The following is a 288,358-nucleotide window of genomic DNA, read 5'->3' on the forward strand; positions in this document are numbered from 1 at the left end:
TCATTTTACCAAGAGTCTCTGACAAATCTGCCTGCTGTTCTTCTGTCAGTGACTTTGCAGAAAGTCATTAATAACCAGAATAATGGGCTCCTCTCCAGCCTGGGGCTGAGCAAGGGCCTGGTTTCAGGCAGTCTTGATTGTCAGCTATCTAGAACATTCCATCTTCTGCCATACGTGGAGCTGTAGTAGTGATGTACATCATCACTACGTATATATACATCAGCATGTGTTCCAACTGACCTAATGTAACCACCAAGGTGAAAGTACCTAAACTGCTAGAGGGTGCAGGAGACAAGAACAGAAATTGGAGATATAGCAGTTAACATTGCTGGTCCAGTGACACTCCTTCAGAATGGTTTTGTTTTATTTTGGTGCAAGAGGCAACCTTGTCAGTGCATCGTCTGAAGGATCTGTGGCTTCTTCCTCAAACAAGAAAGAGGACTGATGTCCTGAGGGGATGCCTGCAGAAGGTGGGAGAGAAGGAGTTGCAGAATGGGGTATACATTTAGTGTGAGTTAAGAAGATGTACACTGTGGTGGGAAATGAAAAGCAGTGCAGTAGAGCAATTTGGTTGCAAGGACATGGAGGTCTCAGCATCACCACATAAGCTGGCATGAGCTCAAGGCTTCTCTCCTCATTCGGGGAGAGGATATGAATTATGATGGCTCTGTTCCCCCTTTTGACCCTTTTAGCCAGGTTATGAGACAGTTTCTTCTGCATTGAGACAAAAGGGAAAGATTGAATAAGAGGGAAGTGGCTGGCCCAGCTGTTCGTGTTGGTGCAGGAAAGGTGTCCTGAGTGAGAGTAGGAAACTCAAGAGTGCATGAAGTCGTAATATTGTTGGGGGGAAGGCTTAGCTGAGAACCACTGAGATAGAATGCTGCATGTAGTAGTAGACGTTGAGCTTTGACATGAGTTGCAGAGAGTGTGAAGTAGCACAGAGAAGATGGCGACACTTACCCTTCCAGAGCACATAGTATCATTAACCTTCTTGTAGCACTGCAGGTTATTCCTCCACAATGTGAGCACTACACTCATCAGAGTTGCTATCTCCAACCAGACTGACTGGGTTTGGTGCCATAGTCTCCTCTGGCAGTCCTAAGGACAAATGGATGCCTCTCACCTTATCATAGAATCCACCAGGACCTCCAAGTCTTTGCTGGTGAAGCAGGGTGCCATTTTGCATCTCTCAGCTATGTCCTTTCCAATTGTACGCAACACAGTAAAGGTATTTCCTGACTTGCAGCATTTGGAATGATATGCCCAGCTGCGGCTTGAATAAGACACCCGCAGCTTGAATACTAGAAGGCTCTTGAAACTACTTCACCGCTGCTGACCACAAGATTGCACAATAGAAGTGTTGTGGAGGCCGGATGCATGTTTTTGAGGGATCTTGACAAGATAAATATGGAAAGATTATTTCCCATTGTGGGAGAGTCTAGGATGAGAGGACATAATCACAGAATAGAGGGTCACACATTTAAGACAGCGAAGAAAATGATTTGTTTTTTTCCCTCAGAGGGTCATGGCTCTATGGAGTGCTTTACCACAGAGAACTATAAATATTGGGCTGTTAAGTATATTCAAGGTTGAGATAGACATTATTAATCAGTAAGGGAATCATGGGGCTATGGGGAAAGGGCAAGAAAGTGGAGTTAAGTATTATCAGAACAAGTGTGATTTCATTGAAGAGCAGAGCAGACTCAGTGGCTGTATGGCCTAATTCTACTGCCCTGTCTTATGGAATGTAGATATAATGAAACGAGCAGTGCAGAATACTATGAGAAAAGTTGTCAGGGCTCACAGAGGGAAGGCTTCCATGAAACTCTCCAAGATTGTCACTCAGCAGAAACACAGGAAATGTCGGCCTAAGCTTGTTTATACATTTCCAGAGGAGATCAAGAAGAAATCTTTCTATGAAGGGTATAGTAAAGAAGCAATTGCTCAACCAAACAATTAAACCCTTGTCCTTACATAAACATTAACTGAAGCTTTGCAATAAAAAAAATTAAATGGGTGCTATTACAATATATATTAATAACAAATGTAACTACTTCACGTCTGCAAATTAAGTGGATATAAACAGCGATAATTGGAATTCTTAGCTTGATGCCAACGCCTTCATTGTATAGGCACTACACAATTATAAGGTAAAAATTATTTAAATAAACAGGTTATGATCTAGCTCTGGAATATACAAACAAATTAATTCAAATATAATGTATTGCAATGTGTCTTTTCTTAATCAATAAGTCACAAATTTATATAAATGATGCAGAATGGATGATCAAATCTTCTATATTCCTTAAAATCCTCTATTAGTTTCTTTGTTCAGGGAATTTACTAACATCTGTCAGAGTGAGCCAATTGGAAAGTATTACAAGTATTTTGTATCAGATAACACCAGTTTTTGATTTCTTGAAAACTGTCCTACATAAATAACGAATTAATAATTAGGAGGCTCAAATATATGACTCTAATGAAGGATTTTAAGGAATATTTTAAGCAAAGAAGCTGTCAGTGGGCTGCTGGGAAGGTAACTCGCTGTTGTAAGAACTTTCCTTAAGCGTCTGGGCCCTCCATTTTTGTTTAGCAGCAGGAAGAGCAGGAGGCTGCTGGGAAGGTAAATCAATCATTTAAGAACTACCTCATGAATAGGTGGAGTGCACGCTGAGCAGGAGCTGAAACAGAACTGCTGAGTAAGTGAAGTAATATATTTGGGTGATTGTGTTACCCGAAACACTACTCAGGTAGTGTCTCCCACCCATCCTCCTCCTCAAACCAAAAAAAAGGTTCTGTGCGCCAGATTGGTAAGGTAACTAATTTTGTTTTTATTCTTTATTTTTCAATAACCTCTTTGGGAATTTAGAACAGTGGGAATGGAGGTTAGAACAGTTGAATATTCCTCCTGCAGAATGTGGGAGGAAAGGGTCACCACGAGTGTCCCTGCTGACTTCATCTGCAGGAAGTGTACCCAATACCAGCTCCTCGAAAACTGCATTACGGAACTAGAGTTGTGGCTGGATGAACTTCAGATCATTCGGGAGGTGGAGGGGTTATTGAGAGGAGTTACAGGGAGGTATTCACACCTCAGGTACAAGAAGAAGGTAGATGGGTTACCGTCAGGGGCCAGAAAGGGGACCGACAAGCAGTGCAGGGATCCCCTATGGCCTTTCCCCTCAATAACAAATATAACATTTTGAATACTGTTGGGGGTGACGACTTACCCGGGGTAAGCCATGAGGTTCAGGTCTCTGGCACAGCGTCTGTCCCTCTTGCTCAGAAGGGAATTGGGGGTGGGGTGAGGAACAGAGCATTAGTCACTGGGGACTCCTTAGTTAGGGGGAGAGATAAGAGGTTGTGTGGGAACGAGAGACTCGTGGTTGGTGTGTTGCCTCCCAGGTTCCAGGGTTTGCAATGTCTCAGATCGTGTTTTTGGGATCCTTAAGGGGGAGCAGCCCCAATGACATGTGGTCCACATAGGCACCAATGACAGAGGTAGGAAGAGAGAGATGGGGATTTAAGGCAGGAATTCATGGAGCTAAGGTGGAAGCTTAGCATTAGAACAAACAGAGTCATTATCTCTGGTTTGTTACCTGTGCCACGTGCTAGCGAGGGCAAGGAATAGGGAGAGAGAGGAGTTGAACACATGGCTACAGGGATGGTGCAGGAGGGAGGGTTTCGGATATGTGGATAATTGGGGTTCATGCTGGGGTAGGTGGGACCTCTATAAACAGGGTGATCTAAACCTGAACCAGAGGAGTACCAGTATCCTGGGGGGCAGGGGGAAGGGAGGTGGGAGGGGGGGGCGGGTTTGGGTGAAGAAGGGTTTAAACTAATTCAGCAGAGGGATGGAAACCTCAATTGTAGTTCGAGGATACAGGAGTTGAGAGTAGTGAGGTCAGAAGTATGGTTTCAGAGTTGAAAGAGTGTACCGGCAAGTAGGAAAGTAGTTTGAAGTGTGTCTACTTCAACACCAAGAGCATCCGGAATAAGATGGGTGCACTTGTAGCAAGGGTTGGTACCTGGGACTTTGATGTCGTGGCCATTTTGTAGACATGGATAGAGCAGGGACAATAATGGTTGTTGCAGGTTTCAGGATTTAGATATTGGAGTAAGAACAGAGATGTTAAAGAAGGGGGAGGTGTGGAGGTGTTAGTCAAGGACAGTAATACAGTGGCAGACATGTGAGGACACATCCACTGAGGTAGTATGGGCTGAGGTTAGAAACAGGAAAGGCGAGGTCACTCTGTTGGGAGTTTTCTATCGGCCTCTGAATAGATCCAGGGATGTAGAAGAAACGATTGCAAAAACGATTCTGGATAGGAACAAGAGTAACAGGGTAGTTGTTATGGGGGACTTTAACTTTTCAAATATTGACTGAAATTAATATAGATCAAGTACTTTAGATGCATCAGTTTTTGTACAACGTGTACAGTATATAGACAGGTCAACAAGGGGCGAGGCCACATTGGATTTGGTACTGGGTAATGAAGTGTTCGATTTGGAGGTAGGTGAGCACTTTAGTGATAGTGACCACAATTCATTTATGTTTACTTTAGAGATGGAAAGGGATAGGTATATACCGCAGGACAAGAGTTATAGCTGGGGGAAAGGCAATTATGATGCAATTAGGCAAGATTTAGGATGCATAGGATGGGGAAGGAAACTGCAGGGGATGGGCACAATTAAAATGTGGAGCTTATTCAAGGAACAGCTACTGCATGTCCTTGATAAGTATGTAGCCATCAGACATGGAGGAAGTGGCCGAGTGCGGGAGCCGTAGTTGACTAAAGTAGTTGAATTTCTTGTCATGAGGAAGAAGAAGGCTAGGATGAGACGTGAAGGCTCACTTTGGACACTTGAGAGTTACAGATTAGCTAGGAAAGACCTAAAGAGACAGCTAAGAAGAGCCAGGAGGGGACATGAGAAGTAATTGGCAGCCAGGATCAAGGAAAACCCTAAAGCTTTCTATAGGTATCTCAGGAATAAAAGAATGACTAGAGTAAGATTAGGACCAATTAAACATAGTAGTGGGAAGCTGTGCATGAAGTCCGAGGAGATAGGGGAAGTGCCAAATGAATATTTTTCATCCGTATTCACTCACGAAAAAGACAACGTTGTCAAGGAGAATATTAAGATACAGGCTACTAGACTAAATGGGATTGAGGTTCACAAGGAGGAGGTGCTAGCAATTCTGAAAAATGTGAAAATAGATAAGTCCCTGCGCTGGATGGGATTTATCCTAGGATACTCTGCAAAGACAGGGGGAAGATTGCAGAGCCATTGGCTTTGATCTTTATGTTGTCATTGTCTACAGGAATAGTGTCGGGGACCAGAAAGGGGGTGGAGACAATCCTGGTAATTATAGACCAGTGAACCTTACTTCAGTTGTGGGTAAAGTGCTGGAAAAGGTTATTAGAGATATGATTTATAATCATCTAGAAAGAAATAAGTTGATTAGGGAGAGTCAACATGGTTTTGTGAAGGGTAGGTCATACCTCACAAAACCTATTGAGTTCTTTGAGAAAGTGACAACACAGGTGGTTAATGGTAAAACAGTTGATGTGGTGTATATGGATTTCAGTAAGGCGTTTGTTAATGTTCTCCATGGTAGGCTATTGCATACAATGCGGAGGCATGGGACTGAGGGTGATTTAGCGGTTTGGATCTGAATTGGCTCACTGAAAGAACACAGAGGGTGATGGTTGATGGGAAATATTCATCCTGGAGTTCTGTTACTAGTGATATACTGCAGGCATCTGCTTTGGGGCCACTGCTGTTTTTCATTTCTATAAATGGCCTAGATGAAGGTGTAGAAGGATGGGTTAGTAAATTTGCAGATTACACAAAGGTCAGTGAAATTGTGGATAGTGCCAAAGGGTGTTGCAGGTTACAGAGGGACATAGATGAGCTGCAGATCTGGGCTGAAAGATGGCAAATGGAGTTTAATGTAAAAAAGTGTGAGGTGGGGATTCACTTTGGAAATAGCAATAGGAATAAAGAGTACTGGGCTAATGGTAAGATTTTTGGTAGTGTAGATGAGCAGAGAGATCTCTGTGTCCATGTACATAGATCCCTGAAAGTTGCCACCCAGGTTGATCAGGTTGTTTAGAAGGCATACAGTATGTTACCTTTCATTGGTAGAGGAATTGAGTTTCAAACACACGAGGTCATGTTGCAGTTGTACAAAACTCTGATGCGGCCGCACTTGGTGTATTGTGTACAGGTCTGGTCACCACATTATAGGAAGGATGTGGAAGCTTTGGAAAGGGTTCAGAGGAGATTTGCTAGGATGTTGCTTGGTGTATATAAGGAAAGACTGAGGGACTTGAGGCTGTTTTCCTTCGAGAGAAGAAGAATGAGAGGTGACGTATTTGAGACATACAAGATAATCAGACCATTAGATAGGATGGGCAGTGAGAGCCTTTTTCCTCAGATTGCAATGGCTAGCATGAGGGGACATAGCTTTAAATTGAAGGGTGATAGATATCAGACAGATGTCAGAGGTAGTTTCTTTACTCAAAGAGTAGCAGGGACATGAAACATCCTACCTGCAACAGTAGTAGAATCACCAACTTTAAAGGCATTGAAATGGTCATTGGATAAACAGATGGAAGAAAGTGGAATAGTGTAGGATTGATAAACTTCATTTTGGTTCCAAAGGTTGGTGCAACATTGAGGGCCAAAGACCCTGTACTGCACTATAATGTTCTATTACCATATTTGCAAATAATATCACAATGGAAGTGGCACAAAAGACAGATTTTTATTGGGGTCTTTACATGATGGTTTGGCAATGAAAAACTAAGTCATTGATGGAGATCCTTTGGCTACAACTGAATAGATAAGAGTGAGCTCATACCGGTCACACCAGGAATACAGGAAGATGACTTCGTTTTTTGGATGTCAGTGTCTCAGCTCCAGGACATCTCTGCAGGAGTTCCTCAGGGTACTGTCCTCAGCTTAACCATCTTCAGCTACTTCATCAATGATCTTCCCTCCATCACAAGGTCAGAAGGGGGAATGTTCACTGGTAATTGCACAATATTCAGTACCATTCACAACTCCTCACATACTGAAGCAATCCATGCCTAAAGCAACAAATCCCAGCCAATATGCAGAAACAAAAACAGAAGATGAGAGATAAACTCAGCAGGTCATGCAGCATCTGCAAAGAGAAAAATAAAGTTAACATTTTGAGTCCAATGACCCTTCATCAGAACTAAAAATAACTGGGAAAGGGTGGTATTTATGCTGATGACAGATTGGGGGAGGTGAATCACGTATGTGGAGATGAAGTTGAGAGAGAGTTTGAAAGAAAATGATGAGGCAAACAAAGAGATTGCTGATGATAAGCCAAAAGAGATAAGTGCTGGGTGCTGTGCTAGCACGAACTGTAAATGGTTGAAAATGTTCAGAGTATTCGAGAAGATTTGTAACTCAGAGTGTGGATAAGATTGTTGACTTGCTCACTGAGCAGGTACACCTCTGATGAAGCTCTGGTATTCTGTCCCGCTTATTATTTATAGATTTATAAGTGGCGAGTGGGACAGAACACCAATACTCCATCTGAGGTGCACCAATGATGTTATCTAGAATGGTGATGAAATGTTAAATGTCGACTCTCCCCGGATGTTGCCTGATCAGCTATGCTTTTCCAGCGCCACACTCTTTGAATAAACTTACCAGCTCAGTGAAAATGTATTGGCTGAGCTGGGTGCAACTCATCCAAAACAGGACCTAGAGCTGGAGGGGTAGGTGACTAACATGGAGGAGGGTGCTCATGTTCTGAAATTGTCAAGTTCAAGGTTGAGTCCTGAAGACTGTAAGGTACTTAGATGGACAATGAGGTGTTGTTCCTCCTGGACAATATCCAGGGTTAAGTGAACAAATGGCAAGTAACATTTGCACCATATAAATGCCAGGAAATGACAAGCATCAAAAAGAGATAATCAAACCATTATCCCTTAATATACGATGACATTACCATCACTAAAACTCCACTATCAACATCCTGGGGATTACCATGAATCAGAAACTCAACTGGACCAGCCATATAAATACTATGGGTGCAAGTGCAGGTCGGAGACTAGGAATCAAATACAAAAGCAAATAACCCCCGACTCCCCAAACCTATCCAAAATTTACAAGGAACAAGTCAACAGTGTGATGGCATGCTTCCCACTTACCTGACAGAGTGCAGCTCCAACAGCACTTAAGAAGTTTGGCACCATCCAGGACAAAGATTTGTTGACACCGCATCCACAAACATCCACTCTATCCACACTGATGCTCAGAAGTATGCACTATCTACAGAATGCACTGCAAAACCCACCAAGCCTCCTTAGACAGCACTTTCCATACCCATTACCACCACCAGATGGAAGGACAAGAGCAGCAGACACATTACAACACCACTATCTGCAAGTTTCCCTTCAAGCCACTCACCATCCTGACTTGGAAATATATCGCTATTCCTTCACTGTCACTGGGTCAAACACCTGGAACTTCCTCCCAAAGGCTTTGTGGGTTTACTTACAACACATGGACTGTAGCAGTTCAAGGGGCAGCTCACCAGCAGCTTCTCAAGGACACATAGGGACAGGCAATAAATGCTAGCTCAGCCAGAGAAGCCCACATTCTGTAATTTTTTTTCGAAAACAGTAGACAAGTACATCAGGTTCCACGGAAGAAACAACAACAAAGGTCGCTGACAAAGTTCAGTGAGTCTAACAGCATCTGTGAAGAGAAATCAAAGTTAACGTTTTGCGTTCGGTGATCCTTCCTCAGAACAGAAGAAAGGTCTTAGATATAGTGACTATCTTCACACATATCTGACACAACCGCTTTAACTGGAAGCACTAGCTTTTGGAGCACTGCTCCTTCATCAGGTGGTTGTGAGCATCGCTCCGAAAGCTAGTGCTTCCAATTAAAGCGGTTGGACTATAACCTGGTGTTGTTTATGATTTTTAACTTTGTATACCCCAGTCCAACACCAGCATCTCCAAATCATGACAACTGCTCTCAGTCGTGTTTAGTGAGAAAAAACTTCTGAAGGCTATTGTTGTTGTGAAAAACATCAACTTCGTTGCAACTGGACAAAAAGCTAATGGCATGGGTGCTTCAAGATACGTAAATATACAACTCTAAGTTCCATGTGGTTTGGAGGCAGGCATGCCAGAAATATACAAATTCTCATCCATGTGTTAACAAAGTTCATGGGTGGCTTATTGAGAGAATCTAGGTCAGACACAAAATAACAGGTAAAACGGAAGTTTAAAAAAAAATAGGTAGGAGAAAAGTTGCCTTCAGGTTTATATGGAACTTTTAGTTTTCATATATGTCAGCTGATAACAGCTGCCATCTTAAAGTGCTAGCTAAGAATGATTCAAAAAGGCACATGGCCTAAAAAAGAGATATCCAATCTTAAAATCATCTGGAAGAAATTACTTTTCCATGCAGAGAAAGAGTGAGGGAGGGAAAGAGAGCAACATCTCAAAACAGCCATTGACCTGCTATAACATAACTGTGCAGCTAAAAGTGTCATACCTGCAGAACCGGGAGCTAGGAATCTTCTCTGTCTTTCCAAAGATGTTCTGCAATGCAGAATCTACCTGTATCAGAAAACATCAACTAATCAATTTCAGAAGCCATCACATCTGATGGATCAGATTTCAAATATTTACCATTTCAATTCAGTAAAAATAAACTAAAGTAATAGGTCCAACAGTTTATTATAGAAACTTAATGCAACTTTCTCTATAAAAGTGTTATTGGAAGTGTGTTAAACTTTATATCTATAATTTCTTATTAATAAATTTATCTCTATCTCAAAGGCACCTTATAAGTAACAATTTATAATAAACTAAACATTAACCTGGTTTAAACCAAGTACGTGAATGTTCATCTACTTTAACTTGAATTATTACAAATGATAAACAAGCACTTTTAATTCAGTTCATTGACCATGCTGGGAAGGTCTCTCACTACCCAAAATTCTGTGCCCATGGGAGGATGTGGCAGTGGCTAGGGGCTGGCCACTGAAAACTGACCACTGTTCTCACTTGCTTTGATGAGTCAGCAATTCTTGACAAGTGGAACCTGCTTTCCTAGGGACCTCATTTACAGGTTTCCATATAAACCTGAAGGGACCTCACTTACAGATAAGGCCCAACAGTGCCCATTTAAGTGCCTGAAAGACATTTGATTCTGTTGGGCCTCCCTCAGGGAACTGATGGTTCCTTGCTAATTCTCTGATTGATGGGAAGGCATTAATTGACCCATTAACTGGCAATCTGACTGTTAATTGCTGTTTTTCTCTTCATAGATGCTGCGAGGTCTGCTGGCCAATTGCAGCATTTTCTGCTTTTATTTTAGCTTTTGGATGAAGTAATTTTATTCAGTTTTCTATGGGTTAAATTGTTTCAGAACTCCGCGAGTGAAAAATGACTGCTGTCCAAAGCACTTGATGAGGTATAGCCATTAAACTATGAAATGGGCTTGTACTTTCAGCAGTTTATCTGAAGGAGAAAGTGGCAATTTTGCTTTCGAACAAATTCTTCTTTATATTGCACCACTTCTTCATAAATTATTTGTGCAAATCAATTTCAAGGTTTCTGTATTATCAAATGATGATTGCTGAGGAACTTAAACATCCATGGTGGTTTATGCATATCCAGAAGGAATGAGAAAGTGGTAACCTCATCACAAATTAAAGATAGAATAATTAACAATAGAAATAAAGCTGAGGGAAAACCTTTCAGGGGTCTGAGTCATGTCAGCGATGGCCAGATGTGTGGCAGAATTGGGCCATGAGTCCAGTGAGGCCCATCTTGTCATCGGAAGCGACTTGTTCCATCTCTTGTGCTTCTCACAAGAGTGTGTTGAGTTATCATTTGATGGGGATTAATTCTTGCTGACTATCTGACTCGGCTTTTTTAATATTCAGCCTCCCATCTTCCCAAAGTTGCCAAAAAAGTTTAAAACAGGAATCAGAGCAGATTCAGCTCATCGCTTCCTCTCACAACCTTCATTTGGGAAACCAGACACTGACATCTCAGGGCATACTCCATGGGCACCAGCCACCTACACCCGACATTGTGACAGACATTGACTTCTGATATGTATTAGCCCTTAAGAATCCTCATGGCATATCTCTGATCCAATTATTTCTGTACTTCAATGCTGCACCTTGGGCTGCACCAACAACTGTCATTGTACTGCTGCTCTACTGAGGGATACACACCCAGCTCATGGATTGGATCAGGCTCTTTGCACTCACTCTGAGCCTACCTGGATGTTCATTGTATTCCTGTCTTGCCTTTTTGCACTTTAGTCCCTCAGTCAGAGTTACCAGGCTCATATTACTGCTGCTTAGTTGTGCTGTATAGTGCAAACTGAAAGGCAGAGGTTTGTCATAATTTACCACAGGCCTCAGTCAAGTCAAGGGGAGAACTTTCGTTCAGTGGGTCTCAGCACAGCAAGTAAAGTGTAGATTCCAATGCCAGACTAAGCCCAGGTTGGTATGGTTAGAGTCCAGATTCTCTCCCCATAAGGGATGAGGAGCCGAATGACTTGTAGCCCACAACAAGTCTTGATTCCTTTCGTGGTACTGTGAGGTCCTTTCCTCATGGATTGAGGAAATTACATACAATGGAGGTGGATGGTGCAGCTATTACTGTGGGTGCAAGTGGGGAAGGGGCTAGTGCTGGGGGTTGAAGCAGGTGAAGGTGTGTGGCTAAGATGCAGCAGAAAATAGCGAGAGTGGCAAAGAAAGAGGTAGGTATAGCTGCAGAAACAGAAAGACTGTGAGGTATTGGAGAGAAGATGGTGGCACTTACCCTGGTGGAGTGGGGAAGGTATTGAATTTCTCCCTACAGTGCTGAGTATTCGTTCTGGTACTGCTTTAACCTGGACCAAGACCAGGCTGTGACCTCTGCCGCTGATCATGGGGAAGGAGGAAGTCCCACTTTGATACCACCTCATTCAACAGAACCTCCACTGCCCTGCTAGGAAAGCGGGTCAGCAATTTCCCCCAGTCTGTCATGTTCAGGGTGAATGTCAGTGGTTAAGCAGGGCAGCTCTGGATGAACAGGGTTAGTCTGAGTGCACAATGGACTTTTACAGATAGTGCAAATGGAAGGCATACAGCAGCTGTGCAGTGACTGGTGAGTTGTTCTCGTAATAGCACATAATAAGGTGGAGCGGAAATCAAATGTGAGGTGTGCCATTGAGGAATGGAAAGTAATTACTGAGGTGAGTTCAGTAAAATATTGCGAGATAAATCGTTAGCCCTTGCAGTGACAAACCCTCCAGAAAGCCCGGCACAACACAATCCAAGCCAAAAGAATATGAGATTCACCCCTTAGATGTTTTATGCATAGTACGTTTTTATTAAGATTGGATTAGTGTCTCCATTTCAAATAATAATTTAGTAATGTTTGCTTCTGCTGTTTTTTAGGAATGTAAACATAAACTTGAAGTTGTTTGAAAGAAAAGAGTAGTGGCCATTTCTTTGATATGGGAGGGTCAGAACTGATAGTGAAGATTAAAGTAACCTGCTTGACAAAGGGCATGAGATATTTCAGAAGACAGTGACACATAACAAAGGGTACTGCTGCTGGCAGTGATGTAAGGCCTGTCAATTTGCAAGGTTATATCTGCAGGCCAATACACTTGTTGATGTGTAAGCTGGGAAAAAAAGAGAGAAAAAAAGAGCGAGGATTGTTAAGACTCGCTTAAGGTTAAGGTTAAAGTGATACCATCAAGTAGAGTGCTCCAGGCCAAAACAAATGACTCTGATTTTACAAAAGCAAAATTCTGCAAATGTAGAAAATCTGATATAAAGAAAAGGAACTCAGTAGTTCTGCTAGCATCTATGCAGAGAGAAACCAAGTTAAATCAAAGATTCCAAAGACTAAGATTTTATGCTGGGCTGGGAAACTGACCGCTGACATAAATGGTGAGGTCACCTCCACTTGGTTGCCCTATCCAATAGTCATTTATGAGGTTTTAGGCTATTAATTGACTCACTGTGAGATACCCGCTGAGATCTTGGGAACAGAGACCCTGAAAGTCTCACCCATGTAAGGAGTCAGCTGGGATCAAATGATCCCAGCAGCAGCACCAAAAGCCTAGAAAGGAGCTATGGCCACCCTCACTCAATGTGAAATGGTAGTAAAATGGGTCAGCAACTACAGCTTAGGAATGGCACCCTGTGTTCAAAATTACATGCGCACCCCCACCAAAAATGTGGTTATTCAGCATCCAGCTGCATAGATTGACATAGCATTATGACTGGGTCTTTAAATTCTGCCAATGGAAAGATCCAGAAAAAAAAGATGAGAAATTGGTTCATATAATGATGAACTGATGAAAGGCTTATGCCCAAAACGTCAACTTTCCTGCTCCTCAGACGCTGCCTGACCTGCTGTGCTTTTCCAGTGCCACATTTTTCAATTCTGATCTCCAGCATCCACAGTCCTCACAACAGCAGCTGTAGTTATATCATGGGTAACATCTTTGAAACACAGCACGCAGATAAGTGATGGTACTGGTGATCAAATGCAGCACAGACACTGGAGGCTTAGACAGGCAAGTTTAATCAAATTACATAACAAGAACTGCCATTTGAGGCAATGCGCTGGAAAGACACCATTACAGGAGGGAAGGTAAAATCCCAACTTCTAAAGTAAAAAGCAGGGACACTTTTCTTTGCTGCGTACAGTGGGATATAGCATACTGACTGTGTACAGTATAGCTGGAATTTTCCCTGCCCCTGGAAAGATTTCCCAATTATTTTTATGGCTGTCTGACACTAAGCCACTTACAGGTGTGTTTCCCAGGGCAAGTTGCACATTAATTGACAACTCAGTCCAAAGTTCAGGCAGACCGTTAGGCAATTTATCCATTTTCCAAAGTTAATGGTATTTTTCTGAACACCCCTCCCCTTCCTCAGTGCAGAGGCTGGGAGAAAATGGGAGACAACATGCCAGACAGTGAATGATGCTTCATCTCACTGGGCCAGTGAATGAGCTATAAATATGAACTGCCTCAGCCAAAAAAAAGACCCCTATGAGGAAGCTCCTTCTTTCTCCAAACAGGTGTTGGATTTAATATGTTTTAAATTTTCAGCAGGCTTTTGACAGTGTCCTGAAGTAGGGATAGTCTTGAGCTTTACCATCTGCCTCAGCAATGTCTAATCACTGTGAGGCCAGTACAAGAGGTCATTTCACTGGGTCTCCCACACTGGGAACCTTCCCTAATGGGTGATTGCTGAGTCAGCTGATTAGGAGGCCATATACAAGCCAGCATTAATGGGTGTCTTGACAATAAATGCAGGCTTGGGAGCAACATTTTATTTCAACATTACTTTCATAATATCTGAAAGAAAGGTCAGCATGATGTGTGCCAAAAGCCTGAACACCATCCACAAGGCACAGTAATCACACTCGTGCAGTAAGGATTTATTCACTATTGGAGTATACATTTGCAATGGATGCTTTGCTTTAAGACAAAAATGGAGTTGAGAGATCAAGTGACATTTTCTTTCCACGCAATAGCCATGGAATTACACAATGCCCAAACTAACCATCAGGCTTGGACAAGTCATTAAAATGTAAATGAACTTTCAAGGCATATGATTGAGATGTAATTAAAATGCAACAAACCTGTCCTGTGGTTAATAGATGTCCTTCTTCAAATAACTAAATTAGCTGCATTTCACAATACTGCTTGTAGACCTTTCAAATTCACAATTTAAATTCGGAGAACGAGTGTGAAACATCTATCACAATGGTATGTGAATGAGTGAAATTCAGATCCCATTGTTTTACTCTGGCTTAGTTGTCAGAAATCATTTGTGAAGGCAATGAACAAAAATCACCCTGGTCACATGACAGGGGCTCGGTTTCAGACATTTAATGAGATACATTTTCAGAACAATAACTGAGCTAGATCCAGCCCAGCATAGGGACAGGAGTCTCTTGAAGCAGGCAGAAATTCCCAGCTGGTCTTCACCTCTATCTCTGAGGAACTGAACCAAGGTTTCGCCACAGGGATTCCACCGCACCTCATAAGGAGTGGAATAATGGAAAACCACTCCTGCAAGTAATACATCACAGTGTAGACACAGACTATTTGGCCCAACAAGTCCATACTGACCCTCTGAAGAGTATCTCACCCAGACCCTTCCCCTAACCTATACATAGGCAGTCCTCCTAATCTGCATATCTTTGGAGGAAACCCACGCAGACACCGGGAGAATATGCAAACTCCACACAGATAGTTGCCCAAGGCTGGAATTGAACCCAGTCCCTGGCACCGTGAGTTAGCAATGCTAACCACTGAGCTACTGTGGCAGTGTAATCATCTTCCTAAACCATAAGGTTCTATTCTTTAGTAAAAGGAATTACAGGCCTTCAACATCTCAAGTCTTCACCTCAAGGAAAGTAACAGAGAACTTTCAAATTGTTAAGAGCCAAGTGTGTATGTCCTTGTGCAATCACACTCTTTGTTTGAGTATGTACATAATGCTTTAAATGAAGACACATATGCACTTGGGTGTAAATAATCAAAATTTGACTTCTTATTTTGTCATTAAGCTTTCATGTTTACAAAGTTATTGTTATGTTCAAGTTTGAAGGATTGTACATAATTGGATTTCTTTTTCTTTTTCAGAAACCAGAGAGAGAACATTGGAACATTTCTTCCAACAAGGCATTTCTAAGGAGTCAGTCACATGTCTTGTGATAGCTGCTTGTTCACTGGAGTCAGGTTTCAGTTTCTGTTTTGGGTGTTGTTTGATATATTTGGAGAGATGTTTCCTGAAAGAATGAAGCTTCAAGCTGAGCTCTCCTCTTTCAGAAAAGAACCATTATTGTCTGTCCAGTGTGCTACCTGGAGCCCAAGTCCATGTGCTTTTGCATGAGTTGTTTGATATTTCCTAAATGACTGTGTCTGCAGAGGCCCCCAGAGACAACTAATATGCTCAGTGGACATCCTTCTTTATTTGCCAAAACATCAAACCGGCAGCCATCCGAGCATCTCAAACTTTATCATTTCTGTTTGCAAGAAGTAAGATTTATCAGCCCAGTATATTTTTCCCCCATAGCGAACCTCTGCAAAGAAATCCTTTTTTTTCCCCCATTACTTCTTCAAGAGTGAGTGTACATGGATGTTTGTGATGTATTTTGGGTTACTTAAAGGCGTAAATGTCTGTTTTCACATTACATACTGAGCATATTAACTAGTTTTACATCTTCATTGAATAAAAGTCAATAATAAATCAATAATTTTGATTTATTATTGGTTGATGGACCATTTTTATTCTAAGGCTAATATCGAAAAAGTATGCAATTGATCACAACAGGAACCAACAAAAACAATTACATTTATGTTGTGACACATGGAGGACAGTGCACTCCTCCCTTTTTGGTCGTAACATGTATTTTAAAGATTAGATTCCCTACAGTGTGAAAACAGGCCCTTCAGCCCAAACCAACCCTACAAAGAGTAACCCACCCAGACTCATTTGCCCCCTGACTAATGCACCTAACACTATGGGCAATTTAGCATGGCCAATTCACCTGACCTGCACATCTTTTGGACTGTGGGAGGAAACCGGAGCACCCAAAGGAAACCCATGCAGATACGGAGAGAACATGCAAACTCTACACAGACAGTCGCCCAAGGCTGGAATCAAACCGTGAGGCAGCACTGCTAACCACTGAGCCACCATGCCACCCCAAAGCTTATGAGAAAAGTTGTTACTGATTTGTCCTTGACTGCTTCAGAGGTTAAAACATATCTTTTTCATAATATATCTGTCTTTCCGCCAATCAACAAGTGGATAAAGGGGGAGCCATCATTATCATTTCTTCCCTGTCAGTGCACAAGTTAAGAGTGCAATGGAATATTCTTCACTTGTCTGGAATGGTGCAGCTCCAACAAGATTCAAGGAGCTTAACACCATCAGGACAAAGTAGCTCAACTGATCATCAATCCAAACACCATATTAAACATTTAGTCCCACCATCGTTGTCACACAGTGACAGCAGTGTGTACAACCTTCAGCAATTGACCAAGACTCCTTCACCTGCAGCATTCATCCACAAATTCCACCATTGAAAACAAAGGCAGCAAGCACAAGGCATCACCATCAGTCCTGAGCTGGGATAATTCCTGGGATCATTCTCATGAACCTCCTCTGGACCCGCTCCAGGGCCAATACATCCTTCCTGATGTATGGGATCCAAAATTTCTCACAATACTCTAAACGTAGTCTGACCAGAGCCTTATTAAGCCTCAGAAGTACATCTTGCTTTTATATTGGGGTCCTCTTGAGATGAATGACAACATTGTATTTGCCTTCCTAATTACTGACTCAAACTGCAAGGTTACCTTAAGAGAAACCTGGACTTGGACTCCCAAGTCCCTTTACACATCAGATTTCTGAAGTCTTTCCTCATTTAGAAAATAGTCCATGCCAAAGTGTATGACCTCACACTTTCCCATGTTGTATCTGATCTGTCACTGCTTTGCCCACTCTCTTAACCTGTCTAAATCTTTCTGTAGCCACCCCTGCCCCTCCACCTATTTTTGTAACATCTGCAAACTTAGTCAAAAATGCTCTCAGTTCCTTCATCCAGATCATTATTGTATAAAGTAAAAGATTGTGGTCTCAACACTAATCTTTGTGGTCAGTCACCAGCTTCTATCCTGAGAAGGACCCCTTTACCCCTACTCTCTGCCTTCAGCCAGACAGTCAGGCTTCTATCCATGCCAGCACCTTGCTGAAAAGTGTGGCACTGGAAAAGCACAGCAGGTTAGGCAGCACATGAGGAGCAGGAGAGTTGGTAGGTTTGAAGTAGATGTCCATGTTGAATTGCTCGCTGGAGATGGAGATGGAGAGATCCAGGAAGGGGAGGGAGGTATCTGAGATGGTCCAGTTGAACCTGAGGTCAGGGTGGAAGGTGTTAGTGAAGTTGATGAACTGTTCAACCTCCACATGGGGACATGAGGTGGTGCCGCTACAGTCATCAATGTAATGGAGGAAGAAGTGGTTGATGGTGCCAGTGTAACTGCGGAAGATGGACTGTTCCACATATCTGATGAAGAGACAGGCATAGCTGGGGCCCATGCAGGTGCCCATGGCTACGCCTTTGGTATGAAGGAAGTGGGAGGATTCAAAGGAGACATTGTTGAGGGTGAGAACCAGTTCTGCCAAGCAAATGAAGTCAGCGGAAGAGTACTGGTTGGGTCGACAGGAGAGGAAGAAACAGAGGGCTTGGAGACCTTCATTATGGCGGATGATGTACAGGGACTGGATGTCCATGGTGAAGATGAGGCATTGGGGGTTGGGGGATGGGAGTCATGGAGGAGATGGAGGGCGTGGGTGATGTCCTGAATGTATGTGGGGAGTTCCTGGATCAAGGGAACAAGACCGTGTCAAGATATGAAGACATACATTCGGTGGGGCAGGAGCAGGCAGAACCTGTGCCCACACCTACGCCCACACCTCCTCTCACCTCCGTCCAAGGCCCAAAAGGAGTCTTCCACATCTGGCAGAGATTGTCCTGCACCTCCACACACTTCATCTACTGTGTCCATTGCTCTCAATGTGGTCTTCTCTACATTGGGGAGACAGGACACAAACGTGCAGAATGTTTCAGAGAACATCTCTGGAACGCACGCACCAAACAATCCCACTGACCTGTGGCCGACCACTTCAACTCCCCCTCCCACTCTGCAAAGGACATGCAAGTCCTGGGCCTTCTCCACCACCAAATCCAAGCCACCCAACACCTAGAGGAAGAATGCCCCCATCTTCCGCCTTAGGACCCTCCAACCACACAGCATCAATGTCAACCTCACCATTTCCCTCATCTCTCCTTCTTCCACCTTATCCCAGATCCAACTCTCCAACTCGGCATCGTCCTCTTAAACTTCCTACCTGTCCATACTCTTTCCCATCTATCTGCTCCACCCTCCCCTCCAATCTATCACCCATACCCCCCACCTTCAACTATCTATTGCCTTCCCAGCCAACTCACCTCCACTCCCACCATCCCCACCCGCCTATTTATCTCTCAACTCCCTTCAATGCCCTCCCCACCCCCACATTTCTGATGAAGGGCTTATGCCCGAAATGTCAATTCTCCTACTCCTCAGATGCTGCCTGACCTGCTGTGTTTTTCCAGCGCCACACTTTTCAACTCTGATCTCCAGCATCTGCAGTACCTTGCCTCTAACGCAATTGGCCCTTACCTTACTCAGCAGACTGCTGTGTGGCACCTTATCAAAGGCCTTCTGGAAGTCCAGATCAATAATTGGTTCTCCTTGGTTTAAGCTGCTCGTTACCTCTTTAAAGAATAGCGAGCAGGTTAGACCGAGGAGAGCCAATAGATGCTATCTATCTGAAACTCCAGAAGGCCTTTGATAAGGTGCCGCATAAGAGACTGCTGAGTAAAGTAAGGGCCCATTGTGTTTTAGACAAGCTACCAGTGTCACAAAGCTGGTCCCTTTTTTTCTAAAATTTGTTCCTTTTCTCAAGGATACCGTATCCTTGGCTTTTTCAGAGGGGTCATAAACAGCTCCCGGCTCTGAGGTGACTAGTTTGGTACAGAGATGAAAAGGATTTTGAGAGGCCTTTTGTTTATTTGTAAACAGATGAGACTTCAGACCAAAGTGGTCATGTTTTAGAAGTGATCTGTATAATGAAAGGGGAGTAGTCAGCTCTCTAGCTGAGCAGTTCAGTCCAGAACTAGTTAGGAGTTCAACAGTGAGCTGTGTGGAAACAGGCTGTGAAACTCTCTTTCTCATTCTGCCTTTTCATCTTCAAACTGTAAGCATTTGTTCCATTTGGACTGTTTAAGGGGGTTTACTTATTGGGACTGTTGTGTATATTCGGAACAGCATAATTAAGTCTAGTTTGGATAGACTGAGCTCTGTGGGGTTCTTTATTCTGTTCTTTGTGTTTCGTTGTGTAATTTTGTGAATCAATTTTTGTCTGTTTTAAAACCTGGTAGTCAACCTAGCTAACTTACTGTAGGTGATTTTCACTGTACACTTACTGAAACAAATTGCAATGTTATGATCTGGGTTACCTGCTTAAGAATGTTTTGAGTGGTCTGGCCTAGTCCATAACACTAGCATGGATAGAAGTTTGGCTGTCTGCCTGAAGACAGAGGGTGGGGATAAAAGGGGCCTTCACAGGATGGAACCCAGTGACTAGTGGTGTTCCCCAGGGTCAGTGCTGGGGCTACAACTTTTCACGTTGGATCAGTGGTTAGATCTGCTGCCTCACAGCACCAGGGACTTGGGTTCAATTCTGCTCATGGGTGACTGCATGTGTGGGTTTTCTCCCACAGTCCAAAGGTGTTCAGTTATGTGGATTAGTCACGGTAAATGCAGGGGTATGGGGAAAGGGTGGGGTGGCTGGAATGCTCTTCAAAGGACTGGTGTGGACTCAACGGGCTGAATGGCTTCTTTCCACACTGTAAGGATTCTATGATTCTATTAAAATGTTCTGGTAAAGAGAAACAGATTTCAAACATTAAATCTACTCCTCTCTCCACAAAAGTTGTCTGTCAAAGAAAATGTTTGGGCTTGTCCATGTTAATCCCACTACCTAATTAATGATCATTTGTGTTGTGACACACTGGAAGTTAATTTTTCCAAATGCAGAGTTTTATTCCTACAGATTTTAATTTGTATTTGAGATTTAATAAAAATAAATAAATTTTCAAATTTTTCTAAACATTGTCATTCTAACCCTTTTCTCGTCTTAGTCCAACTTTCCTGTTCCTCTTTATACGTTGTCTGCTACTTCTGATTTTTCTTGAATTAAGCACTTTAGATTACACTTGCCTGCACAGACTATGTGCTGTCCATGAACCACTGGAAGATGTACAATCTCTTGCTCTTTTGGATGATCCAGATCACTGAGGGAATGGGGCTGATCCAGGATTTATGGGGGCACCTCAGGCGCTAGCTACAGAGCAAACAAAAGACCTTGATTTAAGTCTCAGGGAAAGCCTGTCAAAACATGATCCAAGCAAGCAATTGACAGGTCATCAGCAGGCCTTCCATGTGATCAAGCACTTAGCAGGAAGAAGTCTCACCTGAAAAAATAATTGCTGGCCATTCCAAGGTTTCAAGCCATTTCTGACTTAGAGTCATAGTCATAGAGATGTACAGCATGGAAACAGACCCTTCGGTCCAACCCATCCATGCCGACCAGGTATCTCAACCCAATCTAGTCCCACCTGCCAGTACCCGGCCCATATCCCACCAAACCCTTCCTATTCATATACACATCCAAATGCCTCTTAAATGTTGCAGTTGTACCAGCCTCCACCATATCCTATGGCAGCTCATTCCATACACATACCACCCTCTGCATGAAAAAGATGCCCCTTAGGTCTCTTTTATATCTTTCCCCTCTCACCCGAAACCTATGCCCTCTAGTTCTGGACTCCCCAACCCCAGGGAAAAGACTTTGCCTATTTATCCTATCCATGCCCCTCATAATTTTGTAAACCTCTATAAGGTCACCCCTCAGCCTCCAACGCTCCAGGGAAAACAGCCCCAGCCTGTTCAGCCTCTCCCTGTAGCTCAGATTCTCCAACCCTGGCAACATCCTTGCAAATCTTTTCTGAACCCTTTCAAGTTTCACAACATCTTTCCGATAGGAAGGAGATCAGAATTGCGCGCAATATTCCAACAGTGGCCTAACCAATATCCTGTCACAGCCGCAACATGACCTCCCAACTCCTCAATACTCTGACCAATAAAGGAAAGCATACCAAACGCCGCCTTCACTATCCTATCTATCTGCGACTCCACTTTCAAGGAGCTATGAACCTGCGCTCCAAGGTCTCTTTGTTCAGCAACACTCTCTAGGACCTTACCATTAAGTGTATAAGTCCTGCTAAGATTTGCTTTCCCAAAATGCAGCACCTCGCATTTATCTGAATTAAACTCCATCTGCCACTTCTCAGTCGATTGGCCCATCTGGTCAAGATCCTGTTGTAATCGGAAGTAACCCATTTCGCTGTCCACTACACCTCCAATTTTGGTGTCATCTGCAAACTTACTAACTGTACCTCTTATGCTCGCATCCAAATCATTTTTGTAAATGACAAAAAGTAGAGGGCCCAGCACCGATCCTTGTGGTACTCCACTGGTCACAGGCCTCCAATCTGAAAAACAACCCTCCACCACCACCCTCTGTCTTCTACCTTTGAGCCAGTTCTGTATCCAAATGGCTAGTTCTCCCTGTATTCCATGAGATCTAACCTTGCTAATCAGTCTCCCATGGGGAACCTGGTCGAACGCCTTACTGAAGTCCATATAGATAACATCTACCGCTCTGCCCTCATCAATCTTCTTTGTTACTTCATCAAAAAACTCAATCAAGTTTGTGAGACATGATTTCCCACCCACAAAGCCATTTTGACTATCCCGAATCAGTCCTTGCCTTTCCAAATACATGCTGGAATTGTGTTGCTGGAAAGGCGCAGCACGTCAGGCAGCATCCAGGGAACAGGAGAATCGACGTTTCGGGCATAAGCCCTTCTGAAACGTCGATTCTCCTGTTCCCTGGATGCTGCCTGACCTGCTGCGCCTTTCCAGCAACACATTTCCAGCTCTGATCTCCAGCATCTGCAGACCTCACTTTTTCCTTTCCAAATACATGTACATCCTGTCCCTCAGGATTCCCTCCAACAACTTGCCCACCACCAAGGTCAGGCTCACTGGTCTATAGTTGCCTGGCTTGTCCTTACCACCCTTCTTAAACAGTGGCACCACGTTTGCCAACCTCCAGTCTTCCGGCACCTCACCTGTGACTATCAATGATACAAGTATCTCAGCAAGAGGCCCAGCAATCACTTCTCTAGCTTCCCACAGAGTTCTAGGGTGCACCTGATCAGGTCCTGGAGATTTATCCACCTTTAACCGTTTCAAGACATCCAGCAATTCCTCCTCTGTAATCTGGACATTTTGCAAGATGTCACCATCTATTTCCCTACGGTCTATATCTTCTATATCCTTTTCCACAGTAAATACTGATGCAAAGTATTCATTTTGTATCTCCCCCATTTTCTGCGGATCCACATAAAGGCCACCTTGCTGATCTTTGAGGAGCCCTATTCTCTCCCTAGTTACCCTTTTATCCTTAATATATTTGTAAAACCCCTTTGGATTCTCTTTAATTCTATTTGCCAAAGCTATCTCATGTCCCCGTTTTGCCCTCCTGATTTCCCTCTTAAGTATACTCCTACTTTCTTTATACTCTTCTAAGGGTTCACTCGATCTATCCTGTCTGTACCTGACATATGCTTCCTTCTTTTTCTTAACCAAACCCTCAATTTCTTTAGTCATCCAGCATTCCCTATAGTTACCAGCCTTCCCTTTCACCCTGTCAGGAATATACTTTCTCTGAATTCTTGTTGTCTCATTTCTGAAGGCTTCCCATTTTCTCGCTGTCCCTTTACCTGTGAACATCTGCCTCCAATCAGCTTTCGAAAGTTCTTACCTCATTCCGTCAAAATTGGCCTTTCTCCAATTTAGAACTTCAACTTTTAGATCTGGTGTATCCTTTTCCATCACTATTTTAAAACGAATAGAATTATGGTCACTGGCCCCAAAGTGCTCCCCCACTGACACCTCAGTCACCTGCCCTGCCTTATTTCCTGAGAGTAGGTCAAGTTTTGTACCTTCTCTAGTAGGTACATCCACATACTGAATCAGAAAATTGTCTTGTACACACTTAACAAATTCCTCTCCATCTAAACCTTTAACACTATGGCAGTCCCAGTCTATGTTTGGAAAGTTGAAATCCCCTACCATAACCACTCCATTATTCTTACAGATAGCTGAGATCTCCTTGCAAGTTTGTTTCTCAATTTCCCTCTGACTATTGGGGGGTCTATAATACAATCCCAGTAAGGTGATCATCCCTTTCTTATTTCTCAGTTCTACCCAAATATCTTCCCTGGATGCATTTCCGGAAATATCCTCCCTTAGCACAGCTGTAATGCTATCCCTTATCAAAAATGCCACTCCCCCTCCTCTTTTGCCTCCCTTTCTATCCTGCCTGTAGCATTTGTATCCTGGAACATTCAGCTGCCTGTCCTGCCCATCCCTGTGCCATGTTTCCGTAATTGCTACGATATCCCAGTCCCATGTTCCTAACCATGCCCTGAGTTCATCTGCCTTCCCTGTTAGGCCCCTTGCATTGAAATAAATGCAGTTTAATTTATCAGTCCTACCTTGTCTCTGCCTGCCCTGACTGTTTGACTCACTTCTATTCTCAGCTGTACCCATCTCAGATCGATCTCTTTCCTCTCCCTGGGTCCCACCCCCCCACCTTACTAGTTTAAATCCTCCCAAGCAGTTCTAGCAAATTTCCCTGCCAGTATATTAGTCCCCTTCCAATTTAGGTGTAATGCGTCCTTCTTGTACAGGTCACTTCTACCCCAAAAGAGATTCCAATGATCCAAAAATGCGAATCCTTCTCCCATACACCAGCTCCTCAGCCATGCATTCATCTGCTCTATCCTCCTATTCCTGCCCTCTGTGCATCGCTGACAAATACCAACTCATCTGCTCAATCTGACCCTCCATGAAGGTTGCCAGCCTCTCAATGTAAGAAACCATGTGCCTATGCACCAAGAAAATGGCAGCATTCATGGTCAAGATGGACTCATCCATTCTCTTGCATAGGTGTGCACAGATCTACCAGATCTTCCCCTTCTACTCATGACTAGATCCAGCAGCTGCTATATTGTTGACAACTCCAAAGGTCCTTTGTCAACCAGCATGGTCCTTGTATCCCACTGTCCTTCAATTTCTCTGGCCTCATCTCTCTTATTAACTCAAAGCTGATAGTTTTTCAACACCTTGTTTATCAAGAATCTATATAGAAACTGAAAGAGCTACAGGTGCTGTAAATCAGAAACAAAAACAAAAGTTGCTGAAAAAGCTCAGCAGGTCTGGAGCATCTGTGAAGAGAAATCAAATTTATCATTTTGGGTGGAAACATTAACTTTGTTTTCGCTTGACAGATGTTCCAGACCTGCTGGGCTTTCCAGCAACTTGTGTTTTTATTTAAGACTATATAGCTTTGCCTTAACAATATTCAAACCATGGAATCTTCAGGCACGACAACGTGGGCATTGGTGAGACAGTTAGAAGATTGGCAGTGAGGAGTTTCTCAATGTCAAGAACAAAAAATAACAAGAACCAAATGTTGACTGGCCAATGAAATTCTCACCAGTGAGTCGTCGGAGGGCACCAACATCCTTATTATTACATCATCTCACCTCATTGATATGCACTTTCCCATTAGATAGAAATTAAACAAACAATTACTGAAATGAAAGTCCTAATGGTAACTTGGTAAGTCTCCTGACTTGATGGTAATGGTACAGTGGGCAATATGCCAAGCCATGAAGTTGTATAATGTGTTGAAATTTAGCAGCTGCTTATAGATGCACAGCAGCTGATCAATGACAATCTTGTTAAGGCTGTTCGAAGTCTGTCCCATTTAGCACAGTGATAGTGCCACACAACACGATGGAGAGTGTTCTCAATGTGAAGACAACACTTCATCCCCTCATGGACAATGTGGTTGTCACTCTTCCCAGTCTTGTCATGGACAGATGTCTCTGTGGCAGTCAGCTTGATGAGGATGAGGTCAAGTATGTTTTGAATCCCTGACCACCTGGCCGAGACCCAGTTGAGTAGTTATGTCCTTTAGGACTCAGCCAGTTCAGTCTGTAGGTGTGCTGCCAAGCACTCTTTGTGGTGGACGTTGAAGTTCCCCCACCCAGTGGACATTCTGCACCCTTGCCAACTTGAGTGCTTCCTCCAAATGGTGTTTCACATGGAGAACCACTGATTCATCAGCTAAGGGGTGAGCAGAACATGGTAATCAGCAGGGTGTTTCCTTCTCCATGTTTGATAGGTTACCTTGAAACTTCATGTTGTCGGAGTCAATGTTGAACACTCCCAGGGAAACTCTGTCCTGACTGTATGTCACTGTGCCACCACCTCTTCTGGGTCTACATGCCTGTGAGACAGGACGTACTCAAGGCTAGTGATGGCATTGCACTGTTAGTACAACTTTTATAATAATTCTGAGCACCTTTGTTATGTTAGATTTTAAGCCTGTGAGCTAACTCTAAGCTAATAGTGTGTAAATAAGAGTTTGCTGGATATCCCAGAGAGTCAGACAACAGCCATTCTTAGGTGGTCAGAAACCAAGATGCAGTGCAGACAAAAGGGAATACAGTCCAAGCGAGTCTCTCAAAGCTGCAGGATAGAACCTTGAATTCCTATCATGGTAACCACAAGGCCTGGTCATCTAAGAGTTGTTTCAATAAAGACAGATCAAATAACTGCCACTGTCTGCCTGACCCACTTGCCATTGACTGAGTGGTCAATCACTTGTCACCTTGTATATCATTTCACATTTCCGTTTGCAAATCCCAAAGAAATTAAATATGAAGGACTCATACTGGTAAAGGTTATTGGTTTGTTTACAGCACTGTAGCCATGTTCACCACAAATGCTGACCTCCTGTGCAAACTCCATCCAGTTTCTTCAATCTGGTCTCTTCATCTGTAACTAAGGTAGAGTGCTTCCTGCCTTCCCGAGAAAGCCTGGAGGAGAGTTTGTAGGAAGGCGTGTTAGACTGTGGAGTCAACCACGGTCCATACCTCTGCTGTGGTGGCAACAGGCTTCCTGTCAGCACTTTGGGTGTTGAGTATTTGTGGTCAGGTTGTGAGACCTTCTATGAGGTGACAGTAATGCTTAGCCAAGTGATTCAAACATAGGCAGAACCTCACATGAAGTTGGAAACGATGTAAAAATGACACTGGTACCTGATTTTAAGTCAGGTTGCACCGCCATCAGCACCTCTTTGCTCATGTTTACTTTAGACTGAGGTCCATTCCTCAGGATGGCTTATTATTGACTTCACTACATTTGGCTGGCTTCACAATTATCGAACAGAAGCAGTACGAGCACCAGGACCCGCAGTCTATCAATCAATTTTAGCTCACTAAGATTGAGCATTTCTACATTAGAAACTCTGAAGCACCAGTTAGAATGCCCATGTCTGATGGGAATGAATTGGAGATGATTAACAGTTCTGCAGCCACATATACAGCCAGCTTTACACTATTTAATAAGCATGTTCAGACCAGCCATCAACAGTGTCGCACCAAGCAGGCAAGGACTTCATTGAAATTCAAAAGGTGCCTTAACTCTAGGCAAAAGAATAATGTGTTGAAGATCATTCTTTTAAATAGGCATTTAGTTTCCCTGCATAATGGATTTAGGGGACATTTTATTGAAATGGCATATCCTGTAGAATTATTATAAAAGCAGTCTGTAGGAACTTAGCAGGAAGCAACAATTAACTTGCATGGGACTTCAAATTGCTCCTGCCAGCTCAAAAATGGTTTTAATGCTATAAGTTTGAATTGACTGCTTTCTCAATGACAGGTAATCACTCTGCATTAGGTTGCATTAGTCCGTCAACATCAAACCTACTCTGTGCAGGCATATATGGCAGTGGAATAGGATGGAGCTGAAGCTTGTGGCAATTCTGACTGTACAATTCATTCACTCAGTTCTGTTTTGTGAATAGATGGTCACCCCAAATTCTAACAACATTTGAAAGCATCATAGAGGTGGAGTGTTGTACAAGATGCTAGGTTCTGAAAGGGTTAATGGTGGACAGCACATTCAACTCCTCCCAACTTGATGACGTCATGCTGACTTAGGTGGGAATACAACGATGAATCTCAAAACAGATGGACCTTTTCCCGTTCAGTTTCCTTTCAAAATCATTGATTGTTTCTTTTTCCACCATTCTTGTCAGCAGTGAGTTCCGCTTGCAATGCAAAAAATGTCCTTCCTCATATTTCCTATTCATCTCTTGCCCAAAACCACAACATGTCCTACAGTCCTTAACAATCTCAATGGCTTTGTCTTTTTCTACCCTATCTAAACCTATCATAGTCTTGTATCTGAATCTAGTTCTCCCTTCCTTTCTGTAAAGGAGAGTATTCCAGTTTCTCCAACTCAAACTTCATAGCTAAGATGCCTCATCATTAAAACCTTTCCAGTCAACCTTCCCCTGATCCTCAAAGACTTTAAATATTTGTGTTTGAAACATAGATCAAGATTGAAATGATGGAATGTAGGAATGTGAGAATTCCCACAGACTGGGTCTGCACAAGTAGCAGGTTCACTTTTGGTTTTTTTTTGGGAATGAAGTAGAGTTCCACTGATTCATGTGACCTGCTTCTCCAGATGATAGTGGCATTATCAATTGTCATATCATGAGAGCACTATGCCTGTTAATGGGGCATCTAGCTATAATATCTGAGCCCATCTGCTTGTCAACCATAGAGTCATAGAACTGAACAGCACGGAAACAGGCCCTTCAGTCCAACTCATCCATGCCAACCAGATACCCTAAATTAATCTAGTCCCATTTGCCAATATATAGGCCCATATCCCTCTAAACCTTTCCTATTTATTTACTCATCCAGATGTCTTTTAAATGTTGTAATTGTACCAGCCTCCACCACTCCTGTTGGCAGTTCGTTCCATACATATACCACCCTCAGAATGACAAAATTGTCCCTTAGGTCGATTTTAAATCTACCCCCTTTCATCCTAAATCTATGCCCTCTAGTTTTGAACTCTCCCACCCAAGGGAAAAGACCTTGTCTATTTACCCAATCCATGTCCCTCATGATTTTATAAACTTCTATAAGATCACTTCTTGGCCTCCAACACTCCAGGAAAAACAGTCTATTCAGCCTCCCCCTGTCGCTCAAACCCTCCAACCCTGGCAACATACTTGTAAATCTTTTCTGAACCCTTTCAAGTTTCACAGCTTTCTTGCTATAGGAAGGAGACCAGAATTGCACACAACATTCCAAAAGTGGACTAACCAATGTCCTGTACAGCCACAACATGACCTCCAAACTCCTAAAAACAATGCACTGACCAATAAAGGAGAGCATACCAAACTCCTTCACTATCCTATCTACCTGCAACTCCACTTTCAAGGTACGATGAACCTGCACTCCAAGGTCTCCTCGTTCAGCAACACTCCCTAGGATCTTACCATTAACTGTATAAGTCCTGCCCTCATTTGACTTTCCAAAATGCAGTACCTCAAAACAAAATCATTTTCAATTCAAGTATGCTGAGGTGCATTTGTTTGTTCTCCTGATGATAATATGGTGACACGTTTTGGAACCAAATGATTATAAGTTACTCTTGGCAAGTACCACATGGACTGCAGCAATTCGCAAAGTACCACTTTCTCAAGGACAATTAAAAAGAGGCAATAAATTTGAAGAAAGTCAATAATGGCCACATTCCATAAACCATAGAGAAATGAAAGCACCAAAGGAGGCCACTCAGCCATTATGTCTGCAATTACTAAATAAACTAGCCACCCATTCTAATTCCATTTCCCTGGCCCATCAGCTTGCAGATTATAGCTCTTCAAATGCAGATCCATCTTCAGAGGAAATGAATTGAAGATTTATGCCTCAACCAACAAACTAGGCTAGTTGACCTCTCCACAAGGGGTAATTGGTATTCCCATTCTGCTCTATCCCAGCTCCTTATTATTCTGCACACCTCAATTAAGTCACCCTTCAGCCTCTTCTGCTCAAAGTCACTCACCTATCCAATCTTTCTGCAGAGCTACAACTCTCAAGTCCTGGAAACATACTTGTAAATTTCCTTTGTACTTTCTGTTAGCAATTATGCTCTTCATGTAATATGATTACGAGAACTGTGCACAAAACTCCAGATGTGGCTGAACTAATATCTTATAAAGTTACAGAATTTCAGCTGCTTTTGTATTCAATACCCCATACAGTAAGAAAAGCATCCAGTAATGTGCCTTGTTTACCACTTCATATACCATCAAAGTCAAGCTGACCTGGGTACAATTATCTGGCAAGGCCTTGCACCCTTTTTGAACAAATTGTTTTAGATTAGATTAGATTAGGTTCCCTACAATATTGAAACTGGCCCTTTAGCCCAACAAATCCACACCGCCCTCCGAAGAGTAACCCACCCAGACCTATTCCCCTACCCTATATTTACACCTGACTAATTCACCTAACACTTGCACAAACTCAACTGTGAGGCAGTTTCCAGTTGTCAGTATCTGAGTTTCCATTGCAGCACAAACAGAAGTCAGGGTGTCACTGCGGATGTGCAGACTGAAATCAAGAGATCTCAGTATGTTGCCTAATCTCCTGACTGGGGACACCAGCATTCTTCTCAGAAGATTCAAAAAGGTACCTGGAGCCAAAACAAATAGAGAAGCAAACAATACATGATTCAGTGACATTTTAATCAGAGAATGTAATGATACAGAACGCAGCATTAGTGCACTAAAAAGAAAACAGCAAGTGCTGGAGAAACTCAACAGCTCCGGCAGTATCTATGGATAGAAAAACAGTTAATTTTTTGAGCGCAATGTGACTCTTCTTCTTCTACAAATGGTTAAGACTGAAGGGAAATTCTGGGACACCAGCTCAGTGGCTCCTGTTCACAAGCATTGCTGAGATGATTCTTATGATTCTTGTGATGCTTAGAACACTGTTTCTCAGTCATCCTTCTCCTGATGTTTCCACTGGATTTCAAGAGATGTGAAGTAGCTGGTTCACTTATAATAGATCTCTGACTTAGCAATTCAAAATCATAGATTTCAGCAACCGCTGAAAGTAAGTTAAACTGGTTTTCTTCAAATTTAAAGTGGCTTAATGCAGAGAACAGGGAGGGAAAGAGCTCCTAAGCTAGTGCGATGCAAAGGCTTTCTGTATCTTGTTCACAGCCTTGGGGCAAAATGCCATTGAGAGCAAAGTAATCTGCTTGATCGGTACTACATCCATAAACATTTATTGTTCTACTACTGGCACTTAGTAGGAGAAGAATACACAATTTCTTTCTACATTCTTGAAGTATACATTTTAATGACATGGAAATACATCACTGTTTCTTCAGTGTTGGCTGGTCAATATCCTGGAGCTCCCTCCCTAACATCATTGTGGATCTATTTACATAAAGTGCACTACAGGAGTTCAAGGAAACAGCTCACCACCACATTATCCATGTCAGTCAGGAACTAAATGTTGGCCCAGCCATTGAAGCTCACATCCCCTGAATGAATAATTTTTTAAAAAATCATATTGAGACATGTCTTATTTTCCTAATTATGGAAAAGTCCTTGGAATAACCCAATAAAAATGCTCTGACCTTAACTGAGCCAATGGACCTCTTGGAAGAAACCGAATGATTCACTCTGTGATTAGTTAAAAGTTCATAAGTCTTTGAACTTTGTCAGACTCCAGGAGATCAGAGATGAACTTGAAGCTCATAAAAGTCTCCTAAATCAGAGCCTGCCTAAATTTTCCCTTTTGACCTTGGGGCATGGATGGAAGAAGCATCCATTTTCCCTTCGATTGGCAAATACCTCTTTGGAGAAAGCGTGTAGTCGCAGATGAACAACTGGCATGCTCTGTGCGTTAGTCCTTCAGAATTTCAGAGCCAAGGTCAGCACTCATTTCCATTAGCTATTCCTATGCAGTCCAACAATGTACACTTCATGCTGGCAGATCAAGTCAATTAATATGTATTTGTGTTTTGCCTTCTGTCAAACAAAGTGGTGTTTAATTGGGTAATGATGACAAAATGTAGACTCGTTGATGTTGTTCTGTGGATTAGAGGCTCGAATAGCTGACGAGGCAATCTATTAATTGCTCTCCGTTGCAAGTATTCACAGTGCTTGGCACAGATCAATGCATCAAGTTCTTCCTGTGAATTTCAAAGACTCTCGGATTAATTTCACAATGATGAACTTGGGCAGTGATTCCGGATCAAAAATATAGATACAGCCAATACAGATACAGTTCTATTCCTGGGTCTCTCCTCTGAGCCCGTGAGAACATTTAAAAAATCGAAAGAGCAGAGGATGCTGTAAATCAGAAACAAAAACAGAAGTTGCTGGAAAAGCCCAGCAGGTCTGGCAGCATCTGGGAAGAGAAATCAAAATTAATGTTTCGTGCTCTGAGGAAGGGTCTTTGGAGCTGAAACATTAATTTTGATTTCTCTTCACAGATGCTGCCAGAATGTTTAAAAACACTCTGTATCTGTTCTGTGCATGTGTTCTGGTACATCAACCTCTTAAAAGTGAAATTTATTGCTTAAATCCCAATTTGATGATCATTGTAGCTTTCAACCCATATACTGATACCAGAGACCGATCAGCTCTTTTTTGAAGAGCTCCACTACTTAAAGGTGGTTCACCTTCGAACCAATTGGCTTGCTCTATTGCTGTGTATTGGTGAACAAATTTTGCTCCTTTTTCCTCTCCCACCACGTTACTGCTTTTGTCTGATTTGCTTTATTTCAGTCTTGAGTTTGTTCCAGAATTCTTGCAGCAGCACTCCAGCTGTTACCAGTTTCACCTTTGCATTGTCAACCACGGCTGTTTCATTGAGCTAAATTGGAGGAGGGATTCCCACAGAGGAAGAAGAAACAGATGCACTGGTGCAACATCTGCTTGAACATCCATATATCAGTGGTCCAATCATGTCACAAAAGCCAGGCATAACTATAATAGCAAGCAACCATGTAGTTAAACTGGAAAGCTGGAAGTGAACAGCAATAAAATGGTGCCTGATTTTCAGGCAATATTCCATATTTCTCCTCCCTGTTGTCATTAATAGCACACATGTATAATGAACCTTGGGCTCTTTTCAGGAGTGTCATTTGGACATCAATATGCTAAATAGGACATTTTAGAAAAAACCTTAGAGATGATCTGGGAATAAGTGGACTGGTGACAGCTACTTTAACGAAACTGGGTAGGAGGAACTCAAAGTGAGTTTTTATGGGCACAGTGCAGACATATCTACAAAGCAAAATGGGTGGCGCTGCCAAACCAAAGGTGTCTGGTTTTCTAGACCTTACAGGGTAAGAGAAAGCAGAATAATAGACCTTCTGACAATCTCAAAAAAGCAATAGATTTAGATTTTTTTAAAAATTCCCTACAGCGTGGAAACAGGCCCTTCAGCCCAACACCTACCTTCTGAAGAGTAACCCACTTCCCTCTGACTAATGCACCGAACATTATGGACAATTCACCTGACCTACACATGTTTGGATTGTGGGAAGGAACCGAGCACCTGGAGGATACCTATGTAGATACAGGGAGAACATGCAAACTCCACACAGACAGTTACCCGAGGCTGTAATCGAACCCAGGTCCCTGGTGCTGTGAGACAGCAGTACTAACCACTGAGCCACCATGCTGGCCGTGTTATGCAATAACACTCAATTCCAATTCTCTGGTATCTTGTGAGAGTTGAAAAATAATTCTACATATTTCCTCCTTGTCTTCCCATAAAGTATTCCCTCCTAAGGCTTTCCATAGGATACGGTTACGCTCGCCTTGGTGATTTACCCACTTTCATGAAAGTCAGCTCTGCAAGTGTTTCCCTTCTCATTATAATTATTTTATCTTACATTTCACACTCCTCCTCCTTAACTGGAATATCTGCATCATTCCCTTCCTTTGTGAAAACAGAGACAAAATACTCATTAATAACTCTGAGCACACCTCCTGCACCCATGCGCAACCTACCATGTGTATCTTTGAGAAGCCCAGCTCCTTCCTTAGTCCTCTCCTTGCTCATATTGTACTGATATATTCTTTATGTTTCCCTTAATTTTGGCAGACAAAACCCTTTCTATATTCTCTCTTTACTTTCCTAATGTTCTTTTTCACTTCACCACCATACTTTCTATATTCCTGTAAAATTCCTGAAGGGGTGGCATGGTGGCTCAGTGGTTAGCACTGCTGCCTCACAGCACAAGGGTCCCAGATTCGATTCCAGCTTTGGGTGACTGTCTGTTTCATGATGGAAACAATGAGCTCCATCTCTGCACAGAGCCTTATGGCACATTGGAACTGGACTCCTTCATGCTGTTGTAAGCAACCTTTGTGACAGGTCTACCAATGCCTCAATCATCTCTTTGTACATGCTCGTTATCCTTTTGCTGTACGACTCTGAATGAAATCCTTCTCAAAACCTGTTGGAAAACGTACCTGCAAGCATGTCCTTGAGGATTTGATACACATGTAATTCCTTCCCCTGGCTTTGATGTAATCTAATTTTACCTGGTTTATTCTGTAATAATCCCTGGTTTATATTACCCTCTGAAGCCCAAACAGTGTCAATATCTGAACTGTTGGCAGTGAAGGTCAAATCGAAAGATTTGCTCTTGTTCTTGATTTTGCGAGACTTCACTGGCTGATCAGTCAGTACATGGATATCTGCAAGTAGAAAAGCAAAGGTAAATGTTCAGGTCCATGATGTTGGAAATAGGGGTAAACAAAAGTTACATGATCATACCATTTGAAACAAGGATTTTGTATCAGGTTGCCGGATGAAGGTGATGTTATTCTGCAACGTTGTGTGGGAATGTACCATCATCCTGAATGGTTTAGATGATACTGGCCACAAGTACCTCATTCACTGCCATGATAATTACTCTGTGCATTGGTTAAGAAGACAGAGGTCTTTGCTGCTCCTTCCTGCTGAATGTGAACCTATCATGCAAGAGAGAGGAGTGGAAACTGCAAACTGTGAATCTAAGGCAGGCTACATTGATCAGTGTATGAGGTTGTGTTGGAGCAAATGAATGTTAGACATGAGTCCTGATAGTTGGAAGTTGCTGATGGACGAATAATAAGGCATTGCTCGTTGAAATGTGTGTGAGGCTTATTGTGTGGTGGGTCAAAGATGGTATTTGGAATGCATTCACTGACCTTCACTATTCATGTAAGATCATTAAACTTCTTATGGCACTGAACATAGTCCTCAGGACCAGATTCTTTGTAAGGACCTGCATAGTTGCCAGTTCCCATTCCCTTTGCAGTACATCTACTGCAGACATATGCTTTTTCCCTTCTACATCCTGGCCTAATATCCCCAGCATGGCATCAGAGAACCTAGAAAGACTGTCTCTGCTCTGTTACACGATTGGTATTCTTCATTCCTTGTGAGAAATCATTCTTTATTTTTGGCTTTTTATTCATTCGTGGCTTGTGGTGTGTCACTGGCTGGACCAGCACTTATGGCCCATCCTTAATTGCCCAGAGGGCAGTTAAGATTCAACCACATTGCTATGGGTCTGGAGTCACATGTAGATCAGATCAGGTGAAGATGGTAGTTTCCTTCCCTAAAGACATTACTGAACCCGATGGGTTTTTTTCAACAGTTGACAATAATTTCTTGGTCAACATTAAACTCTTGATACCAGATTTTTGTTGAATTCAAATTCTACTATGTGCTATGGCAGGAATCGAACCTGGGTCCCTAGAACAAGACTGAGGTCTTTGGGTTAACAGTCCAGCAATAATAGCACTAGGCCATTGCTTCCAATAAAACAGTTCCCAATGTGTGCTGCTGCCAGAATATATACTCAATTTAAGAAATGTGTTTGTGAATCAGAAACATCAGACTTACATCCCATTTTTGCTTGAAATGAATCAAAATTTAAACAAGATTTCTAATCATTCTTACTGCACATTGCTGGACTAACTTTTGAAAGGGTAAAGCGCTAACAATCCATGAATTTGAAATTTCATCCATTCCATTGAATAAGTATAAGTCTGACAGAGTATTCACCTGCCCGAGCTACAGGCTGGAGACTTCATTCTAAACTCCAGGGATAAGATCGGTTGCACAACAGTGGTGACCCGTCTATGTCTACAAAACGAGCCAGTGTAGGATTCCTCAATCCAACCTGATTTACTCTTGTACACCACGTGGCCTTTGGCAATACTTCTGAACTCTCTTCAAGGCTCACTGAACTAAAGGAAATTAGATTAGATTACTTACAGTGCAGAAACAGGCCCTTCGGCCCAACAAGTCCACACCAACCTGCCAAAGCGCAACCCACCCAGACCCCTACATTTATCCCTTCACCTAACACTATGGGCAATTTAGCATGGCCAATTCACCTAACCTGCACATTTTTGGTCTGAGAGAGGAAACCAGAGCACCCGGAGGAAACCTACGCAGACAATGTGCAAACTCCACACAGTCAGTCACCTGAGGTGGGAATTGATCCCAGGTCTCTGGTGCTGTGAGGCAGCAGTGCTAACCACTGTGCCACCGTGCCACCAAATTGCATTTTTCAATTGAACCTTTGGCTTCCACTGGCACCATTTTGACAAGAGAAGATAATCAATCAACTCCAGGATTAATTATCTTATTCTAAGGTATCAGGGGACTGGAGAAAGTTCAAAAGGATACCTTGGCATGAATTCACCTGAAACCTTACAGGAATACAAAAGGAGGGAATTCCCTGCAAATCCCAGAAACTTGTTCTAAAATATCCCCAAGATAAACATTTATGGACTGAACACTTTGCCAATCTCCGAAATGAAATTGAAGTCTCTTATCTATGTTAATGCATTCTCTTGTATTCCTTGTTCCTCGTGAAGAGAATGCAAAGTCACACTCTCTCCCAACAAAGTAATTTTGGGGAATTCATTTCTTTTTCAGAAAGCAAATTAGGCACAAACCTGTCATATTGCAGAAATTGCATTTTAATTATGAGTTGCCGATCTATTTTAAAGTGTACATTTTCTAGATTAAGATAATGCTAGCTTGAACTCTGCCATTAACACATTTTAGGATATTAATTTTAGGATTCTTAAAGATAGCCTCAGGTTGGTAATTATATACCAAATTAATTTGGTTCAGTAAGTACACTTTATTGAAAACTAATACATTTTAAATAGACTTTATAAATCAGTAAATCATTTTCGCTCTTTTGCAAGTGACCTTTACCAGCACAAGAATGTATGATGTAGGCCTTTACAAATGTTGGAAGCTTACAGTCTCAAATCACAGTACACTATTAATTCTAAATGTTACCAACAGTCCACAATGAGCTATGGGAAACTCTATTCACCACAGTAAAGACCCTAGTTACACTCAAACTTAGGATGACATAAAAATTGCGAATAATTCTGCTCAGCAAAATTAAGAGGTAAGAATATACTTATGCATTGGGTTACACTATAGATCTTTTCCATCTAATAATGAAATACTCATATATTGTATACTCAGCAGCCAGAAAGAGATTGATTATAGCAGCGGGCACTCAATTAGAATGCATAATTGTATATTTCAGAACAGACGAAAATGAAAAAATAGAACAGGGTGGGCCTTTCAAACCTATCCTCTGGTTCAATACTATCATGGCTGAATTTTTACATTGACATTGTTGATCCCCATATCCTTTTACTCTCTTAACGCCCAAAGATTTACTGAGCTCAGACAAGAATATCCTCAACAATAAATACCCACAGCCTTCTAGGACAGAACATGTTAAAAATTTGAAAAATTCAAGCTATAGATATTTTACTTTGTCTCAGTCCTAAATAATTGAAACTTATTATGAGATATCGCCCCAAGTTCTAGACTTCGGACCCAGGAGAAACAATATAAAACACTTATCCTGTCAAAACTTCAGGGAGTTTTATGCATTTCAATATTTCTCATTCTTCTAAACGTCAGAGAGTATACGTCCATCCTTTATCGAGTCAAGGTCTCATTCATGGAATCAATCAAATTAACTTTTGTTGCACTCTATCTAATGCAATGATCTCCTTCTTAGGAAACAACACTACATTCCAGTTCTAGTCTCGTCATGGTCCTATATAATATGTTTTCTTAATATCATACTTCAATCTCATGCAATAATGTTAATGTACCATTTGCCTGTGTCTGCAAGATAAATATCAATGACCACGATGACCATCCAAGTGGAGTTATTTATTTTTATAATGCAATCCCAGTCAATAGTCATGCTGGACAAATCAGACACCAGAAGGAAAGCTGACTTAATGTTAAGGTCCAAGGTAGTGTTGCTGAACAAAGAGACCATGGAGTGCAGGTTCATAGCTCCTTGAAAGTGGAGTCGCAGGTAGATAGGATAGTGAAGATGACATTTGGTATGATTTCCTTTATTGGTCAGAATATTGACTACAGGAGTTGGGAGGTCATGTTGCGGCTGTACAGGACATTGGTTAGGCCACTGTTGGAATATTGCACGCAATTCTGGTCTCCTTCCTATCGGAAAGATGTTGTGAAACTTGAAAAGGTTCAGAAAAGATTCACAAGGATGTTGCCAGGGTTGGATGATTTGAGCTATAGGGAGAGGCTGAACAGGCTGGGGCTGTTTTCCCTGGAACGTCGGAGGCTGAAGGATGACCTTTACAAAAGTTTTTAAAATCATGAGGGGCTTGGATAGGGTAAATAGACAAAGTCTTTTCCCTGGAGTCGGGGAGTCCAGAACTAGAGAGCATAGGTTTAATGTAAGAGGGAAAAGATATAAAAGAGACCTAAGAGGCAATTTTTTCACACAGAGGGTGGTACGTGTATGGAATGAGCTTCCAGAGGAAGTGGTGGAGGCTGGAACAATTGCAACATTTAAGAGGCTTTTGGAAGGGTATATGAATAGGAAGGGTTTGGAAGGATACGGGCCGGGTGCTGGCAGGTTCGACTAGATTGGGTTGGGATATCTGGTCGGCCTGGATGGGTTGGACTGAAGAGTCTGTTTCCATGCTGTACATCTCTATGACTCTATGACTCTATAATTTTAAATTTTGAAATTGTTTACCATGGAGGTTAGTCACTGGAACATATTCACATGAAGTGACTGGCATTTTTAACAATAGAATATTTGTTTGTTATATGACTAGCTAGCAGTGTCAGAGTGTACTGGAAAATTGAAAATATGTGATATTTGGCTGTGAAATGGAGTTGGTTGCTCTTTTGACAACAATTCAAATTTAACCAATCAATTTAAATTATGCCCCAGGATATTAAAACCTATCGCACTTGAATTTATTATTTTACCAATATCAAACTAATAAGACAATCCAATGTTGGGGGTATAAAAAAGGCAGGCAGTTTGAAAGTCAGGCAAAGCAACTGCCACTTGAAACACTCTCTATCAAAGGTACCTTTTCATATGAAACATCTGCACAGTAAAAAGAAAGAAGACAACCCAGGGAGTTCTTCAGCCAGAAGAAGAAAGACACTGGAGACAACAGACACTGTATGGTTTTGAAATAACCAATGTAAATTTGAAATAGATTATGAGTCAAGGTAAGCTTTTCTGAGTGTTTGGTTTAATTAGCAGAAGGATTCACCGCCATGGCGTAACAGTTAGACAAAAGAAAAACAAGGTGATATGAACAGTTAGGAAGATCTTCACACAGACACCAAATAAAATTTCTTCCTGTTGCCCAACACTATTCCTTTTCCAAGTATTCAATTCCAGGGAAATTTCATTCCAATCTTAACTCATTAAGTGTTGACTTTATTTATTTATCCAGTTTCATTTCTTTGAACTGCAATGTCAATTCTGTGATTCCTGTCCAACTCCTCTGGAATGAACGTTTTGGGAGCCCAAGTTATGACACTGAGTTTCCAATCACCTGTCATTTAATTCCCCTGCTTGTTGCTGTTCTTGGTTTCAGCAGCATTCCACTGAAGATCAATGTAACTTTGAGAAACAGCTCTTTGTTTTTTGATTAGGCAACATAGAGCCTTTCACACACAACAATTAATTCAATAATTCATACAATTCTGATGTTAACTACTACCTCATGTATTACCTTTTCTTTGCTCATTTTATTTTTTACTATCTTTATTCTTTCATTTTATTTTCAATATTTGTGCATTATTCAATCATTCACACCTGATCTAGGCATATCTGTTGTTTATTTGCATGGCTCATTACCATTCTGTTTGATCATCAGCTCTTTTGACTTGAAACATTAACTCTAATTCTCTCTGATAGTTGCTGATAGACCTGCTGGTTATCTCTGGCATTTTCTGTTTTTAATTTCAGATTTTCTGTATCCTTCAAAGAAAAACAATTACATACAGATGCTGAAAATTCAAAATAAAAACAGAAAGTGCTGGAGAAACCTAGCACTACTATGGTAGCATCTGTGGAGAAAAAGAAAAAAAAGTCAATGTGTTGAGTCTGATCTGATTCTTCTCCATTTTGAATTAGTTCTCCAGTGTGCTGGAGGATACAACACTGACAGCAGAAATGGAAGTTCTTCAGCAACTTTTTTCTTGACAGGTGGAAGTTGTCCAGGCTTCACAGCGATGCATCTATGTGCTGAGGAAACAAGACTTTTAGCTAAGTGTCTTGTTTATTCATTTTCCACGCTCATTCTGAGTCAGCCAGAGTGGGTGATTAACTTTCCAAAAGGTATGCTGAGGTCTTCATCAGCAGAAATGTTGCTTGGCATTATAGAACCAATGTTTGCTGACTATTTCCAATTGTACGTTGTTATATCTGGTCATAGACACGATACCCTTTCCCATCACTAGAGATTATATGACACTGACAGTGAGGGGTGAACACTGTAAAGGCACAATGAATCGAAAAGAGTTACTCTTCTGTCTGGGCCACAAGGGCAGCATCATCAACTTAGAGATGTTGTCTAACTAGCACAGGTTGCCTTGGCTTCTGGTCTTCATGACTGAGAAGTTTTTTTTGACATTCTATATGCTGTAGACAGAGCTTTTAAAAAGAATTCACCCTGCAGCTGTTACGTTCAAAAGAAAAGATAAATCATCTATACACATCCATAAACTGACTGGTCACCAAACTCAGCAGGATTGCTGAGTTCAGCCACGTTGTCACATTCAGGCACTATAAACTCTTTTATTTCATCAAATTTTGAATGGTTTAATCTATTCTCATACTTTGTAATCTATTAGCATATGTGAACTTCGAATGTGTATGTGTGTGTAAGTTCGAACACGAACATTAATTATGAAAAATATTTTACTTTGTTTTATTATTTCATGAGATGCATGGGCATTGCGAGCTAAGTTTCCATTTATTGCCCTTTGTAAATTGTTCTTGAGAAAGTTTTGGTAGGCTGCCTTCTTGTACCAGTGCTGTCCATAGCGTGTAGGATCACCAGCAGTGCTAAACGGAAGGGAAATCCAGGATTTCGACTCAGAGACAATGAAGAAAAGGTCCAATCACAATGGTGTAAGAGTTGGAGAGGAAATAGCAAGTGGTATATCTGACGCTCTTGCCCTTCTAGGTGGTAGACATCATCGTTTGAATGGTGCTGTCAGAGGACCCTTGATAAGCTTCTGTAATACACTTTGTAGATGATACACAATGCTCCCATGTTCATTGGTGGTGAAAGGAATGAATGTTGAGGGTGGTGGATGGGGTGCCAATCATTTGAGCTGCTTTGACTTCAATTATGTCAAATATTTGAGCATTGGTGAAGTTGCACTCATCCAGGCAAGTGAAGAATATTCCATAGCACACCTGACATATGCCTGTTAGATGTGGGATGGAATTGAGGGAACCAGGAGGTGAGTTACTTGCTGCTGATTTCTGAGACTCTGGCCTGCTCTTATAGCTATACCATTTAAATGGCTGATCCAGTTCAGTATATGGTCAATGCAAGTCCTAGTGTGTTGATACTAGATGAATCAGGAATAGTAATGCCATTGAATATCTGGGAACAATGGTTACATTGTCTCCATTACCTAGCATTATTGTGGAATGAATGTAATCTGCCACATATCTGCCCAAACATGGATATGGACACGGACTGCTCCATCATCTCAGGAGTCACAACTGAAACTGAACATTGTGCAATCATTGGTGAATATCACCACTTCTGATCTTATGATGGAGGAAAGGTCATCAATAAAGTAACTGAAGATGGTTGGATTTTTGGATACTACCCTGAGGAACTCTTATAGAGTTGGTCCTGAGCTTAAACGATTCGTCTTCAATAACCGCAACCATCTTCCATTGTGCCAGTTATGACTACAACCAGCAGAGAGTTTTCCCCCCAGTTTTATTGACTCAAGTTTTTCTATGGTTCCTTGATATCACACTTTGTCAAATGTTGCTTTGACGTCACTCTCACCACACCTCGGCAAAGCTGCTTTTTTCAACTTGCTTGGAACAACACTGTAATGAGATTGAGAGCAGGGTGGCCATAGCAGAACCAAAAGTGAGTGTCAGTGAGCACGCTATTCCTGAGCAAGGGCTACCTGATCATACTGACATTATCCCTTTCCATCACATTAGTGATGATCCAGAGAACGCTAATGGTATGATAATTGGTTGTATTCTGCTTTTTTTGGACAGGACATATTTGAGCAGTTTTCCACATTAAAGGTATAAAAAAAAATGTGCTGTACTGGAACAGCTTGGATTGGTGCATGGCTAGTTCTGGAACCTAAATTTTCAAGATTATTGCTGAAATATTGTCAGGGCTCATAGAGTCTGCAGCATCCAGTGTCTTTGGCTGTTTCTGGATATCACATTAAATGCCCTAATTGGCTGAAAACAGGCATCTGTGATGCTGGGAACCTCAGGAGGAGATAAAGGCAGATCATCCATTCATAATTTCTGACTGTGGATGGATGCAAAGATTTCATAAGTGTCTTTTGCACAAATGATAGACACATCATTTTAAGAACAGAGATATTTGTGAAGTCTTCTCTGTGTGATTTATTGTTGAATTCACCACCACCATTCATGGCTGGATATAGCTCAAGAAAGCCTATTTCAAAACCCATGAAAATCTGCTTCAGTGTGTCCTTTGCTCTTATAGCACTTAATCAGTCAAAACGCTTACTGAATTGGCAAGTATATCTTGAAAAATTAAGTCTCTTGTAGGCAAGCAACTAATGGATAAAGAGGGGAGCAAGCCAACCCCTTCATCAGGTTATAAGAATACAACATAATTTATATTCATTAACCCATTCTGGAGATAATTTGCTCTTATATTTTAAGTCTTAAATATTTTGATGTGAATTGCTTTCAAAAGAACTAGATTAAAATATTTCACCAGCTACTTGCATATTTATATAGCTTAAGCTTACAATTGCCATTAGCTTGAATATATTTCCAGTCAGTGCTACTGGAGTGAAAGGTGCAGAAATAAACTAAATGTAGGATTTCTCTGCAACTTCTGAAAAGGGAAGAAAATGCTTTCAGGGGAGCAACCTGCTGAGCGCAGAACTGGTCTGGTGGCAAAAGATGCCTGGAAAATATTGTTCGTTGTGTAATGAACATAGTGTCAATGATTCCATTTCACGTGCAATAATGTTCAGAGGTTAGGTATACAATGAATAATTAACAAGCAGGAGTGTTTAAACTAAATTGCATTTAATTCAAAACAATAATGGAGAGTCATTCTTGTTTCCTTTCTATACATAAGTCTACTTTTGAAATTATGCCTTTCCCTTAATAGTTATTTCATGTGCTATGAAAAAAAGGCTCTAATATAATTGTAGAAGCAAAACAGTAGCAAAGCTATAGTATTGTGATTTGTGTGATCCTAGCAGATTTTAGTGTTCATTTATGATATAAATAAAATCTATGTGATCCTAAATGGCCTGTGCATGTGCTGGCTTGCTGCATGATCCAATGTTCTGTATAATAATTCAAGTGTCAGTTTATCGTTCCAAAGAAACTGAGAGAAAGTACTGTACAAATTTTGCAGAAACTTTATTAAGGCATTTTCTAACAGAAGGAAGCTGCCTTTGGGCTCAGCAATCCATATCTGGAGGTTCTGTGTGTATGTGGAAGGTAAGAAGAGATGATTATCACCCATAAGTAGAAGAGCTCCACATTTTAACCAACATTCTGTAAAAATTGTTTCCTGCATTAAATAACGTAGCTTACTTTTTAAGATTATAACTTCTATTCTGAATTCTATCACCAAAGTATGTGCTCCATCGAAAACTATAATCATTTTACACTTCAGTTAAATCATTTATGAACCTTGTAAACTCAAGAACATGCAGACCAATTTTATGCAACCTGTTCTCATAAATGAGTCATTTCAATCCTGCTATAATTAAATATATGTACTCCAATTCCAGAACATCTTTTCTAAGATGAATTACCCCTATCCGAGGATATTACTCCATACAGAGACTGACCAATGCTCTGAACCATTTTTTCATTTGACATTCTAACTCCCTTGAGCCAAAAACCAACTCTTTAATAGCCTACATGATCTATGGTATATTTTGTCCTAGCTTGTAATGGTTTCTATGCATAAATCTCTTTGCTCTTCCAGAGCTTGTGTTTTCTTACCATTAAAGAGTATTCCAAACAATTCCTGTTAGTCCTTCTCTACTGGGACATGCAAGATTTCATGTATCATTTACTTCCTTTTCGTAGCTAACTTCTTATTCCTATCATTACAATTTACCATACATTCGCAATTAATTTCATTTTCAATTGTTTTTTATCCATATCATTAATACATAAAATGGAAAGTTACTGCCCCTGTACTGAATACTGGACAGCCAATTATCACGCAGTGTGAAGTTAAAAATGTTCCCTTGATGTATACTTTTTTATCTCCCAATTACCAATCCGAACCATAAACGTTTTCCAATCACCAGAACTAACAACACTAAGTGCAGAGCAAGTACTGATCAAGACATTGTTACCATTATTAAAAAGATGCAGACCAGCCCAACTTAGTGGGCCCAAAACACAATCTAACGTCCTTCACCAGGTCTATATGCGTGTAACTACAAATCAGATTTACTCATTGTGAACCTTCTATTACTGGTTGAATTAGAGGAGCAATGGGGATGATAAAACCAGAATAGGGTTGGGTTAAGTGATGAGCCGCAGAAGATTCAAAGGTCATACTTGGAAAACAATGATATTGATCAAAGTGATTTCCTAACTTGCAATTAATCTTCCTGTGAAGAAATTATTTTGTGAGCATTTAGTGTGGTGTATTAAAGGGTAGGAAGACTTGCATGCTGTTTAACAGCAGCATTTAAAACAAAATGGTTGGGGCTGTTCTCCCTTCACCCCTATTATTTCATTAAAAATGTGACAGAAATTCTGTTTTCAAACATTCATGGTGATTCTGTTGCACATCAGCTAAATTACGCTGACAGAACAGGAGCAGCTTCTAGGAATTTCCCAGGCGCTGTGCTGATACACTCCATAAACAGTAACTGGCATAGTTGATCTCAGTTGTTTGTAATTGCTTAAACATTCCACAAAATGAAAAATTTAACATGGTGTGAAATGTTCTAGTCAATATCACATGACTGAATGATGACATTAATTTAGTCAATGGAATTGTTCAAAAACAAATTGAATGGCAGGTGGCAGACTGATCATATTAACAGGAGGCAAAATATTCTCTTTATTCTAGTAGAGCTCAATCACTGAGGTGTTTTGTGATGCAATGGTAGTACCACTACCTTCGAGCTAGGAGGCCTGGTCTCAAGGCGCACCTGCTCCATAGGTATGTAATAACTTTTAAACAGTTTGACTTGCAAATATCTACAACTAAGTCATTATTGTAGCACTAAACTAATTGCTGAATGGATTAATTAAAATTAATTATACTAGATCCTGCTCAGAATAGGAGAATTAAATGAGACATGAAATAATGGGCCAGTCTTGATTGCATTCAAAACCCCATTATTCTGTGCCTTAGTTAGTCCTCTTTAGAAAAACATATCCATATTGAGTGAAGCTTGAGGCAGGTCTTGCAATTCTTAAATAGTTGCCGCGTGACCATCATCAAAAACTTTAGTTCTTTCAAAATACAATATTGTTGCTGTGGTGCTGGGAAGATCAGATCTTCATAACGTTTCAATTGTACCCACCATCTATTGCTACTCTACCCATTGAGTGCCATATACACCCTGGGACTTCTGTGGTCTGTGAGACAAGCATTTCTTTCAAGGAGAGGAAAGGTTTAAGCCATCGTTGCTAAGATTGTTGATTATCTGGAGATTTCTCCCCATGCACTCCCACTTCATAGTCCCTTAACCTCACACAACCCATGTCAACTTCTTTTCATGATGAACAACTTTAAAGACTCATTTCATGTTTCTATCCATTTAAATTGATTTCTTCTTATTTCTAACCAATTTATTCTCTTTTAGTCTAATCTATTTTCATATGCATCCATGTTTCTTCCAACCCTCTGTCAACATCGCAATCTCCATTTCTTGGCTCTAAACAACTCCTTATCAGTAGGGGTGTCTAATTTATTCAAATCTTCATTTTTCGGCTTGCTGTCATACTAAATAATTGAATAGTCATGTCGACTCTGTGAAGTTCTCCTTAGAAACATCTGGGGACTCATGCCAAAATCTGGAGAGTTGTGTGACAGACTAGTCAAGCGACAATCTGACATAGTCATAATCATGGAGGAGAAAGTGAGGACTGCAGATGCTGGAGATTAGAGTGGAGATTGTGGTATTGGAAAAGCACAGCAGTTCAAGCAGCATCCGAGGAGCAGGAGAATTGATGTTTCAGGCATAAGCCATTCATCAGCCCTTCATAGTTATCAGCCCTTATCAAAGTTTGTGCGAAGATTTGTAGCTCGGGTGGTCGTTGTTGTGGTTCTGTTCGCCGAGCTGGAAGTTTTTGTTGCAAACGTTTCGTCCCCTGGCTAGGCGACATCATCAGTGCTTGGGAGCCTCCTGTGAAGCGCTTCTTTGATGTTTCCTCCGGTGTTTATAGTGGTCTGTCCCTGCCGCTTCCGGTTGTCAGTTTCAGCTGTCCGCTGTAGTGGTTGGTATATTGGGTCCAGGTCGATGTGTTTGTTGATGGAGTTTGTGGATGAATGCCATGCCTCTAGGAATTCCCTGGCTGTTCTCTGTCTGGCTTGCCCTATGACAGTAGTGTTGTCCCAGTCGAATTCATGTTGCTTGTTGTCTGCGTGTGTGGCTACTAAGGATAGCTGGTCGTGTCGTTTCGTGGCTAGTTGATGTTCATGTATGCGGATTGTTAGCTGTCTTCCTGTTTGTCCTATATAGTGTTTTGTGCAGTCCTTTCATGGTATTTTGTACACTACATTAGTTTTGCTCATGTTGGGTATCGGGTCCTTCGTTCTGGTGAGTTGTTGTCTGAGCGTGGCTGTTGGTTTGTGTGCCGTTATGAGTCCTAGGGGTCGCAGTAGTCTGGCTGTCAGTTCTGAGATGCTCCTGATGTATGGTAGTGTGGCTAGTCCTTTTGGTTGTGGTATGTCCTCGTTCCGTGGTCTTTCTCTTAGGCATCTGTTGACAGCTAACAATCCGCATACATGAACATCAACTAGCCACGAAACGACACGACCAGCTATCCTTAGTAGCCACACACGCAGACAACAAGCAACATGAATTCGACTGGGACAACACTACTGTCATAGGGCAAGCCAGACAGAGAACAGCCAGGGAATTCCTAGAGGCATGGCATTCATCCACAAACTCCATCAACAAACACATCGACCTGGACCCAATATACCAACCACTACAGCGGACAGCTGAAACTGACAACCGGAAGCGGCAGGGACAGACCACTATAAACACCGGAGGAAACATCAAAGAAGCGCTTCACAGGAGGCTCCCAAGCACTGATGATGTCGCCTAGCCAGGGGATGAAACGTTTGCAACAAAAACTTCCAGCTCGGCGAACAGAACCTTCAAAGTTATAATTATGAAATCATACTTTACAGACAATGTCTCAGACACAACCATCTCCACCCCTGGATATGTCCTATTCTAATGGTAGAACATATCCAACAGAGGTCGCAGCACAATGATAGACAGTCGGGAGGAACTTGCCCTGGGAGTCCTCAGCATTGACTCCAAGTGCCATGATGTTTCATGGCTTCAGATTAAACATGAGCAAGGAAGACTCCTGCTAATTACCACATACTGTCCTCCATCTACTGATGAAACTCCTTAATGTTGAACTACATTTGGAGGAAACACTGAGAGTGGCAAGGGCTCAAAATGCACTCTGGATGGGGGCTTTCAATGCCTATCACTGAGAGTTGCAGTACTACTGATCGAGCTGATCAGGCCCTAAAGGACATAGCTGCTCGACTGGGTCTGCAGGTGGTTAGAGAACCAACAAGGGGTGTTAACTGGATCGGACTTCGAACAGAACATCCAGGACCGGGCAACCTTGAGACGCTGTGGGCCATCAACAGCAGTGAATGGTATTTCAGTACAATCTGCAATCTCATGGCCTAGCATATTTCTCACTCAACCATTACCATCAAGCCAGAGATCAACGCTGGTTCAGTGAACAGTGCAGGAGAGTATGTCAGGAACAGCACTAGGCATACCTAAAGATGAGGTGTCAATCTGATTAAGCTAACATGCATGCCAGACAGCATATACAGTAAGTGATAGACTAAGCTAAGCGATCCCACAAGCAATGGATCAGATCTAAGCTCTGCAGTCCTGCCACATCCAGTCATGAATGTGCTGTGGTGAACAATGAAACAATTAACTGGAGGAAGAAACTTCACAAGTATCCCCACCCTTAGTGAGGGAAGAGCCCAATACAACAGTGCAAAAGAAAAGAAAGTAGAGTGTTGAGGGAAGGGAGCCAGTGGGAACCCAAATAGGGATTGGTCACCCCTGTCTTCCTTTGCTTAGCTACTGTTAATTCTGAAGAAGGATCACTGGACTTGAAACATTGACTCTGCTTTCTCTCCACAGATGCTGCCGGACCTGCAGAGTTTCTCCAGCAATTTCTGCTTCTGTTTTCACCAATCCATCTTTTGGCGCTCCTTCTGATCATTTGATTTAGCACCTACATTTTGATTACTCCTCTGTGGAACACATTGAGACAATTTCCTCTGTCAAGTGCATTATGTAAATGTAATAGATCCGTCCTGATCCAAAGTATTTTTTCAGCAGCAGGCAAAACTAAATTGTTTATATCTTGACATGAAGTTGCCTGGATCTGGCCTCTGGCTAATGAATCCTGACTTCCCTACAAACAAACCCCGTTGTAAATCTGGTACTGTTTTTATTCATTCTTGGGCTGTGAGTGATACTGGCAAGGTCAAATTTATTCCTCATCCCTGGTTATCTTGAGAAGGTTATTTGTTTAGCCATTTTACTTGTACTTCTTCTAATGTAGAAAAATGCCCCAGGAAGACATTCACAAAAACAGAGGCAAACTGGTCTTTAAGCTGACGTTAAATTACAAATGAGTGATGAAAATTCCATTACACACTGAGTAAAAATATGGATGCGTACTTGATCTATTTCATCTCAAGACTCGGATTGCATTGAAATGTAAGTCATATATTTCACAAGCAACAGGCTGAAACAGAACAGTTACAGGAGACTGAATTTCACTAGAAAATACAACAATAGAGTCAATTTTGTTCTTTCAATTATGTCACAGCTAAGTATCAGTTACTGCAAAAGGATTTGTACAAATAATAGTTAGTTACATACTGTAGTGTTAACCCATCCCTCCCCTGTTGACTTAACCTTGAGTATTTTACTGTAGGTGTGGTGGATAGGGTAGATCAGTTCTCTTTAGTTTTACATTCAACTGTTTTGAAATCCAGTTATCCTTCTTTGCAATTTATTGCTCACTTTACAAAGAAGAAGAATGTGTGGAAAATTTGTTTCTTTGTACCCAGGTCTCTGCACCCACTTTGTGGTGATCGTGCTCTCAAATTCTGTTTGTCTTTAAACACAGCTTCTTCATATTAACCCTTTATGGAAGACAACCACAGTGAATTCAAGCAAATATAAAGTTAAAAATGCAGTACTAATGCTAGCATTCTCTTCAAATAGTACAAGTTTCCTTTCATTTAGTTAATGACATGTAGAGGAGATGAGAGATAGGAGGAATGTTACAGACAGTTCATGGGAAATACTGCCTAACCTTGGAAAACCTTATGAGATCTCTTTCATGCACTCTGTAGCATTTCCTAAGCTGGCTGCTATTACACTGTCTATATCAACAATTCCACTTCATAGTTTTTTCATTCATATATGAGTCATGGGGATCACTGCTAAGGCCAGTATTTATTGTCCATTCCAAATGGATATGATGAGTATGATTGTCCGCTGGGAAATAATTGGTGGGAAACTAGATAAAATAATCTTCATAATTGTAGTATTATTTTACTTTGGTTGTTTAGGGAAATCATGACATATCTCCAGGGGTCTTTGAAACTCTTCACAATGTTTCTTTGGATAGTCATGTCCAATAGTGCTTTTGGCTTCTTCAGTTTCTGGCTGGTCGGAACTTTGAGAGGCCAAGAACACAATTGGATATCATTAATCCGAAGAAACATTTTGAAGAGTTTCAAAATGTGTTGAAATGCCTTCACATTGACTCAAATTCCATGTAGTCTTTAAGAGTATGTAATTGTGATGGTAGCACTCGTGAGGTATAATGGTAGTGTCCCTGCTACCAGCCAGCAATTCCATGCTCAAGGCCTACTAGCCCTGCAAGTGAGCCATATTATGTCTGAAGAGGTTGATTCATATACTTGGTGGGCTCTTATGGCATAGTGCTGATGTCCCTATCTCTAGGTCAGAAGAGCACGTGCTCTAGTGGTCTGTCATAACAGCTTGATTAAAAATGTCTATAATTATGATGGCAGGACTCTTGGGACACAATGGTAGTGTCCTTATCTCTAAATCAGAAGGTTTGGGTTCAGGTCTCACCTGTTCAGGAGATGTGTCATAATAACCATAAACAGCTATATTAAAATTAGACTACAATTATGAAGGTCATTTTATCTAGTTTCCTATTAACTATTTCCTAAGTGGACAATCATACTTGTGAGCAAGTGATTGTCATTGCCTCTGGTAATGAACCTGTTCAACAAAGTGGCCAATGTGAGCTGGTCTGTGGGATTTAACCCATTGTAAACTTAAACTAATGTTGTACATAATCTCACAATGGTTAATAGATACCTATCTCTAAGTATAATAATAATGATATTTTAACTTCTTCACAGACAATGTCACCCCAAAAGGTGCCACAAGAACAGAAGAGGAGATAAGGAAACTGGTGGAATCAACATTGATCCTGTGTGGTTGGAGGCGGAAGATGAGGCGTTCTTCCTCCAGGCATCGGGTGGCTAGAATTTAGCGATGGAGGATGCCCAGGACTTGCATGTCCTTGGCAGAATGGGAGGTGGAGTTGAAGTGTTCAGCCATGGGGCAGTGGGGTTGTTTAGTGTGTGCATCCCAGAGATTGTTCTGTGAAACATTCCACAAGTTGGCGTCCTGTCTCCCTAATGTAGAGGAGACCACATCAAGAGCAATGGACATAATAGATGATGTGTGTGGAAGTGCAAGAAAATTGCTGTCAGATGTGGAAGGATCCTTTGGGGCCTTGGATGGAGATGAGGGAGAAGGCATGGGCACAGGTTTTGCACCTCTTGCGGTGACAAGGTAAGGTGCCAGGAGTAGGGGGTGGGTTGCTGGGAACCATTCTCTCTGCAACTCCCTTGTTAGGTCCATGTCTCCCAGCAACCCACCTTCCACTGCCGGTACCTTCCCTTGCCAGCGCAAGAGGTGTAAAACCTGCACCCACACTTCCCCACTTACCTCAGGCCAAGGCCCCAAAGGATCCTTCCACATACAGCAGAGATTTTCTTGCTCATCCAAACACCTCGTCTGCTGTGTCCATTACTCTCAATGTGGTTTCCTCTACACTTGGGAAACAAGACATCAAATTGTGGAACGTTTCAGAGAACACTTTTGGGACACATGCACTAAACAACTGCAATGCCCTGTGGTCGAACACTTCAACACCCCCTCCCACTCCGCAAGTCCTATGCTTCCTAAACTGCAAATTTCTTGCCACCCGACGCCTAGAGGAAGAATACCTCAGGACCCTCCAACCACACGGAATCAATTTCACCAGTTTCCTCATCTCTCTTCCCCCCGCATTATCCCAGATCGCATCTTCCAACTCGGCACCGCCCTGTTGAACTGTCCTACATGTCTATCTTCCTTCCAACCTATCCGCTCCACCCTCCTCTCCAACCTACCACCGTCAACGCCCACCTGAATCTACTTATCGCATTCCCAGCAACCATCTCCCCAGCCCCACCCTCCTCCCATTTATCTCTCAGTCCCTTGGGCACCCACCCCCCTCACATTCCTAATGCAGAGTTTATGCTTGAAACATCGACTCTCCTGTTCCTCAGATGCTTCCGGACTGGTTGTGCTTTTCCAGCACCACACTTTTTGACAAGTGTTTAGTGGTGCTCAGTTTCTCTGAAATGGTGAGCCTAGAGAGTCATCATAAAAGGAGCAGTGCTATGAAATGTGTGGACATTTTTCAGACTTTCTCAAGGCTGTTGACTCTCAAAGACACATGATGGAAAAGTCCACCTAAGACACAATGGCACCATATCTCTAGTGAATACATAGCCTCTTCCATTAAGAAAATGGCAACCCTCCTAAAGAGTTAGATGCAGCATACCCTATAGATGAAGGAGGTGCATGCCAATATCCACAGTCTAGTCTCATTGTGATGAGTCATCAATGGGCAAGTTGATCCTGAGAATTTTGGACCCATTATCAGATGTTGAACCACTCCTAGTACACAGAGGTGTGCAGATTAAACTGGTTAAGAGATAACTGCTTGCACCTTATTAGCCTCTAATATCTTCTTGTCCCCTTTGATGATGACACAAGCACTTCATGAAGTCTTATAAAGACCCATTAGAACATCAGAAATAGGAGCAGGAGAAAAACCTGCTTCACTATTCAATGTGATCATAATGGATCTTGAACGTCATTCTGATTTCTTCGACTACACTTCATTTTTCATGATTCCCTAAAAGATTACAATCTCTGCATCTCATTCATAGAACATGGAAAAGTACAGCTCAGAACAGGCCCATCGGCCCGCAATGGTATACCGAGGAGTAATCCTAATCTGAAATAAAATAACCTAAGCTACGCACCCCTCAATTCACTGCTGTCAATGTGCCTGTCCAGCAGTCGCTTAAATGTCCCTAATAACTCTGCTTACACCACCACAGCTGGCAACGCATTCCATGCATTCACAACTCACTGCATAAAGAACCTACCTCTGACATCTCCTCTATACCTTCCTCCTAAGATCTTAAAATTATGACCCCTCGTGCTAGTCAATCTTGCCCTGGGGAAAAGTCTCTGGCTATTGACTGTATCCATGCCTCTCATTACCTTGTATACTTCGATCAGGTCACCTCTCTTCCTCCTTCTCTCCAAAGAGAAAAGTCCAAACTTAGTCAATCTCTCAGACAAGCTTAGACAAGCCAAACTTAGACAAGCCCTCCAGTCCAGGCAGCACCCTGGTAAACCTACTTCGCACCCTCTCCAAAGCCTCCGTATCTTTCCTGTAATACGGCAACCAGAACTGGACACAATATTCCAAGTGTGGTCTCACCAGGGCCTTGTAGAGCTGCAGCAAAACCTCGTGGCTCTTAAACTTGATCCCCCTGTTAATGAAAGCCAAAACACCAAATGCTTTCTTAACAAGCCTATCCACTTGGGTAGCAACTTTGAGGGATCTATGCACTTGAACACCAAGATCCTGCTCTTCCTCCACACTGCCAAGAATCCTGTCTTTACTCCTATATTCATCATTCAAGTTTGACCTTCCAAAATGCATCACTTCATATTTATCCAGGTTGAACTCCATCTGCCATTTCCCAGCCCAGCTCTGCATCCTGTCTATGTCACACAGCAGACTGTAACAGCCCTCAATATTATCAACGGACCTCCAACCTTTGTGTCATCGGCAAATTTACTAACCCACCCCTCACCCTCCTCGTCCAAGTCATTTATAAAAACTACAATAAGCAGAGGCCCAAGAACAGAGCTGTGTGGAACACTACTCACTACTGACCTCCAGGCAGAATACTTTCCATCTACAACCACTCTCTGCCTTCTGTCAGCCAACCAATTCTGAATCCAGACAGGCAGATCTCCCTGTATCCCATGCCTCCTGCCTTTATGAATGAGCCTACCATGGGGGAACCTTATCAAATGCCTTACTGAAGTCCATATACACCACATCCATTGCTTAAACTTTGTGGACATGTCTCATCACCTCCTAAGAGTAATCAATGCTAACACCTCCATAAACCTCTGGGGTAGAGGATCGCAAAACGTTCACAAGCTTTGGAATGAATTTTTTTTTGTTTCATCAGCTCAGTGATCACCATCATATCCTGAAATTGTGCCTTTTCTTCTCGATTCCCCATCAGGGGAAATAACAGGAATAATTTACTGGGAGTGCAAGGAGTCTTTAAAAGGATAGCTGGAGGAACTAAATTTGGTATGAGGAAAACATTCAATTGTTTTCAATAGCAATTTAAAGATTTTCTATCAAGTCATCAGATCGTTTAGGCAGTTCAGTTTTCTGTATCAAGAAATTATTTTACATTTATCTTCCTGCACTTGCAGTGAGTGCAAACACCTTCAGTTACTTGGATCTGGATTAGCGGTGCTGGAAGAGCACAGCAGTTCAGGCAGCATCCAAGGAGCAGTGAAATCGACGTTTCGGGCAAAAGCCCTTCATCAGGAAAAAAGGCAGTGAGCCTGAAGCGTGGAGAGATAAGCTAGAGGAGGGTGGGGGTGGGGAGAAAGTAGCATAGAGTACAATGGGTGAGTGGAGGAGGGGATGAAGGTGATAGGTCAGGGAGGAGAGGGTGGAGTGGATAGGTGGAAAAGGAGATAGGCAGGTAGGTCAAGTCCGGACAAGTCATGGGGACAGTGCTGAGTTGGAAGTTTGGAACTAGAGTGAGGTGGGGGAAGGGGAAATGAGGAAACTGTTGAAGTCCACATTAATGCCCTGGGGTTGAAGTGTTCCGAGGCGGAAGATGAGGCGTTTTTCCTCCAGGTGTCTGGTGGTGAGAGAGCGGCGGTGAAGGAGGCCCAGGACCTCCATGTCCTCGGCAGAGTGGGAGGGGGAGTTGAAATGTTGGGCCACGGGGCGGTGTGGTTGTTTGGAGCGGGTGTCCTGGAGATGTTCCCTCAAGTGCTCTGCTAGGAGGCACCCAGTCTCCCCAATGTAGAGGAGACAGCATCGGGAGCAACGGATACAATAAATGATATTAGTGGATGTGCAGGTAAAACTTTGATGGATGTGGAAGGCTCCTTTAGGGCCTTGGATAGAGGTGTGGGTGCAGGTTTTACAGTTCCTGTGGTGCCAGGGGAAAGTGCCAGGATGGGAGGGTGGGTTGTAGGGGGGCGTGGACCTGACCAGGTAGTCACAGGGGGAACGGTCTTTGCGGAAGGCGGAAAGGGGTGGGGAGGGAAATATATCCCTGGTGGTGGGGTCTTTTTGGAGGTGGCGGAAATGTCGGTGGATGATTTGGTTTATGTGAAGGTTGGTAGGGTGGAAGGTGAGCACCAGGGGCGTTCTGTCCTTGTTACGGTTGGAGGAGTGAGGTCTGAGGGCCGAGGTGCAGGATGTGGATGAGATGCGTTGGAGGGCATCTTTAACCAGGTGAGAAGGGAAATTGCGGTCTCCAAAGAAGGAGGCCATGTGGTGTGTTCTATGGTGGAACTGGTCCTCCTGGGAGCAGATCCGGCAGAGGCGGAGGAATTGGGAATACAGGATGGCATTTCTGCAAGAGGTAGGGTGGGAAGAGGTGTAATCCAGGTAGCTGTGGGAGTCAATGGGTTTGTAAAAAATGTCAGTGTCAAGTCGGTCGTCATTAATGGAGATGGAGAGGTCCAGGAAGGGGAGGGAGGTGTCAGAGATGGTCCAGGTAAATTTAAGGTCAGGGTGGAATGTGTTGGTGAAGTTGATGAATTGCTCAACCTCCTTGCGGGAGCACAAGGTGGCGCCAATGCAGTCATCAATGTAGCGGAGGAAGAGGTGGGGAGTGGTGCCGGTGTAATTACAGAAGATCAACTGCTCTACGTAGCCAACAAAGAGACAGGCATAGCTGGGGCCCATACGTGTGTGCCCATGGCTACCCCTTTGGTCTGGAGGAAGTGGGAAGATTCAAAGGAAAAATTGTTAAGGGTGAGGACCAGTTTGGCCAAACGAATGAGAGTGTCGGTGGAAGGGTACTGTTGGGGATGTCTGGAGAGGAAAAAACGGAGGGCTTGGAGGCCCTGGTCATGGCAGATGGAGGTGTAGAGGGATTGGATATCCATGGTGAAGATGAGGCGTTGAGGGCCCAGGAAACGGAAGTCTTGGAGGAGGTGGAGGGCGTGGGTGGTGTCTCGAACGTATGTGGGGAGTTCCTGGACTAGGGGGGATAGGACAGTGTTGAGGTAGGTAGAGATGTGTTCAGTGGGGCAGGAGTATGCTGAGACAATGGGTCGGCCAGGGTGGTCAGGCTTGTGGATCTTGGGAAGGAGGTAGAACCGGGCAGTGCGGGGTTCCCGGACTATGAGGTTGGAAGCTGTGGGTGGGAGATCTCCTGAGGTGATGAGGTTCTGTATGGTCTGGGAGATGATGGTTTGGTGATGGGGGGTGGGGTCATGGTCGAGGGGGCAGTAGGAAGAGGTGTCCGCGAGTTGGCGTTTGGCTTCAGCGGTGTAGAGGTCAGTGCGCCAGAATTTACCTTCAGTTACTTGGCTCCTTCATAAACAAGGCATGTTTTTTTGTACAAATAAAGCCTCTTCTGCAAGGCTGAAGAGACTGTAACTGATAAGAGGCTTGACAATGGGCTTGCTTCAGCCATTGTGTTTGCCTTGTTTGCGTTGATTTTTGACTTTGTGAGGTGTTGCCGGTCTCTGTGAGCCAAGTTTATGTGTGTTGACAAAGGTACAGCAGAGACACTTACAGCCCTATAAAACTCAATTAGTTTATTAATTATTTAAATGAATAACACATGCTTTAAACTCCTAGTGATATTTCAATCACTGTGTTTCATTGTCTTGGGTTCTGTAACAAATGCCAAACATTATTACCCAAGAGAGTTGGCAGCTGGCTAGGCTTCACCACACCTCCTGACGTGGAATTCTGCTGAGTCATTCACGTCAGCTGAGAGCTCGGAATGGAGGAAATCAGCAGCTGCCTCAGCCAAATAAGGACAAAAGTCAGGATTGGTCGCGTTCATGGAGAATTCAAAATAATGTGTACACTTAGCAGGTAAAGCAGCCTAGAAAGCCCCCTACCCCTAGAACTCCAGACAACAACACAGCAAGAGGTACCCTATGTCAGGAGGTGTGGTGAAAACTTCAAGACGTGTTCCAGCCTGGGCAGCTGCCAACTCTCTTGGGTATAATGTTTGGGGTTTGTTACAATTCCCCACCTCCACCTTATCTGCTCCCAGGAGGAGCAATTCCATTCCAGGACATCCAAGATCGCACCCTATTTCTAGGACCGCAATTTCCCTTTCCACATGATCAACAGTACCCTCTGGCCCTGCCTCTTAGTAGGATATGTTGAATAATCCATCCCCCACTGTTACACTGGCACCATCACCCACCTTTTCTTCTGTTACATTGATGACTGAATTGGCATCACCTCGTACTCCCACAAGGAGGTTGAATAGTTCATCAACTTCACTAACACCTTCCACCCTGACCTTAAGTTCACCTGGACTATTTTGGACACCTCCCTCCCCTTCCTGGACCTCTCCATCTCCATCTCTGGTGACAGATTCAACACACACATCTATTTCAAAACTAAAGACTCTCACAGTTACATTCAGTCATCAATGTAACAGAAGAAAAAGTGGGTGATGGTGCCAGTGTAACAGTGGAGGATGGACTATTCAACATATCCTACTAAGAGGCAGGGCCAGAGGGTACTGTTGATCATGTGGAAGGGGAAATTGCGGTCCTAGAAATAGGATGCGATCTTGGATGTCCTGGAATGGAATTGCTCTTTCCACCATTCCCCTTGTAAAAATGCTATCCCTTATTCGAATTCCTCCACCTCCACCGCATCTACTCCCAGGCGGAGCAATTCCACTCCAGGATATCCCAGATTGTCTCCTATTTCCAGGACAACAATTTCCACTCCCACGTGATCAACGATGCCCTCCAGCACATCTCCTCCACTTCCCGCATCTCTACACTTGAACCCCACCCCTCCAACCATAACAAAGATAGAATCCCTCCCCCCAGTCCTCACCTTCCATCCCACTAATTTCAGGATACAGAGCTTATCCTTCGCCACCTACAGTTGGAACCCACCACCACAGACATATTTCCCTCCCCATCCCTATCTGCATTCAGCAGAGATCATTCCCTCTGTGACTTCCTCATTAGTTCCGTGCCACCCACCAACTCACCCTCCACTCCTCGCATTTTCCCTTGCCACTGCAAGAGGTGTAAAAACTACACCCACACCTACCCCCCTCACATCTTTCCAAGGCCCCAAAAGATCTTTTCACATTCGGCACAATAATACCATGCATTTCTGGATCTACCTGCAGGAACTGCATTGTAATGATTAATTCCAGCTCTTGAACTTTAGAGGCTAGTACAATTACAACATTTAAAAGGAATCTGGATGTGTATATGAATAGGAAGGGTTTAGAAGGAAATGGGCCAAATGCTACAAATGGGACGAGATTAATTTAGAATATCTGGTTGGCATGGATGAGTTGGACTAAAGAGTGTGTTTCCACTCCGTACATCTCTTTAACATTATCTGTCAATCTAACCCTGCTACTAAACTTCCCTCCCCCATCAATGTGAATGTGATAAATAATGTTTGCTGGTTTCAAACAAAATTATATTGAGCTGCCTTCCGTAATTGTCATTTCAGATTTGAAAAATTGATTGTTATAATTCAGAAAAATGTAGTTTATCATATTTGAGATTGCGACTTGATGTTAAATTACTCGACCTTACTGGATTCAGTTAGACTGCTCACTCAGTGGGTGTTCCTGTAATTGAATACTTCTAGTTTTCTTCTAGTTATTGCAATTTTGCTCTGGTACTAAGCTAAAGATGCACTTTAATCAAAAACATCAATCATGGAAACTGGAAATTATGACCTACGCTTCTTATTGAAGCTGGATTAACACAGATGGCCTTAGTCATTAATGAATTCTCCTCACCATTCACACACATACCTTGGTTTGTGTCACCAGCAAACTTGGCAATATTATATCTGATTCCATATATTGTAAACAACTGGTTCCCGAGCACTGATCCTGTAGCACCCAACTTGCCACAATCTTCCACTTCGAAAACCAACCAATCTAATTCGACTCTGTTTCCTGTCTGCTACCTAATTCACAAACCATGCCACCACCAATCCTAAATATTTTTATTTTGAACATTAAACTCTTATCAAAATCTTTCTGAAAATCCAAATCCAAAAATCCATAGCCATGGTTTCCTCTCATCTACGCTACTAGTGATGTCCTCAAAACCTCCAGTAGATATGACAAACATGATTTCCCTTCTATAAATCCATTTTGGCTTTGTACTATGCTGTTGGTATTTTCTAGGTATCCTGATATCATGTCCTTCAATATTAGGCTCCAAAGTTTTCTACTACTGTATCATAATTCCTGGTTTTGTCACTCATTCCTTTTTTAAACAGTGAGGTTAAATTTGCCACTCTCCAATACAACACAATAAATACAGCACAGGAACAGGCCCTTCAGACCACCAAACCTGCGCTGATTTCTAATCCTTATTTAGACCCATATTGCCCACATGTGCTTTCTATCCCTCTCTTCACCTCCCATTCATCTATCTATCTAGATGCGTCTTACATGCCTGCTCCAACCACCTCCCCGGCAGTGCGTTCCAGGCACCCACCACCCTCTGTGTGAAAACCTTTCCTCACACTTTTCCCCTAAACCTTCCCCTCTTACCTTGAGCCTGCGCCCTCTTGTGATTGACCTTTCCACCCTTGGCAAAAACCTTTGACACTCCACGCTGTCTATGCCTCTCATACTTTTGTAGACCTCTATCAGCCTCCATCTTTCCAGTGAAAACAATCTGAGTTTGTTTAAATTTTCCTCATAACTAAAACCTCCAGAGTAGGCAACATCCTGGTAAACCTTCCCTGCACCCCCTGCATCCAATTGACTGGAAATGTGGCAAAATCTCTAGAATTTTAAAATATTAGAACCAATGCAACCAATATTTCCATGACCACCTCCTTTCATACCCTGGGATGTAAATTATCAGGACCTAGGGATTTATCCACTTTCAATCTCATTTAATTCTCCATCATATTTGTTATTTACTTAATACTATTCCCATTCAATGTCTTTTTCCCAATAGATCCCCGTCTCCCTAGTATTTATGGGAAAAGATTTGTGTCTTCTTCTGTGAAGAAAGAACTAAGGAAATTGTTTAATTACTGTTCCAGTTCCTTGTTCTCCCTTATCAATTCTCCTGTTTCAAACTGTAATAGCCCTAATTTGTCTTCACCAATACTATTCTTTTACATCCTCTCACTTCACTATTACATCCCTATGAGTTTATTCTCATACACTATTTTTCTTTATCAATCCTTTGCCCTCCTTTATTGAATCTGAAATTGTTCATTATTCCCAGGTCTTCCGTTTTTTCCACCAAATTTATATGCCCTCTCTTTGGATCTAATGCAACCTTAATTTTCATTGTAAATCATGGTTGGGCCACTTTTCCTGTTATGTTCTTTCATCTAAAAGGATTATATAAACACCATAATGCATGTATTCATTTCTTAAATTTTAATTATCATCTATCCTCTGTCATGTCTTTTAATGATCTATCAGTCTAACAATCAATCCTAGCCAAGTCACACCTCATGCTTTCATAGTTTCCTCTGTTTACATTTAGTTTCATTCATTTAAAGTTATTTCTGTAGTTAACAGTGTAAATTAATATGCAGCTTAATAGGGCAAGGAAGAATCATCCTGCTCCTCCCACTTCTAGAATTAGGTTCTGGGCATAAGTCCCCAAGATGAACCTTCTTGCCCCATTGCCAATTTAGGCCTTAATATGGTCAATTAATGATCTGCTCTTGTTTTGTAATTCAAGCAGTAAGCATGCTTGATGTGCTCTCTGACTAAGGTAGTCAGTGGATTTCTCTGACTTAGTCTGAAAATACCATCCTGCATCTCTTTAAATAATTTCATAAATTTAGCATCTTCATCATCATCGGTGGTCCCTTGCAGATGAAGATGACTCTCTTCCACTCTCAGGGTGAGTCTGTAGGTGGCAGCCACAGGCTTTTTACACTTGATGTAAAGGGTGGTCACTGGAAGAGGTGGGTGGAGGGTTGGGGAGACAGTGTGCTCCTTATGCTGTTTTCGCTTGGCTTCCACCTTTTTTCCCTGACAGCAATTCTTGAGATGCTCAATATCTTCCCAAATGCTTCTCCTGCACTTTGGTCAGTCGTGGACCAGTGATTCCTAGGTGTCTGTTGGAATGCTGCACTTCACCAGTGAGGCCTTGTGGGTATCACTGAAGCACTTCCTCTGTCCAACAGGGGCTTGTCTGCCATTTCAGAGCTGAGAGTAGAGTACCTGCTTGGGGAGTCTCATGTCAGTTATGTGGATGATGTGTCCAGCCCATTGTAGCCAATCAAGGATGCTCAGTGCCTCGATGCTGGGGATGTTGGCCTGTTCAAGGACACTGGTGTTTCTTCCCAGCAGATTCGCAGGCTCTTGCACAAACAGCATTGGTAGTACTGCTCTATCACCTTGAGGTCACTGCTGTAGACAGTCCATGTCGCACAGCAAAATAGGAGGGCAGGAACCACCTCAGCTCTGTAAATCATGAGTTTGATATCAGCTCTGATGTTGTTGTTCTCAAGCACCCTTTTGTTCGGGTGGCTGAAAGCTGTGCTAGCACACTGGAAGTGCTACTGTATCTCTTCATTAATAGCTGCTTTGGCTGACAGGACATTCCCGAGGTATGGACAGTTGGCAACATTCTCTAAGGCCTCCCTGGATGTTCGCTCCATAATGCGATGCCAGCAATCATTGAAAGATTCACTGATGTGATATAGTTTGTCAAGGAATTTGCTGCCACATTTTCTGAGATCTGTCTAATTTCACCCATTTGGGTTCATTGGATTGCAGGTACTGGATTGTCAATGCACTTGGCCATTGTACTACTTTTCCATAGACTATAATCGTCTGGCAGGAAATCAGCATTAAAATCACCTCATTTCAAATGATTTTTCATTTATCTCCAAGAAGCTGTAGGTGCTTTGTCTATTACAAAGACAGCAATGTTTGTTGACGTGTAAGGAAGAACATCTTAGTGTTTTTACAAAAAAACATAGTAAGTGATGTACTTAAATGACGGAGGCTATGAAGTGAGCTACTCTGAGAGTCCGAAAAAGAGATTGAAATGCACTGGACTGTCAAATAAGAAAATAGCAAGTAGTCAATTTAAAAGCAAGAGCTAAAATGTTTAAGATTTGCTTTATTTATTCATTTCTTGACTTGGAAGAACTGGATTATAACATGAAGTCAATGATTTGATTCTAAATATTACTAAATGTTCAATGATGCAAGATTTCAATTAAAAATTACAAGCATGTCATGTAATTGAAAGTCAAATTTTATATGCTTTTCATGTTTCTAAGGCTCCTGGGTAAAGCTTTGCTAATTAAACCATTTCTGACATCACATGGTCAATTATGTTTTGTCTGAATGATCCGTTTAAGATGACTTTCCGATATCTATTCATGATGCAGGTTATTTTACTCAATACATGGAAAACTTGAAGCAAGTAAGCAAGTTACTAGGTCATTCCAAATTTATTGCCTATGGAGATGATGTTAGTTTGAAGGACATTGATGACAAAGTGACCTTAAAGGAATTCTTTGGATGTACATTATTTTTAAAGTCTGATATTTATCTTTATTGGATTTGATTCCCGAGGTCACAAAGATGCAAGTTATATTAAAAAATGAATAAATGATATTATTCCCGTGGAATCAGCAGACTGTGGATGTTACCATTTCAATTGATTTGGAGTCAGAACTGCAAACCAGTCTGATCACAAAAGGACTGCCTGATGTAGGCTTGCCATCTGTCTGCTCCCACGGCAAATGGCATGCTGAGAACAGCTGCACAAACAGCCCTAAGTGTTTGGAATGTGTGATGCAGATGTAAAGCATTTCACTGATGGACTTACCCCAGGCAGGGCAGATGTTCCTCATCACAATATTTGTTACCTTTTTATTAATGGATGTGATTAATTGCTCTTACATCATCAAGTATTTGAGAAACGGAATGCAAAGCAGCTATGATCACAGTTTGTATATTGCTACTGGAATCATAGCAAGTATTTGGAGCAATAATTATTTTCCAGGTGAACTTAGAAGTTGAAGACTTAACCATAATAAGGGCAATTGAATAATTTTAGTCACACTTTTTTTAAAGAAAGTTGAAGGAAATAATATGCCTTCAACGATAAAACATACCGGATGCTCTGGCAAAAGTACTGATCAAGAAATTCAGGTTTTTCAGGAATTATTGCCGAACACTTTAGTTCCAGAATATATCAAGTCACAGGTTTTCCAAGTTAACAGCAGAACTGTAAGTAACAGAAGCAGATATTAGAATTTTGGCTGTGGGGAGGCAGGGAAGATCACTGAGGACTATTCACAGCCCACTTAATTTCCCATCCATTGTGACAAATAGAAAATTATGAGCAACAGAAACAGCATATTGACCTCTGACCCAAAATTGGTAATAGTAGGTGCCAATATTATGGAGACACTATGCCAAGCATACTAAATTGTCAAATTTTCCCCGGAAACTTCCAAATGATTTAACATACAGCAGCCTTACCATTACAGGAAAGTGATTACACAGACCAGACAAAATCACTAGTGATGTTTATAAGCAGTTATCAATTTGCAACTCTACACATTAAAAGAGTTGTAGAAATTCTACATGTTCATAACTTTTTCAGTTTGATAGAAGACAATCGACAGACTTTGCCACTGGGAGGTTGAAGGTAGGGGTGCTTGTAAAATCCAGAACATAGCCATACAGCCACCTACCCATGTAATGCCAAATCTTTGTGAAAATTTACTGTGGTGGGGGAAAAGCTAGGTTGGCAGCCTGTATGGTCTTGGGTCTTTTCAGACCGTTAAGAGGCAAATTATTAGCCACTTAATTGCCCCATCCTACCTCAGGAGACCCATGTGTTGTGGAACCTGTTGCTGCGTGGGCTGATGTCAGCATGTAGGGTGGGGAGAATCTTCTCTGCAGGGCCCAGTCCTGATTTACGTAGCCACCTTGAACTCCCCACAACAAAGAAAGATCACACCACACTTCCCCCCAGCCTCACCATCTCCCCCTACTCCACACTTCACTTTCCCGTTGCTGGCTTCTCCAATCAATCACTCCATAGCCCTCACCAGGGACTGGCAGCTTGATTGGAGTGGCAAAGCTCATTTCCTTCCATCATCCAGGGGCAAATTCCATTAGTCAGGGCCTGTAGTTCCCAGCAGTGTCCAATACTGTCAAGCTGGCACTGTTGGTACCATAGACTGCCAGGCTTTTGATTGATCAACAGCTCTATGAGGTGGGACTTCCTGTCCCAGAGTTCCTGTCATGGCCAATTGGCTGTTAAGTGAAAGTGAAGCAGCAGTTTGTTCCATAGGCACTCTGTAGGCCAGCTTTTTAGCTACCAGGGAACCAGAATACCCTGCACAATCCAATCTAATGTATTTTCCCCTTTGGCTGTGGACAAATCATTATCAGTGACACAGGATGTTACATTAGAGTTATAAGTAATAAGGAAGATACAAAAGATCAAAGAATAACTTTCCTCTCTTATACTCTGTAAAAGCTGCAGACTCTTTCAGGATACCCCCAACTGCAAATATACAAGCGAAAGGACTGTAAGATTCCCCCATCACCTCAGTTTGTATTAATCAATAATAGTGTTTGCAGCTTGTCTCTGTAGCACTGTTATTTTATCAGATATCCAAATTGACTCAATGCCAAGTGTAGATGCAATAGCACAATGTATTCTAAAATTCCATAAGATTGATAGAACTCAAATCAATTATTAAGAGCAAGGTTATTCAATGCAGTGACAAGGAGAGAGAAAATTCTAATGTTTTGATGTATGATTTTCCATTGAAAACAGAAAAAGGCAACAATGTAGAAACACCTTTTATTGTAAGGGAGTGTATTTCCACAAGTTGTTTCTCCCAAAGCTGCACTGTAATTGTCAGAAAAGACACAGAATCTTCAGAAGAAAAGCTCCAAGCCAGGGTCTCTGCGACACTTACACTGGGGTACGGCAGTCAGGGCAAGTCGCCACATATCCACCAGACCTCCAAAACCTGAGATCCTTTCATTACTCAAAATCAGTCTTTCAACTCACTTAGTCTGCCACTAAGGCTTCTGTTTATCTTCAACAGATTTAATTTGGAGGAGCGTGCACGATACACAGTGAGGAAATTCTCCATGGGAAACTAATCTTATATACTGTTGATTTGAAGAAAAAACAGAATATAACCAGACACAAAAAGGGCCAAAATGACAATTGATTTTGTGACAATTGAGGGTATGTTTCACTGAGCATGGGTTCAGACATCAACAAGTTAGAAAAGGATGTCTCTCGGTGAACATCAGCAAGTGGTTTACCACAGAAATAATGTCACACAGAGAATTTTGGCATTGGTTTTACATTCAAATGCTCTATCATGCTGTTTAATCCAGTGAGAAACATGACAGCATAACTATTTCAGGACCAGGGAAAGCACCTGCATGACCAAGTTGATGAAATCTCTTCACAATCCTATTAACTCCAAGGAGCAGAGGTACAGATGAAGTCAGGAACTATTTCGATTTATGTAAAACACATATTAGGAATGCTCCAGCAGACTTTGACTGTAAAGGTGTCAAGAAACATGTCCAAAATAGAGTGTCATACACCATTGTGACATTCTACATCAATACTTAGTCCATTCTAATATTTTATTTAAGTATTTACAAATTCTTAAAGTTTCAGAAAAGCTTTTAAAGTCAACCTTGGTGCTTAGTGATAAACCTTTGTTTTTCTTTATCAATTTTACAGTTGATAGTATTCTCCCCCGGGTCAGATAAATGTTGGATTGAATTTCATACCACTGCTTCAGAATCATGTATGAATATGAATTCAATACAATGTTGGCTGAGTGCTTTATTATTGGCAATACTTGATGGGGTTGATTAATTACGTTTTAGAATCACTGGAATTGTATAAGCAATTGGGTTAACCAAATGTGGAATAGCATATTACACACATCAAAGAAAAGGATTAATGTATGGAATGAAAAGTACAGAATGATCTAACCGTAACCTGACCAGGGGACTACATGCAGGTCAAATATGAGCTAATGTCTGCCCTAGGCTTTACAATAATATCTGTTCTAATCTTAGAGAGAGAGAAGAAAATGGGATCAGCAAATATCTTTCAGATGGAGAAGGCAGCTCTCAATAAAACCAAAATAGGGAAGGTGACTAGAGAAAGGATCACCAAAACAGAGAATATTTAAGGATTGCGGATGAGACTGCATACAGGCAGTCATTTCTCAAGCACAGCTAACATTCAGCATAGCTAAAATTTGCATAGAATATTATGTGTATGCATCATGGTCTCTATTTGCACTTACAAAAATGGCTCAGATTTTGTGGTGAATGGTGAAGTGAAGGCGCTTATTGCTGACCATGAAGTAAGCCTCACACATGAACCTAATGATCTCCCTGTGCAGTGGTAATACAACTGGTTTCAGTGTCCTTTACTGGTCATTCCAAATATGAAGCAGCCAATCACATTAAAGGAATGTTGAAAACATAAAACCAAAATGCAAAAACAAAATCACTTCTAGATTTTTTAAAATCTGCTAATTTATTATTCAACAGCATTACATAATAATAAAATTGTATTTTCAGGGCCATTCATTCTAATTTTCTTTACATTTTATTAATTACAAGATAATTAAAACCACAGTTACACCTGATTGATGACAATATAACATTTAAAGGAATTTCAAACAGTAACATAGGGATGGAAAAGTTGACATTATCAGATATTTTAGTGATTGCTGAGTATGGGATGGGAGGACTAATCTCGATCATCAGTAAAGTATTGGGAGGAGTTATCGACAGAGTCGTTAAGTGACACTTGCAATGAGATAACCTGCTCGCTGACATTCAGTTTGGATTCCATGAGGGCCATTCATTCCTGACCTCATTACAGCCTTTCTTCAAACATGGAGATGAGAGCTGAACTCTGGACTTGAGGTGAGAATGATGGCACATTTAGCTGACTGTAGCATCAAGGAGTCAATGAGAATCAAGGGGAAAGACTCTACAGGTTGGAGTCATACTCAGCACAAAGGAATATAGCTGTGATTTTTGACAATCAATTATCTCAGGGGCATGACTTCACTACAGGAGTTCCTCAAGTACTGGTCTAAGCCCAACCATGTCTAGCTGCTGGACCTTTTCTTTATCTTAATGTTAGACATGAGGATGTTCTCTGGAAATTATACAATTTTCAGCATCATTCGTGACTTCTCAGATGCTGAAGAAATCTTCGTACAAATACAACATTGAAATTGAGCTGACAAGCGTCCAATAACCCTAACCCTAACCCTAACCTTAACCCTAGCCAGACAAAGACCAACTCTGATGAGAGATAGTCTAACCGTCCCCATATGAATGTCATTGGCATTACCATTACTGGATCCTCCATTATCAGCATTCTGCTGGTTACCATTGACCAGAAGCTGAACATAAACAGTCACATAAATATTATACCTGTAATAACATGTCAAAGGCTAGAAATTCTACAGCAACTATCTCCCCACCTGACTCCACAAAGCCTGTTCACCATTTACAAGACAGCAGTCAAGAATATGATGGAATACTCTCTAATTGCCTGTCGGTATGTGACTCCAACAAAAATAAATTTGCTATATGCCATCCAAGTCAAAGCAATTGGATTCATTGACTCTCCATCTAATACCATCAACATTCACTTCCTTTACCATTAATGGAGAGTGGCAGAAGTGTGTACCATCTACAAGATGGTCTGTAATAATGCACAAAAGGTTCCTTCAAAGCACCTATCAAACCCACAACGTCAATCAATGAAAACAACAAGAACAGCAGATGCATGGGAATAACAAGATCAGAATGGTGTGTGACTTGCAAGTCACACACTATTTTGACTTGGAAGTATATCAAAATTCCTTCACTGAGCATTATATATTGATTTAGCCAGGGGCACCCACATTTCATGAATGATTTCAAAGCATACCATTCAATGCTGCTCAATGGTTACCACTGCTGCCTCACAGCACCAGGGAGCCGGTTCGATTCCAGCTCAGGCAACTGTCTGTGGAGGTTGCACATTCCCCCGTGTCTGCATGGGTTTCCTCCGGGTGCTCCAGTTTCCTCCCACAATCCAAAAGGTTAGGTGAAATAGCAATGCTAAATTGCCCATAGCTTTCAGGGATGTGTAAGTTAGATGCATTAGTTAGGGATAAATATCGGGTAGGGGAATGGGTCTGGTTGGGTTACGCCTCAGAGAGTTGGTGTGGAGTCATTGGGCTGAAGGGCCTGTTTCCATACTGTAGGAATTCTAATTTTACTTTTTAGGTTTGTGTTTCCTGAGACATAATCAACTTGTGTTTAGAGGAGAAGGAGAGTCGACATTTCGGGCAAGAGTCCTTCATCAAGAATGAGGCTTGTGAGCCGAGGGGCTGGAGTGATAAATGGGAGAGGGGTGAGGCTGGGGGGGAAGGTAGCTGAGAGTGCAATAGCTAGACCAATGGTGATAGGTCAGAGGGGAGGATGGAATGGATAGGTGGGAAGGAAGATGGACAGGTAGGACAGGTCAGGAAGACGGTGTCAATTGGAAGGTTGGAACTGGGATAAGGTGAGAAGAGGTAAAATGAGGAAACTGGTGAAATCCACATTTATGCCGTGTGGTTGGAGGGTCCCAAAGTGGAAGATGAAGTGTTTTTCTTCCAGGTGTCAGGTGGTGAGGTGTGGCGATGGAGGAGACCCAGGACCTGCATGTCCTTGGTGGAGTGGGAGGGGGAGTTGAAGTGTTCAGCCACGGGGCAGTGGGGTTGGTTGGTGTGGGTGTCCCAGAGATGTTCTCTGGATCGCTCTGCAAATAGGCATCCTGCCTCCCCAATGTAAAGGAGACCACATCGGGTGCAACAGATACAGTATGGAAGTGTGTGGAAGTGCAGGTAAAGCTCTGATGGATGTAGAAGGCATCCATCTACATGGGTCTGGACAGAGGTGAGGGGGGAGATGAATGCTATCTCTTATTCTCAATTTCTCCTCCGCCACTGCAGCTGCTCCCAGGAGGACCAATTTCACCACAGAACATACCAGATTGCCTCCCACGTGGTCGATGATGCCCTCCAGCGCATCTCATCCACTTCCTGCACATCCGCCCTCAAACCTCACTCCTCCACCCACAACAAGGACAGACCCCCCCTTACCTTCACCCCACCAAAATCCTTATACGTTGCATCATCCTCTGCCATTTCCGCCAGCTATAAATGGACCCCCTTTTGCTTTTGTATGCCAAACTGAGACAAGCCACCTCAGTGGGCTCTACAAAGGGGAAACCGATAGGAATTTTGTCAGATAGGAAGAGGTGAAAGTCTCATTGCTGTTCTCGTTAATACAGCAATGCTGGCATTTGAATATGTCTCTACCTGTTGGTAGCAACATTGAGTGTTAAGTATCCTCTGGTAGATTTTAACCAACGGTTAATTCTCCCAAAATCTTCCTCTTTTAACTAAAGTCATGTTAATCATGGCATTACCATTTGTGAATTCATACGACGTTGAAAATGGCTGCTGCATTTGTATTTTCCTCAGATAATGCCAGCAAGCTGAATTTATTGGCTATCTCTGATTGATTGAACAGATGGCCAGAGGGAGAGCCTCTTTGAACCTCTGCAGTTTTTGTTTTCTTTCATGCACTTACAACTGCATTATACTGGAACTCCATGTCTGTTGCCTGCAAGGTAACCTGAAATATTTCTACAAAATGTGACATGAGACCATTGTCAATCTTCATTTACCTTTTCCCAAATTCGTCATGTCATGAATGATAAGCCTCAGCAGGAAGACATGAGAGCTACAATCAGACTCACTTTGTCCTACTTACCCAATGATGAAATGATGATGAAAACATTTTTACCATTGTGCTAAAGGTTTCTCAAAACTGGTGTAATACTTGTTAATAAGTATCTTTCAAATCACAAATTTAAAACAGTATCCTCACCATCCTCTCAATATAAAATGTGAAAAGCAGTTTTTTCTTATTTCAGTAGTTATGACAAAAAGAGAAAATGAAAATAGTTGGAGAATTTGAAAGCTGAACACAGTTTGATAAATGATATTGACAGCAGTAGGTCATTACAAGTCATAAGTCTGTTGGTATTTCTGATAATTAACTTTTAGTAACTGGGTAACAAAAAGTAATTGTCAGTGTCAGAAAACATACAATAAGCTTCATCTAGGAAGAGAAGAAATTTAGAAAGAATTTTAACATTTCAAGGTAGGGCAATAGGATGCCTTTGAGACCTTGCATTTTCTAGTTGGAAAAGGTTAAAAGGGGTCTCAGAATACGATAATAACTTGAAGAAGATATTATTAGGTTCAGCATTTCAGGAATTGAAAGCTGTAATAAATGTTGTCCTTGAATGCAGGAGGTCATAATGTTGTAAATGTGCTGATATTGACGACAGCCAGCTCTAAGCATTTGCTGACAGTATTAACACAAGTTAATTGCCTTAATTAGAAAACCAAACTGTTACAATTGTGCAATGACAGCTGGAGTCACAGGCAAAGACATAAAAAGTTAATTCTCCAGTTTATCTGGAGATAGAACTACATTCATTAGGACCGACAGGCAATTGCCAACTTATTTTATCCATCTACATCCTTCCAGCAGGCTGCGATTTTGAGGCAATTCAGTTAGAATCTATGCAGTCCTACCATCCTTCTTTAAACATGTAGTTCAACCTCCAATGACACCTTTGTGGACTGACCACAATTCTATTCTGAGGCTATCATGGCTCTCCTTCCAGGCAACAAATAGTGGAAGAGGCCCCAAAAATCTAGTGCTCAAATTATTTTTGTTTCTCTGTGGGCTGAGTAGAGCAGGCCTGCTCCTACATTCCTAATAAAAAATCTTGGGTCAACTTTTCTTCACCCCTCTCCGACTCTTAATAATCTCCGACTTGTCCAACGTCACTCTATCTACCACATACATGATTACTGGTGACAATTCCTTCAAGTCCCTGGTTGTGTTCTTCTGCTGATTCATCCTTCACTTCTACCCTCCAGCCAGCTTGTGCTTCACCATGGCAGGATGGGTGGCTGCAAGTAACAACAGGAACAGAACTCACAGTGAGCTTCCCATATATATCCTACTGATACCATTGTGTCAATTCACCCGCGATTATGGATGATTGAAGTCAGGGTGCTGCTGCCAGTACGCATACTTCACTCATGGTGCTGCATTCATCCTCCTAACCTGTCAACCTCTTTCTCCATCTGTACTTGGCTTTGGGAAAATTCACTAAAGTTCTAATGGGAGCCTTTCCATGCACTTACCTACTCTTTGTTTCTGTGCAAAGTCACTCATTTGACTCACATTGCCTACCACTAGAGCTAGTTTTCAAATGCATTCATATATAAAAATCAAGGCATTTACATTTCTTATTATAAATATCCACCAAATTTCAAATGGGACAGAACTCTAAGACACTCACCTGACTTCTCTTAAATTGTTTATTCTCTGCTCACAGGCTAAGGTATAAAAACAACACCATAAAAGATAAACCAGAAAATGACCACCAGTACTAAAAGCTCAGAGTCCCTGGGAAGAGGAGATATTAGATTCAGTAGATAATTGGATACCAAAGCTTGTAGGAAAGGGGAACTTTGGAGGTTAACTGACTGACGAAGGTTGCTACAGGCTAGGCAAGATTCATTATATGCTATTTCGATTCATTATGCTTTCTGAAATCACTGCAATGCTCTTAGACTTTACTGCCATTTCTTAAATTCAAATATCAATGTGACAGAAAACTGAGTTTTCCTATCCTGTACAACACAATCTGATTATTGTCCAGAGGTGTTTACAGCAGCAACCACAATCAGCTCCATGTCATCATATGACATTGATAAGCATAAGCATATGTTACAATTGCAAAGAAGTAATTAAACAAATAGAAATATTGTACTGAATTTGACCCTTATAGCAAGGTGAATCATTAAGCACTATTGAGAAGGAGGAACTGAGGGCGAGTTGATGAGTTGGAGAGTGCCATTTCCCCACAAAAAGGGGAGAAATTACTATGTCAAGTAAAGATCCTAGAAACCCAGAACTCAGTGACACAGTCTTCAGAAAAACAACAGATGATTCCGGGTCTCCAATCCAACATGTTTCTACAGTTAATGATTAAATGATAAATAAGTGGAATGTCTACTTTTATAACACATTGCAGCTGCTTTTTGATATCCAACAGAATGCACTCGTGTTTGTCACAGCTGAGGGCACTACAGTTACATCAGGATGTCAAGAAAAACTCCAAATGACATTGATGGCTCCCAGTGTGACAGTTACCAATGCTTCAATGTAAGGAATGAATGTAGATGTCATTGTCTTTCTGGGATCGCTGGTTTCCTTAAGAAGCCTGCAATGTTTTCACATGTGACAGCCATCTGTTGTGCTTTCTCTGCTCTGACCCTTGACTCCTACCTATTTCTACTTTTTAAACCTTCTTTACATGTCAAGGAAAGCTACGTAGGACTATTGTTGGTCTATGGACTGTGCAAAGTAGCTATCTATCTAAACACTCAATCCAAGAGCCTCCAATTTAACCTTATCCATGTGTTAATGCTCCTCCTCATCTTCAGAGAATCAGAAAAGGGGTTGATATTGTGAAATCCAGATTTAAAGGACAACACCGAGCATTTTATAACAGCTTCGGCACAGTGATCTTTAAGATTGAATTTCTGGTCTGCTCTTTTCTCAAAATGGAGAAGAATCAACAGCAAAATACAAACAAGGAATTAAGACCATGTGTTGTAGTTCAGCTGACAAAGGGTTGGAAGGCAGAGCAAAAGTAAGGGGGAAATGGAAGTGTGCCATTTGGAAAGAAGCAGATAAGAGTAGGAGAAGAGATGGAGACGCAGCAACGACAAGGGGACTGTGAGGAAGGGAGGGAGGGGAGAGTGCAAAGGTGGAGGACGTCAGAAGAGGAATGGTAAATACACAAGATGATTCACTGACAATGAGAGGCAGAGACAAAGAAAATCAGGAGGAGGAATTGTGCAGAATGAATAAAGTAAAAGGGAAGAGACAGGAGGGTAAGGAGAAGCTAGGGAGAGGAGAGATGCTAAATGTCGGTTAGCCATATATTTTCTATGATCCCATGGCTATCCAGTTAATCAAACTGCCAAAACAATATGGAAAGGAAATTCAGAGGGTGAATTGGTTAGGAATTCTTTCCATATATCTGTACTTGAGGGTGGAGGGAGGGGATGCAAAGTAGTAGGAAGGTTCAGTCCAAAATCACTGCTCAGTCTGGGTAATCCATTGGGTGTTGAGGGTTAATGCCAAATAGGGGAGGGAGGGTATATGCTCTGTAAGCTCAACGGAAGTGGGGAGGAGAGTGTGAAGGGGTTCCGCCGAGGGCTGTGTTCCATTCCCACTATTTGTGGTCAATATGTGATTATGTGCTCTATCCTAGAATTTCTGCTAAAGGCTGGGATGGGTTGGGTGGGTGGGTGGCAGTGATGGTTGCTTCATATCAAAGTCTGATCTCAGAATGTCTGGGTATCAATGAGAGTTAAATGGGAAAACAATTTTGGTTTGGGTGAGTTGGGGAATGAGTGCGGGAGAGGTGATTTGGGCTCAAGACCTTAATATTTTGGTTCAGTTGGTGGATAGAAAGTTAAAAGTTCATTCAAAATCGGACCTTAGAATTTTTCTCATCTTTGGGATGGACCCTTGATATCCACATCTCATGAATAAATTATAAAACATGGGTTAACATTGCAAAGAGTTGTTGGAGCACCATCTAGTGATAGAAAGTGGGAAACATCCAGCGATATCACAAATAACAACAAGCTATATTTAAACAGCACCTTAACACAATTGAAAATTTTGTGTGAGCATTATAATAGAAACTATGCCTCTGAGTCACATTAGAGACATTAGATCACACAGCCAAAAGCATGGTCACAAAAGTAGGTATTAAGGAGTTTCTTAAAAATAAAAGTAATGAGTTTAGGGCCAAAGCAACAGAAGAAGCAGCCATTAATAATGGAACACTTTAAAATCAAGGGATTGTTTTACATGAAGTCAATATAGGTGAACAAGCTCATGGATGATAAGGAAATAGACTTGCTGTGAGTTAAGCCAGGGACAAAATAGTCTTTTTTTAGATTACTTGCAGTGTGGAAACAGGCCCTTCGGCCCAACAAGTCCACACCAACCTGCCGAAGAGCAGCCCACCCAGACCCATTCCCTACACTTAACACTATGGGCAATTTAGCATGGCCAATTCACCTGACTTGCACATCTTTGGACTGTGGGAGGAAACCGGAGCACCCGGAGGAAACCCACGCAGACACGGGAAGAATGTGCAAACTCCACACAGACAGTTGCCTGAGGCAGGAATTTAACCCGGGTCTCTGGCATTGTGAGGCAGCAGTGCTAACCACTGTGCCACCATGCCACCTGCTTTAGATAACCTTGAAGGGTACTGTGGAGGAGACATAGATCTGTGGGGGACATTAGGAATAACCATGTGAGAGCAGGAAGAACAGTCATCAAAAATTATTCGCTGACTAGTATTTAGAGTCGAACTAGATGGAAGAATGGTGTGGTTAACTATGTAAAAAGCTGTAGATATCTCAAGATGGACTGGGAAGAAAGACTTACTTGTGTCACATTCACATACGATAGAGTAATGGCTTTATTAAGAGCTACTCCAACACTGTGCCAGGGCGGTAATCTGATCAAAGGGATTCAACAAGAAGCTCTGGGAAAGATGGAATCAAATTTGGAAGCAACAAAATGCAGTCATGTTTCCTTCATTCTAAGATAATTTTCTCTGAAACATTTATTTCATCCAAGTTGTCGGGTCACATGTGGATTCCACAGTGGATGGGAACTGGCTGAGAAGACTATTGGAAGTATAAACATTGGGACAAGTTTGAGATTAGAGTAGCTAAAGTAAGAATTAAGATTCTTACTTTGACAATTCTGGTGAGATTATTAAACCATTGAGGTTATTACGGTCAGATATTCTGGGTGCACCTCCTCAAACCTGGCCTCCTCATCCACCAATTTAAATGGCATTTTTCCCAAGGTGAGAACAGGATCCCTCATTCAATCTACTGCCTGGACCAGTGCCTCTAAAGTAGTGCCTGAGAACCCAGGGGATAAATCTACAGTTATGTCAATCATATCCAGCTTCCTAAGAACTTTCCCTTGGCAGCAATTACAATGTGTTTAAAGAGACTTGGCTGCTTTTAAGGGACATCAGAGATGTTCGAGTTCCCACCTTCCCAAAAAGATAGCACCAGGCGCACATTCCTGGTTATAAGACCAGAAACCCATAAAATCCTTACAGGACTAGACAGGATAAACATGGGAAATATGTTCCCGATAATTGGGGAGACCTGAGCCAGGGTTCACCATTTACTAGGGCAGCTCAGTGGTTAGCACTGCTGCCTCACAGCACCAGGGTCCCAGGTTCAATTCCAGTCTTGGTGGACTGTCTGTGTGGAGTTTGCACATTCTCCCCGTGTGTCGGTGTGGGTGCTCCGGTTTCCTCCCACAGTCCAAAGATGTGCAAGTCAGGTGAATTGGCCATGCTAAATTGCCCATAGTGTTAGGTGCATTAGTCAGAGGGGAAATGGGTCTGGGTGGGTTACTCTTCGGAGGGTCGGTGTGGACTGGTTGGGCCAAAGGGCCTATTTCCACACTGTCGGGAATCTAATCGAATCTAAGTACACAGGGTAGGCAACCAGGACTGAGCTGTGGAGCAATTTCTCAACCCAGAGAGTGGCGAGCCTTTGGAATTCTCTGCCCTAGAAAGTGGTGGAGGCAAAAGGTTCAAGAAGGGGTTAGTTATAGTTCTTAAGGCTGAAAGGATCCAAGAATATGGCAAGAAAGCAGGAACAGGATGCTGAGTTGAATGATCAGCCATTATCATATTGAATGATAGAGCAGGATCGCAAATAGTGTAAATAGTTATGAACATGCAATAATCTATAGACAAAAGTTTTCCAGCTCTGAATGACATGAGAATTGATGAGTCAGTTGGGAAAACATGGTGAGAGCAACAAAAACCTGCCTGAGTATCCGTCTCTACTGTCTACTGCTTTGATATGTTCATGGCCACCTGGGCTAGGCCAAGTACAGAGTAATAATGAGCTCCTCCTCCCCTAGACCTATTTCCAAACTGATATTTGTGCCATCATTTAGGCCCTCGATGTTGAAACAAAATGTCTGATTCTGCAACCAAATTGTGAATGGTGAGATGAGAATGTCACAAGTGAGCAGCAAGGACTATTTGTATCCATTAGCCTGATTGAACATGCTCGTAGTAACTGACCATGCCTCATTGATATACTTTATTTATTCTCCCACACTTGTGCTTCGCTAAAATGATGACAATTTCCAACATGAATGTCAGTGCGGGGACCTGGAAATTCGAGTTTGCCGCTTGTTCCTCCAGTCTCCATCATAGCTCAGGACACACACGGCAAAATCCAACACCCCAGCGGCCACTCCCTGCCCTGGCCTGGGCACAGAGATTGGTATTGTACAAGTCTGCACACCCACACAGTTTGGAGCACATTGGCATCTTTCACAACAATGCTGCTACCAGCATTCCTTGCAGGAATTGGCCATCTTACACAAAAACCTACCCATTGTCAATTGACATTAAATAGCATTACCATTGCAGGTTCTTGATAAAGAACTGAACTGGATTCGCCACATAAATATAGTGACTACATGACCAGGTGAGAGGTTAGGAATCCTGCATTGAGTAACATACCTCCTGATTCCTCAAACCACATCCACCATCAATAAAGTGGGCGTCAGGAGTGTGATGGAATATTTTCCACTCAGATGAATGAGTGCAACTCCTACAACATTCAAGAAATTTGACATCATCCAGGACAAAGCGGCCCATTTGATTGGTATCACATCCACAAACACCCAATCCCTCCACTACCAATGCTCAGTACTAACTATCTGCACCATCTACAAGTTGCAATACAAAAATTCATAAATGCTCCTCAAAAGCACCTTCCAATCCCTTAACCAAACTATCTAGAAGAAATTAGGGAGCAGACCTAGGAACATCACCACCTACAAGCTCATCTCCAAGCTTCCCACTATCCTGTCTTGGAAATATATCACCCTTTCCTTCAGTGTTGATGGGATGGGCAATAAACCCTGCACAGCCAGTGATGCCCACATCTTTGAATGAATAATGAAATACAGACATCCATCTCAAGGATTGGGCCAGGGTGCATCTCAGGGTTCATCGTTTGCTCTATTAGGCCTCACTCACTTTGAAACTGTTTGGATGCTCATAGCATCTCTGTTACCTTGTCTTTTCATTTTGCTACCTCACTCAGAATCAAAAGCCTCAAAGAACTTCTGTCTTGCCTTGTCTTTATGCACAGACACAAAGCCAACAGCTTAAATTGACTGAGACATTAGAGTCATACTTCAGTCCAACTCGTCCATGCCAACCAGATATCCTAACCTAATCTAGTTCCATTACAACAGGATCTGGACAAGATGGGTCAATGGGCTGAGAAGTGGCAGATGGAGTTTAATTCAGATAAATGTGAGGTGTTGCACTTTGGGAAAGCAAATCTTAGCAGGACTTATACACTTAATGGTAAGGTCCTAGGGAGTGTTGCTGAACAAAGAGACCTTGGAGTGCAGGTTCATAGCTCCTTGAAAGTGGAGTCACAGGTAGATAGGATAGTGAAGAAGGCTTTTGGTATGCTTTCCTTTATTGGTCAGAGTATTGAGTACAGGAGTTGGGAGAAAATGTTGCGGCTGTACAGGACATTGGTTAGGCCACTGTTGGAATATTGCGTGCAATTCTGGTCTCCTTCCTATCAGAAAGATGTTGTGAAACTTGAAAGGGTTCAGAAAAGATTTACAAGGATGTTGCCAGGGTTGGAGGATCTGAGCTACAGGGAGAAGCTGAATAGGCTGGGGCTGTTTTCCCTGGAGCGTCGGAGGCTGAGGGGTGACCTTATAGAGGTTTACAAAATTATGAGGGGCATGGATAGGATAAATAGGCAAAGTCTTTTCCCTGGGGCCGGGGAGTCCAGAACTAGAGGGCATAGGTTTAGGGTGAGAGGGGAAAGATATAAAAGAGACCTAAGGGGCAACATTTTCATACAGAGGGTGGTACGTGTATGGAATGAGCTGCCATAGGATGTGGTGGAGGCTGGTACAATTGCAACATTTAAGAGGCATTTGGATGGGTATATGAATAGGAAGGGTTTGGAGGGATATGGACCGGGTGCTGGCAGGTGGGACTAGATTGGGTTGGGATATCTGGTTGGCATGGACGGGATGGACCAAAGGGTCTGTTTCCATGCTGTACATCTCTATGACTCTATGACTCTATTTGCCAGCACTTGGCCCACATCCGTCTCAACCCTTCCTGTTCATATACCCATCCAGATACCTTTTACATGCTGTAATTGTATGTGGCTGCGTTTGAGCGATATCAGGGATGTCCAATTTCCTGTCTTCCCAAGAAGATAGCACCAGGTGCTCATGCATAGTTCTAATAAAACCCGAAACCAGTAATCAGTCAAATGGGTGTACATGCTGCTGTGAGGTGTGGTGCTACATCAATGTTACCTCTGCATCATGTGTTAGCAGTTTACCTGGCAAACACACTGAATGCATTTCAAAGAAATGGCCATCTTTCAAAGTCAAAGGGGTGCAATCTGCTGAAGGCAGAGACCTGTCAGTCAGGGGGTCCAAGCACAGTAAGTCAAGGACATTGGTCACTATCAATCAAAGGCCTGGACACAGCAAATCAGCCACTTGGAGCAAACTGAAGAGCCGTATCGTTACAGTCCAGGAAGTGGACCGTGTCAGTCTTGCATGACTAGTGCATTCATTCTGGGGAGTTGTATTAAGCCACTTGGGGATGTGCACAATCAGTAAACGATCTTGTCAGTCATTATTTAGGATTATCTATCTCAGTCAGACCATGGTAGTCATGGGGTCAGCTAAATGAAATTCAAGGGGTTATCAGGAACCACTGCAATGGTATGAAAGTTGTGAAAATCAATTCTGGGAATTGAAGGCAGCATACGGGGATGTAAAGGGAGACAACATTTGTGACCAAAGAAAGCTTAACATATAATGAATGGGAGATTATAGTCGATGGGAGGCATTGACTACTATGAAAGAGAGTCATCAATGGTTTCTGTGTCTTCCTGTATGAACGAGTGTGCTAAACTGTCATTTGTGAGATATCTGAAATAATACATAAGAATAATATATGTTACTTATAATACATGTTATTTACATAATTATGGCATTTTTCAACCTTGAAACGTAACAACTCAAATATAAAATTCATGGCCATTATTCAAGATGATAAACTTGACAGTGAACTAATGATTTTTTTCTTGCTTACAGAAATGCTTATATTTTGACTTGAGAAGCAATTCTACAGTAACAAAAAAGAGAAGGTAGTCAACTTAGGAGTTTTGCCAAGATTTTTAGATTTCAGAATAAAAAAATCGCTCTTCAAAAATGTACTATTAAAATTGCTTGACTGAATTCAGTTCAGAGAGGGAGTGCATCAACATATGAATCCACCAGAAAGGGCAGCATAATTAAGTCTGTCAGCTTTCAGGAAGTCTTTGGCTCAGGTGGCTTAATAAAAAAAAAATTCTGTCCTATTTTGAACCTTTGCTCTAACCACTTATAATGAGCTATTAGATAAAGGGTTCTTTCCAGAATCAGTGTCTTGTTATTAATTTAGCGTAAGTTGCCAATATATTCTTCCCATACAGAAAGCAAGGATTAATTTTGCTTATTGTTATATATTACAATGAAGTATAGATAAAAAAAAAATTGCCTTTGCGTTCAAAAATAGTGAAAGCATATTTTGAGAGAAAAGTTTGAATAGATTTTACTAAAAATTGTTGTGTGGCAATTTATTAACGTGCCAACAGAATGCAATGAATTCATCAACCTTGCAGATGTTTTCTCCTTGGAGACTGAAAAAAAATTCAACAGGGCTGAATGAATATGTTTGCTGTTTATTTTCATGGAGAATGTATTTCAATCTTTGTACAATTCAAGAACTTACACTGCCCATTTGATGGGCAGATTCTTCCCAAGCCTTGAGTGAAGTATGCGTGTGATGTCCAGTGAGGCTTCATAGTCACATTTTGCAAGAGTTCCAGAGATCGACGTGAAATGCTCAGGAGTAAACATTGAGAATTTACAGGAATTATCTTTCATTATTACCCTTAATACCACCCAATTTTTCTCATCAATATGCAGGTTGCTATTCTACCATGTGCCAGACGGAATCCAGGTGCCAAGAATTCCTGACATGCAAGCCAGAGTGAGTGCCTTGAAACTCTTGCAATTCCAGATCATCATCTTGAAGATCAAGGTCATGGGAACACTCCATAGCCAGAAATCACATGCATAAATCATCAATGAACATTGCTATCTGACATATGCTAGTCTCTCTGCACCTCCATGATATATCTCTGATCTACTTGCTGTACTCTTCTGTGCTGTTAAGCCGCACTTTACAGCCCACTGGCAACTTTCAGTGATAAATAAGGATGCAGGATTCGGCACCCATGGATTGGACCAGTCTGCATCTCAGGGCTGCTCACTTGCTCTCATAATGCTTTTTCACTTAACCACACCTGGATGACAATAGCATTCCTGCCTTGCCTTTGCCTTTGTGTTGAAGAAATTCCCTGGACTCGAGCTTTGAGCATTGACAAACTTTATTGCATGATATTGTGGGAAGCACACCATTCCTTAGTATGGTCAAGTGTTTCTCCAAAACACTCCAGATTCGCCTTGGATTTATATAGTCTGAGCTGACAGTTGCTCAATCAGAAACAGAACCACAAGCTGGTCAGTAGATGGCCTACGTGAACATATACGAGGCAGAGGTCTGCCTTCCCAAGACAATACATAATGAGCTATTGTTCTCAGACCTAGAGTCAATGCACACTCCAGATACATCATTCACCCATTGATAACTTTTGGCTGTGTTGTGCTTTCTACAGATAAGCAATTCATGAGTTATGTGATAAAAGCAGAATTTATGTGGTTGTTACAGCATGTTCGAACAGGCGAGGGTCACCCAGGGTAAGGGACCAAGCCAGGCAAGAGCAACACCATGACTGAAAAACAGCTTCCACACTTCGCCTTTTGTTTTCTTGCCTGTCAGCCAGAGCTTAAAGACTCCCAGGATTGCTGCATTGTCTTTCCACTTAGCACAGGTACAAAGCCAGATAGCTTGCAATGCTTGCTAGCAATCATCACTAAAGGCGATGCTGTATGGCCCATTATTGCATCAGTCTCACACGTGATCCATATGGCAGCAGCTTATGTGGCAAACACATCGAACATAGAATAGTACAGCACAGTACTAGCCCTTCAGCCCTCAATGTTGTGCCAGCCTTCTATCATACTCTAAGATCAGATTAACATTCATACCCTTCATTGTACTAACTTCCATGTGCCTATCCAAGAGTCACTTAAATGTCCCTAATGTATCTGACTCTACTAACACTGCTGGCAGTGTATTCCATGCACGCGTCATTCTCTGAGTAAAGAACCTACCTCTGACTTCTCCCCTAAACCTTCCTCCAATTACCTTAAAATTATGTCCCCTCGTGATAGACATTTCCGCCATGGGAAAAGGTCTCTGCCGATCCATTTTACTTATGCCTCTCAACATCTTGTGTGCATTGCATGAGCTACAAATAACACTTGTGCATCAAAATCTATGAGGAGTAGTACTCACTAAAAGTTCAAAAGGCACACATCAGTCCAGAGCCTTGGGCAGAGTCAGGTGTCCATTTTGGGCAGTTATATCAGGGAGCCTGTACCTATATATTCTGGGCAGTGGGCCATGCTCACCTGTGGGTCCAGTATAGAAGCATAGTCAGGGAGCTATACAGCTATGTCAGGGATCAGGTCAATCATCATTCCGAGCAGTTCAGCTCAGTCAGTGGACTACAGACATTCCGGGAGATGCATCCACTAAAGTCAAAGGGGGGTCTATTAGTAGAACATGAATCAGATGAGTTTGGAATGATCGCCTGAGAAATATCGCTGGGTCTGTGGAGAGAAACCCTCCATGAAACGTGACAATAATGACATTTAGACAAAAATCGTTAAGATTTAGTCCATTAGTGTTTTTTGTCTAGACAGTTGCTCAATATAACTTCTGGAATCACCTCCTGTCACCCATAGCCTTTAGTGATTGTCCTAACACTATGAAAATCTGTAGAAGGAGATCAGATTGCCTTGCTCATTCCCATACATTTACTATGTTGTCAATATCCCATTAAAATTAATTGCAGCCAATCATCAGGTTCAGAATTCAATTACAATCGTGGCTTCATGAATAATTTGAAGCTGAGTTCTACACTTTCGAACCTATGGTATTCCCCTCCCTCTCCCAAACAGTCACTTGGCCCCTTTACCATCCCCCAGCTGAAGAATGGTATCTGCCATGACCGTTTATTGCATTACATTTTTCTAGCCAGACTTTTAATATTGAAATCAATTGGGCTTGATAGAGAGCAATTAACTGAGACATAAAACCTATTTCATAGAGCAAAACTTATTCAAATTATAGTTTTTTACATAGGGAACATTTGAGCAGCAGTAAAATGGCCAAATGAAATTTGGGTCATGTAATATATGACTGCAATAAGAGCAGGAGATGGGTTTACAGTTACAACTCTGGCAATCAAATCACAGACTTCAATTTTTTTAAAAATTTGCATTTAAAAGTACCTTTATCAACTTACAATTTTTTGATTTATTGTAAATACTATATTCATATCCAAAAAAAATGTCATGGAATCATAACCGATGAAAATGGTGTCCAAATTTTGCTAAAGTCTTGACCTAGTCAAATGTTCTTAGTAAGCTAAAACCATTAGTTGATAGTGTGCTGAACATAGTCTTAATCAATTACTGTTCAAGCCGATCGTTCATTATAATAAGTCCCCATTTATAAGCGATACAGGAAGTTGGTTATTAATTGTCCATAACAACCATTCATGACATAATTTAAAAAGCAGACCTTGTATTGCGTACTTTGCATTTTTTAATTCTTTCATAGGAAAGGACAATGACTGATAAAACCACCATCCTTAAGACAATTGTGGTGAGCTGCTTTCTTGAATCAACACAGTCTGTCTGGTGTAGGTCTACACAGGATCTCATGCAGATGGCCTTCTAGCCCTTTTTTAATGGAAGGAGGGAACTCTGCATTTCTGAGAGGAGATTCCAATGAGGGTTTCTTTGGAAGTGCAAAGCCAGACTTCCAGTCTGACAGTGCTTCCATTGTGCAGATCTGTCAGGGGCAAGCAAACCACATCCCTTTACACAACAGTTAGCTGCACTATTCTGGAATTTAAATCTCAAGGCAGCCTGCTGTTAGATGTTAAGTGCAAATAGTAAGGGTGATGTTAAGGTGCTGGGAGAGTAGGGTGCCAGATGGGTAGAGGGAATGGTGCCAGGTAAGTGGAATTATAGGTCAGTAGGATTGCAGGATGTCAGTAAACTGGCATTCCAGCTTGGGATGGATCCAGATGGGTCATGGACTGGGTGCCATTGGTATAGGGTTAGCTGTTAGGTAAGCCAGGTAGGTATGGGTCAGGTATGTAAGGTGCCAACTGTGGTGTAGGGTGCTGGGGTGTGATGCCTAATCGGTAAAGGTATGGGCTGCCTGGTAGGAGACTGGGTGCCAGGAAGCAAGGGAAATGTGTGTGAAGTAAGCAGAGTGCTGAGATGTAAGGCAACAAAGGAGCCATGTAAGTGGTAGGTCACGATAGGTGGAAGAAATTAGATCCAACGTGAGCTGGTTCCAGTCTGATGACTGGTGGTCAGTTTGGGTCAGGCCAGGAGGAAGGGGTGAAGGGCCAAGGTGCGGGCTCAGGTTGTGTCCAGTGTGAGGGGATGGAAATGTTGGTGGAGTCCAGCAGCGAGCATGGGTGAGGGGTGGGGAGCAGGTCCTGGGAGAGTGCAGACTGTCAGGTTAGGGTCTGGGGATATAAGGACTCTGGGGAAAGTATAGTTGAAGTTGTGTGGAACTTCCAATGAATTGTTACTCAGTTGAAAGACTGTGCAGTTGATCCTGAGGGTTCCAGGCACTGGGGAATTGCTGAGCAGAAATCTTCAATTTTCTAGATAATTCCTTCATATACTGCCACAATGGGGATTCCACCGTGTCACCATGAGTAAATCCTATGTATGCTGGAATTGTGACTGTCTCTCACCATTGCAAAATCCAGGCCAGAATTCCAAGTCAGGATGGCTTGTAACATGCAGAAGAAATTGGAAGTGGTGGTATTTCAGTGCATCTGCAGCTCATGTCCATCAAAGCAGTGAGACTCTCAGCTCACATGCATTCCCAAGTATAATTGCTACAGTTGTGCATTCAGTTAACCTGATCCCAAGATCTGAAATTCCCTCCCTACATCTCTCTACCTTGTTTCTCTTAATAGGGAATGAAGTTCCTCTTTCTTACACTCAAAAACAAAATTTATAACTTGGCTCCTTCCTTCTAATTTAGTTAAATATATTTTAATTGAAATGTGATCAGGTTTAAGGTATTCAATCAAGTGGACATTTTTGTCCTGAAATGTATTCATCCTTTGGAGCCACATTCATCCATTCCTGCCTTGTGCTTTGTAGACAGGCTTTGGTGAGTCAGGAGGTGAGTTATGCAACACAGAATTGCCAACCTCTCACCTGCTTTTGTAGCCAATGTATTTATATGGTTGGTACAGTTCAATTTCTGGTCGAGAATGACTTCCCAGGATGTTGGTAGTGAGCTATTTACTGATAATAACGTGATTAGACATCAAGAGATAGTGGTTCAATTCTCTCTTGTTGGAGATGCTAATTACCTGACCCTTGTGTGGCATGAATGTTACTTGCCACATACCAGCCCAAGCCTGTCTGTTGTCCAGATCTTGCTGCATTTGAATATGGACTGTGTCAGTAACAGAGGAGTCACAAATAGTGATGAACCCTGTGCAATCATCAGCAAACATTCCTACTTCTCATTTTTCGATACAGGGGAATTATTTATGAAGTAGCTGAAGTTATTTGGACCTAGGACAGCACCCTGAGGAACTCCTGCTGAATGCCCCATGACTGTACCATATATTATTGTCTTAATGACCTAAACTAAGACATACAAGACATAATTTCAAAGTTTGCCAGTAATTCCAAATGTGAAAATGTGATAAACAATGCAGAGAATAGTAATTGCTTTTGGATGATATGGACATGGCAGACACAATTCAATGAAATGTATCATTGGTAAGAAAGATAACGAAAAGGAATATAATTTAAATGGTCCAAATAAAGGCAAGCAGGAGCTATGAAACCCATGAATGTGCATATACAAACCTGCAAAGGTGCTAGGACAATTTAAAATGAAGTTTAAAAAAAAACACATGGCTTTATAACTAATGATGTAGGACTGGGTTTTATGGAGTCAATAAAATGTGGATCTGGAAAAAGCGCAGCAGGTCAGAGGAGCAGGAGAGTCAACGTTTTGGGCAGGACCCTTCCTGGGTTTTATGGAGGCATTGTGGATCTCAGTGTCTGGCTGGAAAACCAGTGAGAGACCTGTGCAGCTTTCTCCAGCAGGACCCATCAGTACTGATTGCTGTTCAATAGATGCCTGATAACCCTTTCTTGAAATCAAGAACTCTCCCACCCCAGTGTTACAGCACAGCAGCGAACCTTCTGAAAGTTAAAAAATATACACCAGAAAAGCTCACCTCGCCTCATAATCTGTTAAAGTATGAGCGACAAAGAACTCCCAAATTCTATTCCTTAAAGAAAAAATATCAATTTATTCTTAACTCTAAAGTGAACATTAAACAACAACTATTTACAACTCGAAGCCTGCTTTCCAGTTTGCTATCTACCTCTAACTCCATAACAATATACTGATCCAATAAAAGCCAGCGTTAAAGTTACTTCAATTAAATTTCAAAACCACACAACAGCTGTCGTCATAGTGACTGTCTTCCTCTGGCTGTAGATCTCGTTGGGTCATCTTCGGTCTTTTTCTACAAAGATGTTTCATATGAAAAAGGCACCTTTCATAGAGAGTGTTTTGCTGGCTGTTACTCAGTCGATGGCAGTTGGTCTCTCTGCCTAACTCTCAAAATGCCTGCTTCTTTATACCCCATACATTTGATCATTTCATTGGTTCAATGTGGGCAAAACTGTATATTCTAAATCGATTGGGTTTTAGTATCCTGGGGCATAATTTAAACTGACTGGTTAAATTCAAATGGTTGTCAACATTGCAACCAAAACTCAGGTATTTGTTTCACAGCCCAATGTTACATATTTTCAAGTTTCCAGTAAACTCTGTGACTGCTGGTCAGTCACATGACAAGTACCTGCAACCTCTCAGTGCGAAATAGCTTTCACTCTCTCTTAAAGGTACACAAGGATGAATGTCCTGCCTTCTGAGAGCAGCCATGTATTTAGCATCTACAACGCACCGCAGAAATTCTCCAAGGCTTCTTAGACAGTACCTTCCAAGTACAGAATCATCACCATCTAGAATGAAAGAGGCAGCACATACAAGGAAATGCCATCAACTCCAAGTTCCCTTCCAAGCCATTTGTCATCCTGACTTGGAAATATATCACCATTCCTTCACGGATGCTGGGTCCAAATCCTGGATGTCCCTCCCTAACAGCATTGTGGATGTGAACTGCAGTAATTCAAGAAGGTAGCTCACCACCACCTTCTTAAGGGCAACTGAGGATGGGTAACAAATGCTGGCCTATTTCACTTGAGGGCTCACTTCAATAAATGAATTAATACAAAGAGAGCTATTGCTTCCACTCATTGAAGAGCTGGTTACCACACAGATTTTGGTAAAAGAAGCAAAGGAAAATAAAAAGATATTGCTGTATACAAAGGGTTGTTGTGTGCATGCCTGAAACAGATTCAATCATAACATTGAGAAGAGCATTGATTAACTACCTGATGGGGAGAAACTAGCAGGGAAACAGGTGAATGGTGGGAGGTTGGGTAGGTGGGGAGCAGTGTTTACTGGAGTTAAGTGGATATGTTCATGAAGGAACCAATAAAAACACAGTTGGCTATATTGGCTTTTTCTGAGCTGTAGTCTAAGACTACATATATTTCTTTACACATCTCCAAGTCAAAATACATTGTAGGTGGTGCAACCTATTTTCTAGAACTTAACTGCCCCCACTTCCAAAAGTTCCTTTTGAATTAGAAGCAGCAAAGACATGCAAGGCTGGAGAAAAGAATTTTGCAGCAGGAATAAATTTAGATTAGATTAGATTACTTGCAGTGTGGAAACAGGCCTTTTGGCCCAACAAGTCCACACCAACCCTCCGAAGAGCAACCCACACCGACCCACTCCCATACATTTACCCCTTCACCTAACACTACAGGCAATTTAGCATGGCCAATTCATCTAACCTGCACATCTTTGGACTGTGGAAGGAAACCGGAGCACCCAGAGGAAACCCAAGCAGACACGGGGAGAATGTGAAAACTCCACACAGATAGTTGCCCGAGGTGGATTTGAACCTGGGTCTCTGGCACTGTGAGGCAGCAGTGCTAACCACTGTTTACTATTATATTCCGATATTGTTAAGTCCAAGCCCAGTTGGAATGGACACAAATGTGAAAATGATAACGTTGCTCTGAGAACAACGGCTGACGGTTTGAAGATATTCAAGTGGAAGTGTAAAGTTTGCACACAATTTTCATGATCAATCTCGTGACCATTATTTTATATGTAACTTTCAAATGAATTAAAGAACAGGTAATCAGAGAAGCAGAAAATTATGTGCACATATATAGAACTTAAAGGATAAGGAATGATTTAGTTGCAATTGTGGAACTAAAGTCTGAAGGCCTTTAAAGATGTCTCAACTCATTAAAGACACTTCCAGGGCTGAAGTGATAGGGACCTAAAAAGGGCCAGATGAAAATGTCAAGAAACAACACTCAAGGTGGAAACATGTGTCAGCAACCTTAATTTATTTGGCAGCAACTGAAGGAAGGATGATATTGTGTATAAGGGAGGCTGCCTTCCTCTCCACTGACTCCACCATTCACATTTTCAAACAGGTTGAGCCAGGGGCTGGACTTTTGGTAGGGAGGGAGTTATATGCCTCTTTGCTGTAACCCTGCCCAACTACATGTGTTGGTCAGATACACCAGCTAAGTGGCCAGGTGTCTGCCAGTCATTTTAGTCTGAAAGCAGAATTAATTATATAATAATTATTTAAGGTTGAAACTTCTTGTATGGGAGAAAGTCTCCCAACTTAGAAAGCTGCCTTCCAATTATATTATAATATGTACACCCAGCAAAGCTAGATTTGAGTGATGACCACTGCTAGATTACCACTGGTGCCTGAAGAAGCAGAGGTTATGGAGCCAGACTCAAGGCAATCACAAGCACTATTAAGATGATTTGGGGTGTTGTAAAAGCTAGTCATTACCTGAAATGGTTAAATTATATCACATGATAAGCTTCATACATCAGATATAAAGGACTATTGCTGCAAGGAATTAGCCATTTGTTACGTAGGGCTAAGTTCTATGTAGCTACTCCATCTCACTTGTAACCAGCGGTTTCACAAGAGACTGTTATATAAACCAGATGTAATGCAATAAGTTATTCTATAGTATGTAGTAAACCTGCTCTGTTTATCAAGATTGAGCCTATCTTCCACTAACGCGACATGGATATCCTTCCTGACTTGGTATCAGTAACTTAGACTATTACCATTGGATGCACCAAAGGCATCTCAGAGGCTCCAGTGGACATAGTCACATATATACAATTGGGGCTAAATGCTGTTGGGTTGCCCACTTAGCGTTGGCTTCCCCTGCTACGCATAAGAAAGCAGTGGAGGCAGTATTAGGCTAAAATTAAAGGGGTTTAAGGCCCAAGCGAAGGCAAGCAATCTCCCCATTCATTGTAAAATGAGAGACAAATTGAAGGTGGAGAGGAAGGCAGTGTATTTTAGAGCCCACTTTGCTGAGTTATTGCTTTGAGAGCTGAGTATGCCAATAATCCAAGTGCCAGGACTGTACCATGTGAACAGTGCTATGATACTTCCAGGGAACAACATGCTAGAGGAAATTTATGTAAATACATTGCTTTGAAATTGTAAGTTATCAGCTGACTATTTTTCTGTTCAACAAATCCTCCTAGCATTTTCCAGTAAACAGCACAGATGTCACTTACCAATCCAGTATGAGACTTAATGAAAACAGCACAAGGAAATGATGCACTCTGCTTCAATGGGAGTGCTGTAAAATCCTAGCTCCAAGTTTCAGGACATAGCTGATTTTATTAGTCACCTAGCAATAAATAACTCTGTCAGCTGACTCAGAGCCTGAGGAAGCAATTTCCCCTCAGACATTGCCAAGTAAAGATGACAAGGCCTGAAAATATGAATGCTGCCATGTTGTAAGGTGTGGCTAATTTCAACTAATTGTCAGGTATGCATTTTTTTTCAGAGATGATTCTTACTGTGATTGAGGAAGGTAGGAGTGAACATCATAGTTAATCATACAATCACTATTCTAATAATGTAATGAGGTTTACTATTCAAGCTTCCCATCCCCAGCAGCACTATTTGTCTCCTTAAGGTGAGGTATTCCTGAGTAATTGACAACTGAGCTACATTCATCTCTCAATAAATCTGAGTTGATTGTCATTTTTTGTAGGCTGTTTTCTACTTTCAAAAACTTGGCATACAACAATTTTTTCAGGGAAAGCTATTAGCCTCTTGCAGCAAAGCAAGTCAAAATAAAAATAACTTGTATCACAATGGATACAATGTCATGAACAAAACACCAATGTAAATATTAAGAAACTTGCAGCTTCCTTTTGTTTTATTTATTAATTAAATGTGAGATCCCCCTTAAGTGGTGGCACATTGCCATCTTGAACCACTGCAGTCCATTTCTTGATGTAGGTAAACCCACAATGCTGTCAAGGTGGCAGGTCTAGAATTTTCACCAAATAATACTGAAGGAATGGGAATATGTTTCCAAGTCAGGATGGTGAGTGATTTGGAGGTGCACTTCCAAGTGGTGATATTTCCATGCAATAGCTGCCCTTCTCCTTCCAGATGGTCTTGTGATTGGAAGGTGCTTCAGTGAATATCTGCAGTGCGCGTTATAGGTGGTGTGCGTTCCTCTGTGTTGCTGGTGGAGAGTGGAATATACAGAGAAATCTTGATTATCCGAAAGACACGGGCGGGAAATATTTTATTCAGTTAATCAAATTCCGGATATTCAAATGCTGGATAACAGTTTAGCCAAGCATCAGGAACTTGCAATATTGCCGGATAATCCAATATTTGGATAATCAAATGACAGATAATTGAGGTTACTCTGTATATGGATGTGATGCCAATCCAGCAGGCTGCTTTGTCCTAGATGGTATCATACTTCTTGAGTGTTGTCAGAGCTGCACTCATCCAGGCAAATGCAGATGGAGATTGCCAGGCATTTAGGTGGTGTGAATGTTACATGACAGTTGTCAGCTCAAGCCTAGCTATTGTCTAGATCTTGCTGTATTTGGATGTGGACTGCTTCAGTATCTGAGAAATTGTGAATTGTGCTGAACCTTGTGTAATCATCAGCAAACATCCCCAGTTCTCACTGAATGATCAAGAAAAAGTAATTGATGAAGCAGCTGAAGATGGTTTGGCCTGGGATCTGTTGTATGGTTCGCCTGCAGTGATGACCCAGTTCTGATGGCTGACAATAATACACATGGCCACCTTCCTTTGTGTTAGGTATGGCTCCAGTTCAGCAGAGGGTTTATCCCCAGTTGCTGCTGAGCCTAGTTCTATAGAAGCTCCTCGATGCTTCACTCAGTCAAACACAGACATTCTCATTTCCCTCTTGAATTTCAGCTAGCTTGTCCATGTTTGAATGAAGGTTGTATTGAGATTTGGAGCTGAGTGGCCTCTGATGAACCCCAACGAAGTGAACAGGTTATGACTAAGCAAGTGCTGCTTGATAGTGTTGTGAATCAAGGGTAGCCTGATGAGATAATAATTGACCAGGTTGTTGTCCTGCTTTTTGTATACAAGACACAGCCAGGTGATTTTCAATATTGTCAGGTAAATGCTAGTGTTGTAATTGTACTGGAACAGTTTGGCTAGGGGTGCAGCACAGACTAAAATAGTATTACCGAAACATTGTGGGCTCAAAAAGTTTTACAATATTCAATCCCTTCAGTCATTTGTTGATATCACATGGAGTGAATCAAGGTGTCTGAAGACTGGCTCCACGTGGCTGTTGACGTCTTGGCAGAGTGGCAGAGATTGATTATCCGCTTGGCACTTCTGGTTAAAGATTGTCACTAATGCTTCAGACTTACCTTTTGCACTGATGAGCTGGACATCCCCATTGTTGAGGATAGGGATATTTGTGAAGTCTCCTACTCCAGTGTCCACCAGCATTCATGACTGAACTGCCAGAGGAAATGATGGAGGCTGGTGCAATTACAACGTTTAAAAGGCATCTGGATGGATTTCTGAATAGGAAGAGTTTAGCGAAATATGGGCCAAATGCTGGCAAATGGGACTAGACTAATGTAGGATATCTGGTTGGCACGGACAAGTTGGACCAAAGAGTCTATGCTATACAGATCTATGACTCTCTATGACTGGATATGACAAGACCACAAATCTCAACATCTCATTTTAAAGTATGCTTGATGTTGCTCTTGGCATGCCCACCTGTAATCTACATTGAACCAGGATTGATCCATTGGCATCATCGTAATGCAAGAGTGGGGAATATATTAGGCTATTGATTGCAGATTTTGTTCGAGTTTGATTCTTCTGCTGATGATCCATAGCATCTCATGGATGGCTAGTCTTGAGTTATCAGATCTGTTTGAAGTATATCCCATTTAACACGATGGATATATTATGCAGCATAAAGATAAAGATGGGACTTTATTTTGTCAAACACTGGATGGTGATTACACTTAGCAATCCTGTTGTGACAGATGCAGAAGTTGGATTAGTGAGAATAAGGTCAAGTACATTTTTCCCTCTTCTTGCTTCCCACACCATTCACCTCTGACCCAGTCTAACAGCTATGACCTTTAGAAATTAGCCAGCTTGACCAGTGTAAGAGCTGCTAAGCCACTCTTGTTGATGGACATTAAACCTCCCCCCATCCCGCCAAACAGTGAGTATATTCTACCTGTCACATCTGCTGCGGTGGAATTTGAATCCCTATCTCCTGAGCATTACCTGGCTCTCTGAATAGCTAGTACAGTGAAAACATCATTACACCTCCGTCTCCCCAGTGTTGAATATTTCATGCTAGCTGGTCCAAATTGAAATTGCAATGGTTTTGTATTCTAGCAGCACTGAAACTAAGGCTGGCTAAAATTACTAAAGTATTTCAACTGTGGCTCACTAAGGAATATAAAATTTAGCCTGATTCCATGTTTACTTTAACAGTACTACTTTTACTATCTTTGCTATTCTGTGCAATGCCCCAGCATATGGAGGGTGTATTTGTGGAAACTGCAGTCTTTTAGAAAGAACAAGAAAAATTAACCAAATATAAAGTGACCACATTTAAGAAAGACAGGCAAAGAAATGGAGGAGAAGCACTTAGTTTCTTCAGTAGATATCTCCACGCTGTAACTGGGCCTTTATCAATTAATAAGCATTTTGTTTGATCTAACATTCAATTAAATCTGATGCTGAGGCATTAAAGTATCACTTGATAATGTATATTTCTGCTATATTTGATCTGTATGTTTGGCCAAAACTCTAACACTGCAGCAAGTAAAAAGAGGAAGCCATTGACTGATACATTATTTGGGCTAATTAGGGGTCAAATTGTTTCTTGTTGTTGAAAATCAATAATAAGAAGGTATACAAGCAATACTGGAGAAGATTTAGTCCAACAACATTGTGCATTTTTTAATTCAATTGTGGAAATACTCCTTGGAGTTGTGATATGATAACTGCATAGCCAATCCCAATAAAACCAGAACTGCAGGTCGCTTTATTCATATAATAACTTGAGATGTGATGGTTTTATGTTACCCTTTTTCATGGCTTGCTAATTAAATGTGTAAAGAACATTGTAATCTTGGCACTTTCTAAACACGGGGGATTTCTGGTTATTGTGATCTGTAGCACCACCCAATGGTACTCCCTGATACAGCAGTATTGCCCTTAGAAGTACACTGAATAAATGTGTGTAAAATTAGAACTCTCCTTCACTTCCCAGCATACAGACCCAAATTGGAAAATGAGTATCCAAAATTAAGTCGATCATACTGTCCTTTGTACACCTGTTCTCTGGATTTGAAAAAATTACAATAAAGAGTGAAAATAGATAGACAATAGACAGACAATAGACAATAGGTGCAGGAGTAGGCCATTCAGCCCTTCGAGCCTGCACCGCTTTTCGATATAATCATAATCTTGGCACATGAATTGTAACAAACATTAAAATTAATTTAGATTAGATTAGATTACCTACAGTGTGGAAACAGGCCCTGCAGTCCAACAGGTCCACACCGACCCTCAAAAGAATAACTCACCCAGACCATTTCCCTCTGACTAATGCACCGGGCAATTTAGCATAGCCAATTCACCTAACCTGCACATCGTTGGACTGTGGGAGGAAACCGGAGCACCCAGAGGACACAGACACAGGGGGAATGTGCAAACTCCACACAGACAGTCACCCAAGGCTGGAATCGAACCTGGGACCCTGTGAGGTGCTGTGAGGCAGCAGTGCAGACCACTGAGCCACCATGCCACCCTTGATCCAATCTCAAATCAGATATTAATATATTTGAATTTGCAATGCAAAGCTTTCTTTATCTGACACTAAAATGATACCCTCATTTAGAAATGCAACTGCAGTGCTGGTATTTCATATACCAACTTAACACTTTCAAATAACTCAGAGTTTCATTTCTTTGAGCAGTTGAGACAAGATGTTGCAGCATAAAAGAGTAGGACTTATTTTCCATTCAAATAATGCTCTGCCTACTGGATCACTGGATTTGGTAAGGTTGACTTTTCATTTTTGTTATCAATGTTTGAAGCTTCAGGGTTCAGGACTGCATGTTGAGAAAATCCACCTAACTGCTGCTCCTCTGTTAACATCATTATCTTCTCCTCAAGCATCTTTTCACTGAAATTCACCTAGCCAAATGTCAGCAAGTGTATTCTCTGAAATGTGTAGCTGTGGTGGAGACTGCAAATGTTGATGAGGTGGGCTTAGCAGGATGTGAGTTCCTGTCTTTTCTTGATGCCAGGACTCCCAGATTGTTCTTTCAGGTCTGCAGTCTTAGAAAGAGAACATCTTTTAGAATGCTAGCTGTCAGAGACACCGTTAAATAGAGGTTTCCTTCTGATATACAACACATATTAGATTGTGTGAGGGCTTGGCATGGAATTGATACAAGTTAGCAGACAATGTTGCTTAGTTTATATTGCTGACACGTCTTACTGCTAGATGTCCTAAAGTGCATGTATCCGCAGTTCCATACAGGAGACATTGAACCAGGCTGTCACATTTTACAAACTAGAATTCACTGCCAACCTTTGAAGAGAATACCCTGGAATGCCAAATCTGAAGCCACGACATACACTTTCATTTCACCAGTTGCAAAACAGAGGAGTCAATATAGTGGGATAATTATCAACTCACAGAATAAAGTCAAAACACTGCAGATGCTGGGAATCTGAAACAAACACAGAGATTCCAGGAGAAGCTCAGCAGATCTGGGAGTAACTGTGGAGAGAGAAACAGAATTAACTATCATGTCCAATATGATTCTTTATCAATTCTGAAGAAGTGTCATGTCTGACTGGAAGTATTCGCTCTGTTTTTCTGTCTAGATGCTGCCAGACTTACTAATTAAAACATTTTTCAGGTATTTATCAACTTCCAGAAGCCCATTTCTTTATTAAGAAATGAGCAAATGCTGTCAAATATTAAAGGTATGGGTGTCACTTCTGTCATATGGAGCATGATACCATTTTCTTGTTGCACTTGTTGAAGTGGTGTGTAAATGGACAGATTGTGTTCCCGTCCGTCCCATTCAGAAAGCTGCTTACAGATGCTGTTCTTTGCAATTTATATAAATTAATGCCGTTTAGGAGTTTAAAAGGATCACTTTTTTCATACAAAAAATGGTAGAAATCTTGAACCTGGATTCTAAATTGAGTTTTTCAGCGCTAACTTTGATGTACTTTTGTTTGCTAAGAGTGAAAAGAGAGGTGGATCTAAGTTACATGGAAATGAGGTATAGGCTTGCCAATTGAATGACAGATCAAGATCAAAGGGTTGAATTATTTCCCTCTGTGACTATTTTGTCCTATAGACCATGAGAACATAAGAAATAGGAATAGGAGTAGGCCATTTAGTCCTCCTGACACCTGTTACATCATAAGATCATGGCTGATCCAGTATTCCTCACATCCATCTTTCTGTCTTTTCCCATAATCCTTGTTTCTCCTACTGATCAAGAAACACTCCATCACAGCTTTAACTTTACACAAGGACTCTGCTCCCACAGCTCTCTGTAGCAAGTTCCAAAGACTCACAACACTCTGAGAAAAGACATTCCTCCATATCTCATTCTTAAATTAGATTGGAATAGATTAGATTAGATTACTTACTGTGTGGAAAAAGGCCCTTCAGTACCACCCCTGAGAAAAAGAACAGGAAGTGACATCACCACAGTAAATGACACCACCACAGAAAATGATGTCACCAACCTAAGGAAACCTGAACTCATAAATAAAAAGCAGGCCATACCACCAGTGCTTCAGTGGAGGCTTGCTGATGATGTTACCTAGTATGGTGAAGAGACATCTGAAAATGAACCTTCCAGCTCAGCAAGCAAACTTACATCCAGAACCTCAACCTGAGCCAGAAATCTTCTCAAAACTCGCTATTGTCCCTTTATTCTGAGACTAGTCCAAGACTTTCCCACAAGGAGAAGCACGCTCTCAGTATTTACTCTGTCAAGCCTCTTAAGAACCTTACATATTTCAGTGAGATCACCCCTCATTCTTCTCAACTCCAGTGAGTGGAGTCCCAACCTATTTACTCTTTTCTCATAAGACAATTCCTGCAGATTGAAGATCACCCTTGTGAACATTCTTTGAACTACACCAATGAAATTATATATTTCCTTAAAATTAAATAAGGGGACCAAAACTGCACACAGTACTCCAGATGTCATTTCATCAGCACTTTGTAAAGTTCCGGTAAGACTTCCCTGCTCTTCTACTCCAATGCTCTTGAAATAAGGGCCAACATTCCTTCCTGATTGTGTGCTGCACCATTGTGCTAGGTCTCATCTGTTTAAATTTCTCAGCCATTTTAATAGCTTCAATTTCACATGATTTTCTATACCCTGCCCACTTTAGCAAACTTCAATTTAAAGGCATGAATTAGGATAGCATTTTCGATGGACAAAAGTATCCTGAAAGCACCACTCACAACTGTTCCCAAGATCTTCGAAACCGCTGTGTCTGACTTCAAAGCATCTCAAGTGTTTTGCAATCAATTAAGTACTGCTAAAGTGTAGTCTCAGCTGTAATGCTCAGATAACAACTTGTCTGAAGCACAGCACATTATCGTCTAATCGGCATAGATTGAGTCATGCCTCCAACCTTCTGACTCAGAGACAAGGAACAAACTAATCCAAACAAACACAATTGTATTAATGATTCACTAATATAAAATACAGGGTGAGGTTAGAATGCTGTACCAGGATCAAACTCTTTCATGGTATGACAGGGAGGAGGAATCATGATATGTGCAGTGGCATTTACAGATTCCAGCTGATCAGTAAACTCCTGTTAATAGTAGGATGAAGGTTGTATTAAAGCAGACAGTCAGTTACAAGCTTTGGTTAAATAGAGAATGATGAACAGCCAGAAGTGATTGTTTGGCAGCAGTCTCACTGATAAGAGTTTAGATGACGGCACAAACGCCACAGCCAGCCTTCAGTGGGTCATGCCCATTATCAAAAGCCACAGATGAGATTACAGCCTTGAAGTTCTTCTATTATTTTTTAAATTACATACTTTGGAACTCACAGCTTCATTTCTACACCCAAAACTTCACAGCAGAGACTGGCATCAGCAACTAATGATTCAAAATTCCATGTAGCAAAAAAAATGATTATGATTGTAATCATTGTAAGGGTCTCAAGTGATGATTCATGGTTGATTACTGTGCAAAATGTGCTCTGTGAGTATTATACAGTAATTTAATAAAATGTATTTCAGGCCATTGATATTGTTAAATATTTGGTTATCAATGTACATGCCAAATCCCAGGAAGCACATTTTCAGATAGAAACCTGTCAGGTAAAAGCAATTCAAGAGATTTTATACAGTCAGTATCAAATCTAACAAAGCATTTTAAAGTTATTCATCTGATTGTATGTTGAATGGCAGTCTTAGTTTGCTTAAACTGATCTCCTGCATGACTGAAGTCACAATATTAACTTTGATTTATGAAATAGTACATTCAAATGTGATACCTTTCAGGTGACTTTAAGATTGAATCCTGAGTAATTAAAAGCAATGCAGATGTTACTTTCAAATTTAATTTCAATGACATTTATTGGCAAAGATATTTATAGAGTGAAACGGTATAATTCAACTGCATGAGGGAAGCTGATGACCTAGTGGCATTATCATTAGTCTATTAATCCAGAGACCCAGGTAATGTCCTGGATTTGAATCCCAACATAGCAGATCCTTGAATTTCAATTCAAAACAAATTTACAATTAAGAGTCTAATGATAACCATGATACCATTGTAATAAAGCCCATCAGGTTCATTAACGTTCTTTGGGGAAGGAAAGTGCCGTCCTTATCTGGTCTGGACCTACATGTGATACAAGACTCACAGCAATGTGGCTGACTCTTAATTGCCCTCAGGTTAATTAGGGATGGGTAATAAATGCTGAACTAGCAATAATGCCTACATCCTGTTAATGAATAAAAACGTTAATGGCTAATTATTTTACACCACCTCGAAGAAGGTTTTGGATTCTTCAAATAGACAATGTAAGGTGGAATCAGTTCCTGGTTTGATCTTGTTTGATCTTGTTTATCTTGCACTGCCTGCCATGTATATTGTTTCTTAAAACCAGCAGCAATTGAAAATGTTTCTGGGATTGACATGGTTGAGATAGGATGGTACATTAAACCATTTCCAGTAACAGTTTAAGTTGTCTTGGATATGTCTATTGATTTGCCATCATGCTGCATAAAGACATATTGAAGTGAGTCATTCACTCATGTGTTTCACATTAGAGGTGCTGCTCTTCACATCATCTGCCAAGTAGTTCCATTATGGTCAGAGTCAAATTTTCAGCTAACTTGCTAAAACAATATTTTTTTAAATGAGGAGACATTTTCATCAAAGGAGAAACAGGTCCTATATTGTTCAAAAATAAACACATTTATTTTTGGCTGACAACTTTGCAGCTTAGACAATAGTACTATCAAGACTGGAGAGCAAAGAAAAATGAATAAAATAATTCTAAAATATGTAAATAAGTGTGTTAATGAAGTGGTAAATTGAATACACGTTACAATACAGTTAAAGATGATTAGTAATAATCAATCATGTTCACTATTTCCATGGAAATAATTGTTAGCAATCTCAGTAGAGTTGGTGGTCCCACTCCCCCCATGACTGAAACATCAGGTATGAGTCATCCAAACTTGGATAGGTGATCCAAGCCATTTTTTTTTGTCATCATATAGCTCAGGAAATGATTTCTATCCTCATTCAGGAGGAATTCCTGTCTCTGAAAGCTTCCAGCCAATGCAATGGGACCTAGGAGGTGTATGTTTTCAAGAAGGAGTACAAATGTTCTTAGAGCCAAAGGAGAAAAGGATATGGGGAGAAAGCAGGAAAAGCTTTGTGTTGGAGGATCAGCCCTGATCATCTTGAATGGCAGAGTAGGCTCGAAGGGCCGAATGGCTTTTTTGAGCTTCTGTTTTCTGTGTTTCTATGTTAGCCAAGACATTGAATATAAGAAGAAGGAGGCTTTGATGGAGTTGTATATCATTTCATTTAGGTCAGAGCTGTGTGTTGTGCTGTTCATTGCACTATAGAAAGGATGTGATTACACGAGAGAGGGTGCAGAAGAAATTCACCAGGATGTTGCTAGGGCTTGAGTGATTCGGCTATGAAGAGAGTCTAGCTAGACTGGGATTATTTTTCTCAGAACATGAAGGGTATCCCAGGAAAAGGCTGAGGGGGCTATCTGATTGAGATGTGCTAAGTTCTGAGGGACCAAGACAGGTTAGAAGGAGAAACCTTTCACTTAGTAGAGGCATCAAAAGCCGTGGGCAGGGATTTAAATAAATAGGAAGTGGTTTATAGGGGATTTGAGGGAATTTTTTTTCTCAGAGAATTATGGGTCTCTGGAGCTTACTACCTAAAAGAGTGATTGAGTTGCAAACCCTGTAGGTAGTTAAGATCTATTTAGATGAACATTTGAAACACCACAACAAACAAGGCTATAAGCCAAATGTTGGATTAAAACAGGTTAACGTTTGATGATCTGCATGGAAATGATGGGGCAAAGGGCATTCCAAATGTTGTAATAGCTCTATGACTTTATAACTCTGACTTGTAGACATTTTTATTGGCATGGTGATTTCTTTTAAAACAACTTGAGCAAGTTAACTTTCAGAATTTTTGCATACATAAGATAAGTTTACAACCCAGTAAGCACAACAATTGTGCATCAAAGGTTTCTGTTAGAAAGTCCTGGAATTTTTTTAAGCTTAAGAGAAATACCCATAGTCTTAAGGGAAACTTCAGTTTGAGACAGTGCTACAGAAGTTCTTGGATGAAAATGGATCTATAAAACAATGCTCCTAGAAAGGGAGATGATAGTAAAAATATATTGCCTTAGCATAAGGAGTTTAATAATAGTTTGAGATCAGAAATGTTTTAATAAAACCTCTGAAGAGCTTATTTGAAGCTGAGAACATTTGGATTCAGTATATGAAGGCTTCAGGAAGAGACCATCAGATTTTCTAGACTGGGAGTTAAAGAGATTGAGTTAAGGCTGCAGGAGTTAAAGTTATTGAGATGTTGGAGATAGGAATTATTTTCTGCTGTGAGTGGTATACATGGGTGGTTTTGTTGTTTTGAGGATCTGAAAAGGAGTGTTATTGGATTAATGGGATTATGTTTCACCTTTTGTCTTAAAATCTCTAAACCTGGTTCTGAATAAATATTCTATTTTATCTTCATTTCTTTCATGAAATAAATTGTTTTTAGTTTGTTAAATACAAGCCTACATCATTCTGTGAGCACTCACCTCGTTAAAAATAAAACAAATAAACTGTGATCTATCAAGCCAGGTTTCAGCCTGGGAACTGAATTGACCCATAACAACACCAACTGGGATCATAATAATAATAAGCATTTGCATCCATTTTAAGCATAATGGGTCTTCTTTTTTTTTGTCCAGAGCAGATTGCAAGCAGAATATTCCTCTCTAAGTCCTTTCTGTTAACTTTAGCTGGAATGTATACACAATGCAGGGGATTCTGAAACTTCTTGAAATATAATCATCCAGTCTGTCTCAGATATTTTGTGAATTAAGCAGATTTGTCCATTTTTAGGAAACTAAATGTAAACACAAAAATATAGAACACAGTTTCCTTGAAACTCTCAGCCCAGTTGTGGTCCAATATTTCCTACAGCGAGACAAAGCGAGGATTTGCAATGGAGGGAAGAGCAGTTAGTGGCAATGTAGGAGCAGGACATGTGGTGAGATCTCCCAGTGAGGAATAGGAAGCAGAGAGGGTTGCAAGGATGAGTAGTTTTGAGGATGAGTTGGGTGAGAGCTGTTGAATGTACATGATGCATGTTCTGGTGACAATTGTAGACCAGGTGCCTTGATGAGATTTGGAGAGGGGAAGCAAAGTTTCCTTTCCACTGGATTAAGTCTTCAATGTTAAGGCACACTGAGGGAGAGGGGGTCAGTCCTGACTTGCAGTGTCTGAAGCCTGTGCATTTGGGCTTTAAGTATGACACCGGAGGTGTGAAAGCTGGAAGGTCCTAGCTGTGATGAGCACTTGTGCTTCTCCTGCCTCATGATGCAACCTAGATATCGATGCATAATTAACAAGGCAAAGAGTAGACCATTACATTTGCACCACAGCAAATCAGGCACCATGGAATCCTACTCAACAGAGAAAATGGGAAACTTCCACCTACAGTATGATACACTCCTTCAAAACTATGGCTGAAGGCACTGGAAGATCACAATATTAACAATGACATTTTATAACCCAGCAGCTCAGTGTGCGTTACTGTTCTTAATAAGAAGGTTGATGGTTTCAGAAAGCTTTACTGAAAAGAACTGGACTAATGCAGCAATATTGAGAGAACTGATTTCTTCAATTTTTCACTTTAGGTTTGCCTTCAACGCTTTTCAAATGCTGCTAATATTATATGTTTCTTGTGACTACGACACTTCCCGCAACAATCCCTTGTCTTATTTTTTCCATCAGACTCTGTTCATAATATTGTTGTAAACAGTGCTTGCCCACTATTGCTCACCATGAGGAATGTCCCAGGAGACTTGTTGGTTTCTTAACCTGTATCAAAATTCTGCAGGTGGAGCAATTGTTCAAACCTGGAATGAATAGGATATTTTTAGTATGTTGTGGATAGACCACCATATCACAGTCCTTGGGAGGGCTGCAGTCAGACTGTTTACTCTCCTATTTCTTTAATCATGGGAATGGTCATTGATTCAGTGACTGAATGGGGTAAATTCTATTTTTATCACAATATTGATATATTGAGTATTGAATTCGATAATCATAACAAGACAATGCACTTTCTCTGCAAGCAAATAGACAGATTTTAATCACGAAAATTAAATGCAATCCAATGGAGTTTTTAAATCTGTAGAGTCACATATCACGAATGGGTATAGGCTGAGATTGTCTTAATGTTTGAAGTGCTCCTATCTAAAGCCACAGAGAATCTAATTAATTCTTAAACCCTTTTGTCAGTCCCAAGGCTCAATGCAGTATTTCTGCTCCTCTCCCTTTTTAAATAGAGTTCAACAAGGAAAACTGCTACCACATATGCCACTGCATATAGTACCATTGTAATGAGCTATCTTTAAACAAAGTGGGTGCCACACAATTCTTGTGCACTACTGGCTTTATCTTGAAGGCAGTTTAAGACTTACCATTTTTAAAGATGTAAAAATCCTTTTCTTGGTTCATATTTAGTCCTAATCATTCTTGGTCTTTGTAATTTGCATGTATTAATATGTTGTCATGATTTTTAGGAACATTTACTCAATTATAGGTGTCATGGGACAAGCTACGAAATGGACAAAAAGAATGGCTCAGCACCTGGAGTGGGTGGCACAGTGGTTAGCACTGCTGCCTCACAGTGCCAGAGATCCAGGTTCAATTCTTGCCTCAAGTGACTGACTGTGTGGAGTTTGCACATTCTCCCTGTGTCTGTGTGGGTTTCCTCTCACAGTCTAAAAATGTGCAGGTTAGGTGAATTGACCATGCTAAATTACCCGTAGTGTTAGGGGCAGAGGGGAATGGGTCTGGGTGGGTTGTGCTTTGGCGGGTCGGTGTGGACTTGTTTCCACCCTGTAAGTAATCTAAAGATAACATTGTTATAAAAGGAAATGCCTTGACTTTGTTTGCTGGAGAGAGTCAACCTCTGATTTTACAGCAAGTCACGGTGGCACAGTGGTTAGCACTGCTGCTTCACAGTGCCAGAGACCCGGGTTCAATTCCTGCCTCAGGCAACTGTCTGTGTGGAGTTTGCACATTCTCCCTGTGTCTGCGTGGGTTTCCTCCGGGTGCTCCCGTTTCCTCCCACAGTCCTAAGATGTGCAGGTTAGGTGAACTGGCCATGCTAAATTGCCCGTAGTGTTAGGTGAAGGTGTAAATTTAGGGGAATGGGTCTGGGTGGGTGCTCTTTGGAGGGTCAGTGTGGACTTGTTGGGCCGAAGGGCCTGTTTCCTCACTGTAAGTAGTCTAGTCTGCAGTTCTGGTCTCCTTACTTGAGGAAGGCTAGCTGGCTTTGGAGATGGTGCAGAGGAGGTTCATCAGGTTAATTCAGAGATGAGAGGGTTACCCTATGAAGAGAGAATGAGCTGCCTGGAACTCTATTCGCTAGAATTTAGATAAGAGGGGATCTTATAGAAACATATAAAATTATGAAAGGGATAGATAAGATCGAAAGCAGGCAAGTTGTTTCTGCTGATGGGTGAGACTAGGACTAGGGGACTTGGCCTCAAGATTAGAGGGAATAGATTTAGGACATAGATGAAGATTTATCCAGAGAATAGTGAATCTATGAAATTCGCTGCCCAAGGAAGCAATACAGGCAGCTTCATTCAAGGATGGGTTTTTGCATGGTAGGGGGATTAAGTGTAATGGGGATAATGCAGGTAGGAGGAGCTGAGGCAAGGGATGGATGAGCCATGATCTTAATGAATAGCAGTGCAGCTCAATGGGCCAAAAGGCCTACTCCTGCTTCTATTACAATGAAACTAAGAAAGGAACGTAACAAGACCGAAGACCTAAATAAAAGCAAAATACCAGAGAGGCTGGGGATTTCAAATAAGAGTAGGATGTTCTGGAGGAATTCAGCATGTTTTGACAGCATTGGTGGAGTTGACTGATGACTCCATCATACAATCCTGTGATTGAAGCTGAGTGTAGATACAATGCATCTCATCCTTCAACCTGGGCTACAGATGATAAGCCTCCTCAAAATGGAGTTACGATGCTGAGGTTGATTTGGAGGGGCTGTGCGATACACTCAGAGTGTGTCGTGAAACAATTGTATGCTGTGTTACATACAACTGAAGCAGACAAAGAGGGCATGTGATGGACACTGAACAGCTGGGAGAGCAGCAGTCTTCTGTGGAGGCACATGAAGTCATTGGGCAGAACGAACATCACCTTAACCATAATAGAATGGTGCAGTATCGAGTGTAAAAAGCCAGATAGGACTGAACTGACACCCACTTCCAATTTCCGAAAAGTTGGATGAAGTCATCGTTCACTGTCTGTAAATCTGTTGTTACTCTGATTAGATTAGATTACTTACAGTGTTGAAAAAGGCCTTTCGGCCGAACCAGACCCTCTGAAGACTAACCCACCCAGATCATTCCCCCACATTGACGGGCGATTTAGCATGGCCAATTCACCTAACCTGCATATTTTTGGACTGCGGGAGGAAACCGGAGCACCCAGAGGAAACCCACGCAGATACGGGGAGAATGTGCAAACTCCACACAGACAGTTACCTGAGGCGGGAATTGAACCCGGGTCTCTGGCACTGTGAGGAAGCAGTGCTAACCACTGTACCACAGTACTCGAAAGGAAATCAGGCCCCATTTATTCCCAGCAATAAATGCTGCTTTTTTTGTTTTGTTATTTCTTCACATTCCTTCCCATTGATTGTCACCTTACTGCGGTGGAGAGGCTTGAGTGTTCCGTCAATCTTAAGAGCAATGCCATCAGGTGTTCTCAGCTCTTGACAAGGCTATCCATAACGGTACAACCAGAGGGGAGAAATCAACAAAGCACAATCCAAAACAAGTCCTCAATGATGATCCAAGCAAAAGTTATTCCTGCTATACCAATGGCTGCCATGACAGATGAAGGATGCAGCAGTGGGGAGATCCTCAGTCATTGAGGTTCCTTGTCACTGGGAGTGGATCTATTTCCTGTCGCGTACTCTGTATCTGTTGATGTGCAACTGCATTTCCATGACATAAGACGTCCCATACAAGCTGTCTACCAAGAGCTTTTTGAAAAGTTTCCTTCACTTTTCCTGTTCATAATAAAAGTTCATTTTTGCATTTTTTGAAGTCTTTCCAATATGTAAAGCTCCTATATTAAAGAATAATAAGATGCAATGCTGCAAAGCACAGTAGGGAAAGAGTATCGCTCCTTCAGACAGTTCAAACAGGAGATGGCACTCAGGAAGGGTAGGCTTTGTGGCTTTATTTTTCTGGCTTCAGTTACCATGACAGTCAAGCAGCATGTGATGATGGAAGGAGGTATAATAATCAAAAATATAAGATTCTATTTCCAATGACGTGTCTCCCAGGCCGACTCTATGCTCTCAGAAACTTTTGTTAGTATTTTACATGTACTTTGAAGGGCCATTCGTGGTGGACAGCCATTGCCCTGGTCTACAGCTGGGTTTTAAAGTGCTAACTGGTGCAGACAAATTAGGTGAGCAGCACAGAATTGCATGAGATAACTCAGGAAGAAGGGCTTATGCCCGAAACATCGATCCTCCTGTTCCCTGGATGCTGCCTGACCTGCTGCGCTTTTCCATTTTCAGCTCTGATCTCCAGCATCTGCAGACCTCACTTTCTCCTCTTAACTCAGAAAGAGACCCTCCATGAAATATCCTGAAATTGACACAGCCAATTTTGGTTAAAATCAGACTGTGAGACCATGAGATACAGGAGCAGAAGAGGCCAATCACCTCATTGAATCTACTCCGCCATTCAATCATGTGTCTCTTAATCCCATTCTCCTGCCTGTTATCCTTGATCCCTTTAGAAATCAAAAAACAATCTATCTCTGTCTTAAATGCACTTAATGACTTGGCCTATAGCAATGCGTTCCATAGATTAACCATAGATTAGGCTGAAGAAATTCTTCACCTCGTTTCTAAAGGCATCAACCTTCACTCTGAGGCTATGCCCTGGGTCCTAGTCTCTCCTATTAGTGGAAACATCTTCTCCACGTCCACTATATCCAGGCTTAACAGTATTCTATAAGTTCCGATGAGATTGCCCCTCATCCTTCGAAACTCCAATGTCCTGAACCCCCCACTCCTCATATTACAAGCCCTTTATCCCCGGCATCATTCTTGTAAACCTCCTCTGAACCACCTCCAAGGCCAGCACATCTTCCCTTAAGTACAGGACCAAAACCACTCTCAATATTCCAAATGTGGTCTGAACGGAGCCTTATGCAGCCCCAGCATCTTGCATTCTAGCCACTTAAAGTGAAATGAAAGTTCAGCCATGTTGTTTTATTTGTGAGGAAAGAAAGACATGAATTACTGAATGAAATGTGTTGGAATGTGCTGACACAAAGGTTAAAACTTGTTCAAATTCTTGCTATAAAGCGAGATGTGTTGTTAAGGTTTTTCATCTTGCGTTCATCAGCACAAATACAGGAATGTTGAAGGAACATAATATTTTACACTACAAGGGAAAGAGAGACTGATTTGCAAGCTTGTGCAATACACTGTAAGCAATGATCCTTAACAATGATTTTTTAAAATCCTTTTCTTAAAAAGACACTTTTTATTAATATCGACAAGGAAGAAATTCTACATTGTTTTCCAGTTTGTGATAATCATTTCCAGCATACGTGATAATCTACACAGATTTGTTTTAAAAATAAGCAATTTTCAGCAGCCCTCATTCAAGTACAAAGTTTGTTGGCAAATTGTATGCAGAAATATAAACCAAAAATTATATAAAAACATAGACTTCAATGTAATTTTTACACAAAAAAAGTATTATATTACAGGTTTCTTCAACACAGTTGAATTTTAACAAGGAGGTCCCTCAGGTTATTTCTATCAGGGCGAGCTGTTACACAGTTGGAATAGTCACAAAGACTAGTTTTCCTGAATATCCTGTAGAATTTAATGGTAGCATTGCTTTAGGTTGCTTTTTTTCTCTCAGTCTGCCATCCACTGGCCACTTGATCCAAGCATGGAAATGTATTGGAAAAGTGTGAATGACAGGGGGAAGGCATGGGCCGTTGCAGGGTCAGAAAGTTTTCCAGTGTTTCTCACCTATAGGAGTAGAAGATTTCAACAATCATGAAGGTTTATGGTTGCCTGCTAGTTGGTCATCAGGGTGAGGAGCAAATGAACAATTGCTGTGTCAGGACGGCATTTGTGGGGTAAATGGATAGGCTGGGACAAGCAGTCTAACTACTTGCATATCATAGCCAATGGTGTGAGAAAATTACTGAATAGATTCAGCCCATCTTGCATTTAAGTTGTTTTGTTGCGTTGTCCAGAAAACTCTAACATCTGTACTTAGAAATTGAATGCCTGTTAAAATGAAGGAATTAGCCTCATTATCATATTTAAGTGTCAAACATGTTTCCCAAAAGGACCTTGATCACTAAAACCAGATGCACACGTGTATATGTGTGTGTGTGTTTGGTTCCTGTTCCAGATTTTTAACACTTAGATCTCCAACCCAATCTCAACACACCCATTTTTGGGAACCAAAATCCTGACCAGTTGATCCACAGAACAAGTGAAGACAAAAATAATTTGTTATATAGTTGTGCAATGTAAGTAAATCATTAAACTTCTAATAATTGAACTACAATGTCAGTGTTAATCAAACAGTCTATATGTATTAAGGATTATTTTTTAAAATGTAGAAATGAAGACTTTATAACTATAATGCCCATATGTTTGTTAGATTTCCTTTTTAAATGGTTGACATTACCACATTTAAATTGCATAGCTTTGAGAAAGGAATTTCAGATAAAGATATTTAGCTTACATACACAGCAGCCGTACAGGATAATCTTAGAGCTCTAATTAATTTCAGAACAGATCCTTATGGTAAAATTTAATCATGTAAAATTATAAGTACCATGTGGTACAAATCATGCGCAAAATTACTGTTTGAAAATAAAATCCTACGCGTAATAAAATAATTTTATATTCATAGCACAAATAGCCAATTTACTAATTTTCTTTTTATTCCCACTAAAGCATTACTGATAATTTTCATACAAAATTCCTGATAATATATCATGAGAAAATAGACTAATGCATAATTCAAGGAACTTTGGGCACATGAGAGTACAGTCTTGTTCAACTAATTAGAGGCAGGGTAAGTGAAGAATAAGACTGAAGGTCAAGGCCATCAATCATCAAGCAGATCCTTAGTTTGGCAAAACAGTACATGTGGAATCCATTACTGTTATCTTATGGGAAGGAGACTTATTTTTCAGTTAATATTGCAACAACTAAAAATAAACAAAGAATTGTTTACACAGTTCTGTCACAACTACAGATCAATATAAAATTATACCACATTATAACATTAATTTCACATTTAAGGGTATTTTAAATTAGATTGAAGTCTTCAAATTCCATCAGTATATTGCTCCAGTGGATGATTTCACTTTGTTATTAATTACACAAACATTGAATAATGAAGCTGCCAACAGCCAGAAAATATTTGAAGATATAAATTAAGCAAAAGATAAAATTGATGATGTGGTAAATTTAACTTATAGTTACAAAACTTGTGCATTTAAAATCTTTTTTTTTTTGGCATCAAATAACCAAGCAATTTATACTCAACAAAGGCACTTGTGCAAACATTAATCCAAATTTTGCTGGAGTGGGCATCTTAAGGTGTAACGCATTAGTTAATCTTAGAACAGCATATTTAGGCTTTCAACATATTTGCTCACAATTTTGTTGAGACAGCTGATAACATGCTGAATGAGTTGGGTAAAGAAAAATTAGTGAATAAAATGTATTTGGATTTCCAAATGGCATTTATTTAAATGCCACATGAAAGGCGACTCTACAAGATAAGAGCTCATGGTTTTGGCACAATGTATCAGAGAGAGTTTAGTGACAAGCTAACAGAAAATAAGAAGGTAAATAGACCATTTTCAGATTGGCAAATTGTAACTAAAGTGCTGTAAAGTGATAGGGACTCAACCATGTATAGAGTCATAGAGATATACAGCGTGCAAACAGAGCCTTCAGTCCAGCTCATCCATGCTGACCAAGGGAGTGTATTGCACCTACATTTGCTGACAATAACACAGATAGATTGGGAAGGAAATTGTATGGATGATACCAAACGTCTGTAAAGGGATGTACTTAGGTTAAGTCAGCGTTGGCAGATTGGCATAATTTGGAAAAAAATGTGAAGTTATCCACAATAGCAGGAAGAAAATGAAAACAAAATACTATTTAAAGGAGTGAAAGTACAGAATGCTGCTATAGAGATTTCAGTGACCTCCGACAGGAAACCCATGAAGACACAGAAGAGTGTTTAGAAAGGCAAAAGGTTAGTTGACTTTTAGATTAGATTAGATTACTTACAGTGTGGAAACAGGCCCTTCGGCCCAACAAGTCCACACTGCCCCGCCGAAGCGCAACCCACCCATACCCCTACATTTACCCCTTACCTAACACTACAGGCAATTTAGCATGGCCAATTCACCTGACTTGCACATATTTGGACTGTGGGAGGAAACCGGAGCACCCGGAGGAAACCCACGCAGACACGGGGAGAACGTGCAAACTCCACACAGTCGCCTGAGGCGGGAATTGAACCCGGGTCTCTGGCGCTGCGAGGCAGCAGTGCTAACCACTGTGCCACCGTGCCGCCCACGGCGCCCACCGTGCCACCCAAGAGAAATGGAGTATAACAGGAGGGGAACCTTGTTGTAACTTTACAAGGCACTTGTGAGACTACACATAGTTTGCTGCATACTATTTTGGTCTCCTGACTTAAAGTTAGATAGCAGTATCAAAAACTATTCAGAACAGGTTGACAACGTTGTTTCCAGGGATAAAAAGATTGTCTTATGAAGAAAGTTGAACAAGTTGTGCCACTACCAATTGGATTTTGGAGGATTAAGCATCTTACTGAACAGTGTTAGTCTTTGAGGGGGACTTTAAAATATGTTAATTGAATGTTTTTCTTGAAGGAGAATCTGGACTTGAGGCACTGTTTCAGGAGTAGCCCATTTAAGATTGAGATGAGGAAGAATGCTAATACAGAGGAACCTCAATTATCCAAATGTCGGATTATCTGAAGAAGATTTCAAGGTCCTACAAAAATGTTATGTTAAAGAGGTAAGTGTAGTCGGATTACCTGTACTGAAGGAGATGTGAAAACCCTGGCAAAAACAAAGAAACACAAGCAGCTCAAGCATCAGCAAATGGATTTTTTTAGGTAACAGTTAGTTACGCAGCCCTGTGCAAAAGTAAGTGTTTTACAGTATTCCTGTCACTTTACTGGGCCATTCATGAAACAAATGGCAGAGAAAGTAAACAGATGTGTGAGACGATGGTGGTCTTTCTATCATGGGACTGAGTTTCCAGAAACTGACAAATGTTGTTGTAATCGTAGAAGCTGTTCGGGATCTTGTTTAATGCCATCTTTGCTATCTTCACCATTCCTTGCCAAATGCTAACTACGGCACTGCTGCATTTTTAAAAAGTTTTCTTGTGTTATTCTTGCTTTATTTTGTTCATCATGTAAAATCTCCGCCCTCTTGCGCTCGATACATTAAAAGTATAGATTTAGACAAATTCTCCGGTAGAGCACAGTGTTGGATCAGCATGACTTCCCTTGTTTAAGATAAAATCGATTATCCAAATAATCAATTATGTGAACAAAATAATGCCTGCCCATCTCGTTCAGATAATTAAGGTTCCTCTATTGAAATTCTCTACTCCAGAGAGATGTATAGGCCGAGTTATTGACAATATTCAAGAATGAGATTGACAGATTCTTGAGCCATGGTGGAAGTAAAGGGCTATGGGGCTTTGACAGAAAGTGGAACTCAGGCCATGATCAGACCAGCTGAATGGTTGAGACATTGGAATGAGCTCTATGGTCTACTCCTGCTCCAATTTCTTATGTCATAATAAATAAAGGGAAGAATGAGAAGGACAGAAAAGTAGAGTGGATGAAGTCAATGCCAAATCAAACTTATGAAGATCAGGAAAGGGGGGGAAAGCAACATTAATCTTTAAAACACAGACAAAAGAAAGAAAACATGCGACAATTAAATTGAATTTTTAAAAAATCTCCAGCAACAATTTGCAATTTAAATAAGTCAGACTCCATGCTTTATATAATCATCTTCTTCCTGGAAAGGGAATTGTTGGCAATCGTTACCCAATTAATATCATGATAATTGTTATTTGTCCTCTTAATTAGTGGAGTTAACCTGGTGTTAAAAATGTGGGTTGGCAAATAATGCACAATTCCATGCATTTCATGCAGAGGTTAAAGACGGATGAACTTTCACAAAACCAATGATGCAGTGCAGATAAATTGTCCAGCAACTTATGGTGAGTCCGAATTCGCTGAGTCTCTCTTTCACTCTGCATTTCTCTGTCATTTTTGTGCATTATTCACCAGTTTTTCTGCAATAGTTTCTTCTTATAATTCAGTAAGAATTTTTACTCTACATTTGCTGCAAGGTTGGCAATACTGCTTTTGGTTTTAAATACTTAAATCAGTCTCCAAACATCAAAGTCTTGTGGAAACGATATCCCCAGTGACTTTGGAAAAGGTAGACAATTAAAATGAATCAACTGCGTGGTCCCTTTCACCTGTTGTATGTCAGATAAAGATTTACCAAACATTTCTGAAGTTAGTCATGAATTCTAAGCCAAAATTTATGAATTGTAATCAGCATGGATTGGAATATCTTTAAATTTTAATCCACCAAATTCAGTACAAGAGTGTAAAAATGGGAATAGTTCAAGATTCAAGTAATTTTCTTTGTCACAATTTACAAAATGTATGATTAGTTGCAGTTTAATTTTCAAATATAATTAGGTTATATACATTTCAATATTCTGCAGTTCTACAAAATAAATTTAATCTGTATCTGAACATAAATTTATATACAAGCTGTGCAAGTACCATTAAGACTGTATGTAATGTAGTGTTGTGAGACTGAATTTTGTATAACAATGTAGATTGCTGAGAATATTCAACAATGCTTTGCCCTGAAGGCATACTATAGTCCTTTCATTGTAGATTCTGTGTTCATTGAAGGAGACTCATTCTTTGACCAAATTTCAAAACATATGTTGATCAGAGAGAAATTGGTGCAGAAAGGGTGATGTTATGTTTTGTGACAGCCATTTATCTAATTAGAATATTTACACAAATAACGTGTGAATTTCTATGAGTACTAGGGGGACAGGATAATTAAAAACTGCCAACTACTATTTGAAAACAACTTGGCATAAATGGTGAAACATGTAATACATTATTTGTATAGTGAAATATCACACAAGTATGCACTATGTTTCCATGCTCCTATATAATCTGAAGTTAACAGAGATAAACTTTAACTTCCTCAGGGATTCAAAATGGGCAATAGTGGATGTACCACGCTCAGCTTTCCTCTATATTCCTCTCATTTAGACACAGTAGGCAGAACAGAATTCTGCAGGCAGATTTCATCTCCAGCAATAACTCAACTGGCATCTAATATCTTAAGTTCTCCTTGTGTCTGTCCTCAAAAGGTACTGCCTCACAGCACCTTAGCCAAGTGTCACTTTCTGCTTGCCTTTCCACTTGGTTATTGTCTATTCTTGCTCTCATGTTTTGGGGGGTGCTGAATGTTTTTGAATAGCAATGACCTCCTCATTTCTTTAATCCACTGCCAATGGTGCCACATCAGCCATCTCTGATGCATATATTTCATATAGAATAACATATAGAACAATTGCATGGAATTTGATTTGGCCTTTACACTTGTTTGTGAACTCCTGACTGTACAGCCAAGATAAATTATATTCATATATGTATAGTTGTGTACGCAATAGCCCCGAATTGATTTCTAACTGAATGGGCTATGCATATGATTGAACCACTTTCACAAATTATAAACAGCAAGATGAGAATGTTAAATCAGTTTTGATCAGAGCAGATAAAATGTTAAACTTTGTTTTTTGTACATTAGCTAACAAAAACATTAGCATCTGTATAGGCTGAAAGATCAGTTTCAAAGAAGTCCTCCAGTTTCCACTGCAAAGTTTCAAATGTTGGTCTTTCAAAATCTTTGTCTTTCCAGCAATCTACCATGATTTCATACAATGCAGGGGGGCATTCCGAAGGGCATGGCATTCTGTATCCTCTCCCCAGTTCCTGAATAACTTGGTAATTTGACATTCCTAAAGAAAAGAAATATTTACCACTTTTTGCAAAAATGCTATTGTTCCTCAAATTTCAAAAAGTTACATTTTAATTATTTTACAATCAAGATACAAATAAAATCACTCTCAGAAGAACTCCATAATAACTCAATCTGGTAGATCAATAAATTCCCAATTCAACCAGTTCCCAAATGTGTATGCCACTTATGTTCAGTCTGTTCTCAGCAATAATTTATAGTTTTCATGAAATTCATCATTTGTTTGAATTATAATGATGTACACCTAAATAAGTTATACTTCAGCCTGTAACTTTGACTTTTATTGTCTTTCTTTTCCACAGAGATTAAATAAAAATGCAGTATCAGTATCAGTGATCATAAATGTGCCCAGATGTGATAAACTAACCTGGATAAGGCATCTTTCCAAGAGTGATTATTTCATACAACAGTATTCCAAAGGACCAAACATCAGATTTGATGCTGAATTTATTGGAATGGATAGCTTCTGGTGCAGTCCACTTTACAGGAAATCTTGCTCCTTCTCTCGCTTCATAAACATTTTCATCTTCTGTCTAATGGAGTTAAAGGAGATAAAATTAAAAATTGTTTAAATGATGTAGTTAAAATTACTTCAGTAAAATTGCATACAGTTAAATGGAAACCACTTAAAACAAACAGAACCTCAAATAGAAACATATGATTAAAAACACACAGTATATAAACATTGAACAAGTGGTAACTTTCCAAGTTTTACTTTTGAATGGGTCTCTTTAATTTCCATATTTTGCAAAAGGTAAACCAACAATTGTTTTTCAATGTTGTGAAGGAATGTTTGATAAGATTTACATTCCACGAACTGACAGATGCCTGTTCAAACTTAAATTACATCACTTACACCAGCCTAAGAATGACAGAGAAGCAAATCAGCCATTAAAACAACTTCTGGATATCATTGCTGTCACAGGTTTAAGCCCAACAAGCATCTCTCAGAGATATTAGCTCTGAAAGAAAGATAATTTCTTTCATTTGCTTTAACTTCACTGTTAGTACAGGGAAATGTACAAGGTGCCCATCTTGTTTAAGTAGGACATATTTTTTTTTTAAAATCTAAGCTATTAATTACATTTGTTTGAATAGTAGTGAAAACAGACTATCAATATCCAACTTCCATCATTTGATTTTAATTGACTAAAAGTGGTTTTAAAAAGGATACTACTGACTTTAAATGGTGACCGTGGTTATTAAACAAGCCCAGGGAACTCATGCAGAATGTACAAGACAAACTGCATCAGAATTATCATTTAAATGAAGCACAAGCTCAATAAGATGTCAAGGAATTTGCATCTCTTATTTCACTCTCACCCACATGGTAGCTGCATATATTGGGAACTAAAAGATTACCTGCAGCATGTTCAGTCTTAAAAAGACAATAAAGCTATACTTAGAATATATAAAAGAACCATACTTCAGTCAATGGCCTTTGAGCAACAAAAGAAAGAATGCAACATGGATTGATAACCGCAAGGATAGTGAAACTCTTCTCTTCCTCTCTGTCTCACTCTCTCATCCTCCATCTCAATATCAGGTATCAACACTGGTATAATGCAAACTGGAAAAACCCCTGTTCACTGAGAATTCAAAGTTATCTGCAAGCTTCACAACTTTGAAGGACAGACAACAACAGCAAAACAGTTGTGACTCACATTTCAATCTTGTAACCCAAGAACTCAAAAAAACTTCAAACTACATCTGCCTGTATCTTTCTATCTGTTTCAACAGCCTTCTTTACCCATCCTTTGACAGTTTTGGCTTGTGACCTGTGTATTAGATGTCACATCTTATTATACTTTCTCAGGGTTGCTAGATAATAAAACTCCTCTTTTATTCACTTAAGAAAAACTCCGAAATTGGGTCCCCATCATTTCTGATCTAGTTAACATTATTTTTATTTAGTTTCAATTAAATGAAGTGCTGAGGAATCTCAGCACATCTAGCAACATATCTGGAGGGAGAAACAGAGTTAACATTTTGAGCAATTATGACTCTTCTTCTGAACTGAAAATAGGTGGAAACATTACTGGCTTCATGGCATCGAAAAGGATAAGGAGGAAGTACAGAATTGCAGGTGAGGGCAAGGTTAAGGAAGATTCAAGGTGCCACAGAACAAAAGCCAAAGGAACTAGGTAACACCTATGAAGATAACTCGGAATAGATCCACAATAAGTGCTAATAACAGAACAAAATGAATTCTACCTGAAAGCAAAATCATAAATAGTAAGATATAGACATAGGAAAGGAGGGGAAGAAGAAGGAGGAAGATTTTAAAATGGCAAATAGAGTTCATGCTCTGATGTTGCTGAGCCAATCTTGAGTCCTGAAGGCCATAAAGTGCTTAAGTAAAAAATAAAGTGCTGTTCCTCCAGCTTGCATTGGGTTTCTCTGGAGCCCTTCAGCATGTACAGGTCATAAATGTGCGCATGAAAGTACCATGTCAATTTAGTATGCCAAGCTACTTGAGATCTCTTCACCATTACTATGACCTTTGTTCCATGACATCTTGGATCTCCAATCTCCTTTAACCTTTCCCGGAGCAGCCCTTTTGTTCCACTTGCCCCTTCCTTTCCTTTAACACTGCACAAAACCCATGACTTTTCCAGCTTTCTTCACTTCTGAAGACCAGACTCAAAAGTTTTACTCTGTTTCTCTCTCCACGGTTGCTGCCAGAGCTACTGGGTTTATAAACAAGAACTGTGGATGTTGGCGATCTGAAACACAGAAAACCAGAAACTGCTGAAGAAACTCAGCAGGTCTGGTAGCATCTGAGTTCTTCAGCACTGTTTTGTTTTCAGATCTCCAACATGTGCAGTATTTTGCTTATATTTACTTAGGTGTGGTAGCTTCTTGCTTAAAAATGAATTTAATATGTATTGTTGGACTGAAGGAGAGGAGATTAAAAATAGTGGAAGGCTTTTCACTTCCTTGTCTGAACAGGAAGCGGATCTTTCCGAACCTGATTGTAACAATTTATGCTTTTCGGCCAGAGAGACATTACAAAACTGACTCTGGACAATGCTTTAATCTGCTTCAAGCCATTACTAAACTGCATCACAGCCATTGTGGGAAAGGAAAGGTAATTAGTCATAGCTTTCAAAGGATCATACACACCTCTCGCAGAAGAGAGAGAAACAATTGTTTCTCTATAGTGTGAGTGGCAGCATTCCAAATGCCTGAGTAAGGTGAGAAGATAGGCTTCCATGAATGATCACAGCCTGTACAGGAATTGAGTGTGCTCCTTTGGCATAACATCACACTTGGGCAACCAGCCAATGCAGCTAATCAACCCTACTTGGTCAAGTGAACATGCCAAAACAAAGTTTAGAAACTCAGTAATTGCCAGTAAATAAGGATACCAAAATAAATGTCGCATTTACTATTCAGAAGCAAAAGCAGCCAACTAACTAATGTCAAAACTAAATCAAAGCAAAATACTGTAATGACTTTGATTTTAACACAATTTGTCATATTTTATCACTTCACATTTTGCCAAAATGTGTATAAAGGTCATGGATGTATTGTTATCTCATATTATTCTAACTAAATGATCTTTCATCTTGATCACAGCTTTCCTTGTGATAAACATCCCACTATTTTTATTCAGGAAGCACTTTGGTAACTAAAATTTACAACAGGCTATGTCTCTTCTTTAAGATAAAATTATACAAATGGAAAACAATCATTAGTCATACCATAAAAACTCGAGCAAGTCCAAAATCAGCAACTTTACAGATGTTATTTTCTCCAACCAGCACATTCCTTGCAGCTAAATCCCGATGGATGTAATTCTGAGCTTCCAGATACGCCATGCCTGAAGCCACCTGTGCTGACATTTCTAGCAGATCATTTATGGTCAAAGTCATCCCCTGGTTTTCTGTTGAAATGAATATGTGTTGCATATGTTAAATTTCAGAAGCTATTTCCATTATCCTAAAGCTTGTAAGCTCTCAAAATAGAACTAATGGACATAAAGCTGAAGCCTAACTGAAGCAGAAATGACAGCAGTAAACTTCAGTACAAGATTTACTTAACATGAAAATCAACCCACAGGCTTTGCTCGAATTCAGAATATTTATTTTGCTAAACCAAAAATGAAAGAAGAGTTTTACATTTGGTGTCCAGAATTATTTACATGTAGTAACACATTGAAGTTGTGGTATCCATTTTATGGCACACATATCCCAATCACTTTACAATTTCCAGACTTTTGCACTGTTTTGTTGAGCACCAGTTGAAAGTTAATTTAGCATCAGTCATAACTGATGAATAAAATACATATTTATCATCAATGCCATGTAAATTATCACAGAACAGTACAGATGAGCTCGGAACATTTAGCATAACCACATTCTTAATATTCCTGATGAAGGGCTTTTGCCCGAAATGTCGATTTCGCTGCTCGTTGGATGCTGCCTGAATTGCTGTGCTCTTCCAGCACCACTGATCCAGAATCTGGTTTCCAGCATCTGCAGTTATTGTTTTTACCTCACTGATTTTAACCCTACTGCGAATCCTCTTGCAAGGATGCCTGCCTTGAAGAAGTTTTCCTCCTATGTCTACAAGAATCTCAGGGAGTCCCTCTCCCACTGCAATTCCCAGGTCATTTCCTCTGCCCTGAAGCTCTTCAACCATGTCGTGAAACAAACCCGCTACTACAGCCACATTTGCTTCCTCAGTGCATGCCTCCGTAACCAACTCATCCCACACGGACTCCGGACCACCTTTAAACCAGCAGAGTTCGGACCCGAACAGGACAAACAGTACAGACTACAGATTCAAAAACACCAGCAACAGTTCTCCTTCAAGATCCTCCGCTCCACGCTTGCAGCAATGCGCCGGCACCTAACCTCTCTACAGTCTGCCCTGCCTCAGCTGAGGGCCACACTCTCTCAGAATTGCAAAGGACCCACTCTGTACTACATCCTCAGGAGAATCCATACTCTCAACAAACAGTATTTCAATTCCATCTCAAACATCAAAAACTATAAGTACAACAAACTTTTATCTACCCACCTCCATAACCAGCGCTCCTCAAACATTCCAGAAGATTCCCCTGGCCTCGGAAACGCCATTAGCCATGCGGCTAATGCAGCTACCACCCCCACGCTGATTGATGATGTCACTTCCGCCCCCATCATGGCCACTCCCACAGCCACTTCCAGCCCTCACATCATCGCCGATGCCACACGCTCAGTGACTTCCGCCACACCTACTGCCGTGTCTGCCACCACTTCCGCCCTCACCAGCGCCACTCACCTGCATTCTGCTGACATGCCCCCCCACAGACCCCACTGTCACTATCCCCACCCCCCAGAACACCGAGGGGAACACTACCCCTGCTCCTGACTCCACCCCCATTCCCCCCACCATCACACCCACTCCAGGTACTGGCTCCGACCCCACTCCCAGCTCCACACCCACACCAGATCCCAGCTCCCAGCCCTGCCGAGTTTTCACCATCCCCGCAGACCTCCCCCTCACTGAGGACGAACGATCAGTCCTCAGCAAAGGACTCACCTTCATCCCCCTCCGTCCACGCATCAATGAATTTAATACACGCCGTGATATCGAACACTTCTTCCGTCGCCTCCGCCTCCGAGCTTACTTTCACAATCAGGACTCCCGCCCACCTTCCGAGGACCCCTTCGCCCACCTCCAACACACTCCATCCACCTGGACACCCCACGCTGGCATATTACCTGCCCTCGACCTCTTCATTTCCAACTGCCGCCGGGACATTAACCGCCTCAACCAGTCGACCCCACTCCAACGCGCAGCCCTTCAATCCCTCTGCTCTAATCCTAACCTCACCATTAAGCCAGCGGATAAAGGGGGCGCAGTGGTAGTCTGGCGCACTGACCTCTACACCGCTGAAGCCAAACGCCAACTCGAGGACACCTCTTCCTACTGCCCCCTCGACCATGACCCCACCCCCCATCACCAAACCATCATCTCCCAGACCATACAGAACCTCATCACCTCAGGAGATCTCCCACCCACAGCTTCCAACCTCATAGTCCGGGAAGCCCGCACTGCCCGGTTCTACCTCCTTCCCAAGATCCACAAGCCTGACCACCCTGGCCGACCCATTGTCTCAGCATGCTCCTGCCCCACTGAACTCATCTCTATCTACCTTGACACTGTCCTATCCCCCCAGTCCAGAAAGTCCCCACATACGTTCGGGACACCACCCACGCCCTCCACCTCCTCCAAGACTTCCATTTCCCCGGCCCCCAACGCCTCAACTTCACCATGGATATCCAATCCCTCTACACCTCCATCCGCCATGACCAGGGCCTCCAAGTCCTCCGTTGTTTCCTCTCCAGACGTCTCCAACAGTACCCTTCCACCGACACTCTCATTCGTTTGGCCGAACTGGTCCTCACCCTTAACAATTTCCCCTTTGAATCCTCCCACTTCCTCCAGACCAAAGGGGTAGCCATGGGCACACTTATGGGCCCCAGCTATGCCTGTCTATTTGTTGGCTACGTAGAACAGTTGATCTTCCGTAATTACACCGGCACCACTCCCCACCTCTTCCTCCGCTACATTGATGACTGCATTGGCGCCACCTCGTGCTCCCGCGAGGAGGTTGTGGAATTCATCAACTTCACCAACACATTCCACCCCGACCTTAAATTTACCTGGACCATCTCTGACACATCCCTCCCCTTCCTGGACCTCTCCATCTCCATTAGTGACGACCGACTTGACACTGACATTTTTTACAAATCCACCGACTCCCACAGCTGCCTGGATTACACCTCTTCCCACCCTATCTCTTGCAAAAATGCCATCCCGTATTCCCAATTCCTCCGCCTCCGTCGGATCTGCTCCCAGGAGGACCAGTTCCACCATAGAACACACCAGATGGCCTCCTTCTTTATAGACTGCAATTTCCCTTCCCACGTGGTTAAAAATGCCCTCCAACGCATCTCGTCCACATCCCGCACCTCCGCCCTCAGACCCCACCCCTCCAACCGTAACAAGGACAGAATGCCCCTGGTGCTCACCTTCCACCCTACAAACCTTCACATAAACCAAATCATCCGCTGACATTTCCGCCACCTCCAAAAAGACCCCACCACCAGGAATATATTTCCCTCCCCACCCCTTTCCGCCTTCCGCAAAGACCGTTCCCTCCGTGACTACCTGGTCAGGTCCACGCCCCCCTATGACCCACCCTCCCATCCTGGCACTTTCCCCTGCCACCGCAGGAACTGTAAAACCTGTGCCCACACCTCCTCCCTCACCTCTATCCAAGGCCCTAAAGGAGCCTTCCACATCCATCAAAGTTTTACCTGCACATCCACTAATATCATTTATTGTATCCGTTGCTCCCGATGCGGTCTCCTCTACATTGGGGAGACTGGGCGCCTCCTAGCAGAGCGCTTTAAGGAACATCTCTGAGACACCCGCACCAATCAACCAAACCGCCCCGTGGCCCAACATTTCAACTCCCCCTCTCACTCTGCCGAGGACATGGAGGTCCTGGGCCTCCTTCACCGCCGCTCCCTCACCACCAGACGCCTAGAGAAAGAACGCCTCATCTTCCGCCTCGGAACACTTCAACCCCAGGGCATCAATGTGGACTTCAACAGTTTCCTCATTTCCCCTTCCCCCACCTCATCCTATTTTCAAACTTCCAGCTCAGCACTGTCCCCTTGACTTGTCCGGACTTGTCCGACCTGCCTAGCTCCTTTTCCACCCATCCACTCCACCCTCTCCTCCCTGACCTATCACCTTCATCTCCTCCCCCACTCACCTATTGCACTCTATGCTACTTTCTCCCCACCCCCACCCTCCTCTAGCTTATCTCTCCATGCTTCAGGCTCTCTGCCTTTATTCCTGATGAAGGGCTTTTGCTCGAAACGTCGATTTCGCTGCTCGTTGGATGCTGCCTGAATTGCTGTGCTCTTCCAGCACCACTGATCCAGAATCTGGTTTCCAGCATCTGCAGTTATTGTTTTTACCACATTCTTAATATGTCAGTGTCAGACTGATCAGTTACTGACTAAGTTACTTGGAGACATTTTGGCACCAGCCTATTTAAAACAAATCTCTCCAACTGAGATGGCATCATCATTGCATCTTCTACCAGCATTACCTGCAGCACAGCAGTTAAACTCTCAGTTCTCTCATATTGGAATAAGGAAGATCATGAGTAATTTGTTTTTGAAATGCAAAATTCTGATGATTGTCCATCCCATCACTTAAATTAACCAACTCAGATGCCAAGTCCATTTTACTGTTTCAATCCATATGGGCATTTTTTTCTAAATTGAAGATTTAGTATATTGAAAAACAAAGGAGTGCACAACAACAAATTAATTTTACAAATGCATGATGTCAACAAACATTTAAGAATTAATCTTGAAAACTGCACAAGGTATGATTACAACATGGATTAAATGGAATATGTAATATCACATTCCCAAAATAAAACTGTGTATTAAGTCTTTCCCAAAGTTATCAGAAATAAATGCCATTGATTGACCTAAGCGTGACACTTTTGGGGGCATACTTTGCATTTTGAGTTTCATGGTAATCTAAATATTTTGTCACAATTACATTTAATATTCTCTGTAATGATGAAATTTAGGCACAAGACTGTTTTAAAATGAAGTATGAATATGCAAGTTTTTACAGAGCCCAGGCCTCAGAGTAAGCCTTTCCATCCTGACAAATCAGCAGTTGTTGGAGTTATCTTGTGCTTTAATCAATACTGTGACCAGTAAATTGAGATATTGGTATGTGGCCATCTGTGCATAGAGGGTCCCTGAAGCTACTTGCCCCTTCTCATGGAGGAAGAGACTTCAAACCTTTATGTATAATACCATTTATTTACATCTATATATAGTAGCTTGTCAAATATAGCTTTCAAGTCTAATGTTCTTTAGTCATTCTTAGCATGTGGGTATCACTATCTGACTAGTATTTATTGACCACCCTTAATTTCCCTGATGAAGGTGATGGTGAGCTGCCTTCTAGAACTACATCAGTCCTTGGAATACAGGGATACCTACAATTTAGTAAGGAAAATGACTTTGATCCAGTGACAGTGAAGGAATTGTTATTTACTTCAACATCAGATGGTACTTGGCTGGGGAGAGTAGTTGCAAGTGATAGTGTTCCCACAAATCTGCTACCTTTGTCCTTCTGGGAATTCAAGGCCATCGGTTCATAAGGAGCTTTTGAGGGAGTCGACGTGAATTTCTGCAGTGCTTCATTGGGACAGTTCACACTGCTCTCTTTGTGTGTTGGTGGCAAAGGGAGAGAAAGTTGAAGGAGGTGGATAGGGCTGCTTAGTGCTGCACAGTGACATAGTGACTTCTTGAGTGTGGTTGGAGCTGCACTCATCCAGACAAGTGAACAGTATTCCATTACATTCCACATTTCTGCCTTGTAGATGATGAACAGGCATTAGGAGACTGAATATAAGACATTAGCCTCAAAATTCTCAGCATATGACCCGTTCTTGGTGCCACAGTATTTACAAGACTAGTCCATTTAAGCTTCTGGCAATTATAAACTGATAATATTCTGATTCTTCAAACACTATGTTTCACCAACAGTTTATCTTCTATGAATAAGCTTTGAGATGATTTATCTATGCATCTGAAGATTTATGCCTCCTGGAAGTACGGTTTCTATTCTGACTCTGACAAACTTCAACCAAGGCAACCTGCTAATACTGAAACAGCTGTTGCCGTGTCCAGTTGAAATATTGTTCCAAATCTCAAAATTAGGTTCCTTTTTCAGGACCTTTTCTTTGCATGCTGTTAACTTATGATATTTTCGAAAGTGTCTTAAGTGGTAACATTGATCGTGTTTGGCTTCACATACTTGGCTTCACTGTTTGGATCCACCTCTTGTACAACCTAATATAGTCGACGAGGTTGATCTCTACACTTTGATGGGCTTCTGTGAGTGTGACAATGTGATTTTGGGCCTATCCATTCTAATGAATCAGATGAATCCCTGATGTTTCCTTACAGTGCTGGCAAATTTGCAGGTCTGACTTCTGCATGAGAAATGAACTGAAGTCCACAATGATATCTTCCCTGGATTGAAGAAAGTCTGGAACTTCTCATCCCTCCCAGCAACTACAAAATGATTTCTAATTGATAATTCCTTAAAAGGTCTGCACCTGCAACATTCTATGGACTGATATAAATCCATTAAAAAAGTGTCTTATAATTCTGTGAAATGCTGATATCATGTATTAAATCTTGCCTGTTTTATCATTAATTTTCTTGAAGGTTAAGTATATATGAAATACTTTAATTAATGTAGCATACTCCATCAGGACTTCTTAAATATATTAGTTTACCAGATCATAATGATCTATTCGACCTACGGCCTAAAAACAAATCTGATATGATGGCGCTGTTCCTTCACATACAGACCTGATGAAATTTTATCACACGCGTGGTAGTGAACAAACAAGAGCAAAACTGTACTCAACTTCAACCTTACTAATCTGCATACTGTACATGCATCTGTCTATGGCAGCATCAGTAGGAGTGACCGCTGCATTGGCCTTGTGGAGACAAGGTCTTACCTTTACATTAAGGATACCCTCTATTGTGTTGTGTGGCACTACCATTGATGGGACAGATGTTGGATAGATCTTGCAAGTCTATAATGAACATCCCAAAAAAGTTACTGTGGACCAACAATTATATTCAAACACAATCTGCACAGCATGTCATGCAAACCAACCAACTTGGTTCAATGCTGAGTGCAGGAGAGTAGGTTGGGAGCACCAGCAAGCAGGTACAAAAATGAGATGTCAACCTGAAGCTACAACTAAATAGCAAAATTAGCGCTGAAGGGTCTGTTTCCATGCTGTACATCTCTATGACTCTATGACACGCATGATCCATACCAATGGATCAGATATAAATAAGACGAGAAAAGATATGAGCAGGAGTAGGCCATTTGGTCTCTCAAGGATTCAATAGGATCATGGCTGATCTGACGCTTTTTTCCTCATGCTCACTTTCCTGCCCTTTCATCATAACCCTTGATTCTCCAATTGGCTATCTCAGCCAGCTTTAAATATATATAAGGATTCCCACAACTCTCTGTGGCAAGGAATTCCAAAGACTCTCAACCCTCTGAGAGAAGAAATTCCTCCCCATCTCAGTTTTAAATTGGCACCTCTTTAGTCTAAAACCTCCTCTCGTCTTAGACTCTCCCATCAAAGGAAACATGCTCTCAATACTTACTCTGTCAAACCCCTTACAAATCATATATATGTCAATGAGATCACTTTTCTTTCTTCTAAGTTTTAATGCATAGAGTCCTAACCTGTTTAACTTTTGCTCACACGACAATGTCTCCAAACTGAGGATCACCCTAGTGAACCTTATCTGAACTGCCTCCAATGAAATAATTTACTTTCTTCCATAAGGGGGACCAAGACCGTTCACAGTACTGCAAGTGTGGTCTCACCTTGTAGTTACAGTAAGACTATCCCACTCTTTTACGCTAACCCCTTAAAAAAAGGGCCAACATAAGCTCTGCAGTCCTGCCACGTCTTTGTTATGAATGGTGGTGGACAATTAAACTGCTCACCAGAAGAGGTGTCTCCACAAATCTTTCCTTCCTCAACGATGAAGGTGCTCAGCACATTAGTGCAAAGAGTAAAGCTGAAGCATTCGCAACAATCTTCAACCAGAAGTGCTGAGTGGATGATACATCTTGGCCTCATCCAGATGTTTCCCAAAGCACAGATTTCAGCCAATTCAGTTCACTCCTCATGATATCTATAAAGGCTGAAGATACTGAATACTGCAAAATGTTATTGGCCCTGATAATATTCTGGCAATACTACTGAAGGTGTGTGCTGCATCCCCAGTTAATCTGTTCCAGTACAGCTCGAATATTGGCATCTGCCCGATGATATGGAAAGATGCTCAGATATGTGTTGTACACAAAATGTAGAAGAAAGCCGTCCTAGCTTGTTCCCTCAATCCACTCTCAATTATCAGTAAAGTGATGGAAGAGGTTGTCAACAGTATGATCAGGCAGCATTTGCTTCACAATAACTTGCTCACTGATACTCAGTTTGGGATCCGCCAGGACTGCTGAGCTCCTGACAGCACTACAGCCTTGGTTCAGCAATGAACAAAAGAGCTGAATTCCAGAGGTGAGATGAGACTGACTGCCCTTGACATCAAGGTTACATTTGACTTGAGTGTGGCATCAAAGAGACCTAGCAAAACTGGAGTCGATAGGAATAGAGAAATCTCTCCACTGGTTGCAGAGATACCTGTCACAAAGGAAGGTGCTGCTGGTTACTGGAGGAGGTCAGCATCATCAAAGCTCTCTCCTCCACTGTAAGGTCAGAATAGGGATGACTGCACAATCTTCAACACCATTTGTGACTGCTCAGATAATGAAGCAGTCTGTGCCAAACACAGCAAGGACTGGACAACATCCAGACTTGGGATGACAGGTGTCAAGTAACATTTGCGATACACAAATGCCAGAAAATAAACATTTCCAACAAGCACAACTTGATATTCAATGACCTTAGCATCGCTGAATCCCCTACCATCAACATCCTGGGCTTGCCAGAAACTGAACTGAATGAACCAGGTAAATACTGTAGTTAAAGAGCAGGTTAATGGCTCGAAACCCATCACCTAATTCTCCAAAGCCTATCCACCATCGAAAAAGAACAAATCAGGAGTTGATGGATTATGCTCCATTGGGTGAGTACAGATTCAATAACAATTAAAAAGCTTACTTCCATTAGACAAAGTGGCACACTCATTTATAAATATTCACTCTCTCTGTCTCCACCTCAATGCACAATAGCAGCAGTGTTCACCATCTACAAAATGCACTGCAGAAATTTGCCAAAAGCTCCTTAGTCAATACCTTCCAAACCGACCACTAGAAGGATGAGGGCAGCAGATACATAGGAATACCATGACGCGCAAGTTCCCCTCCATGCTATCCACCATCCTGTCTTGGAAATATATCACTGTTCCTTCACTGCTGCTGAGTCAAAAACCTGGACCTAACTACATTGTGGGTTCACCTGTACTAAATGGTCTGCAGCAGTTCAAGAAGAGAACTTGACATGACCTTCTCAACAGATTAAGAAAAGGCACTAAATGCTTGCTCAGCAGCAAACCCCACATCACCTGAATGAATAAAAAAGGTCCAACATACTTTTGGATGGTCTCTCGTATTCAGTAATCTAAAGATAACCCAAATTACTGATACATATGTACATCTATGCAACATGCCCTGTTCATTTGTCACATTTGTGATTCTCTGACCTATAATGGTTCCTGGTTGAGCAATGCAGGATTCTAAGTGTCTCATCCCTGTTTTCAATTCTCTCTATCACGCCTCCCTACCTTTGTAATTGCCTTCAGTCCTCCAAGTTGTCTGCACTCATTTAATTCATTTTGGCCTCTTGAAGATCCCTGATTTTAATTCCCTTTTCAATAGTGGCCATGCTTTAAGTTGCCAAGTTTGTAATTTCTTGAATTCCCTCCTCGGAGAAAGTGAGGACTGCAGATGCTGGAGATCAGAGCTGAAAATGTGTTGCTGGAAAAGCGCAGTAGGTAAGGCGGCATCCAAGGAGCAGGAGAATCGACGTTTTGGGCATGAGCCCTTCTTCAGGAATGAGGAGAGTGTGCCCAGCAGGCTAAGATAAAAGGTAGGGAGGAGGGACTTGGGGGAGGGGCATTGGAAATGCGATAGGTGGAAGGAGGTTAAGGTGAGGGTGATAGGCCAGAGTGGGGGTGGGGGTGGAGAGGTCAGGAAGCAGATTGCAGGTTAGGAAGGTGGTGGTGAGTTCGAGGGTTGGGACTGAGACAAGGTGGGGGGAGGGGAAATGAGGAAACTGGAGAAATCTGAGTTCATCCCTTCTGGTTGGAGGGTTCCTAGGCGGAAGATGAGGCGTTCTTCCTCTAGCCGTCGTGTTGCTATGGTCTGGCGATGGAGGCGTCCAAGGACTCCCCTCCCTCAACCTCTAAGCCCCTCTATCTCATTGATTTTCTTTATGAGAATAAAAAAAAGGTTTATATCTTTGCTTAGGCCTCCACTGCTTTACGTGACTCAGGATCTAATTTGCTTTATATTGTACCTATAAAGCACTTTGGGATATTTTATTATGTTAAAAGTAGTCTTTAATGTTAAGTGTGTGTTTTTCATAGATCTGTAGTGGTTACAGAGGTAGAGAGATTTAAGGCACTAACTGAGCTAAACCTGAAATCTTCAACATTGGCAATACTAATCATATATTCACTGCATATAGATGTTAGGCATTAACTGTGATGGCTAGGTTTTCTACCAAGTAATCTGTGGACAGCAGCCATTTTGTTTTTGAAACCACTCAACAGTCATCAAGCAATTTGTACTGTGATTTACAGAAACACGCACTACTCTAAAATGATATTGCAGTGTGACAGTTCCAGACATCAGTGCTTCCTGAATTGAGCACTAAGTCATCATACAATTTCACTCAGGAAGCAGTAACTTCAAGCACTTAACAACATTAAAAGAAATTGAGAGGAAGAAAACCTGCAATGCTTCAAACATGAATGTAGAAGTCAGATAATTTGTGCGTTATGATTATTCAAAATCCTGGTCAATTCTGGACATTATAGTATACTCGATAGGAGGTTAAAACTAAATACTAATTCACATAATTTGCTGCACTATTAGGTAACTTTCAGTGTTATACACATGTTTTTAAGAGACTTTCCGAGAATCTGCTGTCAATTGATGAGTAGGTACTGTGTATAAAATATGTAGGCTGCTTTCATTATAATCATCTTATATCATCACCTATAGACGTGTCTCAACAATTTAGAGACATCTACAAAGAGAAGTAAATTGTAGTTTCCCTGACTATAGGTTTTAGTGTCTTAATGGAAATATTTACATTATATTCATTTTAAAAGCATCAGGAAAGAGGTTTTCAATATCATTTCAACCGACTGCAAAAAAGTTTAAAGTTATTCTTGTCACCAAATAAAGTGTTAACACCTCGGGGTGTATTAGTGACAATGGAAACAAATTATACAACCTCATTTCTCTTTCAGAACAGCCACCAGGATAGGCTCTCTCTCAGATAAATATCAAGGGAACAGGTGGAAAGTGCTCATTTCCTATAGTTTATTCCCTTTTGGAACTAATTGCACAATCTCACCCACTTGATAAATTATTGCTGTATATTGTTGCATTTTATTATAATTCTCTTGGTATGAGCTAAAGCAGAGCTGATTGTGGAAAGTCATTATACTTACTGTGTAAGTAGTCAAGCAAGCTCCCATTTTTCATTAATTCAGTAATAATGTAAATTGGTTCTTCTACAGTGCAGACAGCATACAGCTGGATTAACTTTGGATGTCTCAGCCTCTTCATTATTTGGGCCTCCCTCAGGAAGTCTTCTTTAGCCATCGTACCTAAAGGTGGACATAGAAACCAAATTTAAACATGTATCCTTTCCAATGACATCCGTAATAAAAGCTAATGGAGTGGTTATAATTCATCTATTTAATGGGCTATCAGCATTAAATTTATGCAGCCCATGGGTGTCGGTTTAGTTTGGTGCTAGCAAACGTTTGTGGGTTCAAGTCTCACTCCAGAACTCAACCCCTGAATCCAGACTGGAACTATGTACAGTCCTGAAATAGTGCTCATGCTGCATCACTGTATAGGGCATAAGCATGCTCGCTCAATATAATGCTTGGTCTCATGAGGTAGAGGAAAACTAATTTCTGGTCTAACTAGAAGGGTCTCTTGTAGTTAAAATGATACTGTTTATTGAATATTAGCAACTAGTCACAGATTACTTCAATAGTCAGACACTGTTACAGAAACCTGTTACAGAGTAGGTCCAGATGTTAGATCTCGCTTTTGAAATGCTAAGTTGTTCTACCCACAAGATTAATAACATAAGCATAATGGGTGGTGCTTCAGGCACTGCCCCTCAGTACTAATCCTTTCAGATGAATATTCAATGGTATACAATTAGATAATTCAGAAGGGTCAGCTCTAGATCAGAAAATATCGAGGCAAACCCATAAATATAATTATGGGCTTACACAGTCTATGTTGGCTCCCTGAAAGAATAATTTACCCAGATCCACTCCCAGACCCATTTCTCCCAGCCTGCCAATATTTCATTAATTTACATGCTTATCCAATTCACTTTTGAAAGCTATGATTGCTTCTGGCTTACTCACAGGAAGCCCATTTACAGCTTTAAAAATTCTTTCCTCATAGTGTCTTTAGCTCTTCTGTCAATTATTTTAAAGCTGGTCATCAGGTTCTCAAATTATTTGCCAACTGGAACAGCTTCTGTCTGTCTATCTACTCCATCTCATTGTCATAGAGTCATACAGGATGGAAACAGCCCTTTCGTCCAACCAGTCCATGCTGGCTATAATCTCAAAACAAATTAGACTCACCTGCCTGCACTTGGCCCACATTCCTCCAAGTACTTCTAGTCATATATTTATCTAAATGTCGTTTAAATGTTGCAACTGTACCTGCATCCATCACTTTCTCTGGAAGTTCATCCCATACACCAACCACTCTCTGCGCCAAAAAAATGCCCCTCATGTCTTTTTTTAAATCTTTCTCTTCTCACCTTAAAAATACACCAAGTTTTGAAATCCCTTACCTTAGGGAAAAAAACACCTGTCATTCACCTTAACTATAGCCCTCATCATTTTGTAAATATCTACAAAGTCACCCCTCAAATTCCTGTGCTCCAGTGAAAAAGGTCCCAGCCTATCCAGCCTCATTTTAAAACCTTCCATTGCCAGCAACACCTCGTAAATCTTTCTGAACCCTCTTTAGCTTAATAACATCCTTCCTATAGTGGGGTAACCACAAGTGGACACCATACTGAACACTTTTAATGAACAGACTTCCAAACTTCTCACAAAGGGGAGCAACTTCAACTTTTCCAATCTATCCACATAACCAAATTATCTCACCCTAGAACCTTTTCTACATCTTTTCACAACAAAATAAGGCCAGGTGTAAGTTAGCAGGGTGCCTGGTTTCCCAAACAGCTCATGTACAATAAAGCAGTCAAAAGTAAATTCACTTCACTCAGTCACTTTTCTTTCCTCATCAACAGAGGAACAAACAACTTATTTGTCTTGTGCCTGTCACTTTCATCAATTAGTTTGCTTGGTGTTCCACTCCCTTTCTTTCTGGCTATTTCTAACTGTGAAAGCAGGCTTCCTGGAAGTATGCTACCAAGGTCTCAGGCCTATAGATTGCAGTCTTTCGTGGATTTTTAAAAAATTAATTCTGAATCTAAAGAATAAGAGATTGGTTGCTCTAATGCACTCTGTGAAGAGATTTCCCTGTTAAACAGGCTACATTTTCCTATAGAATGCATTCTGTTCTGAAACCTATTGCTTGTGCTCAGAATGAATTGATTTGTCCCAAGGGAGTGAAATGTGAATATCTATTGGTCATCTAGGATAATGCAATCATAATGCTGGTCATCGTGGCTTGGGATGAATCAAGAAGATAAAGAGGTGTCACATTCCTACAGTGGGATGACCAAAATGGATGACGCAATGCATCAACTATAGTCTAATAAAAACAGATGATTTGCTATTCATTCTGTTATGATCTCAGCTGATGTTATTATTGGACAAGTCAGGCCTCAGATTGAAATCTGGCTTGACATATCAGATTTTGTTTTGTCTTGGTTTTTATAAAGTGGTCACTCACTGAAACATACATACGCAATGTTGCAGATTTTGCTTTAACAAGAAAACAGAAGCTTATCAAAAAGAGAAATTACAATAAAACAAAATAAGCTAAACTATCTTCTTAAAACACAAGTTCAAAGATTTTTAAACAGAGTAAATGTATAATCTAATTAATCTCAAAGCATTTATTTATAAATCAAAAAGAGAAAGAAAACAGCTTTTGTATAATACCCAAAACAAATCCCTGGTAAAGTACTCAAAAACACACTCATACAGTGTCCATGTGTCTAACATCTTGATATGTTTAACCGTGACCTTAACTCCTAGACTGGAGATGTTTCCTCAACTGTTATATACCTGAGTTTAAACAGACTCAGGTTATGTAACCTCTTCAGGATTTAACCCAATATTTTTGGTTTGAGATCATTATTGACTCATTCTGGAAAGTAATCTCATTTCACTATATACTTCTCTTCTCGAGAGCACTTGTCTACAAGTCAACTTTATTTACATTATAAGAGGGACATGATAGCACTGGAGAGGGTGCAGAGGAGATTTACCAGGATATTGCCTGGGCTGGAATTGGTCAAACAGGTGTTGTTTGCCTTAGAGCAGAGGAGACTGAGAGGAGACATGACTGAGATGTATAAAATGATGAGATACATAGATAGGATAAACAGGAAGAAATTTTTCACCTTGATTGAGGGATCAATTATCATGGGTCAGAGATTTAAGATAAGGGACTGAACACATCGGAGTGTGTCTGAGAAAACTAACAAACAGTGAAATTCACAACTAACCTTGGAGGAACCTGTTTGGGAGAGGTCACAGCACAGAGACAGATAAATGATTTTTTTTAAGTGTGGCCTTACAGTAAGTCTGCTGTAGTGAACAGAGTGGATTCTTTCTTGATTATATGTTATATTGAGATATGTCTCTTGATTAAACTTAGAAATATAAGCCATAAGTATTAGATTAAATTCCCTACAGTATGGAAACAGGCCCTTCAGCCCAACAAGTCCACACCGACCCTCTGAAGAATAACCCACCCAGACCCATTCCCCTGTGACTAATGCACCTAACACTATAGGCAATTTAACATGGCCAATTCACGTAACCTGCACATCTTTGGACTGTGGGAGGAAATCAGAGCACCCTGAGTTTACCCACGCAGACATGGGGAGAATGTGCAAACTCCACACAGACAGTCGCCCAAGGCTGGAATCGAACCCAGATCCCTGGTGCTGTGAGGCAGCACTGCTAACCACTGAGCCACCGTGCCACCTAGTGGCACTATTCGCCATGAGCTTCAGAAATTGCTGCTCCTCTCTCTCTCTCTCTCTGAATGAAGATCGAGTTTCACCCTGGACCGCAACTTCCTTCCTCTGTGCAAACAACTGAAGACATGCAGAAAGAAATCTGAAAGCACATGATACACCAACTTCTGACAGAGCCATTTGATTCATTGTGACATGAAAATCAGCAGCCATTCAAATTGAGAAGAAATGTTTGCTTTTGTTTGCTTGAGAGATTTTGGACACTGGTGTGGCAGGAAGAATACTGAGACATCCGAGTGAGGGAGATTCAGTGCGTAATCTGTGAAAGGTGCTTCAAACTGTTTACTCAGCTTGGGTGAATCAAACTGACACCAGTCACGGTGGGGAGAAATTACGTACCCGTTTTTTTGTAATTTCAAACTCAGAGCAACACAAGGAAAGCTGCCCCCATTGGGAAACCACGGAAATGTGGGGACAGTGGGAAATGATTCCCTTCCACATCGGTGCTGGAAACCCACAGACGCGTTCACACAAGGGAGAGGCCGTTCGTTTGCTTTGTGTGCAGGCAGGCATTCAGTTAGATGGGCCATCTGCAGAAGCACCAGCGGGAGAAAAGCTGTTCACCTGCCCCATGTGCGGGAAGGGATTTGTTCAGTCGTCTGCACTGCTGATCCACAAGAGTGTCCACACCGGGGAGAGGCTATTCACATGCTCGGTATGCGGGAAGGGGTTCGCTTATTTATCTACACTGCTGATCCACAAATGGGTCTACACGGGGGAGAGGCCGTTCACCTGCTGTCAGTGCGGGAAGGGATTCATTGACTCTTCTGGCTTGCTGACCCACCAGCGGGTCCACACTGGGGAGGTCTTTCACCTACTCAGTGTGTGGGAAGAGATTCTGTCATGTGGGCCATCCGCAGACACACCAACAGGTCCACGCAGGAGAGAAGCCATAAGCATCAGAGGCTGAGGGGTGACCTTATAGAGGTTTACAAAATCATGAGGGGCATGGATAGGATAAATAGACAAAGTCTTTTCCCTGGGGTCGGGGAGTCCAGAATTAGAGGGCATAGGTTTAGAGTGAGAGGGGAAAGATATAAAAGAGACCTAAGGGGAAACCTTTTCACACAGAGGGTGGTACGTGTATGAAATGAACTGCCAAAGGAAGTGGTGGAGGCTGGTACAGTTGCAACATTTAAGACGCATTTGGATGGGTGTATGAATAGGAAGGGTTTGGAGGGATATGGGCCAGGTGCTGGCAGGTGGGACTAGATTGGGTTGGGATATCTGGTCGGCATGGATGGATTGGACCGAATGGTCTGTTTCCATGCTGTACATCTCTATGACTATGACTCTATGACATGCCCCATGTCAGTCATTTAAAGTATTAACTTAACCTGGAGCAGTGTTTTGTAGAGAAATAAGACAGTGCTATTTTCTGGGTCTGTAGACTGAAAGAAGCAAAAATGGCCTTTTTAGAGTGATATGCTGTTCTTGTCAGATGTGGGAGTTTAGGGAGAGTTTACGGGTTACTGAGGATTATATCTACAATAAATGCCTTTGTTGCGAATCCTATCAGATCCAATGGATCGGTTGGAGAGACAGTTAGAGGCAATGAGGAATGTACAAGAGCAAGAGAATGTGATGGATGGCAGTTATAGGAAGGGGGAAAAGTCGCAGATACAGTCACATAGACGGGTTAACTCCAGGAAAGGTAAGAGAGGTAGGCAGGTAGTGCAGGAGTCTTCTGTGGCTATCCCATTTCAAACAGGTATGCTGTTTTGGTAAGTGTAGAGGATGATGGATTCACAGGGGAACATAGCAGGAACAGCCATGTTTCTGGTATCGAGACTGGCTCTAATGCAATGAGGGGTATGTCGGGTTCCAAACGATCGATTGTGTTGGGGGACTCTCCAGTCCAAGGTACAGAAAACGTTTCTGTGGCCAGCAGCAAAAAATCAGAATGGTGTTGCTTCCCTGGTGCCTGGATCAAGGACGTCTCAGAGAGGGCGCAGAATGTTCTCAAGGGGGAGAGGGGCCAGCAAGAGGTCATTGTCCACATTGGAAACAATGACATAGGAAGGGAAAAGGTTGAGATTCTGAAGGGGACATACTGAAGGAAGAGATTGATCTGAGACTGGTACAGTTGAGAACAGAAGCAAGTCCAACAGTCAGGGCAGACAGGGAGGTGGGGCCCAGGGAGATGGTGAGGAAAGACACTAATCTGAGACTGGTACAGTTGAGAACAGAAGCGAGTCAAACAGTCAGGGCAGGCAGGGACAAGGTAGGACTAATAAATTAAACTGCATTTATTTCAATGCAAGGGCCCTAACAGGGAAGGCAGATGAACTCAGGGCATAGTTAGGAACATAGGACTGGGCATTACAATCCATCATAGCATTACAGAAATATAGCTCAGGGATGGATAGGACTGGCAGCTTAATGTTCCAGGATACAAATGTTACAGGAAGGACAAAAATGGAGGCAAGAGAGGAGGGAGAGTGGCATTTTTGAAAAGGGATAGCATTACAGCTGTGCTAAGGGAGGATATTCCCGGAAATACATCCAGGAATTGGATGGAACTCAGAAATAAGAAAGGGGTGATCACCTTATTGGGACTGTATTATAGAACCCCTAATATTCCGAAGGCAATCGAGGTACAAATTTGTAAGGAGATCTCAGTTATCTGTAAGAATTATAGGGTGGTTATGGTAGGGGATTTTAACTTTCCAAACATAGACTAGGACTGCTATAGTGTTAAGGGTTTAGATGAAGAGGAATTTCTTAAGTGTGTACAAGACAATTTTCTGATTCAGTATGTGGATGTACCTACTAGAGAAGGTGCAAAACTTGACCTACTCTTGGGAAATAAGGCAGGGCAGGTGACTAAGGTGTCAGTGGGGGAGCACTTTGGGGCCAGTGATGCTTTAAAACTATTAGTCTTAAAACAGTGATGGAAAAGGATAGACCAGATCTACAAGTTGGAGAAAGGCCAGTTTTGACGGCATGAGGCAAGACTTTTAAAAGCTGATTGGGGGCAGATATTTGCAGGTAAAGGGACGGCTGGAAAATGGGAAGCCTTCAGAAATGAGATAACGAGAATCAAGAGACAGTATATTCCTGTTAGGGTGAAAGGAAAGGCAGTAGGTATAGGGAATGCTGGATGACTAAAGAAATTGATGGCTTGGTTAAGAAAAAGAAGGAAGCATAAGATCAGTAAGGCCGTCTTTGTGTGGAGCCGCAGGAGATGGGGAAGATACAAAACGAGAATTTGGCATGAGTATTTACTGTGGAAAAGGACGTCGAAGATATAGAATGGAGGGAAATAGATGATGACATCTTGAAAAATGTCCATATTACAGAGGAGGAAGTGCTGGATGTCTTGAAAAGCATTACAGTGGATAAATCCCCAGGACCTGATCAGGTGTACCCGAGAACTCTGTGGGAAGCTAGAGAAGTGATTGCTGGGCCTCTTGCTGAGATATTTGTATCATTGATAGTCACAGGTGAGGTGCTGGAAGGCTGGAGGTTGGCTAACGTGATGCCACTGTTTAAGAAAGATGGTAAGGAAAAGTCAGGGAACTACAGACCAGTGAGCCTGATGTCGGTGGTCGGTAAGTTGTTGGAGGGAATCCTGAGGGAGAGGATGTACATGTACTTAGAAAGGCAAGGACTGATTAGGGATAGTCAACATGGCTTTGTGCGTGGGAAATTATGTCTCACAAAGTTGCCTGTGTTTTTTAAAGAAGTAACAAAGAGGATCGATGAGGGCAGGGTGGTAGATGTGATCTATATGGACTTCAGTAAGGCGTTCAACAAGGTTCCCCATGGGAGACTGATTAGCAAGGTTAGATCACATGGAATACAGGGAGAACTAGCCATTTGGATACAGAACTGGCTGAAAGGTAGAAGACAGAGGATATTGGTGGAGGGTTGTTTATCAGACTGGAGGCCTGTGACCAGTGGAGTGCCACAAGGATCGATGCTGGGTACACTACTTTTCATCATTTATACACATGGTAGGCTGTTGGAGAAAATGCAGAGGCATGGAATTGAGGGTGGTTTAGCAGGCAGGCATAGGTGGTGGATTAGTAAGTTTGCAGATGACACTAAGTGGAGTAGTGGACAGTCTGGAAAGATGTTACAGGTTGCAGAGGGGACTTGGATAAACTGCAGAATTGGGCTGAGAGGTGGCAAATGGAGTTCAATGCAGCTAAATGTGAGGTAATGCACTTTGGGAAGAATAACAGGAAGACAGAGTACTGGGTCAATGGAAAGATTCTTGGTAGTGTGGATGTGCAGAGCAATCTTGGAGTAGAAAGTTGCTACCCAGGTTGATAGTGCTGTTAAGAAGGCATACGGTGTGTTAGGTTTCATTCGTAGAGGGATTGAGTACCGGAGCCGCAATATCATGCGGCAACTATCCAAAACGCTAGGGCGGCCACACTTGAAATATTGTGTACAGTTCTGGTCGCCATATTTCGGGAAGGATGTGGAAGCATTGGAAAAGGTGCAGAGGAGATTTACCAGGATGTTGCCTGGTCTGGAGGGAAGGTCTTATGAGGAAAGACTGAGAGGCATGGGTCTGTTCTCATTGGAAAGAAGAAGGCTGAGGGGAATTGATAGAGACATACAAGATGATCAGAGGATTAGAAAGGGTAGACAGTGAAAGCCAGTTTCCTGGATGATGATGTCAGCGTGTACAAGGGGGCATAACTACAAATTGAGGGGTGATAGATATAAGACAGACGTCAGAGACAGGTTCTTTACTCAGAGAGTGGTACGGACATGGAATACCCTGCCTGCCAATGTAGTCAACTCAGCCACATTAGGGAAATTTAAACAATCCTTGGAATAAACATATGGATGATAATGGGTTAGTGTAGGGGGACGAGCTGAGAATAGTTCACAGGTCAGCGCAACATCGAGGGCTGAAGGGTCTGTTCTGCGCTGTATTGCTCTATGTTCTATGTTCTACATATAAATGATTTGAATGTGAGCATAAGAGGTATAGTTAATAAGTTTGCAGATGACACCAAAATTGGAGGTGTAGTGGACAGTGGAGAAGGTAACCTCAGATTACAATGGGACCTTGATCAAATGGGCCAATCAGCTGAGAAGTGGCAGATGGAGTTTAATTCAGATAATTGTGAGGTGTTACATTTTGGGAAAGCAAATCTTAGCAGGACTTATACACTTAATGGTAACGTCCTCGGGAGTGTTGCTGAACAAAGAGACCTTGGAGTGCAGGTTCATAGCTCCTTGAAAGTAGAGTCACAGGTAGATAGGATAGTGAAGGCGGCATTTGGTATACTTTCCTTTATTGGTCAGAGTGTTGAGTACAGTAGTTGGGAGGTCATGTTGCAGCTGTACAGGACATTGGTTAGGCCACTGTTGAAATATTGCGTGCAATTCTGGTCTCCTTCCTATTGGAAAAATGTTCTGAAACTTGAAAGGTTTCAGAAAAGATTTACAAGGATGTTGCCAGGGTTGAGGATTTGAGCTTTTGGGAGAGGCTGAACAGGCTGGGGCTATTTTCGTGTTTGGAATGAGCTGCCAGAGGAAGTGGTGGAGACTGGTACAATTGCAACACTTAAAAGGCATTTGGATAGGTATATGCATAGGAAGGGTTTGGAGGGATATGGGCCGGTGCTGGCAGATGGGACTAGATTGGAAAAAAATCCTCACTTATATAAATACATTACTTAGGTTTCCTAGTGCAACCTAAAGATTTCTGGTTGTGGCGGCTTTCTGCTAAGTGGATATAAACATGGCCTTCACAGCCAGGGTGCCATTCATTATCAAACAAAATGTCATTGGGGTCTTACCTATGTCAGGATAATCAGATTCAGATTGTAGTAATCAGACTGGGACACCCACATTAAACTTGGCTCGAAGATGACAATGGACAAGCTTCAGGCAGACATATTGCAAAAAGTATTATTTTCAATTTTAATCTCACTAATACTTCATTCCTGGTAGAAAACAAGGAGACAGATCAAAATTGGGATTCTTGCTTCTAATCACAAAATGAAGAAATGGGTTTGCTTTCTAAAATAGCTTGTGTCATTGATTTTTAAGGAGAGAATCTCTTCACCTGTGCATCAAGATTGTTCTGCTTCATTATTCAGTTTAAAATTTGACCAGTTAAGATGTGTTTCCTTTTCTGCTCCTGTTTTTAGATGCATTATTTTTCACTGTTCTAAACTACATAAGTCATCCATATGCTCATCTTGCCTAACCATCCATTGAAATTTTAGAATCTACAGAATTTTTCATACCCTCCCAATTTATTACCTCACCTTATATATTTACAAGATCTTAAAAGTTTTTTAAACCTTTGATTCCTAAGCTTCAAACATTTTATCAGTTAAATTCCAAGTGCCTTTTAAAATTCAATCTTCATTAGAAGTCTTCTATTTCTGTTTCCATATCTTTATGTATTCACATTTTTATCTCTTCTTTATTATTTTCTTATATATTCTTAATTAGCCCACCTCTTAATTTCAGATAATGAGTAACAATTTTCTGTTTTTATTGTTAATCTCAGGCATTGCACTTCCACAAGCCAGGTAAATGATCATACCTGTTTTCAATGTTTTTATTGCAACTTGAGTTCTGTCATTCCAAACCCCTTGCCATACTTCTCCAAATGTTCCAGCACCTAATTTCTTTATCAGTTTCAGAGAGTCACGTGCAATTTCCCAATGATCCACAGTGTTGTAAGATAATCCAACAGTGACTGGTGTTTCTACCTAATGATTTAAAACAAAGAGCAATCATGTTACATGTTTCAATATTGCACACAGAGCCAATAAATAAGTATCCATAAGATACAGATAAATTTAATTGAAGATTAATATCAAATCTAAGAGAAACATTCATCTTAACTGTGTTATGAAGAATGTAAAAACATCCATCTTCAAATACAACAATTTACAGTACAGAAGGAAAGGAGACTTGGTTGCTTAGCAAGTTGATTTTGATAGGCTGAGAAATTGCTAGACAGAAAACAAAAGGGAACTATGTGCTCTCCATACCTACTTGCAATTCAAAATAAGTGGATGATTTGAGCATATTTATTTTGTTTGCAAAGCATTAATTCTTCAAGCAAGAATTAAACAGCCACATTATGAGCCTGATTAGTTATCTTAAACTAGTTGCCAGCATAGCACAATCAGAATTGTAGATCACGTTCTGTCCAATCACAGAAATTAGGTTTGGGAAATTAGGTTTGGGGTTTTACAAATGCAGACTGATTTACTATAGTCATAGAGTCATAGAATTATACAACACGGAAATAGATTTTGCGGTCCAACTCATCCATGCTGACCAACTATCCTGAATAAATTTCGTCCCATTGCCAGCATTTGACCCATACCCCTCTAAAACCTTCCTATATATGTTCTTTTAAATGTTATCATTGTACCAGCCTCCACCACTTCCTCGTGTATGGAGTGGTGCAGCTCATTCCATATGTACACCACCTTCTTCATTAAAAAACAAAGTTGTCCCTTAGGTCCATTTTAAACCTTTCCCCTCTCACCTTAAAACTATGCCCTCTGGTTTTAGACTACCTCAGGGAAAATACCTTGTCTATTTACCTTATTCATATCCCTCATGATTGTCTAAACTTCCATAAGGTCACCCCTCAGCCTCTGATGCTCCATGGAAAATAGCCCCAGCTTACTCAGCTTCTCCCTATAACTCAAACCCTCCAACTCCGGCAATATTCTTAGATATTTCTGAACTCTTTCAAGTTTAATAACATTTTCCACAGTAGGGAGACCAGAGTTGAATGCAGTATTCCAAAAGTGGTCTCACCAATGTCCTGTATAGCTGCAACATGACATCCTAACTCCTGTATTCAATGCTCTGACCAATAAAGGCAAGCGTACCAAACACCTTCTTCACTATCCTGTCTACCTGGGACTCCACTTTCAAGGAACTATGAACCTACACCCCAAGATCTCTTCATTCAGCAACACAACCAGGACCCGACCATTAGCATGTAAGCCCTATCTTGATTTGCTTTTCCAAAATGCAACACCTCACATTTATCTAAATTAAACTCCATCTGAGACTCCTCAGCCCATTGGCCCATCTGGTCAATGTCCCATTGTACTCTGGGATAACCAATTTTGGTGTTATCTCCAAACTTAATAACCATTCATCCTATATTCACATCCAAATCATGTACCTATATGACAAAAAGCAATAGACACAGCAGTGATCATTGTGGCAATCCACTGGTCATGAATCTCCATCCAAAAAACAATTCGCCACCACCACCCTTTGTCTCCTACCTTCAAGCCAATTTTATATCCAAATAGTTAGTTCTCCCTGGATCCCATCTGATCCAGCCTTGCTAACCAGACTACCATGCACAACCTTATTGAACAGCTTGAAGAAGTCCATACAGGCAACTTCTACTGCTCTGCCTTCATCAATCTTCGTTGCCACTTCTTCAAAAAGCTCAATCAAGTTAGTGAGACATGTTGACTATCCCTAATCAGTCATTGTCTTTACAAATACATGTAAATCTGATTCCTCAGAATCCCCTCCAACAACTTACCACCCCTGAAGTCAAGGTCATCAGTTTATATTTCCTACCACCTTTCTTAAATAATGGCACCGCATTAGCCAACCTCCAGTCTTTTGGCATCTCACCTGTGGCTGTCCATACATATATCTTGAAAGGGACTCAATAATCTCTTCCCTAGCTTCCCACAAAAGTTTGAGGTACTTCTGATCGGACTTATTTACCTTTCTGCATTTTAAGCCATCCTTCACTTCCCCCTCTGTAATATGGACACTTTTCAAGATATCATTATTAATTTCCCCAAGTTCTCTAGCTTCCATATGATTCTCCACTGTAAACACTGATGCAAAACATATGTTTAGTATCTCACCTACGTCCTGTGGTTCTACACATCGATCACCTTGATGATCTTTAAAGTGCCCTATTCTGTCCGTAGTTATACATTTTCCTTGAGCGTTGTAAAATCTCTTTGGATTTTCTGTAACCTACTTGCCAAAGATATCTCATGTTCACTTTTTGCTTTCATGATTTCCCTCTTAAGTACACTCCTACTGCCTTGATACTGCTCTTGGGATTCACTGATCCCAGCTATCTATACCTGACATATGCCTCTTTCTTTATCTCTAATAGAGCCTTAATTTGTTCCTACATCTACCAGTCTCACTATTTGCACAAACTGGAACATACTGACTCTAAATTCTCATTATTTCATTTATAAAGGCCTCCTACTTTTCAGCTGTCCCTTTAACCTGCGAGTAGCCTCTCCCAATCAACTTTTGTAAATTTGTGCCTAATACCATCGAAATTAGCCTTGCTCCAATTTAGAACTTTAACTTTTAGATCGGGTCAATACTTTTCTATCACTATATTAAAGCTAATACAATTGAGATGACTGGCCCCACAGTGCTCCCCCACTGACCCTTCAGTCACTTGCTCTGCCTTATTTTCCAAGAGAAGGTCACGTTTTGCTCTTTCTCCAGTAGGTACATAATAAGACAATTTCCTTGCACACACTTAAATTCCTTTCCACGTAAGCCCTTAACACTGGCTGTCCCAGTCTATTTCTGAAAACTTAAAATACTGCTGCCATTACAATCCTATTATTCTTACAGGTATCTGAGATCTCCTTACATATTTATTGGAGGGGGGTTGTGCTCTACAATCCCAAAAAGGTGATTCCTCTTTTCCTACTTCTCAGTTCCATCATATAACTTCACTGGACATCATTTCAAACTTGTCATTACTGTGTTTGTCCTACAAAGCCAACAAATAGAATACACTCTTTGGGAGAATACTTTGTTTATTAGCAATTTTTGAGAAGTTATGTAGCTCAGGCTGATAGTAAGTAGGTAAGTTAGCTCACTGAGCTGGAAGATTTGTTTTCCGATGTTTCATCACCATACTAGGTAACATCATCAGTAAGAGTCTGTGATGAAGAGCTGGTGGTATGTCCTGCCTCGCTATTTATAGGGGTTGGTTTCTTAAGATGAGTGATGCCATTTCCAGTTCTTTTTTTTTCAATAGTCTTTACGATACAGAACTGCTGCATTAATCTTTGTTTGCAAAAAACAATCTTAGTCTTATTTTCTCTGGTTAAACATCTTATTGAAAAACAGACAAGTAAATGACTCAATAAAGTAAAATAAAGTGTTTTGATAAAATTAAACATTTGCTTCACCTTCCGGCATGGAGTTCTAAGATGTGTGCACAAGCCATCTTGCTTTCGCAAATAGTGGTTCACAAGCTCTGTCAACGTTTGGAAGGTTGCTCTTTTCGTGATAAAAAATCCTCCTTCATCCAAGCGTCTGATTTTATAATGTTTCACAGTGTCTTCGTCACGAACTGTAAATAGGAAACAAATACAGCATTCAAAATGCAATTTTTCAAAGCATTAACAATATTAACAGTTAGTGATTGCTTGACAAACAGCCAAGTGAAAGAATTAGCATGAAACCTAAGCCAGAATTCAATTGTTTTTGGTCAGCTTGATTGAATAAAGCCTGAACCAAAGAACCTAACCATAATGAATCACATGGACCAGTTAAAACAACAACAAACCAACCAACGCAGAAGTTAAATTTAACAGTTGCAAGAGAGAAGATGATGGATGTGCTTGTGAGACAAATATGTGCTAACAGTTGAACACCCACACTACCCTTACTAAACAAATCATTTAGGACTTTGTGCTTGACTTTAAATAGAGTAGAGTAAAACTGGATCAACAGCATTCTTAAACCTTATAAAATAAGCAGAGCTAATTCAAGGTGAATTTCTATTTGCATTATCGGACACTGAATGCGTGTTTTATGTTCTTTATGCCTAATGAATGGTTTGTCCCTCACTTGAATGTAATAGCTGAGGTGCAACCACACCCACATTAATTCTTAGCATATGCTCTGCATTGATAGTGCAAATTCAGCCAACACTCATACAATTTAAAGGAACTTGCACCTCCTATAAGGGGTGATTCAAAGATATTCATACAGTCCTTACAGAGAAGGACCTCCTACCACCCTCATTTCCCAATACCTGGGTTCTTCTTTCTTTCTCTATCTGATGATGCTCTCACAATATGCACATCTTCGAAATATTATTCATCAGCAAGTGAAGAGCAACTGTGACCCACTTTCTTGCAAACACGAGCTCAAAAATCAGCTGAAATGTACAATAGTCAGTTAAAGGAAGCTACACGGGATGAATTACGGATGACATGTTAGCTGCTGCAAAGGCAGCAGGGAAAGATGGCCCATGATCAATTCTCCAACAGATGCCATAAGTGAACACTTCCAGTTCATTGGCCATGCACCAGCAACTCCTTACTGCATGGGTCAGTCAGGGGGTTTCTGCACCATGACAGATAATGTGAAGGGGTTTGCCTTCAATTGATGTCAGGTCTTTACAAGATACAGTCAGCGTGGAAGCACGTCCTCATTTCTATATACAGGACACTGCAATATAGAGATTACGATGATAACTCTGTAACCTTTATGGAAAGTGAGACTCATGCTATTCAGGTTCCGGATTCTAGCACCTCATACAACTCGATATGCTTGAGGGAGCTCATGGAAAAAGACGTGTACATCATCAAGTCATTCTTATGTACATATTTCACACAAAACAGTGAGAATGTTGAGGTGCCACCCTCTGTTAGTGCAGTAGCACTACTGGTTAGATATATTCTGTCCAATCATTTGGCTTACTTCACCCAGCAGTCCCTTAACCAAAACTCGGTCCTAGTACCGAAATCGACAATGCGGACTACCCTAACAGAAACCAAGATGCTAAAGTCTACAGCTGCACCACCTCATAAGAAAATTTGCAAAGGCTATGTAACCACGGCTACCTCATTTATATTCTTTGAAGATACAGGCAGACTTCCAATTCCCACACAATGGATAGCACCTCATGGAGAACAAAGTAGATCAAAGAGCACTTAAGACAGCTACTAAAGACCTGAAGAAGGGTTACACCAAAAACATTGACTTGTTCACTTCCTGATGCTACCCGGCTTGCTGTATTCTTCCAGACTCCTGCCTGTCTCTTTTGGATTCCAGCATCTGCAGTTTTGTTTGTCTCTAACCCTTAACATGGTTGTGTCCTCTGGTATTAGTACATCTTTGTTACAATTGGAAAGAAAACTGTTTGGCATAGCTATTTTTGAATGGAGTTTATTTGGATAAAATGCATTGGCATAGCTTAAAGGGATAAAGTATGACTCCAATCAACAGAGAGTTTGCCCCTGATATCCGTTTTTTGTTAGGGTTCCTTGGTGCCAAACTCAGTCAAATGTGGCCTTGAAATCATAAGCGGTCTTTCTCACCTCACCTTTGGAGTTCAGCTTTTTCGAAGATACTTGAATCCAGGGTGTACAACTTGACAAAACCCAAACTGAGCATCAGTGATCAGGTTATTGCTAGGCAAGAGCTGTTTGATAGCACTGCTGATGGCCACTTTCAGTCGAGAGTAGATTAATGGGGTGGTAGTAGGCCACGTCAGATTTTACTGCTTTTAAGACATACCTGGGCGATTTTTCACATTGTCATGTAGATCCCAATAATGTAGCTGTACTGGAACAGCTTGACTAGACGTGTGGCAAGTTCCAAAGCACAAGTATTCTATTACTATCTCTCAATTCATATTACTAAGGCAGGTTATTTCATTTATTTTATGCTATTTTAGTTTGTGACCTCTTGCTGTTTTCAAGTTCACTGCAACATTCATTAATGTTGCCACAGTGACTACATTTCAAAAGGCTTCTGACAGCTCAAGTATGTATAACATATTTTGAGATCTTGAAAGGCACTAAATGAATGCAAATTACTTAGCTACATTGTAACTGTAAATTTTTTGATTTCTTTCTGTTCTGTCTTGTAGCAAGAATACCGACAAAAGATGAAGATTCTGTGCAATGTTCACCAGATGTCAATCCTGAGTTTATCATCCTTTGATAAAACTATCTGCTCTGTTTTATCAGATACATCAGGCAATACTTTGAAAGAGTATAAAGGGGCTCAGACTTTTAAGGTTGGCTGTCTATGTTTATAGAGGAGTTGTAGCAAATAAAACCATGGCCAATTGACTGTTGTTCTTGTAGTGTGAGATGTTGAACAGAAACAAATAATTCAGACATAAAAAAGTAAGCATTGTTTCATAAGTATGATTAGTATTCAAGTGGCCAAAAAATACTGTGTCCAATACAATGGAAATGTATTTCTCCATCATTCATTTCAATTCTCCAAGCTATCATTGTGAGTATTGTTACTTCATCATCTTGTTGTTATCCATTTTCTGACTTACTTCCTCCACATAGTAAAAACATTATATATTACCATATTACTTGTACATTTGAAGAGAATCACAAGATCATCAACAATGCACTAAAATGTGTGGATAATTCATGTCTAATGCACTTGGGAATTGTATACAAGGCAGACAAATATGCACATGGAAAGACATATTTATGACATTGCCTTTCATGCTACACATAAATGACTCAAGCTTGGTTAATAGGCATATCATTTTCAAGTTTATAGATGATATCAAACTCAGTAGCACTGCAAATAGCGAGTTCAATAGCAGCAGACTTCAGGAGGACATAAACAGAATAAGGATGTGAAATGCACAGATGCATAGTAAGCACAATTTAATGCAAATAAGTGTGGTGATGTATATGTGGAGAAACCATCTTGAGAACCAACATCATGGAGCTAGTTCATGTTGGTGGAATGAAAGGTGATAAATGAATGCAAATTATTTATCAAGATGCCAAACAGATTGTGGTTGCTTTCTATCATGTGTCAAGCATCTACATGAAGGGATAGAGCTTCAATGCAAAGCTCACCACAAAGCTATAATCCTAGTAAGAACTTTCTGCTCTGTTTTATTGGAATCAATAGTGAAATGTGCCAGTGACAAGGATGCATATTCACAAATCCTTGTAAGTGACAGGAATTCTCTGTATAGTTCTACTCACTGTTTTAGGGATATGTTAATTCCTTGGTGAGGCCTTTGGAGCAGAAGTACTAAAATAATGGCAGGAATGAGGAAGTTCATGTCTGTAGAGAGACTGAAGACTCTGTGTTTATTCTCCTCGGTCCGACTTATGTTAAGAGAACATCAAATAGAGGAAGAAACATTCAAAAAAAATCAAGGCTTTCCATAAAGGAAGCAAAGGGATTTTTTTTTCTTCTGGTAAATGTGATGGTAACAACAAGGTTATAAATGCAAATTAAAAGGCCTCAGGACTAGAAGATACATGACGAGGAATTTCTTCACGCAGATTTGTTACAATTTGAACATGTTATCTGAAACACATTATCTGAAAGAGAGGTGGAGTCCGACCACGTTGGAAATTTGAAAAACTCAGTTTTACAGGATTATGACTAAAAGCTATTTGCGTGGTGAAATTGGACTGCATTTTCAAAAAGCTGGCATAGATAGGTTAGGCTGAGTGTTCCCTTCTATGCTATGACATTTTTCCTTTGCCAATGTTAATGACTCTACATATAATTTAAACTTCACAAAAATACCCAAATAAGTAAAATGAATGCATGCACTGGCTGAAATTTTGAAGAATGCTGGAAACTAGTTTTGAAAGAGAGGGTTAAACACTCTCTTTGCTAGGACCATAAAATAATGCACAGCTTTGATATCATACACAAATACAACATTCCATACTAAGTTGTGCAGCCTCACTAAATATATGCAATGCAATGGAATTTCAGATTCACGTGACTAACATAATGAATTTCAGACATTCCATGCAAGCATGAACTATGAGGAAAACATTTGTAGGCAAAGTGGATGGGAGAAAGGAGATCTTGTAGCACAGTGGGTAGGATTTCTCCCTCTCAGCCAGAAGCTTTGGGTTTGAGTCCCAATCCAGAAGTTGATGGCCAAGTAATATATGTTCATAATGTAGGCAAACAGATTGAATATCAGTCTGCAATTCCTTCCAACAAATACCAAATGGTAAGAGTAGGAGAGATTCCTGGTCAACTATGCAATGGAAAGAAAATTAGAGGCTCTTCTATCACTATTCGTGGCTCCAGATTACAATAGTCAATGTCACCACAGCAACTCTGACTCACTGAGGGAGTTGGTTGGTTCATTCAGCTGGATAACTACCATGGATCAGATTAGTGTAAACAGCACAGGGTTTGATCCCAGTTCCAGATGGGGAAGACTTCAGATCCTGTTTGCTTGCCTTATCCATGGAAGAGCTGTATGTTGGATCTGCCTTTGGACAGTGAACAGAAGATAAAAATAAAATAATAACAGAAAAGCAGAATGAAAATATCACTGGGTATTTATGACCCAGGATGAAGTAGTCATTATGCCTTTTTAAAATCTGTGCCTAATATCATGTAGCAACCAAACTCAGTCAGTGGGCTACCAAATACAAAGAAATCAAATTCTCTTCTTCATTCATTTGGACAAATGACATATCACCAAAAATTCAACAGAAATGATAACCCCAAGGAAATAGGTACACAGCAACCACCAGTGTCACTGACTCTAATTCATGCTCAGTGACCAGTATGAGCTAGTTGAAAAACGTAGATGTCCACCTAACCAGCTGCAGCAGAAATCCATCCAGTTGTGGGCCTTCTGATCAGATGATCTCATCATGAAATCCTGCTCTGGCCTTCCAAGTATGTTGAATCATTTCAGCACATCAATCAGCATGCGTAAAAATAAGCTAAACAGCAGAAAGAAGTAGGCACCAGACAGTGCTAAATAAACCCACAAACAAAAATTCTGATCAAAGCTCTGCTGTCCTGTCAAACCCAGTCATGAATGGTAGGGGCAAGAGATGTTATGACATCAATGGATGAATTAAGACCTGCAAGCATAACCAAAGTGTAAATATTTTACTTAATCACCAAAATGGTCAACATATTTCTGTTTGTTACTTATCTAGAACAAAAGACAGTTCTCTAGGTTTCTTCAATAAACTCAAAAAACAACAATTCGCTTATTGTTAAGCAACCTCGCAAAAAATCATCATTTCAGCTCGGAATTAAACTTCATTTCCTTAATCACAAACAAGTACATAATTACACAATAGATAAGACAATCCAACTGTGCAGTGATTAGATGAGATTTTTTTTAAATGGCAAATGGGAAAATACCTTGGTGGGGCCAAGAGTGCAAAGTCTAAGAATTAAAGATAAAGAAGACGTTTGATGGTCTCGTCAACATTTTCTCGTCAAGACTGCAATGCTGGCAATTATATAAATTGATGGGCAAATAAGATTTTAGTTTGGACGACAGTCAGTTAGAAATCCTGATGTTTGACTTTATAGGTAATTACAATATACAAACAAGGAACAAAAGTGGGCTACCCAGCCCTTCAAATTTGCTCTGCAATTCAGTAAGGTCAAGGCTGATCTGATTTTAGCCTCAACTCTACATTCCTGTCGACCCAGAATAGCCTTGCATCCCTTTGATAATCAAGAATCTATCTACTTCTGCCTTAAAAATACTTTATGATTCTGCACCCACTGCCATTTCAGTAAGGGTATTCCAAAGACTCAAACCTCCAAGAAAAGAAAATTCTCAACTATCTTAAATAGGAAACACTTATTTTTAAACTCTGACCTGGAATTCTAGACTGTCCCACAAGAGGAAACATCTCTGTCATATCACCCAGTCAAGTCCCATCAGGATTTATAAGTTTAATTTAAGTCACTTCCGACACTTCTAAACTCCAGAGGATATAGATCCAGCGTGACTAGCCTTTCATCATACACAATCCACTCAATATATTTTAGTCTAGTAAACCTTCTCTGAACCACTTCTAACATAGTAAATATCTTCATTAAGTACAATGACCAGTAGAGTACACAGTATTCCACAAGTTGTCTCACCAATTATCTGCATAATTGAAACACTGCATTCAATTCTTCTCACAATAAAACATAACATTCTATTACTGCTGCACCAACATACTAACCTTCTGTGATTCATGCACGAGGACACCTGTATCTCTCTCTGCATCCTCTCACCATTTCAATAATATGCTTCATTTTTTATTCTTTGAACCAAAATGGACAATGTCACAATTTCCCACATTGTACTGAATTTTACAGAGCTTTGCACCCTCTCATTACCCACCTATGCTCCTCATGCTTTTCAAAATTCACTTTTCTTCCTGTCTTTGTGTCATCAATATTTCATCCAAGAGAGCTCCATGCTGAGTGGAAAGTGATTGTGGGAACCCAGTATACCTACACACAAAACTAGACTGAACTACTTAGAACCATCGTCAGCTAAAAGTGCAAGGTGAGCCATCAACCTCAGCTTCCTTGGGGCGGGGCGGGGGGGGGGGGGAATGAAGAAGAAAGAACGAGCAATAGTGACAGGGGAATCTCACGACATTGGTAGGGAAATTATTGGAGAAAATTCTGAAGGACAGAATGAGTATTCATTTGAAATAGCGTGAGTTAATTAGGGATATTCAGCATGGCTTTGTCAAAGGGAGATCATGCCAAACAAATACGCTAAATTTTTCAAAAATGTGATCGAGCATGTGGATGAGGGAAATTCTGTTGATTTAGTTTAAATGAATTTTAGCAGAAGTTTTGACAAAATATCACATAGGAGACAGATTAAGAAGGTTAAAGCACATGGAATTCAGCATCTGTGGAGGGAGAAATGTGTATGTTTCACATCCAAAAATGACTCTTATTCATTACGTGTCATAAGTTGATTTACAAAAGCTCCACAACATAAAGATGCACGGAATGAGCCGTCCCTCAATTTTATGATAACTAAACACATTCCTGTGACCTCTTGCAACAATATTGTGGCATTCCAAAACAAGGAGAGTGGGTAGGTATTCTGTATACAGAAGGCTGAGTTTTAATTTCTGATTTGGCTAACAAATGCCTTAAAGCAATTAGGATATTATTATTATTTCGGTATCGTTGTCCCCAAACCTCAGGTTTCCTGTAAAATTAACTGCAGTATATTCCAACAATATATTCTCAGTTCTCAACTTTTTTGTCCCTAACAGTCAAAGAGAGATACAACTTAAAGATAGGCTCTTCAACCCACCCTGTCCATGCCACAAAACAGATACTGAACTAGATTAATCCCATTTACCTATATTTGGACCATAGCCTACTATGCCCTGGCATTTTAGGTGCTCATTCAGAGGTTTTTTTAAAATGTTGCGGGAGTGCCTGCCGTTACCACCCTTTCAGGCAGAAGGTTCCATATTTCTATCACACTCTGGGTGATATAAGTTTTTTCAGATCCCCTTTAAACCATTTATCTAAACCTTAACCTTATGGCACATCCACCATAGGGCAAAGATTCTCATATGATCCACCCTATCTTTGCCTGTTATAATCTTGTACACCTTAATCAAATCCCCCTTCAGTCCTCTCTGCTCCAAGGAAAACAAACCCAGCCTATCCAGGCTCTCCACATAACTGAGACTTTCCCTCCCAGGTAACAACCCGATGAATCTCTTCTCTCCTTAATTCTACAAGGAGAACATAAATTCCCACTGGTTCAATATTTGAATGAACTATCCCATTTCGTATAACTGAAGAAACAGAACTCAGAATATCAAACTCATTTAGCATACCGCTTAGGTTGCAGTGTGCAGAAACTAGAAATGAAAATAAGACTTTAATACTTGGAGGCAAGCAGGGACACGAATGGGGTGGGGGGGGGGGGGGGGAGGCTGTTAGTAAGGAGTGTTATCCCCAGATACCTCTGATGTAGTCCAGGATGGGAAGGTCTAAGATCAGTCTCTCCAGCAAGATGTCAACTGGGGCCTTCATACGACCAGTTGACACCACATCTTGCCAACACATCCTTGTGAACCAGAGGTAGGCAGGGGGCATGTCACACTTGCTCATCTCCAGAATTACCAAGGGCATTCTAGATTGCAGGCTTGGGGCTGGTAGGAAGGTGCCATGTTTTGCCTGGTGGAGGTAATCAATCCCTTTCACAGGCTACATGCCTCATTCACCATTTTCCTTGGTTTGCAAAGTCAAATCCTGATGTAAGCCACAGTGTCATACTGTCTGTAGCTATTGCTTCTGATGTTGTTGTGGCAACACCATCAGAACATCCTGGAGCAAGTTTCCATCACTTGAGCTTGGAAGTCTGGCAAGGGCAGGCACGTACCTGAATGTGGATTTAATCCCATCAAACCTCCTAAAACTGGCCACACTAGGTTTGCCACCAGTTTTCAGGCAGTAGAAAGGTACTGCCCGCATATCCTAAACAACGCACAAGCACAGACAACCATTAAATTCTACACAAGGCCTCCACTAAGAAATCAACCTATGTAATTTGACCAATTTTAAAAGGACCTGTCAGTGCATATTAGACGACACACACAAATGAGCAATTGCCAAGCAAAATGAAAGAAATTCTTATCTCCAAGGTGAAGAGACAGAGAGACAAAGAAAATCCTGGAGAAATGAAGAGGGCAAGTCTAAAGTCAGGAGGAAGTTTAAAGCTGTCGAGATAAACGTAAATGTAGATAATTATGTATTCCAAAGGGCATCTGTTTCAGTGATCGCAAAAGTACAGGGATCAGAAACTACGTAACAGTGGCCAGCAAGAGGGGAAGCATGAGGATCTGGACCTGGATTATTTTCAGGAGATGTTATCAGTTCCTTTGGCGTCACAGCTTTGTTTTAGGAGATTAAATAGATTCAAGCAAATATTTTGTGTGACCCGTGGAAAATGCCGGTTGAATAAAGTGAATATTATTTCCTCATTCTAAGCTAATTTCTTCTGCATTACCACATCACATGGTTATGCAGGAATCTGTTTATACACTTGTTCTTTACTCCACTGTAATACCAACCTTTGAACTTTACCAGGTATATTAAAAGAAGAGCAGCATTAACAATGAATAAAGTCAGAGTAAACTTAAAGCACATCAAGTTGTTGTGTGATGATCATGGAGTTAAATATCTTGTTGTGGGCCTACAGTGGGTCTGCCTAAATTATTCAGCACGCTTTCTATGAAAGGTGAAAATTCAGCAGACTGGCTATTGGTGGCTCTACAAGGGCTCAAATACAGACTCACAAATATAAATATAAAAATAAATGTAGAAAAGGTTGAACAACTTGAAATTAAGAAGCTGATTGTTGTTCTTGAGTCCAGAAACTGTGATGGCATAATGATACTTTCGTTGGGCCTATAAACCAGAGAGCCACGTAATGCTCTGGGGACCCAGGTTTAACTCCTGCTGAATGTCAAGGCTTTGGGCTGACAAGTGGCAAGTAGGGTTCACAATGCTCAATTTCCAGACAATTACCATCTCTAACAGGAGAGACAAAATCTAACTATCACCCCTTGACATTTGTATTATCATCACTGAAATCCCCCACTATCAGCATCCTTGGGGTTACCATTGACCAGACATTGAACTGGTCTAGCTATGTAAATATTGTTGCTTCAACAACAGGCCAGAGGCTAGGAATCTTACAGTGAGTAGCTCACCTCCTGACTCCCCAAAGCCCATCCAGCATCTAGAAGCCACAGGCCAGGAGGGTGATGGAATACTCCTAACTTGTCTGGATGAGCTCAGCTCCAACAACACTCAAGAAGCTTGACACTATCCAGGAGCAAGCAGCTCACTTGATTGGTGCCAGATCCACAAGCATCCATTCCCTCTTCCACCAATACACAAGAATGATATCATTACCCAATTAATGTTTCCAGAAGATAAGATGCACCTGCAGAGCACAAGCAGCAACAGTGACTGGTAGCCACAATGAGACTGGCCACTGGATTGTAGAACAGCGCCATGGTCTGCCAGCAGCTTAACTAAACACAAAAGTACCAACTGAAACATGAAGTGCCTGATCCAGTGCAAGACCATCATTGATCCAAAAACTGAAAATAAAATCTAATTTCTGCCTATAGCCACTCCATAGCCACTCAGAAAATTCAGATTCAGCGATTTATAAATTGAGAATCCTATTCTTGCCCTCTGCAATCCATTAGTAAGTTCCTCTAGGAGCTTAGTCCATCATTAATTGGAGGTGAACTGGCTCCTGGCTTAGCCCATTCACCTCTCCTTTCCACACCTTTCATATACCAGCCTCTATTTGAAAACTCCAGCATATTCAAGAGGCATCAGGAGTCTGGTGTTATGTTCAAAGTATGGCCATTCTTGCTCTCATACTCTTTGGCGTTAGAAAGTCCTGACCTAATTGTCAGAAGACAAGACAGAAAATTCACGAAGACTCTGTTCAAGCTAGAGATACAGGCCAGCACTGAAGTTCTTAGCATCATGGATTGACAGCAGAAGACTTTATAAAGTCACTAAATAATGCAGGAATATACCTGAGAGTGAATAGTCGCCCAACTTGCTTTCACTTTCTCGGACTATAAAGGAGCCATTTCCATTTCCAGCCATTAACAATTGTTTCTCCGCATCTACGCGTTTGATCGCTCCAAAGAAATAGCTGTAATAAAAGAGAAAAACATTTTTAATATGAGGTGTAGTCTGAAAAAGATCTGGAGAAAGGCTAAGTAAGAACAGTTTGCTGAAACACTGAAAATTTAGAAACAAGAAGTTGAAGCTTTCAGATATTTTAAACTTACATTGGACCAAAGTTCTGCACACACTGCTGCTGAGTGTCGTTGGTAGAGAAAGTATATGTTTGTGGATATGGTGCTTAATGGTAACTCTCATGATGTTGATATTGCGGGACTCAGCAATGCTCATGCCATTGAATGTCAAAGAGCAATAGTTGAGTGTTCCCTTGTTGGAGAAAGTCATTACTTGACACTGACACGGCACGAATGTTACTTGCAGCTTCGACCCAAACATGGATATTGTCCAGGTCTTGCTGCATTTCGACATGAACTGCATCAGTTTGAGGAGTCATGAGTTGTGCTGAACATTGTACAATCACCAACAAACATTTACTCTTCTGATTTATGACAGAGGGAAAATCATTGATGAAGCAGCTGAAGATTGTTGAAACTAAGACACTACCTTGGTGAACTCCTCCATAGATATCCTGAAGCTGAGGTGACTGATTTCAACAACCACAATCATCTTTCTTTGTGCTACGTATGACTCTAACTAGTGGAGAGATTTGCCCAGATTCCCACTGAATACAGGTCTTTGGTGCAACTCACTTCTTGAATTCAGTTATTTTGTCCACCATTGAAACAAGACTGCAATGAGGTCAGGAGCTGAGTGACTTTGTGGAAACCAAACCAAGCATCAGTAAGCTGCTAAGCAAGTGCTTTTGATGGTAAATACAAGCCAGTTAATTTAACATCTGTGATTCAAAAAAGAATTTAATATTAGATCATTTAGAAAAAATAGTTAACTAAGCAGAATCAACATAGCTTCATGAAGGGGATATCATGGCTGACAAATTCATTGGAGTTCTTTGAGGGGGTAACAAACAGAATAGATAAAGGGGAACTAGTAGATGTAATATATTTGGATTTCCAAAACTCATTGTCATAAAACCCCATTTGGTTCACTAACATAGTCTGGGGAAAAAAATCTACTTTCCTTACCCAGTCTAGCCTACACGCAACACCAGACCCATAGCAATATAGTTGACTCTTAACTGCTCTTTGAAATGGCCTCACAAGCCACTCATGTCAAAGGTAAATAGGAATTGACAATAAATGCTCGCCTTGCCAATGATAACTACATCACACTAAAAAATTTGACTACTTCCACAAAGCAAGAAGTTAAGGTACTGGAGAAATAAGCCTCCGAGCTTACTTTCACAATCAGGACTCCCGCCCACCTTCCGAAGACCCCTTCGCCCACCTCTAACACACTGCATCCACCTGGACACCCCGCGCTGGCATATTACCTGCCCTCGACCTCTTCATTTCCAACTGCCGCCGGGACATTAACCGCCTCAACCTGTCTACCCCCCTCCCCGACTCTAACCTCTCACCCTCACAACGCGCAGCCCTCCAATCCCTCTGCTCCAATCCCAACCTCACCATTAAGCCAGCGGATAAAGGGGGCGCAGTGGTAGTCTGGCGCACTGACCTCTAAACCGCTGAAGCCAAATGCCAACTCGAGGACACCTCTTCCTACTGCCCCCTCGACCATGACCCACCCCCCCATCACCATACCATCATCTCCCAGACCATACAGAACCTCATCACCTCAGGAGATCTCCCATCCACAGCTTCCAACCTCATAGTCTGGGAACCCCGCACTGCCCGGTTCTACCTCCTTCCCAAGATCCACAAGCCTGATCGCCCTGGCTGACCCATTGTCTCAGCATGCTCCTGCCCCACTGAACTCATCTCTACCTACCTCGACACTGTCCTATCCCCCCTAGTCTAGAAACTCCCCACATACGTTCGAGACACCACCCACGCCCTCCACCCCCTCCAAGACTTCCATTTCCCCGGCCCCCAACGCCTCATCTTCACCATGGACATCCAATCACTCTACACCTCCATCCATCATGACCAGGGCCTCCAAGCCCTCCATTTTTTCCTCTCCAGACGTCCCCAACAGTACCCTTCCACCGACACTCTCATTCGTTTGACCGAACTAGTCCTCACCCTTAACAATTTCTCCTTTGAATCCTCCCACTTCCTCCAGACCAAAGGGGTAGCCATGGGCACACATACGGGCCCCAGCTATGCCTGTCTCTTTGTTGGCTACGTAGAACAGTTGATCTTCCGTAATTACACTGGCACCACTCCCCACCTCTTCCTCCGCTACATTGATGACTGCATTGGCGCCAACTCGTGCTCCCGCGAGGAGGTTGAGCAATTCAACAACTTCACCAACACATTCCACCCTGACCTTAAATTTACCTGGACCATCTCTGACACCTCCCTTCCGTTCCTGGACCTCTCCATCTCCATTAGTGACGACCGACTTGACACTGACATTTTTTACAAACCCACCGATTCCCACAGCTACCTGGATTACACCTCTTCCCACCCTACCACCTGCAAAAATGCCATCCCGTATTCCCAATTCCTCTTCCTCCGCCGGATCTGCTCCCAGGAGGACCAGTTCCACCAAAGAACACACCAGGTGGCCTCCTTCTTTAGAGACCGCAATTTCCCTTCCCACGTGGTTAAAAATGCCCTCCAACGCATCTCGTCCACATCCCGCACCTCCGCCCTCAGACCCCACCCCTCCAACCGTAACAAGGACAGAACGCCCCTGGTGCTCACCTTCCACCCTACAAACCTTCGCATAAACCAAATCATCCGCCGACATTTCCACCACCTCCAAAAAGACCCCACCACCAGGGATATATATCCCTCCCCACCCCTTTCCGCCTTCCGCAAAGACCGTTCCCTCCGTGACTACCTGGTCAGGTCCACGCCCCCCTACGACCCACCCTCCCATCCTGGCACTTTTTCCTGCCACCGCAGGAACTGTAAAACCTGTGCCCCCACCTCCTCCCTCACCTCTATCCAAGGCCCTACAGGAGCCTTCCACATCCATCAAAGTTTTACCTGCACATCCACTAATATCATTTATTGTATCTGTTGCTCCCGATGCGGTCTCCTCTACATTGGGGAGACAGGGCACCTCCTAGCAGAGCGCTTTAGGGAACATCTCCGGGCCACCCGCACCAATCAGCCACACCACCCCGTGGCCCAACATTTCAACTCCCCCTCCCATTCTGCCGAGGACATGGAGGTCCTGGGCCTCCTTCACCGCCGCTCCCTCACCACCAGATGTCTGGAGGTAGAATGCCTCATCTTCCGCCTCGGAACACTTCAACCCCAGGGCATCAATGTGGACTTCAACAGCTTCCTCATTTCCCCTTCCCCCACCTCATCCTAGTTTCAAACTTCCAGCTCAGCACTGTCCCCATGACTTGTCCGGACTTGTCCGACCTGCCTAGCTCCTTTTCCACTCATCCACTCCACCCTCTCCTCCTTGACCTATCACCTTCATCTCCTCCCCCACTGACCTATTGTACTCTGTGCTACTCTCTCCCCACCCCCACCCTCCCCTAGCTTATCTCTCCACGCTTCAGGCTCACTGCCTTTATTCCTGAAGGGCTTTTGCCCGAAACGTCGATTTCGCTGCTTGTTGGATGCTGCCTGAACTGCTGTGCTCTTCCAGCACCACTGATCCAGAAATAAGCAAATGTCAAGTGTACAGGAAAGTGCAGCTTACCTCATTAAAAGAGGCAAAGTTTTGAAACAGATTATTGCATTTCGATGTCACTACAATGAACAGACTCAATAGAACTAAAGCAGTTGTAATTGCAATCCTTCACCAGTGTTGGCTATTTACTGCTATTTTCTTCACATTACGGAAAGACTCAACATTCATAACTGAATTTTACAGGACCTTTGCAAAATTGAAAAAGTTTTCAACCCATCTTATAAGAATTGCTGCTCAATTGATCATATGGACATGACCGCAACAACATTTCCCGTCTGTGAAAACTCAATTAAGGCTCCATGCTTTTGAACTGATGCACTGATCAATACAAAACAGATGCACTAAGTAATGGATTGGAAGGAAAGTGTTGATGCTTTTCATTGTTTTCTCTGTTACAACATTGACAGTTTATACAGCAGTTAACCAGCTAATGCAGCCCTGAAGATGCTCATACAACATACAGAATATGGAATTCCATAACTATCAACCACTGTATTTGCATAAAGATCTTCACATGAAGTTAAACACCAGCATTGAAACGTTATCTAAAAAACCTAAGTTCAAACTTCACGAGAACAATTGCTTACAATTCTGCTTAGTTGCTATTTTTTCCACCGTAATGATTTTACTGTTAGAGTGACTCGTGGACAACTTTACAAATTAAAGTACAAACGGATACCACCATATAACAGAAGGGCCTTTGGTTTTTATTGTCAGGAACAGATCAATGCACAGGCCTACGAGGTAAGCACAGAGGGGCAGCTTGGCCTTTGGTGAATTACAGCATAATGCATAACCACTAAATTAAAATATTATCATATTAACATAATACTGTATTCATACAATTCCAAGGTCTGTCATAGGAGCATTATAAAATGAGACTATATTAGCTTCTTTAAACCCCATAGGTCTGATAATGCTTCTCATCATCTAATATCTCTAACTAGCTGAGCATCAAAGTTTGTTTGGCAACTTTCCTATTTTAAGTTAACTTCCTGTTTTAGAATGTCATAAATGCAATCAAAATGCAAGTTAAAATCCTTTATTCTTCATGAGTCTACGTTTTTCTTAAACACATCTGTGCTGTTCCTTCCCTTGCTCCTTGTGATATTGAATTCCACATTCTAATTATTCTCTCGGTATCTTTCTTTCCTGAATTCCCCTTGGATTCTTCAGCGACACGTATATATATATATATATATATATATATACAGCTGCTAATTCTTGTCCGCTGCAAGTGGAAGCAACTCTTCAAGAACCTTAAATCTTTACGTAATGTGACAGATCTGCCAGATTACTCATAACAGTTCTGATGAAGAGTTAGCAGAATCAAAACATTAACTCTGCTTTCTCCCTACAGATGCTGCCAGACCTGCTGAGTTCCAGCAGCAATTTCTGTTTTCTTTCAGATTTTCAACATTTGCAATTCTTTGTTTTATGTTAATTTGCCAGACCACCCAACAGTCTTCTGTTTTCTTGAAAAAAAAAGACTCAACCTCTCAGTGTCTCCTGATAGGTAAGCCCACAGTCCCACTCAAATGCCTCTCTCCTTTTTATAAAGTAGGAACTAGACTGTTCAAAGTCCTCAAATGTTATCTAATCAAGGTTCAATGCAAGTTTAAAATGAATTCCCTGCTTGTTCTACTCCTCTGGAAATGTAATTCTTATGCAATGTTTGCTTTCTTAATGCCTGAATTCAATATCACAAGGAGCAAGGGAAGGAACAGCACAGATGTGTTTAAGAGAAACTTAGACTCATGAAGAATAAAGGATTTTAACTTGCATTTTGATTGCATTTTATGACATTCTAAAACAAGAAGTTTAACTTAAAATAATGCCTTAATGCACTTCTAGTGAATTCTATATTTTGTTATAATCTCAGTTGATGGTAATACAGGATTAGTCAGATTCCTGAGTGAATGGAGTTAGATGGTCCAAATATTTATACTTCCTTGTTCAGTTAGGATAAGTTGCTTTCCAGAAAATTTCTGCATTCACTCGATGCTATTTCCTCAGTCCATGCGTCTGTCCGAAACCATTAATACAGCTCACTTTCTTGTCCATCGGCTCCTTCAGCATCACTTCCACAGCCTTCTGTTTCTCAAGCTCTTCTCTTACTAACATTTAAATCACTCTGGACTTGTTTTCTGCTACCCTGACTCTCTGGGAACTGCAAAATAGCATGAGGTAATCCCTGCCTTTTCTCTCAGAGAAACTTGCAGACTACCATGACAAGAAACCTGCCAATTCATTGCTCATCCAGAGGATTCTGTCTGTCTAAAGAACAAGTTTCAGTCTCTGCCCTCCTGAGTCATAGATACCTTGTTGCTATTCAACAGCCCATTTTCTTTTCTTCTATTCTTGTTGCTAAGCAGAGAACTAATCACAGCAAGGGTTTTGAACAGGTTCATTTAGATGTGTGTGAACAAAATGTCATGCAGCCAGCACAACACACAGACATCAAAAGTGAATCCAAAATTACATCCTAACCTTCTTAATCCCCATAATATTCAAGTCAAACTTAAAAGTTATATGCAGTCTGTTGACTTTAGAATCCAAATTTCATAATCATAATACAGGAAGCCCCCAGGTTACAAACGAGTTCCATTTTTTCCGCTGTTTGTAAGCCGAATTTATGTGTAAGTCAGAGCGTATGTGGGCTGGTTAGTCTGCCTCTTCATTAGGACGAAGCATTGAACATAACACGGACTTTTAAAAATAATTTTTAAAAATGAGAAGCCAGAGGTCAATGCGTAGGTGTGGGACATTTGTAATCCTGGGACTTCCTGTATCATGAACTTTCATCACAATCTGCAGGCTGACCCATCACTCTGCTCCTCTCCCAGAGTTTGGCACTTAGCCCTGAAGCTTCCCTTCTGCCTGAAGCACACCATGACATGGCAAAACCATTGTAAAGCTATAACTGCTCCATTAACACAATTCTCTTATTGTGGTGGAGAGCAGCTAACGATTGTTGAGCAATAAGAAAAGAATGTCAGAGATGCGAGCAATTATGTTTTCATTGTTATCAGCTGTCCTGATGGCAAGTTGTTTGTGTGGGCTTGTGACATAGAGATGTACAGCACGGAAACAGAACCTTCTGTTCAAACCTGTCCATGCCGAGCAGATAACCTAACCTAGTCCCATTTGCCAGCATTTGGCCCATATCCCTCCAAACCCTGCCTATTCACTTACCCATCCAGATGCCTTTTAAATGTGCAATTGTACGAGCCTCCACCACTTTCTCAGGCAGCTCATTCCATACCACTCTCTGTGTGAAAACGTTGCCCCTCACGTCCCTTTTATATCTTTCTGCTCTCACCCTAAACCTATGCCCTCTAGTTCTGGACTCCCCCACCTCAGGGAAAGACCTTCCTATCCATGCCTCTCATGATTTTATAAACCTTTATAAGGTCACCCCTCAGCGTCCGACTAGGATGGGAGAACAACCCCAGCCTATTCAGTCTTCCCCCATAGCACAAATCCTCCAACCCTGGCATCACCCTTGTAAATCTTTTCTGAACCCTTCCAATTTTTACAACTTCCTCCCTGTAGGATGGAGACCAGAACTGCACACAATTCCAAAAGTGGCCTAACCAATGTCCTGTATAGCCACAACATGACTGCCCAACCCCTATATTCAATGCCCTGACCAATAAAGGAAAGCATACCAAATGCCTTCTTCACTATCCTATCTACCTGTGGCTCTATTTTCAGGAACCATGAACCTGCACTCCTGGTCTCTTTGTTCAGAAGCACTCTCCAGACTTTACCATTAAGTGTATATGTACTGCACTGATTTGCCTTTCCAACCTTCAGCACCTTGCATTTATCTAAATTAAACTCCATCTGCCACTCCTCAGCCCATTGGCCCATCTGGTCAAGATCCTGTTGTAATCTGAGGTAACCCTCTTTGCTGTCCACTACACCTCCAATTTTGGTGTCATCTGTAAACTTACTAACCATATTTCCTGCGTTCACACCCAAATCATTCATATAAATGATGAAAAGTAGTGGAACCAGCACTGATCCTTGTGGCACTCCATTGGTCACAGGCCTCCAGTCTGAAAAGCAACCTGCCACCACCACCCTCTGTCTTCTATGTGCAAGCCAGTTCTGTTTCCAAATGACTAGTTCTCCCTGTATTCCATGAGATCTAACCTTGCTAACCAGTCTCCCATGGGGAACCTTGTCAACCATCTTACTGGAATCCATATAGATCATGTCTACTGCTCTGCCCTCATCAATCCTCTTTGTTACTTCTTCAAAAAACTCAATCAAGCTTGTGAGACATGATTTTCCACGCACAAAGCCATGCTGTTTATCCCTAATCAATCCTTGCCTTTCCAAATACACGTACATCCTGTCCCTTAGGATTCCCTTCAACAACTTGCCCAGCACCGACTATCTCACATACATTTTAAAATGTGAGCTTTATTCATTTTATCTTTCCTATCATAGCCTGAATCTAAAATTATGCTTAATTCAATACCACCAACAATCACTGGAACTTTCCATGGTTGCTCTCACTGACCGAAAACATGCAACCATGTCTGCTATTCATCTTATTTTCTGCATCTTCAACTCATCTCACATTTAGCGACTTGCACCTTTCTTTATGTGGTTTGCCAGATTTCCCTCTTTTCCACTTTATTTCTGTACTTCTTAGCAAAATGATCTTTGCCCTCATCTTCTAGAGAGATCTTTCCCTTAGCAGACATCTCTTTCGAAGTGCTGCAAGTTGCTATATTTGAGACATGTGCTGTTTATATTTATATATCCCCGAGAATCCATTGTACTGCTCGGTTGACCTTACCCTTTACATTGTTGATGGTAGAGATGCAACAAAATTTCTTGATGTAAAATTGCCTCTTCGCTTCCCACATAGCTGATATTTTCACAGTATTGTTCAATGTTAAGTCACCCCATTACCAGCAACTTACAATTGTAATGTTGGACCATTCGATTGATTATCTGGTTGTTCAGATTCTTAGCAATTTAATTGCATCCATCCAATCAATGCACGCCTCAAATGACTCTCAGTTTGAGCTACTGTTTCCTCCTCTTTACAGTTTCATTTGCTGTCACTACATAAAGGCCCTTTACTGCTTTCATTGCATATTTTTCATCCACCTTTCGTTCCGTGTCAGGCAATTTCTTGAAAGTCTCCCTCAACAAAGTTGAATAATGTGAAGGATTGTCGTTATGCTTTCCCCGCTACTGTTGGCCCCACGTGAAAATAAACTGCAGCTATTAACATGCATTTCAAACTTCTCCAGCCACACTTCCTATTCCATGCTGGCTTCACCTGTTGAACAAATGGTTTAATTTCCGAGTCTGCAGATATATCAGCACCAATAAATGATTTAATATCTTTACATTTGCCCTCTTTGCCAATCTTACAGCTCAGGTTCAAGCAACAATAGTCATTGCCATGGATTCATCTTTAATTGAGATTTAACAAAGCTTTAATGGAGGTTTCTTCCTGCTGCTACATGTACCGCCATGCAGACGCTGAATAGGTGATGCCTCATGATGTATGGAGCATTCCTTTCAGTTCCTCCTGGCAATTGGAGCAAGAGAAGTGACAGCGAGGACCAGAGGCCTGACGGGAAGGTACATTTAAAATAGATAAAAGCTTACCTCGTGTATAGGCGGAGCGCAAACTGTGCAGGAGCGGACACAGCACTGCTGGGTAAGTGAAGCTTTATATTTGGGTGGTTGCTTTACCCTCAACACTACTCGGGTAGTGTCTCCCACCCGTCCTCCTCCTCTAACCAAACAAAAAGGTTCTGTGCACCGGATTGGTTAAATGACTAGTTTCTTTATCTTTTTTGAGGTTTTTTGGAATTTTGTTGGGAATTTAGAATGGTGGGAATGGAGGTTAGAGCAGCTGAATGTTCCTCCTGCAGAATGTGGGAGGTAAGTGTCACCACTAGTGTCCCTGCTGACTGCATCTGCAGGAAGTGCAGCTTCAACTCAGCTCATCGAAAACTGCATTAGGGAGCTGGAGCTGGGTGAGCTTTGGATCATGCTGGAGGAGCGGGGGTTATTGAGAGGAATTAAACCTCAGCTACAAGAAAAGGGTAGATGGGTTATCGTCAAGGAACAGAAAGGGAACTGGCAGGTAGTGCAGGGATCCCCTGTGGCCATTCCCCTCAACAACATGTATACCGTTTTGGATACTGGTTTGTGGGGGGGGGGGGGGAGAGGTGTCTTGCCAGGGGTAAGCAATGGGGTACAGAATCTGTCCCTGTTGCTCAGAGGGGAAGGGGGAAGAGGAGCAGAGCATTAGTTATTGGTGACTCTACAGTTAAGGGGACAGATAGGAGGTCCTGTGTTGCCTCCCAGGTGCAAGGGTTCGTGATGTCTCAAATTATTTTACGGGATACTTGAGGGGGAGGGGGACTAGCCCCAAGTTGTGGTCCACATAGGCACTGATGACATAGGTAGGAAGGGAGAGATGGGGATTTAAGGCAGAAATTCAGGGAGCCAGGGTGGAAGCTTAGAGCTAGAACAAAAACAGTTGTTGTCTCTGGTTTGTTGCCCGTGCCATGTGCTAGTGAGGCGAGGAATAGGGAGAGAGAGGAGTTGATGGTGCAGAGGGAGTGTTTTGGATTCCTGGATAATTGGGGCTTTTCTGTGATAGGTGGGACCTCTACAAGCAGGGTGGTCTTCACCTGAACCAGAGGGGTACCAATATCCTGGGGGATGAGGGGGGTGGAATTTGATAGGTTTAAACTAATGCAGCAGGGGGATAGGAACCTAAATTGTAGATCGAGTATACAGGAGGTTGAGAGTAGTGAGGTCAGAAATATGGTTTCAAGGTCGCAAGAAGGCACCGGCAGGCAAGAAGATGGTTTGAAGTGTGTCTGCTTCAATGCCAGTAGCATCCGGAATAAGGTGGGTGAACTTGCAGCATGAGTTGGTACCTGGGATTTTGATGTTGTGGTCATTTTGGAGACATGGGTAGAGCAGGGGCAGGAATTGTTGTTGCACCTTCTGGGGTTTAGATGTTTCAGTAAGAACAGGGAAGGTGGTAAAAGAGGGGAAAGATGTGGCATTGTTCATCAAGGACAATATTCCGGCTGCAGAAAGGATGTTTGAGGACTTATCTACTGAGGTAGTATGGGCTAAGGTTAGAAACAGGAAAGGAGAGGTTACTCTGTTGGGAGTTATCTATAGACCTCTGAATAGTTCCAGAAATGTAGAGGATAGGATAGTAAAGATGATCCTCGACAGGAGCGAGAGTGACAGGGTAGTTGTTACGAGGGGTCTTTAACTTTCCAAATATTGACTGGGAATACTATAGTTCAAGTACTTTAGACGAGTCAGTTTCTGTCCAATTTGTGAAGGAGGATTTTTTGGCATAGTATGTAGACAGACCACCAAGAGGCGAGGCCACAGTAGGTTTGGTACTGAGGAATGAACCAGGCCAGGTGTTAGATTTGGTCATCACAATTTGGTTATGTTTACTTTACTGACGGAAAGGGATAGATATATACCACAGGGCAAGCGTTATAGCTGGGGGAAAGACCATTACGATGCAATCAGGCTTGATTTAGGATGCATAGGATGGGGAAGGAAACTGCAGGGGCTGGGCACAATTGAAATGTGGAGCTTATTCAAGGAACAGCTATTGTGGATCCTTGATAAGTATGTACCGGTCAGGCAGGGAGGAAGTTGTCGAGCGAGGGAGCCATGGTTTACTAAGAAAGTCGAATCTCTTGTCAAGAGCAAGAATAAGACTTATGTTATTTTGAGATGTGATGGCTCAGTTAGGGTGCTTGAGAGTTACAAGTCAGCCAGAAAGGACCTAAAGAGAGAGCTAAGAAAAGCCAGGACGGGACATGCGAAGTCGTTGGCGGATAGGATCAAGGAAAACCCTAAGGCTTTCTATAGGTGATTAGGAATAAAAGAATGACCTGAGTAAGATTAGGGCCGTTCAAGGATAGTAATGGGAAGTTGTACGTGGAGTTAGGGAGATAGGGGAAATGCTAAATGAATACTTTTCGTCAGTATTCACACTAGAAAAAGACAATGTTGTCAAGGAGAATACTGAGATACAGACTCTAGACTAGATGGGATTGAAGTTCACAAGGAGGACGTGCTAGCAATTCTGAAAAGTGTAAAAAATAGATGGGTCTCTTGGACTGGATGGGATGGACCATTTATCCTAGGATTCTCTGGGAAGACAGGGAGGGTATTTCTGAACCTTTGGCTTTGGTCTTTATGTCATCAGTGTCTACAGGAATAGTGCCAGAAAACTGGAGGATAAAAAATGTTAATCTCTTGTTCAAGAAGAGGAGTAGAGACAACTCTGGTAATTATAGACCACTGAGCCTTACTTCGGTTGTGGGTAAAATGTTGGAAAGGGTTATGAGAGATAGGATTTATAATCATCTGGAAAGGAACAAGTTGATTAGGGATAATCAACATGGTTTTGTAAAGGGTAAGTTATGCCTCACAAACCTTATTGAGCTTTTTGAGAAGGTGACCAAACAAGTGGATGAGGGTAAAACAGTTGATGTGGTGTATAAGGATTTCAGTAAGGTGCCTGATAAGGTTCCCCACAGTAGGCTATTGCACAAAATATGGAGGCATGGGATTGAGGGTGATTTAGCGGTTTGGATCAGAAATTGGCTAGCAGAAAGAAGACAGAGGGTGATGGTCGATGGGAAATATTCATCCTGGAGTTCAGTTATGAGCGGTGTACTGCAAGGGTCTCTTTTAGGTCCACTACTGTGTGTCATTTTTATAAATGACCTGGACGAGGGCATAGAAGGATGGGTTAGTAAATTTGCTGATGACACCAAGGTCGGTAGAGTTGTGGATAGTACTGAAGGATGTTGTAGGTTTCAGAGAGACATAGATAAGCTGCAGAGCTGGGCTGAGAGGTGGCAAATGGATTTTAATGCAGAAAAGTGTGAGGTAATTCACTTTGGAAGGAGTAACAGGAATGCAGAGTACTAGGCTAATGGTAAGATTTTTGGTATAGATGAGCAGAGAGACTTCGGTGTCCACATACATAGATCCTTGAAAGTTGCCACCCAAGTTGATAAGGTTGTTAAGAAGGTATAGGGTGTGTTAGCATTTATTGGTACAAGGAGAAAAATAGCCACCAGGATACATGACCATCAACTAGCTACAAAAAGACATGACCCACTATTACTACTATCCTTACATACAGATAAGGAAGGGCACTACTTTGACTGGGACAACACATCCAACTTTGGACATACCAAACAGAGACACGCACAAGAATTCCTGGAAGCATGGCATTCCAACCAGAACTCTATCAACAAACACATCAATTTGGATCCTATCTATCACCCACTGAGAAAAAGAACAGTAAATGACATCACCAACACAGGAAATAGCATCACCACAGGGAATGACATCACCAGCCCAAGGGAACTTCAACACATAAATAGACAGCTGGCCATAACATCAGTATTTCACCGGAAGCTCACTGATGATGTTACTTAGCATGGTGATGAAATGTCTGAAAATGAACCGTCCAGCTCAGCAAGCAAACTTACATCCAGAACCTCAATCTGAGCTACAAATTTTCTCCAAACCCACTATCAGAGGAGTATTACATGACAAAAATCCTTCATGTGTCAAGTAGCAGCACAGTAATAAAGACACAGCTGCAAATCTACAAAATGTAGAAGCTGAGGCAAAGCTGACATCAAGCAATTTGTAAATCCAAGCCAAAGATGCTGATGGTAGACACAGGAGAAACCATTGATTCCAGAAAGGATAATAACAGTCTCTATTTCTGCTGCAGTAATTCAAGTTCCTGAAGCAACAAGGAGACCACGTCTTGAGAACAGACCTCCAAATCAATGTAATACACAGCAACTTCGATTATCCAAACGACACAGGTAGGAGTATTTTGTTTGGACAATTGAATGTTGGAGTAAGACAGTTTACCCATGCATCGGGACCTTGAGATCTTGTTCAGACAATCCACCATTTGGATAATTGTAATCATGAGACCTACTGACAAAATACAAAGGTGGAAGTCAGTTTGGAACAATGTTTAATACTGTGTAATCCAAAGTCATGATGCAGTATATCTTGACACAAAGCATGTGCCTAGATGTGAAGTCTGATGTATTGTGAATATGTTCTGAACAAAATGGTGCACAATGCATGTTGCTCTTCAGATGAAGGAAGAAAGCAAGCAAAAGGCTGAAGAGAAAACTATAATGGGTTTGGATGCACTGAACTTAACCGACCTTGGAATTGATGTTTAAATAATTACAAATTCCAAAGCATTGCTACATTGCTCATTAAACACAGAAAAATATTTATTTTAAAATGACTTCCTCTCCTGTGACAATGCCACATCTTTTTAGTTTTCTTTATTTTGAATTAAAATCAGAAAGGGACTGCAGAAAGACTTGCTCCAGAGGGCAGCAGGTTAAAGGGACAGTCCTTTAACCCACCCAACCCAGGTCATCAGGATTTCTTGGGGTGTTGGAAAAATTGTGGAGCCCCAAGAAACATTTAAAAATTGCCTTACCTGTATTTTCAGCTGTCCAGAAATGCCTAAAAACGGTAGAGGAGCATCTCAGGCCGGGCCTGCAGCTCAGCCTGCAGCAGCCTCAGAGCACATTACTCTCCAGGACCTGGTGAACCAGCTCTCGAAATCTCGTGAGCTGTTGGGGAAACAGATTGAAGATAAGCTGGCTCCAGTCTCTCTCACGCTGCAGAAGCATAAGCATCAGCTGGGAGACCTGGAGAAGAGGACGGATGAGGTGGAGCACAGGGTCACAGTGGTGGAAGCTGATGCCAATTCATTCAAGGAAGAGATCCAAGCCCTGAAGACGCAGGTTCGTAATTTGCATGACCAAGTGGATGATCTTGAAAACAGGGGCAGGAGAAAAAACATTCGGATCATCGGTCTGCCTGAGGCTAAGGAAGGTGAGCAGCCTGCAGACTTTGTTGAAGATTGGCTTCTGAAATTCCTTGACTTGGAGACTGTCATGAGAGGACTAAAGATAAAGAGGGCTCACCGGGTCGCAGCATGGAGGGCGGGTCTGGGTCAACGCCCTCGTCCTTTCCTGGTGCGGTTCCATTATTACCGGGATAAAGAGAGAGTCATGGAGGTTTCCAGACTCCAGGGGAAGGATCCGAAGGCCCTAATTTACGAGGGGTCTAAGATCATGTTTTTCAGGACTTTTCACCGGCGGTGATCCAGAAACGAAAATCGTATGATGGTGTCAAGAGAAGGTTGAAGGAGCTTGGGATTCAGTACTCCCTGAGGTATCCGGCAGTGCTTCGGATCACCTTAGATGGATCCATACATCTCTTTGACACATCAGAGAAAGCAAGAGACTTTGTGGACAAACTAACCTAAGTTAAACAATTGTAGTATGTATAAATATCATTGCTTGGATATGCGTTTATCATTCTGTAAAAGAAATGGAGGAAATCCAGTTGGAGCTTTGTTTTTCCCCTTTTTTTTACCTCTATTGACAATAATTTGGTTCAAACTATGTCTGGCGGTGGTTAAGATGTACATTTTAAATTTCTAAGTTAGGACATATCAAAGGATGGGTGGGGTATTTATTCCCCTTTTTTTTATAAAAGAATGTTTTTTTTATTCATATTGATATTCTCTGGGGTATTTATTCTTTTTAGCTTGTGCTTGTGATGCGGCTCTAGCTGGGAGAAGTGAAGGTGGTTGAGATGGTTAGATGCCTATTTATGGGCAGTTCGGGACGGGTAGTTGCCCCCTCCGGGCAGGGGGTAAGTTTCCCTACTCAGCGGTATTGGCGCTTTATATGTTGGTTTGTTTTCTGGTATTTGTTGTTTTTATTTTTAATAATGTTGTATGTTTGTTAAATGTAGTGGTTTTAGTTTATGTAGTTTTTGGTGGATCATGCGACACTAAGGCTCAGCAATTTGTGGTTCGGGTTCCTCCTCTCTGGAATTTAAATTTAATTGCAGAAGATTATGGATAATGATTTGATTAAATGGTGTACCTGGAATATCAAGGGAAGTCACTCACCAATTAAGAGGAAGGAGGTACTCTTGAGTCTTAGAAAGGAGAAGATGGATATTGCTTTGTTACAGGAGACACATTTGGATGACAAGGAGCATCTGAAATTACAGCAGAATGGCTTTGACCGAGTTTATTTTTCATCATTTAATACCAGAAGTAGGGGAGTGGCTATATTGGTTAGGAAAAATCTCTCATTTAAATTGTTGGAATGTGTTAAAGACACATACGGGAGGTTTGTAATTCTTAAAGCCTTGATAAATGGGGAAGAATATGGCATTTTAAATGTTTATTGTCCCCCAGCTCATGCTCTTAAATTCTTAGTAGATGCTTTTTCTAAACTGATAAGTCTCAAGTCTCGGCACATCATTATAGGGGGAGATTTTAACTGCCTCATGGACACCACAGTAGACAGGTTGCCTCAAGGTCCCTCGATACCCTTGGCACAAACTAAACAGTTATTGGGTCTGTGTGGGGAATTAGGATTGGTGGACGTCTGGAGGTGTCTCCACCCTACAGGTAGGGATTTCACGTTTTTCTCCAATCCGCACAGATGTCACACAAGGATTGATTTTTTTCTGACCCCTGCAGTAACCCTGGATCTGATGGCATCCTGTACGATTGGTAATATTGCCATATTGCCATTTCTGATCATGCTCCAGTGTACCTGATGGTTAAGATTAAGGATGTTACAGTGGATTCAAGGTACTAGCGAATGGACCCCTTTATTCTCATGGACAGTAAGTTTGTGGATTATTTCTCTAGGGAATTTCGGGCATTCCTAGACATCAACATAGGCTCGGTTGATAGCTCATCTGTTCTCTGGGAAACTGCCAAAGCTTATGCCAGAGGGTTAGTTATTTCATATTCCACAAGTAGGAAGCGGCAGAAGGGTGAGCAGCAACGTCTCTTTGAAGCACGGTTGAAGGCAGCAGAGAAGGCCTATTTTGACAGACCCTCATTGGTAAAACTACAGAGGATTACGGCACTGCGGTCTGCACTAAATTCCATGCTCACGCAGATGGCAAAGAAGGAGCTGGCTTTTGCAAAGCAAAGGTTATACGAGCATGGTGACAAGCCAGGCAAATACTTAGCATACCTTGCCAGAAAGAGAAGTGCCCTACAAACCATTACAGCGATTAGGGAAGGGTCTGGGAACCTAACATGTGACTCTAAAACGATTAATGTGGCGTTCCAGAGATTCTACTCTAAATTATATCAGTCTGAGAATTGTGAGGAAGGGAAGGCCAAAATGGAATCCTTTTTTAGAGATCTGAAGCTCCCGGGTGTGACTCCTGAACAACAGTCCTTTCTCAATGCCCCATTATCAGAGCAAGAAGTGCAGGAAGCTGTGAGGCAGCTTTAGAGTGGAAAGGCGCCCGGTCCTGATGGACTTCCCAGTGAATTCTATAAGGAATTTATAAGTATACTGTCAGGCCTGATGCTGAATATGTTTAATGATTCATACAGTCATGTTTGTTTCCCACCATCTCTGAGAGAGGCCAATATCTCACTTATCCTTAAAAAAGGGAAGGATCCGGAAGACTGTGCTTCATCCAGGCCCATCTCGCTCTCAAATGTGGACATTAAGATCCTCTCTAAGGCTCTTGCGTTAAGGCTGGAGACTGTGTTACCTTCTATTATTAAAGAGGATCAGACGGGCTTCATAAAGGGTCGCAGATCCTCCAATAACGTTAGGAGGCTGCTTAACGTAATTCAAGTATGCCAACAGCAGTCAATACAGGGATTGATTATTTCTTTAGATGCAGAGAAGGCATTTGACCGAGTTGAGTGACTGTACCTTTTCTATACTCTAGACCGGTTTGGTCTGGGTGAAGTTTTCATAAGATTGGTAAAGGTTCTCTACAGTGTACCTCGCGCGGCGGTCATTACCAACGGGGTATGATCAAGCAATTTTAATATTTCTAGGGGCAGCCGGCAGAGCTGTCCCCTTTCACCATTACTTTTTACGTTGGTGATTGAACCGTTGGCAGAGGCCATTCGTGGGGATCTCAATATATCAGCTCCAGAAGTGGGGTCAAAATTACATAAGATCTCGCTGTATGCAGACGATGTTCTAATTTTCTTGACAAATCCAGCAGTCTCTGTGCCTTGCCTGATACAATGCATTCATGCGTTTGGCGCTTTTTCATGGTATAAGATTAATTTTGCTAAATCAGAGGCTACGCCTATGGGTGGTCTTACGAAAGAGTTGGCTCTCGAGAGTGACTATAGATTCCCATTTACGTGTTCACAGGGGCGTTTTGTGTATTTGGGCATATTCATTACTCCAGTTCTGGATTGGCTGTTCAAAACCAATTTTACTCAATTATTTGAAAAAATTAAACAAGATCTCCAAAGATGGGAGGCACTTCCAGTCTCATGGTTGGGTCGGATAGCGCTTATTAAGATGAATATTCTCCCTCTTTTGCTATACCCTATACGGATGCTCCCCTGATTTTCAATAAACAAACACTCAGGAGACTGAACAGTTGGTTCAGCTCCTTTATCTGGCACCATAAACGGCCCCTCATTAAATTAGCCAAACTGCAGTTGCCTCACAGATTGGGAGAAGTAGACCTTCCGGACATTAAAAATTACCAATTAAGCTCGCTTTTGACCTACGTGAGTGATTGGGTTTGTGGGGACGCTCTTTCAATATGGCTAGATATCGAAGTCTCCCAGGCAAGGTGCCCCCTTACCAGTTTGTTGTTTTTTGACAAGTTGAAGACAGTTAGGGAATATTGCCATAACCCAATAGTCATCAATACTGTTAAAGCATGGAGGGCAATTCGGCAGAGGGAAGGTAATATTGGCAAGACATCTTTGTTTACACTTTTAGTGGGTATGCCGAGTTTTCAACCAGGTATGATAGATTCAGGATTTAAACATTGGGCAGCTAGGGGTATATCTTGCATGGGTGATTTATTTGAGGGAGATGTAATGATGTCCTTCGATCAGTTAGTACGGAAGTACGAGTTACCTAATAGAGACCTCTTTCGTTTTTTTCAAGTTAGGGATTTTATTCAAAAAAGGACCACACTTTTGACTGATCCCTACAAATCTGACATAGAAAGAGGGGACTAAGGGCTAAGAGCACACTCTCCATCAGTACTCTATATCACCAATTGGGGGGTGCCACCTCAGATGAGTCTGATCGACTCTGCAAGGTGTGGGAAAGAGAGCTGGGTGTTGAAGTTTCTTCAGAGGCATGGGAGGATATTTGGGAGAATGCAAGGAAGATATCAATTTGCAATAGGACCCATGCTTTACAGTTGAAGATTCTCCACAGGGTCCACTTAGCCCCAGACCGTTTGTCAAAATTTAAACCAGGGGTATCATCAGCATGTCCCAAGTGCAAGGTCTGTACAGCCATTCTTACCCATTGTCTTTGGTCTTGTGACAGGCTTCAAACATATTGGAGCACTGTGGTGGGTGCAATGGAGAGGATTTTAGGTGTAGGGGTGGAGAAGGACCCTATTTCGCTCCTTTTGGGCCTACCCACTGTATTTCCTGCAGACTCGCATAAGGCAAAACTTTTCAATATTCTTACATTCTGTGCAAGGAAGAATATCTTGCTAGGTTGGATATCAGAAAGCCCCCCCCAGGCCTGTCGGGTTGGCGGAAGATTGTTATGGAGCACATTCCCATGGTACACCACAAAACTGAGAATTTTTACAAGACATGGCAACACGTTTTGAAATACCTGGACACAGATTTATCTGCCACACTAACAAGGGCTTTTATATAGCTGTAACGATTGTGTTTCATGAGTCCAATATCCATGGAGGAGAAACTGTGAATGTATGAGTGTTTTGTTTGGCTGGGCTGAGTTATTACTATTTATTTGTTTGTTGTTAGGTATTTATTTAGTTAGTTAAATAGCTCGTTTAGGTTTTTTTTAATTTTATACTTCTCTGTATATATTTATACATTCATATAGGAGGGTGGGTTGGGGAATTTGTTTTTATTATTTGGGTTTAGTTTTGTACTATTTTTGTACTGTTTTGAATTGCATTGTTTTGTATTTGTTGTAATATTTAAAAATCTATTTCTTCTTAATAAAAATATATTATATAAAAAAAAGACCTTTCACACCCTGGTAATGATCTCCTACAACCTCTTCCATCAGGCAGAAAATGCAGAAGCCTGAACACACGCCAACAGGTTGAGGGATCGCTTCTTCCCAGCCATTATTAGACTATCAAATGGACTCTCTAGCCTCAAATAATGCTGACCTTGCTGGTGTTGATCTCTTTTGAATGCTCTGTGTAATGTTACCTGTATGCCTCTGTCTAAATCTTTTGTTTTTTTACATCCTTGCTTACTATGATCTACCTGCACTGCTCATAGTGCTTTTCACTGTACTACAGAGAACTCATTATGGGTCATGTTTAAACTGCTATTTTCTTTAAACAGTGGGGTAAGATGTCTAAAATGCCACAGCATCTTGGGTGTGTGGTTTTTACAATCAGGACCAGCTCTACAGGCCAAGTGTCATGCAGGATAATTACTCTCTGACTGGGACTTTGGCTGTAATCAGAATGTGTGTGACAGTTATTCTCTCCCGGCACTTACTATAAGCTCACACCTCTCACCAATACCTGAAAGACTGAACAATTAATATGTTAACTATTCTGTGTTGGGTTCAGCAAATAACTGCAATAATCTGGAAATAAGGAAATCAAAAAACAAAATAGCTTGAAAGAAACAAAGAGGGACATGTCATCAAATCATGTTGACTGGTAGAGTTACATATTGATAAATGCATATTTTGTTTGCCTGTAGAAATCTGACCAGTGTTTTTTGTTAACCTGAGTTCATCAGACAGTAAAGTTGAGAACTTGGAGTAATTTGATAACATCTTTGACATTTGTTATAATTGTGGCAGTAGATGACTTTGAGTATTAGTGCACTTTACCAAATGGATTGTGACACCTGTAAAATTTATCTTTGCAGGAACTGTCCCAAACCACTTGTTGCAAAAACATCAAAGACTAGAATTTTTTTAAATTCTAAATTCCCAGGTTTGGCTCCAAGAAATAAATTGCAAATAGTGGATAACAATGAAATATTACAAAGCCAGAAATGAGATGATTTTTCATAGTTAAAATTTTCTACCCTGGATTTATTTCAGAATTATACAACAAGTGCAAGTGAATTTGACTTTCACCAATACCCAATCATTTCGCAAGGATTTCAGAAGCAGATAACAAGTACTAGTCTACAGATAACAAGGATGGCATGGTGGCTCAGTGGTAGGGTGGCACAGTACTCAGTGGTTAACACTGCTGCCTCACAGCACCAGGGTCCCAGGTTCGATTCCAGCCTCAAGTGACTCTCTGTGTGGAGTTGCACATTCTCCCAGTGTCTGCGTGGGTTTCCTCTGGGTGCTCCAGTTTCCTCCCACAGTCCAAAGATGTGCAGGTCAGGTAAATTGGCCATGCTAAATTGCCCATTGTGTTAGGTGCACTGGTCAGAGGGAAATAGGTCGGGGTGGATTACTCTTCGGAAGGTTGGTATGGACTTGTTGAGCAGAAGGGCCTGTTTCCGCACTGTAGGGAATCTAATCTAATCATTAAACTGGCTACTTCTATACTGGGTCACACTAGGTCTCAATGTGCAGAGCTCCTTAAACTGCTATGATTTGACTGAAGGATGATGCCCTCTGCAGAATTTTCAGGGATGGTACCAATTGCAAAAGAAAGACAAAACAGGAGCTCTTGACATTGGTATGCATGGGCGGCATGGTGGCTCAGTGGTTAGCACTGCTGTCTCACAGCGCCAGGGACCAGGGTTCAATTCCCAGCCTTGTCTGTGTGGAAACATTTTCCGCATCTGTATGGGTTTCCTCCCACAATCCAAAGATGTGCAAGTTAGGTGAATTGGCCATGCAAAATTGCCTATAGTGTTCAGGAATATCTAAGTTAGGTGCATTAGTCAGGAGTAAATATAGAGTAGAAGAATGGGTCTGAGTGGGTTACTCTTGGGAGGGACCGTGTGGACTTGTTGGGCCGAAGGATCTGTTTCCACATTGTAGGGGTTCTAATGATTTCTTTTGGGCGGCACGGTGGCACAGTGGTTAGCACTGCTGCCTCACAGCGCCTGAGACCCGGGTTCAATTCCCGCCTCAGGCGACTGACTGTGTGGAGTTTGCACGTTCTCCCCGTGTCTGCGTGGGTTTCCTCCGGGTGCTCCGGTTTCCTCCCACAATCCAAAAGATGTGCAGGGTCAGGTGAATTGGCCATGCTAAATTGCCCGTAGTGTTAGGTAAGGGGTAAATGTAGGGGTATGGGTGGGTTTCGCTTCGGCGGGTCGGTGTGGACTTGTTGGGCCGAAGGGCCTGTTTCTACACTGTAATGTAATCTAATCTAATTCTCACACAATATTCAACTAGCGACAGTGTTCCAGGTCATGAAACATCCATGCCATCTAAAATTGAATAAGAGTAAAATTCTGGTAATATTGCAAGTGCTGCAAAACGTGAAGTAAGGAAAGAAAGGAAAATGCTGAAAATCAGACATTAGGGTCATTATTACCCAAAACAGAAAAGGAGATCAGATACTTTTCTGCTCTGGATGAAGAAACAGAATCCAATTGATCCTTTAATTGGCAATTAAACGTGGAAGACAAGGTCCAGTGCTATTTCCTACTTCTCACTGGATTTTCCTCCCACTGTGGAGACTGCTGCCACTGATATACACTTTCCCTATCCATTTCCCACAGGCCAGACAACAAATTGTCGGCTTCAATAGGAAGAAAAGTGAGATGGTGTGTACAACGTTCAGCTAATGACCATGAACATCTTGCACTCTGATATGCATGTTTAAAGAACCATCACACTAGCTCAAGAAGGGTGCATTTGGCCCCTGCTCCAAAGACAAAACAGGTTAAAATTGAATGCAGATGTGGTATTGACTGATAGCCACCTGGTCAGTTTACTTTCCTAAATGTCATTCTTCTACCGACCTTGTTTCTTGAAGCTAGACACTCAAGCATGATTTTTACTTTCTTCTTGGCACAAGCTGCACTCGTCTGACCGTAAAATAACACGCAGAATAATTCTATTCTGGGAACAGAGGTAAGGTCATACCTTATCCAAAATGATTCATCATCCAATTATCATGAGTTGAAAACATACTGTAGTCATGTAATAGTATTTTCAAAATAATATTAAAATGTTACACACACTCTATAGAGAACTAAAGGCATATGGAGAAACAAGAGAAATGAGGTAAGGGGAAAAGGATTTTGAAGCAGACAAAGGCCATGCAGTCCTTCAAGCCTACCCCACCATTCAATAAGATTATGGCTGATCTTGTTGTCCTCTAAGTTCCAATTTATATGTCTGAACCACATAACTCTTGACTCCCTTGTCCATCAATATTTTATCTAACTCAGTTTTGAACAGATTTAAAGACTCATCCTTCACTACTTTCTGGGTAATAACACAATAACAACCAAATTGGGATGCAAGAGTTGTGGTTACATTGTAAAAGTCTGCGAAAGAACAGTGTGATTCATTTGGTAAACCAATAGTTGCTGAAGCATTGATATTCAAATTATCTGCTCAGTAAATGGTGGTACTAATCAAAGTTGATAAATTTCATGATAAGGTTTCATGTACTAGAGTAAAGACCTTTAAAATGTTAAAGATTAAGAGCAAGTTGTAGCTGGAACCTTTTCACCAACTACAGAATAACAAAGTAAAATAGCTACATTCAAATCATCCTTCCAGCTTAACATAAATTGCAAGCTTGTTTCAGAAATAAACAAAAATAAACAAAATGCCTAAACTGATAAAAGTTTCAGTCAACATTTGCCATTTCTGACTAAATTACTAAATGTGTGTGTGCGCGCGTGTGCTCACTATTCACCCCATTTTAAATAAAGTTCCCTTTTCTTTGACTTCTATAAGTATAAGGCAGAAATTAATCACACTAATTTTTCCAAGCTCCTTACTGACTCTAATATGATCAGGACTGTGAAAATGAAATTGCCAACTGGCTTCAGAGACTAATGGGAATTGTGCTTCCAATCCCTCACCAAACAGAGTGAAGTTATAAATATTTTACAAATATTGGCATCTGAATAATGCACACAGCATCAAAATCTTTCAGTAGTCTGCAATCCCAAATCAAGAGAAACTGGCTAAGACAGCTGGATGAATTGGAGAAGGAAATGTAGGCACTGTTCAGACTGCTGCAGTTAGTTGTACCACTAAGAAGACTGCTAAAAGACTGACAGATCCTACAAAGAGGACTCTGTGAGGAAGCAAGGACAGTTGGATTTCTCAGTGCTGTCAGAACTTAGGCAGGTGTTCTAGAAATTAGTAGGCAGTTAAGTATTGGACATAGGACTCAGAAGAAACCGTGGGGAGTTGAGAAATTGGGAAGGTTATTGACTGTGTTAGGGAAAAGGAATGAGGAGCTCAGAAAAAGCCTGTAAGCATTAATAATGCTTCAGTGCAGCTGGGAGTATGGGGAAAAAACTCCAGGAGTAGGCCTAACTCTATAAAGCTAACTGTCAATAAAAAAAAGTGTTGTGCCTGTGAATGAGCATTGATGTGAAAGTTTTAGAGCATAAAGCTAAAGTTTAGGGAGTGTGAGCCTGGGAAAGGAAAGTGAATAAGAAGAACAGTCACAGTTGTTGAGGAAGTCCATGATGGAACAGGTCAGGCAAAAGTGAAACATTGTGATCCTTGAGGAAGTTTAATGAGATTTGATGAACCACTTTGTCATTAATGCCTGTGGGGAATTGCGGAGGAATCTGTGAGACCTGACTAGAATACGTTTGCTCTTTGAAGTCTTTTGTTGTGTGTTATTTGATCATAGTCCATTACCCAAAATTAACACACATGAATTCTAGACATTAGGAAATAATTTGTTCATGTTTTACAGATTGTATTACTGTTCAAATAGTTGAAAATTTATTGTTGCTTGTGAAAATTGTGAAATCTGGTGGTTTTGTTCTCTTAGTAGCTCCTCTAGTTCATTCACTTTACCAACTTTAAAAATAAAGATGACTGATCCATTGCCAACTTCTAAGATAAATTGGTTGATCTCGTCCAGGATCAGAACAGGTTAAGGCTGAAATTAATTCAAGATCTCAAAGTAACAGAATCTCTGGGCAAGAGTGATCATAACATGATAAAATTTAAGCACAATAAGTTTGAGAATATGTAATGTGGGTTTATAAGCACTGTCTTTATCTTAAGCAAATCAAATTACAATGAAAGCTTAAATTATAGACTGATATAGAAGCGCTGGTCAGATGGACAGAACAGAAAATTGTGAGGTGATGTATTTTGGGAGGTGTACACAATAAATAGTAAACCCACAGAAATACAAAGAATCAGAGGCAACTCGGTATCAATAAGAACACATCCTGAGGACAATGGGACAGGTGAATAAGGCAGTTAAGAGCATGTGGGATACTTGCCTATTAATTGATACACTGAATACTAGAGCAGGGAAGCTGTAAGAGCTGTATGAGATATTAACTAGTTAACAGCTAGAGTACTGTGTACAGCTCTGGTTGTCTAGACTGCATTGGACAGATACAGAGGACATTCAACAGAACATTCCCTGGCTGCAGCGATTCAGCTGTAAAGAAAGATCTGATAGGCTGGAGTTGTTTTCCTGTGAACAGAGAAAGCTGAGGAGGATGCTTGACAGAAGTGTGTACAATTACGAGGGGACATGGTTAGGGTAGGTAAGGAGACATTTTGCCCCTTAGAAGAAGGGTCAATATCCAGGGGTCATATATGAAAGGTAAAGGGCAGGAAGTTTACAGTACTTTAAGGAAGAATTTTTTCATTCAGCATGTGATGGGTATCTGGAACCCACTACCTGAAAACAAGGTAGAGGCAGAAGCTACCACATTTAAGAAGTATTTAGATGATCATTTGAAACACCATAGCATACAAGGCTGCGGTCAAGTGCTGGAACATGGAACTAGAGTAGATAGGCATTTGATGTCTGGGACAGGCAAAATGAGCTGAAGGAGTTCTTTCTGTGTTGAAAGACTCTATGATTCTATTTTTGCTTCAGATTGAAAGTTGATGGATGAGTACTGGAGTCAGGCCTTCTGACCCAGAAACAGTGCAGAATTGGCCACATGGACTGCAACATTTCAAGACAAGCTGTTTAAAAGATCCACATCTGTATTCTGGGATTTTATCCCAGTTGCAGTGAAATTAATAAAGCCTCTAGCCTTCACCACAATCTATCACCATCTCTACGATAATTCAGGTGTTTGTCTCTTTAATTATTACGTCACACGTTTCCCAGTAGAGAGATACACATGTTAAGTCTGCACCTCTACAAATGACCAAAATGATTTATACTTCAGATATGCTCATATTATCCAATATCTTATTCCTAAATATTGTGAGGTAATAATGTAACATTCAGAGCTCCTTCTTGATAAGTAATAATTAGGTTGCTGGGGCTGATTCCCCTGGAGCGTCGAAGGCTGAAGGGTGATTTATAGAGGTTTATAAAATCATGATGGTCATAGAGAGGATAAATAGACAAGGTCTTTTCCACAGGGTGGGATAGTCCAGAACTAGAGGGCATAAGTTTCAGGTGAGAGGGAAAGATTTAAAGGGAACCTAAGGAGCAACTTTTTCATGCAGAGGGTGGTGTGTGTATGGAATGAGCTGCTAGAGGAAGTGGTGGAGGCTTGTACAATTATAACATTTAAAAGGCATCTGGCTGGGTAAATGAATAGGAAAGGTTTAGAGGGATATGGGCCAAGTGCTGGTAAATGGGACGAGATTAATTTAGGATATCTGGTCAGCATGGACGAGTTGGACCAAAAGGTCTTTTTCCGTACATCTCTATGACTATGACTCTAAGTGCCCTCGCTAACCTGTCCAAAGAAAAGTGTTTGTGGAGTAAAACCAGCAAGGGAAAAATTAAATATGGATATATTTAAGACAAAGCTAAGGAAATGCATGCAAGAGAAAAGCATTGAAAGTGATAGGATCAGATGTATTCCTCGGAGTGGTGAGGCTTGTTTGGAACAATAATGTAAGTATGGATGGTTGATATCAACTTACCTGCAGTAATCCTCTGTTAACAGCTTTATATAAAAAGCAATAAGCGAATGACTACATTTGACATAATCAAATCTCACCTTGAAGTAACTACCAAGAGAATTCTTCTGGAGAAAAGGAAAATTAATGAAATGGAGCACACAATCCATTTTAATTTACCCACTTAACATCTTTGTGTCAACGTTACTCTTGTAACCAGCTTGGGGTCTGCCAAGTGAATGAATTTCCAGTCAAAGGGGGCAGGCTTGACTGGTTGACTGCCATTCTCCACTTTGATCATTATCTTCCAAATCCAATAATCCACCTCAGTGTGATACGCATTCATAGAAATGATCTCTTCTTCTTAAACAAAGAGAATTGCTGTCATCCCAATTCAATGGATCCAGAATAGGAAGTTTGGTATTCATTATCTCCATGTATGCCAGCACTGAAAACTGTGCAAACTAACTTTTTTCTAGTTTTAATACACAACTCTCAAGCAAGAAGCTTTAAAAACAACCATGCTGATATTATATGATTTGAAATATAATACTTAGGCATACCGTATTTTCAAATTTAAAAATGAATCAAGTAATATTGGAGAGAAAAAATGAAAATATTTACCTTGCAAAGACTGTTGGCTTCTCTACACATGCATATCATTTGAACCATGCATGTGCACTCAATAGATTATGCCTCGACATGCACCCAGCCTCTAGAGAGAAAACCAGAAGGGGACTTGGGCACTGAAGCATGCGAATTCCTGAGCCTAGCGCCTGAAGCAAATCCAGATTTGAGTCCTTGCTTAAAGAGAAAGGATCAAAAACAATCCACAAGAATCAGCAGAAGCTACCTACCTCCAAGCTTGATGCTGTAGACATGGGAACTGAGCTGCGACATGTACCAGGCAGCAAGAGTCAGGGAAGGCAAGGTCACTTCAGGCTCTAGGACCATGTTGCCATGGACGATGATCTTGGTCTGAAGCCGCTTTGCATTTCCCAGAGCTAGATGTGGAGCCTGCCAAAGCACAGCTCTCCAAACCTATTATATGACTTGCTTAGCCTTGAGGGAGGCAGCTGCTGAACCAGCACGATCTCCAACTGGTACATTTACGCGACACAGAATAGCAGCAACATGCTCATAAGTATAAATGGCTTGTTGAATTGCTTGTTAGGTCAATTCTAAAGAGCTCTTACATTTCTGTTACCTATTGAAGATAAAGGCCTCAAATCCAAACTGTTCCATTCTCAAATAAGTGGGTTCTCTCTTTCTGATGAAGGGATAGGGGAAGATGATGACTCAAGTGTTTAAGCAATGTCTTCTCAAACTTAATGTAACTCCAGTATAACACATCTGGTGTTGGAAATTCAGAGCCATCCAATTTCTAAGAGGTGGATACAGTAAGGCTAGGGTGCAGCCAATGTGGATGTCCCACTTGGTGCTTGATCAAAGAATATAGTATAAGGAAGAAATACTGACTTCCTTGTGGAACCTTCTGTCCTAGACGCTGATCCTATGAAGAGCCCCCACTAATTGTGAATTATCTGATTTGTATGACCAGCTTTCCACGGGGGGGGGGGGCAGCACAGCTCTCTAACCAGCTCTTCAGCTAGCAGTCAAAACCTCCAATGTTTCTATCAACTACCTGCTCCCCTGCAACCAAAAAATTGCTCAACTTAATTCTTTATTCAATGTTAGATATTGAGTCATGCATTTGAGTGATCCACACTGATAACAATGACTTCATTATTCTCTCATTCAAACTAGTTGAACTTTTTTAAATTCATTCATTGGATGTCAGTTTTACTGGCTGGGCCAGCATCTTCGGACCATCTTAACAGTTCTTGAGAGGGTGGTGATAAATTGTCTCCTTGAATCACTGCAGTCCTTTTGGTGTCGGTACAAGCACAATAATGTGTAAGGGGGAGTTTTAGGATACTGATCCAGAGACACTGAAGAAATGGTGTATGTTTCCAAATCAGGATGATGAGTGCATACAAAGATTACCTAAAGGTGATGGTGTTCATAAGTATCGGCTATCCTTGTCCTTCTAGATGGTAGTAATTGAGGGTTGGAAGGCACTGCCTCAGGAGCTTTGATGTATTTCTGCAGTTCATCTTGTAGATGATGCACACTGCTGCTATTGTGCATCAGTAGTGAAGGGAGTGAATATTTGTGGATGTTGTGCCAGTCAAGCAGACTGTTTTATCCTGCATGGTGACAAACTTCTTGATTATCATTTGAGGTGTACTCATCCAGGTAAGTGGAGTACATGTTATCACACTCCTGACTGCTACTTTCAAATTCCAGCCGAATGCAATTGGAACTGCGGATGGCGTGTGTGCGCGCACGTTTGCTAAACTGACCATCCCAGCCATGGAGGTCACAACGTCGTAACAACTAAATGTAGGCATTCAGCTATACCCTTACCCTATGCCCTTCAAACTTACTGGCAATGGAATTAGGTCCCACCCACCAAATTTAAAACCCACCCAATGCAGGGATACTATGTCAATACTGAAGGAACCAGCCCAATGTCACAAAATCTTCCGTAGTCTGGCAAGCATTTCTCTAAATATTTCTTCTTAGAGTAAACAAAAGATGACAGAAAGACTCAGTAAATGTAGATGGAACAGTCTAAATCTGAGATACAAAAAGATGCCTGAATTACTACATGGCGCTTAGATTCCTTCAAGTTTTGTTGTTTATTGTATTCAAGTATGCCCATTAGAAATTGAAGAACTGGAGATTCACTAAAACTTTAATTTTGTTGCAAAGTTCTTTTCAAAATGTGTATACTGTAGGATGGTAGTGGAGAACCAAACTAATAGAAATTAATGGCTAATACTGAAAATTGCTTTATTTATTGATTAACCACTAGTTGAGTTTCTCAAAACTGAACAGTGACTTATAACAGCTATTTCCAGGATTATTGGCCCCACAGATTTCAAAGGCATGAAAGTGGAATCAAACTATAGAGAAGTAACAGACCGTAGATAATCACCAAAACTGAGTATAAATGACCTCATCTCCTGAACCATTCACTAAACATCCAGACAACCTGTGTATTCAACTGGATGTAGACCAAACCATCAGTTGGAATCACATTGGATAATGGATACTGACTAAGAAGGGAATTCCTTCAGCCATGGACCAATCATGTCCAAACCATGGAAGTGGAATCAACTCATGACCATTTGGAGTCACTGGTTGGTTGATATGAGAAGATCACATGATGAGCCAACCAAGCCTCTTAGTATTTTAAGAAACTCTTTTTCTCCAAGACAGAAAACAAAAGAAGAAGAGACACAAAATGGGAATGACCCTGAGTGGGCATTCCTGTCCCTAACCTCTCTCTCTCTCTCTCTCTCTCCACCTCTGTCTTCATCCAACCTGCAAGTTTGAGTGTTGCCTGTTGCTCAACTAAGTACATGCCATGGACAGCATCTACAGGCAACTGCTGACTCCAGAAAACCAAATAAACATCATACACAACATATTTAAATCATCCTGAAGTAGATTTCTGAAACCTTGTTTTAGACTCCAATTTTAACCCATCATTCCCCTATATAATTTACTTACACATGCATATGTGTGTATGGATGTCAGAGTATATTTTATTATTTTCTTCAGATTGTGTGTTAACCAAAACAAGTTCCTTCCTTCTTTTTAGTTTCTTTTACATTTAAACAGTCAACCACACAGTATTTCTCAAGTGAACCCTTCTGAACAAAACTGGTGTAGTTCAACAAAGGGAGGTCAAAAGGGTAGCCATTCAACCATTTCTCAACTATTCAAAGCATGACAGAGAAATTCAACTCAAATACAACATAACCACATTCTATGAAGTGGCAGAAGGAACTGCCCTTGATTTTGACAAACCACAAAACTGAGTTAAATATTTAGAATTAACTTGCTCCAAGAATATGTTCCCAATATTGCTCAATATTGTCCCTTCATCGGCTTTACCTGTAAACCTAACAGTCTCATTCACAAAACTGACTGTATGTTAGCTACAAAATATGAAATAGAATGAGGCAAATACAATAGATTGTGTGACAACACTGCTGTCACCATTGCTTACAGCACAATTGAGAACAAAGAATTTAAAGTTAGCATCCATTTAAAGTATTAAATGGAAATTATTACATACAGCCCTGTTTGCTCAAACTTCGCTATGTGGAACTTTGACTTGTGCAGTTTTCTTTATATTAGAAAATATATGTCAATATATTTGAAATAACTGCAATGACTTGCATTCTGGTGTGATTTACAATTGACAAACTGAAGTTTTAAGGTGGTGTATCAAAGTGAATTTGCATTAAATACTTTCTCATTTTGTGCTAGGTAATTAATAACAAAATGCAGTTACTAAGTTTCAACAAAAGATTAAATTTAAGTTTTGGTCAAAGTGTAGAAGGCCTGAAGGGACATTAAAATTCACTTCCTGAAAGATCTGAATCCGACAAGCCCTCCATCAATCCAATGACATCTAACATATTTGTTATGCCTTGAAGAAAAGGATTCTGAAACGAGTTCCCGACTTGCTTACTTATACCTTGTGTTTTTCAGTCTAACAACAGCATCAAAAGTTATTTCATCAGTTAGCAGAAAGGAAATACACTCAAAATAGAAAGGGTAGATAGGAGATTTCACTGAAGGCTTTCAGAAAAAGATGGCACTTCCAAAGATTTTTGAAATAAAGAACAAGTGAGGGAAAGATGAAAAGAAAGAATTATTTAGTGAAAAAAAAAGTAGAGAATAGTAGCTTAGGCCTCTTGCTTCAATCAAAGGATAAAGGGAGACAGAGTGAACAAGAAATTATAGAGTGTTTGGGTGAGGATACAGGGTGAAAGAGATCTCAAAGATAAATGCGACAGGGTTAGGAAAGGAGTAATCAACAGAAGAAGTTTTGAAAACAGAAAATTGCGATTAGACATGAGTTAGGAAGCATGGATTGGGAGCAGTTGTTCCATGGTAAAGGCACTATAGACATGTGGAGACTGTTTAAGGAACAGTTGTTGCAAGTGATGAATAAATATGTCCCTCTGAGACAGGCAAGAAGTGGTAAGATAAAGGAACCTTGGATGACGAGAGCAGTGGAGCTTCTCATCAAAAGGAAAAAGGTAGCTTACATAATGTGGAGGAAGCTAGGGTCAAGCTCAGCTCGAGAGGATTACAGGCAGGCGAGGAAGGAGCTCAAAAATGGTCTGAGGAGAGCCAGGAGGGGGCACGAGAAAGGCTTGGCAGAACGGATTAGGGAGAACACAAAGGCATTTTACACATATGTGAGGAATAAGAGAATGGTCAAAAAAGAGTAGGGCCGATCAGGGATAGCATAGGGAATTTGTGTGTGGAGTCTGAGAAGGTAGGGGAAGCCCTAAATGACTTTTTTGCTTCTGTCTTTATGAAAGAAACAAACTTTGTAGTGAATGAAACCTTTGAAGAGCAGGTGTGCATGCTGGAATGGATAGAAATAGAGGAAGCTGATGTGCTGAAAATTTTGTCAAACATTAAGATTGACAAGTCGCCAGGCCCGGACCAGATTTGTCCTCGGCTGCTTTGGGAAACGAGAAATGCAATTGCTTCGCCGCTTGCAAAGATCTTTGCATCCTCACTCTCCACTGGAGTCGTACCTGAGGACTGGAGAGAGACAAATGTAATTCCTCTCTTCAAGAAAGGAAATAGAGAAATCCCTGGCAATTACAGACCAGTAAGTCTCACGTCTGTCGTCTGCAAGGTGTTAGAAAGGATTCTGAAGGATGGGATTTATGACCATCTGTAAGAGCATGGCTTGATTAAATGCAGTCAACACGGCTTTGTGAGGTGCAGGTCATGCCTCACAAACCTTATCGAGTTCTTTGGGGATGTGACTAGAAAAGTTGATGAGGGTCGAGCTGTGGATGTGGTGTATATGGACTTCATCAAGGCATTTGATAAAGTTCCCCATGGTAGGCTCATTCAGAAGGTCAGGAGGAATGGGATTCAGGGGAACTTAGCTGTCTGGATACAGAACTGGCTGGCCAACAGAAGACAGCGAGTGGTAGTAGAAGGAAAATATTCTGCCTGGAAGTCTGTGGTGAGTGGTGTTCCACAGGGCTCTGTCCTTGGGCCTCTACTGTTTGTAATTTTTATTAATGACTTGGATGATGGGATTGAAGGATAGGTCAGCAAGTTTGCAGACGACACAAAGGTTGGAGGTGTTGTTGACAGTATAGAGGGCTGTTGTAGGCTGCAGTGGGATATTGACAGGATGCAGAGATGGGCTGAGGGGTGGCAGATGGAGTTCAATCTGGATAAATGTGAGGTGATGCATTTTGGAAGGTCGAATTTGAAAGCTGAGTACAGCATTAAGGATAGGATTCTTGGCAGTGTGGAGGAACAGAGGGATCTTGGTGTGCAGGTACATAGGTCCCTTAAAATGGCCACCCAAGTGGACAGGATTGTTAAGAAAGCATATGGTGTTTTGGCTTTCATTGAGTTTAAGAGTCGTGAGATCTTGTTGCAGCTCTATAAAACTTTGGTTAGACCGCACTTGGAATACTGCATCCAGTTCTGGTTGCTCTATTATAGGAAAGATGTGGATGCTTTGGACAGGGTTCAAAGGAGGTTTACCAGGATGCTGCCTGGACTGGAGGGCTTATCTTATGAAGAGAGGTTGACTGAGCTCGGACTTTTTTCATTGGAGAAAAGGAGGAGGAGAGGGGACCTAATTGAGGTATACAAGATAATGAGAGGCATAGATAGAGTCGATAGCCAGAGACTATTTCCCAGGGCAGAAATGACTAACATGAGGGGTCATAGTTTTAAGCTGGTTGGAGGAAAGTATAGAGGGGATGTCAGAGGCGGGTTCTTTACACAGAGAGTTGTGAGAGCATGGAATGTGGAAGCAAGGTCATTGGGGACATTTAAGAGACTGCTGGACATGCATATTGTCACAGAAATTTGAGGGTGCATACATGAGGATCAGTGGTCGGCACAACATCGTGGGCTGAAGGGCCTGTTCTGTGCTGTACTGTTCTATGTTCTATGTTCTAAAATTAATATTACAGGTTTTGTAACACCATCATTTCTCCTTTGCCCTTCTTATGCAACAACATTTCAGAAGACTGGCAGTCCTGAAACAACTTCAATGAATACTCTGTAACCTAATATTATCTGGAGTGGAACCATAAGCTGCAGACAAATAACAGCAGGAATTTGAATTCTTTGATATATTCGCCACATTCACTGGAGACCATTATTACTTCTTATTAAAAAAAGAGGAATTTAATCATCTATGATGATTATCAAAATTAAAACTGAATAAGGCCCTTTGAAAGCTTCAACTCTCAGTTAATTAACTGTATCAAATCCTTTCTAAAACGTTCTGGCAAGCAAAGGGACAGTATTGCGGTATGAGCACTGTACATGCTAATCTCAATGCAAACTCAACAATGAGATAAGTGCTGAAATGTTATAATTGATTGTGAAAAGCTTATTACAATGTAAATGTTTAATGGGACACAGATAAAAATGGCTGTTCCCATTTAAAGTATGCTAATAAAACTTTCACTACTGCATATAACATGGGACAATTGATTCATTTTCTGTAAAAATGGTCATTTGCACAAATGATTGACAAAAAAAATTGTTAGCATACTTAGTTCTTGTAAGTCATTTAAAATATTTTAATTCAAATTGCTCTTTAAAATATTAACCAAAAAGATCTCAGAATGTTTTGTGGGATTTGTGCTCCACCAGCTGGTTAACAAAATGTGATGGTGCTGGATGGAATAACCAAAAATGTAGAGGAGGCCATTAGATTGTCATGTGACTGGAAAAACTTGTAGGATTGGATTTTACAAGCCCTCCTACTGAATAGCTTTTCAGATGGGGGTGCTGGCATGCAAGATATGACAGGCAGCTCGGGCAACCATCTCCACCTTAGTCCCAATAATATGGTAAGCAGGGTGGCACAGAAATTGGCAGACTGCCTGCCATTTTTAGAAAATTATTTAACAGTTAATTGATCGCATTAACAAACTAACTGACTGAATAATGTACTGCCCATGCCACTGTACATTTGGCATTGGTGGAAATGATTAGTTTTTTATAGATAACTGTGGAAAAGATGGGATAAAAAAGGCAGCTGCATCTGTAAGGCTGCCTTGAATTAGGGGCACACAACCCCATGCCCCTACCAAGTTGTTACCCCCCAAACTTCCTCCTCCCCAGCTTGCCTTCAAAAATTGCCCTCTTGCTTCCATCTGGGTTCCACATTCAACTGAAGCTCAGGACTTATCTGGATCTGGAAGCCATTCTAGGGCCTGCTTACAATCTCAGCAGGCCAAATACTCAACTGAAGCACTTCTAGGATTTCTACAGCTTTGGTCAATCAGTTTGGCAGAACCTATTGAGAGCAGGACTTTCTCCCACTGAGGACAGAATGTCCAACTTTCATCTCCCCTTCAATGCCACCCACAGACTGTTATTTCAGTGAGGAGCCTTGTTCAATGTTGTCATGCCCCCTGCCTACCGACCACATTATTAAATCCTGGGTGGGTGGGTGAAAGAAGAGCTTTACTGATTTATGAAAGTGCTGAATGCTTTTGAAGCCATACCAACACTCAGCAATTTCAGGCCATAAATCAAAGAGCAAACACAAAGAGGAGAGCATGAAATCTCTGACCGAAAGGTCCAAATATAGTTCAAATTAAATTTTGGGACAAGATTTTCAAATAGCAGAAGCAAGTGGCAAGAAATGTCTTAATACACCTGTGCGGGCTATGTAAAAGAAGATGACACACATAATGAGTAACACCTTCCCTCATGCAGAGCAAAATTTAAGGACATCAAGATTGGAAAAGTAAATGCAATAGTTGAACGTGCTGTGGTGGGAGGTTTTTGTGCATCTCAGGTAGCAGTTTGATATCTATTCTGAAACGTTTTCACCAATTTAATGATGCCATCTTGTGCAGTAAATAATCTGCCATTCCCTGCACAGGGAGCATGACAAGTCCAAAGATATAGCAGTCTGCAATACTTACATGCCCATTGAAACCTCACCATTTTGCTCAGAATTGTATAAGGGGTGATAAGATTTCTCAACTTAATGTGAAGTTCACCAGTCTGTAACTGACAAGATTAAGTATTCTTCCATTTTTGAGAGGAAGAGTGTGCATAACTTCTAAAATATTGCAGAAGGAGGGAAAAAAGTCCTTGTTTAGGGAATAGAAGAAGGGAACAAACCAGAGACACCCACGGGTAGACTGCACTGACCAGGTACAAGGGGTCAAAAATCAGAATTTGTTTATTCTCATTTGATGAGAGAGAGAGAGAGAGTGAGATGTGCTTGGGAGGATTAGAAAAATTAGATTAGATTAGATTACTTACAGTGTGGAAACAGGCCCTTCAGCCCAACAAGTCCACACCGCCCCGCCGAAGCGCAACCCACCCATACCCCTACATGTACCCCTTACCTAACACTACGGGCAATTTAGCATGGCCAATTCACCTGACCTGCACATCTTTGGACTGTGGGAGGAAACCGGAGCACCCGGAGGAAACCCACGCAGACACGGGGAGAACGTGCAAACTCCACACAGTCAGTCGCCTGAGGCAGGAATTGAACCCAGGTCTCTGGCGCTGTGAGGCAGCAGTGCTAACCACTGTGCCACCGTGCCGCCCTAATAGGATCTAATAGGATGGAACAAAATGTGCAGCAGAAACCTCATTCTTCTCTAAGTAGGAAAGTGCTGCAAAGAGATAGAGGCAATTCCAAAATCTTCACCACTGCCAGCATAAACTGGCCTACTCTGTCAAATGCACTCACCAGGTTGAGTCAGGGTAAGAAGATAATCAATAGGTTAAGATCAACTAGGAGAAAGTGAGGACTGCAGATGCTGGAGACCAGAGTTGAAAAGTGTGGTGCTGGAAAAGCGCAGCAGGCCAGGCAGGAGAATCAACATTTCGGGCATAAGCCCTACTTTAGGAAGAATTCCTGAAGAAGGGCTTATGCCCGAAATGTCGATTCTCCTGCTCCTCGGATGATGCCTGGCCTGCTGCGCTTTTCCAGCACCACAATTTTCAACGAAGAAGATAGTCAGACAATTAATTGCACATTGCCCTAACATGAAAAGAAATTTGTTTATAGCTAGCATACAGCTCTAGTCACCACACTATCAGATGGATGTGGATACTTTGACAAGAATACAGAAAACATTTACCTGGTATGAGGAGTTGAGGTGTGAAGAAAGTTTGGATACATTGAGTTTGTTTTTACTGGAATGCAGGAGGTTGAAGGGGCGACCTGATAATATTTTATAAGATTGTGAATGGCATAGGTAGAATAGAAAGTTTGAGGATTTTTTTCCCAGGGTGGAAGGGACAATTAATAGGGGTTACAGGTTCAAGGTGCCGGTGTTTAAAAGAGATGTACAAAGCAGGTTTTCCCACACAAAGTATGGTGAGTGCCTGAGGAGGTGATGGAAGCAGACACAAACATGTTAAAAGCACCTGGACGAATACATAAATAGGAAGAGAAATGAGGGATACAGATCCTGTAAGTGAAGACAGTACTGAAGGGCAAAATGTGTCAGCACAAACTTGGAGGGCCGAAGGATCTGTTCCTGTGTTGCATTGTTCTTTATAGTATCGGGTTTATATGAAAGCACTGCAAAACTATTCTATAATGTGCAACTTATCATAACAAAAGCAACTAAAATGATTCACTCTGGTACTTTCAAAGAGATCACTTGGCCAATATACATTAAAAGGTGAATGACATCTGCACAATTCCACCAAATGTAAGCCCTCCTGACATGTAACTCCATGATGTACTCAGGAACGGCCTTTGAGGTATATGCCCTGGTAACTGCAGATGGGTCTGGATCTCTGTGACTTGGACAAAATTGCTCTCTCAACGTATTTGCTATTACTCCTCCTTTTTCTTCTCAAACAAATGAACAACAAAGAAACAAATTAAATCATAACATAAAAAGTGGCACAAAATTAGCCATATCTTTTCAAATCCCAAAACCAACACCAACTCTGCCAGATGCACACCTAACACATTAATTTCAAGCTCATTGATTCATATTATACACACTAACGGTTGTTACTTAGGAATTTTACTTGTTTATGGGATGCAGGCTAGAACAGCATTTATTACCCATCCTAATTGTGCTAGAGGAGATGGTAGTGAATTACGTTTTGAATCCCTGCAGCCATTGGATGGTGTAGGTGCACCCACAATGCTGCTAAATATGGAATTCCAGGATGTTGACCCAGCAACACTGAAGAATTATTGCTGCCTTTCCAAATCAGGATGGTGTGTAGCTCCAAGGGGAACGTGCACATACTGGTGTGTCCACATCTCTGCTGCCACTGTCCTTCTCAGCGGTAGAGGTTTTGTGTCAAGATATTTGCTATTTTGCTGCCTGTTTGCTCCTGCTTTATCTCTTGTTCCAAATTGCTCTCATCTCTTCATAGCCCACATTTTGTTTCTTTTTTTTTTATAAATTCCTTCATCCCACTTCCCCCTCTTTTTGACATATTTTCTTGGTCTTTTTCTTCTTTTCAAAGAAGGTGATTGGAGGCATGACAAGAAAAAGTGCGATCAGTAGCTGCTGTATTTAAGGCGTGAGTTTGAGAGAAACTGTGGCTTTCAACTCCTCTTACTTTCCTTCTCTCACCAACCGCCACATGCATTTGCCATTTTATTCCCATCATACACTAATTGACTTCTAATTATATATTTGCCCTCTTATATTCTAAATTTTTTATTACCTTATTTTTCTAATTTATTCCTTAGACCTATAATTCTAGACTATTTATTTCTTTACATCTCTTTTTTTGGTACCTAAGAATTCAATCTTAAGTATCTGCATCGAAGTACTTTTTTTTACCTAAGACAGTACTGTAATGAGGCGACTCTAAACGTTTCACTGTATTCATTTGAGTACGTGACAATAAAGCTAATTCAGTTCAATTACTATTCACTCTTTCCCATTATTAATGCATCATTTTCTTTGATCTCATTGCTCAAATCATATGTCCTATCCTCCCTTATCTATGCTGTGACCCCCCCTCATTTAACCTTATGTTCACTCTCTCCTTTATCCCCTATATGTTAGAACCCCCTATAGAAATAGATAGTCTACTGAGTAGAGTAATTCTTAAGTAAATTAACTGGAGTGTCAAAGCATAAATGGAATCATAGCACACCATGAAATACCCCAGTCAACCCCATCCCTGGCAATGTTCACCACCTCCCCTTTGCCTCCCTCTCATGACAATAATCGCCAACCCAAATCCCAACAATGCCATCCCACTTCCCTGGGTCCACCCCTTCAGTCCCACCCCTTATTGTGGCTTAAAACTGAACACTAATTAAAAGTTTGATTTGAATCCTGCAACCCCAAAGCCATTTCTTCTATCCATCTTATAATTCTTGAGAACTTGTAAAACTACCGTCCCTTGATATTTCAGTCATGTCTAGAAGACTAATGAGGCAACAAGTACAAGGATATGCTGTATATGACTCCGAAAGAGTTAATCCGGAGGCGTGCCATAAACATGATCCAATATTATGATGTTACATGGTTTTATTTGGGCAGACCAGCTTATGACTTTAGAGATGTAAGACCTGACATCCAAGTCCTCCTCATAAAGTTATGGTAGTGTAACCTATAACTAGTGTTAGAACTCTCGCTGATTTTTTCATTATTTTTATTTTTTATCAATTTTGGTTTGGAACGGTGAACCTTGAACTCTGAGCTGAGAATGATCTCTGGACTGTGGGAAGTTGCTTGTGCTGAAAAAAAAACAAGCTATTATTTATTTGTGCAGTCAAGTTGGAAGCTAATTGCAGGTTGGTTCTTGATCAAAAGGTTCTACAGACACTTCAACACTTGGTTATTAACACTAGTAATCCTTGGGAACAGATTCCAGCAAGACTGGGAGAGACTTTATGGTCAAGCAGATGGCAGGTCATTGAATGATAACTGAGATCTTGTGGGAAGGTAGTCAGTCTGACAGGTAGAGCCCAGAGTTTTAAACTGGATTTTGGACAGTGTGTTTTAGGACTGTGTCTCCTGGGAGAATGTGTTTGGCTGTTGATGCTACAGAATGAAGATTTGAAAGCTCTCTACTGAACCTCCCATTATCCGCTACTGGAAATTCAGAGAACAGAAACCAAGTTATAAATATTGCTGACTTGCTTAAGTCAGAGCAAAAGGTGACCCTAAATTTATATCTTCAGAAAAGCAACCAAGAAACAATCATCTATGCCTGTGGAACAATGCATTGTGAAAACCACTTAAGTCTGACCAGTTTTATTTTTTTATATTTATTCTTCAATGGTGTTTATTGTCTGCCTGTCTTTTGTGTGAATGGGGCAGAAAAGAAAAGGTCATTGAGATAAAATCATAGCCATTAATTAAATAACTGTTGTTTAAGTTTGCTCTGCTAAAGTTACTGTATTGTTAATAAATTGCAAAGGTTTTTGTTTAAGCTGAAACACCAGTATTGAGAATTGATTATTCTTAGGGTCTGGGATTAGTCATTCAAAAAAGTCTGGTTAAGAATGATTGGGATCAACTTCTAGGTTTTGGAAGGTTTTAATTTTACTGTGTTACAACTGCAGAGGTAGGAAGGCTGATAATAATTTGGCTGCCAGTCTTTTTATCTTAATACTAGTTATAAGCATGAAGTAAACTGCTTCTTGTTCAGTACAAACCAGCTTCTTCTAGCCAGACAAATAAGTGGATTCCTCAACCACACTAGACACAGCAGACCCTGTAGCATCCCTAAGCTTTAAGAGGAAGATAACAGCAAGCCTAACATATAGTGAAATGCAGCTTAATTTAGCTGTATATTCAACAGGAGACTCCATGTTAATTTCCTTTTGACTTAAATTGAAACTTCGAGATGGCCAAATTGAGATATTTGTCTATATAACATAACTGATGAGCTGATTCCCAAAAAACTGAAAAATGTATATAGTTGTTTCATACTGTTACTGCTGGTTTTAGGGCTTGAGGTTTCCTGAGCATGAAGTAAGCAGCATAAGATTGTGTTATGATAAAAGTGTCAGTAAGTTTATAGAATCCCAACAATGTAGAAACAGACACTTCAGCCCAACAAGTCCACACTGACCCTCCAAAGAGTAACGCACTCAGGCCCATTTTCCCTGCATTTACCCCCGCCTAATGCACCTAAACATCTTTAAATTGTGGGAGGAAACCAGAGCACCCAGAAGAAACCCACACAGACATGGGGAGGATGTGCAAACTCCACACAGTCATCTGAGGCTGGAATTGAACCAGGGTCCCTGGCGCTGTGAGGTAGCAGTGCTAACCACTGAACCATCATTGCGATGCATACACAACAGATCTGGAAAGGAAAGTATCATTAAGATACTGATTAGCAATCTAGCTACAACACACAGTACGCATTGTAATGTTATTGATACAATTAACTGCAAGCATGACTCTCAATATTTTCTTAAAGTCAACAAAGGATTCTGGGTAATCCAAGATGGAGGACGGGAAATATTTCTGGCTGTAACAGCTGCTTTTTTGAGGTATTTTAGGTGCTGGAGGTGATTTCCTGGAATTCTAGGTGCAGTAATTACTGTTCTATATGCTGTTGCATCGTTTTGGAACTTTGGAAAAAAAAGTCAAAACAACAGCAGTTTTAAAAGGGAGAAACACAGACAAAGGAAGCACATGGTGAGGTCAGTGCAGGAGAGAGAGAAAGAAAGAAACTGACACCACAGTGTACCTGCACAGTTACTGCCTTTGCTGTTTGAATTCATGTATCGCTGGACATCGGAGTGTGTCTGGGAAAATTAACAAACAGTGAAATTCACAACTGATCTTGGAGGAACTGTTTGGGCGAAGTTTACAGCACAGAAGCAGATAAGTGAATTGTTTTATAAGTGTGATCTATAGGAAGTCTGCAGTAGTGAGTAGAGTGGGTTCTTTTTTGATTATATGTTTTTCGAGACATGTCTCTTGATTAAAATTAAAATATAAGCCATAACTATTAATTTAACCTGGGGCAGTGTTTGGAGAGGACTAAGACGGGGTTATTTTCTGGGTCTGTAGACTGTGAAGGAGCAAAAATGACCTTTAGTAGAGTGATATGTGCTTCTTGTCAGATGTGGGAGTTTAAAGAGAGTTTAAGGGTTACTGAGGATTATATCTGCAATAAATGCTGTTGGTTGCAAATCTTATTGGATCGAATGGAGAGACAGTTAGAAACAATGAGGAATTTGCAACAGCAACAGTATGTGATGGATGGCAGTTATAGGAAGGGGGGAAAGTCTCAGATACAGTCACCTGGATGGGTTAACTCCAGGAAAGGTAAGAGAGGTGGGCAGCTAGTGCAGGAGCCTTCTGTAGCTAACCCCATTTCAAACAGGTATGCTGTTTTGGAAAATGTAGTGGGTGATGGATTCTCAGGGGAACGTAGCACAATCAGCCACGTTTCTGGTATGGAGACTGGCTCAAATGCAATGAAGAGTACGTCGGGTTCCAAGAGATCAATTGTGTTAGGGGACTCTCTAGTCCAAGGTACAGACAGACGTTTCTGTGGCCAGCAGCGAAAAAGCAGAATGGTGTGTTGCTTGCCTGGGGCCAGGATCAAGGATGTCTCAGAGAGGGTGCAGAATGTTCTCACTGGGGAGAGGAGCCAGCAAGAGGTCATTGTCCACATTGGAAGCAACGACATAGGAAGGGAAAAGGTTGAGATTCTGAAGGGAGATTACAGAGAGTTAGGTAAGAATTTAAAAGGAGGTTCTCGAGAGTAGTAATATCTGGATTACTCCCAGTGCTACGAGCTAGTGAGGGCAGGAATAGGAGGAAAAAACAGATGAATGCATGGCTGAGGAGCTGGTTTATGGGAGAAGGATTCACATTTTTGGACCATTGGAATCTCTTTGGGGGTAGAAGTGACCTGTACAAGAAGTTCGGATTGCACCGAAATTGGAAGGGGAATAATATACTGGCAGGGAAATTTGCTAGAGTTCGGGAGGATTTAAACTAGTGAGGTGGTGGTGGGGAAGTGGGGCCCAGGGAGATGGTGAGGAAAGACACTAATCTGAGACTGGTACAGTTGAGAACAGAAGCGAGTCAAACAGTCAGGGCAGGCAGGGACGAGGTAGGACTAATAAATTAAACTGCATTTATTTCAATGCAAGGGGCCTAACAGGGAAGGCAGATGAACTAAGGGCATGGTTAGGAACATGGGACTAGGATATCATAGCAATTACAGAAACATGGCACATGGATGAGCAGGACTGGCAGCTGAATGTTCCAGGATACAAATGCTACAGGAAGGACAGAAAGGGAGGCAAGAGAGGAGGGGGAGTGGCATTTTTGAAAAGGGATAGCATTACAGCTGTGCTGAGGGAGGATATTCCCAGAAATACATCCAGGGAAGTTATTTGGATGGAACTGAGAAATAAGAAAGGGATGATCACCTTATTGGGATTGTATTATAGACCCCCTAATAGTCAGAGGGAAATTGAGAAACAAACTTGTAAGGAGATCTCAGTTATCTGTAAGAATAATAGAGTGGTTATGGTCGGGGATTTTAACTTTCCAAACATAGACTGGGACTGCAATAGTGTTAAGGGTTTAGATTCAGAGGAATTTGTTAAGTGTGTACAAGAACATTTTCTGATTCAGTATGTGGATGAACCTACTGGAGAATGTGCAAAACTTGACCTATTCTTGGGAAATAAGGCAGGACAGGTGACTGAGGTGTCAGTGGGGGAGCACTTTGGGGCCAGCAACCATAATTCTATTAGATTTAAAATAGCGATGGAAAAGGATAGACCAAATCTAAAAGTTGAAGTTCTAAATTGGAGAAAGGCCAATTTTGATGGTATTAGGCAAGAACTTTCAAAAGCTGATTGGGGGCTGATGTTCGCGAGTAAAGGGAGGGCTGGAAAATGGGAAGCCTTCAGAAATGAGATAACGAGAGTCCAGAGAAAGTATATTCCCATTAGGGTGAAAGGAAAAGCTGGTAGGTATAGGGAATGCTGGATGACTAAAGAAATTGAGGGTTTTGTTAAGAAAAAGAAGGAAGCATATGTAAGGTATAGTCAGGATAGATCGAGTGAATCCTTAGAAGAGTATAAAGGCAGTAGGAGTATACTTAAGAGGGAAATCAGGAGGGCAAAAAGGAGACATGAGATAGCTTTGGCAAATAGAATTAAGGAGAATCCAAAGGGTTTTTACAAATACATTAAGGACAAAAGGATAACGAGGGAGAGAATATTGCCCCTCAAAGATCAGAAAGGCGGCCTTTGTGTGGAGCTGCAGAAAATGGGAGAGACACTAAACAATTATTTTGCATCAGTATTTACTGTGGAAAAGGATATGGAAGATATAGAAAGTAGGGAAATAGATGGTGACACCTTGCATAACATCCATATTACAGAGGAGGAATTGCTGGATGTCTTGAAACGCATAAAGGTAGATAAACCCCCAGGACCTGATCAGGTGTACCCGAGAACTCTGTGGGAATCTAGAGAAGTGATTGCTGGGCCTCTTGCTGAGATATTTGTATCATCGATAGTCACACGTGAGATGCCAGAAAACTGGAGGTTGGCTAACATGGTGCCACTGTTTAAGAAGGGTAGTAAGGACAAGCCAGGGAACTATTGACCAGTGAGCCTGAACTCGGTGGTGGGCAAGTTGTTGGAGAGAATCCTGATGGACAGGATGTACATGTATTTGGAAAGGCAAGGACGGATTAGGGATAGTCAACATGGCCTTGTGCATGGGAAATCATGTCTCACAAACTTGATTGAGTTTTTTGAAGAAGTAACAAAGAGGATTGATGAGGGCAGAGCAGTAATTGTGATTTACATGGACTTCAGTAAGGCGTTCGAACAGGTTCCCCATGGGAGACTGATTAGCAAGGTTAGATCTCATAGAATAAAGGGAGAACTAGCCATTTGGATACAGAACTGGCTCAAAGGTAGAAGACAGAGGGTGGTAATGGAGGGTTGTTTTTCAGACTGGAGGCATGTGACCAGTGGAGTGCCACAAGGATCAGTGCTGGGTCCTCTACTTTATGTCATTTACATAAATGATTTGGGTGCGAGCATAAGAGGTACAGTTAGTAAGTTTAGTTAGTAGTGGACAGCGAAGAATTTACCTCAGATTAGAACAGGCTATTGATCAGATGGGCTCATGGGCTGAGAAGTGGCAGATGGAGTTTAATTCAGATAATTGTGAGGTGCTGAATTTTGGAAAGCAAATCTTAGCAGGACTTATACACTTAATGGTAAAGTCCTCGGGAGTGTTGCAGAACAAAGAGCCCTTGGAGTGCAGGTTCATAGCTCCTTGAAAGTGGAGTCGCAGGTAGATTCGATAGTGAAGAAGGCGTTTGGTATGCTTTCCTTTAATGGTCAGAATATTGAGTACAGGAGTTGGGAAGTCATGTTGTGGCTGTACAGGACACTGGTTAGGCCACTGTTGGAATAATGCATGCAATTCTGGTCTCCTTCCTATCGGAAAGATGTTGTGAAACTTGAAAGGGTTCAGAAACGATTGACAAGGATGGTGCCAGAGTTGGAGGATTTGAGCTATAAGGGTGAGGCTGAACAGGCTGGGGTTGTTTTCCCTGGAGCGTCGGAGAGGCTAAGAGGTGATCTTATCGAGGTTTACAAAATTATGAGGGGCATGGATAGGATAAATAGACAAAGTCTTTTCCCTCAGGTTGGGGAGTTCTGAACTCGAGGGCATAGGTTTAGGGTGAGAGGGGAAATATATAAAAGAGACCTAAGGGGCAACTTTTTCATACAGAGGGTGATACGTGTATGGAATGAGCTGCCAGAGGAAGTGGTGGAGGCTGGTACAATTGCAACATTTAAGAGACATTTGGATGCGTATATGAATAGGAAAGGTTTGGAGGGATATGGGCCGGGTGCTGGCAGCTGGGACTAGATTGGGTTGGGATATCTGGTTGGCATGACAGGTTGAACCGAAGGGTCTGTTTCCATGCTGTACATCTCTATGACTCTAATTCAATCTTTTTTGTATAATTTATTCCATATTTGTTACGATGAATTTCCCAGTCACCATCAGCTTGCAAACACATGCTGCAACAATGAATGGGTTTGGTTTATAATAGGCCATTGTTTGGATAAACATGAGTATGTTCCTAATTGTTTCACAGGTTTATTGTCTGTACATGTCTGAGTACCAAGCTTGGTCCTGTTCAAGATTTGTCATTGTGATGTATGCCAGGTGGTATAAGAATTTGCCCAACTGGTTAACCCAGCCCACAAAGCATTGAGTTTAGTTGACCATGCAGGGCAATGGAAAATTCTTAATGGACCCTATTTTTTGGGGATCCACCTTGACTCCAGATACAATGGAAACATGGCCCAAAATTTGATAGCAGGCTTGGAGAACACATTCTTGCATTTGAATTTGAGACCTGCAGCCTATAAACATTGGGGAACTGACTATACCCTTGTAACATGCTGCCCATGATGTGAAGCCATAAACAGGAAAATTATCCTTGTGGCATATGAATCCACTGAGACACTCTTTGACACTAGCCTCAATGCATTATAAGATTTCAATACTTAGTTCAAAGTGCAGATAATTAAAGCAGAATATAAAAACCCACTACTTACATCTATTTTTGTCGAGAGCAAGCTTCCCACAGCACTCATGAATTTATGATGCAAATAATTGTTGCAAATAGTTGTTAAATGTTCATCAGTTTGCACTTTATGGTCTTCAGTCCTCATTTGTCAAAAGCATCTGGAACCCAGTCATGGTAATGTATACACTGAGTCAGAGTAACTAACCTTCCTGGGCTACATGACTGTGAAGGTGAATCAAATTATAATGTAATTTGGAATACAGCCTCTTTAAGTACTCTTGTGTCTAAATCCACATCTGCATCCACAATCTGAAGCTGGATACCTAATGAAATACTTCAAATCTTCTCATTATTAACTCAAAGCTATCTTTAAAGCTAATAAAATTGACTTTTTAATAAGCTGCAGCCAAGCAGAACACCAACTTTCATTAATGAAAAATACACAGCAGGGGAATAAAAAAAAATCTAAGCATGGTTTGTCCTGGCATAGTGGGAGATGGAGGAAGCTGCTGATGACTTTAAATGTTGTCATGGTGTTTTTAACTTACTGAATTAGAAAAAAAATACAGTTGACTACTGTACTTTTGGGAACTCTGCATCACTGCGACTAAAGCATAGCAAGGCACCCTGACTAAGGTGTCATCCAGCCAATAAGTGCTGCTGTAATTTACAATATGACATTGCTGTAAAAGAAGTTACTGGAGATAATGACAGTCATGCAGGAATTTTGCTGATGTCTTTGAGGCTGTCCCCATGATCCATTTAGCATGGGAACAGCCAAATGTAGAAGACATTATGAAGCACTTTTGGACTGGTTATTACTTCACATGAGCAGAGAAAGTAACTACAACAGATGCAGTTTGGATCCTATCTATGTCACAACAGCTGAATCAGGAAATCTTTTTAAGCATGAATTCTGCTTTGTAACTATCATAAACATGAATCCACTGTTGGTCATGTTAAGATTATTAGAATCATACAGAGGCTACATGAGAAGACCATTTAGCCTAACATGTTTGTGATGACTCTCTCTAAGAGCTGTGCAGCAGTCCCACCTTCTTGTCCTTTAATTGGAGGCCAGCAAATACTTTTCTCTTCATATTATCATCCAATTTCTCTTTGAAAGCCATGACTAAACGTGCTTCCAACAGAATCACAGTGGGACTATGTCAGGCTCAAGTCACTTGTAGCTTAAAAAGATTTTACCCTAAGCCAATCACATTGGTTCTTTATACTTCTGCCAGCAGGAACTATGTCTGGCATTGTACTCCATCCAAACCCTTTGGATATTTAAGCACTTGTTCAGTCTCCTCACAGCTGTCTCCTTTGATTAACGTGGATATTGCTAATGAAATGTAAGGGGATATCACAATTAACAACAGTGGGGGAAGAAGATTAAATGAATGATTCTAAGGAGCTGGTAGGGGTAGAAAACATTCCCCAACACAATCAGCACATCCAATTGCTGAAAACAATAATTGATAAATAAGCCAAATATTCTAATTAAACTTTTCTCTGAACTGAACAGAAAAGTCATGCAGTGTCATGTAAATATACTATATAAATTTATAATCTTTAATTCAATTTATCTGTTTAGAAATTGAGATATTTGTTAATTGAGCCAGGAAACTGTTTAAAATAGCTGCAGAAGATCAGCAAGTTTGCCAAGTTCCATCAAGATTTACAAAATGGATATCAAAATAGCATTGGTAATTGGCATTGATTCACATTAAGAAAATTGCAAAAAAAATCAAAATGGAGTGTAAGTGCACAGGACCAGTGTGATTACATCCAAAAATCACTGAAGATGGCCAGATAGAGCAATTGATTAAGCATTTTTTTCTTATTCGTTCATTCAATACAAGGGTCAATAGCTGGCCCAGCATTTACAGATGGATGGTGTGCAGTATATGGCATCTATAACTTCGTAAATAGGGTACATAATCCAAAAATAAGGAAGGTATATTGAACATATATGAAATACTGATTCGACTCAACTAGAGTACTATTCAGTTCAGTGGACCATATTTTTGAAATAGTGGGGAAAGTGTAGAAAACCATTATACAAAATAATCGTACGATAACAAAATTGAGCGATGTAGATAGCTTCAAGAAATTGGGAGTGTTTTCCTGAGAGAAAAGATGGAAAGGAAATTTGATAGAAGTATTCAGAGTCATGACAGATCTGCATAAGGTAGAGAGGAAGAGACTGTTCCCATTGGTGCATTGATTGAGAACCAGAGGGTATAGCTTAAAACGTTTAGAATGAATGTAATGGTGAACTGAGGAAAAACAATGAGTAATTAGAATCTGGAATGCACTGTTGGAGTGGCAGGTTGAATTGAGGCAATCGAGGAATTGGATTATTGTCTGAAAAGGAAAAAAAATCCACAAAGCTACAAGGAAATCACTGTCTTCCTCCTTCAAAGGGTCAATACAAACACAATGTGCCAAATGGCCAACTCTACGTTATTACTATCTGAAGATTCCATCTATATGTAGCAGTCATTTGGTTTGGTAGTGACGATCATAAGTTATTTTGTGAAAATGTTACAGTTAATATAGTCAAGAAGATGATCCCTGCATTGTCCCAGATGGTAAGAAAACTTCCAATCAGTACATTGCTTTAAAGGTTTACACTCACATTTTCTCGATGATTTAAGCTTATCTGCAACTCTGGGTTTTGAGAAATGAGGATACAATTTGCAATGAAATCATATAATGTTACAATTCAAAATTCTAAAATCTGCAGTCTTTTTTTTTTCATTTTTATTTGGAGTGAAAATAGATTGGCCAATGCAAGGTCATGAACACATAGGATAATCCAAACTTCTGTGTTATCCCTCACTAGCCTGGGAGTACAAACACAATGAACAAAATCTTTACACCATTCTTAATGAAATATTCTCCTACCAAATAAAAAACTGACACATTGGGAAAATAAATCATGGAGTAATTTAAGGTTGATTCAACCTTGCACTTGACAGAAATGCCATATCATGGAGCAACCAACAAAATTAATCCAGACCAGGTGCTGAAATGCACTTTGTTAAAATAAACACAGAAGATGTGTTTCTGCTCTTCACTTCATCATCTTCACAGTTGATGTAATAACATTCACTAAAATGCACAATTCACACAAGATGGAGTTTCATTAAGTATACTGCCAAGCAACTGAAGTGAATGATGCTGCCAAGATAGATTTAAACAAGAAAACAATTTCCTTGGTAGGTTAGCTGTAAAGTATTTGAAGGTTCAATTATTTTTAGATTTTCAAATATTAAATTATCTAAATTGAGCTTGCAATAATATAACAAAAATAATAGAAACTAGTTTATAGATTGTAATATGATTTGCCATGTAGAAATTTAGTGTGAACTGAACTGCAACATTAAGATTGAAGTGCATTTTACTCATTTCCACTGGGATGTGAATTAACTGATGCGAAGATATTGCTGTAGTATATGAACATAATACAAACTGCTGTACTTTTGAAATCTAAATCACATTGCTACTCTGTTGGGTTTCTGGCATAGTTTAGGTGGGAGGCAACCCAGAATTACCATTCCCAACCTCATGCTCCACCTCATAAAGGGGCAGACAGCTGTGAAATGTTCCCTTCAGTTGGGGAACACAGTCGCATTTTCACCCAATATGGCACTAACAGAATCACATAGCAAAAACCCTGTGCCCCATTGAGTTTATACTGCTAACAAATACACTACCGCTTACACTAGTCCCACTTTCCCATGCTATGCCAATACCCTTGAATGCTAGGACTCTTCAAATGCTCATCCAAGTACTGTTTAAATGTTGTGGAGGTTACCTACATTCTCAGGCAGTAAATTCCAGACATCCATCACCCTCTTGGCAAAACACCTTTCCTCAAATCCCCTCCTAAACCTCTGTCTTTCACTTTAAAAGTGTATCCCCTTGTTCTTGACCCATTGACGAAAGGGAACACCTGCTTTCTATTCATCCTATCCATACGTCTCAGAGCCGTATACATCTCAATTTGGTCCACTTATGCCCAGTAGTTCCACATAGCTGAACTGCCCTCCCATTAAACCCACAAACTGCAGCTGATTGGCATTGGTGTACACAACCAAAATTGCATCCTGAAGAACTTCAGAACCTGTGCTTCAGGTTCCTGAATGATAAGCTTTAAATGGTATGTTCATCCTTTACAAATCATCTCCTCCCAGGACAATATTATCCTCCATGCTACACTCTTAGTCAAATACATTAGTGAGTGCCAATTTTGAAATTCACGTAAGAACTGTGTTCTGTTGTTTTCAGAAATTACAAGTCTGGCTTCCTACGTGATACATCCTTTCTCAGACATTCATCCTTATGCATTAAAAAAAAATACTTTTTATACATTTGATTCCAAGATATGGGTGGTGCTGGCCAAGATTTAATGCCCAATCCTTGAGAAGGTTGTGGTGAGCTGCCATCTTGAACAGCTTCAGTCCTTGGGGCTTAGGGCTACCCACCGTGCTGTTAGGAAGGAAGTTTCTGGATTTTGATCCAGTTGACAGTGAAGTACTGGTGACATATTTCCAAGTCAAGATGGTGAGTGACTTGGAGGGGAACTTGCAGCTGGTGGTGTCCTTGTCCTTCTAGGTGTAGAGTTAGCAAGTTTAGAAGGCACTGTCAGAGAAACCATTGTGAGTTTCTGCTGTAGATCTTGAATAAATGGTACATATTATTCTACTGTGCATCTGGGTGAATGTTGGAGCTGGTGAATGGGATACAAATCAAGCAGGTTGTTTTGGCCAACATCATTTCTGCTTGGCAAGCTATTTCAAAATTAACCTGTGACAAGTCTTCAAATTACTGCAAATAGACTAATCAATTATGTCCCACAACATGCTGTCTCAAAATTCTCCAAATTGGCAGTAATTGACAACTTTTTCAAAAACTCTACCATTTCCTCACTCAGCAACAGATACCTTGTTCTGAAATGATAGCTTACTACAATCTAAAAAGGGTTGTGATTATAGCACTGCTCAAGTTCAATTGAAATGTAAAAGGATCATGTCTTTTGATTTTGCTATCCTGAGCAAATACTTAGGTATCTCATACGCTTATGAGCCAACTCTCATGAAAATGATCATCTTTCCCTATTTCGCACTGGCTAATTTGCACTGGATCAGCAAGTCAGCTGAGATATCACCAGCAGAAAACATCTCCTACCACTTCACATATGCATCAAAAGACTCTTGATCAAAGCAATATTTTCCTGGTTGTCCAATGGATCCATAGCCATCTTTAAATATCAGGTTACCTCCATGAACTAACACACTACTTTCTCGAGCACATTTTTAAGCCTATTTCTCTCAGTGTTGAGACCTCTTTTTTGTTTTTTTTTTCTCATTTTGTTTTAGAACTATGAGTTGCATTTGAGAACTGAACTTAATAAGTTCCTGAATTGGTTACATGGAAGTCAAAATCACTCATATGAACACTATTACATGCTCTGAAGACAACAGCTTATCTGTACCATGACTTCTTGAAACTCTGACAAAATGGCATCCCCAAGTCTATTCAAAATGGCTGTGGTCACATGACTATAGCAAGTTAGTCGGCACATTAGTAGATTGCATTTCCAATCCTTTTTGAACAAATCTCCAAAGTTTGCATGCATTATGTACACTTTTGGTCCCCAAGCAATCCCCATGCAGAAATGTGCTCACGTTAGCAGTTCATTATTCTCATCAGTCACTGTGTATGCATTGTACACAAAGTTTTTAAGTCATGCCCATCTGTTAACGGTACATATGCACATTACCATTAGTTGATATTCCTGCCACAGTCAGTGTCATTTCCATTTCATTTGTTGTTGCTGCAGTGTCTGTTGTTATGCCATTTGCGTTTATGCTGTGTTGCGGATCTGTGGGTCTAACTGCTAATCTGTGGATTGTGCAGGTGGTGCGTTAACAACCTCCTGTTCAACTTCACTCAAGTCCCAAGTTGCCATTGGCTCTTGTAGAGAGCTCTAAATGATTGTATGCCAGCTGGGTCTCCAATGCTCAACTCTGCCAATAACTTGGCATACCTTTAAAATTACATTTCACAATCTGCCATTTCACCTTGATTTTGACACTCATGGTTGTTACAACTGTGGTTGCAATACCTTTTTGACTATGGGAAGAGGGGTTATGGTGAAATTCTTCATTCAACAGAGAGCTATTGTCGTTCCTACAACGTTGGGATTGCTATACCAGCTGAAGCGAGTTTTCAGGCATCCAACAATCACAACAGTAGACGTTGATGTCAGCTGGCCCACTCTGACTAGTTACAGTAGTGCCTATGGTGACAAGATCATCAGCTTCATTCATGGGGTCTGTCTGGGATGTTCATGTGCCTTCAGCAGCTCTCTAGCTGACTTAGCTTGTGAGCCATTACAAACACTGCACTAGCTGATGTTGAAACTTTATTGCTGGAACAGCATAGCAAGTCAGGCAGCATCCAGGGAACAGGAGATTCGACGTTTCGGGCACAGGCCCTTCTTCAGGACTAGCTGATGTTGCCCTTGACTTTGTTGGTCAGGTTTGGTCAGGCAATCTTTTGCTATCTTCAAACGTAATTCAATTTCTTGTTGTCTTGCACAGATGTGTTTTAGTATCTCTCCTCTCAATTCTTATTGGATAACTAATCTGTTTCCTTTGAACAATATGTCATCTTGGGCTATCAATTTATTTCTGTATGTCCAATATAGCCTCATAATAATGGGTGTGTCCTTAATGTTTTCTGTCCATTATCTCATCACTACTCATTGTAATGCTTGGAGAGTTTTACCTTGTTGGCCATTTGCACAAACAGACTGATGGTTCTGTTTTACTGTTCACAAACTAAACTAGTCCCACTTGCCTGAACCTGGTCCATATCTCTCCAAGCCTTTTCTATTCATGAACTTATCTAAATATCTTTTAAATGTTGTAACTGTATCTGCATCTGCCATTTCCTCTGGTAGCTCATTCCACATATGAATCACTCTCTTTGTAAAAACATTGCCCCTTGTGTCCTTTATAAAATAACTTTCTCCTTTCACCTTAAAAAATGACCCCATAGTTCTGAACTCCTCCACCCTAGTAAAAGATCCTTGCTATTCACCTTATCTATGCACGTTTTACAAACCTCCTGTCTTAAGCTATATCATCTTTTAGTTATTAAATTCACAGTATTCTGCAAGCAGTGTTAATTAATCAATAAATTGATCAGTATACTCTCCTTAGGCCACAATATTGAATGCATATTATCCATAAATTACCTTTACTGTATTTATACAGCCAATGTAGTTCTGTTTCTGGTTCACTGTAAACCCCAGGATGTTGATAACAGGTAATCAGCATCGATAATGCCAGGGGACAATTGTTAGATTCTCTTTGGGTGAAGATGATCAAAATCTGGCACTTGTGTGGCGTGAATGTTACTTGTCACATGTCAGTCCAAGGCTGGATATTGTCCAGGTCTTTCTTTGTTGGACAATGACTGCTTCAGTATCTGAAGAAGACAGGAACGGTGCTATACCTTGTGCCATCATCAGCAAAGATCCCCACTTCTGACCTTATGATAGGAAAGGGCATTGATGAAGCAGTTGAAGATGGTTGGGCTGAGGACACCACCCTGAGGAACTCTTGCAGAGATGTCTTGGATCTGAGATGATGATCTCACAACCACAATCATTTTTCTATCTGCCAGAAATGACTCCAACCAGTCCTCCCTATCCCCACCCCCCACCACCACACACACACCCCCTCCCCCCCATCCCCCAATTCCAATTGACTCCTGATTTGTTAGGGTTCCTTCATTCCACATTAGTTCAAATACAACTTTGATGTCAAGGGATGTCAAATTCACCTCATCTGGAGTTCAGCTCGTTTGTCCATGTTTATACCAAGGAAATAATGTTTTCATGAGCTAAATGGTCCTATCAGAACCCAAACTGTGCAACAAGTTTTTCCTAAGCAAGAGCTACTTATAGGACTGTCGATGACACCATTCATCATTTATTGATTATCAAGAGTAGACTAATGGGGCAGTGATTGGCCAAATTGAATTGGTGTTGCTTTTCCTGGACAGGTCAAACTCAAACAATGTTTTACATTGCTGCAAGATACCAATATTATAGCTATATACGAACAGCCTAGATAGAGTTCCAACTGTTTCTTGATATCACATGTGGTGAATTAAATTGGCTGAAGACTGGTATTTTTGAAGTAAGGGACCTCTATAGCTCCTTTACACATCATCAACACTCAATCTTAGTCCACTTCTTGCATCATGCCCTTCAGAAAACCTTGTCAATATTGCAACTTCCTTGAAACTGGCTGCAAAACAGTAGCACATAGTTACTTCCACATGGTAACAATCACATGATTATGATAAATCAAGACTGCATTGGGACAGTTGTATTTCTCTCCCAAACATGGCTATTAGTAACAAAGGGCTGGATTCATCCAGTTTTGTCTATATACACAGAAACAGCCAAAAAGGAGTGCTATTGGAATAATGACCATTTTTGTTTGGTTGCATTGGTTAAGGACAGGTGTTTGCTAGGACAGTTCTTCAAAATAGTGAAATGGTCTTATACATCACATGAAGGAGCAGATGGGGCTTCTGTTTCAGGTCTCATTTGAAAGGCACCACCTCTAACTGTACAATATTGCACCTCAGTAGCAACTAGTAATGTATGTGAAACTGTCTGGAATTCAACTTCCACCTAAAATCTTCTAACTTGGTGACAAGAGTGATACAAACAGAGCCATGACTGTCACTTATACCAATTTAAATGCCACAACTTTACAACTTAGCAATTGAGATACAGAGCAAGCTTATATTTTCAGGTAGGATCACAATTTATAGTAACACAAATTCCATTTTCTTTAGTCAGGGTACTTTTAATCTTCTCAAACTAATTATATTTTGGTCACTGCAGGTGATAATAGTACTGAAAATGTGTGCTCCAGAACTTGCCACATCCCTAGGCAAGCTGTTCCAGTGCAGCTACAAGACTGGCATGTACCTACCAATGTGGAAAATTGCCCAGATATGTTCTTTGGCAAGTAACACTTGTGCCACACAAGTGCTAGGTAATGACAATCTCTAACAAGAGAGAATGTAATCGTCATCCCTTGGCATTTAATTGCATTAGCGCTGTTGAAACCACCCACCCCACCCACCCCACTATCAATATCATATGGCTTACCATTGGCCAGAATGAACTAAACTAGTCATATAAATAGTGTCTATAAGTACAGTTTAGAAACTAGAATCCTGCAGTGCTGAACTCACCTCTTGACTCCAAAGGTCTGCCCACCATCTACAAGGCACAAGTCAGGACTGTGATGGAATACCCTCCAGTTGTCTTGAAGAGTACAGCTCCAACAACATTCAATAAGCTTGACACCACCAACAAACAAAAAACATGTGGCTCACTTGATTGGTACCACATCCACAAATATTCACTCCCTCCAGCACCAACATTCAATCTCAGAGGCATGTATCATATACAAGATCTATTGCCAAATTTCACCAAGGCTCCTTGGTCAGTGCCTCCCAAATGTGTGATCACTACTATCTAAAAAGACAAGAAGAGTAGATACATGGGAACACCATCATATGCAAGTTCTCTTCCAAGTCCTGACTGGGAAATATATTGTCATTCTTCAGTGTCACAGGGTCAAAGTCATGGGAACTCCCTCCCATCCATGTAGGTCTGCCTACATTGACAGGACTTCAGCAGTTCAAGAAGGCAGCTCACCACCATCTTCTCAAGAGCAACTAGAGATAGTCAATGAACGTTGGCCCAGCAATGGTACCACAACCCACAAATGAGTATAAATAAAGGCTATAATCACAGATCCCAGTGGCACTGATACTGGTTGAGTTTCAACTTATATCGAGCAAGGAGAGAGCCACTCCACATGTGCTCATTTTCTATCAGTGTTCCTGATTATTTTTCAGTAATCTTTGGCTTGTTTCATTTCTGTTCACTGTTTTAATCCCCTGCTGAGATCAGCTATCAGATTGATTATCCATCCCACATTCAATGTGCTGACTTGTGAAAACAGCTCCATCTGTGAACTGGTAAATGCACTCAGTGGGGGACATAATTACAATTTAGTAACTTCTGATACAAGTCTTACAGTTCAAGATCAAACACTGGTGCCAGTTACTAGTCTAATGAGCTGTGGAAACTCTTATATTTACACACATACAATACTCTTTACGGGCTCAAGAGATTGAATTTGGCACATTGCTTTTCACATTTCCAACTACTGTACAGTAGAAAAATTGATTTGGACAACTGGCTCTGACTTTTTGGACAAAACTTCCAGTAGGAAGTGAAAGGCTGGATCTTTTATTTTCCATCTTTATTCCAGTGGAAATGTTACAGTTTCATATTTTGCTTCTTTAAATATCTTTAATCTCTTCCGTAGGAAGTAGTCCCTTGGGGCATGCTACAAAAGGAACCAGCACTCAACATTAGCAGTGCAACAGAAAACTGAGAAACAAAAAAAAAATGATGAGTACAAATTGATTAAAAGTACTGTTGCAGTAGTTCTAAATAAGGTTCTGGATCTTACAATATAGAATACAATACCCACTGGCTGAAAAGCAACAATTATCAACAGGAACTATTCTGAACATAAAATTGGTTCTTTGCTGTTTTAATTTAAGTTGAATAAAACTTTCTCTGCAATTTATTGCAGATTGCCTTACAAGAATGCTCTAAGCTATTGCCAATTGTACAGAAGAAGCTTCTTAATGGGAACACCCAGTGTTAAGCAACATGTTCTCTTTACTTAAACATAGCTTTCAGCAAACACTGGCCGAATGATTGTTTGCTTTTACAGCCTGCTAATCAAACAGTCTGCACTGTGTTCTCTATAACAGACAAGTTGTGGTCTTCTATTAATTTAACATTACAGTACATGGATGGGTAATTCAGAACGAGAAACTTGGGGAAAACATTGTTACATATTTTTAATAAAAGTTTCACCAAACACAAACAGGATGTTTAACTGTGGAAACAAATGTATTTCACAGTATATAGTAAATGTGCAGGAACATGCTAAGACAAAAGGATGTAGCTAGCACAAATAAATAAAAGATTGATGTGAAGTCAATTAAAATTCTACCATTGTCAAACATATTGAGAATTATAGCTGTTATCCATGTTATCCATTCTCATTTATAAAATTCCAACCACAGTACATTCGTGCTATGGACAGTTTCATTTCATCATGGCGAAAACATGCCTTTTTCAGAGTTACACATCAATTATAATAAGCAAAGTGACAATGTTTCAAACTTGAGTTAGACATGATGTTTGAAAAACATGGTGGATAATTCTAAATGTATCGACATTTTGGTTGAGTTTGAAAAACTGTTTTGCTGAAATATTGCTGAATCCTGAGTTGAAACTAATGCCAAATGCATGAAAGTGAAAAGATGATTAAGATGTCAAAATTGTGGCAAGATGTATGGTACTTACCATATATTATATAGTACATGATCAAGATTTGCTAAAACGTGGAACTAAAAGGACATGGTTAGAATCTGAAGTGGTTGCTGATGTTTTCAGTGTTCCAAACCATTTAAAACTCCTCAAATACTAAAAAAAAAGTTTGGGTTTGCATGCAATAATGATCTGAACAACATTCAGTTTAGATTAAAAATTATCAAGTAATATTTGTACCACAGATGCGCCATGCAAATATTATCTCTGACAAGACAGAATCAAACTTGTGATGTTTAACCTCATTACCTTACAGAAACTCCCACTATCCACATTCCAAAGATCAACATTGACCAGAAATTTAACTGGCCCAAACTGTGGGGCTGCAGGAAGGAGACATCCAAAATGGCTGGGAATTCTGTGGTGAATAACGTACCTCCCAAATTTCCAAAGCCTGTCCAAAAGGCATAAGTCAGGAGTGTGATTGAATAGTCTTCACTTGCCCAGATGAGTGAAGCTCCAATACTCAAGTAGCTTAACAATATTGAAAACAAAGCTGCCTCCTCTACCAATGTTTATCCACCAACGTCAACATCCAGTTCCTCCATTATTGTCGCAGAGTGGCAGTAGCACGTAATATCTATAGGATGGACTGCAACAACTCATCGAGGCTCTACCACTAAAAAGAAAAGAACAAAAGATACATACAAACGCCAACACCCGAAAGTTCCCCACCAAACTACATACCATCCTTACCTAGAATTGTGCCACCGTTTCTTCACAGTTGCCAAGTCAGCATCCTAGAGTCCCTCCTAAGTATGTAGGTCTCATGCAACACAGAGGTTACTGCTCACCACCCACATTCTCAAATACAATTAGTGACTGACAATATATATTGTCATTGCTAATAAAATTATAAGTGAATCAAAACGAAACCTGTTCACAACCACCTCACTGTTATTCATACTATCTTTTCTACCTGAGCTTTCACAATTTATTAAAGTCCTTACGACTCCCTGACTACACGTTTTGATAGAATAAACCCAATGATATAGTTTGTTACTTTCCGAGTGTCACTGCCCCATGAAGCAGAGCCGTTGTTCCCATCCCACAGCTTTAACCACACGTTTATCTCACAATCTGCTTATCACACCAGTTTACTTCAGTAATTATCGTCAGATTACAACTCATGTGGTTCTGTACTTTAGTTTAGTTTCTGGTTCTCTCCAAACAGGACCGAGTCTTCCTTGGGTTCTGAACTCCAATACAGGTCAACATCCTTTGAATCAATTTCAGATGTCGCACATCCTGTCTCCTGGTATACAACATACCAAATCCCTACAAATAACCTATTTCATTTCCCCTCTCTATACTCCTCATTTTTCTTTTCAAAAACTTCCTGCTCCAATGTGAAGGTCCATAGCCTGGTTATCATTCCAACAATCTTTATTCCCATTCTTATATGTGGCAAGCAACATGTAGCTGTCAAATTTCATCAGTTCCTATTGGGTTCAACTTACTCTCTATGCTATTGGTCAAACCAAACCTATTCTGAACCCACACCTCTCCAAGATGTGACTGTGTTCCAGAATATCCATAAATACTCCTTTACGTATTGAAGTATCTCAAACTCAGTTTAATAATTCTAAACTAGGCACGTCTCATGCAAATGTGTTTGTTTTGGACAGACTTGAGACCAAACATTTCTACAAACTTCACAGGGCCTGTTCTGACAGATCTTAAACTGGATACTTTATACCTACAATTTAAATTTTGTCATGAATATGTGCCATATGGAAAATGAATCTGTAATTTCACCTGCTGCTCATATATATGTTAAACCATTTAAAAAAATAAAACTTTTTTGAGGACCATGTTCCTCTTTATCTCTGTCTTAAATGGATTAATCGTTAATCTGAGATTTTGCCTGAGGTCCTAGTCTCTTTGCCCAAATACTGTGACAAGTCCCCTAAGAACAGTGGAATCATCTATGTTTCAATCATTTTCTCATTCTTCTAAGCTCCAGTGAGTACACGCCTAACCAACTCAACCTCACCTTCATCCACAAAATCAACAAGTGAACCTTCTCTGGACTGCCTGCAACGCCAGTGTATTTCTCTTTAAATAAGGGGACCAAAGCTGTTCACGGTGTTCTGAATGTGGTCTAACTAGTGACTTATGTAGATTCAGCAAGACCCCCCTAGATTTATACTCCATTCCCATTGAAATAAAAGTCAACAGTCTATCTACCTTCCCTATTGTTATCTTCTTGTGATTTGTGCATGAGGACCCCCAAAACCCTCAGCTTTCTGCAGACTTTCCCAATTTAAATAGTATTCAGCTTTTCTATTCTTCCGGAAAAAGTGTATCACATGGGTTTCCTTCGGATGCTCCGATTTCCTCCCACAGTCCAAAGATGTGTAGGTCAGGTGAATTGGCCATGCTAAATTGTCCATAGTGTTAGGTGCATTAGTCAGAGGGGGGTGGGTTACTGTTCGGAGAGTCAGTGTGGACTTGTTGGGCCACACTGTAGAGAATCTAATCAAATCTCACATTTTCCCATGTTAAATTCCACTGCCAAGCCTTCCCCCCTCTCACTCAACTGGTCTATATCACTGCAGGCTTTTTATGTCAACTTCACTACTTGCCTTTCCAGCCATTTTTGATTCATCTGTAAACTTGTCTATAGTGCATTCACATTAATAAATTATTAATAAGCAATTGTAGCACCAACATTGATCCCTATGATACTTCACTAGTTACAGGTTCTCATCCCGAAAATGCCCCTTTTTCCCAACTCTTTCTTCTATCAGTCAGCAAATCCTCTATTCCATGCTAATAGATTACCTCTAACACATGGGCTTTTATCTTATTAAGTAACTGTATGTGTAGAACTTTATTGAATGTCTTTTTGAAGCAGATATTATATCTACTAGTTTGAATTATTTAACCAGTGCAAGCAGTGAGGAAGACAGTCAAAAATGTCAGAAAGTCAGAAAGGGCGTTAACAAGTTAGTGGAGGTGATATGCCACATTCAATGTAGAGAAGTCAGAGGCAATTTATTTGGTACAAGGAACTTGAAGAGACAGGGGTTCTTGTGGTGCAGTGATACAATCCCTACGTGCGCACAAAGAGGCCCAGGATCAAGTCCCACCTGCTCCAGAGGTGTGCAATAACATCTGCGAATAAGTTGATTTGAAAATGAAGGGCATTATTCCAAAGGGTACGCATGAGTAGAGAGCAGAACTGGTTTTATTTGTACATAAATCATTAAAGGCGACAGGAATGTAGAGCAAGTAGTTAACAAAGCATACAGTATGCTTTGTTAGTAAGGGCATAGAATACAAGAGCAGGAAAGTTATGGTAAACTTCTATAAAAATATCATTGGACCTCAGTTTGAGCACTGTGTAGAGTTCTGGGCAACCCCCTTCAGGAATGATGCGAACACACTGGAGAGAGTACAAAAGAGGTTTACGCAAATGGCTCCATGAATGAGACATGTCATTTATGAGGAAAGATTAGAAAGGTTAGCATATTTTCCTTGGAGAGGAGAAAGTCAAGGAGAATTCTGATTACAGTTTTCAAAATCATAAGGGTTCTGGAGAGGGTAGATGGGGAAACTGTTCTTGCTTATCAGAGGATTGAGCACCAGAGGCAGGTTTAAAGTCTCTTATAAAAGAAGCAAATACAGGGTGAGAAAAAAAACTCCCACACAGCAAGTGGTTCGGACCTTGAAGGCATTGCCTTAGGGTGTGGTAGAGGCCAGTTCAATTGTTGCATCCAAGACAGCATTGGATAGTTATTTAAATGGAAACAGAATTACGGGGAAAGTGCAGGAGATTAACCCCAAGATGCGCTGCTCAGAGTTAGTGCAATTATGACGGGCCGATTTTGTGATTCTGTGAAGTCAGCCACAGTGGCCCCCAGACCAGGCTGAGCTCTGCACATGTAACCTCTGTGAGATACACAAAGACAGCCTGAGTCAAAATTAACGCTTTATTAAAAGGCACTGAAGTTCAGTTAGATGTGAAGAAACTCCTGCTATTGATTTACAGCCTCCTGGAAGTTTCACTTAAGGGGATAAAAGTAAATGACAAATTATCCAGTTTTGAAAACAGAAATGCCATACATACAAATACACAAGTGGACTATATTTCAGAAAAACAGCTTTTATGCTGAAAGAGAGAAGGTACATGGATTTCTGTCAGCAGGTGCTGAAAGACTCGCTCTCTACTTTTGGCCTTAACATCTCAAAAGCCAACTTCTGTGAAAAGAAATCAGAAAATCATTCATTCACTGAGAACTCTGTGGTCTCAGGTTCAACTATAACAACTTAAAGACTCCCACGAACTTTTTAAATAACATATTGTTCACCTCTTTATCATTCTGGACTCTCTACCCTTTTAAACCATTTTACCTATGTTTGTGCATATGTTTGATGTCACATTTTATGATTTGTTTTCTCTCTGGGTTAGTAAGCAATAAAATTCCTCTCTATTTCACTCAAGAAAACATTGTAATTGATGCCTTAATTTTGACCAGTACTAAATTTTAATTGAAAGGTGATGTAGCTGCATATCAAAAAGTATTAAAAGCTTTTGTTCCAACTGGTTGGGAGAGTTGAGCCAATTCAACCCTATTCCTTGGCCATAATGACATATAGGAGCAAGTGGTCAGCATGATGTCCAACTTCAGCTATAAGTTATCTAATAGAAGTAAAAACAATGAATCAAAAACGTTACACAATAACAAGCCATTATGATACAGATAAGGTAAGTGGTGCTGGTACATTGTCTCCTTTGTTGATTGATAGTGCGATGATAAAGTGATTTGTCTCATCAAAATATAAATTTATACACAGAAAATTTCAGAGAGAAACACATAACTGGTATTTTGTTGTCAGTTAGTGCTGCTATAATTGGCAACATCTTCACTGGCTTATACTACATCATGCTTCTAAACAAACAGCATTTGATCCATAATCAAATGTTAACCAAACTGGAAGTGAGTTTTTAAATGTAGAAAGGTACTGACTTACTGGGGGAAAAGGTAGAGATGCAACCTTATACAGCACACAAGTGCATGAAATATGATGCAAAATGACTGAATAAGACCAAAGCCAAAATGTTAATTTTCCAACAGCAGGTTGAGATACAGCAATAGAGTCAGCAGAGTGAGATGTATTCGGTCTCAACTGCCCTGTGGCAGATTACACCTGTAATACATTTGCTTGCCATGAATACTCATTGACATGTTTGTAAACACATCTTCCCTTCAAGATAAAATCAGCAGTTCACAAGACTTTCATGGCACATTAATTTAAAACTGGAATGCAACAGTCAGCTTAATGCAGTGTATCTGAGGTCACTTCCCCCTGTTGAAGTCTGTGGCTCAAGGGAGGGTAGCAGCAGCATGACAACTTTGGCTTTGCGACCAGCACGTTGTGGAGTCAGGGATATAAATGACTGGAAAAGGAGTCCTAAAGGAGGACAGAGGATGCTGTGCAATGGGGTAGATTAGAGGTGTGCAGGAGTAGATGATGTAAGGGGCTTTGCATCCTAGGTGTGGTAAGAATAGTCGCCAAGGTAAGAAAATGGGGGACACAAGGGCTAGTGTTAATATTGACCTCATGTGGTCCTGACTGTTCTAGTTGATCTACAGGGTTTCAATTATCCCAAATGAGAGTGATCTCAGACAATGTCCTTTAGATACATAGATGGGAGAGCCAGTTGAACCTGCATGGTTAGCCATGTCTCACAGAGTGGCAAATACAACACCAGATGATATGTACGTTCAATAAAGAATGAACATAAAACACTATACTCTCTCTTCAATAATAAAGGACTCCCACTAACACTCCTATAACCTACGATAAGGCATGCCAGAGCATTTAGCTCTCCGGCTAAGTTACTTCCATAATTAATGACGATGCAGACCTGAATAAAATAAAACTGATGTAATGGAAAGTAATTTTGAAATCTAAATGTGAAAAATCAGCTGTGCATTCTTTGTGCCCTCATGAGTTTTATTTTAATGACAATAGATTTGCTGCATTATTAGTGGTACACATATCAGCGCGGAAAAGCTTTGCCAATTATGCAACCACCCGTATATCCTGTACATGCTGCTAGCACCAATTTTACTGGTTGTGTGGGAACCAGCAAAAAGCAAGAGAGCAGAAGTGCTGTCAACACTACATTCCACCATCAGGAATGGAACACCACCATGAAAATTCCATACACTGTCACCTACACAGTAATAATATTAAAATATTTCAACTTTGAATTGTTATTTGTCTCTATTTCACATTTTTTACATTAAATGGTCCCAAGTTTCCAAAGTAGAATATCACATATATTCATAATCCTCTTTCTGAGCTCAACAGTCTCAAATATTTATATAGGGCAGTGAAACCACCAAAGGTAGGAGAAAAACAGTTGATGAATGGTCATTATTACTCTGAAAAAAGGTTCAAAACAATATTTTAAAAGGTGCACACTTCACTTGCAGCCTAATACAACTAAAAGTCTTGATGCTGAAAATTTCAAAAGAAATAGTGGGGTTCTATTTCCATCAGGTTTTATAAAAGATTGTGTACTGGAGCGTGAAAAAGATTTTAAAAGCTCTGAGGACAGAACAGTTAGTTTTAATTCAACTGTCACTAAACCATAGAAGTTTGTAACAATATGGGATGAAACTAGCAGAACACAAGTTAATGCAGGCCAGTCAGGGTGGATTTCTCAAAGCCATGATGTGCTTAATTGATCCTATACAATTATTTTGAGAAAGAGCTGATGGTACAATGTGTTGAATTTGATCTATGTTCATTTTCATAAGCATTTCAAGACGTCAATGAGGATTATAATGACGACACGTTTTGACAGATGGTTAGAGAGCAAAAAACAAAGAATAGTGTTCCACCAGAGTCTGTACTGGGTGTGCTGCCTTATCGTTTATATAGTGAAATGTGAAATACTGCAGAAATACAATAGTTAGGTAGAGACAATCGGCAGGCAGTTGGCAAAGTAATTCTTCGGAAAAGTACATTAGGCATTTTGAAAGAATACATGAAGGAAATATCATGTAAAATGTTTTAGGGTATCCATGTGAATAGAGAAAGCTTGACACAAGGTTATTAAAGGGAGCCGCATATGTAGGTAATAAGGACATAAAATGTTCATTAATCTTGATTTTTTGGACAGAGGCACAGAACACTAAAGGAAGAAGGTAATGCTGATTTTATACAGGGATGGCCATTGTTGGGCACTTCAATATAAGAAGGCTACAAATGCTATTAAACAGATACACTGTGCAATCACTAAACTATTAACAAGAATGAGAGATTTCAGTAATGAAGTGAGAATGAGAGTTCAAGACTTCTTTTTGTGAAAACCTTTAAGGCCAAATGAGAAAATGGCTTCCTCTGCCGAAAGCTGTTTTTGAAGTAAAGTTGTGATTTTGTTTTAAAGATAGCTGTTTAAGAACGATCAAAAAATAAGACAACCGACAGAAGTGTAGAATTAGATGGTGTGTGTATGTAGAAAGCACAGGTGTCGAATGTTTTGTTCATGTGCTGCAGTGACCAATGATTCACTATTTTCAGACAAATTGGGATATTTTGAAAGTGACCTGATAACGTTTATCTGAAGATGTGTTATGAGTAATTATGGACAAAACATGTTTACAGTCAAGGTGAAAATTCACACATTTTCTTCCTATTAATTGCCATTGCTTCCCCAACAATTAGCATTAGCAGTGAGTGATCAGCACCACGTAACATTACAAAGAGGTCATGTGGCACAATGGACATCCCTAGTCTGAGACAGAAGCTCGGGTTTCCCTGGGTCTTGGTGGCCGTGGAGGTTGAGCTCATAACAAGGTCAGAAAGTTGAATACAATTTTATAAATCCTTCCAACACATGCCATTGGTGGACGGTAAGAACAAGAGAATCCCAAAACTCTGAGACCTAGGTCCGAGACTGCAATCAGCAAAGATGGGCAATTGCAGCTCCTTCACGATAACCCTGCACACTGCAGCACCCCCTAAGCTTGCAATTCTCAGCACCCTACTGTACTCCTCATATGCCCATGACTGTGTAGTCAAATTCCGAATGAACACCATCTACAAGTTTGCTGACGACATCACCATGGTACAACAGATATCAAACAATGATGAGTCTGAATACAGAGAGGAGATAGAGGGCTTGACGTCATGGTGTAATAATAACACCCTCTCTCTCACTGTTGGCAAAACAAAAGAACTGATAACTGACTTCAGGAAGAACAGAGGAGAACATTCCATCTACATCCAAGGAGCAGAGGCTGACAGGACTGAGATCATTGAGACAATAACCAGCAATCTGTCCTGGACTTCCCATGTAGATGCAACAGTCAAGAAGACACAACAATGCCTCTTCTTCCTCAGGCAGCTTAGGCACGTTCAGCATAAGGACCCTCACCAACTTTTACAGATGCACCATAGAAAGCAAATTGTCCAGGTGAATAGTAGCCTGGTATGGCAACTGCTCTGCGCAGGACCATAAGAAACAACAGAAGGTTGTGTGCACAGCCCAGATCATCAGGGAAGCCAGGAGAAAGTGAGAACTGCAGATACTGGAGATCAGAGTCAAAAAGTGTGACGCCGGAAAAACATAAACAGTCAGGCAGCATCCGAAGAGCAGATCAGTCAACATTTTGAGCATAAGCTGATGAAGGGTTTATGGTCAAAACGTTGACTCTCCTGATTCTTGGATGCTGCCATCACAGAAGCTAACTTTCCATCCATGGACTCTATTTGCACTTCTTGCTGCCACAGAAAGACTGCCAACATCATCCCTCCCACCCTGGCTTTCTCACTCACACACATCACTCTCTAACTTAAATTAATGCTGATCTTATTAATGTTAATCTTGCTTCGTGCACCTCCTGTGTAGTATAACCTGTCTGCTTCACTCTGTCAAAGCATCCTACGATCTGTATGTCCTTACTTCTGCCTGTACTGCTCACAAACAAAGCTTTTCACTGTACTTAGGTACACATGACTGCAATAAATCAAATCAAATCAACTCAACATCAGTACAACTATGCTGCCAAAAGAAAATTGGAATTTCTACCACCATTGTATTCAGCTCCAGACTGCAACACATGTTATAACAGCAGCATTGACCCCCAAGTGAAATGTAACTTGCACAGAAGTTCACACTGGGTACTTTGAAAGGTGAAAACAAATGAATCTATACTTTCTATTGCATTTCTTACAGTACATTAGCTTCAATAAAATAATTGAAATTATGATACCATTCCTATCAGCAGGGATTGAATTTTGGCAATGCATTCCAAATTGCTACATACTGTCATGGAAATACTTATCAATTACTTATGAGTCATCAGTTTAAGTAGTGCTTGAAAACAGGTGAACCTCTGTAAACCTAAGCCTTTACCTTCATTAAGGTATATCATATATAAACAGCAATTAAGATGACAAAATGGGACATGAAAACAACCTCATAATAACCACATCTCTCTTTCACCATCACAAAGCAGACATATATCTATATAAATGGAAGTGGAGAGAATAGGAAAAAAACATTTCCTTTCAAGGTTTTTAGATCATTTAAAATCAGGGATGAACTAGAACTCATTATCTTTTACAATCTATTTGCATAATGCAACAAACAAAAACAGGCAAATCCCAGGCTGTAATTGACTTAAGAACATTGTATGATATGTATGACAACATAAAAGACTTAACCAAATACTAGATAGTTAACAACTTTATGATTTTATAAATATTTATACTGTGTGAATTAGCTGTCAAAACGTGTGGTGCTGGAAAAGCACAGCCAGTCAGATAGCATTCGAGGAGCATGACAGTTGACATTTCAAGCTTATGCTGAAAACATTGACTCTCCTGCTACTCAGATGCTGCCTGACTGGCTGTGCTTTTCTAGCACCACACTTTTTGACTCTGGTCTCCAACATCTGCAGTCCTCACGTTCTCCCCGTGTGAATTAGCTCCCAAGTGACGGCCAGAAATGTTTTCCAACATAGTTTTCCAGCAGGCAGGTTAATAGTTTAAAATGTATCCTCCCACTTGTTTTTGTTCATTGCTCAAGCTTGTTGTTTTCATTTGCGCACCTTTATAATTATTTTTCCAGTTTCACAACCATTCTCCAGAACCTTTCATAACTTCCTTTTTTGCTTCGTGGAGTGTTGAAAGTCGAAGAACCTAACAACAGATCTCTTGAAATTGGCTATATTACCTCCTAATCAAGCAGACCCTGTTAACCCATAGGAGTATGATAATGTTTGTCTTAATACAGCAAAAAAGTTCTCATAAATATTAATGAAATTGTGTATTGTTTGATAAGCCTGAGTTCCAGTCACTCCAATAGACTGCAGCATGTTTCTCAATCTACTACTATTTTGTTCATATGAAGCACAATATAATTTAGCACTAAACCATGCAAATACATTTCCGGGAAAGATCAGAATATATGTACCCTGCAACAGTAGTTAAACAGATAATATACCTGTTACGTGTAAGTGACCAAACTGATTTATGACTGTCAACCAACAATTTTTTTTCAAAACTACAATTTCTTCAAATGTAAATCTAAAAGGGACAACACAAAGTAAATTGGATCAGATCAAGTTATCCATAGGCACTCCTGCAACAATTTCACGAAAGATTTCACAGATATAAAGAGGAAAGGGGCCGATTTCAGCAGTTATTTACTCCAGCACGGGAACTCACAACAACCTAAGACAACTGTAATAGTTATTTATCAGCATTCAGGGGCTTGGTAAGGTCCTGCTCGCTCTCCAGCTATTGCCCAAGTCAGGTTGAAGATTCCTAATCTCCCGTTTGGCAGGGATCTGCTCGTTCCATCCAGATCAATAGGTGGGATCTCCTGGTCCGTGCAACTCGGTGCCTATGCTGACGTATCTTTGCTTTAAGTGAATGTAAATATTGTCTACTTACGGTTGCGCCTCTATACTGCAGTCCAGAGCAACGTAATTGCTGGGAATGTAGCCTTGTTTGTTGTCTCGCCACAGTGACCGAGCCAGCCACCAATTGTCCAGTGACTGGTCGGTAACTTCCAGCATTTCTCCCGCTTCGAAGCTCAGGTCCTCGGGAGTGCGAGCCGAGTAGTCGTACAAAGCGACATAGATCTTGCGCTGCAGCACCGGCTCTGGCGGGGGCGGCCGAGGCAGGGTGGGCTCGCTGGGAGACAGCGACCTGTCCGGATCTTTGAGCTTGACAGGTTTGAAGACACAGGGGCAGATACACCTGAGACATGCACAGTGAGTCCGTATGAAATTCCCCATGTTTGTCCGTCTCCACTCTGCTATGGATCCTCTCTACTCCGTCTCCGAAAGGGAAGACATTCCTAAAATAAATCAATGAACAAATCCCCTGAACGACTTGGAACAAGACAGGAATGGAATGGAGACAGACTTTTACATATTGTCTTTGCCGCTTCACAGCGCAACCCTTTCTCCACTTGGAGCTTGAACCAGGAAGTATTTGTTTCGGTAAAAAGTGCCAATGATCTGCACTGAAACTTTGCTACAATATCGACACACCTAACACGTATCAGGCAGCTACGGCCCCGGTGACCATGAACTTAGTTTATTTCCTGGTCGGGTATTTCCCCAGAAAGCGCAGATTAGCGAGGAAAAGATCATTTGAAGCGTTAGTCCGATTAAACCATTCACACTCTGATTTGGGCGTTTCTTTGTCGTGCGTTTCCGCTGAGATTGGAGCTGATTATGGAAAATTCAGGGACCAGGTTTTAAAGGACAGAACATGTGTTTACACACGGGATATGATCTGTCCATTCCCTAGTCTCAAAGTAAAACAGGAGAAAAGTAAGACGACTGAGCAAGGTGTCAGTTGCCCATTTAATACAGCCAGAAAGAGTTTAGAAAAAACATTGCCAAACAAACAATGAAAGCTTCAAACACTTGCTGCACATCAGGGTAGCCAGATTTACCTTCGCCTTTCCCTTTGCGTACATTGAAACAGTTCGGACTATTAACTATGATTACGGTCTGACGAAATATGTTTGTTTGAAAGGATTCAGGGATTTTGGTAAATCGAAATATACTCTTTAGCAAATTCGTAACCCGCGTTCTTGCGTAGGAAAGCTGATTGGCCGAAATTGCAGCAGAACGTGGTACGACTCAAATCCTGAATTCTGACAGTGGTTAAACTCCAGAAATTCGCCCCTCCACAAGGTATCCTTCTCCTTATAAGATCAATCATAGACTCCCTACAGTGTACGGACAGGCCATTCGGCATACCGACCCTGGGAAGTGCATCCTCCCCAGGGACCCATCCCGCCCCTGTGACCCTGCATTTCCCATGGCTAATCCACCTCGCCTCCACATCCCTGGGTATTATGGGCAATTTTAGCATGACCAATCCAGCCAGTCTGTACATCTTTAGACTGTGAGAGGCACTGACATACAAACTTCACAGGAGTCTGGAATCAAACCCAGGTCCCTGATGTTGCGAGGCAACAGTGCTAACCACTGAGCAGCCTAAACATGTTACTTAAAACGGAACTTTTTATCTTAGCTTTTGATCACCTACCCAACATCTCTTTTAGTGGCTCCCTGTCAAATTTTGTTCCTATGAAGCATTTTTGATTTTTTTATATGTTACAGGTTGAATCCAAAGATTCAAACTGTCGTTTTTTTGTGAAGTCTTATTGCATAGACAATTCCTATCCAGCCAATCTGACTAGCATGTGTGAGAATGTATCAGAAAAATAATCGTACAATCCCTACAGTGCAGAAAAATACCATTTGACCCATTGATTCTGCAACGACTCTGAAATGCATCTCTCCCTAACCTCATATTTACCATGGCTAACCCACCAGCCTACAAATCCATCAATTCTACGGGACAATTCAGCATGGCCAATCCACCTAGCCTGCACATCTCTGGACTGTGAGATGAAACTAGAGCACCTGGCAGAAACCCACACAATCGCCCAAGGGTGGGGTTATACCCAGGTCCCTCACGCCATGATGTAGCAGTGCTGACCACTGTGCTACCCCTCACTTCAATGTTTTTTTGAACAAGGTTTATTTTTCAGGAAGTAGACATGTGGCAAGTCCAGAATTTATTACCATTATTGCCCATGAGAAGTTGGTGGGCAGTTATTCAGAACAAATCAGAATTTCCTGGATAGTTTTCTTAAACTGGTGGGAGAAACCTGGGACAGTTTTAAAGTCTTAAACCTACTTTGTTGACCTTGATGATAGTTGCAGCTGATCACCTGGCCTCACTTGCAGGTGATTTTGCCCTGAAATGAGGAATTGTCCCTGTTTGTGGGCAAACAAGGTCATCTTTTAAACGTTGAATAAAAAATGTTTACAAAGTCCTTTTTTTTAATAATGGAAAGATTGGAAGCAATCTGATTGGTGGGTATTAAGATTTTGCTGAATGAATAATAGACAATTGTACAATCTGTGAAAGATAACCTCCACACATTGAAAAAATAATGCAATCAGACCCTTCAGACCTGTCAAGAAAGTTGAAGTATAAGAAGAAAATAATAAAGTTAGAACTGTGTAATCTAATGTATTAGCATAAATAAAATGGACAAATAGTTTTGTTAGGCATGTCATCTCCATATTCATTCATGAAATGCATAAGCTTCTTGTTGAATGATCATTTGGAAACTAGAATGTGTGGACTTTTTTATTGTTGCATTTATTTTACTTCCATGCTCACTGCTAAAATAATGCATAAAACCAATGAAAACATTGAAATTGAATATTATAGTCACACCAACATCACTGTAGTCAGTTCTATCAAACAGAAAAAAACACTCCAGACACCAGACACAAGGAAACTCACGCAATTGCATGCAATTCCCACAGCTTCATTATAAAGCAAAAGCAACATTTAACTGTATATTAGATAGTGCAAGTTAATAATCTCAACCACCATTTTCAAAGTCAAAGTATGCCTTGCAGTTGCTGAGTAAAGATGTGAAAGTTACATTCTGATGTGGTATAGCTAACTGGTTCATGCAAAATTTTAAAACTTTGATGACAGAAGTCTACTCAGTTATAAATCAAATGGTAGTATCTTTGTGTACTGTCATGTAATGCCATGGGCTAGTAAACCAGTGAACTGGACCAATAATCCAGTGAACCCGGGCAAAATTTCTCCAGGCCATCAGGAGATGGATTGAAAAATTAACAGGGCAGGAAAGTCTGAATGTCTATGTGATCTCACTGTCCTCTTTCAGCATGATTTGGAGATGCCGGTGTTGGACTGGGGTGTACAAAGTTAAAAATCACACAACACCAGGTTATAGTCCAACAGGTTTACTTGGAAGCACACTAGCTTTCGGAGCAATGCTCCTTCATCAGGTGATTGTCTATAACCTGTTGGACTATAACCTGGTGTGTGTGATTTTTAACTCTTTCAGCATGGCAGTATTGAACGCAAGTGGAGATGGTTCTTGAAAATGCAGGGGTAAGTAATGACAATTTTGGAGGTTTGTTCATGTAATTTGGCTTATTCTTTGGACCTTGAATCCTGGAATTCCCAGCAGTGGAACTGTTCAATACCTACCAAAGTCTCAGGGATATCTCAATAGTAGGAAGAGATACTTTAATGAAAATGAGAAACTGCAATAGATTAAACTATTTACACTTAAGACTTCCAGTAATGGCTACTGCTGTTCAAAGCATTTGCACTACCAGAGCCTGCTTTCACTATTTGACAAGCATTTGGGATGGACAGTAGAATCCAGCTGGAAGAAGGCAAAACCACTAAAACACAGAGTCTACAAGCAGAGGATTAGCTCTCTTGACATGTCTTGTGCATAGGAGGCTCAGCTTATGCGGGATAACTGCTGACATCAGCAAAGTCAAAGACAAGACCTGCTTCCCAATGGAGCAGGTGAGCACATTTTGCAAATGGCAGACACAATGCCTGCCACTGGAGTATCACTGTGCACACTCCCTATGTCTCTGCTTCTCACCAGCTGGTGTTTCTATATATTTATTTATTCAAAGGATGTGGGCATCACTGGCTAGGCTGGCATGTATTTTCTGTATCTAATTAGCCTTGACAAGTTACTGGACGGCTGCCTTCTTTTACCGCTGCAGGTATAGGGGCACCCACTATGCTGTTAGGAAAGGAGTTTCCAGGATTTTATTCCCACAGTACTGAAGGAACAGCAACATAGTTCCATGTCAAGATGACATGGCATGTGGTGAAATTGTAGGTGGTGTTCCTATGTATCTGCTGCCCTTGACCTTCTGGGTGGTGAAAGTCACATGCTCTTGTCCTGTGAATGAATAAAAAGAAAAAACATTTTCCTGCCCTATCCCGGAATCCACTGATGATTTTGCTTTGTAGCAGTCTATCAGTATTGAACGTACTCAATGACTAAGTCTCCATAGCCCTCTGAAGTGGAGAATTAAAAACACATTTGTCACAAGTTTAGAAAGGGATGTCTAAGGAGCCTTGGAGAGTTGTTGCAATGCATGTAGATGGTGCACACTGCTGTCATTGTGTATCAGGCTATAGTTTTGTGCAAGAAGAGAAAACCAAGACATGTGAAAATTGATAATGCCTTTGGTGCAGAGGTGTGGCAGGCACCACTTGTGAAGGGTGACGATAAGGCATGAGTGCAAAATGAAAATAGGGTGATAGGGAATGGTATTTATTCAATTGGGATGTGGCGTGCCTAAGAGAGAGAGAGGAATGAGTAGAGCTGCAAGTTGTGTTGCCCTAGAGTGTGATGTGCAGGAGGATGCATTGATTCATAACATGAACTTGGCACATCAGCCTTCGTGAGATTCAATATTCATTTAGTACACTCTCTCCAAGTTGAAGGGATCAACCATTTGCTGTTAACTTCATCACCTGCTTGTCTGTATTCCTGTTTTGTTAAAGAGATGTTTCTTCCTTACATCCTTTGGAGAACTCCGGTCACTGCAGCTTCTCAGAATCTGCAGCATATCTAAGTTAAGATTCAGAGTGCTGGGGTGGAGGGGATGGCGTGATAGGGATGCAAAATGCAAATATTGGTGAACATCCCTTATGCGTGCATGATTTCTTTAATAGAAATTCTTCTTCCAACAGAATAAATTGCTATGATTCAACTGAGAAAGATGCAGTGATTATACTGCCCCAATGTTCCATGGACTGCTATGCAAGACTAAAGGACTTTATGGCAGGTCTTGTCAGTAGCAGAAAAAAAACTCTATTGTAGTACACAGCTTCAACAAATAAAATTACAAATTTAGTATGACATAACTTAAACTATATTCCAAAAACCCCAAATAAGCTTCACATTCACAATTAAGACAAAAAAGCGACAAGCGCCTTAACATTGACACAATGGGTAGAACAAGACTATGATAGGATTAGCAACATTGTGAAAATCAAAGTCTGTATTTCAAGATTATGCTAACTTATCTTTCATTTTTACCAACATGCTGCTGTATGTAGGGAGATATCATTCTTTGATTCAATAGTTGATTGGGTGAACCTAGATCTTGTTCAAATGCTTTCTTGGTTTTCTGTCTATTTCGGGATAGAGGGAGAGAGAGAGAGAGAATGAAAAATGGATGCTTTCAGTTTGCAGGTTCTCAATATCTTCTCCTTACTGCCTTGGCACTTAAAGCTTCTAACACTCTGCAGCTCAACCAATCACAGAGGGCTGTCATCAGGCAGAATTTCCTTAACTCAAAAGGCTTTCTGTGCCACTCAGTGTCAAATTATCCCCCTCATTGCTTCAAAAAGCAACATTGTACTGCACAGTTTAAAATGTGCAACATTCAATTTTCAAGTTGCAAAACTTTCCTGATATCTTAGTTATGTCGCAGTTCAATTTCCATTTCCGTTTAGAACCTCACACACACAAAAAATGTGGTCTCTCACAGGATACATCATCCTGCCTATCCAGAGGTCAGGAAACGATTGGTTTGCTCTGGCAAATAACAGTTGCCAGATATGATAATGCCAGAGAAGGATACCTTCTGGAAGGCAGGTGGATAGATTTTGCCTCGTGTGTTCAAGTCCCGCCATGACAATCTCAAAAATGGAAATCAATTTTTTTTAAAAATATGGAAATCAAAATCTGAGTTTGGTGGAAATAATTATGAAGTTGTCACATTGCCAGAAATCCCATTGATGCACTTAAGTCCTTTAGGAAATAAAAGCTATTTTTAGAATATTTTTAAATATTTGAAAATATAATTTGGATATTTGAAATGATTATGATTAAACTTAAGTTATAGTGCCATAGAGTTGTACAACACAGAAACAGACCCATTGGCCCAACTCATCCATGCTGACCAGATATCCTAAATTAATCTATTCCCATTTGCCAGCATTTGGTCCATATGCTTCTACCCATCGAGATGTCCTTTAAATGTTGTAATTGTACCAGCCTTCACCACCTCCTCTGGCAGCTCATTCCATACATGTACCACCCTCTGCATGAAAACGTTGCCCCACAGGTCCCTTTTAAATCTGTCCCATCTCACGTTAAAACTATGCCCTCTAATTTTACACTCCCTGCCCCAGGGAAAAGACCTTGGCTATTCACCCTGTCCATGCCCCTCATGATTTTATAAACCTCTATGAGGTCCTCTCTCAGCCATCAAAAATGGTTGGATTAATCTTATGTTAGAAATCTTGCAAAGATTACAGATTTAAGGATTTTGATCCTGATACTGTTAAATTTGAGTACTGAAAATTGGAAGTGAAAACAAATTATCTGAGTTTGATACAATGATTCAAGTTGTGAAAATTAAGAGCATTTGTTAAAATTTGAGAAAGAAGCGAAGACACAATTTTGAAAGTATTTGAATTAATCTAAAATTCTGTGGACCTTTTGTAAAACTCAATAAAGCTGTGAAAGCTACAGTTTATTTAATGAAATGTTCAACAGAAGAATTTTGCTAAAAAAAAATTAGAAATAGACTCTTGGTCACTTTAGTTAAGGATGTTTTTTAAATGACGCCAGGGGGTTGTCAACTACAGAGAAAGGAAATAAAGAATTGCAGATACTGGAAATCAGAAATAAAAACAGAAAATGCTAGGAAAGCTCAACAGGTCTGGCAGCATCTGTGGAGACGAAGCAGAGCTAAAGTTTTGGGTCCAGTGAAGACCGAAGATGTTCTGAAGAAGGGGCACTGAACCCAAAAACACCAACTCTGTTTTCTCTCCACAGAAGCTGTCAGACCTGCTGAGATTTCCCAGCAATTTCTATCAACTAGAGAATATTTTGTTCTACCCCTTGGGGAAACAAACAAAGAGTAAGGAACTCTTCCAGCGAGCAGCTTAAGATTTTATGTCAACTGATTAATTCATTCTTGCCTGAAGCAAAATAAGCCTTTTATTCTTTTCGTTCGCAGGTGTAACAAGATTTTTGGCAACTTCAAGAATTTATAAGGAATCAGAATTAATGAACTAAACTAAGCAATTTGGGTTTAAAGAAATTTTATGAAAGCAATAAAAGGCACAGACGCACAGTTTTGATGGTTTCAGTGAATATGGCAATTTTAAAGGTGAAGTTCATTTGAAGAGAAATATATTGGACGTGAACCAAATCTGTCAGCGCAACAATTATTATTTGAATTACTGACATTTGTTTTTGAGAAAATGAAAAATAAGAACAAATAAAAATTGTGCTGATGCCTGGAACAAGGTGGCAAAATGTTCCTTGCCACTAATTACTCGACGGCTGAATTTTTTCCAGGTCATGCTGCATATAGATTTGGATTGCTTTTGTGCTGGAGGAATTGTGAATGGTGCTGTTTAGTTATCAGTGAACTTTCCACTGCTGCCATTATGATGGAGGGAAGGTCATTGATGAAACAGCTAAAGATGGTTGGGCCTAGAATTAGTAATCCTTCCAAGATGTGTGGCTGGGCAGTCACTTGGAGATTCTGTTCAAGCCAATTGGTGCACCTGCACCATTCCCAGCATTGACATCAGAAAAAATAATTAGAGGAAATATTGCCTTGGATGCAACTCTGAGAAACTCTAAGCCTATTTTAATTTACTAGCCACCAAAGTTATACTTTAATCAACAATGACTTATTTTCTTGGATATGTTTCTCGTAGATGATACTTAGACATTAAAACCAGATGGTAAGACTTCTCATTATATCCTGCTGCTACTTTGACTTTTTTGCTAACCCGATTTAACAGGATACAAAAAGCATCCATTTTAAATCATTACCTCCCCAAGGAGTTCAACGTATTTAAAGAAACGGAAAATTATCTGAAGAGGAAGCATTTAGAGAGGTGCTGGGAATGGCAAGGAACTAGGGTCGGATGAGTTGCTCTTGCTGAGAGTTGGCAGAGACACACAGACAAGATGGTCAGCTCCTGCACCAAAACTGTTCTATCATTCTATATGACTTAGGATGTCAAACATTGTCTTGTATCCTAATTCAAATCCTCCTCCACTCTTCCTCCATGTAACTTGGCTCTCACTTCTTTTCCTGCTTTCTACAAAGACATCTCATTCAGAACAGCTACCTCCTGTACTGCAGTGATGTAGTTGAAAACTAATAAAGTAAGCCTAGGCACACAGTCAAAGCAAAGAAGTGTTAAAACAAACACCACAAATGACTCATTACTGCAGGTAGGATAGAGCAGTTTACTCAACTGCACTGAAATCATGTCAGAAGATCTGTTGATGGATTGGGTACCTGAGATAGATTCTGGTTTGTGTGATTCCTCAGCAGCCAGTGACATTGTGCTTATGTGCTGACTGTCCAAATTTCTGCTCCAAGTCACAACTAGCTGACATTCTTCTCTCTCGCTCTGTGTCTCTCTATCTCTCTCTCCTGTTAAAACCATGTAATCTCCTCTGAAAACTATCGTTCAACTCCTTAGTTCTTCCTACAGTTGTAACCTTTCCTTCTCAAAGCTTCCTTGAGAATGCTGTCACTTTTATGTTAGTCACATTTCAGCTTCATGTTAAGTGTCTTCATCAATTTTCTCATTTAATTCCCTTTAATTTGACTTCTATCAAGCCCACAGTACTAAAGTAGACTGATCTGAACCTAGAAGTACTAATCTCTGTAATTCTGATGATCATTCGTGTTCTCCTCATCCTTCTGGACATATTTACTGCCTTCAGCAAAGTTTCCTTCTCTGGCCAATTTCCATTGTTTTGCACTCTGAAATGGAATCTGAAACTACACTCTACATTAGATTCCCTTATCTAAATTATTGAAATATATTGTGAATAGCTGGAGAGTAAGCATTGATCCCCGTGGTGACTACTTGTAACCATTATTCTCTGTGAAAATGAGTCATTTATTTCTACACACTGTTGCCTGTCTACTAAGCCATTTTCTATCTATGCCAGATATTACCACCAGTGTCTGTTATACTCAGCTCTCATGTGGCACTCTGACAAAAGTTTTCTGAAAATTCAAATATACAACAGCCACAGGTTCTCCCTTATTATTCTACTTGTCATGTTCTCAGAAAACTCCAGTAGGTCTAGTCAAAACAATTTCTCCATGATAAATCCATTTTGATTTTGTGTAGTCCCATTAATATTTTCAAAGCGTCCTGTTACCACATTCTTTATGATAGACTTCAGCATTTTCCTAACTGTTGACATTGGGCGAATATTTCTGATATTCCCAGTTTTCTTCCTTCCTCTGTTTTCAAATAGTATGGTTACATTTGTCACCCCCACTGCCAGGACTGTTCCAGAGTCTACTGAATATTAGAAGACAATAACTAACAGATCTCTCATTCCACAATCACATCTTTTAATACTGAGATATACAGAGGAACCTCAATTATCTGAATGAGCTAGGCGGGCAGTGTTTCATTTGGATAATTGATTATTCTGATAACTGATTCAATGTCTCTCCTCTGGGACTTGGAGTTTTCTGAAGTTTCCTATTTCCTTGCTCAGCCTGCCTTGCTCCCTCTCTCTGTCTTAGGGTTTGTTTCTGAGCAGATACACACTTGTGTGCAAGGGACCTGTGGCATTGCTGAAGCCTCTCGCTGCCGTTGCTTCATTTCAATGGGATTCACAGAGTGAGCACTTGCTATGTCACCTCCCTGTTCAGAAGACTAGGCAGCAGCACACCGTGCTACCCACCCGCACCGCCCACCCCGCACATGCCCTCTGGCGCATCCCCCCGCCCCTGCATGCTCCCTCCTGCACCACCACCCCCGTTCACCCCCCTCCCCATGGCAAGCCTCCCCACACTGCCCCAGAATGGAGATGCAGCCGGATTGGACACCAACAACAAGATTGCTGCTGCCTTTGGAGGGGTGTCTCAAAATAGCTCACACACGCACACAAAAGAACGTGACCAGTCGGTAACACCTCTTTGATGTAATGTTTCTATCACAGTCTTGAGGTCTTCTTCAGACAATCCAAAATTTGGATAATTGACAGTTGGGTAATCGTGGTTCCTCTGTATAGATTTTCAGGCCCAGGAAAATTATCAGTTTTTTGTCTCTTTAACTTCTCCAGTCAATTTTCTTTAATTAATATTAATTTCCTTCAATCCTTCCTTTCCAAGTGAGCATTGCTTCCCTAGTATTTCTGGAAAGTATTTCTGCCTTCTTCTATGAATATTTGTGTCCAAGTAATGCCTGTCTTTTTGTGGCGTAGTGGAACATTTCCTCTTCCAGTGCTTCTCACCAGACTTTATCTGGTATATTATTGATATCATCAATGCTGCTTTTTGTTCTTATACAGAAATTGAAACCTCCACAATTTTGCTGTCAATTTCCATCTTTCCCTCACCTTCACCTGCTCCAACTCTGACTCTTCCCTTCCCTTCCTTAACCGTTCCTCAGGATAGGCTGTCCACCAATATCCATTACAAACATGCCAACTCCCACATTTACATTGACTGCATCTCCTCACACCCTCTGTCCAATAAGAAATTGATTCCATTTTCCCAGTTTATATGGCTCCATCGCATCCATACTGGTAGTGGGCCTATGATATGTCCTCCCTTTCCCTCAACCAAGTATTCTATCTCGTGTAGTCCAGGACAATGTCTGATCTATTTCCCTGCACTTCTGCATAAAAGCCAAAATTTCCAGCTGTCTTCAGTTCTGAAGCAGTGTCATTGGAATCAAAGTATTAACTCTATTTTTCGCTCCACATGCTGAGTTTCTCCAGTAGGTTATTTGTGTGTTTGACATCCCCAGTAGTTTCCTTCTATTTGATTGTTTAAGACACTGTCACTTCTCTTACAGACATATCCACCTTGAAAACATTTTGCTCTTCCCTCTGACAGGATTTAAATTTAGATCTTGCAGAAGGGGAAATTATGCCTTCCAAATTTATTAGGATTCTTTGAGGGAGTGACAAGCAAGATGGATAAAGGAGAAGTGGATCTAATAAATTTGGATTTCCAGGAGGCATTTGATAAGGTACCACATGTTAGTCTACTTTGTGAAATAATATTGAATTGAATTAGCTTTATTGTTACATGTACTGTACTCAAACGAGTACAGTAAAAAGTCACCACTGAGGTACATGATACCTAGGTACAAATTCTTCAATATGAGCTCATGGTGTCAGAGTTGGTATATGAACAGAATTTGACTAACGAATAGAGGACAGAGAATTAGGATAAGCAAGGCATTTTCAAGATGGTAACTTTAATTAGGAGTATTAATTTTCCAATGCCGTTCAAACAGTAATGTTTCTATAAGTAATGTTTCTATTTTATTTCTATCATTCCTACTCTGACTGGCACTGGTAGCAATCCTGAGATTGCGACCTCTGAGGTCCTACTTTTTAACTTGGCTCCTAACTCCCTACATTCTGCTTGTAGGATCTCATTCCATTTTTTACCTATATCATTTGTGCCTATATGCACCATTACAACTGGCTGTTCACCCTCTCCCTTGAGAATGTTCTGCAACCGATCTGAGACATCCCTGACCCATGCACCTGGGAGGCAATATACCATTTAGGAGTCTCGTTTTGATCACGGAACCGTCTATCTACTCCCCTTACAGGGGGAGTGGCAGGGGTTCGGGAACCAAATGAGGTTAGAGGACAGTAAGAAAGCAGTAACTAAAGCCTGTAAAGAACTAGATAATGAAGTCAGCGGGAAGAGGAGGCAGGGAGCAGATGATGAATGCAAAGGGACTGGTGGTCTGAGGTCCATATGTTTTAATGCAAGAAGTATAGTAGGTAAAGTGGGTGAAATTAGGGCTTGGATTAGTACCTGGGAGCATGATGTTATTGCTATTACTGAGACTTGGTTGAGGGAAGTGCATGATTGGCAGCTAAACATCCCAGGATATAGATGCTTCAGGTGGGATAGAGTGAGCAGTAAAAGGGGTGGAGGAGTTGCATTACTGGTCAAAAAGAAATCACAGCTGTGCTGAAGGAAGACTCAAGCAGTGAGGCAATATGAGCAGAGCTCAGAAATAGGAAAGGTGGGGTAACAATGTTGGGGCTATACTGCAGGCCTCCCAGCAGTGGACGTGAGATAGAGGTACAAATATGTGAACAGATTATGGAACGATGTAGGAGCAACAAGGTGGTGATGATAGGGGATTTTAATTTTCTCAACAGTGACTGTGATTCACTTAGTGTAAGAGGTCAAGATGGAGCAGAATTTGTAAGGAGCATCCAGGAGAGTTTTCTAGAGCAACATGTAAATAGTCCAACTCGGGAAGGGGCGATACTGGACCTGGTGTTGGGAAATGAGCCCAGCCAGGTGGTTGATATTTCAGTAGAGGATTACTTTGGGAATAGTGATCACAATTCCATATATTTTAGAATACTCATGGACAAAGACAAGAGTTGTCCTAAAGGAAGAGTGCTAAACTGGGGGAAGGCTAACTATACCAAAATTCAGCAGGAGCTGGGGAATTTAGATTGGGAACAGCTGTTTGAAGGTAAATCCACATTCAATATGTGGGAGGCTTTTAAAAAGAGGTTGATTAGAATTTAGGAGTGGTATGTTCCTATGAAAATAAGGGATCAAAATGGCAAAGTTAGGGAACCATGGATGGCAGGTGAAATTGTGAGACCAGCTAAGAGGAAAAGGGATACATACATAAGATCTAGGTTACTGAAGACAGACAAAGCTTTGGAAGAATATCAGGAATGTGGGACCAATCTGAAATAAGGAATTAAGAGGGTTAAAAGGGGTCATGAAATATCTTTAGCAAACAGGATTAAGGAAAATCCCAAAGTCTTTTTTTCACATATAAGGAGCAAGAGGTTAACTAGAGAAAGGGTTGGCCCACTTAAGGAAAAAGGAGGAAAATTATGCTTGGAGTCAGAAAAAATGGGTGAGATTTTTAATGAGTACTTTGCATCGTTATTCACCAAGGAGAGGGACATGATGGATGTTAAGGTTAAGGATAGATCTTTGAGTACTCTGGATCAAATTGGCATAAGGAGGGAGGAAGTCTTGGGTATTCTAAAAGGTATTAAGGTAGACAAGTCCCCAGGTCCAGATGGGATCTATCCCAGTTTACTGGGGGAAGTGAGAGAGGAAATAGTTTGGCCTTTAATAGATATCTTTGCAACATCCTTGAACATGGGTGACGTCCCGGAGGACTGGAGAATTACTAATGTTGTCCCCTTGTTTAAGAAGGGTAGCAAGGATACTCCAGGTAATTATAGACCTGTGAGCCTGACGTCAGTGATAGGTAAGCTGCTGGAGAAGATACTGAGAGATAGGATCTATTCCCATTTGGAAGAAGATGGGCTGATCAGTAACGGGTAGTGTTGTTTTGTGTGGGGAAGGTCATGCCTTACAAACCTAATAGAATTCTTTGAGGAGCTGACAAATATTGATTGATGGGGGAAGGCCTGTAGATGTCACATTCATGGACTTTAGTAAGGCGGTTGATAAGATTCCCCATGATGGGCTGATGGAGAAGGTGAAGTCGCACAGGGTCCAGGGTGTTCTAGCTAAATGGATAGAGAACTGGCAATAGTGGTAGAAGGGAGTTTCTCAAAATGGAGACCTGTGGCTAGTGGTGTTCCACAAGGATCAATGCTGGGACCACTGTTGTTTGTGATCTACGTAAATGATTTGGAGGAAGGTATCGGTTGCCTGATTAGCAAGTTTGCAGATGACACCAAGATTGGTGGAGTAGCAGATAGTGAAGGGGACTGTTAGAGAATACAGCAGAATATTGATAGATTGGAGAAATGAGTAGGGAAATGGCAGATGGAGTTCAATCCAGGAAATACGAGGTGATGCATTTTGGAAGATCCGATTTAAGAGCAAACTACACAGTAAATGGAAAAATCCTGGAGATAATTGACATACAGAGAAATATGGGTGTTCAGGTCCATTGTTCCCTGAAGGTGGCAACGCAGATCAGTAAAGTGGTCAAGAAGGCATATGGCATGCTTTCCTTCATTGGATGAGATATGAAAATTTTCATATGAACAGAACTGAGCAGTGCAATAGTGGGTTGGGAGTAGAAGATGGCAGAGGATTTAAATAAACCTTTCCAAACATTATAATGTATTTTATGCGAGAGGTCATGTTCTGATCAAATAATGGAACAGGCTCAAGTGGCTGGGTTAGCTGACTTATATAGGAGTGGTTAAATTCAACACTGTTCACCAGCAGTCTCAAAAAATATTTTGGTGGAAAGTACATTCACCTTGGTGAGTGGTGATGGGGTCTTATGTCCCTGGAAATGCAACTATTCTCTCAATCCCCCTTCCCATCACCACCATCACCAGCAACTGTGCATTCTGCTTTGTAGGAATTGGAAGTTGATGCACATTGTTAACACTATCAAAACCCAATATTTGTCCAGGTAAAAGAGTTGATGATGTCAGCTTCCCTCTATGTTATCATAAAGGTCTACTTCACCAAGAGGCTGAGCTCTGTTGACAGGATGGGAGAGAAATCAAATTGTCAAAACAGCATTTTCTCAAGATAAAGCACCATACTTAGCTCTTCTGCACTCTAGTGCAGCAAATCTTTAGCATTTGAGATGTGAAATATTTTCCACAGCAGAAAATTTCCTATTTTGAGTAGCTGTGTATTCCAGTGGGTGAAACAATCACATTCGCATGTTAGACATTTGCAGTTGACAGAGTGTGAGGGAGTCAGCAGCAACAGCTTGCATTTATCCTGTTCCTTTAATTCAGGAAAAAAACTTATCAGGGTCCAGACAAAAAAAAGTTTATAAAGTGTCAGAGAGAGAATTTCAGAGATTAAAGCCTGGGTGGCTGAAGGCACAGTTACCATTGTTGAGGCCAAGGGAATAGGGTATAAAGTATTTATGTTTTGAGTTTGTATTTATCTTTCCTGTTGCGGATGAAATGCTGTACTACTAAGGGCAAAGTGAGAATATTACAGAGTTCTTGGAGATAAGTTGGCAAAATTCACAGAGATAGTCAATAGCAAGGCTATGAATGAATTAGATTAGATTAGATTCCCTACAGTGTGGAAACACTCCCTTCAGCCCAACAAGTCCACACCGACCCTGTGAAGAGTAACCCACCTCCCTCTGACTAATGCACCTAACACTATGGACAATTTAGCTGGACAATTCACCTGACTTGCACATCTTTGGTATGAACATAAGGATAAAAACGTTAAACTTGAAGCATGTGGGTCTCCTAAGTCAGTGATTGCAGGTATGATTGCTAAGTGGGACTGGATACAGGGCTTGGATACTGGTAGCAGTAATTTGGATGAGCTAAAGTTTATAGAAGAACTTTTAAGAGAATACTGGAACCACAAAGACAGCAATGAGGGATTCTTCAGCAAGTGAGTAAAATGGCAGAGGCAACACATGTTGCAAGATGGAATTGTGATGCCAAATACATGGAGTTGGAAGCTCAGAGCAGGGTCATATTGGATGCCAATGCTGCAAACAATGGGTTTGGGGATTAAATGGGTACCAAAGGTACAGATGTTTTGGCAGGAAATGAGTACATTGATTTCCCAGGAGGGGGATTTCATGGCTTATCCAGAACTAAATATTGCACAAAAGCCGAGGCAATGGTTGGGTAGAGACAGGCAAAGCTGACTATCGTTGACAAACATGTGGACTCTGGTCCTATGAAAATAATGAGTAATTCACTTAAACTAACTGGAATCATTTTATGGTAACCATTGATTGTTAAGTGAGGATTCTGGTTTGTAAGGTAAGTGCAGAGGCAGTGGTTGTCAGGTACTGAAAGATGAAAAAGTTCACTGAAGTAGGGAATAAAGGTTGTTTCCGAGGCCAGAGTCTGCAACCACAAAAATTTGACATCTTTTCGCTTTTCAAACACCAAAAACAAAGAAATATTTTGCATTTGAAATGGGAAAACTAGAAAGTTTTAACAGGATATGGTGCAAATGTAGTTAGTTTGTCCTTAGAAAACAGTTGAGGAATGATTAAATTAAATTAAGTAAAGAGTTACTCAATATTGTTTAGGATATTAAAGACATTGTCAAAATCCTGAAAAAACTATTCAATGGACTCCATACTTATCTTAAGCACTCCCAACTACTTCAACCACAGAACCCCAAGACCTTGTCCAACACCCATCTTTCTGCACCATCACTCATGATCTCCTGATCCAATGCTCAAGACCTGAACCCCACACCACTTTCCCCCCCAACCCCCACTCCCCAATATGTGAAACCCTCTTCACTTGCTCCGGACTAGAATCCCCCCCTCCACATTCCCCTGCTCTAGACTTGACAAACCCCTTTTCCTGCATTGGACCCAATTCTGGTTCTTCACCACCACCCACCCCATGCTTCAGACCCAATCTACCTTTGACAGGTCCCCCTTTCCCCGTTTCAGATTTTTCTGCATCTAAACACACACACAGACAAAGACCCTATCCATCTCCCTACTATCTCTTAGGACCCAGTGCTACAGTATCACTGTCACCAGATCTGGCACACCTGGAGCCCAACTGATCCCACTATCCCTCTACTCCCACTACCACATTCTACTCCAGGACCCAATACCCACCCTACTCTAATCTTATCAGATCCATAGCTCCACCCATCCAAATGTAGTTTACCTGGCGCCCTTGCTGCTTTAGTCCTGGCATCCTACCCACCTGATTCGCAATGCCTCCCAACTTGGCATCCACCCATCTGGTATGCATCCCTCACATCCCTACCTCCTTACCCATTTCACCTTCTATGCATTTGGCATACACTTGGCACTCTTTTTCACCTGGCATCCTACCCCATCCACTTGCCATCCTACCCACCTTAACGTAATTGTTGTCACTCTACCCCCAACCCATCTGACAATCTACTTACCAAGTACCCTACATCCCCGACCCACCTGGTCCCTGACCCTCACAACTCCCTCACCTTACACTTACCTTATGTACTTACTTTGTGTCAACAACTGACAACGTGGTTGCCTGTGGTTCTGGACTTTTCCATTTCAGAAGATGGCAGCTGACTGCTGCGAAAACAGGAGGGTGGTCTGCCATCTCCCAACAGTCTGCGTGACAAAAAAACTGTCCGAATGAAAGTACAACTCTACAATTCTCAAGGAGCCCTGATAGAATATTCTCTCAGCAACTTGGAGCTCCCTTCCTTTTTTGGAGATTGCCACTCCTGAGAAAATCCTAACCTCCATTTCTGACAAATTAGCTATCAACTAATATTCATTGTAAGTGCACTGACTCCCACAACTATCACATCGAAACATCCTCCCATCCCTCCTATCTCCTCAGTTCCTATATCCCAGTCATTTCTATTCTGATGACATTAACTTTCAGTGCATTGCTTCTCAGATATATCTTTTTTATCCTTAACCAAGGATTTTACTCCCCATTGTGGTTGACACAGACCTAAACTATGTCTGCTATATTTTTGCTTTCACACTCGCGTCTCCCCCCCAAGCACCATGAGATAGTTCCTCCATCATCACACCATATCTGTGTTCAACAAATCATTTTCCATTAAGTTGAGTATGATGCCACACCAAACACATTTTCCCCTCCCCTTTCAGTATTCCGAATAGGCCATTCGCTCAGTAATATCCTTGTCCATTTCTGAGTCAGTGTTTACACCCTATTCCTTTCCCATGTCAAATACAGGACACCTGTCCCTTTACTCTTTTCTCCTCATTATCCAAAGCCTGAAACACTCTTCCAGACCCATGGCAATTTACATGCACTTTTTCCATATTAGTTTATTGATTTTGTTGTTCATAATATGGTTTCCTCTACATTGGGAGACCAAACACTGATTGATTGACCACTCTACTCAACACCAGTGGCCTGTATTTAACTCTCCATCTTGCTGTCATGCTGACATTTCTGTCTATTAGCCCTCTTCCACTGAGTTTCAACAATTTCAGAAATTCTGTCACATATTTTGTTTCCTTTTTCTCACTAGTTTCAGTTTCATTTCATTTTCAGCCAACTATATAGCTGCTGTGGTTTTGTTTTCTTGTTTGTTGTTGCTCCATCTTCATTTCCCTTATTCCTGAAGAACTAACCATTCAGTTTCTCCCGTCTTCCACCCTATCACAGGCCATCTGTTTGAGATTACCCCGTCCCCGACCCAACCCATTACATTTCGAATATCTCCAGTTTGTTGAAAGTCCACATCTGAAATTTTAATTCTGTTTTTCTCTCTCTACACAGATGCTGTCAGAACCTGTTGAGTTTCTCCACCATTTTCATAATTTTATTTCTGCCTGGCTTCATTAGCTTGAGATCCACATGGATTTAATTTAATTCGTAATGCTTTCATAAGATGAGGCATTAATTGCAACAAGATATAAATGTTTGGACTGAGAAGTAGCATTTGGATAGAAGTAAAAAAATTGGGGATGCTGGATATCAGAGTCATGGGAGTCAAAACATTAACTGTTTCCTCTGCACAGATACAGAATTTCTCTGGCTATTTGTGTTTTTGCTTGTCTCAATAACATTCAGATGTGGAATTGCTCATTTGGAGGTAGTGTTAGAATTTACCTATAAAATTAATACAGTTGGCATTATAGTCTCCATTTTATTTTCTCTCAACAATTCAACCTAAATGCACGACTGGGTTACAGCCCCATCTGGTGGAATGCACAGGGAAGCTCCTTCATTTCAAATTTGTATGCTAAATTATAAAAAGCAGAAGTTACTAATTTCTGCTACTAACACTTACTGTGAACCCGTACTCTGGATCTATCTCCCATCTCTACAGCCTGTTTTCTGCGACCCCTGTGATCTCTAACCTTGCTCACCCTCTTAACCTTCCACTGATCTTCTCTTCTGTTTGACTTGCTTCTCCCCAACATTTTTGACAGTATAAAACCCCTAACATTTCTACCTTTCTTCAGTTCCTAGGAAGAGTTATATTGGACTTGAAAATTTAACTTTGTTTCTTCCTCGACATCCAGAGCTGCTGAGTCTTTATGCACTTGTTTACATTACACTTTTCCAGCATCTGCAGTGTTGTGCTTTTTTTAAGGTAGGTTTGGACTGAGATAAAATAGAATGAACCAAGCTATTTAACAAAATGTGAAAGATTGCAATGCACAGTACAACAAATAATATCCCATCCATCCCAAAAGAGAGAATTCCATCTTCTGTCACATCTCTGGATTTGGCTTCACTATTTCTTTTCATGCCTGGTCTTGAGAGTTTGACTATTTCAAATTATTTCGCAAAGTATTTACTTGCATTTTCTCAACTTTGAAAAATCCCTATTGATGTCTACCCAAACAATCTGATCTTAAATTTTCAACCAAAACCTTTACATTGAAATAATCTATTTTTTAATCATTTCCGAACTAAATCCTTTCTCCAGGAGAAATGTTTTCACACATCTAATTTCAAGAAGAACTTCCGTTAAATGAGAAAAATAAGCATTTTTCCAAGCTGTCTGGATTTCCCCAAGCAAAACAAAAGATCATTTTTTCTCATTCTTACTCAATTGTGTTTGGATAGAAGATGGTAAGATATCCACTTTGTATTCTTGTAAGTGACTTGCAGGCTGTGACTGAAATGTAGAATGGACACCCTCACCACCCCCATCCTTCATGTTTGTCTGCTGTCCCTGTGTCCTCAATGACCTTTCAGCCTCTCCTATTACTATTCATTCCCTTTGCATAACTGGTAATGTTTTCCATTTACCTCCTGAGTCCATGGCTTTGTGAATTACCAGACCTTTAATGGTCAAACTGCCTCCCCATGTTGAGATCGGAATGATTGTCATTTGCAAACCACCACCCTGGCCCACAAATCCACATCCTTCCCATAGGCTATGAGATCTCACTTTTCTATCTTTTATTAACTCATAGCCATACAACCTTTTTTTATCACAGACAAAGGCCATTCGGTCCTTACAAACTTACACCCATCAATGAAGATCTGATGACAGAAGTCCCATTTACCAATTTTTGGCATGTAACCCAGGAGATTATAGCAAGACGAGTGAATATCTAAATACTGCCCCAATGTTATGAGAGTTCTGACTTAACTGTGAACTTCCTCAGCCCATGTCTTGCTGAATTAAGTAACGTTTGTGACATACATATGCCAGACAATGACCATCTCCAATAAGTGACAACCTAACAAATGCACCTTTACATTCAATGGAAGTGGTGAAGACTGGTACAATTATAACATTTAAGAGGCATCTGGGTGGGTATATGAATAGGTAGGGTTTAGAGGAAAATGGCCCAAGTATTGGTGAATGGGACTAGATTAGGTTAGGATACCTGATCGGCATGGATGAGTTGGACCACAGGGTCTGTTTCTGTTCTGAACATCTCTAGGACTCTATGATTGCCATCACTGAATCCCCAACTATCAACATCCTGGAGATAGGTTGGTGAGTCTTGGGGACTCACCGTATAAATATTGTGGCTAACAGAGCAAGTCAGAGGCTGGGGATCCTTCAGTTAGTAACTCACCTCGTGTCTGCAATCTGCAGCTCCCCACTTGTCTGATGAGTGTAACTATAGCACCAGACAAGTAGCTTGACACCATTCAGGAAAAAGCAGCCCACTGGATTGGCACCACATCCACAAACACCCACTCCCTCTATAATCAATGCTCAGTAGCAGCAATGTGTACTATCCACAAGATGCACTGCAGAAATTCACCAAAAATCATGGAACAATACCTTCCAAACCCACTATTATTTCATAGACTCATAGGATACAATCCCTCGGGTGCAGAAGGGGGCCATTTGGCCCATTGACTCTACACTGCCCCTCCAATAAACAACACACCCAGACTCAGACCCCTACCATATCCCCATAACCTCACATTTACCATGGCTAATCCACTCAGCCTGCACATTTTTGAATATTACAGGACAACATAGCATGGCCAATCCACCTAAACTGCACATCTTTGGATTGTGGGAGGAAACCAGAGGACTTGGAGGAAACCCACACAGACCCAATTGAATATGCAAACTCCATGCAGACAGTTACCCATGGCTGGAATTGAGCCTGGAGTCCCTGGTGCTATGAGGTGGCAGGGCTAGCCACTGAGCCACCGTGCCATCCCAATCTAGAAGAACTAGGGTGGCAGATACATAGAGACACCACCATGAGTAAGTTTCCTTCCAAACCACTCATCATCTTGACTTGGAAATATGTCGCCACTTTTTCAGTGTCTCAGGATCAAATTCCTGGAATTCCCTCCCGAACAGCGTTATGGAAATGTCAACAGCACATGAACTGCAGTGGTTCAAGAAAGCAGTTCACAGTGACCTTCTCAAGGACAACTACAGATGGTTAATAAACGCATCTCCCACATTCATGAGTGAATTTAAAAACCAACCTTTCAATTGTGAGTTCCAGGTTCCCTCTGCCCTCTGGTGAAAAACAATTCACCTCGACTCTCACATTAGCCCTCTATTTCTTACCTTAAAACAAAGTTCAGTGACTATTGACCCTTCTATTAATAGAAAAAGTGCTGTTCTATCCAGCTATTTATGCCTCTTACAATGTTACACACGTCTTTCAGATCTCACCTCAATCTTCACTGCTCCAAAGAAAACAACTCCAGCCTCTCTAGGTTTTCCTCATAGCTCAGACCCTCCAGCCTAGTTCACATCCTGGTAAATCTCTGCTGCACCCTCTCTTGTGTAATCATATCTTTCCCATAATGTAGTGAACAAAATAAGTGAACTGCCTACAATACTCCAATTGTGGTCTAAACATTTTCTTTTCCAGTTCCAGCATGCCTTCCTTGCCCCTGTATTTTATGTCTTGGCTAATAAAAATATGTATCTCATATACCTTCTTAACCACCCTATCGACCTGCCCCAGTACTTTATTTCCCATATGTGTTTATGTGAACACCAAGGCCCCTCTGATCCTCAGTAAATTCCAGGATCCGTAGGCATGATATTACTTACCTGGTCTTGCTAAGATGCATCCTGTAATCCAGGGCAGGTAGTGCTAAGTGTTTTGTAAAGACTGCAGTGTATAGAGTTAGCTCAAGACTGTTGCTTTCAGAGAATGAACAATATAAAGTTGGACAATTTGTATCATCCAAAATAACGGGACCGAAAGGGGAAGGATACGTACCCTCTCACCACTCCGCCTTTAATAAGATCAGCTGTAAGTCAGGAATGTGTGGCAGTATAAGCTCGCAGAATTGATCTTGTTACATCTGGAAAAAGTACCATGAGTTGATGCATGGTGCAAAATGCACGAAGAATGGACCCATTCCACCAACTTGCCAAAATGATTAATATAGCCTGAAGAGTAAGAAAATATTTATCATGACAGTGACACATAATTCAGAGAAAAGCTGGTTTTAAAACAATCAAAGTGGTTCTGATGAGGGGGTAAAAATTAAAGTTCAAGGAATTTTTATTTGGGACATTTAAGGCAATGGTGGGAGAAGGGGGAGCTACTTAATAAGATGTAACCACAAGGTGGCTACAGGTGAAAGGAGAACTGGGGATTCTTTGAAAAAAAATTAATCTGTTGCTGTAATTGTATGTGTCATAAGCACCAAGGTAGAGTATAACTCACCAAAGGATGATAGGAAAATTGCATTGCAGAACCAAAAGAGAAGGATGTAAAGGAAAGGGAAAGCAAAAAAGTAGAAGATATCAAGGAAGGAATAAGCCAGAGCAAAGAGACACTCACCATTCGAGATGGGGGAATCGTCACAACTAGTGATAGGGCAATGAATCCTGGCATCTGATGTTTGCCCCTTTGGTCACCTACCTTCTGTTTCCAAACCAGAGACATCGATAATATGAGGGCACTTCTTGATCCCTGTATCCATACATAAGACCCCAAAGTTTGATAATAATAGTTCTAATAGTTTTAATGTGTTATCTGTGATATGCAGTCAAGAAAGTATTGAACCAAAGTTTAGGAATAAATAGATTAATTTAAAAATGAGTTGTGCAAAGTCAAAAAGGATATTTCCTTCTCAAACTGGGTACAGCTAGAAATTGTGAACCCTTTAGAACTGAATATTTCGAGTGTTTTCTGTGTATAATGAGAGCTCATCTAATTGCTGTTATTAGAAATAGGACACTATTCAGCACAGCCTGAAGAGAGGGGCTCTCTGCCAATAATCAGAGCCTGGCTGTGAAATCCATTTTTAATTTGACATTTGAAAAGGTTAAAGAGATGTTTTGGTGTTCCTTCTCCCTCATACACCTGCCATGACACTTTGCTGCTATTTTCAAACAGAAGGGCTTTGTGATCCCAATCACTATTTTGTTCTTGCCCTCCAATTTGCCAATTCTAGGAAATTCAAGATTGATTGTCTCCCACGCTGTATACGTTTCTGACCCCCATTTGAGTGGGGTCCAGAAGACTACTGGAAACTCCCATTTTGATGCAAAAAATGACAAGGTAGAATTGAATTGATATAGCCAGACTTTCGCAGCAAATCTGACTTTGGGAACTATTAAATAATATTTGTGTTGTAATGTTAATTTTCAAAAGAGAAGGGAAGTTGAAAGAAAATCTTCAGATTTTGATTTGAATGTAATGTTGTTGAGACACTCAGTGGAATTTGTGGGGAAAAAAGAAACCTCCCATAATGGAGCTGTAGACATTAAAAATCTGTTCAATATTTGTAATAACAGAGAACAATATTCACGTGTTATGAATGCAATAAAATGCAAATATATTCCCTTGCATTAGTAGGAGTTCTGGTATGGAATTTAGCTTTCACAGGAACCCTACGACATCCTCTCAGAGTTGACAGTGGTTTTGCTTTTGACAGCTTTCTGTTGAGTATCTTAATGCATAAGATAGCATGCAAATGAGTACAGACTGCAGACATTTGTTCAAAACCGGTGCGTTTACTAGTTAGCTCCAGTGAGAAGGCATATGATGATTAGATATTCAAGCTGCTTGTTAAATGGTACTTTAATGATTTATTGATAATGTCTATTCATTCTTACTTTTAAAGTAAATTTTATTCCATGATCAAAAATCTGTTGTTATTTTTCAAAATGATTTACAGTGAAATATCTTTTATCAACAGCTGATATTCTCTCTATGACAATGAATTTGTTTGGTGAACCAGAAATCCTGAGAAGGATGATTGCATTTTATCAGAGGAATATAATCCATTAAACTGTTCGAAGGGCAACTGTAAATATATTTTATCTATTTCCTGTAGCTGTAACACAGCACTGCCTGAGGCTTGATCAATCTTCTTTTCATTGTAGTCATCAAATGTGTATAGAATAGGTTCACCGTTTTTATACAGTGCAACCTGAACACTTTTGCCTTTGACATGGAGGTGATAGGAGAAATAGTAGATGCCTGGTACCTGACATGTAAAAACTCCTGTTTTTGGATCATAGACATTGGCTTGATTGTACAGTACTTGGTCAAAAACTATTGGCATTCTTGGTGTAGGATATGGTGCAGAGAGAATGGCTTTAAAACCTTGATCAGGATTTGGCATTGATTGGATTACAATTTCTCCTGCTGGGCCTGGGGGTCCAAGTGAACCTGGTGGGCCTGGTGGACCAGGGATGCCTGGAGGTCCCCGCAGCTCTGCATCACTGGACGTTTCCATATCTTCTCTCAAAAGGGTTCCAGAGGTGAAAGGGCGGGAACGGCCTGGTGGACCTCGTCTTCCTGGATCTCCTCTCATACCTTTCTGTCCTGGAGGACCTCGAGTCCCATTTGGACCTTGTTCACCTATATTGCCAGCAGGTCCCCTTGCTCCATAATTACCTTGAATCCCAAGTGGCCCTTGAAGACCAGGAGTGCCTTGTATTCCCATTTCGCCGGTTCTACCTGTGGGTCCTTTATCTCCTTGTGGGCCAGGTGGCCCTTCGTTTCCTGGTAATCCTGGGATACCTTCTTCTCCTAGAATTCCTGATTTTCCTGGAGCACCTGTTGGTCCTTCGTCACCTTGTAATCCAGGAATTCCTGGCTGGCCTATGTGGCCGGGTTCGCCTGGTCGTCCTGGATTACCGTCTTCACCTGGAGGACCAGGCAGACCTGCTGATCCAATTGACCCTGATAACCCTGTGGATCCTGCAATACCAGTTTCTCCATCTATTCCTCGAACTCCCTTCTCACCAGCAATGCCATCCATACCTCTGGGACCAGGTTCACCTTTAAGGCCTGGAAAACCTGGTTTTCCAATAGCTGGTTTTCCAGGAATACCTGGCACACCTTCTGGACCTGGAGACCCAATGCTCCCAGGAAGCCCCACAAGCCCTGGTTTCCCATCTGCTCCTGGCATTGCAATTGATATACCAGGTGACCCCTCTGCACCTCTTTCACCAGATAGACCAGCAGCTCCAGGTCTACCATGTTCTCCATTTTCACCTTTCTCTCCTGAAATACCATGAATACCGGGAATTCCTGGTAGACCTGCAATTACTTCTCCAAGGGTTCCTGGCTCACCTTGTGGCCCTGGATAACCTTTTGGGCCTGTAAGGCCAGGAGGGCCAAATTCAGCGTCACCTTTTTCTCCACAGTGACCTGGATATCCTGGTTCTCCAATGATTCCCCGTTCACCGTGTGGTCCTGGAGATCCTGGAAGGCCCTGTGGACCTGCCTCACCATCCATGGCTTTTGTTCTACTTCCAGGAGGACCAATAGGTCCGGGGGATCCATGGGGTCCTGCTTCTCCTTGAGGTCCTATATCACCAGTTGACCCGCAAATTCCTCTTTCACCCATTCTTCCTGGTGTTCCAGGTATTCCTGGCTGTCCTGCATAAGATAGTCCTGCTATTCCTGGTTGTCCAGATGGTCCACACATGCCCGGAGGGCCTATTGTTGTAGCACCTTTTGCACCAGGTGGACCTCTTGGTCCTGGTAAACCTGGTGGACCTCTGATACCTGTAAAAAAGAAATAGGCATCAATTACAATTTAATAAAAAAAGTGTTCCATGTTTTGTCACTTTATCTTCTTGAAGCTTCTTAATTAATCTTTCACAGTGGTAAATGCATTGGGAATTCAAGACGAATGGTTAGAATGTGGAACTTGCTCCTTTTGGGAGATTTTGAGGAAATTTACATTCTTTCATAAAATATGGGCATCACTAGCAAGGATATTTTTCAGGTCTATGGTAACATAGTAGTTAGCCAACATAATTTGAAGGTCAGAGTTGAGAGTGTGGTGCTAGAAAAGCACAGCAGATCAGGCAGCATCCTGATGAAGGGCTCTTGCCTGAAAGGTCGATTCTCCTGCTCCTTGGATGCTGCCTGACCAGCTGTGCTTTTCCAGAACCACACTCTTAATTCTGATCTCCAGCATCTGCAGTCCTCCCTTTCTTCTAATTTGGAGGTCAGACAGCATCCAAGGATCTCCTCTATATAGGGGAGACAAAATGCTGACTCAGGGAATGCTTCCTGGAGCATCTGTGTTCTGCAGCACTAATCAACCCGACCTTCCAGTTGTCATCCATTTTAATTACCCCTCCCACTCCCCTGGCAACATGTCCATCCTTGGTCTCCTCCACTGCCAGAGTGAGGCCAAATGGAAACTGATGAAGCAACACCTGACATTTCACTTGGGGAGCTTACAACCCAATGGCCTCAATATTGACTTGAGCAGCTTCAAAGTCTCTCCACTCCTAGCCTTATGCCATGCCCAGACCCTCCCAGCCCCTCCTTACTTCCCTGACCTGTCCGAACCTGTCCATCTTCCCACTCACCTATCCGCTCCACCCTTTGCACTGACCGATCACAATAAACCCCTACCTGCTTCCACCTATCTCCATCCCTCCTATCCTTCTCCCAGCTCCATCTTCTTTCCTCTATTTAATTCTAGCCTCCCCTCCCCTCCCTCCACAGTTCTGACAAATGGCTTTGGCCCAAAATGTTGACTTTCCTGCTCCTTGGATGCTGTCTGTCCTGCTGTGTTTTTTTCAGCTTCCCCTGTATTAACTCTTGCTTCCAGCATCTGCATTGTCTACAAATACAATTTGGAAGTCCTTACTAATACTCCAAATTTCAAATCCCATCATGTCAGCTGGGGAATTTAAGATAATTATATAAATTCAATAGAAAGAACTAGCTTGGAAACGGTAATTAGGCAATGACTCGATTTCTATCTGAAAGGAAATCTGCCTTCCTTATCTGGTCTGATCAAAAGGTGAATCTAATCTTCAGCAATGCAGTTGAACTTTAATAATTTGTAGTTGTTTCAAAACTCAGGACTACAGTGACTTTAAAAGTATTTCACTGGGGGCAAATTGAGGGCTATTTCCAGTGCTCACAACCCATGAATGAATTAGGTGAAAAAAGGTTGGGTAAACATCTAAGAGAGAAAGAAATAGAAGGTTATGCTGACTGGGCTGATGGATGAAGTGAAGAGTGAGGATGGTTATGTAAAGAAGAAGGAATTGACATGAAGAAATTGGTCTGAATGGCCTGATCCTGTACCATAAATTTTACTTCATTCCAAGGTTAGCCATCTAGTCAAGCATTTTACATTTATAAGTTAATATATGGCAATATAATGGCCTATTGGACAACCTCCAAAACCTATTAATATTTGAGGTATGAATATCCAAAATGGATTTGGGAAAGAGACATCATTTTGGATAGTTGACAGGGTACATTTGATAAGACAGGGATCAGAATTTTATGGTGAGCAAAATCACATTAGTACGCACCATGGAAGAGATGCACTGCAGAAATACACCAAATCTGAGTAGACACCAAGACTATTACTATCAAGGACACGATCACATGCAAGTTCCCCTTGTAGCTACTCACCATCTTGACTTGGAAATATATTTCCTTTTCTTCAGTGTTTCTAGGCTTTTGACAATGCCTCACATGGTGAGATTGATAAAGAAGGTGAAAATCCATGGAAACCACGGTAATTGGGCAATTAGATCCAACTGCTTGCTGGCAGGAAGCAGAAGGTGATTTTCAAAGATTATTTAAGCCTGTGTCTGATGACTCATCACTGGTTAAATGTCATATCCCTCGCAATTTGTAGTGAACATTAATGACTTAGACATGAATGTAGGAGGTTTGATCAGTAAATTCCTAGATGACAAATAAATTTCCTCACTAAATAAAATAATGAGCCACAACCTACAGGATGACATAGACAGACTGGTCAGGTGGACAGAACTTTGGAATTTAATCCTGAAAAGTGTGAGGAGATGCATTTTGTGGGGGCCAGCAAGGCAAGGGAATGTACAATGAATGGTAGGATCCTTGGAGTTACAAAAGATCAGTGGAACCTTTGTGCGCATGTCCAAAAGTCCTTAAAGACAGCAGAACAGTTGGATAGGGTGGTTGAAGGCATAAAAAATACTTTCCTTTGTTAGTTCAGACTTTGAATACAAGATCAAAGAGATTATGATGGAACTGTGGAAGATGTTAATTTGGACACAACTGGAGTAATATGTGCAGTTCTGGTCACTGTAACAAGAGGGATTTAAATACATTGGAGAATGTGCAGAAGAGATTCACCAGGATATTGCCTGTGCTGGCACATTTCAGCTATGAGAGGGACCAAATAGATTGGGGTTATTTGTCTTAGAGCAGAGAAGCTTAGAGGGACTTATTAAGATAGACAAAATTATAAAGGGCATTGACAGGGCACATAGTAAAACTTTTCCTTTTGAAGCAAATATTAATGAATGTTACAAATGTTTGTCTAAGTAACAGTTAAAGCATTAACTGGAATTATTGAAGAAACAGTTGAACTTGATGGCTGATCTAAGAAATAGCCCATTTTACAACTTGCCTTGTGAATGTAGAAAACAATTCTCACGTATAATGTGAACTCTCTCCTCCACAACACAGCAAGTAGAAACCAGACTACGAATAGATTGAATTGCACAAACCTGGAATATTTAGTTTTACTTCCATATGTATAAATGCAAGACAAAATCCATGAGAAAATAATTAATAGGGGTTGGGAAAACAGGACATGTGGGGTAGGGGACATTGGGGACGATGGTCATACTAGACAAGATTCCTTAATCGCTTTTGTTAATTCTTTCAGGGCTTTTAAATGACTTGTAACTAAAAGATCAAGGGCGACATTTTAAAATCAAACACCCAATAAGTAAGGTGTCAGTAATTTATTACAAATAGAAAATAAGAACATAAAAATATAACTAGATCCATAAAAGAACAAAAGAAAGGGCTAAAGTAGAAAAAGACAGAAAGATGTTCAAGTAAACAGGGGAACATCAGAACAAAAAGAAATATCAACTTTGTACCAGCAGATGGTGCTGTTGTATTTTATGACAGAAGCATACAAATTGGAATAGGAGTAGGAAATTTGACTCTCCAAGCCTGGTCTAACTTCAGCTTCACATTCCCACTCCAATCCTGTAACCTTTTGCCCCATTTCTTTCCAAGAATCTATCTAACTCTTGCTTAAGAATCTTCAAATATTATGATTCCACTGCTTTTGAGAGAGTTTCAAAAACATTATCATTTTTAAAAGAAAAGGACAATTCAACTCATTCCAAAATGGGCAACCTGTGATTTTTAAACAGTAGTCCCGAGTTCAATGTTCTCCCATAACAGGAAACATCTTCACCTCAGCCACATTGTCAAGACTTCTCAGGATCTTATCTGTTTCAATGAAGTCACCACTTGCTATTCTAAACTCCAGCAGATACAAGACTAGCCTGTTCAACCTTTCTCATAAGACAACCCACCCATTCCATGTATTAGTCAATAACCCGACTCTGAACAGTTTCGAGCCCATTTATATCCTCCCACAAATATGGAGATACATTTCCTACACAGTACTCCAGTTATATTCTCTACAGTGCCCTGTATGACTGAAATATTACCTCATTACTTTTGTATTCAGTTCTACTTTCAATAAATGTCAACATTACATGAGCTTTCATAATTAATTTCTGAAGTTGCATGATTTTTTCGTGATGCACTTTCGTGATTTATGCAGTAGGACATTCAGTTTCTTCAGCCTCGCAGAGCTTTGCAATCTCTGGGGCAGCTTGGTGGCTCAGTGGTTAGCACTGTTGCCTCACAGCACCAGAGACCGAGGTTTAGTTCCCACCTTGGACGTTTGCACATTCTCCCTGTGTCTGTGTGGGTTTGCTCTGGTTTTCTCTCACAATCCAAAAGATGTGCAGGTCAGGTGAATTGCCCATAGTGTTTGGTGCATTAGTCATGGGTAAATGTAGGGACCTGGGGCTGGGTGGGTTACTCTGTGGAGTGTCAGTGTGACTTGTTGGGCCAAAGGGCCTGTTTCTGTACTGTAGGGAATCTAATCTCTCATCATTTAAACAGTATGCTTCATTGTTATTGCTTCCTGCCAAAATGGATAATTTCTCTATATTATACTGCATTTCCATTGTTTTTCCCACTTATCTAACCTAACTATGCCCCTTTGTAGCCACTTAATGTCCTTTTGACAACTTGCTTTTCTACCTGTCTTTGTGGATCATCATATTTAGCAACTATACCTTCATTCATAATATATACATAAATTGTAAAATGCTGAGGTCCCAGCACTGAAGCCTGTAGCACATCAGTTGTTACATCTTACCAACCAGAAAAAGATGCATGCATGCCTTTTCTCTTGTTGTTGGAAGGAATCCTGAGGGACAGGATGTACATGGATTTGGAAAGGCAAGGACTGATTAGGGATAGTCAACATGGCTTTGTGCGTGGGAAATCATGTCTCACAAACTTGATTGAGGTTTTTGAAGAAGTAACAAAGAGGATTGATGAGGGCCGAGTGGTGGATGTGACCTACGTGGACTTCAGTAAGGCATTCGACAAGGTTTCCTATGGGAGACTGGTTAGCAAGGTTAGATCTCACGGAGTAAAGGGAGAACTAGCCATTTGAATACAGAACTGGCTCAAAGGTAGAAGACAGAGGGTGGTGGTGGAGGGTTGTGACCAGTGGAGTGCCACAAGGATTGGTGCTGGGTCCTCTACTTTTTGTCATTTACATAAATGATTTAGATGTGAGCATAAGAGATACAGTTAGTAAGTTTGTAGATGATACCAAAATTGGAGGTGTAGTGGACAGCGAAGAAGGTAACCTTAGATTACAACAGGATCTCGACCAGATGGCCCAATAGACTGAGAAGTGGCAAATGGAGTTTAATTCAGATAAATGTGAGGTGCTGCATTTTGGGAAAGCAAATCTTAGCAGGACTTATACACTTAATGGTAAGGTCCTAGGGAGTGTTGCTGAACAAAGAGACCTTGGAGTGCAGGTTCATAGCTCATTGAAAGTGGAGTTGCAGGTAGATAGGATAGTGAAGAAGGTGTTTGGTGTGCTTTCTTTTATTAGTCAGAGTATTGAGTACAGGAGTTGGGAGGTCATGTTGCGGCTGTACAGGACATTGGTTAGGCCACTGTTGGAACATTGTGTGAAATTCTGGTGTCCTTCCTATCAGAAAGATGTTGTGAAATTTGAAAGGGTTCAGAAAAGGTTTACAAGGATATTGCCAGGGTTGAAGGATTTGAGCTACAGGGAGAGGCTGAACAGACTGGGGCTGGTTTCCCTGGAGCGTCAGAGGCTGAGGGGTGACCTTATAGAGGTTTGCAAAATTATGAGGGGCATGGATAGGATAAATAGACAAAGTCTTTTCCCTGGGGTCAGGGAGTCCAGAACTAGAGGGCATAGGTTTAGGGTGAGAGGGGAAAGATATAAAAGGGACCTAAGGGGCAACTTTTTCATGCAGAGGGTGGTACGTGTATGGAATGTGCTGCCAGAGGAAGTGGTGGTGGCTGGTACAATTGCAACAGTTAAAAGGCATTTGGATGGGTATATGAATAGGAAGGGTTTGGAGGGATATGGGCCGGGTGCTGGCAGGTGGGACTAGATTGGGTTCTGATATCTGGTCGGCATGGACGGGTTGAGGTGAAGAGTCTGTTTCCATGCTGTACATCTCTATGACTCTATGACTTTATGCCTATTTCATGGGAAGAGTTGGCAGGCAGATGGAATAGAATAGAGAGACAAAGTGACATTATGTAAAGATAAACCCCAACAAAACGTTTTATCTCAGCTCCAGAGCAAGTGTTGAGATAGATGGAGAAGACAAACATGATACAAATAAAAACATAAGGAAGCAAAGTGCTGATAGACAGCTTATAGAGATAAGGGGCATTTCACTATATCGCTGCAGCACAAGGCAATTCTGAGCCACCTGGGAGTGACAAATATTTGAAAACCGGTGATGGCGAGCGGCAGGATGAGAAGAGAACAGAAATGGTCATGGGGAGGTTGGATTTCAAGCATATGTTTTAACAGGATAGCTCTCCAGTGGAATCCCTAGTGTCTGTATTGACTGAAGATAATTTCAATTATACCTAAAAGGCAATTGTTTAAATATCTCAGAGTGCAGAACATTTTCCTTAAGATTAGTGGGCGGCACGGTGGCACAGTGGTTAGCACTGCTGCCTCACAGCGCCAGAGACCCGGGTTCAATTCCCGCCTCAGGTGACTGACTGTGTGGAGTTTGCACATTCTCCCCGTGTCTGCGTGGGTTTCCTCCGGGTGCTCCGGCTTCCTCCCACATTCCAAAAAAAATGTGCAGGGTAGGTGAATTGGCCATGCTAAAATTGCCCCTAGTGTTAGGTAAGGGGTAAATTTAGGGGTATGGGTGGGTTGCGCTTCGGCGGGTGTGGACTTGTTGGGCCGAAGGGCCTGTTTCCACACTGTAACGTAATCTAATCTAATCTAAAAAAAAAAATTGTGAAACATATTCTAGAGGGATATGATCTTTTTAACTTCTGGTATGTAATTCTTAAGTACTTTAAGTTCCTTATTTTCTTTCCTGTTATACTTTCCCTTTCAGCACCTTCAGAGTTTGTTATGATCTGAATTTTATCTTAGACTGTCTCATTTACCCTCTAACCTCGAAATATTGCTCTTTCTTTGTCAGAATTTTACAGTCTCAGTCTCTTGTGAAATTGTAATGTGCCCATATTATAAACTTTAAAGTTGGATTATTATTGCAAGGCTAAGTGTTACCTATTATTCATGGAATCCCATCTATTCATAATAACTATACTCCTTCCGCTAAACAGGTAGCAGAAATAGAGATTGACATTGTAGAATGCTAGTTTTGATTATCAGTTTGGACTTAATTAACAGTAATTGTCCTTCAATAACTTATTCTCACTGCTGTTCAATTTACCTTCTCACTTTCAAGGATTCAATTTCTGTAAAAAAAAATTACTTGATCCCAGAATAAATACACATCAGAAAAATAATCTTTATTTTGATTTTTTTAAGCATTATTTATATATAATTGGCAGTACTTTCAATTTGGAGAGTTATCAAGAACATACAGTTGTATGATATTATGAATAGGTAACAAGTGCTGTCCTTGCCAGTGACACTCACATACCATGAACATAGAACATAAGAACTTGGAGCAGGAGCAGGCCATCTGGCCTTTCGAGCCTGCTCCACCATTCAATAAGATCATGGCGGATCTTTTCATGCACTCAGATCCACTTACCCGCACTTTCACTGTATCCCTTAATTCCTTTATTGTTAAAAAAAATCTGCCTTAGCTTTAAAAGTGTCAACTACTTCACTGGGCAAGGAATTCTATAGATTAACAACCCTCTGGGTGAAGAAGTTCCTTCTCAATTCAGTCCTAAATCTGCTCCCTCTTGAGGCTATGCCCTCTTGTCCTAGCTTCACCTGCTAGTGGAAACATGCTCTCTACTTCAATCTTATCTATTCCCTTTATAATTTTATATGTTTCGATAAGATCTTCCCTCATTCTTCTGAATTCCAATGAATATAATCCATCTACTCCGTCTCTTCTCGTAAGCCAAACCCCTCAACTCCAAAATCAATCTAGTGAATCTCCTCTGCACCCCCTCCAGTGCCAGTACCTCATTTCTCAAGTAAGGAGACCAAAACTGCACACAGTACTCCAGGTATGGCCTCACCAGCACCCTGTACAGCTGCAACGTAACCTCCCTGCTTTTAAACTCAATCCCTTTAGCAATGAAGGACAAAATTCCATTTGCCTTCCTAATTACTTGTTGTACCTGCAGACCAACCTTCTGTGATTCATGCACAAGGGACACCCAGGTCCCTCGGCATAGCAGCATGCTGCAACTTTTTTTTTAACCCTTCAAGTGACAATCCTTTTTACTGTTACTCCTCCCAAAATGGATGACTTCACATTTATTAACATTGTATTCCATCTGCCAGACCTTTGACTACTCACTCAACATATCTATGTTCCTCTGCAAAGTTTCACAGTCCTCTGCACTTTGCTCTGCCACTCATCTTAATGTCATCTGCAAACTTAGACACCCTACACGTGGTCCCCAACTCCAAATCATCAATATTAATTGTAAATAATTGCGGTCCCAACTCCGATCCCCGAGGCACACGACTAGTAACCGATTGCCAGCTTGAGTAGCATTCATTTACCCTCATTCTTTGCTTCCTGTTTGTCATCCAATCCTCTATCCATGCTAATACTCTACCCCTAACACCATGCATTCTTATCTTATGCAGCAGCCTCTAGTGCGGCATCTGTTGGAAGGCCTTTTGGAAATCTAAGTACACAACACCCACTGGGTTGGCGTTGTCCACCTTGGTTGTAATGTCTTCAGAGAATTCCAAAAGAGTTGTGAAGCATGACCTGTCCTTCATGAACCCATACTGTGTCTGCCCAACGGGACAATTTCTATTGAGATGACCTGTTATTTCTTCCTTAATAATAGACCCAAGCATATTCCCCACTATAGAGGTTAAGCTAACCAGTCTATAATTCCCTACCTTTTGTCTACCTCCCTTTATAAACAGTGGTGTCACATTTGTGTTTTCCAATCTGCCCAAGAGTCCAGCGAATTTTGGAAAATTACCACAAGCGCACTTGCTATTTCTCCCGCCATCTCTTTTAGTAACCTAGGATGCATTCCATCAGCGCCAGGAGACTTGGCTATCCTTAGTTCCATTAGCTTGCCCAACACTAGCTCTTCCGTAATAATAAATGTTTCCAGGTCCTCACTTACCTTTGTCTCCTTGTGAATTACTGGCATGTTATTAGTGTCCTCCACTGTGAGGACTGATACAAAATACCTGTTCAATGTCTCAGCCATTTCATCATATCCCATAACTAAATGCCCCTTCTCATCCTCTAAAGGACCAACATTTACTTTAGCTGCTCCTTTTCGTTTTATACATTTATGGAAACTTTTGCTCTCTGTCTTTATATTCTATGTTAGTTTTTTTTTTCTCATGTTCTATTTTACTTTTCTTTATAGCTCTTTTTCCAATCTTCCAGTTTCATGCTGTTTTTGGCCACTTTGTATGCCTTCTCTATCAATTTGATAACTTCCTTTATTTTATTAGACACTCTTGGCTCATTACCCCTTTTCTTATAGTGCTTCCTTTTCACTGGAATATACTTTTGCTGAACACTTTGAAAAATTGCATTGAAAGTCCTCCAATGCTCATCAACTGTCTCACCATAAAATCTTTGTTTCCAGTCTACAATCTTTATTTCCAGTCTACTGAATAAAAATATTTTTAAAAAAGTAAAAATATATTAATTTGAAACTATAACATACCGCAATAATATGTTCCAGAGATGATGTTCACAGAAAGCAGCAGTAAAAGGGGACTGATTTCTCCTCGGGCCATGTTTACAAGATCACCTCCTTAAAGAATCAATGGACATGGTCACAATGCACTTTCAGTACAAATAAGAACTGGTCAAATACTCCAATTTTTACAGAAGGTTAATGTTGTATGAATATAAAATGATCCCTGGTACAGCCATACCTGTGTCAGAATGAAACAAACTACGTCGCACTGCAGACAGAGAACGATACTGCTCGTGCAGCAAAAATATTGTGGCTCTTGGAGTGGCAGGTTAATGTATTTAAGTGCAGTGTATTCAGCAAGTAATTTTCAAAGTAAATCACAAAGCATCTTCATCATGTAATTATGAATGTGCTGAATGTGCTGCTTTTATGGGCAAGTCAGGTCAAGTGAGTACACATTGTGCAAACTCCCGAAGCTGTCTTCATTACAAACATGTCTGGTTGCACCCTGTCGCAGGCAATCTCATGTGTTGAAGTGTTGCTCAAGAACATAAGAACTAGGAGCAGCAGTAGGCATTTTAGCCCTCAGGTCTGCTCCATGGTTTAATATGATCATGGCTGATCTCATTTTGGCATCAGCTCTGCTTTCCTATCTTCCCTCCATAGCCCTTCAACCTATACCGAATTAAAATTCTGTCTATCTCCTCTTTAATTCTATTCAGTGTCCTAGCATCCACCACAATCTAGGGTTGTGACTTCCAGAGATTCACAAATGTTTGAGAGAAGTAGTTTCTCCTTAGCTCTGTTTAAACATGTGACCCCTTATCCTAAAACTATTGGGCAGCCAGGTTGAGTGTCTGTTTCAGATAGGAGCCCACATTCTGAGGAGTTGAGGAACATTTGATCTTCACTTGGTGTGGTAGAAGAATTGGGTGTTACTATCATCAAATGGGAGGTAAAGAAGCAATTTTCACTAAAGGGACTAGCTGGAATGTATATTTTCCAGATCAGATTTGTGGAAGAATTCTTAATTAATGTATCCACTAGTTGGTAACTCCCTTTGCTCTGATCTTCCAGAAGCCATTTCATATACATATGGTTCCTCGTTGTCAGAGGTTGGTCACCATCATTCCAGTTACTCAGAAGTCCTGAATTAGAACTAAAATTAGCCTTATTGTCACGTACTTTTGATTGCGTGCAGTGGAAAGTTTGCAATGTTGTCACTTATGGTGGCATCTTAGGTACAAAATACCTAGGTACAGCTGCTTAAGTATTTGGTATAAAATTTTAAGAATAATAAATAAAAGTCCAGCATATGAATAAAAAGGAAAAATAAAACAACAATTGAATTACAGTCCTTTTCACTCAAGTTTGTGCCAGCATTTCGCCTCCAGACTACACCAAGCCAAGTCTCTTAGACCATAGTGGGCTTCAAAACTCGAGGCCTCACTTCCAGTCCCCATGGAAACCTCCAATCTGGGACTCGCCTCCCAGCAATGGCCTCTCATCTGCGACCTGCCTCCCCTGTGCTGGCATCCAGTCAGGACTCATCTATGGGTCTTGTGTCCCTGCAACGGCCTCCTGTATGGGATTCACCTCCTGTGCCGCACTCTGGTCCCAGACTCGCCTCCGGACTCACCTCCCACGCCAGCCTGATCTGGGACTTGCCTCCAGGACTCACCTGTGACAGCCTGTGGTCCAATAGTCACTTCTTCTATTCTGCTCCAAATAAGTTTAAAGTTAGAAGTTTGAAAAGTAGAAAAGAAAAAGAATAGGTGGAGCAGAGGTGCTCTGGTTGGAGTGCCCTCGTCTGTCACCATCTTGGACCGGAATGAGTCCTGACCTGTTTAAGCTCAGTGGTTACCTGCCAGATGCTGTTATGTCAATAGTCATGAAGGGTTGCAAGTGAATTTGCGTCAGTTTTTTTTTTCGATCATCTTGCTCCACATGTTCTCAATTATAATTTGCTAATTGTTGTCAATCAAGATCGATGTTTACATAATCTTGGCAGAGTCTGCAACCATGTTAGTGAAAACTAACAACATTTTTTGATGATTAATACTATGTACAAGACAGATTTCAGCAGAATATCTCTCGAAGTTTCCACAGTCAGGTTCCATTTCCATATGATGTGACACCATCTGATAGAATTGATGGTGCAGTCAAACTGTTAGCATATAGCTGTTAATCCCATAAAAAGAATCTTCCAAGTCTTTTACTCTACCGCGGAAGCTATTCGCATTATAATCCCATTCCTGCACCCTCTACCTCTCCTAAGTCTTTTGCCAAAGTCATCACTCTACGTGTAGTTTTGACTCATTCTGAGATAGAAAGAGAGATATGCATTCCATTAATCTCTTTGTGGAAAGCAAACACATTGGCAGACTGGGATATGAGATTCTCACAGCAGTTGGTACCTGAGCTATGACACTTGTGTCAACGAAAATAAAATCAGTGAAAACTGATCAAAGAAGACTGATTCAAAGAACAAACCGAGAAATATAACAAAACTAAAACAAAATTCTAATTTTCTTCTTCTTTGCTTTTCCTTCTTACTGCACTCTGGGGAAAGATTAAAGTTTCAGCTGAAAAAAAAAAGAAGTATTTTCAGTTCAGTATAAAGGAACTGAGATGCTGAACCTCATTTGATTTCTGAGAAAATCTGGAGGCAATGCAGCTGCAGAAAATAATCAAGAAAACTAATGTTCTAATTATCAAGAGAGGAATTGAAAACTAATATAGCGAGGCTGTGTTTCAGTTGTATAAGGTACTGGTGAGACTACAACTGGAGTACTGTGCACAGCATCAGTCAGCTTATTGAAGAAACGATGTAAATGAGTTGGAAGCCATTCAGAAAGTTTACAAGATTAGTACCTGGAATGAGTGCGTTTTTTACTGAGGAAGTGCTGAACAGCAAGAATTATATCTGTTTGATTTCAATAAGTAAAAGTCAACTTGACTGAAACATGTAAGATCCTTCCTGAGGGGTCTTCACATATTAGCTGTGGGGAGGTTGTTTTCTCTTAAGGGAGAATTGAAAACTAAATGAAGCTGTTAAAAAAAATTAGGAGTAACCTATTCAAAACAGGGAGGGATAAGGTAAAATATTTTCTCTCGGGGGCCATGAGGCTCTGGAATTAACTTCCTGCATAGGAAGTGAAAGCAGAATCCTTGAGCACTTGGCAGAGGTAGATAGATGCTTGCTGCCAAAACAGGTGAAAAATTATAGGGTTGGATGCAGGATTCAGCGACAATGAGTTCAGCCATGATCTGACTCCCTCTCATTGTTCATATGACTGTGCGTTTGTACCTGACATATAACATAAGTCCTGGCCATCAGGATACAGAGGATTGTTCCTGAGAGGGTTTATCTAACATCCTATGTCTGTACTCGTAACTAACCACTTCTCTGTTACCAATCAGTATGGGGTGTTACAATAACAGTAGGGTGTATGTATTCTTTAGTTAAGCCTGATCATCTCCAAAGGACTGTCAGATACCTCTGAACATTTACTGTTTACCATGATTGAGCTTATCTTCTATCAGAGACATTGTGTAGGCATCCTTCCCCACATGCAATCAATGACTTAAACTAACACCATTAGAAAAGCTCAGGGAGTGGCTAATTTACCCAAAATGCCCCAGTTGGTTCCAGTTAACACGACCACAACACCAAATATATAGAACAGATTTTGTTTTATTATTTGTTCAGGGATGTGTATTCATTGACTTAGTCAAGATGTATTGCTCATCCTAGATGTCGTGAAGAAGATGATGGCAAGTTGCCAACTTGAAATGTTGCAGTCTATTTGGAGTTGGTACAAAATGCAGTCAAGGAGGGAATTCCAGATTTTTTACCCAGTAATGCTGAAGAAATTGCAATTAATTCAAAATCAGATTGTGAGTGGCTTGGAAGGGAAATTGCAAATGGTGGTGTTTTCATGTACCTGCTACCTTTGTCCTTCTATAAGCTTGTGGTTGGAAGGAACTTTGGTGATTTTTTTGCAGTGCATCTTGTAGATGGTTTACACTTTTGATTGTAAATGTTGATGGTGAACAGAGTGAATGTTTGAAGTTGTGGGGTCAAGCAAGCTGGCTGTTTTTTCCTGGAGCCTACAGTGCAATAAACAGTGACTTTTTAAAACCTTTTTCAACAGGAGGGTGATTCCCTCTAAAGAGACAATAAAAACTTGATAGTTATTTATAGTTGAATTAAAGATCTTAGGAAAATTCAGAAAACCTGCTTCTACCAAATCATTTGCATCAGTTTTCTTCCACTCTTACCTGAAACAAGTATCTAATGTCTAGAATGTCCACTTGTGGCTAGTCATGTTCATCATTGGTGGGTTTAGATTCCTGATGAAGGGCTTTTGCCCAAAACATCGATTTTCCTGTTCCTCGGATGCTGCCTAACCTACTGTGCTTTTCCAACACCACTCTAATCTAAACTTTCAATATTCATTATTGGTGCTTTTTCTTTCACTTATTTCTGTTTTAAATAGGAGATCCCTTATTTCGACACAGTGATGTTTAGTTCTGGATTATTCTATAGGAGGAAATATCAATGCTGAATGCACCATCAAGACTGTTCAATAAATCTTGATTTTCAACATTTGTAATTTCATGAGCACTAACAGACTGTTTTTCTTTACTGCTCAACTTGCTCCTAATTGGTCTCTCTCCTGGAACTGGATGATGTTCTGCAGTACTGGTTGGCAAGGCCTGCGACAGGGGAGTTCATCAGGCCCCATTAACTGAGGTTTGGCATTCTTGGGGCCCCACTCTTTTCTGATCAGAGGTCAAGGCCAGGACCAGCACATCAGCCTGTAATTTCTGTCCCTGTTGGCCAGATCAAGCTTCTGCCAGTGGAATCCTTTAATGGCATTGACCACATCCTCTTTCTTCCTGCCCTTTCAGCTGGTGAACTTCAAGTGCCTTTTCAATTCCCGGCTGTTTAATTGCCTGTAATCTACACTCATGTACCATTTATTGTACAGCTGACTGTTTCTGTAACTTGCTACATTAACAGCTGTCACTTTTCATTTATTTTGCACGCGCTGATTGCTCTGTGGACTCCAAGACTTGTCACCTTGCTGAAACTCTTTCCTGAGCTTTCCTACCTGGCCAATTGATCCTGGTGCTGTGGTCTATGCACTCCTTACCTGCCTGTTGGTGATGAGTTCTTCTAAAGTGTTGCCATTTTTATTTCTTACTGCATTTCTTACTTTCAATGAGGTATCTTAAGTCTGACTGCTGCCAGCCTGTAGTCAGTCAGGTAAGTGAACATTAGCAGGCTTTATTAAATGTAACACATCATAGAATAAAAGATACAATAAAGATACAGTTAACACTTTACTCCACAGATACAAGTACATATTGTGATTGGGACTGGGAAGAACTTGGAACAGAATGAAAAACCACACTGCATTCAACTTGGAGTGCGTTGCTGGAGTTTGGGAATATTCCTTAGGAATGTTGTATCAGAATGCTGGATTTGGTATTCAAACTAATATTTGCGAAGGAACTGGGCAAACCGTTGAAATCTTTGCCTGAACTTTACAATGATGATCTGTCTGAAGTTTATTGCCAAGTCTGTACTTAGGAATGAATGCTGCCTAAGTTTGGTTACAAAACTCTTCCATCAGACAATTTGGATTGTATTCACCTTTACCTGACTAATGCCCAATTAAAAGACTCACTTGTGGCTGAGTGAATGAATTCATTTTTTTCTTGTGTAATCATTAAGAGAGTCAGACAGTCTTTAGTTGACAATTGTTTATTAATATTAAAATTGTGATTAATAAAAAAGAAACACTGAGTGTACAACTAGTCATTAGACAGTCTGAAGTAACAAAATGAGTATCAAGTTATAAATAATTTAGTAGGTTTCACAGTAATTCACCATCTGCACCATGACGATTTTGAGATTCTGTGATTGACCAGATCATCTCTTTTCATGTCAGTCATCTCAAACAGCCTTGTTAGTCACACAATTAGTCCTCAGGATACCGTTGACTACAGAACCCAGCATGGTAAGGTGGTAAGTCACTCCCTAACATCTTAGACCTTCAGTACAAGACATGTTTTCTGGTGTCAAGGAAGGTGTTACATAGAAACAAATTGACAAGTGTAGGCTATTCAAGCCTGTCTAGTCATTCAATTATATCATGGCAGATTTGCACTTTAATTCTAATTGCCTTTGATCCTCTTTCCCCGGTTTTTGTTTTAACCTATTTTTCATAACCAAAATGTTATTATACACCTCTGGGTAGATGGGACTTGAACCCAGGCCTCCCTGGTCCAGGGCAGGGACACTACCTTGCACCACAAGACTGATTTCCATCTTGAAAACTTCAGTTAATCCAGTTTCCATTTTCTTTAGGAAATAGAGTTTCAGATTTCTAATGATTATTGTATGAAATAAAATCCTAATTACTGTCCTGGAAAGCTGATTTCTAATTCCGTGATTGTATCCCTTTTTACTGAACTCTCTCATCAGAGATAATTGCTCTGTGCATCTACTTTACTAAAAGAAACCCTATATTTATTTAAATTTGGGAATTAGATCACTCTTCAAACATCTAAACTTAAGCTAAGTTTATACAACACCTATCACATTGACACTTAAAGCTTTGGTACCATTCTAGTTATTCTGTATAGTGACCTTTCCAAGGTCAATACCTTTCTCCTGAGATTTAGTCCCAAAGCTAACTACAAAACATTACTTCACACAGGGTATCATCAAAGCTCTGCACAGAAGAAGCTTAATTCCTCTCCTTTGTGCTCCTTCCCTTGATAAGAAAGCAAATGTTCTATTAGTTTTCGCCTGTGCTCTAGCCTTTGTTATTTGGATATTTGGGACACACTAATCTTTTTGATCCAACATTGTTCCCAGTTTGACAGTTACACTCCTAGTCAACTAGCTCTGGCCTCTGTGCACATACCTTACAGTTCTATTTAGCTACTGATTCCATTTTGAGGAGACCCTTAAGCTAAATTTCAGAGTAATGTGCTTACAGTGTGCAGCCTGGAGACACAATTTATTTTCTTCAGAATATTTCATCAGAGTATTGTGCACAGTTTTGCTCTCCTTATTTAAAAAAGGAGGGTGTTTATTAGATGGATACCTGGAATGAGCAGCTTGTCTTCTGAGGACAGCTTGGGTAGACAGGGCTTGTTTCCACAGAGTAAATATAATTCTGAATGGTCTTGCCAAGGAGGACGTGAAAATGATGCTTCCTCTTCTGGATGAATCCAGAACTAAGTTCCACAGTTTTAAAATTAAAGGTAATCTTTTCAGGACTGTGATGAAGAGCTTTTTTTTCCCTTAGAGAGAGTTGGGTACCTTTGGAATTCTTTGCCTATTAAAATAGTGGAAACCATTTATTGAATATTTTTATGGCAGAGCGAGATAGATTCTTGTTAGGCAGAGGAATCAAAGATTGTTAGAGATTTAGATGGCAGTGAGGAATTCAAACCACAAATACATCATCCACAATTTTATTGAATGGTGAAGCAGGTTTGCGGGGCCAAATCATTTACTAATATAGACAACAAGGTAAACAGCTCTTAAAAGTTCATTGGATTTTGAGAATGAAAAGACCTGAGTCCAATTGTTTCGATGTTGTGGTTACTTTTAAGGTTTTGAGTGCTCAGAAAGCTGTGATTTTTTTTCAGTCTCCGGCTTCCAGTATGTTTGCAATTATCAACATACATTGTTTTCTTTCCCTGTTTTTCCCAAAATATTACCGTAGATTTACACTTCCTTTGTTGATTTGGTGTCTGTGTCTTTACTTCATTTTCAGGCAGGTTATTGTAGGCAACCTTTCCCTCAATCATGTGAATGTGAGTAAAACAAGGAATTTAAATTCAGTCCCTCTTAATTAAAATGATAATTGTAATGCAGCTGGTTTTGTATGTTACATGTTGGTTGCCTGGGCTACTACGTGACGACAGCAGCCACTCTAGGTCAGCAGTGACCTTTTTACTATCATTTTTATCCGATGAAAATCTCAGGTATTCAAGTCAAATGATGGAAATTGAAAACTGATACTTGTAGTCCATTTCATTGACTGGTTCCTGGACAAGGATTCCCAATTCATTTGATTCTGGCCAGGATATCCCCAGATGGTTACACTTGCAGGTGAGGAGAGAGAAACAGGTTCCACTTCTTTATTCAACCCCCTCCTACTGTCAGCTAGGAGTTGGTTAGCTCAGCTGGCTGAACAGGTGGTTTGCAATGCAGTGTGGTACCAACAGAGTGGGTTTATTTCCACATCGGCTGAGGTTACCATGAATGATTCTCCTTCTCAACTTCTCTCCTCGCCTGAGATGTGGTGACCCTCAGTTTAAACCATCAGCAGTCATCTCTCTTTCTAATGAGAGAGCTGACTTATGGTCTGGTAGGACTATGGCGCCTTTACCTTCTACTGTCAGATATGGAACAGAACGTATACCCACGATTAGAAATGAGGAGTGAGTACTCCCAAATAGTTCAAAGAAAAGATATACAAATCAATCCTTGGCTTGTAAATGAGGAGTAGATGCTGAAATATTCTAGCCATTAAATTGCATGGTTCGATATCACTGACCCCAGCAGCTGAGCAATTGATCTGGAGATTCTTACTTCTACAAGTTAGCCAAAGAGTGTTGATGTAATTCCTTTCTGATAGTGATTTTGTTGACTTGTGACCTATTTCAAACAATCAGTAAAAGAAAGAGACTATGTATTTTGTCTGTAGCACAGTTGTGTTGACTGGATGTTCCTTATCTATGACCTTCCTGATAAAGGGTTTATGTCCGAAACATTGATTCTTCTGCTCCTCGGATGCTGCCTGACCTGCTGTGCTTTTCCAGTACCCCACACTCAACTTGGTAGCACCCACCAGACCTTACAGTTAGAACACTACAGTTAACACAGATAGACCCTGGGTTGAAGCCAGCTTTTCAACCTCTTCTTTTGGTTAATCCTAGAAGGGAAAAACATGAACATGCCTTAAATCCAGAACTACATTTTTTTTATATCAAACCTTGCTCACAGTTGGTATATAACTTATAGGAGATAGTTTCTGTTTGGGTGGTTATTGGCCTTATTTACCTTTCAACCGCTGGAAATTACAGTTCTGTTTTTGCAGTGCATCTCTTTCTTTTAAGTGTCCCTGTCAGATGTTCCTATCCACCCATCAATTGTAACATTTCAGTCTTTCTCAGGACACAGCATAATCCACACCAGAGTTTTCCAGATAGTCACTGAATGACATTCTCAGAATTTATATTCCTAGTGATCTTTGTCCTTCGTTCCAATATTTTAACCAAAAACCTCTAAGTCACTTGAGTTCAAAATGTTTGTAACTAACAGCAATAATCTATTGTTGTGATGATTGTAACTTCATTAGAATTGAATAAAATAGAAGTCATTTATTATCACTTGTATCTTTTACAAAAAAAGTGAAAACTATTTAAGTCACCATACACAGTGCTTATGTTAATAACAAAATGTAATAAGAAAAAACAAAAATAATTAAGACAAAGTCCATCTCAGTTCAATTCACGGCTCTTGGGTTTGGGTTGCTGGAATTTCAGGTTAAAAGGCTCCACTGAAGTTGCCCCAAGGAACAATCTCATTGCCAGAGCCAGCCAAAAATGACACCAACCTGACTAATGAAATCCTGGAGGAGGAAGTGAGGACTGCAGATGCTGGAGATCAGAGCTGAAAATGTGTTGCTGGAAAAGCGCAGCAGGTCAGGCAGCATCCAAGAAACAGGAGAATTGACGTTTCGGACATGAAGAAGGGCTCATGCCCGAAACGTCAATTCTCCTGCTCCTTGGATGCTGCCTGATCTGCTGCACTTTTCCAGGAACACATTTTCAGTAATGAAATCCTGGGCTGTACAATCACAGGACGAGGCCACAAGGAACCGCCATTGCCATCCCACATGCCTGACACATTCCTCCTCTATCTCGCTGATGCCGCAGCCAATACTGGGTCCCTGTGCTTGCCTCCTTGACACTGCTGCCAAAGTTCCCACCCAGGCTCACCAGCCGCTGCAATGCTTTGGACTCTGATGAAGCCACCTTCCGACCACCTTCCATCATAACATTTATTGGCCGTCACTAATTAGAACATAGAACATAGAACATAGAACAATACAGCACAGAACAGGCCCTTCAGTCCACGATGTTGTGCCGAACATTTGTCCTAGCTTAAGCACCCATCCATGTACCTATCCAATTGCCGCTTAAAGGTCACCAAAGATTCTGACTCTACCACTCCCACAGGCAGCGCATTCCATGCCCCCACCACTCTCTGGGTAAAGAACCCACCCTTGACATCTCCCCTATACCTTCCACCCTTCACCTTAAATTTATGTCCCCTTGTAACACTCTGTTGTACCCGGGGAAAAAGTTTCTGACTGTCTACTCTATCTATTCCTCTGATCATCTTATACACCTCTATCAAGTCACCCCTCATCCTTCGCCGTTCCAATGAGAAAAGGCCTAGCACTCTCAACCTATCCTCGTACGACCTATTCTCCATTCCAGGCAACATCCTGGTAAATCTTCTCTGCACCCTCTCCAAAGCTTCCACATCTTTCCTGAAGTGAGGCGACCAGAACTGCACACAGTACTCCAAATGTGGCCTAACCAAAGTCCTGTACAGTTGCAACATCACTTCACGACTCTTGAATTCAATCCCTCTGCTAATGAACACTAATACACCATAGGCCTTCTTACAAGCTCTATCCACCTGAGTGGCAACTTTCAAAGACCTATGAACATAGACCCCAAGATCCCTCTGTTCCTCAACCACACTAAGAACCCTACCGTTAACCCTGTATTCCGCATTCTTATTTGTCTTTCCAAAATGGACAACCTTGGCAGGGTTGAACTCCATCTGCCACTCCTCAGCCCAGCTCTGCATCATATCCAAGTCCCTTTGCAGCCGACAAGAGCCCTCCTCACTATCCACAACTCCACCTATCTTCGTATCATCTGCAAATTTATTGATCCACCCTTCGACTCCCTCATCCAAGTCATTAATAAAAATTACGAACAGCAGAGGACCCAGAACTGACCCCTGCGGAACTCCACTTGTAGCTGGGCTCCAGGCTGAATATTTACCATCTACCACCACTCTCTGACTTCGACTGGTTAGCCAGTTTTCTATCCACTTGGCCAAATTTCCCTCTATCCCATGCCTCCTGACTTTCCGCATAAGCCTACCATGGGGAACCTTATCAAATGCCTTACTAAAATCCATGTATACTACATCCACTGCTCTACCCTCATCCACATGCTTGGTCACCTCCTCAAAGAATTCAATCAGACTTGTAAGGCAAGACCGACCCTTCACAAATCCGTGCTGGCTGTCCCTAATCAAGCAGTGCCTTTCCAGATACTCATAAATCCTATCCCTTAGTACCCTTTCCATTACTTTACCTACCATCAAAGTAAGACTAACTGGCCTGTAATTCCCAGGTTATCCCTATTCCCTTTTTTGAACAGGGGCACAACATTCGCCACTCTCCAGTCCCTTGGTACCACCCCCGTTGACAGTGAAGATGAAAAGATCATTGCCAACGGTACTGCAATTTCCTCTCTTGTTTCCCACATAATCCTAGGATATATCCCATCAGGCCCGGGGGACTTGTCTATCCTCAAGTTGTTCAAAATGTCCAACACATCTTCCTTCCTAACATGTATCTCCTCTAGCTTACCAGTCCGTTTCACACTCACCTCTTCAACAATACGGTTCCTCTCATTCGTAAATACTGAAGAAAAGTACTCATTCAAGACCTCTCCTATCTCTTCCGACTCAATACACAGTCTCCCACTTACTGTCCTTGATTGGACCTACCCTCGTTCTTGTCATTCTCAGGTTTCTCACATATGCATAAAATGCCTTTGGGTTATCCTTGATCCTATCCGCCAAAGATTTTTCATGCCCTGGCTCTTGGCTCTCCTAATCCCTTTCTTCAGGTCCCTTCTGGCTATCCTGTATCCCTCCACTGCTCTGTCTGAACCCTGTTTCCTCAACCTTATGTAAGCCTCCTTCTTCCTCTTTACAAGACATTCAACCTCCCTCGTCAACCAAAGTTCCCTCACATGACCATTTCTTTCCTGTCTGACCGGTACATACATATCAAGGACACGTCGTATCTGTTCCTTGAAAAAGTTCCACATTTCCACGACATCCTTCCCCGACAGCCTATGCTCCCAACTTATGCTCCTCAGATTCTGTCTTACAGCATCGTAATTACCCTTCCCCCAATTGTAAAACCTACCCTGTTACACGCACCTATCTCTCTCCATAACCAAGGTGAAAGTCACAGAATTGTGGTCACCATCACCAAAATGTTCACCCACTAACAAGCCCATCACTTGTCCCGGTTCATTACCGAGTATCAAATCCAAAATGGCCTCCCCTCTGGTCGGACAATCTACATACTGTGTTAGAAAAGCTTCCTGGACACACTGCACAAACACCGCCCCATCCAATCTACTTGATCTAAAGAGCTTCCAATCTATATTTGGGAAGTTGAAATCGCCCATGACTACTACCTGTGGCTTCTGCACCTTTCCAAAATCTGTTTCCCAATCTGTTTCTCCACATCTCTGCTGCTATTGGGGGGCCTATAGTAACACCCAACAAGGTGACTGCACCTTTCCTATTTCTGACTTCAGCCCATACTACTTCTAAAGGCAGATCCCCCTCGAACTGCCTTTCTGCAGCTGTTATACCATTTCTAATTAGCAACGCCACCCCCCCCTCCTTTTTTACCACCCTACCTAATCCTTTTAGATTAGATTACTTTACAGTGTGGAAACAGGCCCTTCGGCCCAACAAGTCCACACCGACCCGCCGAAGCGCAAACCACCCGTAGCCCTATATTTACCCCTTACCTAACAATTTAACATGGCCAATTCACCTGACCTGCACATCTTTGGACTGTAGGAGGAAACCGGAGCACCCGGAGGAAACCCACGCAGACACGGGGAGAATGTGCAAACTCCACACAGTCAGTCGCCTGAAGCGGGAATTGAACCCGGGTCTCTGGCGCTGCGAGGCAGCAGTGCCTACTGAAACATCTGTAACCAGGAACCTCCAACAACCATTCCTGTCCCTCTTCTATCCACGTTTCCATGATGGCCACAACATCGTAGTCCCAGGTACCTATCCACGCCTTAAGTTCACTGACCTTATTTCTGATACTCCTTGCGTTGAAGTATACGCACTTGAACCCATCTCTGTGTCCGCAAGTATTCCCTGTCAGTGCTACCTTCTTCACAGCCTCCCCACATACTTGGACATCCTGACAAACAGCTAGCCTACTTGCTGGACTACAAGTCCGGATCCCATCCCCCTGCCAAATTAGTTTAAACCCTCCCGAAGATAGCTAGCAAACCTACCTCCCAGGATATTGGTGCCCTTCTGGTTCAGGTGCAACCCGTCCTGCTTGTACAGGTCCCACCTTCCCCAGAATGCAGTCCAATTGTCCAAATACCTGAAGCCCTCCCTCCTACACCATCCTTGCAGCCACGTGTTCAACTGCACTCTCTCCCTATTCCTTGCCTCACTGTCACGTGGCACCGGCAACAACCCAGAGATGACGACTCTGTCTGTCCTAGTTTTCAGCTTCCAGGCTAACTCCCTGAGCTCTTGAATGACCTCCCCACCTCTCTTCCTACCTATGTCGTTGGTGCCAACGTGCACCATGACTTCTGGCTGCACACCCTCCCCCTTAAGGATTCTGAAGACACGGTCCGAGACGTATCGGACCCTGGCTCCCGGGAGGCAACAAACCATCCGAGAGTCTCGCCCATGCCCACAGATTCGACTGTCCGTCCCTCTAACTATAGAGTCTCCTATAACTAGCGCTCTCCTCCTCTCCCCCTTTCCCTTCTGAGTCTCAGAGCCAGACCTCACGCCACAGACCCGGTCACTGCAGCTTACCCCTGCTAGGCTGTCCCCCCCACCAGTATCCAAAGCGGTATACCTATTGTTTAGGGGAATGACTACAGGGGATCTCTGCACTGCCTGCTTCCTCCCCTTCCCACCTCTAACTGTTACCCAGCTACCTCTGTTCTCTGGCGTAACTATGTCCCTGTAGCTTCTATCTATCACCTTCTCAGCCTCTCGAATAATCCTCAGTTCATCCAACTCCAGTTCCAGTTCCCTAACTCGTTCTGTGAGGAGCAGAATCTGACTGCATTTCCTGCAGATGAAGTCGGCAGGAGTATCCGTGGTCACCCCTACCTCGAACATCCTGCAGGAGGAACATTCCACTGCCTGCGCTGCCATTACTCTACACTTCGTCTCCAAAGCAAGAACACTGAGTAGCTTACCTGTGGACTTTAAAGTTAGGTTAGAGGAGGAGGATGGGAGGGAGGCCCTACTATGTAGGGCCTGGGGTTTAGAACACACCCACTCAATTGTCCACACACACCCAATTGTCCTTGAGTAGGTGGTGGTGAGCTGCCTTCTTAAATTGCTGCAGTCCACCTGTTGTGGCTTGACTTACAATGCTATTTGTGAGGGAATTTCAGGTTTTTGACTCAGAGACAGTGAAGGAACAGCAATATACTTCCAAGTCAGGATGGGATCTTGAAGGTGCTGGTGCTCCCATGCATCTGCTGCCCTTGTCCTTCTACATGGAAGCTGTCATGGTTTTGCAAGGTGCTCTCTGAGGATCTTTCATGAATTTCTGCAGCACATCTTTGTGTCAGCACACACTGCTGCTACTGAATGTCGGTGGTGGAGCTTGTTGATGTAGTGTCAATCAAGCGGGCTGCTTTGTCCTGGATGGTGTCAAGCTTCTTGAGTATTCTTTGAGCTGCATTCATCCAGGCAAGTGGGGAATATTCCACCACACTCCTGACTTGTGCCTTGTAGGTGGTGACAGGCTTTGTGGAGTCAGAAGGTGAGTTACTTGTAATATTCCTAGCCTTCAACCTGCTCTTAAGGGCGGCACTGTGGCTCAGCAGTTAGCACTGCTGCCTCACAGTACCAGGGACCTGGGTTCAATTCCAGCCTTGGGTGACTGTGTGTGTTGCATTTGCACATTCTCCCATTTCTGTGTGAATTTCCTCCCACAGTCCAAAGATGTGCAGGGCAGGTGAATTGGTCATGCTAAGTTGCCCATAATGTTAGGTGCATTAGTCAGAGGGAAATGGGTCTGGGTGGGTTACTCTTCAGAGATTAGTGTGAACTTGTTGGGCCAAAGGGCCTGTTCCCACACTGTAGGGATACTAATCTTGTAGCCACTGTATTTATGTGGTGAGTCCAGTTGAATTTCTGGTCAATGGATGTTGATAGTAGGGTATTCGGCGATGGTAACATAATTGAATGTCAAGGAGCGGTGGTTAGATTATCTCTTATTGGTGATGGTCATTTCCTGGCATTTGTGTGGCGTGAATGTTATTTGCCACTTGTCAGCCCAGGCCTATAAATTGTCCAAATCTTGTTGTATTTGAACATGGACTGTTTCAGTGTCTGAGGAGTTGTGAATAGTGCTGAACATTGTGCAATCATTGGCAACTATCCCCACTTCTGACCTTATGATGGAAGGAAGGTCATTGATGAAGCAACTAAAGATGGTTGGGCCTAGGACAGTACTCCGAGGAACTCCTGCAGAGGTGTCCTGTGGCTGGGATGACTTACCTTCAACAACCAAGACCATCTTCCTACGTGCCAGGTATGACTCCAACCAGCAGAGAGTTTGCCGCATGATACCCATTGATTTCAGTTTTGCTAGGCATTCTTGATGCCACACTCAGTCAAATGCAGCGTTGAAGTCAAGGGCTGTCACTCTCACCTCAACTTTACTAGGATGTTGCCTGGAATAGAGGGAAGGTCTTACGAGGAAAGGCTGAGGGACTTGAGGCTGTTTTCGTTAGACAGGAGAAGGTTGAGAGATGACTTAATTGAGACCTATAAGATTATCAGAGGGTTAGATAAGTTGGACAGTGAGAGCCTTTTTCCTCAAATGGCCATGGCTAGCACGACGGAACATAGCTTTAGATTGAGCGATGATAGATATAGGATAGATCTCAAAAGTAGTTTCTTTACTCAGAGTAGTAGAGGCATGGAACACACTGCCTGCAACAATAGTAGACTTGCCATCTTTAAGGGCATTTAAATAGTCATTGGATAGGCATATGGATGAGAATGGAATGGTGTAGGTTAGATGGGCCTCAGATTGGTTCCACAGGTCGGCACAACATCAAAGGCCACAGGGCCTGTAATGTGCTGCAATATTCTATATTCTAACTCTGGAATTCAGCTTTTTTGTCCATGTTTGAACCAAGCCTGTAATGAGGTCGGGAACTGAATGGTCCTGGTGAACCCAAACTGGGTGTTATTGAGCATGTAATTGCGAAGTAGGTGCTGCTTGACAGCATTGTTGATGACACTTTCCATCAACTAATGATGATTGACAGTAGACTGATGAGATAGTAATTGACTGGGTTGGATTTGTCCTGCTTTTTATGTGCAGGGTGTACCTGGGAAATTTTCTACATTGTCAGGTAGATGCCAGTGTTTTAACGACTGGAACAGCTTGGCTGGGGGAGGGGCAAGCTCTGGAGCACAAGGCTTCAACACAATGTTGGCAGGGCCCATAGCTTTGCAGTATCTAGTGCCTGCAACACTGGGGGAGGGATCTGAAAACCTCAGACTTGGGAATGGCACATGGACAACTACAGAGACCCTGATGAATTGAAGAATTGTCAGGAGCTTTATGTAAAACATAAATACGAGCAAGTACCAGTGGACTGAATGGCCTGCTTCTCTATTTTAAATTTGATGTAATACAAATGGTCCAGGGATCCAGGAAGTAGTGCTGGAGGAGGCAATGTTGAGGCAGCTGCCCCAGTGCCCAGGTATAATGACCCCTTTCCTAGATGACCAGGCCTAGCTCCCACTTGCACAAATCATTACTCCAGGTTTTGAGGCCTCATCCCTAATATGTCAAGGCCCACCCCAAACTGCTAAAGCTCCTTTCCACAGTACCATGTGCCTTCCCTCAGATTGCCAGGCTCTCTGTAGTTGTCCATGTGCCATCCCTAAGTGCTGCATTGCTCAGATCCCATGGTGACTGCCAAGTGTCCAAACAATGCTCTGAGGTGATCAGACCACCCTACAAGTTGTTTAGGCCCCTTTCTCAGATATCCAGGCCCTGCTCTGAGGTAGCTCCCTCACTCCTAGACCAGAGAAAAGACACGAAGATATTCAGACCGCTGCTCATTAGGTCCAGGCCCCTGGCCAAACTCTCCAGTTAGGGTCTTGACTTTGCCCCAGTGTAGACCTCTCCTCCAGGTCGTCAGGCTCTTCCCAATATCTGGCCTCTCCCCTGTTTGAACAAACTCCTCATTAGTGTCATTTCCAAGTTACCAACATTCCCATGTCAAGGATCAAAGCCAGCTTCTAAGGCCCGTCCCTAAGATGCCCAGTTCCTGCCTTTGTGGAAGGAACAATGTGCAGACCTCCGCATAAGATATTCAGACCCCAACCCCAGTTGCTCAGGCCACTCCATCAGGTGTTCAGGTTCCATCCCTAGTGGCAACACCCCTCCCCAGGTCTTCATTCCCCTCCCAAACAGGACTGACCTCTTATTCGTGCCTTGGCCCTTCCATTAGTACTGTAGCCGTACTTCAAGGTGGGAAGGTCCCAACCTCAGGGAACTAGGAATTATCCAATGTACCAAAGGCACATTCCCAGTCAACAAGGGTACATCCCAATGTGACCCCCTTTGCAAGATGTCCAAGTCCCACTTCTGGGAGTCAAGGCCACACTCACTATGTGTATCAAAGTCATGTCCTTGTTGTGCAGATCAAGTGATACCCAAGGTGATAGGTCCTTGCAGAAAATGTTGAGGCTCTGGCCCCAGGGGAGAAGACCACTCCATCAATATCAAGATCTCACACCCAAGGTTTGTGGACCCACCCTAGATGTCAATCCCCGCTCTTCTATGTGTCCAGGGTCTTCACCCATGACCATTACTGAGGAACTCAGGTACTTTCTCCAGGTCATAGAGTCATAGAGATGTACAGCATGGAAACAGACCCTTCGGTCCAACCCGTCCATGCCGACCAGATATCCCAACCCAATCTAGTCCCACCTGCCAGCACCCGGCCCATATCCCTCCAAACCCTTCCTATTCATATTCCCATCCAAATGCCTCTTAAATGTTGCAATTGAACCAGCCTCCACCACTTCCTCTGGCAGCTCATTCCATACACGTACCACCCTCTGTGTGAAAAGGTTGCCCTTGGGTCTCTTTTATATCTTTCCCCTCTCACCCTAAACCTATGCCCTCTCGTTCTGGACTCCCTGATCCCAGGGAAAAGACTTTGTCTATTTATCATATCTATGCCCCTCATAATTTCCGATAGGAAGGATACCAGAATTGCACACAACATTCCAACGTGGCCTAACCAACGTCCTGTACAGCCGCAACATGATGTCCCAACTCCTGTACTCAATACTCTGACCAATAAAAGAAAGCATACCAAACACCTTCTTCACTATCCTATCTACCTGTGACTCCACTTTCAAGGAGCTATGAACCTGCACTCCAAGGTCTCTTTGTTCAGCAACACTCTCTAGAACCTTAGCATTTGCCTGCGACATTTGGCTAGGTGCCAAGACCTCTTTAATGAGGTGACCAGGCCTTTAACCTAATAACCAAGCCAATATTTTTGTTGCAAAGTTATTCTTCATTTGCAAAAATGTGTCTTTACGTACATCCAAACAGTTCCGTACAGTCTTTGTAGAGGAAAAAAACATTCCTCAGAGCTTCCCTGCAGTTGTAAACAAAGGCAATTTCAAAACAATCAAGTTTCTGCTTACATTCATTTTGAGGCAACAATAGGTCTGACAACTGAACAGACCCTCTTTATACTTTGGCAGAAAGACCTTAGACTGTGGTTTTTCCCCACTGTGCCTTGGTGGCAGCTGCCCCAAGCTTTAGTGCATCCCTCAGCATGTAGTCCTGGGCCTTGGCATGTGCCAATCTGCAACACTTAGTCAAGCTTAACTCTTTACGCTGGAAGACCAACAAGTTTCAGGCAGACCAAAGCACAGCTTCTTTTACTGAGTTAATGATCTTCAAGTCAATGTTTGTCTTCATGTGAATACCAGGGAACATCCTGCAAAGCACAGAGTTCTATAGCATGGAACTGTTGGGATGAACCTTGACAAAAACTATTGCATCTCTCTCTGGACCTTCCTTGGAAAAGCACATTCCAGAAGGAGAAGTGTGACAGTCTCTCCTTCCTGCAGCTACTTTAAGGACAGTGTGCAGTGGTACAGACAGTCCGTATACTTGAGGGATCTCACAAGCGGTGCCCTTCTCACCACTAGCTAAGCAACGTCTTAGAACATAGAACAAAGAAAGTTACAGCATAGGAACAGGCCCTTTGGCCCTCCAAGCCTGCGCAGATCCAGATCTTCTATCTAAACTTGTTGCCTATTTTCTAAGGATCTATATCCCTCTGCTCCCTGCCCATTCATGTATCTATCTAGATACATCTTAAATCTTGCCATTTCTATCACTCATTTTCACAGGGACATGTCTGTCCTGCACTCTCATCAATCTCTCTTTAAAGGCCTCCCACATATCAAATGTGGATTTACTTTCAAGCAGCTGCTCCCAATCCACATTCCCCTTTAAATCTTTCCCCTCTCACCTTGTATAGGTGGCCGCAGTTCTTTGACTCTTTGCAGTCCTTAGTCGCCCTTACTATTTGCAGTTTTTGCAGAGGGACACTTTGCGGTCCGCAACCATGTGTCCTTATCTCCTGCAGGATCGGCACACTTTAGGCTGTCCCATGTATGTCAGGTAGCCTCAGCACCCTCCCATCACGAAGTTGGATTGTGGGTGGAGGATGTTCTCACTGGTTCCCACTCCCACCCTCTGAGTCACCCTGACCTGACACCCGCTGATCCAGATTCCAAAGAGATCTGCTATATCAGTGCTGCCTCCAAGCTGTATGTACCTTTCTAGAAAGGTCAGAACATCTGCTGCTGGCACGTGGGGATTGTGGATATGGATTGCAACAATCTAGCTCTATGCACTGGGAAGATGAACAGTAGCACTGCAGACAGGACAGAGTGGGGTTCTTCCCATCCTTTTTCTTCAAATACATTCAGGAGACATTCACATTGCTTCACACTCAGGAAGATCACATCAAATTACCACCGGTTGGGAAATTCTGCAGGTATTAAATATCTGCTGCTTGGAGGCTGCAGCAATCCAGCAGGGTCCACTTCCCAAAGAAGGCACGATCGACCAGCATTCCTCCCCCATCTTCTTCACAGTCACTCACTTCTGCTTCAAAGCACCAGGGACCCAGATTCAATTCCAGCCTCAGGTGGAATCTGTGTGGAGTTTGCATATTCTCCCCTTGTCTGCATGGGTTTCCTCCTGGTGCTCCAGTCTTCACCAATCCAAAGATGTGCAGGTTAGGTGAATTAGCCATGGTAAATTGCCCATAGTGTTCAGGAATGTGTAGGTAGGTGCACTAGTCAGGGGTAAATATAAATTAATAGGGTGTCGGAATGGTCTGGGTGGGTAACTTCAGATGGTTGGTGTGGTCTTGTTGGACTAAAGGGTCTGTTTCCACCTTGGCCCCTGAGGCCTGTTTGAACTGGTCACATATGCACATGAGTCTGTGCACGGACAGCGGATCTGAGCAGAAAACGGCGATGTCATCCGTGTACAGGGAGGCCTTAACCTGCAGGCCCCTGCTGCCAGGAATAGTCACCCCTCTCAGGCTCGCATCCTTCCTGATGGACTCAGCAAATGGCTCTATGCAGCACACAAACAAGGCAGGAGAGAGGGCAGCCCTGTCTGACTCCAGATCTGACTGGGAAGCTATCTGATTCCCACCCATTGATTGAGGCTGCACTGACAATGTTGGTGTAGAGCAGTCTGATCCAATTTCAGATTCCCTCCCCAAAGCCCATTTTGGAGAGAACATCTCTCATATACCTGTGTGATATCCTGTCAAAGGCTTTCTCCTGGTCCAGGCTGATCAGGCGGGTATCCAACCCCATGTCCTGCACGTAGGCGATCGTATTCCTGAGGAGCGCAAGACTCTCAGCGATCTTCCTGCCCGGCACAGCACAGGTTTGGTCAGGGTGAATCACCGACCCTAGAGCAGACCTGACCCGGTTGGCGATTACCTTTGACAGAATTTTGTAATCCACATTCAATAGTGAGATTGGTCTCCAATTTTTGAGTTCCTCCCTCTCCCCCTTCCACTTGTAGACGAGGGTGATGATGCCTTTCCTCATGGATTCACTGCCCGAAGCATACTGACATACACCTCCAGCAGGTCCTGGCCAATCAAGTCCCACAGAGCGGAATAGAGCTCGACCGGTAAGCCGTCGCTTCCGGAGTTTTGTTCTTTTCGAAGGACTCGAGGGCCTTTGTCAGCTCGTCCAGAGATAGCGGCTGATCCAGCCTCTCTCGTGTTCTGTCGTCTAAGACCTCCGTGATAGAGGACAGGAACGACTGGGAGGCAGTGCTGTCGGCCGGCTTCGCGTCATACAGACTGGCATAGAAGGATTTACTGATCCTCATGACGTCAGCCTGATATGACGTTAGCGAGCCATCTTCTTCCTTCAGGATGCTGAGCACTGAGCTCTCTTTGTGCACCTTCTGGAAGAAGAAACGTGAGCAAGTCTCGTCCTGCTCCACCGAGCGGACCCTGGACTGGAAGATTATCTTGGAGGCCTCCGAGGCAAAGAGCGAGGCTTGCTGGTCCTTCATCTCCTTGAGGTCCTCCATGACACCCACCCCCATCGTTTGCAGCAGGAGCAGGTTCTGCATACTTTCCTGGAGCTGGGACAGTTTTCCCCGCCTCTCTCTCGCCTCCTGAACACCTTTGAGGATGAAGAACCTCTTGATGTTCCCTTTTACTGCTTCCCATCAGTCCGCTGGGGACTCAAAGAGGGGCTTCACGGTTTTCCAACCTGCGTAGTCCCTCTTGAGCTCCTCAATGTTTCCCGGGGTCAACAGCTTTGTGTTCAGCTTCCACATTCCCTTACCAGCCCGCTGCTCGTCCTGTAGATGACAGTCGGCCAGCAGGAGGCAGTGGTCAGAGAAGAACGCCGGCTTGACATCGGTGGATCTGATCAAGAGCGTTCGATAGACCCGTCTGCCCGTGACCAGGTGTATCTACGCTGCACTCCGTCTGCAGAGGTGCTGAAGACGTCGTGCAGCTTGGCATCTTTTACCGTGTCCATCAGGGCTCTGGACGTGGCGTCCAGTTTACTCTCCCCCCCCGCCGGATCGTCCATCTGCCTCAATGATACAGTTGAAGTCTCCGGCCAGAATGACCGGTCTGGACGTAGCCAGCAACAGTGGAAGCTGCTGCAGGACGGCCAACCGTTCACTCTTACCCACTGGGGCGTACACATTAATCAGTCTCAGGGGAGCATTCCTGTACATGATGTCGGCGACGAGGAGGTGGTGAAGTTGCCTCCTCGCAACAGGATACCCAGGCCGGAGGCGCGGCTATCGTTGCCCCCCGACTAAACTGACGGCCCATGGGCCCACAAGCTCGACCATCTCCTGTAGCTGCTGAGGTGCGGTATCCCACACTCCTGCAGAAACAGGACGTCGGCTTTAGCGTTGGCCAGGAAGGCCATCGTAGAAACACATCGCATAGCCGATTTGATGCTACGCACATTGATGCTGGCAATTTTTAACCCCATTTTTACAGTTTACAAGGCTAAGATCAAGTGTCTGTTCTTATCAGGACAGGGGTCGAGTTGCGAGTCATCAAAGCTAGTGGAGATCATTGCTGGATTGCTGACGTTGGAAGATCGCTTGGTTGTGCTGACCTGCTATTGAAGGATCTTCATGCTGGCTTCGGCCTAACGCCAATTCAGGGACCAGCCAACCTCAGAGCTATGGCCTCAACAGCTGCCCGCAGCCCTGGGCAGGGGGTTCGAAACACAGTCCGGGTGACTGTGAAGAAGGTAGAGGGTCGTACACTGGTGGATCGCATCCTATTTATTAAGAAGGTACTGCTGGGATGCTGTGGGTTCGCTGCAGCGGATGTGTACTGCCTGCAGGATTTCCCTGGGGCAGGCTACTTTGACGTGACCTTCAGGAGTGTGAAGCAGTGTGAACAGCTCCTGAAGGTCTTCAAGAAGAAGGAAAGGGAGCCGCTGTTTTTCATCTTGTCGACAACCCCATTTTGTGTGCTCCCTGCACAGAGGAATCGGGTTGTTACAATCCATATGTACAACCCCTATGTTCCAGCGGCTGATGGCCTGACCTTCCTGGGAAGGTACGTCCAAGTTGAGGGAGAAGCCACCGATGTGATCGACCCCTTTAGGATCTGGACCAGTAAGCGGCAGGTCAGGGTGACTCTGAGGGTCAATGGCAATGGGAACATTCTCCACCCACCCTCGAGCTTTGCAATTGGAGGGAACAGAGGCTACCTGACATATGCAGGGCAGCCGAAAGTGTGCCGAACCTGCGGGAAGTTGGGACACATGGCGGCGGACTGCAAGGGGACCATCTGCAGGAACTGCAAACAGGAGGGTCACCTGACTAAGGACTGTCAGGAAGAAAAGAGCTGCAACCTGTGCGGAGAGGTGGGCCACATGTACAAGACCTGCCCAAGACGGGGGGGCCCCACTTACGCACAGATGGCTGGAGGTGGCAATGCGAGGCGTGGACCCCCAAAGACCAGTAATGTGCACCCAGACAGCAGGGAAACAGAGTCTGGTGGCACCCAGAAAGAAGAACAGGCTGGAGTAGAGGAGGTGGCAACCAGCGGAGAGACACAGCAGCTGATCCTAGCTCTAGCTGGGCAGATGGAAGCAATGGAGGAGAAGGTAATCGAGCAGACAGAGGAGTGGATACCTGTTAAAAACAGGAAGAGAAAATCCGGCCAGGCCCCCAAAGCCTCCCAGCAAAGGGGGAAAAGACAGCTGCACGAGGGAGGGACGGCCAGCTCTTCGGATGGGGAAGATGGGCGCACAGAATGTCAGCACCACCAGAAGAAGAGACAGAGCGCCGTAGATAAAGAGGAGGGCATCTCCTCCCAACCAGGAAACAACGGACCCCCCGAAGTCCACCCTCCACCCAGTGAGAACCAGGGGGTACCCACTGCCCCACAACCACAGACAACTGAGAGCTGTGATCCTCTGACAGTCCCATTGTCAGACACAGAACTGGACGGTGCGGACCCTTGCCTTGGCTCAATGACTCCAGAGCAGGTAAATGACCACAGTGAAAGCCTGGATAGCTACCTCAGCCCAGCGAGGCTCCAGCAGTTCGTGCTCACCATGGGGATGCAGACAGCTTCCCCAGAGACAGGACAGTCAAATGGACAACGGTAACCCCATACACTGGGATTAAAAAAGGTTCATTTGCTATAGTATAACAGGACACCCACTTAGTAGGTGGGTCCTGCTGAAGCCACAGCTAAATAATAAGAGACTGGATGGTTAATAAAGGGAACTGTAAATAGGATAACTGTAAATTCGAGTAATTCAATCTGTTCTTTGTAATGTTAAGACATGCAATGTATATATCTATGAACGACATGACAAATTGTACAAGTACCAAAGATTTATTTCTATGAATAAAGTATATTTTGAAAGAAAAAAAAAGTAGGGATGCTATGACCCTGTGTTCCAGACACCTTGGCCTGGGGCTCAGGTATTTACAATGCCATTGCTCTTGTTGGCTGGACACTGAATTGGTGTTAGGTTAAAGCCAGCAAGCATTCATCAATAGCAATTCATCTCAACCAACAACCTTCCAAAGCCCAGCTACAACCCAGCGATCTCAAAATCTTCTGATGACTAGCAGCTTACACTTTATCTTAGCCAAAACACCAAGAAACCAGAAAACTAAGCCAAAAACCATTTGTCTTGGGCCCTACCCTCAAGTGCTAAGGTCCTATCCTAGCTGTTCAGACACAAGTTTCACACTTTAGCCCAAGGTATCCAAAATCCCCAAATTCTAGGTGTCTTCTGGACCTGACTTCTCCAACAGGGCTCAGGCCCCTATGCTCGTCTCCAGCTCTGCCACCAGCCTTCTAGGTCCTTCCCCTGGAATGAGGCTCCACTACCTGCTACCTGCCATGGCCCCAGCCTCTTAACCCCATTCCTGCCCACGTGTACCAAGGCTCCACCCTTAGTCCTGGCCTTTTTTGGCCACTCTTTTGGCCTCCTACCCAACACATGTGGCCCCAGGCCCCACCCCTGTGTTTCAGGTCCTGCCCCATGTCCCCAGGCTCCACCCCTGTGTCCCCAGGCCCCACCCCTGTGTCCCCAAGCCACACCCCCGACTCCCAAGGGCTCACGCCTCGAGTCCCAAGACTGCCACCGTGCCCCAGGCCCTCCCCCATGTTTTTGGTGCCACCCCCAAAATCCTATGCCACAAATGCACGCCATGCCAATGAGCCCACCACGAGGTACAGGGGTCAACCCTGTGCATAAGGCCCCGCCCCTGTGTCCCCAGGCCCCATCCCTGTGACCCCACACCGCACCCACTGTGTATTAGGCCCCACCCTGTGTCCCCAGACCCAACCCCCATGTCCTTAGGCCCCGCCCCCGTGCCCTCAGGCCACACCCCCGTGTCCCCAGGCTCCCGCCCCCGTGTCCCCAGGCCCCGCCCCGTGACCCCAGGCCCCACCCCGTGCCGCCACGCCCCTCTCCGTGCCCCTAGGTCCCACCCCGTGCCGCCAGGCCCCGCCCCTCGCCCCCAGGTCCCACCCCATGCCCTCAAGGCCCCGCCCCCATGTTGACGCGGTTCTGCGGCAGAGGCGGACGGTAGCAGTTGGCCGATGTCTTGTCCTTGTCCCGGCGCCATGGCTGAACACTTCTCGCTGTCTGACTGTGATGTTATCGGTTTCGACCTGGATCATACCCTGTGCCGGTATAACGTGAGCGACACCTTCGCGGTGAGTCTGGGGCAGAGCGAGGGCCCTCCCTCTGTTTCCCCCCCCGCCCAGCTCTCTCGCCCTCAGCCTCCGGGGAGCGACAGGTTGAAGCTCTGGGGCCGCCTGGAGCCTGGAAGCAGCGGCGGCAGCAGCAGTGGGCCCCGAAGGCCGGCTCATCACCGAGCTCTGCCGCCAACGAGACACTGGGGACAAACCTGTGGCTTCCCCATTCACACACCGCACCCCCTCTCCCCCCCCACCCCCTGTCCCCTCCCCACCCCCTGTCCCCTCTCCCCCCCCCCACCCCCTGTCCCCTCTCCCCCCCCCCCCCCCCACCCCCTGTCCCCTCTACTCTCACAACTCCTGCTGTCTCACACCTCCCCCCCACGTTGCCTCCCCATTACACCCGACTCCCCCCCCCAATTCCCCCGACCTCCCCCAATTCCCCGCCTCCCAGTTTCCCCCAACTCCCCATTTCCATCACCCCCACCCCCCCCCCCATTTCTCCCCAATTCCCACACAAAATTTCCCGCAGCCCCCCATTCCCACCACCACCCATGGCCATGCCTGTCCCCTCCAGTCCCCCACCTCCTGTACTCCCCCACCCGTAGTCCATTTCCCGCTGTAGTCAGTCCCCCCACCGTAGCCCGTTCTCCCCCCCCACCGTAGCCCGTTCTCCCCCCCCCACCGTAGCCCGTTCTCCCCCCCCACCGTAGCCCGTTCTCCCCCCCCCCACCGTAGCCCGTTCTCCCCCCCCACCGTAGCCCGTTCTCCCCCCCGCCGTAGCCCGTTCTCCCCCCCACCGTAGCCCGTTCTCCCCCCCACCGTAGCCCGTTCTCCCCCCCACCGTAGCCCGTTCTCCCCCCCACCGTAGCCCGTTCTCCCCCCCACCGTAGCCCGTTCTCCCCCCCACCGTAGCCCGTTCTCCCCCCCACCGTAGCCCGTTCTCCCCCCCACCGTAGCCCGTTCTCCCCCCCACCGTAGCCCGTTCTCCCCCCCCACCGTAGCCCGTTCTCCCCCCCACCGTAGCCAGTTCTCCCCCCCACCGTAGCCCGTTCTCCCCCCCCACCGTAGCCCGTTCTCCCCCCCCCACCGTAGCCCGTTCTCCCCCCCCACCGTAGCCCGTTCTCCCCCCCCACCGTAGCCCGTTCTCCCCCCCACCGTAGCCCGTTCTCCCCCCCACCGTAGCCCGTTCTCCCCCCCACCGTAGCCCGTTCTCCCCCCCACCGTAGCCCGTTCTCCCCCCCACCGTAGCCCGTTCTCCCCCCCACCGTAGCCCGTTCTCCCCCCCACCGTAGCCCGTTCTCCCCCCCACCGTAGCCCGTTCTCCCCCCCACCGTAGCCCGTTCTCCCCCCCACCGTAGCCCGTTCTCCCCCCCACCGTAGCCCGTTCTCCCCCCCACCGTAGCCCGTTCTCCCCCCCACCGTAGCCCGTTCTCCCCCCCACCGTAGCCCGTTCTCCCCCCCCCGCACAGTCTTTTGCCGCAGTCTCCCCCTCTTCCCCACCCCCCCGCAGTCCGTTCTCTCTTCTCCCCCCCCTCAGGCAGTTTGTTCCCCCCCCCCCCCCCAGCAATCTGTTCTCTCCCTCTCTCCCTCTCCCCCCCCCCCCCGCAGACTGTTCTCTCACACACACACACACACACACACACCCCCGATCCGTTCTCCTGCCCCCTGCAGTCCATCCTCGTCCCATAGTGCGTTCCTCCATCGTAGTGAGTTACCCCGTAGTCAAACGCCTTACTAAAGTCGATGTATTTGACATCAACAGCCCTTCTTTCAATTAACACATTGCTCACTTACTCGAAGAACTCTATTAAGTTGGTACTGCATGATCTCCCCCGCACATACCATGTTGTCTATCACTGATGAGCTCATTCTTTTCTTAATATAAATAGGTCCCATCTCTCAGTACCCTCTCCAGCAACTTTCCCACCACTGATGTCAGGTTCACAGGTCTGTAGTTACCCGGAATATCCCTACTACCCTTCGTGTACAGGGGGACAACATGAGCAACCTTCCAGTCCTCCAGCACCTCACCTGTATTTAAAGATGCCACAAAGATATCTGTCAGGGCCCCAGCTATTTCCTCTCTCGCCTCCCTCAGCTATCTATCTCTATCTCTTCTATCTCTTCAACTTCTATCTCTATTCTCAACATTCATCATGTTCCTCTCCTCAGTGAGCACTGATGCAAAATATTCATTCAGAATCTCACCCATTCTCTCAGGTTTGGCACACAGCCTTCCTTCATTATCTTTTAGTGGACCAATCCTTTCTCTAGTTACCTGCTTGCTTCTTATATAAGAATAAAATGCTTTGGGATTTTCATTAATTCTGCTTGCTAAATCTATTTAATGACCCCTTTTAGCTGGCTTGATTCCTTGTTTAAGACTTGTCTTTCTCTTCCAATATTCCTCCAGGGCCCGTTCTGTTCTTAGCTGCCCAGACCTTATATACGCTTCCCTTTTCTTCTTGGCTAGTCGTACAATTTCTCCTGTATTCCACGGTTCATGAATCTTGCCCTTCCTATCCTTTGTCTTCAATGGGACATGCCTATCCTGCACTACCGTTGACCTATCTTTGAAAGCCTCCCACATCTCAAATGTGGACTTCCCTTCAAATAGCTCTGTCCAATCCACATTTCCCAGCTCCTGCCTAATTTTGATATAATTGGCTTTGGCCCAGTTTAGTACTCTTCCCTTAGGACCACACTCTTCTTTATCTACAAGTATTCTAAAACTTACAGAATTGTGGTCACTGTTCCCAAAGAAATCCCCCACTGCAACTTCTACCACCTGTCCTGGCTCATTCATCAGTACCAGGTCCAATATGGCCCCTTCCCTCATCGGACTATTGACATACTGCTCTAGAAAACTCTCCTGGGCGCTTCGTACAAATTCTACTCCATCCAAACCTCTGACGCTAAGTGTATCCCAGTCAATTCATCTCCACCCCTTCTTTTACTTCTCTCCCTGTCCTTTCTGAAGGGTCTATATCCTGGAACATTTAGTTGCCAATCATCATGTCCTTCCTTCAACCAAGTCTCTGTGATGGCAATAATGTCATACTCCCAGGCACCAATCCAAGCCCTAAGTTCATCTGCCTTCCACACTATACTCCTTGTATTAAAGTAGATTCATTTCAGGCCACTGGTTCTTTTGCGCTTACCTGCTCTCTGCCTATTCTTCCCTTTATTAATACTATCTTCATAATTCTTACAGTCTCCAGTCTCCACCTCGCTGCCTAATTGTTTTCTCTTCTGGTTCCCAGTCCCCTGACACATTAGTTTAAAATCTCCCCAATAGCAGTAGCAAAAAACAAGGACACTGGTTCCAGTCTTGTTCAGATGTAGACCGTCCCTATAGTGGATATAGAGATGGAAGCTCACCTTGCACATATGGAAAGTTGTGAATGCAGTAGTAAATTAATAATTGACTTTGTGACAGATTTTTTGAAGTCGAATGCTTGTTATCTTTGGATTTGATTGAAGTTCCTTATATTGTTAGCAAAAGCAACAAATAAGCCCTGCAGTTCCGAAATTTCTGTGCAAATCAATTCGATACTCGTCATGTATTTTATAAACTTAAATATCAGTTCACCATTCGTTGATTGTTATTCAAGTAGTATGATCTTTAGAATCTTTAATGTGAAGTTGTATATTGTCTAGACTCTTCAAAAGTAGTGAAATCGAGGAAAATATTGTGGTCGGCACATGTATGTGTTGGCTAGCAGAAGCTGGATATAGTTCTGAGGGGCTAAAGGGATCAAAGTGTAGAGGTGACTAAATTGGATGATCAGCTATGATTATATTGAATGTTGGAGGCTCAAAGGTTAAATGACCTACTCCTGCTCCTGTGTCCTATGTTTTTATGTTACAAATGTCACTGATAGTTTTCAGTGAATGGTACTGCAATAAAGTTGTTTGCTGTCCTGACTTTCCTATGTGTAATGTACTTTTAATTAGGTGTAAAAGGTGTTAATCAAAATATCA

At 41.7% G+C, this 288,358-nt stretch overlaps 3 protein-coding genes and 1 long non-coding RNA gene across 11 annotated transcripts in view; 2 read left to right on the forward strand and 2 right to left on the reverse strand.

The window, feature by feature from the left end:
• Nucleotides 1–89,612: 89,612 nt before the first annotated feature.
• LOC148150614 (uncharacterized) lies at nucleotides 89,613–113,748 on the forward strand. 2 transcript variants are annotated; one of them, XR_015753728.1, is made up of 3 exons: nucleotides 89,613–89,668; nucleotides 109,978–110,125; nucleotides 113,517–113,748. It is a non-coding gene; the product is annotated as an uncharacterized LOC148150614 (long non-coding RNA). The 2 variants fall into 2 exon arrangements; XR_015753727.1 differs by lacking the exon at nucleotides 89,613–89,668 and adding an exon at nucleotides 94,154–94,238.
• frk (fyn-related Src family tyrosine kinase) lies at nucleotides 109,689–225,161 on the reverse strand. The gene is made up of 8 exons (XM_043684759.2): nucleotides 222,521–225,161; nucleotides 153,595–153,716; nucleotides 142,444–142,607; nucleotides 138,810–138,978; nucleotides 128,511–128,669; nucleotides 116,922–117,103; nucleotides 113,582–113,747; nucleotides 109,689–113,194 (listed from the first exon to the last, which is right to left on the reverse strand). Exons 1-8 carry the CDS (start codon nucleotides 222,865–222,867, stop codon nucleotides 112,980–112,982), a joined length of 1,524 nt encoding a protein of 507 aa, XP_043540694.2. The 5' UTR covers nucleotides 222,868–225,161; the 3' UTR covers nucleotides 109,689–112,979.
• A 21,617-nt stretch (nucleotides 225,162–246,778) lies between these two features.
• LOC122545911 (uncharacterized) lies at nucleotides 246,779–258,769 on the reverse strand. The gene is made up of 3 exons (XM_043684785.2): nucleotides 258,693–258,769; nucleotides 258,479–258,568; nucleotides 246,779–248,800 (listed from the first exon to the last, which is right to left on the reverse strand). Exons 2-3 carry the CDS (start codon nucleotides 258,549–258,551, stop codon nucleotides 246,990–246,992), a joined length of 1,884 nt encoding a protein of 627 aa, XP_043540720.2. The 5' UTR covers nucleotides 258,552–258,568; nucleotides 258,693–258,769; the 3' UTR covers nucleotides 246,779–246,989.
• A 25,470-nt stretch (nucleotides 258,770–284,239) lies between these two features.
• nt5dc1 (5'-nucleotidase domain containing 1) overlaps nucleotides 284,240–288,358 on the forward strand; it is a 568,470-nt gene continuing 564,351 nt past the window's right edge. For all 7 annotated transcript variants that reach the window (XR_015753733.1, XR_015753734.1, XR_015753737.1 and 4 more), the window contains exon 1: nucleotides 284,240–284,389. Coding sequence is in view for 4 of the 7 variants with exons in the window: in XM_087981159.1 (XP_087837285.1) it covers nucleotides 284,273–284,389 (117 nt within the window). In the remaining 3 variants the exon portion in view is untranslated. The remainder of the gene's footprint in view (nucleotides 284,390–288,358) is intronic.

The sequence above is a fragment of the Chiloscyllium plagiosum genome, unplaced genomic scaffold (genome assembly GCF_037043375.1).
Source record: "Chiloscyllium plagiosum isolate Xiang-an unplaced genomic scaffold, Cpla_swu_hap1 HiC_scaffold_3, whole genome shotgun sequence".
NCBI classification, from domain to species: Eukaryota; Metazoa; Chordata; class Chondrichthyes; order Orectolobiformes; family Hemiscylliidae; genus Chiloscyllium; species Chiloscyllium plagiosum.

Coding starts and splice junctions, on each gene's coding strand:
- frk (XM_043684759.2), bottom strand. CDS start 222,867: ATGGGGAATTTCATACGGACTCACTGTGCATGTCTCAGGTGTATCTGC. Junction 138,979..142,443: donor TTAGAACTCCATGCCGGAAG/GTGAAGCAAATG, acceptor TTAAATCATTAG/GTAGAAACACCAGTCACTGT. Junction 117,104..128,510: donor CTTGCTTGACTACTTACACA/GTAAGTATAATG, acceptor TCATTTCAACAG/AAAACCAGGGGATGACTTTG.
- LOC122545911 (XM_043684785.2), bottom strand. CDS start 258,551: ATGGCCCGAGGAGAAATCAGTCCCCTTTTACTGCTGCTTTCTGTGAAC. Junction 248,801..258,478: donor CTCTGGAACATATTATTGCG/GTATGTTATAGT, acceptor TCTTTTTTACAG/GTATCAGAGGTCCACCAGGT.